This window comes from Carcharodon carcharias, chromosome 19 (assembly GCF_017639515.1).
Source record: "Carcharodon carcharias isolate sCarCar2 chromosome 19, sCarCar2.pri, whole genome shotgun sequence".
Classification (NCBI taxonomy): Eukaryota; Metazoa; Chordata; class Chondrichthyes; order Lamniformes; family Lamnidae; genus Carcharodon; species Carcharodon carcharias.
Genome location: NC_054485.1, coordinates 1 through 236,144, shown reverse-complemented (window position 1 = coordinate 236,144; position 236,144 = coordinate 1). Strand labels below are relative to the sequence as shown.

The following is a 236,144-nucleotide window of genomic DNA, read 5'->3' as shown; positions in this document are numbered from 1 at the left end:
ACCCCTGCCCATCTCCTCTCCCCCTCCCCCTGCCCATCTCCTCTCCCCCTCCCCCTGCCCATCTCCTCTCCCCCTCCCCCTGCCCATCTCCTCTCCCCCTCCCCCTGCCCATCTCCTCTCCCCCTCCCCTGCCCATCTCCTCTCCCCCTCCCCTGCCCATCTCCTCTCCCCCTCCCCCTGCCCATCTCCTCTCCCCCTCCCCCTGCCCATCTCCTCTCCCCCTCCCACTGCCCATCTCCTCTCCCCCTGCCCCTGCCCATCTCCTCTCCCCCTGCCCCTGCCCATCTCCTCTCCCCCTGCCCCTGCCCATCTCCTCTCCCCCTCCCCCTGCCCATCTCCTCTCCCCCTCCCCCTGCCCATCTCCTCTCCCCCTGCCCCTGCCCATCTCCTCTCCCCCTGCCCCTGCCCATTTCCTCTCCCCCTGCCCCTGCCCATCTCCTCTCCCCCTCCCCCTGCCCATCTCCTCTCCCCCTCCCCCTGCCCATCTCCTCTCCGCCTCCCCCTGCCCATCTCCTCTCCGCCTCCCCCTCCCCATCTCCTCACCCCCACCCGATCTCCTCACCCACTCCCCCTCCCCATCTCCTCACCCCCTCCTCCTCCCCCTCTCCTCACCCCTGCCCCCTCCCCATCTCCTCACCCCCGCCCCCTCCCCGTCTCCTCACCCCCGCCCCCTGCCCCTCCCCGTCTCCTCACCCCCGCCCACTCCCCATCACTTCACCCCCGCCCCCTCTCAGCCCCGCCACCTCCCACTCTCTTCATCCCCGCCCCCTCCCCATCTCCTCGCCCCCTCCCCATCTCCTCGCCCCCTCCCCATCTCCTCGCCCCCTCCCCCTCCCCATCTCCTCGCCCCCTGCCCATCTCCTCGCCCCCTCCCCCTCCCCATCTTCTCGCCTCCTCCCCCTCCCCATCTTCTCGCCTCCTCCCCCTCCCCATCTTCTCGCCTCCTCCCCCTCCCCATCTTCTCGCCTCCTCCCCCTCCCCATCTTCTCGCCTCCTCCCCCTCCCCATCTTCTCGCCTCCTCCCCCTCCCCATCTTCTCGCCTCCTCCCCCTCCCCATCTTCTCGCCTCCTCCCCCTCCCCATCTTCTCGCCTCCTCCCCCTCCCCATCTTCTCGCCTCCTCCCCCTCCCCATCTTCTCGCCTCCTCCCCCTCTCCACCTCCATGCCCCCGCCCCCTCCCCACCTCCTCACCCCCTCCCCATCTCCCCCTCCCCATCTCCTCACCCTCTCCCCATCTCCCCATCCCCATCTCCTCACCCCCTCCCCAACTCCTCACCCCCTGCCCATCTCCTCTCCACCTCCCCCTGCCCATCTCCTCTCCCCCTCCCCCTGCCCATCTCCTCTCCCCCTGCCCATCTCCTCTCCCCCTCCCCCTGCCCATCTCCTCTCCCCCTCCCCCTGCCCATCTCCTCTCCCCCTCCCCCTGCCCATCTCCTCGCCCCCTCCCCCTCCCCATCTTCTCGCCCCCTCCCCCTTCCCATCTTCTCGCCCCCTCCCCCTCCCCATCTTCTCGCCCCCTCCCCATCTTCTCGCCTCCTCCCCCTCCCCATCTTCTCGCCTCCTCCCCCTCCCCATCTCCTCGCCCCCTCCCCCTTCCCATCTCCTCGCCCCCTCCCCCTCCCCATCTTCTCGCCCCCTCCCCATCTTCTCGCCTCCTCCCCCTCCCCATCTTCTCGCCTCCTCCCCCTCCCCATCTTCTCGCCTCCTCCCCCTCCCCATCTTCTCGCCTCCTCCCCCTCCCCATCTTCTCGCCTCCTCCCCCTCCCCATCTTCTCGCCTCCTCCCCCTCCCCATCTCTCGCCTCCTCCCCCTCCCCATCTTCTCGCCTCCTCCCCCTCCCCATCTTCTCGCCTCCTCCCCCTCCCCATCTTCTCGCCTCCTCCCCCTCCCCATCTTCTCGCCTCCTCCCCCTCCCCATCTTCTCGCCTCCTCCCCCTCTCCACCTCCATGCCCCCGCCCCCTCCCCACCTCCTCACCCCCTCCCCATCTCCCCCTCCCCATCTCCTCACCCCCTCCCCAACTCCTCACCCCCTGCCCATCTCCTCTCCACCTCCCCCTGCCCATCTCCTCTCCCCCTCCCCCTGCCCATCTCCTCTCCCCCTCCCCCTGCCCATCTCCTCTCCCCCTGCCCATCTCCTCTCCCCCTCCCCCTGCCCATCTCCTCTCCCCCTCCCCCTGCCCATCTCCTCTCCCCCTCCCCCTGCCCATCTCCTCGCCCCCTCCCCCTGCCCATCTCCTCGCCCCCTGCCCATCACCTCGCCCCCTGCCCATCTCCTCTTCCCCCTCCCCCTGCCCATCTCCTCGCCCCTCCCCCTGCCCATCTCCCCCTCTCCACTTCCTCCTCCCCATCTCCTCACGCCCTCCCCCTCCCCTCCTCCCCTCACCCCCTCCCCCTCCCCATCTCCCCACCCTCTCCCCATCTCCTCACCCCCTCCCCATCCCATCTTCTCAAACCCGCCCCTCCCTAGCTTCTCACCCCCTCCCCTTCTCCTCACCCCCTCCCCATCTCCTCACTCCCTCCCGCCTCTCCTCACCCCCGCCCCCTCTCCAACTCCCCGGCCCGCTCCCCTTCTCCCCTGCCCCGCCCTCTCCCCATCTCCTCACCCCCTCCCCATCTCCTCATCTCCTCTCCCCCTGCCCATCTCCTCTCCCCCTGCCCATCTCCTCTCCCCCTCCCCATCTCCTCTCCCCCTCCCCATCTCCACTCCCCCTCCCCATCTCCACTCCCCCTCCCCATCTCCACTCCCCCTCCCCATCTCCACTCCCCCTCCCCATCTCCACTCCCCCTCCCCATCTCCCCCTCTCCACCTCGCCATCTCCTCCTCTACACCTCGCCATCTCCCCCTCTCCACCTCCCCATCGCCCCCTCCCCATCTCCTCATCCCCCCTCCCCATCTCCTCTCCCCCTCCCCATCTCCTCACCCCCTCCCCAGCTCCACACCACCTCCCCAGCTCCACACCACCTCCCCATCTCCCCACCCGCAGCCCCACCCCATCTCCCCTTCTCCTCACCCCCGCCCCATCACCACCCCATCTCCTCAAACCCGCCCCTCCCCAGCTTCTCACCCCCTCCCCGTCACCTCAACCCCGCCCCATCCCCTTCCTCTCACCCCCTCCCCATCTCCTCACCCCCTCCCCCCTCTCCTCACCCGCGCCCCCCTCTCCTCACCCGCGCCCCCTCCCCATCTCCCCCCCGCCCCCTCCCCATCTCCTCACCCCCGTCCCCTGCCCCTCCGCATCTCCTCACCCCCGCCCACTGCCTCTACCCGTCTCCTCACCCCCGCCTCTCCCCGTCTCCTCACCCCCGCCCCCTCCCAGTCTCCTCACCCCCGTCCCCTCACCGTCTCCTCATCCCCGTCCCCTCACCGTCTCCTCATCCCCGTCCCCTCCCCTCCCGATCTCCTCACCCCCTCCCACTCCCCATCTCCTCACCCCCTCCCCATCTCCTCGCCCCCTCCCCATCTCCTCGCCCCCTCCCCCTCCCCATCTCCTCGCCCCCTCCCCCTCCCCATCTCCTCGCCCCCTCCCCCTCCCCATCTCCTCGCCCCCTCCCCCTCCCCATCTCCTCGCCCCCTCCCCCTCCCCATCTCCTCGCCCCTTCCCCCTCCCCATCTCCTCGCCCCCTCCCCCTCCCCATCTCCTCGCCCCCTCCCCCTCCCCATCTTCTCGCCCCCTCCCCCTCCCCATCTTCTCGCCCCCTCCCCCTCCCCATCTTCTCGCCCCCTCCCCATCTTCTCGCCTCCTCCCCCTCCCCATCTTCTCGCCTCCTCCCCCTCCCCATCTCCTCGCCCCCTCCCCCTTCCCATCTTCTCGCCCCCTCCCCCTCCCCATCTTCTCGCCCCCTCCCCATCTTCTCGCCTCCTCCCCCTCCCCATCTTCTCGCCTCCTCCCCCTCCCCATCTCCTCGCCCCCTCCCCCTTCCCATCTTCTCGCCCCCTCCCCCTTCCCATCTTCTCGCCCCCTCCCCCTTCCCATCTCCTCGCCCCCTCCCCCTTCCCATCTCCTCACCCCCTCCCACTCCCCATCTCCTCACTCCCTCCCCATCTCCTCGCCCCCTCCCCATCTCCTCGCCCCCTCCCCATCTCCTCGCCCCCTCCCCATCTCCTCGCCCCCTCCCCCTCCCCATCTCCTCGCCCCCTCCCCCTCCCCATCTCCTCGCCCCCTCCCCACCTCCTCACCCCCCTCCCCATCTCCCCCTCCCCATCTCCTCACCCTCTCCCCATCCCCATCTCCTCACCCTCTCCCCATCCCCATCTCCTCACCCTCTCCCCATCCCCATCTCCTCACCCTCTCCCCATCCCCATCTCCTCACCCCCTCCCCATCCCCATCTCCTCACCCCCTGCCCATCCCCATCTCCTCACCCCCTGCCCATCTCCTCTCCACCTCCCCCTGCCCATCTCCTCTCCCCCTCCCCCTGCCCATCTCCTCTCCCCCTGCCCATCTCCTCTCCCCCTGCCCATCACCTCGCCCCCTGCCCATCTCCTCTTCCCCCTCCCCCTGCCCATCTCCTCGCCCCTCCCCCTGCCCATCTCCCCCTCTCCACCTCCTCCTCCCCATCTCCTCACGCCCTCCCCCTCCCCTCCTCCCCTCACCCCCTCCCCATCTCCCCACCCTCTCCCCATCTCCTCACCCACACCCCCACCCCATCTCCCCTTCTCCTCACCCCCTCCCCATCCCATCTTCTCAAACCCGCCCCTCCCTAGCTTCTCACTCCCTCCCCTTCTCCTCACCCCCTCCCCATCTCCTCACTCCCTCCCGCCTCTCCTCACCCCCGCCCCCTCTCCATCTCCCCGGGCCGCTCCCCTTCTCCCCTGCCCCGCCCTCTCCCCATCTCCTCACCCCCTCCCCATCTCCTCATCTCCTCACCCCCTCCCCATCTCCTCATCTCCTCACCCCCTCCCCATCTCCTCATTCCCGCCCCCTCCACATCTCCCCTTCCCCTCACCCCCTCCCCATCACCACGCCATCTCCTCAAACCCGCCCCTCCCCAGCTTCTCACCCCCTCCCCCCTCTCCTCATCCCCGCCCCCTCCCCATCTCCTCACCCGCGCCCTCTCCCCATCTCCCCCCCGCCCCCTCCCCATCTCCTCACCCCCGTCCCCTGCCCCTCCGCATCTCCTCACCCCCGCCCACTGCCTCTACCCGTCTCCTCACCCACGCCCCTCCCCGTCTCCTCACCCCCGCCCCCTCCGTCTCCTCACCCCCGTACCCTCACCGTCTCCTCATCCCCGCCCCCTCCCCATCTCCTCGCCCCCTCCCCATCTCCTCGCCCCCTCCCCATCTCCTCGCCCCCTCCCCCTCCCCATCTCCTCGCCCCCTCCCCCTCCCCATCTCCTCGCCCCCTCCCCCTCCCCATCTCCTCGCCCCCTCCCCCTCCCCATCTCCTCGCCCCCTCCCCCTCCCCATCTCCTCGCCCCCTCCCCCTCCCCATCTCCTCGCCCCCTCCCCCTCCCCATCTCCTCGCCCCCTCCCCCTCCCCATCTTCTCGCCCCCCTCCCCATCTTCTCGCCTCCTCCCCCTCCCCATCTTCTCGCCTCCTCCCCCTCCCCATCTTCTCGCCTCCTCCCCCTCCCCATCTTCTCACCTCCTCCCCCTCCCCATCTTCTCGCCTCCTCCCCCTCCCCATCTTCTCGCCTCCTCCCCCTCCCCATCTTCTCGCCTCCTCCCCCTCCCCATCTTCTCGCCTCCTCCCCCTCTCCACCTCCATGCCCCCGCCCCCTCCCCACCTCCTCACCCCCTCCCCATCTCCCCCTCCCCATCTCCTCACCCTCTCCCCATCCCCATCTCCTCACCCCCTCCCCAACTCCTCACCCCCTGCCCATCTCCTCTCCCCCTCCCCCTGCCCATCTCCTCTCCCCCTCCCCATCTCCTCTCCCCCTCCCCATCTCCTCTCCCCCTCCCCCTGCCCATCACCTCGCCCCCTCCCCCTGCCCATCACCTCGCCCCCTGCCCATCACCTCGCCCCCTGCCCATCACCTCGCCCCCTGCCCATCTCCTCGCCCCTCCCCCTGCCCATCTCCTCTTCCCCCTCCCCCTGCCCATCTCCTCGCCCCTCCCCCTGCCCATCTCCTCGCCCCTCCCCCTGCCCATCTCCTCGCCCCTCCCCCTGCCCATCTCCTCGCCCCTCCCCCTGCCCATCTCCTCGCCCCTCCCCCTGCCCATCTCCCCCTCTCCACCTCCTCCTCCCCATCTCCTCACGCCCTCCCCCTCCTCTCCTCCCCTCACCCCCTCCCCCTCCCCATCTCCCCACCCTCTCCCCATCTCCTCACCCCCACCCCATCTCCTCACGCCCTCCCCCTCCCCTCCTCCCCTCACCCCCTCCCCCTCCCCATCTCCCCACCCTCTCCCCATCTCCTCACCCACACCCCCACCCCATCTCCCCTTCTCCTCACCCCCTCCCCATCCCATCTTCTCAAACCCGCCCCTCCCTAGCTTCTCACCCCCTCCCCTTCTCCTCACCCCCCTCCCCATCTCCTCACTCCCTCCCGCCTCTCCTCACCCCCGCCCCCTCTCCATCTCCCCGGCCCGCTCCCCTTCTCCCCTGCCCCGCCCTCTCCCCATCTCCTCACCCCCTCCCCATCTCCATCTCCCTGCCATCTCCTCTCCCCCTGCCCATCTCCTCTCCCCCTCCCATCTCCTCTCCCCCTCCCCATCTCCTCTCCCCCTCCCCATCTCCTCTCCCCCTCCCCATCTCCTCTCCCCCTCCCCATCTCCTCACCCCCTCCCCATCTCCTCACTCCCTCCCGCCTCTCCTCACCCCCGCCCCCTCTCCATCTCCCCGGCCCGCTCCCCTTCTCCACTGCCCCGCCCTCTCCCCATCTCCTCACCCCCTCCCCATCTCCACTCCCCCTCCCCATCTCCACTCCCCCTCCCCATCTCCCCCTCTCCACCTCGCCATCTCCTCCTCTACACCTCGCCATCTCCCCCTCTCCACCTCCCCATCGCCCCCTCCCCATCTCCTCATCCCCCCTCCGCATCTCCTCTCCCCCTCCCCATCTCCTCACCCCCTCCCCATCTCCTCAGCCCCTCCCCATCTCCTCACCCCCTCCCCAGCTCCACACCACCTCCCCATCTCCCCACCCGCAGCCCCACCCCATCTCCCCTTCTCCTCACCCCCGCCCCATCACCACCCCATCTCCTCAAACCCGCCCCTCCCCAGCTTCTCACCCCCTCCCCGTCACCTCAACCCCGCCCCATCCCCTTCTTCTCACCCCCTCCCCATCTCCTCACCCCCTCCCCCCTCTCCTCACCCGCGCCCCCCTCTCCTCACCCGCGCCCCCCTCTCCTCACCCGCGCCCCCTCCCCATCTCCCCCCCGCCCCCTCCCCATCTCCTCACCCGCGCCCCCTCCCCATCTCCCCCCCGCCCCCTCCCCATCTCCTCACCGCCGTCCCCTGCCCCTCCGCATCTCCTCACCCCCGCCCACGGCCTCTACCCTTCTCCTCACCCCCTCTCCATCACCACCCCATCTCCTCAAACCCGCCCCTCCCCATCTCCCCCTCCCCATCTCCCCCGCCCCGCCCCCTCCCCATCTCCCCCGCCCCACCACGACCCCATCTCCTCACCCCCGCCCCCTCTCCTCACCCCCGCCCCCTCCCCATCTCCTCACCCCCGCCCCGTCCCCATCTCCTCACCCCCGCCCCCTCCCCATCTCCTCACCCCCGACCCTCCCCCTCTCCTCAGCCCCGCCCCCTCTCCTCAGCCCCGCCCCCTCCCCCTCTCCTCAGCCCCGCCCCCTCTCCTCACCCCTGCCCCCTCCCCATCTCCTCACCCCCGACCCTCCCCATCTCCTCAGCCCCGCCCCCTCCCCCTCTCCTCAGCCCCGCCCCCTCCCCCTCTCCTCAGCCCTGCCCCCTCTCCTCACCCCTGCCCCCGCCCCATCTCCTCACCCCCGACCCTCCCCATCTCCTCACCCCCGCCCCTCCCCATCTCCTCACCCCCGCCCCATCTCCTCACCCCCGCCCCATCTCCTCACCCCCGCCCCTCCCCTTCTCCTCACCCCCCGCCCCTCCCCATCTCCTCACCCCCGCCCCCTCCCCGTCTCCTCACCCCCGCCCCCTGCCCCTCCCCGTTTCCTCAACCCCGCCCCCTGCCCCTCCCCGTCTCCTCAACCCCGCCCCCTGCCCCTCCCCGTCTCCTCATCCCCACCCCCTCCCCTCAGCCCATCTCCCTCCCCATCCCCTCGCTCCCTCTCCTCCCCATCCCCTCGCTCCCTCTCCTCCTCCCTCGCTCCCTCTCCTCCCCCTCGCTCCCTCTCCTCCTCCCTCGCTCCCTCTCCTCCCCATCCCCTCGCTCCCTCTCCTCCCCATCCCCTCGCTCCCTCTCCTCCCCATCCCCTCGCTCCCTCTCCTCCCCATCCCCTCGCTCCCTCTCCTCCCCATCCCCTCGCTCCCTCTCCTCCCCATCCCCTCGCTTCCCTCTCCTCCCCATCCCCTCGCTCCCTCTCCTCCCATCCCCTCGCTCCCTCTCCTCCCCATCCCCTCGCTCCCTCTCCTCCCCATCCCCTCGCTCCCTCTCCTCCCCATCCCCCTCGCTCCCTCTCCTCCCCATCCCCTCGCTCCCTCTCCTCCCCATCCCCTCGCTCCCTCTCCTCCCCATCCCCTCGCTCCCTCTCCTCCCCATCCCCTCGCTCCCTCTCCTCCCCATCCCCTCGCTCCCTCTCCTCCCCATCCCCTCGCTCCCTCTCCTCCCCATCCCCTCGCTCCCTCTCCTCCCCATCCCCTCGCTCCCTCTCCTCCCCATCCCCTCGCTCCCTCTCCTCCCCATCCCCTCGCTCCCTCTCCTCCCCATCCCCTCGCTCCCTCTCCTCCCCATCCCCTCGCTCCCTCTCCTCCCCATCCCCTCGCTCCCTCTCCTCCCCATCCCCTCGCTCCCTCTCCTCCCCATCCCCTCGCTCCCTCTCCTCCCCATCCCCTCGCTCCCTCTCCTCCCCATCCCCTCGCTCCCTCTCCTCCCCATCTCCTCGCTCCCTCTCCTCCCCATCTCCTCGCTCCCTCTCCTCCCCATCTCCTCGCTCCCTCTCCTCCCCATCTCCTCGCTCCCTCTCCTCCCCATCTCCTCGCTCCCTCTCCTCCCCATCTCCTCGCTCCCTCTCCTCCCCATCTCCTCGCTCCCTCTCCTCCCCATCTCCTCGCTCCCTCTCGTCCCCATCTCCTCGCTCCCTCTCCTCCCCATCTCCTCGCTCCCTCTCGTCCCCATCTCCTCGCTCCCTCTCCTCCCCATCTCCTCGCTCCCTCTCCTCCCCATCTCCTCGCTCCCTCTCCTCCCCATCTCCTCGCTCCCTCCCCTCCCCATCTCCTCACTCCCTCTCCTCCCCATCTCCTCACTCCCTCTCCTCTCCACCTCCTCTCCCCCTGCCCATCTCCTCTCCCCCTCCCCCTGCCCATCTCCTCTCCCCCTCCCCCTGCCCATCTCCTCTCCCCCTCTCCATCTCCTCACCCCCTCTCCACCTCCCCATCTCCTCACCCCCTCTCCACCTCCCCATCTCCTCACCCCCTCTCCACCTCCCCATCTCCTCACCCCCTCCCCCTCCCCATCTCCTCACCCCCTCCCCATCTCCCCATTTCCTCCTCCTCCCCCCACCCCCTCCCCCTCTCCTCACCCCCTCCCCATCTCCTCACCCGCACCCCCACCCCATCTCCCCTTCTCCTCAACCCCTCCCCATCACCACCCCATCTCCTCAAACCCGCCCCTCCCCAACTTCTCACCCACTCCCCCTCTCCTCACCCCCACCCCCTCCCCCCTCTCCTCATCCCCGCCCCCTCCCCATCTCCTCACCCCTGCCCACGCCCCAACTCTCCCGCACCCTCCCCAACTCCCCCGCCCCCTCCCCAGCTCCTCACCCCCTTCCCCTCCTCATCTCCTCATCCCCACCCCGTCACCCGCTCCCCATCTCCCCAACCACTCACCCCCTCCCCACCCGCTCACCCCCTCCCCATCACCCCATCCCCTCCCCATCACCCCACCCCCTCCCCATCACCCCATCCGCACCCCCACCGCATCTCCCCTTCTCCTCACCCCCTCTCCATCACCACCCCATCTCCTCAAACCCGCCCCCTCCCCATCTCCCCCTCCCCCTCCCCATCTCCCCCGCCCCGCCCCCTCCCCATCTCCCCCCGCCCCACCACGTCCCCATCTCCTCACCCCCGCCCCCTCTCCTCACCCCCGCCCCCTCTCCTCACCCCCGCCCCCTCCCCTCACCCCCGACCCCTCCCCATCTCCTCACCCCCGCCCCCTCCCCATCTCCTCACCCCCGCCCCCTCCCCATCTCCTCACCCCCCCTCCCCATCTCCTCACCCCCCCTCCCCATCTCCTCACCCCCTCCTCCTCCCCATCTCCTCACCCCCTCCTCCTCCCCATCTCCTCACCCCCGCCCCCTCCCCATCTCCTCACGCCCGCCCCCTCCCCATCTCCTCACGCCCGCCCCCTCCCCATCTCCTCACCCCCGCCCCCTCCCCATCTCCTCACCCCCGCCCCCTCCCCATCTCCTCAGCCCCGCCCCCTCCCCCTCTCCTCAGCCCCGCCCCCTCCCCCTCTCCTCAGCCCCGCCCCCTCCCCGTCTCCTCACCCCCGCCCCCTCCCCGTCTCCTCAAGCCCGCCCCCTGCCCCTCCCCGTCTCCTCAAGCCCGCCCCCTGCCCCTCCCCGTCTCCTCAACCCCGCCCCCTGCCCCTCCCCGTCTCCTCCACCCCGCCCCCTGCCCCTCCCCGTCTCCTCAACCCCGCCCCCTGCCCCTCCCCGTCTCCTCAACCCCGCCCCCTGCCCCTCCCCGTCTCCTCATCCCCACCCCCTCCCCCTCCCCTCAGCCCATCTCCCTCCCCCTCCCCTCACTCCCTCTCCTCCCCATCCCCTCACTCCCTCTCCTCCCCATCCCCTCACTCCCTCTCCTCCCCATCCCCTCACTCCCTCTCCTCCCCATCCCCTCACTCCCTCTCCTCCCCATCCCCTCACTCCCTCTCCTCCCCATCCCCTCACTCCCTCTCCTCCCCATCCCCTCACTCCCTCTCCTCCCCATCCCCTCACTCCCTCTCCTCCCCATCTCCTCACTCCCTCTCCTCCCCATCTCCTCACTCCCTCTCCTCCCCATCTCCTCACTCCCTCTCCTCCCCATCTCCTCACTCCCTCTCCTCCCCATCTCCTCACTCCCTCCCCTCCCCATCTCCTCACTCCCTCTCCTCCCCATCTCCTCACTCCCTCTCCTCCCCACCTCCTCACTCCCTCTCCTCCCCACCCCCTCCCCCTCCTCACCTCCTCCCTATCTCCTCACCCCCTCCACATCTCCCCCTCACCCCCTCACCATCTCCCCCTCACACCCCCCCATCTCCCCCTCCCCCCATCTCCCCTCCCCCTCCCCCCATCTCCTCTCCCCCTCCCCCCCATCTCCATCTCCCCCTCCCCCCCATCTCCATCTCCCCCTCCCCCCCATCTCCTCTCCCCCTCCCCCCCATCTCCATCTCCCCCTCCCCCCCATCTCCATCTCCCCCTCCCCCCCATCTCCATCTCCCCCTCCCCCCCATCTCCTCACCCCCTCCCCCCATCTCCTCACCCCCTCCGCCTCCATCTCCTCTCCCCCTGCCCATCTCCTCTCCCCCTCCACATCTCCTCACCCCCACCACCTCATCTCCTCACCCCCTCCCCCTCCTCATCTCCTCACCCCCTCCCCCTCCTCATCTCCTCACCCCCTCCCCCTCCTCATCTCCTCACCCCCTCCCCATTTCCTCACCCCCTCCCCATCTCCCCCTTCCCCACATCTCCCCCTTCCCCCCTCCCCCATTTCCTCTCCCCCCCCCATTTCCTCCCCCCTCCCCCCCATTTCCTCACCCCCTCCCCCCCATTTCCTCACCCCCTCCCCCTCTCCATCTCCTCTCCCCCTCCATCTCCTCTCCCCCTCCATCTCCTCTCCCCCTCCCCATCTCCTCTCCCCCTCCCCATCTCCTCTTCCCCTCCCCATCTCCTCTTCCCCTCCCCATCTCCTCTTCCCCTCCCCATCTCCCCACCCCCTCCCCCTCTCCCCATCTCCTCACCCCCTCCATCTCCTCTCCCCCTCCCCCACCGCCCCCTCCCCATCTCCCCCGCCCCGCCCCCTCCCCATCTCCTCACCCCCGCCCCATCTCCTCACCCTCTCCCCATCTCCCCCTCCCCATCTCCCCCTCACCCCCTCCCCATCTCCCCCTCCCCCCAATCTCCTCTCCCCCTCCCCCCAATCTCCTCTCCCCCTCCCCCCAATCTCCTCTCCCCCCCATCTCCTCTCCCCCTCCCCCCCATCTCCTCTCCCCCTCCCCCCATCTCCTCACCCCCTCCCCCCATCTCCTCTCCCCCTCCCCATCCCCTCTCCTCACCCCCTCCCCATCTCCTCACCCTCTCCCCCTCCATCTCCCCCGCCCCCTCCCCATCTCCCCCACCCCGCCCCCTCCCCATCTCCTCACCCCCGCCCCATCCCCATCTCCTCACCCCCGCCCCCGCCCCTCCGCGTCTCCTCACCCCCGCACCCTCCCCGTCTCCTCAACCCCGCCCCCTGCCCCTCCCCGTCTCCTCAACCCCGCCCCTGCCCCTCCCCGTCTCCTCAACCCCGCCCCTGCCCCTCCCCGTCTCCTCAACCCCGCCCCCTGCCCCTCCCCGTCTCCTCATCCCCGCCCCCTGCCCCTCCCCGTCTCCTCATCCCCACCCCCTCCCCCTCCCCCTCCCCTCAGCCCATCTCCCTCCCCATCTCCTCACTCCCTCTCCTCCCCATCTCCTCACTCCCTCTCCTCCCCATCTCCTCACTCCCTCTCCTCCCCATCTCCTCACTCCCTCTCCTCCCTCCCTCTCCTCCCCATCTCCTCGCTCCCTCTCCTCCCCCCTCCTCCTCCTCGCCCCCTCCCCCTCCTCACCTCCTCCCCATCTCCTCACCCCCTCCCCCCCATCTCCTCACCCCCTCCCCCCCATCTCCTCACCCCCTCCCCCCCATCTCCCCACCCCCTCCCCCCCATCTCCCCACCCCCTCCCCCCATCTCCTCACCCCCTCCCCTTCCATCTCCTCTTCCCTTCCCTTCTCCTCTCCCCCACCCCCTCCTCATCTCCTCACCCCCACCCCCTCCTCATCTCCTCACCCCCACCCCCTCCTCATCTCCTCACCCCCACCCCCTCCTCATCTCCTCACCCCCCACCCCCTCATCTCCTCACCCCCACCCCCTCATCTCCTCACCCCCTCCCCCTCCCCCTCCCCATCTCTCCCTCACCCCCTCCCCCATCTCCCCACCCCCTCCCCCATCTCCTCTCCCCCCCATCTCCTCACCCCCTCCCCATCTCCTCACCCCCTTCCCTTCCATCTCCTCTTCCCCTTCCCATCTCCTCTCCCCCACCCCCTCCTCACCCCCACCCCCTCATCTCCTCACCCCCTCCCCATCTCCTCTCCCCCTCCCCCTCCCCATCTACCCTCCCCCTCTCCTCTCCACCTCCCCCTCCATCTCCTCTCCCCCTCTCCTCTCCCCCTCCCCTCACCCCCTCCCCCTCTCCTCTCCTCCTCCCCCTCTCCTCTCCTCCTCCCCCTCTCCTCTCCTCTTCCCCTCCCCATCTCCCCCACCCCCCCATCTCCTTCTCCCCCACCCCCCCATCTCCTTCTCCCCCACCCCCCCATCTCCTTCTCCCCCACCCCCCCATCTCCTTCTCCCCCTCCCCATCTCCTCACCCCCACCCGTTCCCCGGACAGTCACTCGGCAGCTCCTCTGGCCTCAGTTCCCGAGTCGGACTCAGTTCCCCGGGGCCGGAGGTGTCTCGCTCACCCATATCGATGATGATGTTGTTGTTGTTGTCGGCGCCGCTCCGCTTTTCCAGAACCAGCTCCGCCGCTAAGATGGTGCCCGGCGGACGGAAGCCGGTTGGTCCTCGCGCTGCCGCAAACCCCGCGCGCGCGTTCCTCAAACCTGCCGCCGCCTCGCGCCTCGCGCCCCGCGCCCCGCGCCTCGCGCCCTCAGCCCAGTGCAGACCAACACCAACACCAACACGTCAGGGGGTCACCAGAACCGCCGCTTCTGTCACAGTTTATCTCTATTTTCAAAGAATGGAGACCAGGGTAAGAGAGGAAAATAATAATATGGGAAATGAGTCGGGAGAGAGAAAAAAATCCTCAGAATGCACAGAAAAACAAGACCAGATGTTACAAAGACAACTAAAGGCTCTGTATCTGACTGCGCGGAGCATTCATAACAAGCAAATTATTAGTGCACATTGAAGTAAATAAATATAATCTAATAGCCATTACAGAGACCTGGATGCAGGAGGGCAAGTATGGGGGCGCTGAATATGGAGGGGTATATAACCTTCAAGAAGAATAGGAAGCTATGTAAAGGTGGAGGGGTAGCTCTGTTAATCAAGGATGGTCTTATCTCAGGAAGGATGTGCTGGCCCTGGAGAGGGTCCAGAGGAGGTTCACCAGAACAATCCCAGGAATGAAAGGCTTAACATATGAGGAACGTTTGAGGACTCTGGGTCTATACTCGATGGAGTTTAGAAGGATGAGGGGGGATCTGACTGAAACTTACAGAATACTGAAAGGCCTGGATAGAGTGGATGTGGGGAAGATGTTTCCATTAGTAGGAGAGACTAGGACCCGAGGGCACAGCCTCAGAGTCAAGGGAAGACCTTTTAGAACAGAGATGAGGAGAAACTTCTTTAGCCAGAGAGTGGTGAATCTATGGAATTCATTGCCACAGAAGGCTGTGGAGGCCAGGTCATTGAGTGTATTTAAGTCCAAGATAGATAGGTTCTTGATTGGTAAGAGGGTCAAAGGTTACAGGGAGAAGGTGGGAGAATGGGGTTGGGAAACTTATCAGCCATGATTGAATGGCGGAGCAGACTCGATGGGCCGAATGGCCGAATTTTTGGTCTTATGATCTATTGTGCAAAAGTTAGTGATCAGCTTGGTCCAGGAGATCAGGACGTAGAATGGGTTTGGGTGGAGATGAGGAATAGTAGGGGGAATTAGACACTAGTGGGAGTGGTCTGCAGGCCCCCTAACAGTAACCACAATGTAAGACAATATATTCAAGAAGAAATATTGGGTATTAGTGGTAAAGGGACGGCAATAATCATGGGTGATTTTAATCTACATATAAACTGGAAAAATCAGATTGGCAGTAGTAGCTTGGATGAGGAGTTCGTAGAATGCTTTCAAGATAGTTTCTTAGAGCAGCATGTTCTGAAGCCAACTGGAGAGCAGGTTATATTAGACTTGGTATTGTGTAATGTGACAGGATTAATTAATGACCTCAGAGTGAAGGCACCCCTAAGTAGCAGCAACCACAATATGATTGAATTTTACATCCAGTTTGAAAGGGAGAAGAGTGGGTCTAAGAATAGTATCATAAACTTAAATAAGGGCAGTTATGTGGGCGTGAAAGCTGAGTTCACTGAAGTGAACTGGGATACTAGGCTAGAGAATAGATCAATGGAGAAGCAGTGGCACACATTTAAGGAGATATTTCAGAATACGCAGAATAAGTTTTTTCCTACTATAAAGAAAAATTCTAAAGGGAGGATCCACCATTCATGGTTAACGAAAGAAGTTAACAAAAGCATCAAACTTAAGGAAAAAGCATGTAACTGTGCAAAGAAGACTGGCAGGTCAGATGATTAGTCAAAATATAAAGAACAGTAGAGAATAACTGAAAGGTTAATCAGGAGAAATCAGGAATATGAGAGGAAGCAAACTAGAAATATAAAAACAGCTGGCAAGAGTTTCTACAGGTATTTAAAAAGGAAAAGAGTAAGTAAAGTGAGTAAAACAAAAACAGAATTACCTGGAAAAACTCAGCAGGTCTGGCAGCATCGGCGGAGAAGAAAAGAGTTGACGTTTCGAGTCCTCATGACCCTTCGACAGAACTTGAGTTCGAGTCCAGGAAAGAGCTGAAATATAAGCTGGTTTAAGGTGTGTGTGTGGGGGGCGGAGAGATAGAGAGACAGAGAGGTGGAGGGGGTTGGTGTGGTTGTAGCGACAAACAAGCAGTGATAGAAGCAGAATATCAAAAGATGTCAACAACAATAGTACAATAGAACACATAGGTGTTAAAGATAAAGTTGGTGATATTATCTAAACGAATGTGCTAATTAAGAATGGATGGTAGGGCACTCAAGGTATAGCTCTAGTGGGTTTTTTTTTTTTTTATTTTATATAATGGAAATAGGTGGGAAAAGGAAAATCTTTATAATTTATTGGGAAAAAAAAGAGAAGGGGGAAACAGAAAGGGGGTGAGGATGGGGGAGGGGACTCACGACCTAAAGTTGTTGAATTCAATATTCAGTCCGGAAGGCTGTAAAGTCCCTAGTCGGAAGATGAGGTGTTGTTCCTCCAGTTTGCGTTGGGCTTCACTGGAACAATGCAGCAAGCCAAGGACAGACATGTGGGCAAGAGAGCAGGGTGGAGTGTTAAAATGGCAAGCGACAGGGAGGTTTGGGTCATTCTTGCGGACAGACCGCAGGTGTTCTGCAAAGCGGTCGCCCAGTTTACGTTTGGTCTCTCCAATGTAGAGGAGACCACATTGGGAGCAACGAATGCAGTAGACTAAGTTGGGGGAAATGCAAGTGAAATGCTGCTTCACTTGAAAGGAGTGTTTGGGTCCTTGGACGGTGAGGAGAGAGGAAGTGAAGGGGCAGGTGTTGCATCTTTTGCGTGGGCAAGGGGTTGTGCCATAGGAGGGGGTTGAGGAGTAGGGGGTGATGGAGGAGTGGACCAGGGTGTCCCGGAGGGAGCGATCCCTACGGAATGCCGATAAGGGGGGTGAAGGGAAGATGTGTTTGGTAGTGGCATCATGCTGGAGTTGGCGGAAATGGCGGAGGATGATCCTTTGAATGCGGAGGCTGGTGGGGTGATAAGTGAGGACAAGGGGGACCCTATCATGTTTCTGGGAGGGAGGAGAAGGAGTGAGGGCGGATGCGCGGGAGATGGGCCGGACACGGTTGAGGGCCCTGTCAACGACCGTGGGTGGAAAACCTCGGTTAAGGAAGAAGGAGGACATGTCAGAGGAACTGTTTTTGAATGTAGCATCATCGGAACAGATGCGACGGAGGCGAAGGAACTGAGAGAATGGGATGGAGTCCTTACAGGAAGTGGGGTGTGAGGAGCTGTAGTCGAGATAGCTGTGGGTGTCGGTGGGTTTGTAATGGATATTGGTGGACAGTCTATCACCAGAGATTGAGACAGAGAGGTCAAGGAAGGGAAGGGAAGTGTCAGAGATGGACCACGTGAAAATGATGGAGGGGTGGAGATTGGAAGCAAAATTAATAAATTTTTCCAAGTCCTGACGAGAGCATGAAGCAGCACCGAAATAATCATCGATGTACCGGAGAAAGAGTTGTGGAAGGGGGCCGGAGTAGGACTGCAACAAGGAATGTTCCACATACCCCATAAAGAGACAGGCATAGCTGGGGCCCATGCGGGTACCCATAGCCACACCTTTTATTTGGAGGAAGTGAGAGGAGTTGAAGGAGAAATTGTTCAGCGTGAGAACAAGTTCAGCCAGACGGAGGAGAGTAGTGGTGGATGGGGATTGTTCGGGCCTCTGTTCGAGGAAGAAGCTAAGGGCCCTCAGACCATCCTGGTGGGGGATGGAGGTGTAGAGGGATTGGACGTCCATGGTGAAGAGGAAGCGGTAGGGGCCAGGGAACTGGAAATTGTTGATGTGACGTAAGGTGTCAGAGGAATCACGGATGTAGGTGGGAAGGGCCTGGACAAGGGGAGAGAGAAGGGAGTCAAGATAACGAGAAATGAGTTCTGTGGGGCAGGAGCAAGCTGAGACGATCGGTCTACCGGGGCAGTTCTGTTTGTGGATTTTGGGTAGGAGATAGAAGCGGGCCGTCCGAGGTTGGGCAACTATCAGGTTGGAAGCTGTGGGAGGGAGATCCCCAGAGGAGATGAGGTCAGTGACAGTCCTGGAAACAATGGCTTGATGTTCAGTGGTGGGGTCATGGTCCAGGGAGAGGTAGGAGGAAGTGTCTGCGAGTTGACGCTCAGCCTCCGCGTGGTAGAGGTCAGTGCGCCAGACAACAACAGCACCACCCTTGTCAGCGGGTTTGATGACAATGTCAGGGTTGGACCTGAGAGAATGGAGTGCAGTAAGTTCAGAGAGAGACAGGTTAGAATGGGTGAGAGGAGCAGAGAAATTGAGACGACTAATGTCGCGCCGACAGTTCTCAATGAAAAGATCGAGAGAAGGTAGGAATCCAGAGGGAGGGGTCCAGGTGGAGGGAGAATATTGAAGATGGGTAAAAGGATCCGTTGAACTGGGAGAGGACTCCTGCCCAAAGAAGTGAGCCCGGAGACGAAGACGGCGGAAGAAGAGTTCAGTATCATGCCGAGCCCGAAATTCATTGAGGTGAGGGCGTAAGGGTATGAAACTAAGTCCTTTGCTGAGCACTGAACGTTCAGCATCGGAGAGGGGAAGGTCAGGGGGTATAGTGAATACACGGCTGGGGTTGGGATTGGAAGATGGGGTGGGGACGGAGGGACAGGCAGGGGTGGAGGGTCCTAGATGGGTGTTGGTGTCGATGAGTTGTTGGAGCTTGCGTTCCTTAGCACTTGAGAGAAAGAGAAAAAGTTTCTTGTTGAGGCGTCGGATGAGCCGAAGGATAAAATGAAACTGGGGGCACGCGCAGCTTTGAAAAAGGGTACGGCGGTGCTGCTGGAGGGAGAGGTCGAGTGTGTTCATATGGCGGCGCATGGCACTGAGAGTGGATTTCAGAATGTGACGGGAACAGCAGTCCGAGAAACGTTTTATGTCCCGGAGATACCTGTAATCCTGGGTGGGTTCGAAACATGAGGGGTGGAATTTCAGTTGAAATCCATGTGGGGTAAGTCGGAGACGGAGACAGTCACTGAGAAAGGAGATATGGCTGTGAAAGCGGGTTTTAGTAAACACCTTGTCAAACACTAGGAGAGAAATGGAAAGCAATGAAGGTGAACAAGGCAACAGAGAAATCCGGAAATCTTGTCGCAGAGAGGAACAGAACTTCTTCAAGGAGGTAGGCATTTCTTGAAGAGCAGTGGCAGTCAATTAAACACAGAGATAAAAACAAAAAAACTGCGGATGCTGGAAATCCAAAACAAAAACAGAATTACCTGGAAAAACTCAGCAGGTCTGGCAGCATCGGCGGAGAAGAAAAGAGTTGACGTTTCGAGTCCTCATGACCCTTCGACAGAACTTGAGTTCGAGTCCAGGAAAGAGCTGAAATATAAGCTGGTTTAAGGTGTGTGTGTGGGGGGCGGAGAGATAGAGAGACAGAGAGGTGGAGGGGGTTGGTGTGGTTGTAGCGACAAACAAGCAGTGATAGAAGCAGAATATCAAAAGATGTCAACAACAATAGTACAATAGAACACATAGGTGTTAAAGATAAAGTTGGTGATATTATCTAAACGAATGTGCTAATTAAGAATGGATGGTAGGGCACTCAAGGTATAGCTCTAGTGGGTTTTTTTTTTTTTTTTATTTTATATAATGGAAATAGGTGGGAAAAGGAAAATCTTTATAATTTATTGGGAAAAAAAAGAGAAGGGGGAAACAGAAAGGGGGTGAGGATGGGGGAGGGGACTCACGACCTAAAGTTGTTGAATTCAATATTCAGTCCGGAAGGCTGTAAAGTCCCTAGTCGGAAGATGAGGTGTTGTTCCTCCAGTTTGCGTTGGGCTTCACTGGAACAATGCAGCAAGCCAAGGACAGACATGTGGGCAAGAGAGCAGGGTGGAGTGTTAAAATGGCAAGCGACAGGGAGGTTTGGGTCATTCTTGCGGACAGACCGCAGGTGTTCTGCAAAGCGGTCGCCCAGTTTACGTTTGGTCTCTCCAATGTAGAGGAGACCACATTGGGAGCAACGAATGCAGTAGACTAAGTTGGGGGAAATGCAAGTGAAATGCTGCTTCACTTGAAAGGAGTGTTTGGGTCCTTGGACGGTGAGGAGAGAGGAAGTGAAGGGGCAGGTGTTGCATCTTTTGCGTGGGCAAGGGGTTGTGCCATAGGAGGGGGTTGAGGAGTAGGGGGTGATGGAGGAGTGGACCAGGGTGTCCCGGAGGGAGCGATCCCTACGGAATGCCGATAAGGGGGGTGAAGGGAAGATGTGTTTGGTAGTGGCATCATGCTGGAGTTGGCGGAAATGGCGGAGGATGATCCTTTGAATGCGGAGGCTGGTGGGGTGATAAGTGAGGACAAGGGGGACCCTATCATGTTTCTGGGAGGGAGGAGAAGGAGTGAGGGCGGATGCGCGGGAGATGGGCCGGACACGGTTGAGGGCCCTGTCAACGACCGTGGGTGGAAAACCTCGGTTAAGGAAGAAGGAGGACATGTCAGAGGAACTGTTTTTGAATGTAGCATCATCGGAACAGATGCGACGGAGGCGAAGGAACTGAGAGAATGGGATGGAGTCCTTACAGGAAGTGGGGTGTGAGGAGCTGTAGTCGAGATAGCTGTGGGTGTCGGTGGGTTTGTAATGGATATTGGTGGACAGTCTATCACCAGAGATTGAGACAGAGAGGTCAAGGAAGGGAAGGGAAGTGTCAGAGATGGACCACGTGAAAATGATGGAGGGGTGGAGATTGGAAGCAAAATTAATAAATTTTTCCAAGTCCTGACGAGAGCATGAAGCAGCACCGAAATAATCATCGATGTACCGGAGAAAGAGTTGTGGAAGGGGGCCGGAGTAGGACTGCAACAAGGAATGTTCCACATACCCCATAAAGAGACAGGCATAGCTGGGGCCCATGCGGGTACCCATAGCCACACCTTTTATTTGGAGGAAGTGAGAGGAGTTGAAGGAGAAATTGTTCAGCGTGAGAACAAGTTCAGCCAGACGGAGGAGAGTAGTGGTGGATGGGGATTGTTCGGGCCTCTGTTCGAGGAAGAAGCTAAGGGCCCTCAGACCATCCTGGTGGGGGATGGAGGTGTAGAGGGATTGGACGTCCATGGTGAAGAGGAAGCGGTAGGGGCCAGGGAACTGGAAATTGTTGATGTGACGTAAGGTGTCAGAGGAATCACGGATGTAGGTGGGAAGGGCCTGGACAAGGGGAGAGAGAAGGGAGTCAAGATAACGAGAAATGAGTTCTGTGGGGCAGGAGCAAGCTGAGACGATCGGTCTACCGGGGCAGTTCTGTTTGTGGATTTTGGGTAGGAGATAGAAGCGGGCCGTCCGAGGTTGGGCAACTATCAGGTTGGAAGCTGTGGGAGGGAGATCCCCAGAGGAGATGAGGTCAGTGACAGTCCTGGAAACAATGGCTTGATGTTCAGTGGTGGGGTCATGGTCCAGGGAGAGGTAGGAGGAAGTGTCTGCGAGTTGACGCTCAGCCTCCGCGTGGTAGAGGTCAGTGCGCCAGACAACAACAGCACCACCCTTGTCAGCGGGTTTGATGACAATGTCAGGGTTGGACCTGAGAGAATGGAGTGCAGTAAGTTCAGAGAGAGACAGGTTAGAATGGGTGAGAGGAGCAGAGAAATTGAGACGACTAATGTCGCGCCGACAGTTCTCAATGAAAAGATCGAGAGAAGGTAGGAATCCAGAGGGAGGGGTCCAGGTGGAGGGAGAATATTGAAGATGGGTAAAAGGATCCGTTGAACTGGGAGAGGACTCCTGCCCAAAGAAGTGAGCCCGGAGACGAAGACGGCGGAAGAAGAGTTCAGTATCATGCCGAGCCCGAAATTCATTGAGGTGAGGGCGTAAGGGTATGAAACTAAGTCCTTTGCTGAGCACTGAACGTTCAGCATCGGAGAGGGGAAGGTCAGGGGGTATAGTGAATACACGGCTGGGGTTGGGATTGGAAGATGGGGTGGGGACGGAGGGACAGGCAGGGGTGGAGGGTCCTAGATGGGTGTTGGTGTCGATGAGTTGTTGGAGCTTGCGTTCCTTAGCACTTGAGAGAAAGAGAAAAAGTTTCTTGTTGAGGCGTCGGATGAGCCGAAGGATAAAATGAAACTGGGGGCACGCGCAGCTTTGAAAAAGGGTACGGCGGTGCTGCTGGAGGGAGAGGTCGAGTGTGTTCATATGGCGGCGCATGGCACTGAGAGTGGATTTCAGAATGTGACGGGAACAGCAGTCCGAGAAACGTTTTATGTCCCGGAGATACCTGTAATCCTGGGTGGGTTCGAAACATGAGGGGTGGAATTTCAGTTGAAATCCATGTGGGGTAAGTCGGAGACGGAGACAGTCACTGAGAAAGGAGATATGGCTGTGAAAGCGGGTTTTAGTAAACACCTTGTCAAACACTAGGAGAGAAATGGAAAGCAATGAAGGTGAACAAGGCAACAGAGAAATCCGGAAATCTTGTCGCAGAGAGGAACAGAACTTCTTCAAGGAGGTAGGCATTTCTTGAAGAGCAGTGGCAGTCAATTAAACACAGAGATAAAAACAAAAAAACTGCGGATGCTGGAAATCCAAAACAAAAACAGAATTACCTGGAAAAACTCAGCAGGTCTGGCAGCATCGGCGGAGAAGAAAAGAGTTGACGTTTCGAGTCCTCATGACCCTTCGACAGAACTTGAGTTCGAGTCCAGGAAAGAGCTGAAATATAAGCTGGTTTAAGGTGTGTGTGTGGGGGGCGGAGAGATAGAGAGACAGAGAGGTGGAGGGGGTTGGTGTGGTTGTAGCGACAAACAAGCAGTGATAGAAGCAGAATATCAAAAGATGTCAACAACAATAGTACAATAGAACACATAGGTGTTAAAGATAAAGTTGGTGATATTATCTAAACGAATGTGCTAATTAAGAATGGATGGTAGGGCACTCAAGGTATAGCTCTAGTGGGTTTTTTTTTTTTATTTTATATAATGGAAATAGGTGGGAAAAGGAAAATCTTTATAATTTATTGGGAAAAAAAAGAGAAGGGGGAAACAGAAAGGGGGTGAGGATGGGGGAGGGGACTCACGACCTAAAGTTGTTGAATTCAATATTCAGTCCGGAAGGCTGTAAAGTCCCTAGTCGGAAGATGAGGTGTTGTTCCTCCAGTTTGCGTTGGGCTTCACTGGAACAATGCAGCAAGCCAAGGACAGACATGTGGGCAAGAGAGCAGGGTGGAGTGTTAAAATGGCAAGCGACAGGGAGGTTTGGGTCATTCTTGCGGACAGACCGCAGGTGTTCTGCAAAGCGGTCGCCCAGTTTACGTTTGGTCTCTCCAATGTAGAGGAGACCACATTGGGAGCAACGAATGCAGTAGACTAAGTTGGGGGAAATGCAAGTGAAATGCTGCTTCACTTGAAAGGAGTGTTTGGGTCCTTGGACGGTGAGGAGAGAGGAAGTGAAGGGGCAGGTGTTGCATCTTTTGCGTGGGCAAGGGGTTGTGCCATAGGAGGGGGTTGAGGAGTAGGGGGTGATGGAGGAGTGGACCAGGGTGTCCCGGAGGGAGCGATCCCTACGGAATGCCGATAAGGGGGGTGAAGGGAAGATGTGTTTGGTAGTGGCATCATGCTGGAGTTGGCGGAAATGGCGGAGGATGATCCTTTGAATGCGGAGGCTGGTGGGGTGATAAGTGAGGACAAGGGGGACCCTATCATGTTTCTGGGAGGGAGGAGAAGGAGTGAGGGCGGATGCGCGGGAGATGGGCCGGACACGGTTGAGGGCCCTGTCAACGACCGTGGGTGGAAAACCTCGGTTAAGGAAGAAGGAGGACATGTCAGAGGAACTGTTTTTGAATGTAGCATCATCGGAACAGATGCGACGGAGGCGAAGGAACTGAGAGAATGGGATGGAGTCCTTACAGGAAGTGGGGTGTGAGGAGCTGTAGTCGAGATAGCTGTGGGTGTCGGTGGGTTTGTAATGGATATTGGTGGACAGTCTATCACCAGAGATTGAGACAGAGAGGTCAAGGAAGGGAAGGGAAGTGTCAGAGATGGACCACGTGAAAATGATGGAGGGGTGGAGATTGGAAGCAAAATTAATAAATTTTTCCAAGTCCTGACGAGAGCATGAAGCAGCACCGAAATAATCATCGATGTACCGGAGAAAGAGTTGTGGAAGGGGGCCGGAGTAGGACTGCAACAAGGAATGTTCCACATACCCCATAAAGAGACAGGCATAGCTGGGGCCCATGCGGGTACCCATAGCCACACCTTTTATTTGGAGGAAGTGAGAGGAGTTGAAGGAGAAATTGTTCAGCGTGAGAACAAGTTCAGCCAGACGGAGGAGAGTAGTGGTGGATGGGGATTGTTCGGGCCTCTGTTCGAGGAAGAAGCTAAGGGCCCTCAGACCATCCTGGTGGGGGATGGAGGTGTAGAGGGATTGGACGTCCATGGTGAAGAGGAAGCGGTAGGGGCCAGGGAACTGGAAATTGTTGATGTGACGTAAGGTGTCAGAGGAATCACGGATGTAGGTGGGAAGGGCCTGGACAAGGGGAGAGAGAAGGGAGTCAAGATAACGAGAAATGAGTTCTGTGGGGCAGGAGCAAGCTGAGACGATCGGTCTACCGGGGCAGTTCTGTTTGTGGATTTTGGGTAGGAGATAGAAGCGGGCCGTCCGAGGTTGGGCAACTATCAGGTTGGAAGCTGTGGGAGGGAGATCCCCAGAGGAGATGAGGTCAGTGACAGTCCTGGAAACAATGGCTTGATGTTCAGTGGTGGGGTCATGGTCCAGGGAGAGGTAGGAGGAAGTGTCTGCGAGTTGACGCTCAGCCTCCGCGTGGTAGAGGTCAGTGCGCCAGACAACAACAGCACCACCCTTGTCAGCGGGTTTGATGACAATGTCAGGGTTGGACCTGAGAGAATGGAGTGCAGTAAGTTCAGAGAGAGACAGGTTAGAATGGGTGAGAGGAGCAGAGAAATTGAGACGACTAATGTCGCGCCGACAGTTCTCAATGAAAAGATCGAGAGAAGGTAGGAATCCAGAGGGAGGGGTCCAGGTGGAGGGAGAATATTGAAGATGGGTAAAAGGATCCGTTGAACTGGGAGAGGACTCCTGCCCAAAGAAGTGAGCCCGGAGACGAAGACGGCGGAAGAAGAGTTCAGTATCATGCCGAGCCCGAAATTCATTGAGGTGAGGGCGTAAGGGTATGAAACTAAGTCCTTTGCTGAGCACTGAACGTTCAGCATCGGAGAGGGGAAGGTCAGGGGGTATAGTGAATACACGGCTGGGGTTGGGATTGGAAGATGGGGTGGGGACGGAGGGACAGGCAGGGGTGGAGGGTCCTAGATGGGTGTTGGTGTCGATGAGTTGTTGGAGCTTGCGTTCCTTAGCACTTGAGAGAAAGAGAAAAAGTTTCTTGTTGAGGCGTCGGATGAGCCGAAGGATAAAATGAAACTGGGGGCACGCGCAGCTTTGAAAAAGGGTACGGCGGTGCTGCTGGAGGGAGAGGTCGAGTGTGTTCATATGGCGGCGCATGGCACTGAGAGTGGATTTCAGAATGTGACGGGAACAGCAGTCCGAGAAACGTTTTATGTCCCGGAGATACCTGTAATCCTGGGTGGGTTCGAAACATGAGGGGTGGAATTTCAGTTGAAATCCATGTGGGGTAAGTCGGAGACGGAGACAGTCACTGAGAAAGGAGATATGGCTGTGAAAGCGGGTTTTAGTAAACACCTTGTCAAACACTAGGAGAGAAATGGAAAGCAATGAAGGTGAACAAGGCAACAGAGAAATCCGGAAATCTTGTCGCAGAGAGGAACAGAACTTCTTCAAGGAGGTAGGCATTTCTTGAAGAGCAGTGGCAGTCAATTAAACACAGAGATAAAAACAAAAAAACTGCGGATGCTGGAAATCCAAAACAAAAACAGAATTACCTGGAAAAACTCAGCAGGTCTGGCAGCATCGGCGGAGAAGAAAAGAGTTGACGTTTCGAGTCCTCATGACCCTTCGACAGAACTTGAGTTCGAGTCCAGGAAAGAGCTGAAATATAAGCTGGTTTAAGGTGTGTGTGTGGGGGGCGGAGAGATAGAGAGACAGAGAGGTGGAGGGGGTTGGTGTGGTTGTAGCGACAAACAAGCAGTGATAGAAGCAGAATATCAAAAGATGTCAACAACAATAGTACAATAGAACACATAGGTGTTAAAGATAAAGTTGGTGATATTATCTAAACGAATGTGCTAATTAAGAATGGATGGTAGGGCACTCAAGGTATAGCTCTAGTGGGTTTTTTTTTTTTATTTTATATAATGGAAATAGGTGGGAAAAGGAAAATCTTTATAATTTATTGGGAAAAAAAAGAGAAGGGGGAAACAGAAAGGGGGTGAGGATGGGGGAGGGGACTCACGACCTAAAGTTGTTGAATTCAATATTCAGTCCGGAAGGCTGTAAAGTCCCTAGTCGGAAGATGAGGTGTTGTTCCTCCAGTTTGCGTTGGGCTTCACTGGAACAATGCAGCAAGCCAAGGACAGACATGTGGGCAAGAGAGCAGGGTGGAGTGTTAAAATGGCAAGCGACAGGGAGGTTTGGGTCATTCTTGCGGACAGACCGCAGGTGTTCTGCAAAGCGGTCGCCCAGTTTACGTTTGGTCTCTCCAATGTAGAGGAGACCACATTGGGAGCAACGAATGCAGTAGACTAAGTTGGGGGAAATGCAAGTGAAATGCTGCTTCACTTGAAAGGAGTGTTTGGGTCCTTGGACGGTGAGGAGAGAGGAAGTGAAGGGGCAGGTGTTGCATCTTTTGCGTGGGCAAGGGGTTGTGCCATAGGAGGGGGTTGAGGAGTAGGGGGTGATGGAGGAGTGGACCAGGGTGTCCCGGAGGGAGCGATCCCTACGGAATGCCGATAAGGGGGGTGAAGGGAAGATGTGTTTGGTAGTGGCATCATGCTGGAGTTGGCGGAAATGGCGGAGGATGATCCTTTGAATGCGGAGGCTGGTGGGGTGATAAGTGAGGACAAGGGGGACCCTATCATGTTTCTGGGAGGGAGGAGAAGGAGTGAGGGCGGATGCGCGGGAGATGGGCCGGACACGGTTGAGGGCCCTGTCAACGACCGTGGGTGGAAAACCTCGGTTAAGGAAGAAGGAGGACATGTCAGAGGAACTGTTTTTGAATGTAGCATCATCGGAACAGATGCGACGGAGGCGAAGGAACTGAGAGAATGGGATGGAGTCCTTACAGGAAGTGGGGTGTGAGGAGCTGTAGTCGAGATAGCTGTGGGTGTCGGTGGGTTTGTAATGGATATTGGTGGACAGTCTATCACCAGAGATTGAGACAGAGAGGTCAAGGAAGGGAAGGGAAGTGTCAGAGATGGACCACGTGAAAATGATGGAGGGGTGGAGATTGGAAGCAAAATTAATAAATTTTTCCAAGTCCTGACGAGAGCATGAAGCAGCACCGAAATAATCATCGATGTACCGGAGAAAGAGTTGTGGAAGGGGGCCGGAGTAGGACTGCAACAAGGAATGTTCCACATACCCCATAAAGAGACAGGCATAGCTGGGGCCCATGCGGGTACCCATAGCCACACCTTTTATTTGGAGGAAGTGAGAGGAGTTGAAGGAGAAATTGTTCAGCGTGAGAACAAGTTCAGCCAGACGGAGGAGAGTAGTGGTGGATGGGGATTGTTCGGGCCTCTGTTCGAGGAAGAAGCTAAGGGCCCTCAGACCATCCTGGTGGGGGATGGAGGTGTAGAGGGATTGGACGTCCATGGTGAAGAGGAAGCGGTAGGGGCCAGGGAACTGGAAATTGTTGATGTGACGTAAGGTGTCAGAGGAATCACGGATGTAGGTGGGAAGGGCCTGGACAAGGGGAGAGAGAAGGGAGTCAAGATAACGAGAAATGAGTTCTGTGGGGCAGGAGCAAGCTGAGACGATCGGTCTACCGGGGCAGTTCTGTTTGTGGATTTTGGGTAGGAGATAGAAGCGGGCCGTCCGAGGTTGGGCAACTATCAGGTTGGAAGCTGTGGGAGGGAGATCCCCAGAGGAGATGAGGTCAGTGACAGTCCTGGAAACAATGGCTTGATGTTCAGTGGTGGGGTCATGGTCCAGGGAGAGACTGTCCACCAATATCCATTACAAACCCACCGACACCCACAGCTATCTCGACTACAGCTCCTCACACCCCACTTCCTGTAAGGACTCCATCCCATTCTCTCAGTTCCTTCGCCTCCGTCGCATCTGTTCCGATGATGCTACATTCAAAAACAGTTCCTCTGACATGTCCTCCTTCTTCCTTAACCGAGGTTTTCCACCCACGGTCGTTGACAGGGCCCTCAACCGTGTCCGGCCCATCTCCCGCGCATCCGCCCTCACTCCTTCTCCTCCCTCCCAGAAACATGATAGGGTCCCCCTTGTCCTCACTTATCACCCCACCAGCCTCCGCATTCAAAGGATCATCCTCCGCCATTTCCGCCAACTCCAGCATGATGCCACTACCAAACACATCTTCCCTTCACCCCCCTTATCGGCATTCCGTAGGGATCGCTCCCTCCGGGACACCCTGGTCCACTCCTCCATCACCCCCTACTCCTCAACCCCCTCCTATGGCACAACCCCTTGCCCACGCAAAAGATGCAACACCTGCCCCTTCACTTCCTCTCTCCTCACCGTCCAAGGACCCAAACACTCCTTTCAAGTGAAGCAGCATTTCACTTGCATTTCCCCCAACTTAGTCTACTGCATTCGTTGCTCCCAATGTGGTCTCCTCTACATTGGAGAGACCAAACGTAAACTGGGCGACCGCTTTGCAGAACACCTGCGGTCTGTCCGCAAGAATGACCCAAACCTCCCTGTCGCTTGCCATTTTAACACTCCACCCTGCTCTCTTGCCCACATGTCTGTCCTTGGCTTGCTGCATTGTTCCAGTGAAGCCCAACGCAAACTGGAGGAACAACACCTCATCTTCCGACTAGGGACTTTACAGCCTTCCGGACTGAATATTGAATTCAACAACTTTAGGTCGTGAGTCCCCTCCCCCATCCTCACCCCCTTTCTGTTTCCCCCTTCTCTTTTTTTTCCCAATAAATTATAAAGATTTTCCTTTTCCCACCTATTTCCATTATATAAAATAAAAAAAAAAAACCCACTAGAGCTATACCTTGAGTGCCCTACCATCCATTCTTAATTAGCACATTCGTTTAGATAATATCACCAACTTTATCTTTAACACCTATGTGTTCTATTGTACTATTGTTGTTGACATCTTTTGATATTCTGCTTCTATCACTGCTTGTTTGTCGCTACAACCACACCAACCCCCTCCACCTCTCTGTCTCTCTATCTCTCCGCCCCCCACACACACACCTTAAACCAGCTTATATTTCAGCTCTTTCCTGGACTCGAACTCAAGTTCTGTCGAAGGGTCATGAGGACTCGAAACGTCAACTCTTTTCTTCTCCGCCGATGCTGCCAGACCTGCTGAGTTTTTCCAGGTAATTCTGTTTTTGTTTTGGATTTCCAGCATCCGCAGTTTTTTTGTTTTTATCTAAGTAAAGTGAGTGTTGGTCCTCTAGAGAGTGAGAATGCAGAGCTAATAATTGATAGTAAGGAAATGGCAAGGTGAAACAAACAAATATTTTGCTTCTGTCTTCACTACAGGTAAAAAAACATTCCAGTAATAGCTGTAAATCAGGAGGTGGAGGGGAGAGAGGAACTTGGCAAAATTACAATCACTAGGGAAGTAGTACTGAGCAAACTGATGTAGCTGTGGGCTGACAAGTCCCCAGGTCCTGATGGACTTCATCCTAGAGTCTTAAGAGAGGTGGTAATGAGGTAGCAGATGCATTGGTGATAATTTTCCAAAATTCCCTCGATCCTGTAAAGATTCCATCAGACTGGAAAGTAGCAAATGCAACCTCTCTATTCAAGAAGGGAGGGAGCAGAGAACAGGAAACTATAGGCCAGTTAGCTTGACGTCTCTTGTGGGGAAGGTGATAGAATTGATCATTAAGGAGGTTATAGCCAGGCAATTAGTAAAGCTCAAGGTTATCAGGAAGAGTCAGCATGGTTTTGTGAAAGGGAAATCATGTTTAACCAAATTTATTGGTGTTCTTTTAAGGAGTAACATGTACTGCGGATAGAGGGGAGCCTGTAGACATAGTGTACTTGGATTTCCAGAAGGCATTTGATCCGATGCCACATCAAAGGTTTTTGCAGAAAATAAAAGCTCTTAGTGTAGCGGGTAACAAAGTAGCCTGGATAGAAGATTGGCTGGGTGGCAGAAAACAGAGACAATGCATAAATGGGTCTTCGTTTGATTGGCAGGATGCGCCAAGTAGAGTCCTACAGGGGTCTGTGCTGGGGCCACAAATTTTTACAATTTATATCAATGAATTAGATGAGGGGACCAAAGGCATGGAAGCTAAATTTGCAGACAGCACAAAGATAGGTAGGAAAGTATGTTGTCAAGAGGACATAAGGAGCTTGCAGACAGATATGGATAAGTGGAGTGAGTGGGCAAAAATCTGGCAGATGGATTATAATGTGGGAAAATATGAACCTGTTCACTTTGGCAGGAAGAATAAAAAAGCAGAGTATTACTTAAACAGAGAATGACTGCAGAATTCTGAGGTGCAGAGAGATCTAGGTATTCTAGTACATAAGTCACAAAATGTTAGTATGCAGTTACAGCAAGAAAGTAAGAAGGCTAATGGAATGCTATCCTTTATTACAGGAACATAAAAATAAGGATGTTATGCTTCTGTTATACAGGGCATTTATGAGTCTGCATCTCAAACATTGTGCGCAATTTTGATCTCCTTATTCAAGGAAAGATATAAATGCATTGGAGGTAGTTCAGAGGAGGTTTACTAGATTGATACCTGGAATGAGCAGGTTGTGCTATGAGGAAAGGTTGGACAGGCTGGGCTTGTCCTGGAGTTTAGAAAAGTGAGGGGTGACTTGATTGAAGTATATAAGATCCTGAACGGCCTTGATAAGGTGGACGTGGAAAGGATGTTTCCTCTTGTGGGTGAGTCCAGAACCAGGGGGCACTGTTTTAAAATTAGGGGTCACCCTTTCAGGACAGAGATGAGGAGAATTTTTTTCTCTCAGAGGGTTGTGCGACTTTAGAACTCTCTGCCTCAGAAGGTGGCGAAGATGGAGTCACTGAATATTTTTAAGGCAGAGATAGATAGATTCTTGTTAGGCAAGGGAATCAAAGGTTATCAGGGGTAGATGGGAATGTGGAAACAGATTCACAGGAGTCTCCTGTTGACTTTTTAACAAAAAAAAAATTTATTAAACAAGAAACATTAACCATATTACACTGGACAACAAAAAGGTTGGAAAGATTTCAACACAGACCCAAAGGAAAGAATTATTCAAACTTATGCTATCCCTTTTATCCCAGCAATACCCTTACAGACCCAACACTCCAGTGAAGGTACCATTATTCCAATACCAAGGGTAGAGCTGGCTCAGTTGCAAAGAGGTTTCTTTTCCAGTAGACTTCTGAACATTCACTAGAAGTCCTTCCACAAATGGCATCACTCTTGAGATATCCAGAAATCCCACTCTAAATTCACTATTACTTTAACTTTAGAGCAATACATATGGGTTACTTAAACTCATTTCCTCAACAGAATGATAAAAGCAAAATACTGCGGATGCTGGACATCTGAAATAAAAACAGAAAATGCTGGTCTGACAGCACCTGTGGAGAGAGAAACAGAGTTGACATTTTGAGTCAGTATGACTTCAGGGCTCTCATCTCCTCAGCAGTCAGGCATCATTTCCAGCTAGAGAGAGTCTTAGACCTTTTCTGTCTTCACTCTGTGATATACACATACCAGCTGAACTAAAATCTGCCTTTCTGTCTCTCCCCGTGTCTCTGTGGGTCTTTCTCTAATCCCCTGTTGCTGGGCAACAATGTTTTTTTCCTGCTTTTTGTGTTTGTTTTAACTTCCCTAAATTACTAACCCCTTGGCAACCCATCTCAAGAGTCGTAAAACCTCATTAAAAATGCATGTATTGTAAAAAGAACATCAATTTTCCTAATATTACTGTGGCACTTGAAACACAAACAGATCAGCCACGATCTTATTGAATGGCAGAGCAGGCATGAGGGTTGGAATGGCCTATTTCATATGTTCGAATGTTCATAACCCTTGACTCCCTTCTTGATCAAAAATCTGTTTAATTCAGCCTTGAACGTATTCAATGACCCGGCCTTCACTGATCTCTGTGGAAGAGAATCCCAAAGATTAACAACTCTCTGAGAAAATTAATCCCTCCTCATTTCTGTCTTAAATGGAAGACCCCTTATTTTTAAACTGTGCCCCCTAGTTCTAGTCCCCCCCATTATGGGAATCATTCTCTCAGCATCTACCCTGTCAAGCCCGCACTAAACTGGATGGAATATTTTTAATTTCCTAACCAGTTAAAGAATGTGAGCAAAAATCACAATTAATCATTTTGTTACGCTTTTTATCAATCCTTTATGCCTTATACTTGATTAATGTGCAGCTAGTCTGTGACCCTTTGCACAAGTTCACACAGGTGAATTCTTTCCCCCCAACAGTCATTGTCGGCTACATAAGATGAGGGACATGCAGCAAATCAAATCTATAGGAGATGCGGTAGCAGCAAGAGCGAGAACAGAGTGAGACCAGTGGGGAGCAGTTGCGTGCGTTCAGCACCCAACGATCGTGTTCAAAAAGAATCTTAGTGTGACATCAGAGAGAAGTAAGTGATTACTTGCGAGTATTTTTCTCTTTCTCTCTTTAAACTAGAGTGTTCATTCAAATTAGGAGCTGGGAATTTTAAAATATTCAGTTGGGTTTAGTGCAATACTAAGTGAATTAATACGTGTAGAAACATACAGCAGATCGAGATTTTCATTTAGATTAATAGTTTAAACAGGGTACCAACAGGGAACAGAGCTTTTTCTTACATCATTGATGGGCCTCAGAAACAAGTTACTTGCACTTCCTGTGGCATGTGGGAACTTCAGGACACTTGGTTTTGTGAAGGTTTTAAGAAGGGGAAATCATGCTTAACCAATTTATTGGAGTTCTTTGAAGAAGTAAAATATGTCGTGAATAAAGTGGAACCGGTGGATGTACTGTATTTAGATTTCCAGAGGACATTTGATAAGGTGCCACATCAAAGGTTATTGTGAAAAATAAAAGCTCATGGTTTTGGCATGGATGGAAGATTAGCTAGCTAACAGGAAACAGAAAGTAGGCAGAAATGGGTCTTTTTCTAGTTGACAAAATGGGACGACGAGTGGTGTGCCACAGGGATCAGTGCTGTACAATTCACATAAATGACTTCGATGAAGGGACCAAATGTATGGTTGTTAAATTTGCTGAAGACACAAAGATAGGTAGGATTGTAAGATGTGACGAGGACACAAGGAGGCTACATAGGGATAAAAATAGATTAAGTGTGTGGGCAAAGACCTGGCAAATGAAGTACATTGTGGGAAAGTGTGAAATTATCCATTTTGGCAGAAAAAGTAAAAGAAGCATATTATCTAAATGGTGAGAGATTGCAGAGCACTGCAACGCAGAGGGATCTAGCGGTTCTATGAATGTTTAAAAAAGGCTAGTATGCAGGTACAGCAAGTAATTAGGAAAGGTAATAGAATGTTATTGTTTATTGCGAGCGGAATTGAATATAAAGGAAGGGAGGATATGCTTCAGTTGTACAGAGCACTAATGAGACCGCATCTAGAGTATTGTGTACAGTATTGGTTTCCTTATTTAAGGAAGGATGCAAATGTGTTGGAAGCAGTTCAGAGAAGGTTTACTAGGCTAATACCTAAAATGGGCGGGTTGTCTTATGAGGAAAGGTTGGACAGGCTGGGCTTGTATCCACTGGAGTTTAGAAGAGTAAGAGGTGACTTGATTGAAACATAAGATCCTGAGGGGTCTTGACAGGGCGGATGTGGAGAGGATGTTTCCTCTTGTGGGAGAATCTAGAGCTAGGGGCCACTGTTTAAAAATAAAGGGTCGCCCACTTAGCACAGTGATAGGAGAAATTTTTTCCCTCAGAGGCTTGTGAGTCTTTGGAAATCTCTTCCTCAAAAGACGGTGGAAGCAGGGTGTTTGCACATTTTTAAGGCAGAGTTAGAGCAAAGAGGTGAAAGGTTGTCAGGGGTAGGTGGGAATGTGGAGTTGAGGTTACAATCAGATCAGCCATGATCTCATTGAATGGCAGAGCCAGCTTGAAGGGCCAAGTGGCCTAGTCCTCCTCCTAATTCATATGTTCATATGTATGTTCTTCATGTGTCTTGGGTGGCCAGTATATAGGAAGTGTCACTAGATGATCCAGCTCAAGCTCAGGATTTCCAAGCATTAGGGGCAGTTGGAGTCACTGCAGAGCATTAGATATGATGAGTGTTTAGTCATGACCATGTCGTTGTGATATTATAGATTTTGTAAAGAAAGTTAATCTTCCTTTTAAACGGACACCAGATGCTTTAAAGATGGCTGCCAAAAGTCAGCTGACCTTTTCCACTGTAATGTGCTCAATCTTCCAGAAAGCTCTAACTGGATTGCAGGTAGACATATCCAGACATGTGGAGAAGTTTGAAATTCAATTCACATTTCCACAAGAATAAACAGAAGCTCATTGTGGCTTCCGTGAAGGTGTTAATAGCTCTTATCTCCTCTAACTTGGGAGAATGGGAACCATTGAGATTAACGGCTAAGACATTTAAAAGATTAGTTACCTTGGCTAAAAAGGCAATGCCCCCAATACCTAATATGAAAGCATGATTCGAAGGTTTGGGATAATAACCATTTTAAATTTTGGAGCTGTATAAAGACAGGCTGTGAACAGCCATTTTGGCATTCAGATCCATCTTGAATATCATGAGAGAGACACATTGAAACAGAAACTGTTTCTCAACGGGGAGAGATTGAGGAAGGTTTCCAGAAACAGCGAAAGGACTGCTACACTAAATCAGGCTACCAAAAGCACCATCAGCAGTAGCATAAAAATGGAAACAGGAGCCTTCACTCACTCCCATGACCTGTTCTGCTTGTTGGGTACACCTGCAAAGGCAAACTCCAACTCTTCAACTACAGAAGCCATCGCAGCTGCTAAACCAAACCTCAGGTTTCAATCCCTTCACTTTGTGGGCCCATAGCGATATTTCACAGACTGACTTGAAATCTCATCCTTAAGTATCTTTTAATCTTTATCTGCATTTAACCTTTGTATCTGTATTTTAGTTAATAACTTTATCACTTTTACTGAATTAGTTTTTGTAATAAACTAGAAAGCTTGTCCGCTGTGTTATTTTTAAATTGAACCATTCATAAATTAAAAGGGGGTTATATACATACACACAAATTCTTAGCTCACAGACCATTCTAAGGAAACATATTTTACGTGATTGTGACAGTTTCCTGGATTGTACATTCCAGGAAGTGGTCATCCCACAGGCAGTGAGAGTTCAGGAGTGTAGGTGGATGGCCATCACAAGTGGCCATCATAACAAGAAAGGTAGGAAGGGGCAAGAAGTGCAGGATTCTTCAAGGTGTGTGCCAATCTCAGATACTCAACATTAGAGATTTGTGGCGACACCCTGATGGAGTTGTTATGATCCCAGCTGATGTTACTACTGGACAAATCAGATCCTAGGGTGGAACCTGGCTTGATAGATCCTAACTTTTATTTTTTGTTGTCCACAACTATACCTATACAGATATATACAGATTTGTAAGGATAACACAAGTTACAAAAGCTTTCTTATGTTCTAATGTTCACAGTAAGTACACAAGCCATGTAAACCAATAGGCGACCTGTGGTTAAGACACCACACTCTGAAACCAACTGACAGATGCCACCCCAAGCAGATGCTATGGATCTCTCATCAGCTCCCTCAGATGCTTGCTGCATGGTGAGTCAACTGGTCTCACTGAACTCCATTTCACATGAGGGTTTCCAATCTCTGCTCTCAAAGAACTCGCTTTGTAACCTTCTCCCAAATGATGCTTTCTCCAGGACACCTTCCACAAGGGTCCACCCCCAAGTTTTTGATCTCTCCTTCTGATGTTCCTCTCCCCTGGATCGCCACATGTATTCAAGCTTCGTCTTCCACACGCTGTCTCTGAGATAGTCAGCCATGCCTGCAGAACACCACTGCTTCACATGCCCATAGTAAAGAGTTATACACCTTCAGTTGTCTCCTTGGAACTTCTGACTTCTCACAAACCTATTTTGCATTAAATCTGCTTCCTGCAGTTTTCTCTCTTTAATTTGGAGCCTTCCCCTCTGCTCCTTACTGTAGCTGCACTGAACAGGACCTTGTTCAGATTCCTTTCTTCTTTGACTTCACTGTCTTCCTGGGACCTTTCTCCTGTTCCACTCCCTGGTTTTGGGAATTTTCATTCTTTGGAACCGACTCCTGCAGTTCCCTCTCCTGTGTCCAATTGAACTAAAACTGCTATTCTGTCTCTGTGGGCCCCCTGTTGCTCGGCAACAGCATAGCTTTTCCTACTTCAAGAGTCATAAAATTTCATTAGAATGCAGGTATACAATCAAACCCCCCAGAGTTGCGGGCATCAGTTTAAAGTGAAACTAAAACTCAGGTTCCCTTAACACATAAATATAAATTAAACTTAAACTTAAAGCTCAAATTTAAATTTAAAGCTTATTCCTGACCCCCACAAATACAAATACAGCTTACTTAAACCATATCTTGTTCCTAACAGAGTGCAGTCCAGACCATGGAACCAATAGGCAAGGGAATGTACTGGAGTGAACAGCAAAGTGCAGAAATGCAGTTGTTATAGGAGCTCCCATTGTCAGGGGGACAGACATGCAATACTGTAACAATTATTGTGAGTTCCTCATAGTGTGTTGGCTCCCTGGTGCTAGAGTAAATGACATCACAGAGAGAGTGCAGAATATTCTTCAGGGGGGAAGGAATGAGCCCGAAGTTGTAGTACACTTTGGCACTATTGACATGGAGACGGCAGGTGCTGATATCATACGGTCAGATTTTCAGGAGCTAGAGAGGAAGTTTAAAAAGTAGGACCTTGAGGGTGGTAATCTTTGGATTACTCCCCGTGCCATGCACTAACCAGAGTGGAGTCAGGGAGAATCAATGCCTAGCTAGTGGCATGGTGCAAGAGGGAGGGCTTCAGATTCTTGGGGCATTGGGACTAGTTCTGAGGCATGAAGCACCTATGTAAAATGGATGGGTTACACTTCAACAAGATTGGGACAATACCTTTGTGGAAAGGTTCACTAGCATGGCTGGGAGGGTTTAAACTAAATTAGCATGGGGATGTAGAAAGTTTTAGTAATCTGATCACAGAGAGGTTAGAGTTTGTGATAAAGGTTCTACAAAAATACTGCCAAAGGCAGAAGGAAAAGTTCAAGTTTATGCAATCAAATGTACAAGTGTATAAAGCATTTACACATTCCTTCAATACTTTAGAATTGAGAAGCAAAAAAGGTAAGATCACGCTACTGGGGTATTCTATAGGCCTCCAAATGGTGAGAGGGAGAAAGAAAGAGGAACAAATCTCCAGGGATATCACAAAGATGTGCAAGAACGATTGAGTGGTAATACTGAGGGAATTTAATTACTCCAATATTGACTGGGATAATGTGAGAGTAAAGGGTAAGGAGGGGAGGAATTTCTGAAATGTGTTCAGGTGAACTTCCTTGATCAGTATGTTCTTGGTCCAACAAGAAAGAAGGCAGCGCTGCACCTGGTGCCAGGAAAAGCAGTGGGCCAAGTGGACCAATGGCAGGGTTTTTAGCTCGTTGGGCAGGCACAGTGGATAGACGCGGGAGTGGTCGCAAAACCGACCTCTGCCCGCAATCCGGCCCCAAAAGTGATTTCACGCTGGCTGGCCAATTAATGGACAGCCAACGTGAATTGCGCACTGCAGTGCTGAGCGCTGCTGGGGTGGGGGCGGGAGGAGGGCGAGCGCCGATGTTTGCGCATGTGTGCAAGGGCGCACAGACACAGAGCTGCCTCAGGGAGCTGAAGACTTTTAAAAACATAAATAAAGAATTTAAAAATGTTAAAAACATGTCCCCTCGTGTGACTCTGTCACTGAGTAGGGACATGTTATAAATAAGATTTCAACATTTTTATTTTATTTTTAATTCCTGTTGGAAACCTCATCCTGCCCATTGATGAGGTTTCATAAAAAAATCTAAAGGCCACCTGGCCGATTCGCCTGACCACCATCCATAAGTTTGGATGGGCAGTGAAAAATTGCATTTAATTAATACTTTAATGGCCTTAATAGGCCTGTTAACTGTCGGCAGGAATGCTGCTGACTCTTGTGCATGCCAGCCCACCGAAATATCGCATGTCATTTGACACTTGAGTATGTTGGGCGCACACCCCACACGACGAGTGAAAAATTCTGGCCCAAGTGTCTGTGAGAGAACAGTTCTGTAAAGGTGATCATTATATCATAAGGTTTAGATTAGTAATGGAGAAGAGCAAGGAACAATCTAATATAGAACTTCTAAATTGGAAGAGGGCTTGTCATAATCTTCCCTGGATATTGGGGGAGGTGCCAGAGGATGGAGAGTGGCAAATGTGGTGCCCTTATTCAAGAAAAGGTGTAAAGGATAGTCCTAGTAACTGAAGGCTGATTAGTTTAACATCAGTGGTGGGTAAGGTTTTGGAATCCATAATCGGAAAAAAATCAACAGGTTCTTGGAGAGGTTTAAGTTAATTAAGGAGAGCCATGCACAGATTTGTAAAAGGCAGATCATGTTTGACTGATCTAAGTGATTTTTTGATGAAGTAGCAGAGGTTGATGAAGGGAATGCGGTGGATATTGTCAATATGGATTTTAAGAAAGCATTTGACAAAGTACGAGATAAAAGTTTGGTTAACAAAATTGAGGCTCATAATAGGAGAGTCAGAGTCCAACTGGATAAAAAAATTGGCATAATAACAGAAAACAGTGAGTCATAGTAAATGGTTATTTTTCAGACTAGACAATGGTAGATAGTGAGTGTTCCCCAAGCGTCAATACTAGGACCACTGTTTTTTTTTGCTATTTATAAATGATTTGGATCTTGGAATATGGAGTAAAATTTCAAAATTTGCCAATGACATCAAATTAGGGGGAATGGGAAACAGTGAGGTTGATATGAAATATTTGTAACAGGACATAGATAGGCTAGCAGAATAGGCAGACAAGTGGTAGATGGAATTTAATACAGTGAAGTATGAGGTGATACATCTTGGCAGAAGGAATAGGGACAGACCATATAGATTTAATGGCACATTACTAAAGAATGTGCAGGATCAGAGGGACCTTGGGGTGCATGTGAATTGATATTCAAAGGTGTCAGGATATATTGAGAGGGGTTAGCAAAGCATATAGGATCCTGGGCCTCAGAAATAGAGGCATTGAGTACAAAAGCAGGGAAGTTATGCTAAACATTAATAAAGTTCTGGTTAGGACCCAACCAAACTATTCTGTCCAATACATTTTAGGAAACATGTAAAGATCCTTGAGGGAGGACAGAGGAGATTTACCAGAATGGTTTCAAGATTGGGGTGTTTTAATTGCAAGAATTAGGTTATAAAGACTGTGGTTGTTCTCCTTGGAGCAAAGGATATTTAGGGAAGATTTGATAGAGGTAGACAGGAAAAAACTCTTCGCATTAGCTGCTGGTAGAAGGACCAGGAGAAACAGATTTAAGATTTTGGGCAAGAGATTCAGGGGAGGCGGTGGCAAAATAGTAACGTCACCGGGCTAGTAATCCAGAGGCCCATGCTAATACTCTGGGGACATGGGTTCAAATCCCACCATGGCAGCTGATGTCTACAGAAGCTGGTGATGGAACCAACAAGAGAGAAAAACTACTTGACCTTGTCCTTACCAACCTACATACATCTGTCCATGACAGTATTGGTATGAGTGAACATCACAAAGTCCTTGTGGAAATGAAGTCCCAAGTTCACATTGAGAATACCCCTCTGTTGTATTGTGTGGCACCACCATGCTAGATGTGATAGATTTTGAACAGATCTAATAACTCAAAAGGGGTTATTGCTGGACTGAGTCACTGTGCTGAGTACATTGGTGATATGGTGGTATTCAGTCAAACATGGGAGGAGCACTTACAGCAATCTGGGAGAACTATTTGATTGTCTATAAGAAGCTAATTTGGTGGTGAACTTGGCCAAGAGTGAATTTGCAAAAGCACAGACCACATATTTAAGCCATACTGTTGGACATGGTGTCATGAAGCTATTAAAGTATTTAATATTATTGGAAAATATTTTTCTTTTAAAATAGAGGTTTAGTCTGTGGGTGCATTTTAATTGGATTAAAGCCAGCTAGTCTGGGTGCTTTGATGTGGACTAGTTTCAAGATGTAAACAGAGAGGTAGAGTGCATTTGCATTTTTTGAATAGAGCATTCAAGAAGTGGGGTGAATTCTGGCACCCAGCGAGCAGAGACCAAACAATATGTTTATATTGCTAATAAAATTGGTACGATGAAAGGGGTTTTATTGTTAGAAGAGGCTGGTGATACAATGAGAATTTACATTCAACGAGCGGTGCTAAGTATAACTTCAGCAGTTTTGTGTGTGTAGAGCAGAGGCAATGTAAGATCAAAAGCAGCTGTAAGCCTCCAACTGTCTCCACAGGAACCAAAGTGAAAAGAACCTCATTTTGAATTTGTTTTGCCCGGTGTCTGGTTAAGTATATGGGTTGCTGTTACCTTAGTGGAGATTAGTTTGGGAATCTGTTAAAAGTTCAGGGATATAGAATCTTCAGGCGAGATAGGGGAGGGGGTAAAAGAGGAGGAGGCATTGCATTATTAGTTATGGAGTCAGTTACTACAGTAAGGAGAAATGATATCTTGGAGGGGGCATTGAAGAAGCTTTGTGGGTAGAGCTTAGGAATAAAAAAGGGGCAGCCACATTGTTAGGTGTTTATTATGGACCCCCAGATAGTCAGCAGGAAATTGAAAAGCAAAAATGTGCACAATTTGCAGAGGTGTGTAAAAACAATAACGATAGGGTACTTATCACAGAATCTCAGAATCATACAGTGCAGAAGAGGCTCTTCGGTCCATCGAGTCTGCACCGACATGTGAGAAACACCTGACCTACCTACCTAATCCCATTTACCAGCACTTGGCCCATAGCCTTGAATGTTATGACGTGCCAAGTGCTCATCCAGGTAATTTTTAAAGGATGTGAGGCAACCCGCCTCTACCACTCTCCCAGGCAGCACATTCAAGACCATTACCACCCTCTGGTTTTTCCTCACATCCCCCCCTAAACCTCCTTCCCCTCACCTTGAACTTATGCCCCTTTGTGACTGATCCTTCAACTAAGGGAAACAGCTGCTCCCTATCCACCCTGTCTATGCCCCTCATAATCTTGTACACCTCGATCAGGTCGCCCCTCAGTCTTCTCTGCTCCAACGAAAACAACCCAAGTCTATTCAACTTCTCTTCATATCTTTCATTAAGTTACTTCATATCGTTTCATCCCAGGTAACATCCTGGTGAATCTCCTCTGCACCCCCTCCAGTGCAATCACATCCTTTCTATAATGTGGCGACTAGAACTGCACACAGTACTCCAGCTGTGGCCTCACCAAGGTTCTATACAACTCCAACATGACCTCCCTACTTTTGTAATCTATGCCTCGATTGATAAAGGCAAGTGTCCCATATGCCTTTTTCACCACCCCACTAACATGCCCCTCCGCCTTCAGAGATCTATGGACACACTCACCAAGGTCCCTTTGTTCCTCAGAACTTCCTAGTGCCATGCCGTTCAGTGAATATTTCCTTGTCAAATTACTCCTTCCAAAGTGCATCAACTCTCACTTTTCAGGGTTAAGTTCCATCTGCAACTTATCTACCCATTTGACCATCCCATCTATATCTTCCTGTAGCCCGAGATACTCAACCTCACAGTTAACCACCTGGCTAATCTTTGTGTCATCTGCAAACTTACTAATCCTACGCCCTATATCATTTATATAAATGACAAATAATAGGAGACCGAGCACAGATCCCTGTGGTACACCACTGGACACTGGCTTCCAGTCACTAAAGCATCCCTCTGTCATCACCCTCTGCCTCCTACAACTAAGCCAATTTTAAATCCACCTTATCAAAGTACCCTGTATCCCATGTGCCTTTGCCTTCTTTATAAGTCTCCCATGTGGGACCTTGTCAAAGGCTTTGCTGAAATCCATATAAACTACATCAACTGCACTACCCTCATCTACACACCTGGTCACCTCCTCAAAAAACTGGATCAAATTTGTTAGGCATGTCCTCCCTACTTTTACCAGCCAGAACTTTCTCATATCCCCTCTTGGCTCTCCTAATTGCTTTCTTAAGTTCCACCCTGCACTGTCTGTACTCCACTAATGCCTTCTGCTGATTTGCTTCCATTGTACCTGCTAAAAGCCTTTCTTTTCCTTCTCATCATATCCTGAATATCTCTGGTCATCCATGGTTCTCTGGGCTTGTTACTCCTTCCTTTCACCTTAGAGGGAACATGTTGAGCCTGTACCCTCCCCATTTCCTCTTTGAACGCCCCCCCCACTGCTCCTCTGTAGCTTTCCCCACAAGTAGCTGTTCCCAGTCTACCCTGGCCAGATCCTGCCTTATTTTACTAAAATCCACCCTGCCCCAATCCAAAACGGTATTTTGCAACTTGTCGATTTCTTTGTCCATAACAAACTTAAACTGTACCATGTTGTGGTTGCCTGTCCGGCTTCATTCCCCAGAATTAGGTCCAGCAATGCGCTGTCCCTTGTTGGATCCTCTACATATTGACCTAAAAAGTTCTACTGTACACATTTCAGGAAATCCACTCCATCCAAGCCCTTAACACTATGTCTATCCCAATTAATGTTGGGAAAGTTGAAATCACCTAATATAATTACCCTATTGTTATTGTTTTTACACACCTCCACAAATTGTGCACATTATTTGCTCCTCAATTTCACGCTGACTATCTGGGTGTCTATAATAAACACCTAATAATGTGGTTGCCCCTTTTTTATTCCTAAGCCCCACCCAGAAAACTTCGTTCAATGCCCCCCCCACCCCAAGATATCATCTCTCCTTACTGCAGTAATGGACTCCTTAGCTAATAATGCAACGCCTCCTCCTCTTTTACCCCCTCACCTTAAGATTCTATATCCTGGAATGTTGAGCTGCTAATCCTGCCCATCCCTCAACTACGTCTCAGTGATGGCTACTGTATGACAATTCCACATGACAATCCTCACCCTTAACTCATCTGTTTTACCTGTAATACTCCTGGCATTAAAGTAGAGGCCATCTAGTCTTGCCTTGCTGCCTTGAAGCTTATTGTAGCTGTACACACTCTGACTTGATTGTTTTACTGTATTATGATGTGTCCCTATTCTGCTAACATTCTGAGTCCCCTCCCCCTGCCGAATTAGTTTAAACTCCTCCCAACAGCACTAGCAAACATGGGGCAGAATTTTTAGCTCGGCAGGCGGGTGCACACCTGATCCGCTCAAACGTAAAATGACGTGCATTGATGTCGGGGGAATGTCCCAGCGTCAATGCACAGTCGCTGCTGTCAATTAAAAGGCCTGTTAAGGCCATCAAAAGATCAATTGAATAGAATTTTTTGCTGCCCATCCAACCTTACGGTTGGCAGGCAGGCGAGAAGGCCAAGTGGCCTTTGCGCTTTTTAGGAAACCTCATCCACAAGCGGGCTGAGGTTTCCTAAAGCAAATAAAAGTAAAACAAAAAATTTAAAATTTAATTAATAACATGCCCCTGCTCATGTGACAGAGTCACACGAGGGGTCATGTTTTATTACATTATTTACCTCTCTTTTTTTTTTAAAATGCTTCATCTCCTTGAAGCAGTTCTGTGCCTCAGGGAGATTCTGAAGCGCATGCTCACCCCACTCGCCCTCCTGCCCCCTCCCGCACAGGCAGTGCTGCCGCTGTGTTTCAGGCTGAGTTGGCCTTAATTGTCCTGCCAGTGTGAAATCATGGTCCAGCCTCGATCGCGGGCGGCTTGCCGACTGCCCCCACCGAGACCAGCCGACAAAGGTGAAATTTTGCCCATGGAAAAATACGTGTTGATAAGGAAGAGCTAGCATGGATTTCTAAAGGGGAAATAGTGTTTAACAAACTTCCAGGTGTTTTTTGAAGAGGTAACAGAAAAGGTCAATGAGGGTTTTTTAAAATTCATTTATGAGATGTGGGCTTCGCTGGCTGGGCTAGCATTTATTGCCCATCCCTAGTTGCCCTTGATAAGTGGTGATGAGCTGCCTTTTTGAACTGCTGCAGTCCATGTGGTGTAGGTACATCCACAGTGCTGTTAGGGAGTTCCAGGATTTTGACCCAGCGATTTGAAGGAATGGTGATATATTTCCAAGTCAGGATGGTGAGTGACTTCGAGGGGAACTTCCAGTTGGTGTGTTACCATGTATCTGCTGCCCTTGTCCTTCTAGATGGTAGTGGTCGTGGGTTTGGAAGGTGCTGTCGAAGAAGCCTTGGTGAATTCCTGCAATGCATCTTGTAGATGGTACACACTACTGCTACTGTGTGTCAGTGGTGGAGGGAGTGAATGTTTGTGGATGGGGTGCCAATCAACTGGGCTGCTTTGTCCTGGACGGTGTCAAGTTTCTTGAGTGTTGTGGAAGCTGCACTCATCCAGGCAAGTGGAGGGTATTCCATCACACTCCTGACTTGTGCCTTATAGATGGTGGACAGGCTTTGGGGAGTCAGAAGGTGAATTAGTTGTCGCAGGATTCCGAGCCTTTGACCTGCTCTTGTAGCCACAATATTTATATGGATAGTCCAGTTCAGTTTCTGGTCAATGCTAACACCCAGGATGTTGATAGTGGGGGATTCAGTGATGGTAATACCATTGAACATCAAGGGGCAATGGCTGGATTCCCTCTGGTTGGAGACAGTCATTGCCTGACACTTGTGTGGCGTGAATGTTACTTGGCATTTGGCAGCCCAAGCCTGGATATTGTCCAGGTCTTGTTGCATTTTGTCATGGACTGCATCAGTATCTGAGGAGTTGTGAATGGTGCCGAACATTGTGCAATCATTAGTGAACATCCCCACTTCTGACCTTTTGATGGAGGAAAGGTCATTGGTGAAGCAGCTGAAGATGGTTGGACTGAGGACATTACCCTGAGGAGCTCCTGCAGCGATGTCCTGGAGTTGAGATGACTGATCTCCGACAACCACAACCATCTTACTTTGCGCAAGGGATGACTCCAACCAGCGGGAGTTTCCTCTGATTCCCATTGACTCCAGTTTTGTTTGGGCTCCTTGATGCCATATTCGGTCAAATGCGGCCTCGGTGATCACCTCAGGAGTTCAGCTCTTTTGTCCATGTTTGAACAAAGACTGTAACGAGGTCAGGAGCTGAGTGGCCCTCGTGGAATCCAAGCTGGGCATCAGTGAGCAGGTTATTGCTAAGCAAATGCCACTTGATAGCACTGTTGCTGACCCCTTCCATTGCTTTACTGATGATCGGGAGTAGACTGGTGGGGTTGTAATTGGCTGGGTTGGATTTGTCCTACTTTTTGTGTACAGGACATAACTGGGTAATTTTCCACAAAGCCAGGTAGATGCCAGTGTTGTAGCTGTACTGGAACAGCTTGGCTAGGGGCGTGGCAAGTTCAGGAGCACAAGTCTTCAGTAGTATGGCTGGAATATTGTAAGGGCCCATAGCCTTTGCAAATCCAGTGCCTTCAGCTATTTCTTGATATCACATGGAGTGAATCGAATTGGCTGAAGACTGGCATCTGTGATGCTGGGGACCTTCAGAGGAGGCCAAGATGGATCATCCACTTGGTACTTCTGGCTGAAGATTGTAGCAAATGCTTCAGCCTTATCTTTTGCACTGATGTGCTGGGCTCCCCCATCATTGAGGATGGGAATATTTGTGGAGCCTCCTCCTCTAGTGAGTTGTTTAATTATCCACCATCATTCATGACTGGATGTAGCAGGACTGCAGAGCTTAGATTTGATCCATTGTTTGTGGGATTGCTTAGCTCTGTCTATCACTTGCTGCTTATACTGTTTGGCATTCAAGTAGTCCTGTTTTGTGGTTTCACTGGTTTGACACCTCATTTTTAGGTATGCCTGGTGCTGCTCCTGGCATGCCCTCCTACACTCTTGAACCAGGGTTGATCCCCTTGCTTGATGGTAATGGTAGAGTGGGGAATATGCCGGACCATGAGGTTACAGATTGTATTTGAGTACAATTCTGCTGCTGCTGATGGCCCACAGCGCCTCATGGTTGCCCAGTCTTGAGTTGGTAAATCTGTTCGAAATCTATCCCATTTAGCACGGTGGTATTGCCACACAACGCAATGGAGAGTATCTTCAATGTGAAGGTGAAACTTCGTCTACTCAATGACTGTGCGGTGGTCACTCCTACCGATACTGTCATGGACAGATGCAACTGTAGCTATGCCATTTAGGACTCGGCCAGCTCAGTCAGTAGTGCTGCTACTGAAACAAAAACAAAAATAGCTGGAAAAGCTTGGCAGGTCTGACAGCATCTGCGGAGAGGAATACACTTAATGTTTCGAGTCCGTATGACTCTTCTTCAAAACTAAGGAGATATAGAAATGAGGTGAAGTATAAGCTGGTAGAGGGGGGTGGGACAGGTAGAGCTGGATAGGGGGCCAGTGATCGGTGGAGGCAAAGAAGAGATTGTCAAAGATGTCATGGACAAAAGGACCCCAACCCCACCCCCACTAGGGCTATCTATCACTTGCTCATCCTGCTTTCTACCCTTAATGTCATCATTAGCACATCCTTTAGCTAATACCGTCAACACCCCTTTGTCCTTTTGTCTATGACATCTTTCACAATCTCTTCTTTGCCTCCACCTATCACTGGCCCCCTATTCAGCTCTACCTGTCCCATCCCCCTCAACCAGCTCATATTTCACCTCATTTCTATATTTCCTAAGCCCTGGTGAAGTCATATGGACTCGAAACATTAACTGTGTTCCTCTCCGCAGATGCTGTCAGACCTGCTGAGTTTTTCCAGCTATTTTTGTTTTTGTTTCAGATTTCCAGCATCTGCAGTATTTTGCTTTTATTTGCGACTGAGCCACTCTTGGTGATGGATATTGAAGACCCCCCAACCAGAGTACATTCTGTACCCTTGTCACCCTTAGTTCTTTCTCCAAGTGGCATTCAAGATGGAGGAGCACTGATTCATCAGCTGAGGGAGAGCAGTACGTGGTAATCAGCAGGAGGTTTCTTTGCCAATGTTTGACTTGCTGCCATGAGACTTCATGGAGTCCAGAGTCAATGTTGAGGACTCCCAGGGCAACTACCTCCTGACAGTATATTATTGTGCCGCCACCTCTGCTGGGTCTGTCCTGCCGGTGGGATAGGACATACCCAGGGATGATGGTGTCTGGGACATTATCTGTAAGATATGATTCTGCGAGGATGACGATGTCAGGCTATTGCTTGACTAGTCTGTGAGACAGTTCTCCCAACTTTGACACGAGCCCCCAGAAGTTAGTGAGGACTTTGCAGGGTCGACAGGGCTGAGATTGCTGTTGTCATTTCCAGTGCCTAGGTCAATGCCAAGTGATCCATCTGATTTCATTCCCTTTCTGTGACTTTGTTGTGGTTTGATACAACTGAGGGCTTGCTACATTGCTGTGGGTCTGGAGTCACATGTAGGCCAGACCAGACCAGGTAAGGACAACAGATTTCCTTCCCTAAAAAGCATTAATGAACAAGATGAGTTTTACAATCCACAATGGTTTCATGATCATCATTAAACTTTTGATTCCAGATTTTTATTCAATTCAAATTCCACCATCTGCCATGTGGGATTTGAACCCAGGTCCCCAGAGCATTACCTTGAGTCTCTGGATTACAAGTCTAGTGACAATACCACTATGCCATCGCCTGTTGCTAGATCTTGGTGTGCAGGGCACAATTTGAGTTTGTGGAAGCTTGGCAGTGCTGTAAACTATGAGGAGGACAGTGTAGAACTTCAAAAGGACACAGGCAAGTTGGTGGAGTGGGCATATGGGTGACAGATGAAGTTCAATGTGGAGGTGATGTATTTTGGTAGGAAGAACATGGACAGACAATATAAGGGGTGAAATTTTGAAGGGGCTCCAGGAGCAGAAAGACCTGTGTGTATATGTGCATAGGTCATTGAAGGTGGCAGGACAGGTGGAGAGAGCAGTTAATAATGCACAATAGGGGCATAGAGTACAAAAGCAAGGAGGTTATGCTGAATTTATGTAAGACACCTGTTAGACCTCAGCTGGAGTACTATTTACAGTTCTGGGCATCACATTTTGGAAGGATATGGATACATTGGAGAGAGTGCAGAAGTGTTTTACAAGAATGGTTCCAGGAATGAGAAACTTCAGTTATGAAGATAAATTGGAGAGGTTGGGACTGTTGTCCTTGGAGAGAAGGCGGCTAAGTGGAGATTTGATAGAAATGTTCCAAATCATGAGGGGACTGGACAAAGTAGACAGGGAGAAGCTGTTCCCGCTAATAAAAGGATCAAGAATGAGAGGGCACAGATTTAAAGTGATTTGCAAAAGAAGCAAATGTGATGTGAGAAAAAACTTTTTCACACAACAAGTGGTTCGGGTCTGGAATTCACTGCTTGGAAGTGTGGTGGAGGTAGGTTCGATCGAGGCATTTGTCATGATGAGATTAATGTCTATAATGTTAATGGAAAATTAAAAAAAAAGTTTAGTGGTATCTGTGTCTATGCGTGTGTGTGTCTTAATTGGATTAAAGCCAGCAGGTCGAGAGGCTTTGATGTATAGAAGGAAGTAGGTTTGAAATAGTAATTAGCTAAACATGGGGAAGTTTAGAAGCATAGGTGTTAAGGGGGCAATTTGCATTTTAAATCAAGCATTCAAAAGAATGGGTGAAATCTTATACCTAGCTAGAAGATGCTAAGCAATGTGTTTATTTTTTCAGCTTACTAATAAAATTGGTGGAATCAAAGGATGTTATTGTTAGAAGTAAAATTAAAAGCCTAGTGATACAATGGAAAAATTACATTCAAAGAGAAAGATATGTATGAAGGAGAAAAAAGGTTGTGTGTCAGGGAGGGGCATTTTAAGATCCATTAAGTGTGAGAAGCCTCCAGCCTGTAAAGCTCAAGTCTGTCTGCAAGGGCCCATGGCTGAAAGAAACTCATTTTGAATGTGACTGTCCAGGGTGTCTCTGCCAGGTGTCTCTAAATCTATGAGTTTTACTGTTGCCTTAACGGGGGTGTAACTGAGAGTCAGGTTAATTAGGGGATTTTTGTAGTTATAATAGTAATTTTGTAGACATATGTATGAGCTTACAATTTTTCTTGTATTAATAAATGTTTAATTTAGTTTTATAAAAAAAAACCTCTCAAGACTTGGTGGTCTTATTACTATTGAATTGAAAGCCTGCATCTCAAAACATACAAATTGCAAAAATGGGTTATGACAGTTGTTTCAAGTTTCCCTTTGGGATTTGAGCAACTCAGCCTTTACCATCGGTTGTGTCATAATACATTCAAGGGGGCATTAGATGATTATTTGAATCGAAACAATGTGCATGGGTATGGCGAAAAGGCAGGGCAATAGCACTAAGTCAAAATGGTCATTTGGAGAGGCATGCAGACATGATGGGCCGAATTGCTTCCTTCTGTGCCATTAAAATTCTGTGATTCTGTGAACTAAAAGTTACAAGTTTCTTAACTACACAGGTATGTACTTTAGCTGTTTATTTTAATTTTTTTTATTTTATAATTTTTAGTTCTCTTTATTTATAGATCTACTTTAACTCCCGTGTCCTAAGCTGACTATTAACACACTGTCCCTAGCACTAAACACTAATAACAGACCTTAACCACTCACCAGATACTCACCAAACAGTTAGCCTTCTTCCCCTGTGGTAGAGCAAGAACAAATTTGACATGTGAAGAAGTTAGGAAAAGCAAAGGAGCACCTCCCTCCTCACCAAACTCCCTCAACTCACTAAACTCCCATGGCACAGAAACAGGCCATTCGGCCCAACCAGTCCATGTTAGTACTTATGCTCCACTCAAGCATCCTCCCATCTTTTCTTATCTAAATCTACCATTGTAACCATCTATTCCCTTCTCCCTCATATGCCTGTACAATTTCTCCTTAAATGTATCTATACTATTCATTTCAAGCACTGTCTTTGAAAGCAAGTTCCACATTCTCATCATTCTTTGGATCAGAAAGTTTCTTCTGAATTCCCTATTGGATTTCTTGGTGACTATCTTATATTGATGGCCTCTGGTTTTGCTCTTCCCCACAAGAGGAAACAGTCACTCTAGGTAGGGTTTTCTTAATCAAGTTCTGCAAGAATTTTGCCCTTCTTGCTTATGCTTTACCGAGTGTTCTCATCATTAGCTGTTAATCTGTACTACTACTGTATTATTGGGTGACATAGGGTGCTATATCAGAAGTTAAGTTCAATTAGCACAATGGGATGTCACTATAATGTTCCTGCTCTTGGCCACCCAGAAGGGTATTAGACCATATTAGACCACATTTCGTCTGGAATTGTGGCTCCATGAAAACAAACAATACAAATCATAAGCTCCCTCTCTTGCTTCCTACCCAGCATCTCCTTCCTCCTAAGGATTCTGGCATTGTAGGTTCAGTCACACCAATTCTATCTGCAAATGCTGCCTCCTGTTTTGTGCTTCTTTTTCTTTCATAAAGAGGAAAGTTCAAAAAGAGAAATCTCAAGAAGCATGGCATCCAAATAGACCCAATGTCTGTGAACGTGCTGGTATCTTATGCTGGCAGTGTGTTTATTGCTTGTCACATGCAACAGATGATAGAGGAAGCAGACTGTCATGTTAGCAATATACAGTATTCTGATAAAGCATTAGCAAGCCTTTGCATTTTGTAAAGTCCAGGACCAGTCAAACTGCTTTGTATCCACCCTCTCAGTTACTGCTCAAAACATAAAGTGCAGTGCTTTGAAGCAACATTAGAAAGTTAAGGAGCGAGCAGAACATTATTGAATAAAGTGAATTCCGAGTGAACAAAGTACAACTGCTCCAACACTATGCACAGGTAAATCTCATTCTACACTAGAGTTGCGATGTCATATGCTTGATATTTATTTAGCAAGTCATCTCTGTACACCCAAAACAAAGGTAAAACCTTTCAGCTCAATTCTTACTGAAATTAATAGAAAACCGTCTTCTTAAGCTTTAGTGGAAGGTGGGTAAAGTCTGGTAAGTCTTCCCAGTGTAAATGTTTTCATAGTCAGAGAATGAAACAAAACAAGTCATCAAAATTGCCTTACTTTTTTCCCCTATAAACGGTTTCAAGTTGTACAGTAAATGATGTGAACTGGGTATTTCTTTTTCAGAAAGTGAGCATACAAAAATAAAACATCAGTGGCAATTAACAATAATGGCTCTGTTCAGGAGATATAAAAATATTTTAATGAAAGTTACATGAAAAAAAGCAATTGTAACAAAAATACAAAGCTCTGTCATTTTAACAGACACTGGGTGGGGCTGGGGGGATGGGGAAGAATAGTTTAATTCATTTTGCTCTCTGAATTTCCACTTGTAGAGTATGAATATGCTTTACCCAAAACTATTCTGTCTCGGAGCAGTTTAAAGAAGGCATAATAATTACTGAACAGAATTAATGCCAAAGATATTGTTTGATGCCACTTTTCTGAACATATTAACGAGTACAATTGATAGAATATGATGACTCCTTCTATAATGATGAGAATGTTCAAGATCCTCAATGGTTTATTGAAGAAAAACTGCAAAGAAATCAAACAAATATCAGAATTTGCCTAAAATTACCACATATTATGTACATTAATGCTTACTTTAATTACTCAACTAAAAATTCTGATTTGAATCATTGCTGCTTTGGAAATACACAGAAGGTCAGCCAGTGGAGGGAAAGAGAATTAACATTCCAAGTCAATGACGCTTCATTAAAACCGAGGAACCATAAATGTAATAGGTTTTGAGTAAAGGAGAGGGGGGTGCGGAAGGGAGGAAAGAAGAACAAAAAGGAAGGTCTGTGATAGGGTGGAGGATTGGAGTGATTAAATGACAAAAGATCTATTTCCTTATTCTTTCACAGAATGTGGGCATCGCTGGCCAGCATTTATTTTTCCCATCCGTAATTGCCCTTGAGAAGGTGGTGGTGAGCTGCCTTCTTGAAACGCTCCAGTCCATGCGGTGTAAGTACATCCACAGTGCTGTTAGGAAGGGAGTTCCAGGATGTTGACCAAGCGACAGTGAACGGCAATATATTTCCAAGTCAGGATAGTGTGTGGCTTAGGGGGTATCTTCCAGGTGGTAGTGCTCCCATGCATCTGCTGTCCTTGTCCTTCTAAGTGGTAGATGTCATGAGTTTGGAAGGTCCTGTTTAAGGAGCCTTGGTGAGTTGCAGCAGTGCATCTTGTAGATGCTACACACTGCTGCCACGGTATGTCGGTAGTGAAGGGAGTCAATTTTGAACATGATGGATGGGGTGCCAATCAAGCGGGTTGCTTTGTCCTGGATGTTGTTGAGCTTCTTGAGTGTTGATGGAGCTGCACACATCCAGGCAAATGGAGGGTATTCCACACACACCTGACTTGTGCCTTGTAGATGATAATCAGGCTTTGGGGAGTCAGGTGAATTACTCAATGCAGATTTTTAAAAATTCATGGGATGGGGCCATCGCTAGCTAGGCCAGCATTTATTGTCCATCCCTAATTGCCCTTGAGAACCGAGTTGCTTGCTTGCTAGGCCACTTCAGAGGGCATTTAGGAGTCAACCACATTGCTGTGGGCTTGGAGTTACATTTAGGCCAGACCAGGTAAGGATGACAGATTTCTTTCCCTAAAGAATGTTAGTGAACCAGTTGTTCACAACCACTCATTGTGTGAAAGCGTTTTTTCTCATGTCACATATGCTTCTTTTGAAAATCACTTAAATCTGTGCCCTCTCGTTCTTGATCCTTTTACAAGCGGGAACAGCTTCTCCCTATCTACTCTGTCCAGTCCCTTCATGATTTTGAGCATCTCTATCAAGTCTCCTCTTAGTCTTCTCTCCAAGGAGAACAGACCCAACCTCTCCAATTTATCTTCGTAACTGAAGTTTCTCATCCCTGGAACCATTCTTGTGAACCTCTGCTGCACCCTCTCCAATGTGTTCACATCCTTCCTATAATGAGGCACCCAGACCTATATATAATACTGCAGCTGAGATCTAACAAGTGTCTTATATAAATTCAGCATAACCTCCTTCATCTTGTACTCTACGCCCCTATTAATGAAGTCCAGGATACTATATGCTTTATTAACTGCTCTCTCCAGCTGTCCTGCCACCTTCAATGATCTATGCACATATACACCTAAGCCTTTCTGCTCCTGCACCCCCTTCAAAATTTCACCCCTTATTTTATATTGTCTGTCCATATTCTTCTTACCAAAATGCATCGCCTCACACTTCTCCGCATTGAACTTATCTGCCCACTCACCAACTTGTCTACGTCCTTTTGAAGTACTACACTGTCCTCACAGCTTACACACTCCCAAGCTTCGTATCATCAGCAAACTTTGAAACTGTCCCCTGGAGACCAAGATCCAGATCATTAATATATATCAAGAAAAGCAAGGATTGCAATACCAACCCCTGGGGAACTCCACTACAAATCTTCCTCCAGCCCGAAAAATATCCATTAACCGTTACTCTCTGCTTCCTGTTTTTGAGTCAATTTTGTATTCATGTTGCTACTGTCCCTTTTATTCCATGAGCAATAACTTCTCACAAGTCGGTTGTGTGGTACTGTGTCAAGTGCCTTTTGAAAGTCCATGTACACCACATCAACAGCATTACTCTCATTGACTTTTTCTGCCACCTCTTCAAAAAACTCCAACAGTTAGTTAAACACAATTTCCCCTTAGAAATCCATGCTGGCTCCTCCTTATCAACCCATATTTTTCCATGTGATTACTAATTTTATCTCGAACAATTGTTTCTAGAATCTTGCCCACCACTGAAGTTAAACTGACTGGTCTGTAATTGCTGGGCTTATCCTTAAACCTTTTTTGAACAAGGGCGTAATGTTTACAATTCTCCAGTCCTTTAGCATCTCTCGTGAGTCTAGGGAAGACTGAAAAATTATGGCCAGTGTCCCTGCAATTTCTACTCTCACTCCCTTCAATATCCTTAAGACAATAAGACACAGGAGCAGAAATTAGGCCATTCAGCCCATCGAGTCTGCTCCGCCATTCAATCATGGCTGATAAGTTTCTCAACGCCATTCTCCCGCCTTCTCCCCGTTACCTTTGATCCCCATTACCAATCAAGAACCTATCTATCTCGGTCTTAAATACACTCAATGACCTGGCCTCCACAGCCTTCTGTGGCAACGAATTCCATAGATTCACCACTCTCTGGCTAAAGAAGTTTCTCCTCATCTCTGTTCTAAAAGATCTTCCCTTTACTCTGAGGCTGTGCCCTTGGGTCTTAGTCTCTCCTACTAATGGAAACATCTTCCCCACGTCCACTCTATCCAGACTTTTCAGTATTCTGTAAGTTTCAGTCAGATCCCCCCCCCATCCTTCTGAACTCCATCGAGTAAAGACCCAGAGTCCTTAAACGTTCCTCATATGTTAAGCCTTTCATTCCTGGGATCGTTCTCGTGAACCTCCTCTGGACCCTCTCCAGGGCCAGCACATCCTTCCTGAATTACGGGGCCCAAAATTGCTCACAATATTCTAAATATGGTCTGACCAGAGCCTTATAAAGCCTCAGCAGCACATCCCTGCTTTTATATTCTAGTCCTCTTGAAATAAATGCCAACATTGCATTTGCCTTCCTAACTACTGACTCAACTTGCAAGTTAACCTTAAGAGAATCCTGGACTAGGACTCCCAAGTCCCTTTGCACTCCAGATTTCTGAAGTCTCTCCCCATTTAGAAAATAGTCTATGCCTCTATTCTTCCTACCAAAGTGCATGACCTCTCACTTCCCCACGTTGTATTCCATCTGCCGCTTCTTTGCCCATTCTCCTAACCTGTCCAAATCCTTCTGCAGCCTCCCCACCTCCTCAATACTACCTGTCCCTCCACCTATCTTTGTATCATCTGCAAACTTAGCCAGGATGCCCTCAGTTCCTTCATCTAGATAATTAATGTATAAAGTGAAAAGTTTTGGTCCCAACATTGACCCTTGCGGAACTCCACTAGTCACCGGCTGCCATCCTGAGAAGGACCCTCTTATCCCCACTCTCTGCCTCCTGCCAGACAGCCAATCTTCTATCCATACTAGTACCTTGCCTCTAACACCATGGGCTCTTATCTTACTGAGCAGCCTCCTGTGCGGCACCTTGTCAAAGGCCTTCTGGAAGTCCAAGTAGATAACATCCATTGGCTCTCCTTTGTCTAACTTACTCATTACCTCTTCAAAGAGTTCTAACAGATTTGTCAGGCAGATCTCCCCTTGATGAAACCATGTTGACTTTGCCCTATTTTATCATGCACTTCCAAGTATTCTGAAATCTCATCCTTAATAATGGACTCTAAAGTCTTACCAATGACCGAGGTCAGGCTAATCAGCCTGTAATTTCCCGTCTTTTGCCTCACTCATTAGTGATTTTCCAGTCCTCTGGGACCCTTCCTGACTCGAGTGATTCCTGAAAGATCACCACTAACGCCTCCACTATCTTTTCAGCTATCTCCTTCAGATCTCTGGGGTGTAATCCATCTGGTCCAGGTGATTTATCCACCTTCAGACCTTTCAGTTTTCCTAGTACCTTCTCCTTGGTAATGGCTACTATACTCACCTCTGCCCCCCGGCTCTCTTGAACTTTGGGGATGTTTCTCGTGTTTTCCACTGTGAAGACTGACGCAAAGTACCTATTCAGTTCCTCCGCCATTTCTTTGTTCCCCACTACTACTTCTCCAGTGTCATTTTCCAGCGGCCCAATGTCCACTTTTGCCTCTCTCTTACCCTTTATATATCTAAAAAAACTCTTGCAATCTTCTTTTATATTACTGGCTAGTTTACCCTCATATTTAATCTTCTCCCTCCTTATTTCTTTTTTAGTTGGTCTTTGTAGGTTTCCCAAACCTCTGGTTTCCCACTGCTCTTTGCCACATTGTATGCTTTCTCTTTAGCTTTTATGCTGTCCTTGACTTCTCTTGTCAGCCTTGGATGCATCTCGTATGGTCCTGGTGCATTGTCAACTCTAAGTACCGACAGTCTATTCAACACTTCCTCCTTGTCAATTTTGAACCCTTCTAGTTTCCTTGTCTGTCACATAGCCCGGGTAGTATCTACCTCCTTGGTAAAGGCAGATGCAAAGTATTTATTTACTACCTCAGCCATGGCCCATGTGTAAATTCATTTTTATGTCCCTAATTGGCCATACTCCTACTTTTACCACCCTTTCACTATTTATATGCCTACAGAAGACTTTGGGATTCCCCTTTACGTTGGCTGCCAGTCTTTTCACATAATCCCTCTTCACTTCTCTAATACGCTTTTTCACCTCTACTCTGAACATTCTGTATTCCCCTTGGTTCCCAATTGTATTTTCTACCAGACACTTGTCATAAGCACACTTTTTCTTCTTTATCTTAATTCCTTTTTCATCCAGGGAGCCCGGATTTGTTTGCCCTACCTTTCCCTTTTGATGGAATATACCATGACTGTACCCGAACCAATTCTTTTTTGGAGGTAGCCTATTGTTCAGCTACAGTTTTTTCCACCAATCTTTAGTTCCAGTCTATCTGGCCCAGCTCCGTTTTTTTCCCCATTGAAATCAGCTCTCGTCCAGTTAATTATTCTTATTCTGGATTGCCTATCGTTCTTTTCTATCATCATCCTAAAATGCAAAATACAATGATCACTGTCTCCTGGATGTTCCCCCACTGACACTTGACCTACTTGGCCCAACTCATTTCCAAGAACCAGGTCCAACAGTGTCATGAAAATATAATAATTTTCATAATATTATCATGATTTATTGTAAAGGTAGGATAATAGTGGCATTTTTTCTCTGTGGATGTGTGTGGGGGAAGTGGATTTAATTGAATTGTAGCTTTTGAGCTATCAAAAGGGAAGTTAGGTTTGAAATACTAAATGCATAAACATGGTTGAAGTTTAAGAGTATGTGGTGTGAGGAACATTTGCATTTTTAGATAAGTTTGGTTAGTTTGAAATTCAAAGAGATGGTAAGATGTTACATTTAGCCATAAGAAGCTAAGCCAAACAGTGTGGTTATTTTTACTGATAAAATGAGTACTATTAAAGATTTATATTATGAGAAAAGTAAAGTTGCAAAGACATATTGGAACAATGGAATTTACATTAGAAAGGGAGAAACATGTATAAAGGAGATGAAGTTATGTGTAAGGGAGAAGGCATTCTAAGATCTAACACAAGTGTGAAAAGCCTTCAGCCCCTTTGCATCAAGTTGCTATCTACAGGAACCAAAGCTAAGAAAATTCTCTTTGAAATCACTGTCCATGGTATTGCATGCTTTGCCTGGGTCTGTTGAGATCTATTTTGCTTTACTGTTGCCTTTGCGGAGGTGTAACTGGGAGCCAGATTAATTTGAGGATTTAGGAGTTATTATAGTAGCAACTTGTAGAACTATGTATGTGCTTAAAATCTTTTCTTTTATTAATAAATGTTGAATTTAGTTTTGTAAAAAAAAACAAATCTTGGTGGACTTATTACTACTGAATTCAAGGCATGCATCTCAAAATAAAGTACAAGTTGCAAAGCAGTTCTGGCAACTGTTTCAAGTTTCCCTCTGGGATTTGAGCAGCTCGGCATTTACCACCCACTGTGCCATAACAACTGTGCGTCTTTTCTTGTTGGATTCAACACATACTGCTGTAGAAAATTTTCCTGAACACAATCTAGGCACTTTTGCCCCTCTCCACCCTTTACACTATCACTGTCCCAGTCTACATTCGGGTAATTAAAGTCACCCGTTATAACTACTCTTTCATGCTTGCATCGCTCTACAATTTCCCTGCAGATTTGTTTTCCTATGTCCTTCTCACTAGTTGGCAGTCTATAAATTACACCGAGCAATGTTATTGCACCCTTTTTGTTCCTTAGCTCTAGCCAAATTGATTCTGTCCTTGAACCCTCTGGGACATCCTCTTTCTCCAGCACTGCAATGCTCTCCTTAACCAACACCTCCACCCCTCCTCCTTTCCTTCCTTCCTATCTTTTCTGAACACTTTGTACCAGGAATATTTAATGCCCAGTTCTGCCCTTCCTTCAGCCAGGTTTCTGTTATCGCTACAATATCATATTTCCACATGGCAATCAGCACCTGTAACTCCCCAATCTTATTTACTATACTTCATGCATTCACTTACATGCATAATAACCCTGATTTAGATTTTGTTACTTTCTACCTCATCCCGACTCCACCTATTAAGTTACTATTCTCGTGTTATCTATCTCTCTCACCATTTTGTGCTCCCTGGTATTCCTCTTTAATATTCTCTCCTGGTTCCCACACGTCTGCCGAGTTAGTTTAAAGCCCTCCCAACAAGGAACTCAGTCCCAGCTCTGTTCAGGTGCAACCCGTCTGGCTTGTACAGGTTCATCAGCGAACACCCCACTTTAGACCTTTTGATGGAGGGCAGGTCATTGATGAAGCAGCTGAGAATGGTTGAGCCTAGGACACTACCCTGCGGAGCTCCTGCAGGTGTCCTGGAACCGAGATGATTGATCTCCAATAACCACAACCATCTTCCTTTGTGCTAGGTATGACTCCAACCAATGGAGAGTTTTCTCCCTGATTCCCATTGACTCTAGTTTTTCTCGGCCCTCATTAATGCCACACTTGGTCAAATGCGGCCTTGATGTCAAGGGCAGTCACACCTCACCTCGAGTTCAGCTCCTTTGTCCATGTTTTAACCAAGGCTGTAATGAGTGGCCCTGTTGGAACTGAAACTAAGCATCAGTGAACAGGTTATTGCTGAGTAAGTGCCGATTGACAGCACTGTCGAACACCCCTTTCATCACTTTGCTGCTGACTGAGAGTAGACTGATGGGGCAGTAATTGGTCTGGTTGGGTTTGTCCTGCTTTTTGTGATCATAGTACAAAAGCTGAAAGGAGTGGTAATCGAACAAAAGATGTGTCCAGAAGTGGTGTGAATGGCTGGATAGCAGCCATCCAAATGCAAAGTGGAGGAATGAAGAAAGCAACTGAACCAGCAAAAAAAGGAAGAGATACAAAATGAAAGCAGATGTTATGGTTTAAAATTGTTGAACTCAATGTTGAGTCCAGAAGGCTGTTGAGTGCTGAGTTGAAAAATGAGATTCTGTTCCTCCAGCTTGCATTGAGCTTCATTGGAAGATTGCAGCAGGCCAAGGACAGAAAGGTCAGAGTGGGAGTAAGGTAAAGAATTTAAATGACAAGTGTCAGGAAGCTCAGGATCATGCTTGTGGACTGAACAGAGGCATTCTGCAAAGTGGTCACTGCATTTGGTCTTCCCGATGTAGATGTAATCATACTGTGGACAGCAAATACAGTTTACTAAATTGAAAGAATTAGATATAAATCGATGTTTCATTTGGAAGAAAAGTTTGGAGCCTTGGATGGTGAGAAGGGTGGGGTGGGGGGGAGAGGAGGAGTGGTAAAACAGCAGGTGTTGCATCTCCTGTGAAAGGAAGGGGGTGTTAGGGGTGACCCAGGAGTGGACTTGGGTGTCACAGAGGAAATGGTTTCTTTGAACTATTGAAAGGGAAGGGCAGGGGAAGATGTGTTTGATGGTAGCATCGCACCAGAGGTGGAGGAAATGGTGAATGATGATCTGTTGAATATGGAGGCTGTGCGGTGGAAGCTGAGAACAAGTAGAACCTTAACATGGTTCTGAAGGGATAGGAAGGCGAGAAAGCAAAAGTGCATGAAGCAGATCGGACACTTTGGAGGGCTCGTCAACCACACTGGGTGGGAACTCTTGGTTGAGGAAAAAGAATGACATATCGGAAGTGATTGTATGGAAGGTTGCATCGTCTGAATAGATGCAGTGGAGACAAAGAAATTGGGAGAATGGAACTGAGTCCTTACAGGGACTGGAATTTGATGGAGTGTGGTTAAGATAGCTCGATGAGTTCGTGGACACATAATGATTATTAGTTGATTGTCCCCATTTCTGGGATAGGCTGAGAAGTCGAGGAAGAGAAGAGTTAGAGATGGACCAGGTGAAGGTGAGAAAAGTGTGGAAATTGGGAACAAAGTCAATTACATTTTTCAGTTCAGGTGGGAGCAGGAAGTGCAATACAGTCAACAATGTACTGGAAAAAGATATGAGGGAGGGGTCCTGAGTAAGACTGGAATAAGGAGTGTTCCGCATATCCCCCAAAAAGGCAGGCATAACTAAAACCCATGCAGGTACCCATAGCAACACCTTTCATTTGGAAGAAGTGGAATTGAAGAAGTTGGTAAATGCGAGAACCAAGTTCAGCCAGGCAGAGGATGAGGCCTCTGTTCAAGGAAGAAGCAGAGAGCTCTCAGACCGCATTGGTGGTGAATGGAAGCGGTGAGGGATTGGATATCCATGGTAAGGAGGAGAAGGTCTGGGCCAGGAAACTGGAAACTGTGTGTGTGTGTGTGTGTGTGTGTGTGTGTGTGTGTGTGTGTGTGTGTGAGAGAGAGAGAGAGAGAGAGAGGGCGTGAGTGAGTGTGTGTGAGAGAGAAAGAGAGAGAGGAGTGAGTGAGATTGTGAGAGGAAGAGACTGAGTTTCTTTGAGAGACTGCGAGAGAGAGATTGATCAAGTGTGCGCACACACACGTGCGCGTGTAGAGAGAGAGAAAGGAAGAGGGTGAGTCCATGTATGTGTGTGCACATGTGTGAGAGAGAGAGCGTGAGAGGGTGTGTGTATGTCTGTGAGAGAGGGAGAGAGTATGTGTGTGTGAGTCAGTGTGAGAGTGGGAGAGAGTATGTGTACGTGTGTGAGACAGAGGTAGAGAGAGCAAGTGTGTGTGACAGAGGGACTGAGTGTACACGTGTGTGAGAGAGGGAGTGAATGAGTGTGTGTGCATGAGAGAGTGTGGGATTGAGTGAATGTGTGTGTGAGAGAGGGGGAGACTATGTGTTTGTGTGTGTGTCAGACGGAGGGAGTGAATGACCAAAAGGAAGAGTGAGTGAGAGAGGGAGCAAGTTAGTGTGTGTGTATCTGTGCGTGAGAGTGTGTGTGGGTGAGAGAGAAAGCGAGAGTGTGTGAGAGAATGAGAGGGGTGGAGAAAGAGAGGGGAGAGGATGAGTGTATGTGCGTGCGTGCGCATGTATGTGAGAGACGGGGAGAGAGTGAGTGTGTGTGAGAGTGTATGCGTGTGTGAGAGAGAGAGAGAGAGAAAGTGTGTGTGTGACAGAGAGAGTGTGTGTGTAAGAGAGAGAGAAAGAGTGAGTGTGTGAGAGAGAGAGAAAGAGTGAGTGTGTGCGTGTGTGTGTGAGAGAGAAAAGGAGTGTGCGCATGTGTGTGAGTGCAAGAGAGAGGGTGAGGAAGTGAGAGTGTGTGTGTTTGTGTGAGAGAGAGAGCAGGAGGGGAGAGAGTGATTGCGTGTGTGAGAGGGAATGAGAAAGAGGCAGGCAGAGAGAGAAAGGGAGAGTGAGCGAGCAAGCGAGTGATGGTGAGAGAGAGAGAGGGAGTGAGTGTATTTGTGCAAGAGAGAGGAAGAGAACATGAGGGAGAGTGAGTGAGTGTATTAATGAGTGAGTGAGTGTGAGAGAGGGAAAGTGAGTGTAAGTGATTGAAAAGAGAGAAGCAGAGAGTGTGTGTGTGTGTATATGTGAGAGAGAGAGAGAGAGAAAGTGAGGGTGTATGTATGTGTGAGAGGGAGAGAGGTAGAGAGAGAGAGACAGGCAGAGAGAGTGAGTGTATGTGTGAGGGAGAGGGGGAGAGAGTGAGTGACTGTGTGTGAGAGGAGAGATGGGTAGAGAGAGAGAGTGTGTGTGTGAGAGATAGAAATAGAGAGGGAGGGCATGAGTGTGTGTGTGTGTGTGAGGGAGTGCCTGACTGAATGAGTGAGGGGGGACTGAATAAGAGAGTGTGTGTGTGTGTGAGTGAGTGTGCGTGTGAGTGAGATAGGGAGAGAGTATGTGTGTACGAGGGGGAGTGCATGAGTGAATGAGTGAAAGGGGGAAAGTGCGTGTGTGTGTGAGTGAGAGAGAGAAAGAAAGGAGAGATTGTGTGTGTGAGGTAAAGAGGGAAAGAGTATGTTTGTCATGGAGAGAGGGAGAGCATGAGTGCTTGTGCATGAGAGGGGAGAGAATATGTGTTTATGTGTGAGAGGGACAGGAGTGTGTAGGGGTGCGTGTGTGTGAGGGGGAGAGAGTGAGAGGGACTTAGTGAGTAAGAGAGAGAAAATGTGTGAGAGAGGGAGTGAGTGAGTGAGAAAGAGAGAGTCTGAGAGAGATAGGGAGAGAGTGTGAGGAAGAGAGAGAGTGTGAGTGCTAGTCAGTGAGTGTGTGTGTGAGAAAGATAGGGAGAGTGTGTGTGAGATAGAGAGGGAGACAGTATGTGTGTGAGAAAGAGAATGAGTGTGAGTGCTAGTCTGTGAGTGTGTGTGTGAGAGAGGTAGGGACAGTGTATGTGAGATAGAGGACAGAGAAAGCAAATGTCTGTGTGTGAGAGAAAGAGTAAGTAAGTGTGTATGTATTGTAAGAGACATAGGGGAGAGTTTTTTTTTATTCATTCACAGGATTTATGCCCATCCCTAGTTGCCCTTGAGAAGATGGTGGTGAGCTGCCTTCTTGAACAGCTGCAGTCCATGTGGTGTAGGTACACCCACACTGCTGTTCGGAAGGGAGTTCCATGATTTTGACCCAGCGACAGTGAAGGAACAACGATGTATTTCCAAGTCAGGATGGTGATTAACTTGGAGGGGAACTTCCAAGTGGTGATGTTCCCATGTGTCTGCTGTCCTTGTCCTTCTAGATGGTAGTGGTCGTGGATTTGGAAGGTGCTGTCGAAGAAGCCTTGGTGAATTCCAGCAATGCATCTTGTAGATGGTACACACTGCTGCAACTGTGCATCGGTGGTGGAGGGAATGTTTGTGGATGTGGTGCCAATCAAGTGGGTTGCTTTGTCCTGAACAGTGTCAAGCTTCTTGAGTGCTGTGGGAGCTGCACTCATCCGGGCATATGGGGAATATTCCATCACACTCCTGACTTGTGCCTTGTAGATGGTGAACAGGCTTTGGGGAGTCAGGAGGTGAGTTACTCATCGCAGGATTCCTAGCCTCTGACCTGCTCTTGTAGCCACAGTATTTATATGGCTAGTCCAGTTCAGTTTCTGGTCAATGGTAACCTCGAGTATGTTGATAGTGGGGCATTCAGTGGGGTAATGCCATTGAATATCACGGGGCGATGGTTGGATTGTGTGTGAGATAAAGAGGGAGGGATTGAGTGTGTGTGTCATGGAGAGGAGGAGAGTGAGTGGGTGTGTGTGTGCATGAGAGAGGGAATGTGTGTGTGCAAGTGTTTGAGAGAGAGGAGGAGGAATGAGTGAATGAGAGTGTGTGCATGTGTGAAAGAGAGAGGGAGTGGGTGAGAAAGAGAGAGTATTTGTGTGTTTGATTCAGTGAATAAGTAAGTGAGTGTGTGAGAGAGAAAGAGAGGGAGAGCGTGAATGAATGTGTTTGTGAAAGAGTGAGTTTGGGTGTGTCAGAGAGAGAGAGGGAGAGAGAAAGTGCGTATGTGTGACAGAGGGAGAGCGAGAGTGAGTATGCATGTGAGAGTGAGTGAATAAATGAGAGAGGGGAGAGAGTGTATGTGAGAGAGTGCCAGGGAGAGAGTATGTCAAAAAGAGAGGGAGAGTTTGTGTATGTGTGTGTGTGTGTATATATGAAAGAGAGAGAGAGTGAGTGCTATATTTCTGCTCAGCAAGTTGTTTCTTTTCTTTATACTCAACTACTCAACAATTTTTGGAACTTCATGTAACTTTTTAAAATCTACTTAATGGCCCCTTTAATGAGAAAAAAATGAAAATGGGCCCCCCCACCCCAAAAAGGTTGGATGAGTCTGGCCGGGACCCAGGTGGAGGGAAAATATTGGAGCAGGGTAAAAGGATATAAGTTTACTTGTGTCTCTTTCAATTTAGTATACTTTATTCATTGCTCACGATGTGGTCCCTTCTACATTAGGGAAACCAAACATAGACTTGGTGGTTGCTTTGCAGAACACCTCCATTCTATCTACAAGCATGATCCTGAGCTTCCTGTCGCTTGTCATTTCAATTTTCTATCTTGTTCGCACTCAATGTTCTGTCTATGGTCTGCTACAAGCTTCCAATGAAGCTCAACGAAAGCTCAAGGAACAGCACTTCATTTTTTGACTCGGCATTTGACAGCCTTCTGGACTCAAGATCCGGGTTCAACAATTTTAGATCATAATCTCAGTCTCCATTTTGTTTCTTTTTTTTTTTGCTGGTTCAGTTTTTTCTCGTTTCTTTCTTTATTCCTCCACTTTGCATTCCGACGCCTGCTATCTAGCTATTCACGTCTCATCTAAACACGTTTTTAGTTTCTTTACCTGTCCCATTGCCACCCCTTTTGGCTTTTGTACCATGAAACCTTTTATTATTTAATCTCTCATACCCTCCACCCTATCACAAATCTGCCCTTTTGTTCTTCCTTTCCATCCCACAACCCCCCTTTCACTTGCTCAAAATTTATTACATTTGCCTTTCCTCAGTTCAAATGAAAGGTCATCGAGTTGAAAAGTTAGCTCTGTCTCCCTCCACAGGTCTGCCTGATTTTGTTGAGTATTTCTAGCATTTTCTGTTTTTATTTCAGATTTCCAGCATCTGCAGCATTTTGTTTTGTAATCCTGCTATTGGTGTGCTTTAATAACTCATAGCCAAATTATTGCATTTCTTACAGCACTGCCATGGGTAACCAGCTTGCATAAACTACAAGGGATACTAAATTATCCACCTCCACCAATGAAGATTAGCAATCATTTTTTAAAAGTTTAAACACACATTCCAAAGCATCAATTTTGACGTTCTTTAATTTTGCCCTTTGATGATTTAAAAACAATATGCCGTACACACTCGTGTAAAAGTTGAGTTTCTGAAACCAAATTTTTAGCCAAAATGTAGGGGGTCGACTTATACACAAGTAATATTTGAGGGATTGAAATTCACCCTCTCCCATCATTTCGCAACCTGTTTACAGTGGTGCACCAACTGATCAGAGTTGCCTGGTCGGAGACTGTTCCCACCAACCCCGCCCCAAAACTATCACAAAAGGAACAAAAAGGTATTTGTATTATTCTGTGCAGACATGAAGAGCTAAAATGACTAGGTTTGCATCAGGGCGAGTTTGACTTCAGCGGCTAGCGAGTGGTAAGTACGGAGAATTTGGACTTTTGGAACTCCCTCTTTAACAGCATTTTGGGTGTACCTACACCACATGGACTGCAGCAGTGCAAGAAGGCAGCTCACCACCACCTTCTCAAGGGAAATTAGGGATGGATAATAAATGCTGGCTGAGCCAGCAACGCCCACATCCCATGAATGAATAAAATAAAAAGTTTCTGGCCAAAAGTTGGAGGTCAATTTATACACAAGATAATTGAAAATGTTAGGAACGAAAATTATATGTGTATTTGTGTGTGTTAGGAATAAGCTGTAGCTTTAAGTTTAATTTTAATTTATATGTTTTATTTGTGGGTTAATAGGGTGAAACCTGAGTCTAGTTTCATTTAGAGTTTTTCTCTATGATTGGAGCCAGCAAGTCTGTGGGTTTGTTTGTGTACCTGCATTTTAATGAGGTTTTAAAGCCCTTGAAGTGGTTTAGGGAAGTTCAAACAAAGTTGCAAAATAGCTGTTGCCTAACAAAAGGGAGCCCACAGAGACAAAGAAACAAAGCAGTTTGAAATCAGTTGGTGATTATGCTTTTAGGTGAAGGGAACAGTTTAAGTCTCTCTAGCTGGACATACTAGCAGACTGTTGAGGAAAATAACTCTAAGAATCATAGATGAATTGTTCTAAATTTAAAGTAACAGTGAATATCAAGTGAGTTCTGGATATCAAGGGAGATAATAAGTTGTCAGCAGTCTACTGGCAGAGGGAACTGGTACTAAAGGAAAAGGAGAAAGGCCCCAAGAAGACCTCTAAGTTAAGTCATTGGACAAGGGCATGAATCTGGAACAAGATCCTGTTCAGTGAAGTTTAAGAGCAGAGGCAAAGGTTCTGAATTAAAGAGAGAAAGCTGTGGGGAGCAGAATCAAGACAAAATGAGCTTGCGAGAAGCCAGAAAACCAGAGGAGACAGCCAAAGGTCGGTGAAACCGTGTTACGGGCCTGTGAAGCAGGGGTGTTCTATTGGCATGGCCGAGTACCTGAGAGAGTGCATGGAAGGTGAAGTTTGAATGCATGTGGCAATCCAGGGGAGCATCAGAGGGAGAGGTTGAAACCTTGGAGGTGGATCCTTGTTGAAGACATCCAAATGAAAGTGTAGCTTGGGAGAAAATTCCAAGGCGCAAACTTTGAGGATTAAGATTGGAAACCCTTGGGAGAAACATAGAGTTCAGCAAGACTGGTTGGCTCATGGTGTAACAAATGTCTGGGGGCAGTTGATGAGAGATCCATAGCATCTGATTGGGGAGGCATCTGTCACTTGATCTTGGAGTGTGGTGTGCCTGACCACAGGTCCCTATTGGTTTATATGGACTGTAATCTTACTGTGTACATCAGAATATAAGATAGTTTTTTGTAACTTGTGTTATTCTTACAAATCTGTATATACCTGCAAAGGTATAGTTGTGGGTGAAGGAGTAGTGTAATATGGTTCATCTTTTTCTTGTTTAATAAATGTTTTATTCTTTTGTTAAAAGTTCATCAACAGACTCTGTGACTCCATTCAGTAGCCACTCTCCATTTTCCTAAACAAAAAAAAAGTTAGGATCTTCCAAGCCAGGTTCCATCCAGGGATCTGACTTGTCCAGTAGTAACATCAGCTGGGATCGTAACAAAAAATTAAGGGTATTTTGGCCAAAAGTCAGGGGTCAACTTAGACATGAGATAGATTATTACTCGAGTATATAGTTATGTGTCTAAATAATAAGAATCAAGGGCATTGGCTAGGAAAAAAAATGGTGAATCAATAAGCATGATCCTTCAAAGATCTTCCTAGTTACCATAAAATCTAATGCGCAAGTCACATTTTGCATGAATGTTTATGACCCACGACATCAAGACAATGGAATTACAAGGGAGAACAATGTCATAAAAATCAACAACCAGATGTAAAACATGTAAGATTAACGATATTTTTCATTCAAGTTTCAGCAATTCTTGAAGCCACTTACTCCAACGATCCACATTTATAAAATGCTAAGACTTCTTTGTAAACATTTGATTTTTAATATGACTTTTATCTTTACATTGATAGTGAAAGTTTAAAATGTTTTTTCATACTTACGTAGAATCTGAAGTGTGAAACATCTGAAGGGATTGCCACATTGTAATTTCCCATTGCTTTGTACACATTCTTATTGTGTTTTACTAACACGCCTTGTGGCCACATATACTCTTCTGACCAGCTAGAAGAAAAATTGTACACTGTTTGTACTTTGTAAATAAAAAACTTTCAAAATCCACAATCATCATCTTTTCCAATCTATAGCAACGAGTCAGAATTCAACTTTCATTATTGATCTATTCCATTGTATTTGTGATGATTTTCTACAAAGTTCTTAACGTTCAGTTTCAATGGCTGCAAAATAGCTTATTAATGAAATATACCCCTTCTAATATTCTTGAAGTATATTTGTTGCAGAACTGCTTTTATTTCATGTACGAGATTACAAAAAGGTATGTATTATTAAAGGTAGTAAGGTAATAACTAGTTTTATTTTCTCCCCACTGGAATGGATTTTGGAAAGGCATGACAAAAAAATTTCCTTTATGTAGCATGTTAAATAAGGTGAAGATTTGCGTACATGGCCATAGTAAATACAAAGGGCTGAATCTTCTGGCTGACGTGCGGGTGGCGGGGCCTGCACATCAGTGCTTAAAATGTCACACGAACGTCCCGATGCCAGCACGTGGCATCGCGATGTTTAGGTCGGCGGGTGCGCTATGCAGCGGGACGCGTGCCCGCCATTAATTATAGGCCTTGTTAAGGCCGTTAAGTGACCAATCGACCAGGATTTTGAGGGGCCCGTGTGAACTTTGGCTCGGCGCACAGGCCCAATGGGCAGCCGGATAAGTGATTTTTTTTACAAACCTCATCCGGTGGCGGGATGAGGTTTGATATCAGAATTAAAAACGTGTAATAAAGTTTTTGTGTATTTCATTAACATATCCCATCTCGTGTGACATTTTCACACAAGGGGGACAAATTAACGATTTTTAAATTTTTCTTTTACTTTTCATGTTTCACTGCCTTTCAGCGATCTCCCTGGGGCAGCACTTTGCCTCAGGGAGATACGCGCCCTTTCGTGTGTATGCATAAAAGAGCGCACTCTAGTAGCTGGGGAATCCCCCCTCCCCCACCTGCCCACACAGGGAGCGCATAGCGCTTCCCAATGGGCAACATGCTAGGCGGGCCTTAATTGGCCCACCCACGTAAAATGGCAGCGGGGCCCATTTCGGTGGCGGTGATTGGCTGCCCGCCCGCCGCCGAGTCGGTCGGGCTCACCCTGCCCATCAAGGGCAAAATTCAGCTCACAATGACAATATAGTCTTTGTTCATTATATTGCAAAGATTTTATAACACTTAATACAAAAAGCAAGGTATGGCTCTGGTCAACATTCTTCAAAGAATACTGAGTGAGATGCAGCACTTCATATTTAATAACAAAAGCAATCAAAATATAATGTGCAGAGATAAAAAAAGCTACTTACGGATGCTGAAGTACATTAGAGCAGAGAGCAGGGTCTACTTTTTGCCAGCTACCCAGATGTGCTGCTGCCTTATGCAGCAAGTCACAATACCGTGGTGGTAAGAGATGCCTTGTTAGTATTACACAAGTGCTGACCCAAATTAAGATAAAAAGTTCGCATGACCACCTTTTATCGTAATATTGTGTACTCTGTCAAAAGCACAAAATATATAAGTTATAGGAGAAACTAAAAAGTACACAAAAGAACATATCTTTCCACCTAAAGCAAAATACTGTGCTAGGTTACATAGGATTATTTTTGAATGAGGAATAAAATGAGTTCGGAAACATTTATCTACAAAAGGCCATTACCCAGAATTGATTTGGGGACAGATTATCCTTATCCAGGGATTTCCAAACTATGGTCTCCCAAACCCAGGCAACTTTGTCCTTTCATGTGTCAGCCATGACTCAGTTGGTAGCACTCTCACCTCTGAGTCAGAAGGTTCTGAGTTCAAGTCCCACTCCAGTGCTTGATCACAGAAATCAAGGCCGAGTCCTGAAGTAGTGCTGCAGTGTCAAAGGTGCCATCTATTGGATAAGATGTTAAACTGATGCTTCATTTGTGTGGTCTGGTGGATGAAAAAGATCCAATGGCACTTGTTACGATCCCCATGGAGACTAATAAACTATAAGAACCAAACTTACCATATGATTACAATGGAAGAGACTGATGGACATGGTTTCACTTTTTAATACTTGTATTTTAACAATCAAACCAAAATCAACATAAATTAAACATGAATTAACAGGCAAATTGTATTCAGCAGAAACCATAAACTACACCATAAATAGCCAATGCAACAAAGATAGATCCCACAGATTTACTGGCAACCCCATAGCACATATGCCACCACAGCTTTTTTTTAAATTCATTCACGGTATGTGGGCTTCGCTGGCTGGGCCAGCATTTATTGCCCATCCCTAGTTGCCCTTGAGAAGGTGGTGGTGAGCTGCCTTTTTGGACCGCTGCAGTCCATGTGGTGTAGGTACGCCCACAGTGCTGTTAGGAAGGGAGTTCCAGGATTTTGACTCAGCGACAGTGAAGGAACAGCAATGTATTTCCAAGTCAGGATGGTGGTGATAGTGGTCATGGGTTTGGAAGCTTCTGTCTAAGGAGCCTTGGTGAGTTATGACTATGTCAGGCTGTTGATTGACTAGTCTGTGAGACAGCTCTCCCAATTTTGGCACTAGCCAGATGTTAAAAATGTTAGAAAGGAGGACTTTGCAGGGTCAACAGGGCTGCAATTTCCCGTGTTGTTTCCGGTTCCTAGGTCAATGCCGGGTGGTTCATCCAGTTTCATTCCTTTTTCGTGACTTTGTAGTGGTTTGATACAACTGAGTAATTTGCTAGGCCATTTCAGAGGGAATTTAAAAGTCAACCACATGGAGTCACATGTAGGCCAGACCAGGTAAGGACGACAGATTTCCTTCCCTAAAGGACATTAGTGAACCAGATGGGTTTTTGCAACAATCAACAATGGTTTCACGGTCATCGTTAGACTTTTAATTCCAGATTTTTATTGAATTCAAATTCCACCATCTGCCATGGCGCGATTCGATCCCAGGTCCCCAGAGCATTACCCTGGGTCTCTGGTTACTAGTCAAGCGACAATACCACTATGCCTTCATTCAAGGTTTGGTCATTGAGTCGCCTCCGGAAGCAGCTTTACTCCATCCAAGCTCCATGGATACGGTTGTCACCAAAAGGGCAAACTTCTGCAGAACCTCCTTATCCCAGTTCACGACAGTCTTGAAGGCATGGATTCCTCAGAGTCACTTTCATCCGAATACTCAGTAACACCCCAGTGCACTGCATGGCCAGCTCTGGTAAAATAACTGAAGCTGTGGTAGTAACTTTATTTCTCTATCCCTGCTGCTAAATACAGCTGGCAGATTTCCTTACAACTCTCCACAGTCTGCTGATCTGGTCTCCTGCCGAAATCCGATCCTTGAGAGCTCTGTGCTTTCCTTTTGGATTTAATCAGCCTCCATTTCCTTAGCAACCTCAGGTCACAGTGTGATTTCCCAGAAATCTGATGTCACAGTCATCAATCCAAAGTTACACACCAACCCCCCCGCGCCCCCCCCACTCAACCTTCTCTCAGAAACCTGAAGTTTTAGTTTCTCTTTCAGCTAGTGATTGCCTCAGAAAAATTACAGGCCTTGAAAACCAGGCGACGCAGACAACAACTCACACACTGCCCCAACAACAAACCGGTCCCACAAACAGTGAATTTCATTATGCACTATTTCGAAGAAGAGCAGGGAGTTATTCCAGGTGTCTTGGCCAATATTTATACATCAATGAACATCATAAAAACAGATTATCTAATCATTATGCTTTTGTGGGAGTTTGCTGAGTGCAAAATTGGCTGGCATGTTCCCTACATTACAACAGTGACTGTGCTTCAAAAATACTTCATTGTTTATGAAGCACTTTGAGATGTGTGAAGCGCTCTATAAATGCAAGTCTTTTTCTTTCTTTCTGCATACATTACTTAAAGGATTGTTCTTTACTGAATTTCATGGGCTTGCGGGTTTATAAGTGGATGGATAAAGCCTTCATCAGAACAACAAGACCTTGTACATCAGCAATTTGGATACAGGCAGATAATGAGAACATGGATTGAAAACTTTATTCATGTACCACAGGGTCCACCTAACAATCCACAGAAACAGAAAAAGGGGCATTGCTGGTGAATACTTTATTAGAAATGAAATATTCAGGGACTTTTCTGATATTTTAAATTCCTTCACAGGATGAGGGCCTCGCTGGTTAGGCCAGAATTTATTGCCAACCCCCAACTGCCCTTGGAAGGTGATGTTGAGTCACCTTCTTGAACCGCAGCAGTACATGTGGTGTAGGTACACCCGCAGCACTGTTAGGAAAGGAGTTCCAGGATTTTGACCCAGCGACAGTGAAGTCAGGATGGTGTATGGCTTGGAGGGGAACTTGTAGATGGTGGTGTTCCCATGCATCTGCTGCCCTTGTCTTTCTAAGCGGTAGTGGTCGTGGGTTTGAAAGGTGCTGTCAAAGGAGCCTTGGTGAGCTGCTGCAGTGCATCTTGTAGTTAGTACACACTGCTGCCACTGTGCATCGGCGGTGGAGAGTGTGAATATTTAGGGTGGTGGATGGGGTGCCAATTGAATGGACTGCTTTGTCCTGGATTGTGTCGAGCTTTTTGCATGACTTGTGCCTTGTAGATGGTGGACAGGCTTAGGGGAGTCAGGAGGTGAGTTACTTGCCACAGAATTCCTAGCCTCTGACCTACTCTTGTAGTCACAATATTTATATCGCTGGCCGAGTTCAGTTTCTGGTTATTGGTAGCTGCCAGGATGTTGATAGTGGGGATTTCAGCGATGGTAATGCCATTGAATGTCAAGGGGCAGTGGTTAGATTCTCTCTTGTTGGAGATGGTTGTTGCCTGGCACTTGTGTGGTGCACATGTGCCATACCACTTTTAAGCCCAATCCTGAATATTGTCCAGGTCTTGCTGGATATGGACATGGACTGCTTCAGTATCTGAGGAGTCACAAATGGTGCTGAACATTGTGCAATCATCAGTGAACATCCCCACTTTTGACCTTATGATAGAAGGAATGTCATTGATGAAACAGCTGAAGATGGTTGGGCCCAGGGCACTACCCTGTGGAACTCCTGCAGTGATGTCCTGGCACTGAAATGATTGATCTCCACCAAGCACAACGAACTTCCTTAGAGCTAGGTATGATTCCAACCAGTGGTGAGGTTTCCCCTGATTCTCATTGACTCTAGTTTTGCTAGGGCTCTTTGATGCCACAATTGGTCAAATGCTGCCTTGATGTCAAGGGCAGTCAGTCTCACCTCACCGCTTGAGTTAAGCTCTTTTGTCCATTTTTTAATCATTCATGGGATTTGAGCAAAGCTGGCTAGGCCAGCACTCATTGCTTAGTCCTAATTTCCCATAAGTTGGTAGTGGTGAGCTGCCTTCTTGAACCACTGCAGTACACTGTAGGTACACCCACAGTGCTGTTAGGGAGGGCGTTCCAAAACTTTGACCAAGAGACAGTGAAGAACTGCGACATATTTCCAAGTCAGGATGGTGAGTGACTTGGAGAGAAACCTCCAGGTGGTGATGTTCCCATGTGTCTGCTGCCCTTGTCCTTGAAGGTGGTAGCAGTCGTGGGTTTGGAAGGTGCTGTCTAAGGAGCCTTGGTGAGTTTTGGTGAGTCCATGTTTTGACCAAGACTGTAATGAGGTCAGGAATTGAGTGGCCCTTGCGAAACCCAAACTGAGCACCAGGAAGTAGGTTATCGCTGAGTAAGTGCCGCTTGGTAGCACTGTCAATGAACACCTTCCAACACTTTGCTGATGATCGAGAGTAAAGTGATGGGGAGAAGGCGGGACAATGGGGTTGAGAAACTTATCAGCTATGATTGAATGGCGGAACAGACTCGATGGGCCGAATGGCCTAATTTCTGCTCCTATGTCTTATGGTCTTATGGCCTTATGAGCTGTAATTGGCTGGGTTGAACTTGTCCTGCTTTTTTGTGGACAGGCCATGCCATGCATGAACAATTTTCCACATTGCCAGGTGGATGCCAGTGTCGTATCTGTATTGGAGCAGCTTGGCTAGGAGTGCGGCTAGTTCTGGAGCACAAGTCTTTGCTAAGTATTGCCAGAATTTTGTCATGCTTGATAGCCTTTACAGTATCCAGTGCCTTCAGCCATTTCTTGATATCATGTGCAGTGAATCTTTGATGCTGGGGACCTCAGGGGGAAGCTGAGATGGATCATCCTCATGGCACTTCTGGCTGAAGGTGGCTGCAAATGCTTTAGCCTTGTCTTTTGCACTGATGTGCTGAGCTCCCCCATCATTGAGGATGGGGATATTCATGGAGCCTCCCCCTCCACTTGGCTGTTTAAATGTCTACCACCATTCATGACTGGATGTGGCAGGACTGCAGAGCTTGGATCTGATCCGTTGGTTGTGGTTGAGTCAATCACATACTGCCTTTGATTGACAGTTGACCTGAGAGAATCACTACCACTAGGTTTCTTCAGGCAATCAGACCGATTTAACTGTTCGAACTACAGGGAGGGAGTCGAATCTCACTGGATTTCTTTGTATCAGTTTTGGCTGCTGCTCTTTTTCCCAACTGCATCCTCCTTGAACCTCACAGGTGGTCCATAGCCACTACTTTCATTCTCCAAAGCATTTTAGTACCCATTCCCCACTTTTGTGCATAAGATCTCTGCTCCGCAACCTCCCCTACCTTCTCCACTGAGTTTAGTGGTGTATTTTGCTGCTTATTCCAATCCATTGGAGTCATTGTATTTTATAAATTGCCAACTTTAAGCAAACGCTGCCAGTGAGTCACATCAATTGTTATCGCTCTGCATGCACGGATCAAACATCATTTAACTGTTCCAAATTCTGTGCCTCAGACCTGTGTCATAAAAGCCTTGAGCATGCCTTTGTAATCTCTGGACTTGACTATTTCAGTGCTCTTCTAGCCAGTTTTTCAATTTACAGCACTGTAATCCAATGTTTTGTTGCACATGTTCTATCTTGCAAGACCTGTTCTGTCCATATCCCAATCCTTGCTAACTTGAGACACTCCGAATCCAGTGCCTCAAAATTTAAACTTCTCAGCCTTGTGTTAATCTCCTCTGATACTTTCCCCTATCTTATCTCTGCAACTTTCATTACTACAATACACCCCTCCACCTCCCATGCAAAGTTTCCATTTCTGATTTTGATCACTTATGTATCATTACCCATCTATCCCCTGTCATGAAGCAATTAATGCATATAATATTGGAAAATATTTTTCTTTTAAAATAGAGGTTTAGTCTGTGGTTGTGTCTTAATTGGATTGAAGTCAGCTAGTCTGGGTGCTTTGATGTTTACTAGTTTTGAGGTGTAAGAGGGGTAGAGTGATTTGCAGTTTTTGAATAGAGTATTCAAGAGGTGGAATGAAATCTGGCACCTAGCGAGCAGAGACCAAGCAATATGTTTATATTACTAAGCAAATTGGTAATATGAAAGGGGTTTTATTGTTAGAGAGGTGGAGTTCAAAGAGGCTGGTGATACAATGAGAATTTACATTCAATGAGCTGTTCTGGGTATATAACTTCAGCAGTTTTCATGTGTGCAAGGCAGAGGCAATGTAAGATCAAAGCAGCTGTAAGCCTCCAACTGACTCCACAGGAACCAAAGTGAGAGGAACCTCATTTTGAATTCCTAAGGTGAAAATTCGCTGCCTGATGTCTGGTAAAGTCTATGGGTTGCTGTTACCTTAATGGAGATTAGTTTAGGAATTTGTTAATAGTTATGATGATAGTAATTTTTAGTCATGAAAATGTATTCAATGTGTTGTAACTTAATAAAATGTTTCATTTAGTTTAATATAAAACCTCTTAAGAACCGGTGGTCTGATTCTTGAATTTAGAGTTGCATCTCAAACATAATCACTTAAAAATATAGGTTATGACAGTTGTTTAAAGTTTCCCTCTGGATTTTTAAAGAACTCAGCTTTATCAGCTGCTGGGTCATAACATCCTCCATCACTTTCTTCTCTTCACCACTGACTGATAGCCATGCCTTCAGTCACTGAGGTCTCAAACTCTTGAACTTCCTCTCAATTCATCTGTCTCCCTCTCCTCTGTTAAAGTCCTTTTCATAAAGAATAGGAGGAGTAGGCCATTCAGCACATTGAGCTTGTTCCACCATTCAGTAAGATCATGGCTGATCAGATTGTGGCCTTAATTCCATTTTCCTGCCCAATAGCCCTCAACTCCCTCGTCGATCAAAAATCTAACTCAACTTTTATTATATTCAATGATTCAGACTCCACTGCTCTCTGTGGCAGAGTATTCCAAAGACTATTGATCCTCTGAGAGAAAATATTTCTCCTCATCTCCATCTTAATTGGAGGCTCTATAATTTTAGACTGCACCACCTACTTCTAAATTCTCCATGATGGGAAGCATCCTTGCAACATCTACCCTATCAAGCTCCCTCAAAATCTTATGTTTCAATAAGATCATCTCTCATTCTTCTGAACTCCAATAGGTGTAGGCCCAACCTATTCAACCTTTCTTCATAAGATAAGCCCATCATCCTAGGAACGAGTCCCATGAACCTTCTCTGAACTGCTTCCAATGCAAGTATATCCCATCTTAAGTAAGGAGACCATAACCGTACACATTGCTCTAGATGTGGTCTCACCAGTGCCTCGTACAGTTATAGCAAGGTTTCCCCTACTTTTATCCTCCATCCCCCTTGCAATAAAAGCCAACATTCTCTTTACCTTCCTAATTGCATGCTGTTCCTGCATGGTAACGTTTTGTGATTCATGTACTACAACACCCAGATTCTTCTGTGCCATAGCACTCTGCAGTCTCTCTCCATTTAAATAGTGCTTTTCTATTCTTACTGCCAAAGTAGACAAGTTCACATTGTTCCCCATTATACTTCATCTGCCAAATCTTAGCCCAGTCACTTAACCAATCTCTATCCCTTTGTTAATTCTTTGCATCCTCCTCACAACTTGCTTTACTACCAATCGTTGTACCATCAGCAAATTTGGCTACAATACAGTCAGTCCTTTTATCCAAGTCAATAATATAGATCATAAAATACAGTCAGTCCTTTCATCCAAGTCAATAATATAGATCATAAATAGTTAAGGCCCCAACACTGATCCCTGTGGCGCTCCACTAATTACAGCTTACCAATTTGAAAATGATCCGTAGATCCCAATCTGTTTCCTGTCCGTTAGCCAATCCTCTATCCACACAAACATATCACCCCCAACATCATGAGCTCTTATCTTGTGCACTAACCTTTTATGTGGCACTGTATCAAATGCCTTTTGGAAATTCAAGTTTAAGAGTCAACCACATTGCTGTGGATCTGGCGTCACATGTAGGCCAGACCAGGCAAGGATGGAGTCATATGTAGGCCAGACCAAGTAAGGATGGCAGATTTCCTTCTCTAATGGGTTTTTACAACAATCAATAGTGGTTTTGTGATCATTAGACTTTTAATTCAAATTCCACCATCTGCCATGGTGAGATTTAAATCCAGGTCCCCAGAGCATTACACTGGGTCTCTGGATTACCAGTCCAGTGACAATACCACCATGCCACCACCTCCCCCAATGATTTATTTTGAGCTAATTTTTCCTCAGTTTCCTGCTTTCTGTCTCCTTCCTTTCTTGAATAGAGGTGTTACATTTGCAGTTTTCCAATCCACTGGGACCTCTCCAGAACCTAAAGAATTTTGGAAGATTACAACCAATTCATCCACTATCTCTGCTGCCATTTCCTTTAAGACCTTCAGTACCCGGGGACTTGTCAGACTTTAGCCCCATTGGTTTTCCCAGTACTTTTTTCTCCAGAGATTATTTCAAGTTCCTCCTTCCTTTTTGCCTCCTGATTTTCTACTGTTCTTGGGACGATCTTTGTTTCTTATACAGCGAAGACAAATATAAAATTCTTGTTCAAAGTCTCTGCCATGTACTTGTTTCCCATAAGCTCCCTAGTCTCACCATCTAAGGACCAATGCTCACTTTAGCTAATCTTTTCCTTTTTATATATATGTGAAAGCTTTTACAGTCTGTCTTTATATTTCTTGCTAGTTTTCTCATATGAGAAATTTCTCCCTCTATATTTTTAAAGTCATCCTTTGCTGGTTTCTAAAGTGCTCCCAATCTTCTGGCCTACCACTGATCTCCGCAGCACTGTATGGTTTTTCCTTCAGTTTGATATCATCCTTAACTTCCTTAGTTAGCCACAGATGCTGCATCCTTCTCATAGAATCTTTCTTTCTCAATGGAATATACCTTTGTTGAGAGTTATGAAATAAGTCCTTAAATGTTTGTCACTGTTTCCCTACCATCTTACCTCACTGCTTCCCTACCATCTTACCTTTTAATCCATCTGCCCAGTCCACTTCAGCTAACAGCCCTTATAGCCTTATAATTGCCTTTAATTAAGTTTAAGACACAAGTTTTAGATCCACATTTCTTACCCTCAAACTGAATGTGAAATTCTATCATGTTATGATCACTCTTGCCTAGAGGATCCTTTACCATGATCGCTGTCATTAATTAATCCTATCTCATTACATATTACCAAGTCTAAAATATCGTGCACCCTGGTTGGTTCCAGAATGTATTGTTCTAAGAAACTGTCCCAAATACACTCTAAGAACTCATCCTCCAGGCTACAGATTTGATTTGTCCAGTCTATATGAAAATTAAGATCACCGACAATTATTGCAATGCCTCTCTTACAAGCCCCATTATTTCTTAATTTATACTCTGTCCTAAAGTGTAGCTACTATTAAGGGGCCTAGAACTACTCCCATCAATGTTTTTTTTCCCTTTGCTATTTCTTATCTCCGCCTAAACTGATTCGATATCTTGATCTTCTGAACCAAGCTCATTTCTCACTACTGTACTGATCTCATCCTTTATTAACAGAACAAGCCCACTTTCTTCTCCTTTCTTTCTGTCCTTCCAAAATGTTAAAAATCCTTTAATATTCAGATCCCAGCCTTTATCACCTTGCAACTAGGTCTTTGTAATGGCTATCATATCGCATTCATTTATTTCTATTTGTGCTATCAATTCATCCATCTTGTTATGAATGCTGTGTGCATACAGATAAAGAGCTTTTAATGCTGTATTTTTACCCTTTTTCTCTACTTTGACCTTATTTGCTGGTGCACTCTTATGTTTCTATACCCTGCTCCTTCCTGTCACACTGATCATAATTACTCATATTGCTACCCTGCATTATTGATTCATCCTTTCTGTTTAACTTTCCAAATCTTCCTTCATGTGAACCCTCTACCACCGCACCCCCACACCCCGCCCCACTATTTAGTTTTAAAGCCCTCCCTACAGCCCTAATTATATGATTCACAAGTTGACTGGTCCTAGCACTGCTCAGGTGAATAATGTCCTAATGGTATATCTCCCTCTTTCTCAAGTACTGGTGCCAGTGCCCCACGAATCGAAACCCAGTTCTCCCACACCATCTCTGAGCCACACGTTCAACTCTCTGATCTCATTTACTCTATGCCGATTTGCTCATGGCTCAGGTAGTAAATCCAGAGGTTGGGACATTTGTGGTTTGACTTTTGAATTTCTCCCCGAGCTGCTCTCACCCCTGCCACAGAACTTCTTTCTTAGTCTTACATATGTCATTGGTGCCCACGTACATCACGACAACTGGATTCTGCCCCTCCCACTTCAAGTTCCTCTCCAGTCTCGAGGAGATGTCCTTAAACCTGGCACTGGGCAGGCAATACAGCCTTTGGGACTCTCACTCTCGGCTGCAGAGAGCAGGATCTACCCCCCTCAACTATATTGTCCTCTGCTACAGCTACATTTCTTTTTACTACCCCCCCACTTGAATGGTTCTCTGCACCACAGTGCTGTGGTCACTTTGCTCACCCTCCCTGCAGCTCCAGCTCTTATCCATGCAGGGTGCAAGAACCTCAAACCTGTTGGACAAGTACAAGGCTGAGGCCCCTTCATTGCTACGTTCTGGATCCCCGTATCAGCTTCACTTGCAGTTACACCTTCCTGTCCCTGACCACAGGCTAAATCAGAAGTACCTAGCCTAAAGGGTGTGATTGCCTCCAGGAATAAATTGTTCTGGTAACTTTCCCCCTCCCTGATGCATTGCAGTGTCCAAACCTCAGATTCCAGCTCATCAACTCTGAGTCGAAATTCCTCACTGCAGATGTGGTTGCTGTAGATCACATAAGTGTCTAACAGCTCCCACATGTTACAGCTGTAAACATTACCTGCCCTGCTATCTTTGTTGTGTTTTATTTAACTAATTTGGTTTCAAGTTTAGAAATATCACAATGAATACTCATAGTTATATTAAGGAGTTTAACTAAGCTATAAATTTAATAAAAAATCTTAAATTTCTCTCCAGTACCAGTCTGAATCAGTGCCCCAGTTTAGAGAGATAAAGCTCACCAACCAACTACCTATAAGACCATAAGACATAGGAGCAGAAATTAGGCCATTCGGCCCATCGAGTCTGCTCCGCCATTCAATAATGGCTGATAAGTTTCTCAACCCCATTCTCCCGCCTTCTCCCCGTAACCTTTGATCCCCTTACCAATCAAGAACCTATCTATCTCGGTCTTAAATACACTCAATGACCTAGGCTCCACAGCCTTCTGTGGCAATGAATTCCATAGATTCACCACTCTCTGGCTAAAGAAGTTTCTCCTCATCTCTGTTCTAAAAGGTCTTCCCTTTACTCTGAGGCTGTGCCCTCGGGTCCTAGTCTCTCCTACTAATGGAAACATCTTCCCCACGCCCACTCTATCCAGGCCTTTCAGTATTCTATAAGTTTCAATCAGATCCCCCCATATCCTTCTAAACTCCATCGAGTAAAGACCCAGAGTCCTCAAATGTTCCTCATATGTTAAGCCTTTCATTCCTGGGATCATTCTTGTGAACCTCCTCTGGACCCTATCCAGGGCCAGAACATCCTTCCTGAGATATGGGGCCCAAAATTGCTCACAATATTCTAAATGTGGTCTGACCAGAGCCTTATAAAGCCTTAGGAGCACATCCCTACTTTTATATTCTAGTCCTCTCGAAATAAATGCCAACATTGCATCTGCTCACCTAATCAATACCTCTGGGCTTCAGCTCTCAGGACTTACTGTCTTTGGCTCCCTCTCTCAGATCACTCCATGTTCTGTAAAATATAAGAACAGGGCTTCCTTCCTCACTTACCATGTTTCCAGAGTTTAAACAATCTGTATCACTGCACTCAGTTGAGCTGGACCTTCATACTACTCCAGGACAAAACCAGCCCACGTGATTGGCACCCCATCTATTACCTTCAACATCCACTCCCTCCATCCAATAGCAGTAGTGTGTACCATTTTAAAAATGAGCTGCAACAACTTGCCAACACTCCTTCGAAGCACCTTACAAACCTGGGACCACTAACATCTAGAAGAACAAGGGCAGCAGGCACGTGGGAATAAACACAACCTGCAAGTTTACCTCAAAGTCACACATACAGAATTACACAGGACACAGAGACCCCAGACCATTCAGCCCAACCAGTCCTTGGTGACGTTTACACTCCACTCGAGCCTTCTTCCATCTTTCTTCATTTAAATCTATCATAACCCTTTATTCCCATCTCCCTCATATCCTTGTCAAGCTTCCCCCTAAATACATCTATATTATTCATTTCAACCACTCCTTAGGGTAGTGAATTCTACATTCTCACCACTCTTTGGGTGAAGAAGTGGCTTCCGAATTCCTTATTTTATATTGATGGTCTCTAGTTATGCTCGTCCCACCAGTGAAAACGCTCTCTGTATCCCCTCTATCAAAACCTTTCATAATTTTACAGACCTTCATTAGGTCACCCCTCAGCTTTCTTCTTTTAACACAAAAGAGATCCACCCTGCCAAATCTTTTCTGATATGTATACCCACGTAATTCTGGTATCAGCCTTGTGAATCTTCTCTGCAGATCTCCAGTTCCTCGATATCTTTTTCATAATATGCAGCTGGGGTCATAGCAACAGATAAATGTGAGGTCGTACATTTTGAACTGCACATAGTAACTCCATGAGTGTGGTCTAACAAAAGTTTGATAGAGGTTTTGCATAACTTTCCTACTTTTCAGTTCTAACCCTCCAGAAATGAAGCCCAGTGCTTAGTTTACTCATTTTATGGCCTTGTTAACCTGTGGCGCAATTTTTAGTGATTGTTACTTTTGCACTCAGATCCCATAGTTCCTCTACCCAAGCTGGACTCAAACCTTCCAAGTAATAAGTGACCTCCCTATTCCTACCAAATTGTACGACCTCACATTTATCTGTTGCTATGACCCCAGCTGATATTATTACTGGACAAGTCACAGTATCACAGATCACAGAATCACAGTGCAGAAGAGGCCCTTCGGCCCATCGAGTCTGCACCGACACGTGAGAAACAACTGACCTACCTACCTAATCCCATTTACCAGCACTTGGCCCATAGCCTTGAATGTTATGACGTGCCAAGTGCTCATCCAGGTACTTTTTAAAGGATGTGAGGCAACCTGCCTCCACCACCCTCCCAGGCAGCGCATTCCAGACCGCCACCACCCTCTGGGTAAAAAAGTTTTTCCTCACATCCCCCCTAAACCTCCTGCCCTTCACCTTGAACTTATGCCCCTTTGTGACTGACCCTTCAACTGAGGGGAACAGCTGCTCCCTATCCACCCTGTCCATGCCCCTCATAATCTTGTGCACCTTGATCAGGTCGCCCCTCAGTCTTCCCTGCTCCAATGAAAACAACCCAAGTCTATCCAACCTCTCTTCATAACTTAAATGTTTAACCCCGGGAAACATCCTGGTGAATCTCCTCTGCACCCTCTCGAGTGCAATCACATCCTTCCTATAATGTGGCAACCAGAACTACACACAGTACTCCAGCTGTGGCCTCACTAAGGTTCTATACGACTCCAACATGACCTCCCTACTTTTGTAATCTATGCTTCGATTGATAAAGGCAAGTGTCCCAAAAGCCTTTTTCACCACCCGACTAATGTGCCCCTCCGCCTTCAGAGATCTGTTGACGCATACAAGTCAGATCCCAAAATAAAACCTGGCTTGATAGACCATAGTTTTTTTTTTAAACATGGATGGTACTTACTGAAACAGATTCATAGGAGTCTCCTGTTGACTTTTTAACAAAAAGATAAAACATTTATTGAACAAGAAACATTAACTATATTGCACTGGACAACAAAAAGGTTGGAAAGATTTCAACACAGACCTAAAGGAAAGAATTATTCAAACTTATGCTATCCCTTTTATCCCAGCAATATCCTTACAGACCCAACACTCCAGTGAAAGTACCATTATTCCCATACCAAGGGTAGAGCTGGTTCAGTTGAAAAGAGGTTTCTTTTCCAGTAGACTTCTGAACATTCACTAGAAGTCCTTCCACAATTGGTATCGCTCTTGAGATATCCAGAAATCCCACTCTAAATTCACTATTACTTTAACTTTAGAGCAATACATATGGGTTACTTAAACTCATTTCCTCAACAGAATGATAAAAGCAAAATACTGCGGATGCTGGACATCTGAAATAAAAACAGAAAATGCTGGTCTGACAGCACCTGTGGAGAGAGAAACAGAGTTGACATTTTGAGTCAGTATGACTTCAGGGCTCTCATTTCCTCAGCAGTCAGGCATCATTTCCAGCTAGAGAGAGTCTTAGACCTTTTCTGTCTTCACTCTGTGATATACACATACCGGCTGAACTAAAATCTGCCTTTCTGTCTCTCCCTGTGTCTCTGTGGGTCTCTCTCTAATCCCCTGTTGCTAGGCAACAATGTTTTTTTCCTAAAAACAAAAAACAAAAAACTGCGGATGCTGGAAATCCAAAACAAAAACAGAATTACCTGGAAAAACTCAGCAGGTCTGGCAGCATCAGCGGAGAAAAAAAGAGTTGACGTTTCGAGTCCTCATGGCCCTTTGACAGAACTAGGTTTTTCCAGGTAATGTTTTTCCAGGTAATGTTTTTCCAGGCAATGTTTTTTTCCTGCTTTTTGTGTTTGTTTGAACTTCCTTAAACTACTAATCCCTTGGCAACCCATCTCAAGAGTCGTAAAACCTCATTAAAAATGCATGTATTGTAACGAGAACATCATTTTTCCTAATATTACTGTGGAATATTGAAGCAGGCTTAGGGGACTATGTGTATGTGTGTGACTAATTTAATTAAGCTGAAAACAGTTAGATGCAGGGCTTAAATCATCAAAGGGGTTAGGTATAAATGCAGGCTTTTTGAAATGGAGATGGACAAGCTAAGATGAGATTCCAGTAGATACAGTATGCATGGGAATTTGCATTAGGAGATAAGTGAGGAGCGTTTGAATTTCAAAAGAGGCATAACAGGAAGTGTTACAACTGGCAAAAATCATAAATGAATAAGCAAAGTTACTAAGGTAATTTATCCCAAAGGTGCTGGCCATGATAACAGCATGGAAGATTTTTATATTCTGGGAAAAATGACTTCCAAAGAAAGTTCAGAACAATGGATTTAAAGGTCAAAAAGGAGAAAATATATTTAAGGATAGATTGAATGAGGTGAGTGGCCATGTGAGATCTTGAAAGGTGGGCTGTGCAAAAACAGATCTGTGAAAAGCAGCCTCCAGCCTCCCAGCGAAGTGCTTGTTTGTTCCAGAAAACAATAGCCTTTGATTTCCATTGTTGAGTGAGAGGAAGAGAGAAATTGTGAAATATCTTTCTAGTAGCAACAGTGGGTGCCATCCATTACTGGATGGTTTATAGATTAAGAATCTATTTGGACTATTGCCTGGAAAAGGGTGTTTATTTGGGAATCTAGCCTGGTAGAAATCTTTTGGGAAGTGTTAGAAGACTAAATTTAACTGTATAACTGTAATCTTGTGTGTTTACATTTTTTTGTTAATAAATATTTTAATTTAATATTTAAAATCTCCAAAAGCGATTGTAGAATCTTTACTTCTGACTTCAGTGTACATGCCTTTTTGTAATAAAAATACAAATTGCAAATCGTTGTGATAGTTTGGCCAAGTTTCCCTTTGGGATTTGGTAAGCGTGGCAATTACCACCTGCCATATCATAACAGTATACAAACATGGCCTGGAGACTTTCCAGCCCCATCTCAAAAAAAACCTCTAAAATCAAAGCAAACCCAGGTTTCACCTTTCTTAATACAAATAAGAAGTATAAATTAAACATAAAGCTATGTCTTGTTCCTAACACCCACAAATATAAATATAATTTACTTAAAACTATATCTAGTTCCTAACACTGTATTTAACTTCATTTGTCAATTATCTTCCTATTCTGCAACCTTATTAATGTCCTCCTTAGTATTAACTATCCCCCTCCAAAAAATTGGTATTATCCATAAATTTATAAATTACGTTTTTGATTCCAAAGTCCAAATCATTCATGTAAATTATGAACTACAGTGGTTCCAACACTGATCCTTGTGGAACACAACTTCCCACCTTCTGGTACTCTGAATAACTACTCTTTACTCCCACTCCCTGCTTTGTCTTCAAGTCAGCTAGCAATCCATTCTGCCACTTGTCTCCCAACTCCATATTCTCTGACCTTAATTATTAATTGATTATGGGGCACTTTATTGAAGGCTTTTTGAAGGTTCAGATTAACAACATCTACTGCATTACCTTTGTCTATTCTCTAACACCCCCTTAAAAAATCATTGTTCAAGCAAGATTTTCCTTTTTGAAATCCATGCTGATTATTCATTATTATATTTTTCTTTTCTAGGTGTTCTTCTATTCTTTCTTTCTATCCCCCTTTTTAAAAACAGGAACTATGGGAAGCTCCAACAACATTCAAGAAGCTTGACACCATCCAGGACAAAGCAGCCCGCTTGATTGGCACCCCATCCACAAACATTAATACTCTCCATCAACGATGGACGGTGGCAGCAGTGTGTACCATCCATAAGATGCAATGCAGGAACTCACCAAGGCTCCTTAGACAGCAAACCCATGACCACTGCCATCTAGAAGGACAAGGGCAGCAGACACATGGGAGCACCACCAACTGGAAGTTCCCCTCCAAGGCACTAACCATCCTGACTTGGAAATATATCGCCGTTCCTTCACTGTCACTGGATCAAAATCCTGGAACTCCTTCCCTATCAGCACTATGGGTGTACCTACACCACATGGACTGCAGCGGTACAAGAAGGCAGTTCGCTATTACTTTCTCAAGGGCAATTACGGATGGCAATTAATGCTGGCCTAGCCAGCGATGCCTACATCCCATGAATGAATTAAAAAAAAATTCAACAGTTCTCTGGCAATTATTACGATCTCCACAGAGACCAATAAGTTTTTAAAAAGAGATGAATTTCCGAAATGACCAATGGTAACTGGTAGACACGATTACATTTCTTAAGACTTTTATTGTAACAAACTAAAATTAACATAGATCAAACAATTAACCTGTCTCTCAACTCCACATGCTCTGAACTTATTTATGAATTGATTATGGGGCATCTTATCGAAAGCAACTAATATATCGAACTAAAGAAAAGAGCTTGTGTGCTAACTATGTAATCGAGCTATGTCTTACAGCCCCTTTTTTGTGCATGGCTTTTCTGGCAGATATGTAACATTACAGAAACAATTACAAAGCAACTCTCAGTTCTCTTGCAAGCTTATTTCTCCTTGCCACACCAGGTCAAAACTTCCCATGTCCTTGAACATCGCTCCACTCAGCCTGAGTCTTCCAGATCTGATTTTCACCAGTAAGGCCCACCTCAGTGACTCCTTGTTCCTTAAATCTCCAAAAGGCCAGTCTGTTCTGTCCCCTTCCTTTCAAGCAGTAAACAAATTCTTACAAGCATCCAGCTTGGTTGTTAACACAAAAGTATTTCTGCTTCTCCACAGCAGTAGCTGTTTTGTTTCTCTTCAATAGTATCTGCCTTATCTTTCCCTGTATCTCAAAAAGCAGCTGTTCTTTTTCTATGAATTACAGTGTCAAGGTGTGAAAACTGTCACTTAATTTTAATAGGTTTCTGTTTGAGTTTCTCCCCCATGCTAGATCACATCGGTTGGGGAGCTTCTAGACTTATCAATTTTACCTTAAGTTAAAGGGGACATTTTAAAACATAACCCCTTTGTTAAGTCCAGCTTCATAACACAATACACCTTTTTCGAACAAATTATTAACTATTTTCAATAAAGCCTGTGCTATCTCTTTCCTAGATTATTTTAAAATGCATGGATGCAATCCACCAGACTAGGGGCCTTACCCTTAGATTTAATTAGTTCATTCAATACATCTCATTTATTATTTTAAATGCACTTTTCCTACACACATCCTGACTTGAAATTATATCGCTGTGCCTTCACTGTCATGGGTCAAAATCCTGGAACTCCCTCACTAACAGCACTGTAGGTGTTCCTATCTCTCAAAGACTACAGTAGATCAAAAACGTGGCTCACTGCCACTTTCTCAAGGATAATTAGGGACAGGGAATAAATGTTGGCCTTGCCAGCGATGTCCATAATCCCACGAATGGTGGGTGGGGGGGGGGGGGGGGGGGGTGGTGGAGTGGAGGAAGGGGTGGTTTAAAAAAAAATCGCTCCACTTAGCTGTGTTAAAGGTTCCCCTCCCCACTCCCATGCCTACACTAAACCGTTCTCCCAGAAATTACGATCTGGATAGCTCCTTATCCATCACAAGGACAGGAAAGATTTTTTTTCAATTATAAGATAGCCAGAGGTGCAGTCCAGCTCAAGTCTCTGATAGAGTAGTCTCCATCTACATAAAATAAGAGCTCATGGTGTAGGAGGGTAATATATTGGCACGGATAAAGAATTGGTTATCTAACAGGAAGCAGAGAGTTGGGATAAATGAGCCATTTTCGGGTTGGCAAGCTGTAACCAGTGGAGTGCCATGGGGGTCAGAGCTGGGGTCTCAACTATTTACAATCTGTGTTAATGACTTGGATGGAAGGGCTGAATGTATGGTAGTGGGTGGGGAGATAACAATATTGATCAAGGATACAATTATAGTTGTGAGGAGTGATGATATCCTGGAAGGATCATCAAATGAGGCTATATGGGTAGAAGTGAAAAACACAAAAGGGACAAACATGCTATTGGGTGTGGACTATAGGCCCCCAAACAGTCAGGGAGAGATAGAGGATCAAATAAGTATTCAAATTTCAGAGAAGTGTAAGATTAATAAGTTAGTAATAGTAGGGGATTTTAACAACCCAAATATTCACTGTGATAGTTTTAGTGCGCAAGTTAGGGAGGGAGCAAAATTAAGTTGCATCCAGGAGAACTTTTTTAGCCAGTACATAGAAAGCCCAACAAGGGAGGGGGAATTCTGGACCTAATATTCGGAAATGAACCCGGGCAGGTGGAAGGCGTTTCAGTAGGGGAGCATTTCGGACAGAGTGACCATAACTCAGTTAGATTTAGGATAGTTATGGAAAAGGATAAAGTTGGGCCGGGAATAAAAGTTCTAAACTGGGGAAAGGCTAACTTTACTGAGATGAGATACGATTTGGCCCAAGTGGACTGGGAGCAGCTCCTTGCAGATAAAACTGTCAGAGCAGTGGGAGGCATTCAAGGAAGAAATAGCGAGAGTACAGGGCAAATATGTTCCCGTAAAGACAAAGCGGGGGACCAAGTCCGGAGAACCCTGGATGTCAAGGGCCATAAAGGTTAGGATTAAGATAAAAAGAGAAGCTTATGGCAGAACCCGAAGGCTCGATATGACAGAGTCCCTAAAGGAGTATAAAAAGTGCAGGAGGAACTTTAAAGGGAAATTAGGAAAGCTAAGAAAGTGCAGGAGAAAGCATTGGTGGGCAGAATAAAGGAAAACCCAAAGGAGTATTTTTAATATATAAAGAGCAAAGGAATAACTAGGGAAAGAGTAGGGCCAATTAGGGACCATAGAGGTAATCTGTGCATGGACCACGAAGATGTGGGTACAGTCCTCAATTAATACTCTGCGTTGGTCTTCACAATGGAAAAGGATGACGCAGGTATAGACATCAGGGTGGAGGACTGTGAAATATTAGAGGAAATTAACATAGTGAGACAGGAGGTACTAGCAGGTTTAGCGTCCTTAAAAGTGGATAAATCCGCAGGCCTGGATGAGATGTATCCCAGGATGTTGAGGGAAGCAAGGGAAGAGATATCAGGGGCCCTGGCAGTAATTTTCAAATCCTCTCTGGCCACAAGTGAGGTGCCAGAGGACTGGAGGACTGCTAACGTTGTCCATTATTAAAACAGGGAGGAAGAGACAGACCAGGAAATTACAGGCCAGTCAGCCTAACCTCGGTGGTGGGGAAGTTACTAGAAAGAATACTAAAGGACAGAATAGATCTGCACTTGGAGAGACATGGATTAATCAGGGATAGTCAGTATGGCTCTGTTAAGGGAAGGTCGTGTTTGACAAATTTGATCGAATTTTTTGAAGAGGTAACCAGGAGTGTTGATGAGGGTAATGCATTTGATGTGGCCTACATGGACTTTAACAAGGCTTTTGATAAGGTGCCTCATGGCAGACCGGCCAAGAGAGTAAGAGCCCATGGAATCCAAGGCAAAATGGCATATTGGATCCAAAGTTGGCTGAGAGGCAGGAAGCAGAGAGTGATGGTAGAGGGATGTTTCTGCGACTGGAAGTCTGTTTCCAGTGGGGTTTCATAGGGCTTGGTGCTGAGGCCCTTACAGTTTGTGGTGTACATAAATAATTTGAGTTTAAATGTAGTGGGTATGATCAAGTAGTTCACAGGTGACGCAGGGTGGTAAATAGTGAGGAGGATAGCCGTAAACTGCAGGAGGATATCAATGGACTGGTCAGGTGGGCAGAGCAGTGGCAAATGGAATTCAACCCGGAGAAGTGTGAGGTAATGCACTTGGGGATGACTAACAAGGCAAGGGATTACACTGTGAATGGTAGGACCCAGGAAAGTATTGAAGATCAGAGGGACATTGGTGTGCATATCAACAGATCCCTGAAGGTAGCAGGGCAGACAGACAAGGTGGTTAAGAAGGCATGTGGGATACCTGCCTTTATTAGCCGAGGCATAGAATACAACAGCAGGGAGGTTATGTTGGAACTGTATAAAATGCTGGTTAGGCCACAACTGGAGTTCTGCACGCCGTTCTAGTCACCACACTATAGGGAGGGTGTGATTGCACTGGAGAGGGTGCAGAGTAGATTCACCAGGATGCTGCCTGGGCTGGGGGGTCAGGACTATGAGGAAAGATTGGATAGGCTGGGGTTGTTTTCCTTGGAGCAGTGAAGGTTGAGAGGGGATCTAATAGAGGTGTATAAGATTATGAGGGACATAGATAGGATGGATAGGAAGGCAATTTTTCCATTAGTAGTGGGGTCAATAACCAGGGGGCAGTGATTTAAGGTGAGACTAGAAAGCTAATAAGGGAATTGAGGAGAAATATTTTCACCCAGAGGGTGGTGGGAGTTGGAATTCACTGCCTGAGAGGGTGGTTGAGTCAGAAACTCTCATAACATTTAAGAATATCACTCTGGATATTCACTTGCGTTGCCATAGCCTCCAGGGCAATGGGCCAAGCGCTGGAAAATGGGAAAATCTGTAGTCAGATCCTTGTTGACCACGATGGGCCAAATGGCCTTCTTCTATGCTGTAAATGTCTATGAGCATTAGAAGCCTACAATCAGGCTTCATATTATTGGATTTAAATACAAAATTATATTTTGAAAGCTGAAAAGATTTCTCGGTACTCACGAGCATTAAACAGGGGAGTTGGAATAACTGGGTTCATTTTCAAGAGTTGACAAAGACTCAATGGGTCGAATGGCCTCATTCTGTGCTGTACTGTTCTATAATTCCGTGATAATGAACCACTATTTAACAGTATTCAAAACCCTCTGTGACTGAGCTCAAATCCATCCAACTACAGAAAGCATTAATCAAAAAAGGTGACAAAGTTACATTGCAAAGATGTTGCTCATAATTCTGTTTTGTCTACTTACACCATATATCAGAAGATAGTTGAGTTCAGAAGACTAATTTCCAGTGATGAAGATTTACTTTTAACAGTGTAATAGAATGACTATATGTATTCACTATTTAGTTTTGGTATGTTCCAATAAGCAACTATTCTTTCTAATTTTAATGGGAGCCACCCAATATCTAAGCTGGTTGAAGAAATAAATTTGTGTGGCATAGTGCAGGAAGGTCTGTAGTTTTTGGGGGAGTTAGGTGATTTCACCCAAGGCAGTCACAAATGCTGCAACTATTTTCAATGCCTCCAAGGAACTGGGTCACAATCCTTGAACTCCCTCTCTAACAGCACTGTGGGTGTGCCTACACCGGATGGACTGCAGTACTTCAAGAAGGCAGCTCACCATCAGCTTCTCAAAGGCATTTAGGGGTGGACAATAAATGCTGGCCTAGCCAGCGGCACTCACATTCTATGAATGAATTTAAAAAAGGAAACAAAGGCAAGAGACACATCAGGGTTCTACCCCTGATTCCCATCCATTGATCCTTGCTGACAATATACATAAATGGAATTTGTCTGGGCTATGATGGTCCTGGCTCTCCCCTCTCACCATATTGTTCACCATCTACTGCCAAGAGTAATTACCCAAACAAACAAAGTAAGTTGGTTGAGGTACATTATGATTCTAGTGAAATATTAGCAAGCAACATGCACTAACGCACTAACAATGCAGCTTAACTTCAGAAAATGAAAACAACATTTACATCCAAGGTCCTAAGATTTTGTACTCCTCATTTTCAATTTTTTTTTGATCCTCAACAAAAGTTGTGGACCATTGTTAACAAATACTGCCAGTGGAGCAAATGCTTCCTGAATAGCTGCCGAGACAGCAACTTCAGAAATGACTTCACTGCATTTTATATTTATTGCTTACTATTGGGGGGAGACAAAGACCTCACACTGTATACTTTTTATAAAATATAGATATCCTCATGGCTATTTCTAAAATTTTAAAAACTGGACAAAGATCTTTTAAAATGGTTGAAGCAATGTGACCCTTGAACAAAAGGAGCTACCATGCCAGTATTGAAGAAATTTGCACGTCGTTATCTCTGAAGAGACACTAACAATCCCCCTGTGGGCTGCAAAGACCAAATTCAAAGAGAGCTATACAAATGTCATCTGCATTTCATAACCCAGGTTGGCCAGCTCGTTTGAATCACAGAATCAGAATCACAGAATTTTAATGGCACAGGAGGCCACTCGGCTCATCGTGTCTGCACTGGCTCTCCATAGAAACCATAGAAAAGTTACAGCACAGAAGGAGGCCATTCGGTCCATCTTGTCCATGCCAGCCCAAGGACACCCAGGTGCTCTTTCTAATCCCACCTTCCTGCATCCTGCCCATAGCCCTGCAGTTTACAATAGTTAGGTGCAGATCCAGGTACTTTTTAAAAGGGTTTAGAGTTTCTGCCTCTACCATCAACTTGGGCAGTGAATTCCAGACAGCCACTATCCTCTGCGTAACAAAGTTCTTCCTTATATCCCCCCTACACCTTCTGCCACTTATCTTGAATCTATGCCCCCTGGTTTTAGAATTCTCCACCAAGGGAAACAATTATATCTCGTCCACTCTATCTATTCCCCTCATAATTTTGTGCACCTCAATCAAGTCACCTTCCAGCCTTCTTTGTTCTAAGGAAAATAACCCCAACCTGTCCAGTCTCTCCTCGTAGCTACACTTTTCTAACCCTGGCAACATTCTAGTAAACCTCCTCTGCACTCTCTCCAGAGCTATCACGTCCTTCCTGTAATGTGGTGACCAGAACTGCACACGATACTCCAGTTGTAGCCTCAATAGTGTTTTATACAATTCCAACATTATATCCTTACTTTTATATTTTATACCTCTGCCAGTGAAGGAGAGCATTCCAAATGCCTTCTTTACAACCTTGTCTACTTGAACTGCTGTCTTCAGGGACCTGTGTACTTGTACGCCAAGATCTCTCACTTCATCTATCCCTCTTAGTATATTCCCATTTATTGTGTAATCCCTGTCACTATTTGACCTCCCTAAATGTATGACCTCACATTTCTCTATGTTAAAATCCATCTGCCACTTTACCGCCCACTCCACCAACCCATCTATATCATTTTGGAGATTATGACTATCCTCTACACTATCCACTACTCGGCCAATCTTTGTGTCATCTGCAAATTTCCTAATCGTGCCCCCCATGTTCATGTCCAAATCGTTAATATATAACACAAACAGCAAGGGTCCCAACACCGAACCCTATGGAACACCACTTGAGCCAACTTTCCATTCACAAAGGCATCCATCGACCATTACCCTTTGTTTTCTGTTACAAAGCCAACCTTTTATCCAGTTTTCCACATTACCCTGAATCCCATGGGCTTTTACTTTCCTGACCAATCTGCCATGTGGGACCTTGTCAAATGCCTTGCTAAAATCTATGTACACAACATCCACTGCACTACCTTCATCAACCCTTCTTGTCATTTCCTCAAAGAATTCAATCAAATTTGTGAGGCAAGACCTTCCTTTAACAAATCCAGGCTGACCATCCCGGACTAGTCCATGCCTTTCCACATGACAGTTAATCCTATCTCTCAGGATTGATTCTACTAATTTGCTCACCACCGATGTAAGACTAACTGGCCTATAATTGTTTGGCATTTCCTTTGATCCCTTTTTAAACAATGGAACTATGTTGCATTTCTCCAGTGCTCCGGTACCTCCCCTGTATCTAGTGAAGATTGGAAAATCATCCTCAGAGCATCTGCTATCTCCTCCCTGACTTCCTCCAGCAGCCTCGGAAACAATCCATCTGGCCCTGGTGTCTTATCAACTTTCAAGGATTTCAACCCTTCGAGTACTTCCTTTCTCTTTATGACCATCCTGTCCAATATCTCGCAGTGTTCCTCCTGGACTACTATTATCTACATTCTCCCTTTCCTTTGTAAACATGGAGACAAAATATTCACTCAAAACCCTTCCCACAGCCTCTGCATCTACACACAAGTTTCCATCTTCATCTCTGATAGGCCCCACTTTTTCCTTAACTAACCTTTTAGCATTAATGTACTGGTAAAACATCTTTGGGTTATCTTTAACTTTACTTGCTAATCTTTTTTCATGCCCTCTCTTTGATTTCCTTATTTCCTTTCTTACTTTGTCCCTGTACTTCCTATATTCGTCTAGGCTATCTGCAGTGCTTAGTTCGTTGCGCCTATTATACACTTTCTTTTTCTGTTTGATCTTCCCCTGTACTCCTCTAGCCAATCAGGGGGGTTTAGATTTGGCAGTACCATTCTTATTTTTGTAGGGCACATGTCTACTTTGTACAATTAGGATCTCGCTTTTTAGTGCTTCCCATTGGTTTTCCACCGTTTTATCCTCCAGCAGTGCTGTCCAGTCCACCTCAGCCCTTCTCATTTAGAACAAAGAAAAGTACAGCACAGGAACAGGCCCTTTGGCCCTCCAAGCCTGCGCCGATCATATTGCCTAAAACATTTTGCACTTCCGGGGTCGGTATGCCTCTATTCCCATCCTATTCATGTATAAAGAACAAAGAAAAGTACAGCACAGGAAAACTTCTGCAAAATTTGTCTTCCCCCAGTTCAAGACTTTTACTCCTGCTTTATCTCTGTCCTTTTCCATGGTAATGCTAAATCTAACAGAATTGTGATCACTGTCCCCGATATGATCACCAACTGTCACTTCACCCACTTGTGCTTCTTTGTTCCCCAAGATTAGGTCTAGAATTGCATCTCCTCTTGTTGGGTTTGTCACTAATTGGTTGAAAAAATTTTCCTGGACACACTGCATGAATTTTTCTCCCTCAGTGCCCCTTATATTGTTTCAATCCCAGTTGATATTAGGATAGTTGAAGTCTCCTACTATTATTGCCCTCTTATTCCTACAAGCAGAAATTTGCCTACATATTTGTTCTTCTACCTCCCTTTCACTATTTGGGGGTCTTTAGTATACTCCCAATAGTGTGACTGCCCCTTTTTTATTTCTAAGCTCAATCCATAAAGCCTCGTTTGTTGACCCATTTAGTATATCATCCTTTCTCACAACTGGAATAGATTCTTTAACCATTAGTGCTACCACCACCCCCCCTCCTTTTTTATCTACTACTCTATCCTGTCTGAAGGCTCTATAACCAGGGATGTTTAGCTGCCAGTTTTGTCCCTCCTTTAGCCAGGTCTCCGTTATAGGAACGATATCCTGCTGCCATGTGTCTACCTGTACCCTTAACTCATCTTCCTTGTTTGTAAAACTCCTTGCATTGAAGTATAAACAGTTTAATCCCGTCAATTTCCCTTGCTGGACATTTTGTAAACTTTACTTGTCCTGTAACTCCATGTCTATCACAACGTCCCTAGCTAATGTTCTACCTCCATTTTTCTGATCTGAATCTGATTATCTGATCCTACTCCTGGGATCCTATCCCCCTGCCACACTAGTTTAAATACTCCCCAACAGAACTAGCAAAAGCCCCCACAAGGACACTGGTCCCAGCTCTGCCTGGGTGCAGCCCATCCAGTTTGTACAGGTCCCACCTTCCCCAGAACCGGTCCCAGTGCCTCAAGAATCTGAATCCCTTCCGGCTACATCGTCTCTCCAACCACGTGTTCATTTGGTCTATCCTCTTATTCCTGCTCTCGCTAGCATGTGGAACTGGGAGTACTCCTGAGATTACTACATTTGAGGTCCTGTATTTTAAAATATCTCCTAACTTCCTGTACTGAGCTTGCAGGTCCTCATCCCTTAGTTTACCTATGTCGTTGGTACCAATGCTGCTTACTCTCCCTCCCCAGAATGTCCTGCAGCCGCTCCGTGACATCCTGGACCCTGGCACCAGGGAGGCAACATGCCATCTTTGATTCACGTTTGCAGCCACAGAAGCGTCTGTCTGTGCCCCTAACTATTGAATCCCCTATCACTATAGCCCTGCCACTTGTTTTCCACCCGCCCCTCTGAGCAGCAGAGCCACCCATGGTGCCATGAACTTGGCTGTTGCTGCTTTCCCCTGAGAGGCCATTCCCCCCAACAGTATCCAAAGCAGTATATCTGTTAGAGAGGGGGATGACCACAGGGGACTCCTGCACTACCTGCCTGAGTCCTCCTCGATCCCCTTCTGAGTTGCGGTGACTATGCTGACTTCTTCCAGAATGCTTCTCAGTCACTTCTCACTACCGCCCCCTGTTGGATAAACATTATGATCTAGTGCCATTGCCCTACCTTTTCCCCATACCCCTGCACATTGTTTCTAATGAGATAATCATTTAATACCCTCTTGAATGTCTCAATTGAACCTGACTCCACCACACTTTCAAGCGGTACATTCCAGACCCGAACCACTCGTTGTGTGAATAAGTTTCTTCTCACATCACATTTGTCAACTGGGACAAAAGGTCCCTGCAACCTTCCTTTCAATTCTTAATGGTTGAGGCATTTAATAATCCCAGAGGCCCAGATGAGGAACACACATCCCTTGTCAAAGACAATGTGGAAAGGTGGGAGTCATGTAACATGGACCTCTAGCTTGTGTAACCAGTAATATTGCCTTGCTGTGCTGCAAATTTTCAGTCTGCCATTTTACCATCTTAACCAACAGCACCACAGAAAAGAAGCTCTGCCCAGATTGAATACCTGGCCCCATCTACAATGTTTCTACTGGAGCTTCTGTACCATCGCTACAAGACTGATTCATCTCTGCCTGCCTATCTCATCGTGTGAAGTCAACACCACCAGAAAAGTGAATTATATTGCATCGATTTTCAGCTCACCAACCTCCATGAAGGAATATCTCATTGGACGTTGATTTTGGGCTCCGGACTCACATGAAGCAATATTTCTTTTCTGTGTGACCTCTGCTTTGTATATCTTTCTTTTCTCTATATCTCTTTTACTGTATGAGTGAAAAGGAGATAATGTTGCTACCCTCCTCCCACATGAGTGTGTGCAAATAAACTAACCCTTTGAGTTCACCCTACCTTGCGTTTGCTGTGGTGTTATTAATAGAAAATTGGATCACACCAAAGATGAGCGGTTTGAAAACATATCACCAGTTATAAAGGAGGAAGCAAATCAAAAACACCTTTCTCTTTATGGACGGGTGTTGAGAGGAGAAGTTGGTGTGATTTAAATGAACCCCACCCCCACCCACCCCTTGTCCGCAACACTTACCTTTATAAACCAAACAGGAACAAAGGCTATGTAATATGCACTCAGCATTGCATTGACCAGAACTTCCTTTATGCGCCAGTTGAAATCCATTTTCAGATGTTCCACTTCGTTTCTAATCAAGTCTGGAGACAAGCAGCATGCATGGGTTGGCATAGTGTTTATGCTGTACATCTGACTAGTATGATGTTTCCAGGTTTCCTTTAAAACTGTTAAATAGTCTTTACTTCTTCCAACAGCTGTTCCTGTCTCATTGGGGCCTATGTTAGCCACAGATGGTGGAAGATTTGACTTCTTTGGATCATAATTCAGTCGAAAGAAAGGTATGTATATTCCAAACCTGCAAACAATAAGCATGATATGTCCTCTATCATTTCATCGCAAAATTTATCATCATTAATTTTTCACCAATTCATACACAAGAAAATCAGTTTATGGCAGAAGCCTGGTCACACCATGCAACTGAAATATGGCCATTATGCAATGAGGGTGCCTTCTGGAGTAGAGCCAATGATATGTGCACTGGTGGGTCAAATTAAGGCAAGAGAAAGCTGTGAGCTAGCCCAGGAGGGAATAAGAGCCTATGTTGTAGAGAGAAAAAGAATAGTTGTGGGGGTTAGAAAATTGACACGAGCAAAGGAAAGGAGGAGGTGGAGGAAGTAAGAGTGAAACAGTGAAGAGATGGGTGGTGAGGCGGAAGTGCTTAGGTCCAGGACAGCAATTGTTATGTACACATAGTGAAGCAGGAAACAAAATAGGTCTCTGTTTTGCTGAAGAATTTGGGGTAATAGAGAAAGATCACATAGTGTTTGGAAATGTACTGTTATCATTAAACTAAAGTAGCCTTCTGAAAACACTGCTTTAAAAACCTGGATACTAAAATAGGGGTGCAGATTAAGAATGGCAAAACTGGATATCTTTTGAGAAAATCTGGAAATTGCTGTAGATGTCACTCTCACCCACCTGAATCAAATTTGCATTGTAGCAATTTGACAAATTACATCAGCCAGAAAGGTACTAATTTTCAGGCATACAAATGACAGCTTTCAATTTGTGGAGCCTCAAATTTGAAACACAGGGGAATGGAATTCTAGCACTTCAAGGGCAAAACCTTTTCAAATCATTTTCTGAATGTGGCGGCTATCATCCAAGTTCCCTGCCTTTCCTTCATTCCAAATTCAACTACAGACATGAACCATCGCTGGAAAGCTCAACACCAATCACTCCTATTTCCATTATATAGCACCTCACTGTCTAATTTATTTCCGATTTCTGTTTTATTTTTTGAATGAAAACACATTGCATTACTTTGAATTACTACATTGTAGTACTTAAAAAAAGTCCTATAAATTTTGACTATTGAATGTAATTCATCCATGTTTGATAACACTCCTGTGGTGCATTTTACATTAAAGGTATTATATAAATACAAGGTGTTGAAAACAAAAGTTCATTTACCATAACATAAAGTCCAATGCTTTTCAACCCATTTTAATCCGATGCATGTAACTTAATTGTAACGATTTTTTTCTGAACATCTTGATCTGTTTCGTATTCTAATTTGTTACTCGCTCTGGGATGTCTTTCCAGCATGGAAAATGCTATATGAATGCCAGTACTTGTTCTAAATTAGGTTACTTTTTTGTGAAATAACAGTAAATCTTCAGAAATCGGCAACTTACGGATAACACAGGAACAATAAGTTCAAAAAAGAATATGTTCGGAAAAGGTAAATGAGTGATCGGCACAGACTCCATCCTGTTCCAGTCAGAACTACAAATCGAGTGGTCACACAAATGACAGACTGTGGTACTGAGATTTTACCACCATGAGAGGCCTGAAAAATAAAACAGAAAGAAGCAGTGAAGCAAGAATTGAAAAGCAGAACATTGGTTGCATTTTGTCCTTATTGATCATGACCATTTTATTGAAATTATAACTTTGGGTAAGTACAGACATGAGCATCATCAATTTAAGGCTCCAAACTGTCACTCAATATTCAATTAGCTAAAATGCTAATCTGCATAAAATCTCAATCTGCACCTTTATTTTTAGCATGTCCATTTCCACATCACCTGCCCTCATGGCCAAATGAAGCTGTTTGAATCATAGCGTTCAAAACCATATTTTTCTTTTAAAATATGGAAAGACATTGCATTACCTGGACACTTGGAATCAGACCTGGAAATTTTTTTGGAAGGGTCATAAATTCGCCTCGGAACTGTCAACAACCATGCCTTTTCTTAGAAATTGCCTGGCCAGCATGGTACTTGAAGGGGAAGAGCTGTTTGTTTGTTTTAAACTACAATCACTTTAATTGATGGGGAAGAAACTGTTAAAGGCAAAGGCTAGTGATTTACTGGGAATCACACGACAGAGGCAAGCTTTACGTTTTGAACCTGCTGTTTTGTACTGTTTTTTGGGGAATAGGCCGAAAATGAAGGCTTCCCGAATTCGCTCTCTCCCTGCCTTGCCTAAAATTCCATGTGGTTATCATGGTTCCCTGCAGCCAGGGAACCCTCATCTGAGTACAACTTGTTTCCATTTGGAAACTTGAAAAGCTGAGGCGAATTGATCCAGCTCTATACTTTCCTCCATGCCAAAGCTCTGTTGCTGAGAACCTCCAGACATCTACTGGAACCAGCCGCCCATCTTCACACGAGGGAGCTCCAGATCAACAGCATCGAAACCCTGCAAACTTTATTCTTTATTTTATAAAGCCTAACCTCCAAAGCCCATCATTGCAGAGGTCCAATCTGTTTGGTCTTTGCTTGTTTGTGAGCGTGTGCGCGTGCGCGTACATGCGTCCGTATAGTGGGTATTTTTAAAAATGGATAGATAGTTATACTTCTAGGGTACAATTGTGAGTGTACCAGTTCTTGGAATTGTTTTAAAAACTTTTGTTTTATAATAAATCAATCATACTGAGTTTATTGAAAGAAACCTGGTTAAAGTCTCTTTTATTCCTGGTAACAGTAGCGAAGGTAAATAATTGGCCATTCTGGTGAATGAATTAAACTTTTAAGCTAATGGTATGACCTTCGGAGTAGTGGGGCTAGATAAACTGCACACTCCTTCCATCCCAGTCGTAACAAAGTCTCCAGTTTAGAGCAGATTGTGCCCAATTACGAACAGCTTTATACTGCGTTCTAGGACAGTGGAGACTGATCCACCTCATTTTATTAGTCTGGAAAGAATGGGAATTTGAAGGAAATTGTTTGCACCCACTGGACCATATGGCCTGATGAAGGTATTTTAAAAACAAATAATCAAGTACAATTTTTATATTGATAATTTTAGAAATCTTTGTTAAATTGTATTTAATATATTCACCAGAACAAAACGAAAAACTTCTACACAAGCCAATGCAAACCCTTCTGGAAAGTGAACATTATTCAAAAGCAAAAGTTGTGCAGAACTTACCTCTTTCACTACTGCAATTATAAGACGACGTGCCAACACAATAATGGTGAGGACTAATAAATTATAGTCAATCAGATGGAAATTCTATAGATGGAGAGAAAAACAATACTTCAACATAATCCAATGTTCTACTGTGGCGTTATAAGAATACATTAGAGCAGGAATAAATCATACAGCCTGACCCTGCTTCACCATTCAGTATGATCCTGATTAATCTTCTGCCTCAACTCCACTTTCCTGCCCGCTCCTCACATCCCTTGATTCCCTGACCAAAGATCTTTTAATAAATACAGTAAGTCTTCACTTAAAGTTGTAGTTGTGCTCCTGTAAATTGCGACTTCACATTTTCCCATTAAAACCAATATAGAAGGTGTAGTTAGGTTCTTTAGGGCCTTCCTCATCAGAAAAAAAAGGCATTAAAACATTATACCATATAAGCTAAAATACTTTACGTTGCTAAATTTCTCTTGTTAAATTAAATAACTTTTAAAATAACAAAGTTAAAAATATAAAAGAAATATGGTAACTTTCTAATATAATAATAAAAGCAAAAAACTGCGGATGCTGGAAATCCAAAACAAAAACAAAAATACTTGGAAAAACTCAGCAGGTCTGACAGCATCTGTGGAGAGGAACACAATTAACGTTTCGAGTCCGTGTGACTCTTCACTAGAACAACTTTCTACTTGCAGTACCTACTGCTTGCTGCTGATTCTGCTTCCCGACCACCCTGCTCGCCACATACCATGCCCTCTGACCTTCCCGATTGCTGTGAACCCTCCCTCTAACCGATCCTACTGCTCGTGGCATCTCCCACTCCCAACACCTCTCTTGCTGCCGACCCTTCAACTTGCAGCCTCTGCAGCTCCCCTACTCACCCTTTTGACAAACCTCCCACTCCCTGACTCTCCCACTTGCTGTTTACTTCTCTTGAACTTGCGTTCCCATTCAAGTTCCAGATCCAGACCCAATCTGAAGCCAGAGCTCCGGGTTGTGGAAGTGCAGATCCCGATGGTGCAGAAGCACCAAGCTGTGGCTGTTATAATCCATGTTTTTTTTAAATGCTCCTGCTTGCTACTTCTCTCTCTTGAAGAGGCTCCACAAATATCCCCATCCTCAACAATGGGGGAGCCCAGCACGTCAGTGCAAAAGATAAGGCTGAAGTATTTGCAACCACCTTCACCCAGAAGTGCCGAGTGGATGATCCATCTCAGCCTCCTCCTGAGGTCCCCAGCATCGCAGATGCCAGTCTTCAGCCAATTTGATTCACCCCACGTGATATCAAGAAACAGCTGAAGATACTGGATACTACAAAGGCTCTGAGCCCTGACAATATTCTAGCAATAGTAATGAAGACTTGTGCTCCAGAACTAGCCGTGCCCCTGACCAAGCCATTCCTGTACAGCTACGACACTGGTATCTACCCGGCTATGTGGAAAATCACCCAGGTATGTCCTGTACACAAAAGGCAGGACAAATCCAACCTGGCCAATTATTGTCCCATCAGTCTACTCTCGCTCATTAGCAAAGAAATGGAAGGAGTTGTCGACAGTGCTATCGAGCAGCACTTACTCAGAAATAAAGCTTAGTTTTGGTTCTGCCAGGGCCACTCAGCTCCTGACCTCATTACAGCCTTAGTCCAAACCTGGACAAAAAAGCTAAACTCAAGGGGTGAGGTGGGAGTGATTGCCCTTGACATCAAGGCACATTTGACCGAGTGTGACATCAAGGAGCCCTAGCAAAACTGGAGTCAATGGGAGTCAGGATGAAAATTCTCCACTGGTTGGAGTCATACCTAGAACAAAGGAAGATGATTGTGGTTGTTGGAGGTCAATCATCTTAGTCCCAGAACATCACTGCAGGAGTTCCTCAGGGTAATGTCCCTAATCCAGCTACTTCATCAATGACCTATCCTAAGGTCAGAAGTGGGGATGTTTGCTGGTGATTGCACAGTGTTCAGCACCATTCAGATCAACTCAGATACTGAAGCAGTCCGTGTCCATTTTCAGCAAGAGCTGGACAACATTCAGGCTTGGGCTGGTAAGTGGCAAGTAGCATTCATGCCACTTAAGTGCCAGGTGTGACAAATGGTGATTATTTTTTAAAATATTTTTGGGGAATACTGTGTTATTCTGTAAAAAAGAAGGTTGTGTGTGTGTGTGTGTATGTATGTGTGTGTGTACATGATTTAATTAAGCTGGGCAGAGGTTAATAGAACACAGGTTGTCCGGAAGGTTTAAAACATGAAAGGATAGAAGCATTAGGTTTGAGATACAAGTGGATAGGTAGGATCCAATATTCGCATTTTAGATAAGTTGTGAGTTTGTTTGACTATCAAAGGGAAGCCAAAGGTGCCAAGAAGCATGTTTGCACCTTGCAAGAGTTCCGTAGGTAAACAGACATGGGTATATCACATTTTATTGACCCGAAAGCAAAGGTGCAATAGAAACATGAAAGATTTTATATTTGGAATGATTTAATTTTCAAAGAGGTGTGAGAACAATGTAACCTGAGATGAAAGGGGAAAAAGGTATTTTAGAGTTACTGTGGAGAGCTTAGGGGTGGAGCTGCTGTGAGATAGAGCTGTTGGCTATAGCAGTTGATGTTAGCTGTTGACTGTGTGAGGAAGATCTCCTGAAAACAGCTCGAAGCTGGGAGAAGATGCAGTTTGAATCAGCCATCCAGTCAAGCCAGAAAGTCTTGGGCTGCAACAAGCAGTCTTGCTCTGAATATTTTGATTTCAATAGCAGAGTAGGAGAGAGAGTTTAAATGATCTTGTAAACTGTAACAGTTTGCCTTGGGTAATATTACTGAATTTTTATAATTAAACATCTGTAAGCAAATGTTAGAACCATAGAATCATAGAAATGTTACAGCACAGAAAGAGGCCATTCAGGTCATTGTGTCTACGCCAGCTGAAAAGGAAGAAAAAAAACGAGCTGCCCATTTTAATCCCACCTTTCTGCACCTGGTCTGTAGCCTTGCAGGTTACAGCACTTTAGGTGAAGATCTAGGTGCTTTTTAAATGAGCTAAGGGTTTCTGCTTCCACCACCAAACCAGGCAGTGAATTCCAAACACACACCACCCTCTGGGTGAAGAAGTTTTTCCTCATGTCCCCTCTAATCCTTCTACCAATTACCTCAAGTCTGTGCCACCTGGTAATTGACCTCCCTGCTAAGGAAACAGGGTATCCCTGTCGACTCTATCTAGGCCCCTCATAATCTTGTACACCTCAATCAGGTACCCCTCAGCTTCCTCAGTTACAAAGAAAACAAACCCAGCCTATCCAATCTTTGCTCATAGCTGCAATTTTCAAGCTCTGGCAACATTCTTGTAAATCTCCTCTGTACTGTCTCCAGAGCAATTATATAATTATGTCCTTCCTATAATGTGGCAACCAGAACTATACACAAAATTCTGGCTGTGGCCTAACCAGCATTTGATACAGTTCCATCATTATATCCCTGCTTTTGTATTCTATACCTCGTCCAATAAAGGAAAGCATTCCAGATGCTTTCTTTACCACCTTATCCACCTGTCCTGCCACCTTCAGGGAGCTGTGGAGATGCACACCAAATAAAAATAAAAAACTGCGGCTGCTGGAAATCCAAAACAAAAACAGAATTACTTGGAAAAACTCAGCAGGTCTGGCAGCATCGGCGGAGAAGAAAAGAGTTGACGTTTCGAGTCCTCATGACCCTTCAACAGAACTAGATGAATCCAAGGAAGGGGTGAAATATAAGCTGGTTTAAGGTGTGTTGGGGGGGGAGGTTGGGGTAGAGAAGTGGAGGGGGGGTGTGGTTGTAGGGACAAACAAGCAGTGATAGAAGCAGATCATCAAAAGATGTCACAGACAACAGAACAAAAGAACACATAGGTGTTGAAGTTGGTGATATTATCTAAGCGAATGTGCTAATTAAGAATGGATGGTAGGGCACTCAAGATATAGCTCTAATGGGGGTGGGGGGAGCATAAAAGATTTAAAAATATTTAAAAATAATGGAAATAGGTGGGAAAAGAAAAATCTATATAATTTATTGGAAAAAACAAAAGGAAGGGGGAAGAAACAGAAAGGGGGTGGGGATGGAGGAGGGAGGTCAAGACCTAAAGTTGTTGAATTCAATATTCAGTCTGGAAGGCTGTAAAGTGCCTAGTCGGAAGATGAGGTTTTGTTCCTCCACTTTGCGTTGGGCTTCACTGGAACAATGCAGCAAGCCAAGGACAGACATGTGGGCAAGAGAGCAGGGTGGAGCGTTAAAATGGCAAGCGACAGGGAGGTTTGGGTCATTCTTGCGGACAGACCTCAGGTGTTCTGCAAAGCGGTCGCCCAGTTTACGTTTGGTCTCTCCAATGTAGAGGAGACCACATTGGGAGCAACGAATGCAGTAGACTAAGTTGGGGGAAATGCAAGTGAAATGCTGCTTCACTTGAAAGGAGTGTTTGGGCCCTTGGACGGTGAGGAGAGAGGAAGTGAAGGGGCAGGTGTTACCTCTTTTGCGTGGGCATGGGGTGGTGCCAAAGGTGGGGGTTGAGGAGTAGGGGGTGATGGAGGAGTGGACCAGGGTGTCCCGGAGGGAACGATCCCTATGGAATGCCGACGGGGGGGTGAAGGGAAGATGTGTTTGGTGGTGGCATCATGCTGGAGTTGGCGGAAATGGCAGAGGATGATCCTTTGAATGCGGAGGCTGGTGGGGTGATAAGTGAGGACAAGGGGGCCCCTATCATGTTTCTGGGAGGGAGGAGAAGGCGTGAGGGCGGATGCGCGGGAGATGGGCTGGACATGGTTGAGGGCCCTGTCAACGAACGTGGGTGGAAAACCTCGGTTAAGGAAGAAGGAAGACATGTCAGAGGAACTGTTTTTGAAGGTAGCATCATCGGAACAGATGTGACGGAGGCGAAGGAACTGAGAGAATGGGATGGAGTCCTTACAGGAAGTGGGGTGTGAGGAGCTGTAGGAGTCGGTAGGCTTGTAATGGATATTGGTGGACAGTCTATCACCAGAGATTGAGACAGAGAGGTCAAGGAAGGGAAGGGAAGTGTCAGAGATGGACCACGTGAAAATGATGGAGGGATGGAGATTGGAAGCAAAATTAATACATTTTTCCAAGTCCCGATGAGAGCATGAAGCAGCACCGAAGTAATCATCGATGTACCGGAGAAAGAGTTGTGGAAGGGGGCCGGAGTAGGACTGGAACAAGGAATGTTCCACATACCCCATAAAGAGACAGGCATAGCTGGGGTCCATGCGGGTACCCATAGCCACACCTTTTATTTGGAGGAAGTGAGAGGAGTTGAAGGAGAAATTATTCAGTGTGAGAACAAGTTCAGCCAGACGGAGGAGAGTAGTGGTGGATGGGGATTGTTCGGGCCTCTGTTCGAGGAAGAAGCTAAGGGCCCTCAGACCATCCTAATGGGGGATGGAGGTGCAGAGGGATTGGACGTCCATGGTGAAGAGGAAGCGGTTGGGGCCAGGGAACTGGAAATTGTTGATGTGATGTAAGGTCTCAGAGGAATCACGGATGTAGGTGGGAAGGGACTGGAAAAGGGGAGAGAGAACGGAGTCAAGATAACGAGAAATGAGTTCTGTGGGGCAGGAGCAAGCTGACACGATCGGTCTACTGGGACAGTTCTGTTTGTGGATTTTGGGTAGGAGGTAGAAGCGGGCCGTCCGAGGTTGGGTGACTATCAGGTTGGAAGCTGTGGGAGGAAGATCCCCAGAGGAGATGAGGTCAGTGACAGTCCTCGAAACAATGGCTTGATGTTCAGTGGTGGGGTCATGGTCCAGGGAGAGGTAGGAGGAAGTGTCTGCATAAATCTTTTATGCTCCCCCCACCCCCACTAGAGCTATACCTTGAGTGCCCTATCATCCATTCTTAATTAGCACATTCGCTTAGATAATATCACCAACTTCAACACCTATGCGTTCTTTTGTTCTGCTGTCTGTGCCATCTTTTGATGATCTGCTTCTATCACTGCTTGTTTGTCCCTACAACCACACCCCCCCTCCACTTCTTTCCCCCAACCTCCCCCCCCAACACACCTTAAACCAGCTTATATTTCACCCCTTCCTTGGATTCATCTAGTTCTGTTGAAGGGTCATGAGGACTCGAAACGTCAACTCTTTTCTTCTCCGCCGATGCTGCCAGTCCTGCTGAGATGCACACCAAGGTGTCTCACTTCCTCTACCCCTCCCAATATCCTCCCATTCATTGTGTATTCCTTAGCTTAGTTTTCCCTCCCCAAATGCATTACCTCACACTTCTCTGGATTGAATCCCATCTGCCACTGTTCTGCCCACTCAATCAAACCTTTGATATAATTATAGAGACAACAGTTATCCTTTTCACTATCTAGTGGACAGCCAATTTTTGAGTCATCTGCATATTTGCTAGTCCAAATCATTGATATATACAACAAACAGCAAGGGACCCTGAGCCCTGTGGAACACCACTGGAAACCACTTTCCATTCGCAAAAAAATCCATTGACCATTACCCTTCGTTTCCTGTCATTGAGCCAATTTTGAATCCAACTCACCACATTCCCATGTATCCCATGGGCTTTTACTTTTCTGACCAGTCTGCCATGTGGGACCCTGTCAAATGCCTTACTAAAATCCAGGTAAACAACATCCACTGCACTACCTTCATCAATCTTACTTGTTGCTTCCTCAAAAAATTTGATTAAATTAGCAAGACACGACTTTTCCCTTACAAAATCTTACTATCTCTGATCAATCCATTCCTTTCTAAGTGACAGCTTACCCTGTCTCTCAGAATTGATCTTAATAATTTTCCCACCATTAAGTCAGACTGATCGGCCTAAAATTATTTGGTCTATCCCTTGCACCCTTTTAAGATAATGGTACAATGTTCACAGACCTCTAATCCTCTGGTACTTCACCTGTATCTAGTGAGGATTGATGCTCAGAGCACCAGCTATTTCCTCCCTGGCTTCCTTTAACAACCTGGGATACAATCCATCTGGCCCTGGCAACTTATCCACCTTCAAGGATGTCAGTCCCTCCAGTACTTCCTCTCTCATTATGCTTATTGTATCTAATATTTCACACTCCTCCTCTTTTAACTAGAATATATGCTTCATCCCTCACCTTAGTGAAGGCAGAGACAATGTACTCATTGAGAACCCTGCCCACATCTTCAACAGAGCACAGGTTACCATATGCATCTCCGATTGGCCCTACTCTTTCCTTAGTTACTCTCTTACTCTTAATGTACCGGTAAAGCACTTCTGGGTTTTTTTAAATTTTACCTGCCAATAATCTTTCATAACCTCTCTCTGCTTTCCTAATTTCCTTTTTTACTTCACCCCTGTACTTTCTATACTCCAGTAGGCTTTCTACAGTATTAAGTTTTTTGTGACTGTCAAACTTTCTTTTTCTGCTTTATCTTACCATATGTGCTTCTAGATAACCAGGGAGCTCTGGATTTGGCAGTACCACACTTTTTTTTTTGTGCGGACATGTATACACTGTGTCCGTAAAATCTCATTTTTGAATGCCTCCCACTGGTCTGTCACTGATTTCTCTTCAAGTAGCTCTAACCAGTCCACTTTTGCCAGATCACCTCTCAGCTTTGTAAAATTTGTCTTTTCCAAATTTAGAACTTTTACTCCTGTTTGATCTTTATCCGTTTCCATAATTATATTAAATCTAAATGTATTATGTTCACTATCTCCAAAACAGTCACCCACTGCTACTTCATCCACTTGCCCAGCTTCATTTCCTAATACTAAATCCAGAATTGCACTCCCTCTCGTTGGGCTTGTAACATGCTGGCAAAAAAAGTTCTCTTGAATGCAGTTCAAGAATTTTGTGACCTCTGCGCCTATAACACTGTTCGTATCCCAGTTGACATTAGAGTACTTGACGTCCACAATTATTATTGCCCTATTGGTTTTGCACTCAGAAATTTGCCTACACATTCACTCTTCTATTTGCCTTTCATTATTACATCCCTAGTAGTGTGGCTGCCCCCGTTTTATTCCTAAGCCCAACCCATTTGGCCTCATTTGATGATTCATTTAGTATATCATCCCTCCTCACAGCTGCAATTGATTATTTAAGCAATAATGCTAGACCCTCACTGTTTTTTGCCTCTTCTCCATCCTGCCTGAAACTCCTATATCCAGGGTTGGTCAGCAGCCATTTTTGCCCCTTTTCAAGCCAAGTTTCCATTACAGCAATGACATCATGCCGCCATGTATCTGTGCCCCCACCTCATTGACTTTGTTTGCTATACTCCTTGCATTTAAATAAAAACCTTTTAACATTGCCAGATCCTGTGCTGTAAACCTTTTAACCTTTGCTTCTTCTGTCTTTCAGAGTCACTCGCTAATTTTCTGTCTCCCGCTCCCTGCACTGAATTTGTCCTATCTGAATCTTCCCTCAGATTCCCACCCCACTGCCAATCTAGTTTAAACCCTCCCCAACAACACTAGCAAACTTCCCTGCAAGGACCTTCACCCCAATCCTATTCAGGTGTGGATCATCTGGCTTGTATAGATTCCACCTTTCCAGAACCTGTCCCAATGCCCCAGAAATCTGAAGCCCTCCCACCTGCACCATCTCTCCAGCCATGCATTCATCTGGTGCATGCTCTTATTTCCATACTCACTAGCACATGGCCTTGGAAGTAACCTGGAGATTGATTATTTTTTGGATATTAGGGACATCAAGGGGTATGGAGAGAAAGCGGGAACATAGCTTTGAGATAAAGGATCAGCCATGATCATAATTGAATGATGGAGCAGGCTTGAAGAGCCAAATGGCCTACACCTGCTCCTAGTTTCTATTACTACCTTTGGGGTCCTGCTTGCTAATCTCTTTCCTAACTCTCTCAACTCAGCCTGCAGGACCTCACCCTTTTTTTTACCGATATCGTTGGTACCAATGTGAACCACAACTTCTGGCTGTGCACCCTCACCCTCTAGAGTGCTCTGAAGCTGCTCGGTGATATCCATGACTCTTACACCAGGGAGGCAACATACCATCCTGGAATCATATCTGTGCCCACAGAAGCACCTGCCTATTCCCCTAACTATACAATCCTCTACCATTATTGCTCTCCTCCCTTTACTCTTCCCTCCCTGCACAGCTGAGCAACCCAAGGTGCTCTGGTCATAACTCTCACTGCTCTCCCCAGAGGATCCCTCTACCCCATTGATACTCAGAACTGAGTACCTGTTAGAAATTGGGATGCCCTCAGGGGTCTGCTGCACTACCTGCCTTGCCTTTCTTGACTGCCTGATGGCTACCCAGTCCCTCTCTGCCTGCTCTTTCAAAAGCTGTGGGATTGCCTGGAAGGTGTTTATTTGTGGGTCTGACCAAGTTGGGAGTCTTTTGGGGGAATGTTTTTTGAAGCTCATTTTTAACTTTGTAATTGTAATCTTGTGTGCTTAAGTTTTCTTTTATTCTTGTTAATAAAACTTTTACTTTTATGTAAAATCCCAAAAGTATTATTAAACTTCTTTTTGCTGAGATCAGTACATTTTCTTCTCCTTTTCAGAATACAGAACAAAAAGGGTGTGGCCCATGAGCCAAGTTACCCTCTGGGATTTGGTTTGGTTTGCGTAGCTGTGGTCATAACAAATTTGGGGGCTTGCCCGGGATTATTAAAACTCCTTGATCGGCTTGGAGTTTGTGAATCTAAGGACCACGAGTATGAAAAGAATAATGAACTCAGGAGTTTTGTGTTGAGGGGTTTTAAAGTGGTTGGACTGCAAAATGGCTTTGGCAATTGCTACGAATTTTCTGGGTGTGGAAAATGTGACAATGGAGTATTTGAAATCTCTGACTAAAACTCAGTTGAGAGAATTAGCAGATGATGTTCAGGTAGAGATAAAAGCAGAATTTCATAAGGCTGATATGGTTACAGTACTTACTCAGCATTTAAAGTTGGAGGAAGGGATGCCTGAAACTAGTGTGTCACAGCTGGAGGTAGTAAGACTTCAGCTGCAAATGAAGCAGCTTGATATAGAAAGAGAGAAAGGCAAAAGCTTGAATTGGAAGAAAGAGAAAAGCAAAGTGAAAAAACTCAAGTTGGAAAGAAAAGGGAAAGAAAAAGAAAAGGACAGATTAAAGGAAATAGAACTAAAAAAGCTTCATTGGGGAAAAGAAGAGCAGAAAAAAGAAAAGATTGCAAGAGATAGAAATATGAAAACTTAAATTTCAACTTCAGACAGAGAAGTTAGCAATTGAGGAAACAGAAAAGGAAAGCGACAGAGACCTTCAGAGACAGAAACAGGCCAGACAATATGAATGTCTTAAGTGAACTTAGGATAAAGGAAGAAAGGACAGATAGTGATTCAGATGGTAAGTTTGATTCCTTTGAGGAATTTGATTTAACTGAAAACCTTTGATTTGTGCTTAAATTTAGTAAGGATGGAGTTGAAAGATATTTCATCTCATTTGGAAAGATAGCTATGAAATTGAATTGGCCAAGAGATGCTTGGACTATCATGTTACAAAGTGTTTTGTCAGGTACAGCAATGGATGTGTGTGCTATCTTATCAGAGGAACAGTTTGCAGATTACGAGATAGTAAAGAAGGCAATATTAAATGCTTATGAGCTTGCCCCTGAAGCTTATCAGTTGAAGTGTAGGACTATGAGGAAGAGACTTCATCAGACATTTGTGGAGTTTGCAAGAGAAAAAGAAATTGTCTGGGATCAATGGTTCAGGGCAAGACTTTCAAAAATGTAAGATAGGGTATGATTATGGAAGGATTTAGAAATAGCACTCCAGTAAACATCAAGACATACTAAGATGAAAGACAAAGCAAAAAAGATCAGGGAAACTGCTGTTTTAGCCAATATGTATGCTATTTCACACAAACAGATGAGTGTAGGAAAAAGGTCACATGGAAGTTGGAGATATAGAAAACCTAGCTGTGGTGGAAATATTCATAATAAGGATCAAGCTAAAGAATGCCAGTTTATTAAAGATGTGTCATGAAAGTATAATAATTTTCATAATATTCTTCTGGTTTATTGTGAAGTAGGTTTATGGGGATAAGTATAGTTGGGTCTTTGTGATTTGATTACATTTTGTAGTCAAGCACACTGCAAGCTTAAGTCATCAAAAGAAGCTAGGTGCTTGACATGCTAATGAGTAAACATGAATGCTGGCTTAGCATGTAAAGTGTGAAAGGAATTTGCATTTTTAGATAGATGAAGGGATATTTGGATTCAAAGGGATCTTAGTCTGTTTATAACTAACCAGATAAGCAAGGCTAAGGAATGTGTTTATTTTTTCCCAAAAGGTTATTGATAATATTAGCAACATTAAAGTTTTTATATTATGAGGAAGATACAGTTTCAAAGACATATGGAACAATAGAATTTCCATCTTAAAAAGAGAGAAACATATATAAAGGAGAATGAAAGGCTATGTGTCAGAGGCCATGAAAGATCTATCAGGATTGCGTGCAATAGCCTTAATGAAGTCTCCAGCATTTGTGCATAAGTCTGCTGTCTAACTAAACTGAAGCTGGGGAAAAGCCATTTGGAATTCCACTGTCCAGGGTATTGTATTAACTTGCTGAGTTTGTTTTAAATCAAAAATCTGTTTTTTTTTACTGTTGCCTTAAAGTGAGTATAACTGGGAGTCAGGTTAATTAGGAATTATACGAGTTATTTTAGTAGTAATTGTCATCTTAGGTATGTGCTTGAAATCTTTTACTTTGTTAATAAATATTTTAATTTATTTTTTTAAATCTATAAAGGTCTTGGTGGACTTATTACTTCTGAATTCGGTGCACACATTTCATAATAAAAACAAATTGCAAAACCAATGTGATAGCACGACCAAGTTTCCCTCGTGGGTTTGGTCCGCCTGGCACATATCATCTACCACGTCATAACAGATGGAAAGGTGGAAAGTAGAGTTGAAGGAAGGAAACTGATATGTTACCATTGTAATAAGGCTGGACATACAATATCAAATATTCGGAGATTAAACAGGAAACTGATTGCAGTAATAGGAACTCAGGAAAGTTCTGTAAGTAAGAGTACTGTGGGCTCTGAGATCCAGGGGCAAAATGAACCACTACCTGTACAGGTAGAATAGGAAGAATCAGTGGTAGCTAGAGAAGTGGGAATATGATCACAACCTACCCAAAAGAGTTCTGTAGGGCAGGTTACAGAGTTGTTTAAAGATTTTATATGTCAAGGAAAAGCGTATCCATGTTCTCAGGGAACAGCAGGAAAGGATGTCGAAATTTTAAGGGACACGGGGGCTAGTCAGTTTTTAAATGTTATCGGATAGTGCCATCTGTTGTCCAGAAATATTATTAAAGGAGAGAGTATTAATTCAGGGAATTCATGGAGAAGTCAACTATTTAATTATATAAGGTAAATTTAAAAAGTGATTTGAAAACAGGAGTGATGATTGTTGGGGTAGTAGAGAAATTGCCCATTGCAGAGGTTCAATTTATTCTAGGGAATGATATAGCTGGATCACAGATAGTGACAATGCCTACTGTAGTGAAGCAACTTGTTGTGACAAAATCAACAGGGGTTTTTCCAAAAGAGCATCCTGGATTGTTTCCAGATTGTGTGGTGACAAAAGTCACAAATGCACAATTTAAGCAAGAAGAAGAAAAGTTTAAAAGACAGGGGGAGGATGCTGAAATTTAGTAGGCTGGATCAATCTTTGCAAAGATTACTCCAGAGGAGAAGATTAGAGAGGATGAAGTTGAAGTGTTGTGTTCATTGAAGTTAGTGGAATTATAGCAGCAGGATCCAGACTTGAAGCAATTAAACCAGACAGTTTATTCTGAAATAGAAGCAGAATACATTAAGAGTGTTATTACATTAAGAACAACGTGTTAATGAGGAAATGGAGACTGCCTCATGTTCCGGCAGATGAAAAATGGGCAATAGTGCACCAAATAGTGATATCATCTGGGTGCCAGAATGACATTTTGAAAGTGGCTCATGAAATTCTAATGGCTAGACATTTGGGAAAAAGATACAAAAACATTTCTATTGGCCTGGACAACATAAAGATGTAGTCAAATTCTGTCAAACATGTCACACAGGTCAGGTGATAGGAAATCCTCAAGCAGCAATTAAGCCCGCACCTTTAATTCCAATTCCAGCATTTGAGAAACAGGATCCTAATTGATTGTGTAGGATCCTTCCCTAAGACTACAAGTGGGAATCATTAATAACTGACATTCATGGATGTATTCACAAGATTTCCAGAAACAATACCTTTAAGGAAAATTACAGCAAAGATGTTTGGAGTTAACTAAATTCTTTACAAGATATGGATGACCAGAAGAAATACAATTGGATCAAGGTTCGAATTTCATGTCACAGTTGTTTAAAGAAGTAATAAACAGCCTAGGAATAAAGCAATTTAGGTCGTCAGCCTAACGCCCTGAATCACAAGGTGGCATCAGACTTTAAAGACTACGATTAGAGCATATAGTCAAGACTATACACATGATCGGGATCCCATTCTTGTTGTTTGCTATTAGGAACGCCCCTAATGAGTTAACAGGGTTCAGTCCTTTTGAGTTAATTTACGGTCATGAAATAAGGGGACCACTCAAACTGATTCAGAAGAAATTAGTGAGTCAAAGTTCTGGAACAACTCTTCTGGGTTATTATTCAGAGAAAGACTAAGTAAGGCATGTGTGATAGTGAGGAAACATTTAAAGATATCTCAGCAAGTGATGAAGGCAAATGCAGATAAAAGGGCAAAGACTTGTAGTTTTGTGACTGGGGAGAAAGTGTTAGTATTGTTGCCAGTGTCAGGTGAACCGTTGAAGGCAAGCTTTAGTGGATCGTACTAGATAGAAAAGAGACTGAGTGGAGTAAACTACGTAATAAATACCCCAAATAGAAAGAAGAGTCAGCAAGTGTGCCATGTAAATATGCTCAAAAAATACTTTAACAGAGAGGATAAACAGGAGGAGATACTAGAAGATGTAAGTAAAGAAATGGAGATAGAAAGTTAGGATTATGAAACTGGTCTTCCTCTGATAAATTGGACAATGAATAAGTATTTAAAGAATCTGGCGGTGTGGGGGGGGCGGGTATAATTCTGGTGGACTGGCCTAATAATGAAGCTGTCATGAAAATATAGTAATTTTCATATTATTGTGATTTATTGTATAGGCGGGTTAATAGTGGGGTTGGATTAATGTCTCTGTGTGAGGTTATGTGTATGCAGGTTTTAACTGATTGCAGACAGCTAGTCTGGAGCTTTTGAGTTAATAAAAGAAAGCTAGGTTTGAAATGCTAAATACGTAAACATGGCTGAAGTTTTAGAATGTGAGATGTGAAGAACATGTGCATTTTTAGATAAACCAGAGTAGTGAATTTCAGAGATGGTAAAGTGTTACACCTAGCTATAAGAGGCTAAGCCAAACAGTGTGTTTATTTTCCCAAAGATTACTGATAATGAGTACCATGAAAGATTTATATTATGCAAAAATGTAAAGCCGCAAAGACCTATTGGAACAATGGGATTTACATTAAAAAGGGAGAAAAATGTATAAAAGAGATGAGGTTATGTGTAAGGGGAAGGCATTCTAAGATTTAACAAGTGTGAAAAACCTCCAGCCTCAAGGTATCAAGTTGCTGTCTATTTGAACCGAAGCTAAGAAAACTCACTGTCCAGGGTATTGTGTGTTTTGCCTGGGCCTGTTGAAATTTATTTGTTTTTACTGTTGCCTTAACAGAGATGTAACTCTTTCAAGTACAAACCCATTTTCCATCTGTTTCAGATGAAGTTACATTGTTTCATCGTTTGCCATTGTGAGATTTGAACTCTTGATAATCTTTTAAATTTGAACTCTTGATTGGACAGCCACTTTTGAGTACAAACCTGTTTCCATCTATTTCAGATGAAGTTGCATTGTTTCATAGTTTGCCATTGTGAGATTTGAACTCTTGATCTTGGGGTTACAAACCCAGTACCATAACCACTTAGCCATTTAGGCCAAGCCCCATAACACATCATTCCAATTGTAACTCTTTCGAGTACAAACCTGTTTCCATCTGTTTCAGATGAAGTCACATTGTTCCATAGTTTGCCATTGTGAGATTTGAACTCTTGATAGTTTGCCATTGTGAGATTTGAACTCTTGCTCTTGGGGTTACAAACCCAGTACCATAACCACTTGGCTATTTAAGCCAAGCCCTTAACAGAGATGTAACTGGGAGCAAGATTAATTAGGAGATTTAGCAGTTATTATGGTAGCAATTTGTAGATCAATGTATGTGCTTAAAAACCTTTTTCTTCTATTAATAAATGTTTAATTTAGTTTTGTAAAAAACCTCCAAGTCTTGATGGGCTCATTACTACTGAACTGAAGGCACGCATCTCAAAATAAAGTACAAATTACAAACAGTTATGGCAGCTGTTTCAAATTTCCCTCTGGGATTTCAGCAGCTCACTATTTACCATCTGCTGTGCCATGACAATGTGCAGATGTATTATAATGAGGTTCCTGATGTCCAATGGTGGAGAATGCAGCCCTTGATCGTGAACTGGTTTCACGCTATCATGAAACCGATCGTGCCATGTTGTCCGCTCACACAACCGTGCACGCCCAATTCCAGAGGGCACAGAAAATCCTGGCCTATGTATTGATTACCAAAAAGCGAACGCAGTAACAAAGGCAGACTCATATCCTATTGCACAATTGGAGGATTATATCGAGAAAGTGGGACAGTCAACATTTATCACAAAAATTGATGTGCAGCAAGGATATTGGCAAGTACTCTTTCATAAAGGGCAAAAGAGTTATCAGCTTTTGTGATGCTGGATGATCTATATCAATAAAAAGTAATGCCCTTTGGTATGAAAAATGCACCAGCAACATTTCAGAGACTAACAAACAGTGATTGAGGGATTGAGCAATTGTGCTGTTTATATTGATGACTTATAGTGTTCAGTCAAACGTGGGGGGTACGTTTACAACATTTAAAGGAGCTGCAGGAAGCTAATTTGGTTATAAAATTGGCCAAAGTGGATTTGCGAGAGCGTAGTACATATTTAGGCCATACTGTTGGACATGGTCAAATGGCCCCACGAGATGCAGAAGTAAAAGCTACTGTGGAATTCCCAGTGCCTACAACAAAACAGGAAGTTTTGAGATTTCTAAGCATGAGTGGATTTTATTGGAAATTCGTGCCAAATTTCAGCAGGGTAGTTGCTCCACTGACTGGATTGTGAAAAAAAGAACTTACACTTCCAATGTACACAGTAGGGTCAGAATGCATTCGACAGCTTAAAACTGTTTTAACTACTACACCTGTTTTTTCAGCACTTGTTTACACAAAGCAGTTTAAGTTGGCTATTGACGGCAGTGATGTGGGTGTTGGTGCTATGTTGCTACAAGGAGATGAACTAGGAATTGAGAAGACGGTAGAATATTTCTCACGGAAGTTGGATGTACATCAGAAGAAATAGTCCACTACAGAGGAAGAGACTTTAAGTTCGGTGTTAGCTTTGCATCATTTTGAAGTACTACAAAACTATCATATTTTTCATAATATTACTTCAGGCTTATGGGTGTGAATGTAAATGGTTCTGTGTGACTGATTTAATTAGGCTAGAGATGCTTAGGCTACAAGATGGAAACTATCAAAAGAGATAGATGTAAAGCAGACGTTTGAAATGGAGATGGATAAGCTAGGATGAGGGTTCCACAGATAGGGTGTGAAGGAAATTTGCATTTTTAGATAAGTGTAGGAGATGTTTGATTTTCAAAGGGATGGTGTAATGTTTATAACTAACAAGATAGGTGAGGCAAAGCAATACATTAATTTTTCCCAAAAGGAAAAGGCCACATTGACAACATGAAAGATTTTTATATTATGGGAAAAGTAAATTTCCAAAGACATGTAGGACAATGGGATTTTATACATTAAAGAGAGAGAAACATATATAAAGGAGGATGGAACTCCATGTGGGGGTGGCCGTGGAAAATTTGGAGAGGTATACCCTGTGAATCAGGCTAGGGAGAAGCCTCTAGCCACTCTGAAGGAGTGCTGCTCCAGTGTTAAAAACCTTTGGAATTCGACTGTTGAGTGGGAGCTGTGGTAACCTTGCTGGGTTGCCTATTTAAATTTAAAATCTATTTTGGACTTTGCATTAAAGGCGGGTGTGTAGTTGGGAGTCAGGTTAATTAAGAATTTTGGAATTTGTTATGTCAAGTAACTGTACTCTTATGTATGTGTTTAAATTATTTTCTTTTGTGAATAAATGTTTTAAATTAATTTTTAAATTCTCTAAATTTTTTAAAAATACATTCACGGCATGTGGGCTTCGCTGGCTGGGTCAGCATTTATTGCCCATCCCTAGATGCCCTTGAGAAGGTGGTGGTGAGCTTCCTTCTTGAACCGCTGCAATCCATGTGGTGTAGGTGCACCCACGGTGCTGTTAGGGAGGGAGTTCCAGGATTTTGTCCCAGAGACAGTGAAGGAACAGTGATATATTTCCAAATCAGGATGGTGAGTGACTTAGAGGGGAACTTCCAGGTGGTGATGTTCCCATCTATACCTTGTCCTTCTAGATGGTCGTGGTCGTGGGTTGGAAGGTGCTGTTGAAGGAGCCTTGGTAAATTCTTGCAGTGCATCTTGTAGATGGTACACACTGCTGCTACTGTGCAGCAGCAGTGGAAGGAGTGAATGTTTCTGGATGTGGTGCCAATCAAGTGGGCTGTTTTGCCCTGGACGGTGTCAAGCTTCTTGAGTATTGTGGGAGCTGCACTCATCCAGGCAAGTGGGGAGTATTCCATCACACTCCTGACTTGTGCCTTGTAGATGGTGGACAGGCTTTGGGGAGTCAGGAGGTGAGTTACTCACTGCATGATTCCTAGCCTCTGATCTGCTCTTGTAGCTACAGTATTTATATGGCTAGTCCAGTTCAGTTTCTGGTCAATGGTAACCCCCAGGATGTTGATAGTGAGGGATTCAGTGATGGTAATGCCATTGAACATCGAGGGGCGATGGTTGGATTCTCTCTTGTTGGAGATGGTCATTACCTGACACTTGTGTGGCACAAATGTTACTTGCCACTTGGCAGCCTAAGCCTGGATATTGTCCATGTCTTGTTGCATTTGAACATGGACAGCATCAGCATCTGAGGGGTCGCTAACGGTGACCACTGTGCAATCATCAGCGAACATCCCCACTTCTGACCTTATGATGGAAGGAAGGTCATTGATGAAGCAGCTGAAGATGGTTGGGCCGAGGACATTACCCTGAGAAACTCCTGCAGTGGTGTCCTGGAGCTGAGATGACTGACCTTCAACAACCATAACCATTTTCCTTTGAGCTAGGTCTGACTCCAACCCTGGTTCCCATTGACTCCAGTTTTGCTAGGGCTTCTTGATGCCACACTCAGTCAAATGAAGCCTTGATGTCAAGAGCAGTCACTCTCATCTCACCTTGGGAGTTCAACTCTTTTGTCCATGTTTGAACCATGGCTGTAATGAGGTCAGGAGCAGAGTGGCCCTGGCAGAACCCAAACTGAGCGCCAGTGAGCTGGTTAATGCTAAACAAGAGCCCTGCTAATGACCCTTCCTGTTACTTTACTGAAGATCGAGAGTAGACTGATGGGGCGGTACTTGGCTGGGTAAGATTTGTCCTGCTTTTTGTGTACAGGACATACTTGGGCAATTTTCCACATTGCCGGGTAGATGCCAGTGTTGTAGCTGTACTGGAACAGCTTGGCTAGGGGCACGGCAGGTTCTGGAGCACAAGTCTTCAGTACTATTGCCAGAATATTATCAGGGCCCATAGCCTTTGCAGTATCCAGTGCCTGCAGCGTTTTTTGATATCACGTGGAGTGAATCAAATTGGCTGGAGACTGGCATCTATGATGCTGGGGATCTCCGGAGGAGGCTGAGATGGATCATCCACTCGGCATTTTGGCTGAAGATTGTAGCAAATACTTCAGTATTGTCTTTTACACTGTGCTGGGTGCCTCTAGCATTGAGGATCGGGATTTTTGTGTAGCCTCCTCCTGTGAGCTGTTTAATTGTCCACCACCATTTACGACTGGATGTAGCAGGACTACAGAGTTTAGATCTGATCCATTGGTTGTGGCATCGCTTGACTCTGTCTATCACTTACTGCTTACGCTGTTTGGCATGCAAGTAGTCTTATGTTATAGCTTCACCAGGTTGAAACCTCATTTTTAGGTATGCCTGGTGCTGCTCCTGCCATGGCCTCCTGCACTTTTCATTGAACCAAGGTTGATCCCCTGGCTTGATGGTAATGGTACAGTGGGGGATATGCTGTGCTACAGGTTGTGTTCAAGAACAATTCTGCTGCTGCTGATGGCCCACAGCGCCTCATGGATGACCAGGCTTGAGTTGCTAGATCTGTTCGAAATCTATCCCATTTAGCATGGTGATAGCCTCCACTGCGTTGTGTGGCACTATCCTCAATGTGAAGGTGGATAAGGATGAGCTCAAGAATGTTTTTCCCTCTTGGTTCCCTCACCACCTGCCACAGACCCAGTCTAGTAGCTATGTCATTTAGGACTCAGCCAGCTTGGTCAGTAGTGGTGCTACCCTGCCACTCTTGGACACTGAAGCCCCCCACCCAGAGTTCTTTCTGCGACCTTGCCACCCTTAATGTTTCCTCCAAATGGTGTTCAACATGGAGGAGCACTGATCCATCAGCTGAGGGAGGCTGGTAAGTGGTAATCAGCAGGAGGTTTCCTTGCCCATGTTTGACCTGATGCCATGAGACTGCATTGGGTCCGGAGTCAATGTTGAGGATCCCTAGGGCAACTCCCTCCCGACTGTTTATCACTGTGCCACCAGTGGGACAAAACATACACAGGGAAGGTGATGGGACATTATCTGTAAGACATGATTTCTCGAGGATGATTATGTCAGGCCTTGACTAGTCTGTGAGACAGCTCTCCCAATTTTGGCACTAGACCCCAGATGTTCGTAAGTAGGACTTTGCAGGGTCGATAGGGCTGTGTTTGCGGTTGTCATTTCCGGTCAATGGCAGGCGGTCTATCTGGTTTCATTCCTTTTTTGTGACTTTGTAGCAGTTTGATACAACTGAGTGGTTTGCTGGGCCATGTTAGAGGGTAAGAGTCAACCACATTGCTATGGGTCTGGAGTCATATGTAGGCCAGGCCAGGTATGGACGGCAGATTTCCTTTCCTAAAGGACATTAGTGAACCAGATGAGTTTTACAACAATTTATTTTTTATTCCAGATTTTTATTGAATTCAAATTTGAACCCGGGTCCACAGAGCATTACCCTGGGTCTCTGGATTACTTGTCCAGTGACAATACCACTATACCATCACCTCCCCTGCTGTCAGTGGACTTATTATTTCTGAATTCAGCGCACAAATCTTCTCGTCATAAATACAAATTGCAAAACCGTTGCGATAGTGTGATTGAGTTTCCCTTGTGGATTTGGTCCACCTGGCACATATCACCTGCCACATCATAACAAAAATGTATGTTGCAAACAATTCTTCAGAGACAGTTATACATGCTGACCACAATCCGTTGAAGCTTCTGGAAAAGTTTTCAACCAAAAATGCCAGACTGTTTAGGTGCAGTTTATTTTTGCAACAGTTTAAATTTACAAATTAAACATGTGGTCTGATGAGAATATTTGAATGCAGATTCGTTGTCAAAATTCAAAAGAACTTGGACATTGGAAAATAGAGAATGGACTGGAATGAACTTTATTTTTATAAAAAATACTTGTATATATTTTCATGGTTGGTACACGGACACTATTGTATAATAGTTTGATAAATCTAGTAGCGAATATGAAGTGGGTTGAAAAATGAAACAATGTTTTTTGGAATTATGATGGTTTTTTTTAAACAAGGAGGGAGGTGAGAAACGGAGATTAATTTTTAAAATATTTTTGGAGAATATTGTGTTATTCTGTAAAGAAGTCTATGCATCTGTGTGTGCACATGTAAAAGACTAAATTAAGCTGGGCAAAGGTTAATAGAAGACAGGTTGGCTGGGGGTTTAACACGTGAAAGGATAGAGGCATTAGTTTTGAGGTACAAGTGAATAGGTTGGCTCTAACATTTGCATTTTTAGATAGCTTGAGTGTTTGTTTGAATACAGACGGGGAGTCAGAGGTACCAAGAAACATGTTTGCATGTTGCAGAAAAACAGAAAACCCGAAAGCAAAGACAAAATAGAAACACGAAAGATTTTATATTTGGAAGGATTTAAATTTCAAAGAGGTGCGAGAACAATGTAACCTGAGATGATAGAGTAAAAAACTATTTTAAGAGTTACTGTGGAGAGCTTAGGGGTTGAGCTGCTGTGAGATGGAGCTATTAGCTATAGTGTTTGGCTGTTAGCTGTGTGAGGAAGGTCTCCTGAAAACAGCTCGAAGCTGGGAGAAGATGCAGTTTGAGTCAGCCATCCAGACAAGCCAGAAAAGTCTTGGGCTGCAATAAGCAGTCTTGCTCTGAAGTTTTGGATTTCCACAGCAGGGTGGGAGAGAGAGTTTGTGGTCATGTGGCATGCCTTTATTAAAAATACAGCAGTTTGGCTTGGGTAATATTACTAGATATTTATAGTTAAACATTTATAAAGGAGATAAAAGCAAAAAAACTGCAGATGCTGGAAATCCAAAACAAAAATAAAAATACCTGGAAAAACTCAGCAGGTCTGACAGCATCTGCGGCGAGGAACACAGTTAACGTTTTGAGTCCGTATGACTCTTCAACAGAACTAAGGAAAAATAGAAAAGAGGTGAAATATAAGCTGGTTTAGGGGGGGTGGGGGTGGGACAAGTAGAGCTGGATATAGGGCCAGTGATAGGTGGAGATAGCCAAAAGATGTCATAGACAAAAGGACAAAGAGGTGTTGAAGGTGGCGATATTGTCTAAGGAATATGCTAATTAAGGGTAGAAAGCAGGACAAGCAAGGTAGAGATAGCCCTAGTGGGGTGGGCTGAAGGGAAGGGATTGAAATAGGCTAAAAGGTAGAGATAAAACAATGGATGGAAATACATTTAAAATAATGGAAATAGGTGGGAAAAGAAAAATCTATATAAATTATTGGAAAAAAAGGGGGGATCGGAAAAGGGGTGGGGATGGAGGATCTCCTTTCCGATCTCCCCCCTTTTTTTTCCAATAATTTATATAGATTTTTCTTTTCCCGCCTATTTCCATTATTTTAAATGTATTTCCATGTGGCCCTCTATCCAGCTCTACCTGTCCCACCACCCTCCTTGCCCCCCCCCCCCTAAACCAGCTTATATTTCAGCTGTTTTCTATTTTTACTTAGTTCTGTTGAAGAGTCATACGGACTCGAAATGTTAACTGTGTTCCTCTCCGCAGATGCTGCCAGACCTGCTGAGTTTTTCCAGGTATTTTTATTTTTGTGTCCGTATGTTTCCTTCTCGTTTCAGAATACAAAAAAAATGCATGGCCCATAAGCAAAGTTTCCCTCTGAGATTTGGTTTGCGCAGCAGTTAATATCGAATGTGACCATCTCCAACAAGAGAGAATCCAACCATCTCCCTTTGACATCTAAAGGCATTACCATCGCATAACCTACATTCTGGGGGTTATCATCGACCAGAAACTGAACTGGACCAGCCATGTAAATACTGTGGCTACAAGAGCAGGTCGGAGGCTGTGAACTCTGCAGTGAGTAAATCACTTTCTGACTCCCCAAAGTCTGTCCATCATCTACAAGGCACAGTTCAAGAGTATGATGGAATACTCTCCACTTGCCTGGATAAGTCCAACTCCAACAACACTCAAGAAGCTCGACACCATGCAGGACAAAGCAGGTCCCTTATCTGGCACCCCATCCACCACCTTAAACATTCGCTCCCTCCATCACTGACACAGTGCGGCAGCAGTGTGTACCATCTGCGTCTTGCGCTGCAGCAACTCACCAGCCTCCTTCACAAAACCTTCCAAACCCGCAACCTCTACCACCTAGGAGGACAGGGACATCAGATATATGGGAACACCATCACCTGCAAGTGCCCCTCAAAGCCACTCACCATCCTAATTTAGAAATACATCGCCGTTCCTTTACTGTCGCTGGGTCAAGATCCTGGAACTCTCTCCGCAATAGCACTGTGGGTGTACCTTCACCACATGGACTGCAGCGGTTCAAGAAGGCAGCTCAACACCACCTTCCTCAAGGCAATTAGGGATGAGCAATAAATGCTGGCCTAGCCAGTGATGCCCACATCCCGTGAAGGAATATTAAAACAAAACCTCGCTGAAAGTGAAGGTTCTGGAGAAGAGTAGTGAGATGCAGCTGTAGCAGCTTAAATATCATTGTTTTGCTGAATCAGACAGGTGAGCACATGAACATGTGTTTCAAGGCTGCCTAAGGATCTTGGACCTCCTGACCCCACCACCAATTTGTGTACTTTTTGTTTCTTTTCATGTGTTGGTTAAGTGAATGAGAAAGAGTAGGGAGTACTTATCAACCGTATATTTTCCTGTGCTCTTGAATGAACTTCAGTACAATATCTACATTCAAGAAGATGCTATCAGGCAGTAGCTGAGACATGACCAGGAACAAATGGCAGCTCAAGCAGCCCAGAGCCTGGTGACTAAAGGCTCCCTGGTGAAAACCAAGGGCAGCAGTACTGGTACTCATGGCTCTGCCACTCATCTCCATAGCCCTCGCTCACAGGGAGCATTCAGGATAGGGAAGCAGTGAGTGGAAGCATTTATAAAGTACATTGATTATAACTGCCCAAGCTCGGAACTTCTGCACCCTCAAGATCCTCACTTTCACAACCCGGAACTCCGGCTTCTGATCAGATCTCGATCTTGAACAGGAGCACAGGTTCAGGAGAGGGAAGCGTTGAGTGGGAGAGTGAGGGAGTGGGAGACTTGGTGAGGAGAAGGATCAGGGATGGGTGAATCAGGGAGGGGCAAAGGCCGCAAGCTAGAGGGTCAGCAGCATGAGATAGGGTCAGACAGCCAGAGAGGCCTGTACAAAATGGCAGTGACTGGGTCACACGGCCCTACCTTAGACCGGCGGGAAACGCTTTAAAATGAATCTTGCGATGCTAAACAAGAATATAGGCCCCATTAACTGACTGAAATTAAAGCAGAATAACATTAAATGGAGCAACGTGAACGTATACAAAAGGATGAAGCATCCACAATCCTCTGGGGTAGACATTGCCAAATATTCAGAATCCTCTTCAGTGAATAAATTTCTCCACATGTCTATCCTAAATGATCGCACCCTTATCCTGAGGCTTTGCTCCTGTATTCTACATTTCCCCTGCAAGGGGGAACAACCTCGCAATTAAGCCCCTTCAGAATCTTATATGTTTCGATGCGATCACCTCTCATTCTTCTAAACCCCAGAGAGTACAGATCGAATTTACTCAGTCTCTCATCCAGGGACCAATCTAGTGAACATTTCCAGTAACTCCAATGTAAGTATATTCCACTTAGGTTTGGAGACCAAAACTGCACATAGTACTCCAGGTATGGTCTCATCAAAGCTCTGAATAATTGTTGTAAGACTTCCTTATTCTTGTCCTCCAATCCCCTTGCAATAAAGGCCAATATGCCTTTTGTCTTCATAATTGCTTGCTGTACCTGCATACTAACTTTTTGTTCCTTGTAAAAGTACACTCAAGTCTCTCTGAACATCAACATTTACAAGTTTCATGCCTTTTAAAAATTATTCTGCTTTCTTATTCTTACTACCAAAATGGATAACGTTACACTTCCCCACAGTATATTACATCTGCCATTTTGTTGTCCACTCACTTAATCTGTGTATATGCATTCTCTTTGTGTCCTCCTCACAGCTTACATTCCCACATAGCTTTGTACTATGAGCATATATGGATACGTTATCCTCAGTCTCTTTGTCCAAGTCATTATTAATATAGATGATAAATAGTTGAGGCTCCAATGCTGATCCTTGCAGTATTCCACTAGTTCCACCTGCCAACTTGAAGATGCTCAGTTTATCCCTACTCTCTGCTTCAGGTTCATTAGCAAATCCCTGTTCCCATGCTAATATATTATCCCCAACTTCATGTGTCCTTACGTTGCATTATTAACCTTTTCAGGCACCTTGTAAAATGTCTTTTGGAAATCCAAGTATAATACATCCACTGTTTGCTGGTAATCTGCCCTACTAGTTACATTCTCAAAAAACTCTAATAAATTTGTTAAACACAATTTATCTTTTGTAAACCCATGCTGACTCTGTCTACTCATACAATGATTTTCTATGTGCAACGTCATACTTCCTTAATAATAGATTCCAGCATTTTCTCAACATCTCGTGTCAGACTAATTGGCCTCTGAACATATGAATTAGGAGCAGGGATAGGCCAGTCAGCCTCTCAAACCCGCTCCACCACTGATAAGATCAGAGCTGATCTGATTGTGGCCTCAGTTCTACTTTTCTGTCTACCCCCATACCCTTTTACTCCCTTGTCAATCAAAAATCTATCTAACTCTGTCTTTAATACATTTAATGATCCAGCCTCCATTGCTCTCTAGGGAAGAGAATTCCTCATCTGAGATAAAAAGCTTCTGCTCATCTCCCTTCAAATGGGAGACCCCTTATTTTTAAACTATCTTCCCTGTTTTCTCCCTAGCTCCTTTCTTGCCTCCTGATATGTTAATTCAGATCATGAAAAGAACTATAAACAGATGTTTCATCCAGCTTGATTTTCGCAGAGTCTCTGACAGTGGACAGGATCAAGATTCAAAGTCCCCCGACCCCTTATTTCCGACAATTTCATTGGTAGGGGAAAGGGAGTGGGATATGAAGCACAAAGGGTTAAATTACAAATCAACTGAGCCACTTAAATTCAATGCATAGGACAAGCCTCAACCAACAGTGTGTGTTTCATGACTTTATGGTGGATGACATAAATGCTTGTGAAGGGCAGATATTTAGAACTGTCAAGTTGTCAAGTTATTCAAATCCCCTACCCTTTAAATTTTGAATTAAAAAACTGCCTGCCCATGTCTGTGATAGTGAATAAAATCTGTTCTAGCAGTTTCAATAGATGTTTGCTGACATAACCCTAAATACTTTCATTATAGCATTATTACTGCTTGACTGCTTCCACCGTCTGTTATTATCACAGTAGGGAGTGTCGTAAGCTCATGGTTTGATTGGCAGCTCTAAGAGGTTATGAAAGGATTAGCTGTCTTTGAGGTGAGGTGCTGAGTATAAATGTTTGTTTTTAAAAAGGAATTAAATTCTTGAGGGAATTTAAATGTATTGAATGGGCCTTAATGAATAAGTTTTTTTTAATAAATGAAGACTAAAATAGATACTTAGAACTTTATTTTATTTCATCTCAGCATGGCTCCCAATGTCTGCCCATGGTAGATACTGGGTGAGTTGGCATTGAGTGTGTAAGGGCCAAGAGTGGTGGGTGGGGGAGCATGGGTTGGCATGAGTTGACATAGGTGCATTAAGAGGCCATAGGGATGAGTGGGTGGGATGAGTGGGTGGCATGGGTTGGCATCAAATTGGCATGGGTTATAAAGGAGCTTGTGGATGAGTGGGCAGCATGGATTGGCATGGAGGGTATGAGGAGCCATCGGGAGTGGGTAGAGGGGCATGGGTTACCATGGATGGGGAGTGGGTGGGGCGAGAGGCATAAGGACTAGAGGGCCTAATATTTAAGAAAACAACTTGGACAAAGTGCCAGAGAACTGGGGTGGGCCTTTTAACCAGCCTACCTTGGCACTCGGCGTGCCCCTGTGGCTGCCTCCAATCTGCTTTTGGGGGCAGTGGGCCTCACTGTATCCCTCACCCATTCTCTCCACCCAGCCTACCCACCCCAGAACAAAAATCATGCTGTTCGGGGCACTTATTCCCTAGGCGGATGTGCCGAGGCAGGAAATTTCCTGACTTAAAGCTACCCAACTCTAAGATAAAAATCCTGCCCGTTAAGTCTAATAATGCACTTCATTGGCCATTAAGTGTACTATTCAGTAGTGTTTTGAGGTAAAATATTGGAGAATGCATTTTTACACACATTTTTGTATCCTCAGGAAGAATTTAACACATACAAGTTTACATTGCATTGGAAAGCTTATCTAGTATTAGAACTTTTAACATTTTCTTAAAACCCTCATATGCATACTTTAAAAGAAATACTCCAGCATAAAGCTTTACATTATTCTTACCCGAGTAGCCATTAACTACCAGCTGTCCCCAAATTTTTTTCAATGAACGTTTAAAATTTTAAAATGTCCTCCTCAAAATTCTTCCCTGAAAGCAGTTTCTCATTCTGGATTCAGTGATGATTTCCCTTCAGTGCCTCATTTAAGTTCCACGCTTAATATATCAGATGAATAAGCAAAGCTTAACTCAAGAGTCCAATATCAAAAGTGTCACGACAGCAGATCACAGTCCTGAATTATTTACAGGCATATTGACCTTTTAAGGAAGACATGGGTTTTTCAAAAAGACATACAAGCAGAAGCTGGCTGAGAACATAAAGTGACCACTTTCTGGAAAATTCCTGTGTGAATTATACTCCAGAGAGAACATGGAATGTTGCACCTAAAGAAGCATCAAGGCCTACTTCAGACAGAGACATTTGAAAGGGAGAAATGCAATGCAAAAGACTGAACTTTAAACTCCTGTGGTTGCAGAGACAATGCAGACTGACTACCACATCTCAGCAGAAAGCATCTCCAGTTGAGTTATATCTCAGGATGTGTACATGACCTGAGTTGAAAGAAAACAGATTCTGGATGAAGGACATGTTTGTTTTTTCCCTTCCAGGAATACACAAGGAAATGGGTTAAAAAGCCAGCTGCTAACCTGATCCGTGTGTTCTAGTTCTGGTGTGCTAGCATCTATTGTGAGGATCACAGCAGAAAAACATCAACCAGGCATCACTGTAGCTCACAGGTAAAAACCTCTCCTCTCTCTCGTTGGTGGAGGCAAGTCAATAGTCAAAAAGGAAAAGCTCTTTCAGCTAACCTGCAGAACCCAGCATCTCCAAACCAACTGCTCAACTGCCAACGGCAGGTCTACTGGAATCACTCAACTTAATGGCCGCAACATTTCTCCATCTACTCCTCACAGACAATCCAAAGACTGACTCATATATCTTTTTTTAACTTTTATTTTTGGACTCAACTTCTCATTTCTGATCTGTGTGCATGTGTGTTGTGTTTTTATTTTTTCTTGAGTTTGCAGTAATGAATAAACCTACTATTTCTTTGACTCAAGAAAGTCTGATTAAATTGGCTCCTTCTAAAACAAATATATTTCGACTGGGAAAAGGTATCCTCGGGGGCAATGGATCCTTTTTAAATTAACCTTGTTGCAACCAACCAAGGGTGTTGATTAAAGGAGGGAAGCCAGCCCATTCCTCCTCATCTGGGAGCATAACAAAATTGGGGTCCCGTTCAGGAAATTAACAATTTGGGGTATCTCACCCGGGATCATAATAAATTTAGGGACCTCACCCGGGGACCATTCGTAACAAAACGCAAACACGTCAAAAAAAATACAAACTAATGCCATGTGGCTATTGAGGGAAGTTCACCTCAGAGAGCAACCAGACATCAAATAAGCACCACAAGGAAGGTTGACAAAAAAAAGGAACTTTATCTGCAAAAATGTATCTAGAACCTCTGCATGACAAAATAGACTGCTGATCTTCACTGGAAAAGTCCAAGACTTAAGTCAACAGAACTTGAATGTTAAGGACATTTGTGGTTAAATATTGTAGTCAGCTGTAGATCAGTTGGTAGCACTTTCATTTGTCACTTCCCACTCCAGAGCCTTGAGCATAAAATTCTAGGCTGACAGTCCAGTGTAGTAATGAGGAGGTGCTGCACTATTGGAGGCGCTGTCTTTTGGATGGGGCTTTAAACCAACATCAGTCTGCCATCTTAGGTGGACAGTTTAGAAGAATAGAGGTGACCTCATTGAAGCACACAAAATTCTCACAGGGTTCAACGGGACAGATGCAGGGATGATGTTCCCCTGGCTGGGGGATGGGGACAGGCCTAGAACCATGGGACACAGTCTCAGAATAAGAGATAGACCATTTGGAACTCAGATAAGGAGGAATTTCTTCACTCAGAGGGTGGTGAATTTTTGGCATTTTCTACCCAGAGGGCTGGGGAGGCTCAGTCATTGAATATGTTCAATATAGAGATCAATAGGTTTTTAGATATTAAAAACATCAAGGGATATGGGGATAGTGCAGGAAAATGGCGTTGAGGTAAAAGATTAGCCATGATCTAGTTGAATGGCAGAGCAGGCTCGAGGGGCCAACAGGCCTACTCCTGCTCTTATTTCCTACGTTCCTATGACAAAAGATCCCACGGAGCAAATTTGAAGAAGAGCAGGGGAGTTATCCCAGGTATCCTGCCCAATATTTATCCCTGAATCACCATCACTGAAACAGTTTATCAGCTGCTATTTCTGTGAACTTGCAGTGCATAAATAGGCTGTAGCATTTCCTGCATTGCAACAGCGACTATACTTCAAAAGTACTTAATTAGCTGTGAAGCACTTTTAGACATTGAGGTTATGAAAGGCTTTATACAAATGCAAGTCTTTTTCATTCTAGAGCTGCCAAATCATAATTGTGTCCTATGTGAATTCTTTAAATTGTAGGACTGTTTTGATACTCAGTGGTAAAATCCTAGCTATACAAAACATGGAGATCCTGGCTGTGATTCCCCAGTCTGAGCCAAGTTAAATATTCTTAAATATTAGTGGTAGTAAGGAAAATTCAATTGACCCTAGAACTCTAAGCATGGAGAGAAGTCCCTTAAATGGATGAGGCCTACTGATGTGAATTATAACATGGTTGAAAGAGGAAATGTACTTGCTATACACCATCTCAAATGACGGATGTGAAAACAGCAAGATTCCCCTCAAAGTGATGAGATGAATTTGAGTTCTGTGCATTAGACTGCCTGCATCATTCTTTCTCATGGGCAATTAAGGATAGACAACAAATGCTGGCCTTGTCAGCAATACTCATATCCTATGAATGAATAAAGAAAAATTGCTACCTTCCTCAATTAATAAAAACCTTGTATCATCAGGATCATCAACTGGCTTGTGCTCCTGAACTGTGTTTGTACTGGTAGCAGCAAATTGCATCAAAACAGTCAGGGGTGCAAAGACTACTAGAAATCCCATTTTTTCTGTAAAGAAAATAATGATGCGTGTAGTCAAATAAAAATGAATAATTCTAGATCAACACCATCAAAAAGGGGACTGAGAAGCATTTAGATTTACATGAGAGTTCAGATAAATGTACAGAGAACTCCCTGGCAACCAGGGAGAAGTTTATGATTGTGTAAATTTTGCATTAATTGTTGTAGACGTGGATTTGATAGTGAAAAGGCTATTCTTGTTTTAAGTTCATGTTCTTATGCCATGACCAGGCTGGAAACACCTCATTTGGTACTTAGGATGCAGTCAGACAGCATGGCTAATAATAAGAGTATACCATCACAATGCTATAAGTTTCAGAGCACAGTAAACATGAACATATGTATATTAGCTCTTATCAACATTAAGTTTCACTAGCATTTTAGACAGTCCAAGAAAAAGTTGGGTTCCACTGAACCATTTGACCAAAAGAACTCACACTTACTGGATCACAAGGAGCAATAAATTCATACTCACCAGTGACGTAAGTGCAGGTGGATGAGTTGGAGGATACCACCATACTGTTTTATAGATGTTGATGTAATGAACAAACAAAGCAATGAGGTGGCAGAAGAGAAGGTGAAGCTCGAACAGAATGCCTTTCTCAAGAGGTAATTCAGGAATCTTACTGTGTTTCAGAGGGATCACAGTCTGGGTTGCGAGAGGAGGGCTTGTCAAGCCAGTTCCTGAGCCACTCCTAAGGACAAAAATCAAAAAACTGCAGTTGTTCACTGGTCAAAACATGATATTTCATCATTTCTTGAAGCCCTCAGATGTTCGTAAGGAGGACTTTGCAGGGTCGGCAGGGCTGCGATTGCCTTTGTGGTTTCTGGTGCCTAGGTCGATGGTCCGGTGGTCCGTCCGGTTTCATTCCTTTTTTGTGACTTTGTAGTGGTTTGTTACAACTGAGAGGTTTGCTAGGCCATTTCAGAGGGAACTTAAGAGTCAACCACATTACTGTGGGTGTGCAGTCACATGTAGGCCAGACCAGTAAGGACAACAGATTTCCTAAAGGACATTAGTGAACCAGATGAGTTTTTACAAAAATCGACAATGGTTTCATGGTCATCATTAGACTTTTTAAATTCCAGATTTTTATTGAATTCAAATTCTACCATCTGCCATGGCGCGATTCAATCCCAGGACGCCAGAGCATTACCCTGGGTCTCTGGATTACTAATCCAGCGACAATCCCACTACGCCACAGCCTTCCCTATTTGGATATCCACAGTCAGCAAATATTCTAACGTTAGGCTAGAGTCAAATTCTCACTATTTTGCCCTAATGTTCTTGAAGCCCTCTCTTGGTAGTACAGAACTTGAGTACTGCTGAGGAAAAGAGAGACATTTTTGTTGAAGCTTTTCATTTTGCACTCATCAGGACAATTCACAAAAAAATACCAATGTCAGAAGAAACAACATATATATATACTGTATGAGAAGAGAGAGTGCTGATTGGTTGGCATGTGGAGTTTAATTGGTAGAAGCGCGACCATGGAGGATGCACCAGTTGATGGTGCCTGACAGTTAACTGCCAAACACTGTTTGAAATTTAAACCTGGCAACTTATGACTCCAAATGGTCAAGACTTTGCCCTGGAGAATGAACCAGCGAATGGCTGTCACCTATTTTGTTCAGCTGAAATAGGTGCATTCTGAGTTATTTCGGTTTGCAAAGAACAGGGCCCTGTCTATTAATATATGTAGTTTCCAGTACACGTTAATGTGCCACATTGCAAGCCCAACTGACAATATTAAGTTGACTGTTAGTATAATTCTTAGCACACTGAGGATTATACAGCAAATGTTGTCCAATTGTGGAATCATGTGTTAGCGTTTTGTGGCGAAGTTAATTGCTTTGCCAAACTGCTTCCACTGAAGTGAGCTTATGGTAGCAGACATGTTTCAAACGGGTAGTGTTTATGGTGTGGTCATCTATTGAAACAATATAGTGGCATAAACAGATCAAATCGAAAAATGAAACAAATTTGCGCACCTCAGACCTAGTGTAGGGTACAGCGTAAATTAAGTTCAGCTTTAATGACACCATGTACGCCCAAATACACGGGCCTCTAGACCCAGCTCTCGCAAACATCTATTTTGGGTTCCATGAGAAACGTGTCTTTGATGGAATGACACCTAACCTCCTACCCCTTGCATATTTCCAATATGTAGATGATACATTTACTATATTTAAATCAGCAGCTGCATGTAATAATTTCCTTGCATGTCTTAATGGGGTCCATCCTGTACTCAAATTCATGTTTGAAACAGAGCAGTCATATGAACTCCCTTTCCTTGAGGTACTGGTTCAGAAATCTGCTGGGGGTTCTCTACCGCGGTGTACAATACACACATGTGGATTCTTACAGTTCCACGGGCTATAAGATTGGCTTTATTGACCACCTCGTAAAGGTGGAGGGGTAGAGGTATTGTCACTGGACTGGTAATCCAGAGACCCAGGGTAATGTAAACATGGTAAAGGCAGAGGCAGTGGTGTAGTGGTATTGTCACTGGACTGGTAATCCAGAGACCCATGGTAATGCTATGGGGAACCAGGTTCGAATCCCACCACGGCAGGTGGTGAAATTTGAATTCAATAAACAGCTGGAATTTAAAAAGTCTAATGATAACCATTAAACCATTGCCGATTGTCGTAAAAACCTATCTGGTTCATTAATGTCCCTTTAGGGAAGGAAATCTGCTGTCCTTCCCTGGTCTGGCCTACATGTGACTCTAGATCCACAGCAATGTGGTTGACTCTTAAAATGCCCTCTGAACAAGGGCAATTATAGATGGGCAACAGCCAAATAAAAAAAAGGGCCCGAGCCATTTGCTCACCATGAAAGCTTGATGCTGAAATAGAGGGCATCAAAGACATCCTGTGAGATAATGGCTACCCAGTTCAGATCATTTCATGCCACTTCAACAGAACTAAGTAAAAATAGAAGAGAGGTGAAATATAAGCTGGTTTAGGGGGGGTGGGGGTGGGACAAGTAGAGCTGGATAGAGGGCCAGTGATAGGTGGAGATAGCCTACAGGTGTCGTAGACAAAAGAACAAAGAGGTGTTGAAGGTGGTGATATTATCTAAGAAATGTGCTAATTAGGGGTAGAAAGCAGGACAAGCAAGATACAGATAGCCTTAGTGGGAGTGGGGTGAAGGAATCGAAATAGGCCAAAAGTTAGAGATAAAACAATGGATGGAAATACATTTAAAAATAATGGAAATAGGTGGGAAAAGAAAAATCTATATAAATTATTGGAGAACAAAAGGGGGGGATCGGAAAGGGGGTGGGGATGGAGGAGAGAGTTCATGATCTAAAATTGTTGAACTCAGTATTCAGTCCGGAAGGCTGTAAAGTGCCTAGTTGGAAGATGAGGTGCTGTTCCTCCAGTTTGCGTTGAGCTTCACTGGAACAATGCAGCAAGCCAAGGACAGACATGTGGGCAAGAGAGCAGGGTGGAGTGTTAAAATGGCAAGCGACATTGGGAGCAACGAATGCAGTAGACTAAATTGAGGGAATCCGCCCTCACACCTTCCTCTCCCTCCCAGAAACATGATAGGGTCCCCCTTATCCTCACTTATCACCCCACCAGCCTCCACATTCAAAGGATCATCCTCCGCCATTTCCGCCAACTCCAGCATGATGTGACCACCAAACACATCTTCCCTTCACCCCCCACCTGCAGCATTCCACAGGAATCGTTCCCTCACACTCCACCCTGCTCTCTTGCCCACATGTCTGTCCTTGGCCTGCTGCGTTGCTCCAGTGAAGCTCAACAAAAACTGGAGGAACAGCACCTCATCTTCCGACTAGGCACTTTACAGTTTTCCAGACTGAATATAGAGTTCAACAATTTTAGATCATGAACTCTCTCCTCCATCCCTACCCTCTTTCTGATCCCCCTTTTTCCCCAATAATTTATATAGATTTTTCTTTTCCCACCTATTTCCATTATTTTTAAATGTATTTCCATCCATTATTTTATCTCTACCTTTTAGCCTATTTCGATTGCTTCACCCCACCCCCACTAAGGCTATCTGTACCTTGCTTGTCCTGCTTTCTACCCTTAATTAGCACATTCCTTAGATAATATCACCACCTTCAACACCTCTTTGTCCTTTTGTCTATGACATCTTTTGGTTATCTCCACCTATCACTGGCCCTCTATCCAGCTCTACTTGTCCCACCCCTGGCCTTAAACCAGCTTATAGTTCAACTCTCTTCTATTTTTACTTAGTTCTGTTGAAGAGTCATTCGGACTCGAAATGTTAACTGTGTTCCTCTCCGCAGATGCTGCCAGACCTGCTGAGTTTTTCCAGGTATTTTTATTTTTATTTTCGATTTCCAGCATCCGCAGTTTTTTGCTTTTATGATTATTTCATGCTGTGTATCACACAAACTCATGAACAATCCCAAGGCGGTCACTTTCGCCCCTTATAAAGTGCACACTCTACCTCAGATTACCCAGGAAGGGCAAGGTATCTCAACATTTTGAGTAACATGCAGTCACAACACGAGTGGTATTCACCACTAACAGGATGCTGCGTCAAGCCAAAAAGACGTTCTGCCTATCGCACAAATGAGTAATGTGGTGTATGAATTTCAGTGCCAGTGTGATGCTAGTTACGTAAGCCGTACGTCCCAAAGACTGGTGGATCGTATCAAACAGCCTGTCCCAGCACTGTTCGCAACGGGCAAGGTACAGACTGTACCCAGCCAGCTCGTGCTTGCAAAACTCAAAACACAGTGTCCAACATTAGATATGATTCTGCAATTGGACAACATTTGCCAAATAATCCTCAACGTGCTAAGGACTATGCTGACAACCAATTTAAGATTGTCAGTCGGGCTCGCAATGGGGCATTTACATGTACTGGAAGCTACATATATTATACACAGGGCCCTGATCTTTGCAGACAGTAAGAACATGGACACACAATGCGCCTGTTTCAGCTAAAGAAAATAAGTGACAATCATTCACTGGTTCATTCCCCGAGGTAATGTCTTGACCAATCTGTGCCAAGTTGACTGGTTTAAATTTTAAACAATGCTTGGCAGTTAACTGTCAGTCACTATCAGCTGATGCATTCTCCATAGCAATGCCTCTACCAATCACAGTCCACTTGCCAACCAATCAGCATTCTCTTCTCATACAGGCTAAATATGTTGTTTCCCTTTACAATGGTATTTTCTGGCGAATTGTCCTGAGTGCAAGATGAAAAGCTTTAACAAAAATGTCTCTTTTTTCAGTAAACCTTTTTCCCCATCATACCACTCAAGGGCACAAATGGGAATTTTTCTATTTCCCACATCAACTATGTCTTCTCTCTCAATTGATAGCAAATTGTAGGCCTGTGGAACTTAACATAGGCTGTTCAAATTAATTTAATGTAGTGCCTTTACAATACAGATGAAACTTACATGCCAGTAGATTCAAGCCCAGCTTTCAGAAGTAAAAGAGTTAAACCAATATGCAACCAAAATGAAAATTGTCTAATATTAATAAACACTGCATTATACTTATCTTGACTACATCCAAATACATGCCAGTTTGAATGGTACTATTTTATGGAAATAACCAAAAATATAAAGCTCTGTGTGTACCAGGCTTGTGTTCTTAGCACCCTCCTTAACAGTAGCAAGTGTTATGATCCCAGTTAATGTTACTACTGGACAAGTCAGATCCCAAGGTGGAATCCGGCTTGATGGATACTACCTTTTTTTAGTTTAGGAACGTAGAGAGTGGCTATTGAACAGAGTAACAGGAGTCGGCTGATGAACTTATCACAAAAGAATAAATAATTTAGTAAACAAGAAAAAATGAACTACAGTACAATACTTCTTCACCCACAACTACACCTTTACAGATTTGGAAGGTTCCAAAAGTTACAAAAGCTATCTTATACTCTAATGTTCACAGTAAGCACACAAGCCATGTAAACCAATAGGTGACCTGTGGTAAGACATCACACTCTGAAAACAAGTGGCAGATGCCACCCCAAACAGATGCTATGGATCTCTCATCAACTTCCCCCACCATACCCTTGTCACACTGTGAGCGCAACAGTCTAATTGAAATTTGTCTTTCACAAGAGGGTTTCCAATCTCCACTCTCGAAGAACTCACTTTGGAATCTTCTCCCAAATGATGCTTTCTCTTGGGCACCTTCCACAAGGGTCCACTCCAGGGTTTCGAACTCCTCTTCCCATCTTCCTCTGCCCTGGATCATCTTGCGCATTCAATCTTCCTTCCAAGCACTCTCTCCCAGACTTGGCCATGCCAACAGAACACTACTGCTTCACATGCCCATAGTAAAGATTTACAGGCCTACGGCTGTCTCCTCAGATCTTCTGGCTTCTCGCAAGCATATTTTGCTGTAAGTCTGCTTCCTGCAGCTTTCTCCCTTTAAGCTGGCAACCTTCCTCTCTGCTCCTCACTTATAGCTTCACTTAACAGGATCTTTTCCAGGTTCCTGTCCTTAACCTTTGACTTAACTGTCCTCTTTGGACCTTTCCTGTTCCACTCCCTGGTTTTGTGGACTTTCTTCTTTAGTGCTTTGGAACCTGCTCCTGCAGTTCTCTCTCCTGTGTCCAGCTTCTCCTGGCACCTGGCTTCAACTGAACTCAAACTGGTTTCGGCTTCTCTATCTCTCTGCGTGGGCCTCTGTTGCTAGGCAACAGCAGTTTTTTTCTACCTTGTTTGTTTTAACTCCCCATCAGGAGTCATAAAACTTAATTAAAATGCAGGCATCTTTTAAAGTGAAACTATAACTCAAATTCCGCCCTGTTTTAATACAAAAATACAAATCAAACTTAAATGTCAATACTCATTCCTAACGTCCACAAATACAAATCTAACTTACTTAAACTATCCCTAGTTCCTAACACAAGGCACGGACTACTATTGCAAACCAAGAAAAGTGGCTAAACAGCTTCCACCTCCATTGCCTCAGGTGAATATTGGGCAAGACAGAGTGTCGAGTATGGAAGTTCACCAGCGTGCAGGGATCCCAGCGTGTTTGCCCTCGAGTCAGCGGCGACTCCACTGGCTGGGCCATGTGAGCCAAATAGATGATGGTTGCATCAGCTAGCTTGCAGTCAGCACGATTCCAACAGGTCACCAACGTCTGTGATACAAGGGTGTCTGCAAGCGAGGCCTCAAGTTGACGGGATTGGAGTCAATGCATGGGAAGTCCTCACTGCTGACCAGAATGCCTGGAGACAAGCAGTTAGGAAGGGCGTGGAAAAAGCAGAGGACAAAAGAAATGACCAGATGGCGGAAAAGAGAGCCCGTCAGAAGGAAAAAACATTAGCTGACCTCAGGCCAATGCTATTTATCTGTGCCAGCTGCGGAAGGGATTGCCACTCACGAATTAGCCTCTACAGTCACACCAGACAATATCCAATCCAGAAATGACGTAAACCCTGGGTGCACTCCATCGTTTCTCAAGGTGGACATATGGCATCATCATTTTACAGAACCGCTTCTCTAACTTTAGTCTCCCTGCTGCAAGAAAAGTATCATTAATCATTGGGCGATGCACAAGCAATACTCTGGGTAAATTTCCTTCATTTGCTATGGGAGACATCTGGTTTTTGTTCATTGTTTATATGCTGACGGGTATCATGGAGGAAATGGTCCCTTCAGAATGCTGAAAGGGAAGGAGAGAGGAAGATGTGTTTCGTGGTGGTATAATGCTGGAGATGACAGAAATGGTGGAGAATGATCCATTGAAACATTCCCTTAACGATACACTGGTCCACTCCTCAGTCACCTCTTGCCCCCTTCCCACGGCACTTTCCATGCAAATGTAGTTGTAACACCAGTGTCTTTACCGCCTCTCTCCTCACTGTCTAAGGCCCCAAACAATTTTCCAGGTGAAGCAGTGATTTCACACAATCACAGAGTGCAGAAGATGCTCTTCGGCCCATCGAGTCTGCATCGACATTTCAGAAACACCTGACCTACCTACTTAATCCCATTTACCAGCACTTGGCCCATAGCCTTGAATGTTATGACATGCCAAGTGCTCATCCAGGTACTTTTTAAAGGATGTGAGGCAACCCACCTCCAACACCCTCCCAGGTAGCACATTCCAGACCCTCACCACCCTCTGGGTAAGAACAGTTTTTCCTCACATCCCCTCTAAACCTCCTACCCCTCACCTTGAACTTATGTCCCCTCGTGACTGACCCTTCAACTAAGAAGAACAGCTGCTCTCTATCCACCCTATCCATGCCCCCATAATCTTGTACACCTCGATCAGGTCACCCCTCAGTCTTCTCTGCTCCAAAGAAAACAACTCAAGTCTATCCAACCTCTCTTCATAACTTAAATGTTTCATCCCAGGCAACATCCTGGTGAATCTCCTCTGCACCCCCTCCAGTGCAATCACATCCTTCCTATAATGTGGCGACCAGAACTACACACAGTACTCTAGCTGTGGCCTCACCAAGGTTCTATACAACCCCAACATGACCTCCCTACATTTGTAATCTATGCCTCGATTGATAAAGGCAAGTGTCCCATATGCCTTTTTCACCACCCCACTAACATGCCCCTCCGCCTTCAGAGATCTATGGACACACACGCCAAGGTCCCTCTGTTCCTCAGAACCTCCCAGTGTCATGCCATTCATTGAATACTTCCTTGTCAAATTACTCCTTCCAAAGTGTATCACCTCACACTTTTCAGGGTTAAATTCCATCTGCCATTTATCTGCCCATTTGACCATCCCGTCCATATCTTCCTGAAGCCCAAGACACTCAACCTCACTGTTAATCACCCAGCCAATCTTTGCGTTATCCGAAAACTTACTAATCCTACCCCCCACATAGTCATCTATGTCGTTTATATAAATGACAAATAATAGGGGACCCAGTACAGATCCCTGTGGTACTGGACACTGGCTTCCAGTCACTAAAGCATCCTTCTGTCATCACCCCCTGTCTCCTTCATATAAGCCAATTTTGAATCCAACTTATCAAATTACCCTGCCTCTCATGTGCATTTGTCTTCTTTATAAGTCTCTCATGTGGGACTTTGTCAAAGGCTTTGCTGAAATCCATATAAACTACATCAACTACACTCCCCTCATCTACACACCTGGTCACCTCCTCAAAACATTCAATCACATTTGTTAGGCATGACCTCCCTCTGACAAAGCCATGCTGACTATCCCTGATCAAACCTTGCCTCTCCAAGTGGAGATAGATTCTCTCCTTCAGAAATTTCTCCAGTAGTTTCCCTACCACTGACATGAGACTCACTGGCCTGTAGTTCCCTGGCTTATCTCTACAACCCTTCTTAAATAGCGGAACCACATTAGTTGTTCTCCAGTCCTCTGGCACCTACCCCACGGCCAGAGAGGAATTAAAAATTTGGGTCAGAGCCCCTGCGATCTCCTCCCTTGCCTCCCTCAGCTGTCTGGAACGCAAATCATCCGGACCTGGAGATTTGTCCACTTTTAAGCCTGCCAACACCTCCAATACCTTGTCACTCCCTATATCAATTTGCTCAAGAACCTCGCAGTCTGTCTCCCCAAGTTCGATACCTTCATCCTCATTCTCTTGGGTGAAGATGGATGTGAAATATTCGTTCAACACTCTACCGATGTCCTCTGGCTCCACCCATAGATTGTCCCCTTGGTCCCTTATGGGCCCTACTCTTTCCCTGGTTATCCTCTTCCCATTGATATACTTATAGAATTTCTTGGGATTTTCCCTACTTTTACCAGCCAGAGCTTTCTCATATCCCCTCTTTGCTCTCCTAATTGCTTTCTTAAACTCAACACTGCACTGTCTGTACTCCACTAATGCCTCCGCTGATTTGCTTCCATTGTACCTGCTAAAAGCCTCTCTTTTCCTTCTCATTGTATCCTGAATATCTCTGATCATCCATGGTTCTCTGGGCTTGTTACTCCTTCCTTTCACCCCAGTGGGAACATGTTGAGCCTGTAGCCTCCCCATTTCCTCTTTGAACACCCCCCACTGTTCCTCTGTAGATTTCCCCACAAGTAACTGTTCCCAGTCTACCTTGGCCAGATCCTGCCATATTTTACTAAAATCCACTCTCCCCAATCCAAAACATTTTTTTGCAAATTGTCTATTTCTTTGTCCATAACAAGCTTAACCTGCACCATGTTGTGGTTGCTATCACTAAAATGCTCTCCCACCACCACCTCAGCCACCTGTCCAGCTTCAATCCCCAGAATTAGGTCCAGTAATGCGCCGTACCTTGACTGACCCTCTACATATTGACATAAAAAGTTCTCCTGTACACATTTCAAGAAATCCACTCCATCCAAGCCCTTAACACTATGTCTATCCCAATTAATGTTGGGAAAGTTGAAATCACCTAATATAATTACCCCATTGTTATTGTTTTTACCAACCTCCGCAAATTGTGCACATATTTGCTCCTCAATTTGCCACTGACTATCTGGGGGTTTTTAATAAACACCTAACAATGTGACTTCCCCTTTTTTATTCCTAAGCTCTATCCACACAGCTTCATTCAATGCACCCTCCAAGATATCATCTCTCCTTACGGCAATAACTGACTCCTTAACTAATAATGCAACGCCTCCTCCTCTTTTACCCCCTCCCGTCTCACCTGAAGATTCTATATCCCGGAATGTTGATCTGCCAATCCTGCCCCTCCCTCAACCATGTCTCAGTGATGACTACTATTTCACAATTCCACATGTCAATCCTCACCCTTAACTCATCCATTTTACCTGTAATACTCCTGGCATTAAAGTAGAGGCCATCCAGCCTTGCCTTACAGCCTTGAAACTTAATGCAGCTGTACTCCCTCTGACTTGATTGTTTGACTGTATTATAATGTGTCCCTATTCTGCTAACATTCTGTGTTCCCTTCCCCTGCCGAATTGTTCAAGCTCCTCCCAACAGCACGAGCAAACCTGCCCGCAAGGATGTTAGTCCCACTCTGATTTACTTGTACTTTTTTCAATCTAGTCTACTGCATTCGCTGCTCACAACATGTGGTCCTCCTCTGCACTGGGGAGACCAAATGTAGATTGGGTGACTGGTGTGTGGCACACTTCAATTTTATCCACAAGCATGATCCAGAGCTTCCGGCGGCCTATTATTCTAATTCTCCACCTTACTCTCATGCTGTCATGAAAATATAATAATTCTCACAATATTGTGATTTATTATAAAAGGTAGGCTAATAGTGGGGTTTGGATAGAGTGTGTGTGTGTGTGTGTGTGTGTGTGTGTGTGAGAGAGAGAGAGAGAGACTTAATTGAATTGGAGACAGCTGGTCTGGAGGCTTTGAGTTATCACAAAGCTAGATTTGAAAAGATAAAAACATAAGCATGGCAAAAGTTTTAGAATGTGAGGTGTAACGAAAATTTGCATTTTTAGGTAAACCAGAGTAGTTTGAATTTCAAAGAGATGGTAAGATGTTACACCTAGCCAGAAGAAGCCAAGCCAAACAGTGTGTTTATTTTTCCAAAAGGTTACTGATAAAATTAGTTGTATGAAAGATTTATATCATGAGAAAAGTAAAGTTCCAAAGACATATTGGAACAATGGAATTTACATTAAAAAGGGAGAAACATGTATAAAGGAGATGAGGCTGTGTGTCAGAGGAGAAGGCATTCTAAGATCTAACACAAATGTGAAAAGTCTCCAGCCTCTATGCATCAAGTTGTTGCCTACAAGAACCAAAGCTGAGAAAATTCACTTTGAATTCTCCCATGCAGGGTATTGTGTTGCTTTACCTGGGTCTGTTTAAATCTTTTTGTTTTTAATGTTGCCTTAACAAAAGTATAACTGGAAGCCAGATTAATCAGGGGTTTGAGGAGTTATTGTTGTAGTAATTTGGAGATCTATGTATGTGCTTGAAATCTTTTCTTTTGTTAATAAATGTTTAATTTAGTTTTCTAAGAATCTCTGAAGTTGTGGTAGTCTTATGACTTCTGAATTCAGGGCACACATCTCGAAACAAAATACAAATTGAATAACAGTTGTGATCGCATGATCAAGTTTCCCTCATGGATCTGATCTGCCTGGCACACATCATCTGCCAGGTCATAACTATGTTGACATCTCTGTCCTTGGCCGCTGTACTGTTCGAGTGAGGCTCAACATCAGCTTCAGAAACAGTATCTTATCATTCAGTTAGGCACATTACAGCCTTCCGGACTCTACAGTGAGTTCAACAATTTCAGATTGTAAACTCTGTCCTCCATTTTGTTTCCTTTACTTTCCTTGCTTCAGTTTCTTTTTAGCCAGTAGCACACCTGCTCTGGGTACATCTTTTGTTTCTTTTCCTGTCCCATCAACATTACTTTTGGCTCTGGAAGACTAACTCTTCTGTCATTCAATTTTTCCTTTCTTCCACTCTATCACAGACCTTATTTTGTTCTTGTCCCACCCACCCCTTGCTCTATTACATCTCTAACTTTTCCCAGTTCTCATGAAAGGTCCCAGAGCTGAAGTTAACTTGGTTTCTCTCTCTAAAGATAGTGCCTAACTTGCTGAGATTTTCCCCAGAATTTTCTGGTTTTATTTCAGGTTTCTAGTATCTGTAGTATTCTGCTTTTTGACACACGTTTAAGATAGTTAGCTCAAGCCAGGAGGAGATGAGAAAAAATTTAATCAGTACATTATGAAGATCTGAAATGCATATTCCAAAAGGATAATAACAACAAATTCAATTCTCACTTTCAAAAAGGAGATGGGTATATCCTGAAATTAAAAAAAAGGAACATTCTCAGGACCATGAGGAAAGAGCAGGTAGTGGGACTACAATGGCCTCTTATGCTGAATGATTCTATAGCAGACCTGCTGCAAGGTCCTACAAGTCCATCAATTTGAAGAGGCGCAGTTATGGATTCCCTTTTTCAGGAGTTCCCACAACACAGCTTCACAGGAACACAGCACAAGAAGAGAGGCCTGCACTCCTCACGAAAATGTTTACCAGCCTTCAGAAGGGCAGAAATGAATCTCCAAAGGAAGGTGGGCCAGAATAGGGAAGCAATTTTTCAACATCTAAATCCAAGATTCATTTTAATAATAAGTTAGTGAAGAATTGTTATGTATATTTGTTCTATTTTATATGTTAAACAGCAGATTTCAGTAAAGGCAGATAGATATTTTAAAATCATTTGAACATAATTAATAATGAATGTGTTATCAGACTTCTGCATTGCTCACTTTAAACTCTACTTCTAAGTCAAATACAAGATTTTGAAAGTGCTTCACTACCAAACACACGAGATCGAAATTGCTAAAGAAGAAATTAAATGAATCAGTTGCTATTTGCTAGATATATTTTCAGGAATAATACACTATTTATTCCTCCCTCAGGGAGCTCGTTACCTGGTCCTCGATCGCACTCCTGTAATGGGTGAGCTGGTGGGATAGCTGGAGCCCCCTATTGTTCCAGATTCATTGAGTGGTGTTCTGCAGTAGGATGTCCGACTTGGCCCTCTTCTGCCCCCTGCCATGCCAATGAAAGGCACTTTTTTCAGCTTTGGAGCTTACCTTTGGTACGGGGGCTTACTATAATTGAATAAAACAATGTGAGTGCTACACCATCATTTGAGTAATGTTTTATAAAAAGATAGAAAATCCACTACTACATATGAAACAATTATAATTGTATAAAAAGATTACTTCCATATCGAAGAGGAGCTGCAGGAAGACTTTACAATAAGTTACAGAATTTTAAAAACTGAATCCAATCTTCCCTCCCCCAGTTCATTCACTTCCTCCTGTGAAGTCACCAACTAGGATTTGGCTCCACAGGTGCCAACTGTGTCCAATACCTACCACAAGTAGGCCCTTCACATCTACACATTTAGACCAACAGAGCTATTAGCTTTGGGGAGACGGTAGCATAGTGGTATTGTCACTAGGCTGGTACTCTAGAGACCCGGGGTAATGCTCTGGGGACACGGGTGAAATTTGAATTCAATAAAAATCTGGAAAAAAGTTTGATGATGACCATGAAACCATTGTCGATTATTGTAAAAACCCATCTGGTTCACTGATGTCCTTAGGGAAGGAAATCTGTCGTCCTTACCTGGTCTGGTCTACATGTGACTCCAGACCCGCTGCAATGTGGACTCAATCCCCAATGCCCACATCCTATGAACAAACAAAGATAGGTGGAGGGACAGGTAGTATTGAGGAGGTGGGGAGGCTGAAGAAAGATTTGGACAGGTTAAGAGAATGGACAAAGAAGTGGCAGATGGAATACAACGTGGGGAAGTGTGAGGTCATGCACTTTGGTAGGAAGAATAGAGGCATAGACTATTTTCTAAATGGGGAGAGAATTCAAATCTGGAGTGCAAAGGTACTTGGGAGTCCTGGTCCAGGATTCTCTTAAGGTTAACTTGCAGGTTGAGCCGGTAGTTAGGAAGGCAAATGCAATGTTGGCATTTATTTCGAGAGGACTGGAATATAAAAGCAGGGATGTGCTGCTGAGGCTTTATAAGGCTCTGGCCAGACCACATTTAGAATATTGTGAGCAATTTTGGGCCCCGTATCTCAGGAAGGATATTCTGGCCCTGGAGAGGGTCCAGTGGAGGTTCATGAGAATGATCCCAGGAATGAAAGGCTTAACATATGAGGAACGTTTGAGGACTCTGGGTCTATACTCGATGGAGTTTAGAAGGATGAGGGGGGATCTGACTGAAACTTACAGAATACTGAAAGGCCTGGATAGAGTGGATGTGGGGAAGATGTTTCCATTAGTAGGAGAGACTAGGACCCGAGGGCACAGCCTCAGAGTAAAGGGAAGACCTTTTAGAACAGAGATGAGGAGAAACTTCTTTAGCCAGAGAGTGGTGAATCTATGGAATTCATTGCCACAGAAGGATGTGGAGGCCAGGTCATTGAGTGTATTTAAGACCGAGATAGATAGGTTCTTGATTGGTAAGGGGATCAAAGGTTACGGGAAGAAGGCGGGAGAATGGGGTTGAGAAACTTATCAGCCATGATTGATGGGCTGAATGGCCTAATTTCTGCTCCTATGTCTTATGGTCTTAACTGCCCTCTGAACAAGGGCATTTAGGGATGGGCAATAAATGCTGGCCTAGCAACACCCACATCCTATGAACAAATAAATGTTTTAAAATTAAGTTATATAATGAGCAGCACTGTGAAGCTTAGTCCAGTCCTCATTGAAAGTTCACATGTACACATTTTCCACTACTGATTACTGAATAGTAATCAGAATCAGGAACTCAAGCTGATTTTACTTCTCCCTAGTCCAGATCGCCAATATCACTAATGCAGTGCTCTTATCAACTCCCAAGGAGATTATCTAAATTAGTACAACCGATGATCGAATTGGAGATCTCCCTGATCCCTTCCACATGAGGCAATGCACATATCTAGTCAGCCATATATGCATACACTACATTTTAACACTATATGCTTTGCTTAGACACAGTGCTCTGCTACCAGCACACTATTGGGGAAATGGTGAAAAGGTAAGTTCAATTCAATGATAAACTTCAATGCAAAAATACACAATTCAAAGCATAATTGCAAGCCTGCTGTAGCTCCAGGATCAGTCCTTACTGTTCAATGCACTTTGAACTACTCTACTAATTATCTCAATTACTCTTGCCGAATCACATGTTATGCTTAGTAAATTTTTAGCTAGGCTCTTTCAAAAAAAATCACGTTATACTTTGAGCTTTTAAATTGCATCTTCATTGAAATTCTAAAGCTACAAGTTTTCCTCACATGCTGCAAACTACAATTGAGTCTGAGCAAGTTTTTTGGCTTTACAATATTCAGCATTCTAATCAATCTTCAGATGAAATAAATCATAGAATGGTTACAACACAAAAGGTATACCTGGGAGTGTGGATAGGGCTTTATATTAACAGCAGGACAGGGTGGTGGGTGGGTAGGGATAAGATGAAGGGAGATTTAGAAATCTAAGAGAAAAGTTGAGGCAACAAAACAGTGTAGAGTTTTGGGTAAAGACAAAGTGAGACTGGAACCATACAAAGTAGTTAATGAAATAAAAGCTCTTTATCTGTAGCACTTAGAATAAGATATGATACTAGCAGTCACTCCCCTTAGGTTGGGTAAAACCTTAGAGTTGGTCAGTGGTCAGGGACGGGAGGGTGTAAATGTGAGACAGGCAGGTAAGGGGAACCAGCATGTAATGATGGAGGAGCCTGAGCCCCTGACTTTGTCCAACAGATACAAGGTGTTTGTTACCTGTGTGGATGAGGAGAAGGGATTGTAAAGTGGATGAGCGGATTGACTGTGGTGCCATGGTAAAGAATGCCATTCAAGTAGGGAGGGTGAAGAGGAATGTGATAAAGATAGGAGACAGTATAGTCAGATGGGTAGATATTGTTCTCTGCAGTCGAAGGCGTGAGCCCAGGCGGCTGTGTTGCCTGCCCGGTACCAGGGTTATGGACATTTGCTCTGGGCTGAAGAGGAACTTGTAGTGGGGGGGGGAGGATCTAGTAGTTGCGGTCCATGTAGGTACCAACGACAAAGACAGAGAGTATGAGTAGGTAGGGCTAAATTATAAAGCAGAACTTCAAGGGTAATAATCTCTGGATTATTACCTGAGCCACGAGCAAACTGGCGTAGGTTAAGTAAGGTTAGAGAGATGAATGCGTGGCTCAAAGATTGGTGTAGGAGAAATGGGTTTCAATTTATGGGGCACTGGCAACAGTACTGGGGAAAGTGGGCGCTGTACCAATGGGATGGTCTACATCTGAGCTGTGCTTTGACCAGTGTTCTAGTGAATCTTATGATTACAACAGTAGAGAGAACTTTAAACTAAATAGTGGGGGAAGGGATCATTTGAGAGGAGATGTAGTAAAGGAAACAACAAAGTAATGGAGCAGGGCAGCAATTCAGGTAATGAGTTCCAGCGTGTGACAGGAAGGGACAAAGCATTGAATCATAAGAGTGCACCAGCAGATGAAGCCAAAAATGATTTTAAAAAGTTTAAGGCCCTGTATCTGAATGCACATAGCATTTGTAACAAAAGGGATGAATTGTTAGCACAGATAGAGATAAATATGTATGACCTAATAGGCATGACAGAGATACGGTTGAAAGGTGACCAGGGCTGGCACTTGAATGTTGAAGGGTATTTGACATATTGGAAAGACAGGAGGCTACAAAAAGGTGACGGGGTGGGTCTGTTAATTAAGGATGGCATTAGTTCAGTATTGAGAGAAGGCCTTAGCTTGAAAGAGCAAGATGTAGCATCAGTTGGGTAGAGTAAGAAATAGTAAAAGTAAGAGGTCACTTGTGGGAGTAGGTTGTAGGCCCCCTAGCAGTAGTTACACTGCAGGACACAACATACAGCAAGAGGCAGCAAAACATCAGGACAGAGAGGTTAAAACAGCAAGACTTTGGGAGAGAGAGACTAAAACAGTGAGAGACTTCGGGAGAGAGATGTTAAAATAGCGAGACTCAAGTAGGAGTAAGGGTAAAATAAAAGCAAGGGTCCATATTCTCTTTAGTTAAGATATGTCTGGGGAGCTCAGTCACATGATTTGCACATCCTGTGCTATGTGGGAAATCCTCGACACTCCTGCCAGTCTGGATGACCTTGTGTGCAGGAGGTGCCTCTGACTGGAGCAACTCAAGCTCTGGGCTTTGGAGCTTGAGCGGTAGCTGGGGGCACCACGGTGCATTCACGAGGCTGCGAGGTTCGTGGATAGCACGTTTCAGGACATGGTCACCCCGCAGCTTAAGGAAGTGCAAGCAGAAAAGAAATGGGTGACCGCCATACAAAAGAAGGAGACCAGGGAGGTAGTGAGGGAATCCTCCTGAGTGCATCTTGCTCACAAACCATTTTTCGGCCTTGGAAAGCAATGAGAGTGACGGTTCCTTTGTAGAGACCAACCAGAGCCAAGGCCATGGCACTGTGGGTGGTCCAGCTGCTCAGTGGGGGAGGAAGAAGTGTGAAAAGGCAATAGTGGTAGGGGATTCATTAGCGAGGGGAGTAGACAGGCGCTTCTGCGGCCACAGACACGACTCCAGGATGGTGTGTTGCTTCCCGGGTGCCAGGGTCAAGGATGTCACGGAACAGCTGCATGGCATTCTGAAGTGGGAGGGTGAACAGCCAGAGGTCATGGTCCAAGTTGGGACCAATGACATAGGACGAAAGAGAAATGAGGTCCTGCAAGCAGGCTTTAGTGAGTTAGGTAGGAAATTGAAAGGAAGGACTTCAAAGGTAGGAATCTCCAGATTACTCCTGGTGCCACACAATCATGAGTATAGGAACAGAAGGATAGAGCAGATTAATGCGTGGCTGGAAAGGTGGTGCAGGAGGAAGGGCTTTAGATTCCTGGGACATTGGGACCGTTTCTGAGGGCGATGGGATCTGTACAAGTTGGACGGGTTACATCTGAACAGAAAAGGGACCAACATCCTCGCGGGGAGGTTTGTAAATGCTGTTGGGGTGGATTTAAACTAAATTGGCAGGGAGATGGGATCCTGAAAAGTGGTTCAGACGGGAGAGAAGCTGAGATGGAATTAAAAGTTGAAATACTAGCGAGTTTGGAAGGCAGAGGAAACATAGGCCAGATAAGAAAGAATGAGCTTAGCAAGGCTAAATGGAATATATTTTAATGCAATGAGCCTGAGGAATAAGACAGACGAGCTGAGGGCACAGATAGACGCATGGGTGTATGATATCATAGCTATGACCGAGACTTGGCTAAAAGGGCAGGATCAGCAGCTCAATATTCCTGGTTATAGGGTATTCAGACAAGAAAATGAGAGGGGAAATAGAAGGGGGGGTAGGTCACAATATTGATTAAGAATCAATTATAGCAGTGAGGAGGGATGATATCTTGGAAGGATCATCAAATGAAGCCATATGGGTAGGAGTAAAAAACACAAAAAGGGCAAACACACTGTTGGGTGTGGACTATAGGCCTCCAAACAGTCAGGGAGAGATAGAGGATCAAATATGTAATCAAATTTCAGAGAAGTGAAGGCTAATTTAACTAAGATGAGATACGATTTGGCCCAAGTGGACTGGGAGCAGCTAAAATAAAAACTGTGTCAGAGCAGTGGGAGGCATTCAAGGAGATAATAGCAAGAGCGCAGGACAAATAAGTTTCCACGAAAACAAAGGGGGCTGGGGGAACAAGTCTGGAGAACTCTGGATGTCAAGGGACGTAAAAGTTAGGATTAAAAAAAAGAGAAGCTAACGGCAGATATGGCAGAGGAATGTACAAAGTGCAGGGGGGAACTTGCAAAGGAAATTAGGAAAGTTGGGGGGGGTGCTTGAGAAAGCATTGGTGGGTAAAATAAAGGAAAACCCAAAGGGGTTTTTAAAATATATAAAGAGCAAGAAAATAACTAGGGAAAGAGTAGGGTCAATTAGGGACCTTTGAGGTAATATGTGTGTGGACCAGGAAGACGTGGGTACAGTCCTCAATGAATACTTTGCGTGGGTCTTCACAATGGAAAAGGACGACGCAGGTATAGACATCAAGGTGGAGGACTGTGAAATATTAGAGGGAATTAACATAAAGAGAGAGAAGGTACTAGCGTTTAGCGGCCTTAAAAGTGGATAAATCCACAGGCCTGGTTGAGATGTATCCCAGGCTGTTGACGGAGGCAAGGGAAGAGATATCAGGGGCCCTGGCAGTAATTTTCAAATCCTCTCTGGCCACAAGTGAGGTGCCAGAGGGCTGCTAACATTGTCTCATTATTAAAAAAGGAAGAAGGGATAGATCAGGAAATTACAGGCCAGTCAGTCTAACCTCAGTGGTGGGGAAGTTACTAGAAAGAATTCTGAGGGACTGAATATATCTGCACTTGGAGAGACATGGATTAATCAGGGATAGTCAGCATGGATTTGCTAAGGGAAAGTCATGTTTGACAAATTCGCCAAATTTTTTGAGGAGGTAATCAGGAGTGTTGATGAGGGTAATGCATTTGATGTGGTCTACATAGACTTTAGCAAGGCTTTTGATAAGGTCTCTCATGGCAGACTGCTCAAGAAAGTAAGATGGGATCCATGAGATCCGAGGCAAAGTGGCATGTTGGATCCAAAATTGGCTGAGAGGCAGGAAGCAGAGGGTGATGGTAGAGGGATGTTTCTGCGACTAGAAGTCTGTTTCCAGTGGGGTTCTGCAGAGCTCAGTGCTTGGGCCATTGCTGTTTGTAGTGTACATACATGATTTGGGCTAAAATGTAGGGGGTATGATCAAGAAGTTCGCGGATGACACGAAAATTAGTATGGTGGTAAATAGTGAAGAGGATAGCCATAAACAGCAGGAGGATATCAATGGACTGGTCAGTTGGGCAGAGCAATGGCAAATGGAATTCAACCCAGAAAAGTGTGAGGTATTGCACTTGGGGAGGACTAACAAGGCAAGGAATTATAACTATGAATAGTAGGACTCTGGAAAATACTGAAGATTAGAGGGACCTTGGTGTGCATATCCACAGATCCCTGAGAGTAGCAGGGCAGGTAGATAAGATGGTTAAGAAAGCATATGGGATACTTGCCTTTATCAGCCGAGGCACAGAATACAAGAGCAGAGAGGCTATGCTGGAACTGTATAAAACGCTGGTTAGGCCACAACTGGAGTACTGCGTGCAGTTCTGGTCACCACATTATAGGAAGGATGTACTTGCACTGGAGAGGGTGCAGAGAAGGTTTACCAGAATGCTGCCTGGGCTGGAGGATCTGAGCTATGAGGAAAGATTGGATCGGCTGAGGTTGTTTTCCTTGGAGCAGGGAAGGTTGAGAGGAGACCTGATAGAGGTGAGAGAGATTATGAGGAGCATAGATAGGATGGATAGGAAGGCACTTTTTCCATTAGTAGAGGGATCAATATCCAGGGGGCATAGATTTAAGGTAAGAGGTAGAAGGCTAAGGGGGGAGTTGAGGAGAAATTTTTTTCACCCAGAGGGTGTGGGAGTCTGGAACTCACTGCCTGAAAGGGTGGTTGAGTCAGAAACTCTCATAACATTTAAGAAGTATTTAGATATTCACTTGCGTTGCCATAGCCTCCAGATCTATGGGCCAAGCGCTGGAAAATGGGATTAGTGTGGTCAGATTTTGTTGACCGTCGCGGACACGATGGGCTGGATGGCCTCTCTCTGTGGTGTAAATGTCAATGAGTCTAAATAAATGGGGTGTATAAGAAAAGTACTGAGATAATCATGGATGACGTTAATTTACATGTAGATTGGGCGAACCAGATTGGCCAAGAGCCTGGAAAATGAGTTCACAGAGTGTTTTCGGGACATTTTTTTAGAGCAGCCAACCAGTGAGCAGACTATTCAAGACCTGAAAGTGTGCAATGAGACAGGAGTAATCAATAACCTCATGGTACAGGAGCCTCTAAGTGACAGCGATCACAACATGATAGAATTTCATGTTCATTTTGAAATGGAGAAGTGTGGGTCTATGACTAAAGGTAACTATGAGAGTATGAAGGCAGAGTTGGCTCAGATGAACTGGGAAGCTAGGTTAAAAGGTAGCACAGTAGAGTTGCAGTGGCAAAGTTTTTTTTTACTCATTCATGGGATGTGGGCATTGCTGGCTAGGCCAACATTTATTGCCCATCCATAATTGCCCTGTTCAGAGGGCATTTAAGAGTCACCCACATTGCCATTGGTCTGAAATCACATATAGGTCAGACCAATGTCCCTATAGGACATTCATGAACCAGGTCGGTTTTTACGACAATTGGCAATGGTTTCATGGTCATCATCAGACTTATAATTCCAGATTTTTATTGAATTCAAATTTCATCATCGGTCATGGTGAGGGTCAAACCTGGGTCCCAGAGAATTACCCAGGGTCTTCTGGAATACTAGTCCAGTGACAATACCACTTTGCCACCACCTGCCCCGGGGAGATATTTAAAAACGCTCAGAAAAAATTTATCCCAGTGAGAAAGAAAGGACCTTTGAGAAGGATGCATCATCCGTGGCTAAATAAAGAAGTTAAAGATAGTATTAAATTGAAGGAAACATGCAAAGATTAGTGATAGGTCAGAGGATTGGACAGATTTTAAGAACCAGCAAAGAGGCAGCAAGCAGAGTATGAGAGAAAGCTAGCTAGTAATATAAAAGCAGAAAGTAAAAGTTTCTACAAGTATTTGAATAGGAAAAATGTAACTTAAGCTAGTGTTGGTCCTCGAGAGAGTGAGTTTGGGGAATTGATATGGAAAGCAAAGAAATGGCGTAAGTGTTGAACAGATATTTTGTCTGTCTTCACGGTAAAGGACTTAGAAAACGTCCCAAAGGTTCTTTAAAATCAAGAGATGATAGGGAGGGATGAACTTAATACAATCACCATCAGCAAGGAAAGGTTGCCAGGAAAACTATTAGACTTAAAGGCTGACAAGTCTCCAGCAGATGGCCTGCATCCTAGGTTCTTAAGGGGCGGCATAGATAGCAGATACATTGGTTATAATCTTCCAAAATGCCTTAGATTCTGAAAGTTTCCAGTGGATTGAAAAATAGCTAATGTAACACCTTTATTCAAGAAAGGAGGGAGGCAGAAAGCAGGAAACTATAGGCCAGTTAGCCGAACATCTATCATAGGGAAAGTGCTTGAATCAATTATTAAGGAGGTTATAGCGGGATGCTTAATCACAATTTGATCAGGCAGAGCCAACATGGCTTTGTGAAAGAGAAATCATGTTTAACCAATCTGTTAGAGTTTTTTGACAAAGTAACATTCAAGGTGGATAAAGGAGAACCCATAGATGTGGTGTACTTGGATTTCCGAAAAATATCTGATAAGATACCATATCAAAGGTATACACAAGATAAAAGCACATGGTGCAGGGGGTAACATTATAGCAAAGGTAAAGTCCGACCTCCACAGTGAGGATACCCTCCTTCGTATTGTGTGGCACTACCACCATGCTAAATGAGATAGATTTCGAATAGATTTAGCAACTCAAGACTGGGCATCCATGAGGCGCTGTGGGCCATCAGCAGCAGCAGAATTGTACTCGAACACAATCTGTAACCTCAATGTCTGGCATATCCCCCACTCTACCATTACCAACCTAGGGGATCAACTCTGGTTCAATGAAGAGTACAGGAGGGCATGCCAGGAGTAGCACCAGGCATACCTAAAAATGAGGTGTCCACCTGGCAAAGCTACAATACAGGACTGCTTCCTTACCAAACAGCATAAGCAGCAAGTGATAGACAGAGCTAAGCAATTCCACAACCAACAGATCAGATCTAAGCTCTGCAGTCCTGCCACATCCAGTTGTGAAAGGTGGTGGACAATTAAACAATTCACTGGAGGAGGAGGCTCCACAAATATCTTCATCCTCAATGATGGGGCAGTCCGGCACATCAGTGCAAAAGATAAGGCTTAAGCATGTGCAACAATCTTCAGCCAGAAGTGCCGAGTGGGAGATCCATCTTAGCCTCCTCTGGAGGTCCCCAGCATCTCAGACGTCAGTCTTCAGTCAATTCGATTCACTCCATGTGAAAGCAAGAAACAGCCGGATACTGCAAAGGCTATGGGCCCTGACAATATTCTGGCAATAATACTGAAGACTTTTGCTCCAGTACCTGCCATGTCCCTAGCCAAGCTGTTGCAGTATACATTGGCATTTACCCAGCAATTTGGAAAATTGCCCAAGTATGTCCTATACACAAAAAGCAGGGCAAATCCAATCCAGTCAATTACAGCCCCATCAGTCTACTCTCGATCACCAGTAAAGTGATGGAAGGGATCATCAACAGTGCCATCAAGCAGCACTTGCTTAGCAATAACCTGTCACTGACACCCAGTTTGGGTTCCGCCAGGGCCACTCAGCTCCTGACCTCATTATTGCTCGGTTCAAACATGGATAAAAGAGCTGAACCAAGTGTGGTATCAAGGAGCCCTCGCAAAACTGAAACCAATGGGAATCACAGGGAACATTCTCCCCTGGTTGGAGCCATACCTGGCACAAAGGAAGATGGGTATGGTTGTAACTATTGGAGTGCCACAGGGATCAGTGATGGGTCCTCAACTATTTACAATCTATATCAATGACTTTGATGAAGAGAACGAATGGTAGCGAACTGCCGATGACACCAAGATAGGTAGGAAAGTAAGTTGTCAAAAGGAGGTAGAGAGTTTGCAAAGGGATATAGACAAGTTAAGTGAGTGGCAAAAATTTGGCAGATGGAATATAACTTGGGTAAATGTGAACTTGTTCGCTTTGGCAGGAAGAATAGAAAAGCAGCATACTATTTAAATGGCGAAAGATTGAAGGACTCAGTGGTACAGAGGGATTTAGGTGTCCTGGTCCATGATCACAAAGTTGGTATGCAGGTACAGCAAGTGATTAGGAGGGCAAATGGAATGTTGGCATTTATTGCAAGAGGAATAGAATATAAAAGTAGGGAAGTTTTTCTACAGCTGTACAGGACCTGGTGAGACCATATCTGGAGTTTTAAATGAGACCAAAACTGCACTTATTTGAAAAAAGATAGAATTGCTTTAGAAGACGCTTCAGAGAAGGTTCACTGGACTGATTCCTGGGAAGAAGGGGTTGTCTTGTGAAGAAAAGTTGAACAGGTTAGTCCTATACCCATTGGAGTTTAGTAGAATAAGCGGTGTTCTTATTGAAATATAAGATCCTGAGGGGACTTGACAGGGTGGATACCTATAGGATGTTTCCTTTTGTTGGGGAGACTAAAACTAGGGGACATAGTTTAAAAATAAGGCAGAGATTTAAGGCACAGGAGAGGAGAAACTTTTTCTTCCAAAGGATCGCTGGTGTGTGGAATTCTCTTCCCCAGAAAACAGTGGAGGCTTAGTCTTTGAATTTATTTATGGCAGAGTTAGACAGATTTCTATTTGGCAAGGGAGTCATGGGTTATGGGGGCAGGCAGGAAAGTGGAGCTGAGACCACAAGCAGATCAGCCATGATCTTATATGATCATATGAACATACGAAATAGGAGCAGAAGTAGGTCAATTGGCTCCTCCACCCTGCTCTGCCATTTAATAAGATCATGGCTGATCTGTTTGTGTTTCGAGTTTCACATTCCCATCTATTCCCGATAACCCCTGATTCCCTTGCCTAACAAGAATCTATCTACCTCTGCCTTAAAAATATTCAATGACCACGCTTCCAACACCTTCTGAGACAGAGTTCCAGTCACACAACCCTCTGAGAGAAAACATTTCTACTCATCCCTGTCCTAAAAGGGCGACCCCTCATTTTAAAACAGTGCCCCCTAGTTCTGTACTCACCCACAAGAGAAAACATCCTTTCCACATCCACCTTGTCAAGGTCATTCAGGATCTTACATACTTCAACCAAATCATCCCTCACTCTTCTAAATTCCAGTAGAAACAAGCCCAGCCTGTCCAACCTATCCTCATAAGACAACCCGCTCATTCCAGGCATCAATCTAGTAAACATCCTCTGAACTGCCTCCAAAGCATTTACATCCTTCCTTAAATAAGGAGACCAAAACTAGACACTATATTCGAGATGCGGTCTCACCAACGCCCTGTATAACTGAAGCATAACATCCTTATTTTTATAAAAGCAAAATACTGCGAATGCTGGAAATCTGAAACAAAAACAGAAAATGCTGGAAAAACTCAGCAGGCCTGACAGCATCTGTGGAGAGAGAAAAAAAGCAAAGTTAAAGTTTCGAGTCCTTATGACCCTTCTTCAGAGCTGAAAAGAAATGGAAATGTGATGAAATTTATACTGTTTAATGGGGATGGGGCAGATGGAGCTGGATAGAAGGCCAGCAATAGGTGGAGGTAAAGGAGGGATTGACAAAAATATCATGAACAAGAGGACAAAGGGATTGTTAATGGTAGTGATTAGTGCTAAAAAAAGTGATAATGGTGGCAGAAAGGTAAGAAAGCAAAATGTGATATAGCAGAACAAGGATAGCATTGTGCAAAAGAACAACATGGAACAAGTGACAAAACAAAAACAGAATTACCTGGAAAAACTCAGCAGGTCTGACAGCATCAGCAGAGAAGAAAAGAGTTGACGTTTTGAGTCCTCATGACCCTTCAACAGAACTGAGTAATATTAGGAGGGGGGTGAAATATAAGCTGGTCTAAAGTGGGGGGGGAGAGAGAGAGAGAGAAGTGCCCCACCGACCCACCTCCCCACCCACCCCCACCAACTTCTCTTCCCCTACATTAGACCAGCTTAAATTTCACCCCTCTCCTAACATTACTCAGTTCTGTTGAAGGGTCATGAGGACTCGAAACGTCAACTCTTCTTCTCTGCCAATGCTGCCAGCTAGACCTGCTGAGTTTTTCCAGGTAATTCTGTTTTTGTTTTAGATTTTCAGCATCCGCAGTTTTTTGTTTTTATCTCTGGAACAAGTGACAGATGGCCCTGTAGGGGATGGGGCAGGGGTGGGGAGAAAAAGGATAGAAAATGGGGAAAAAAGAGGATAAAACCACTGATAAATGAATGAAAATAAAACATGTGGGTAAAATATGAATGTAGAAGAAAGGGGGTAATGATGGGAGAGAGAGTTCACGGTCTGAAGTTGCTGAACTCAGTGTTAAATCCAGAAGGCTGTAAGGTGCCTAACCTCATCCGATTAGGCACTTTGTTAATCCCTCCTTTGCCTCCACCTATCACCGGCCTTCTATCCAGCTCCAACTGCCGCATCCCCCTTAAACAGTATAAATTTCATCACATTTCCACTTCCACTTCTCTTCAGCTCTGAAGAAAGATCATAAGGACTCAAAACTTTTCTTTTCTCTCTCTCCACAGATGCTGTCAGACATCCTTTTATGTTCAATTCTTCTAGTAATAAAGGATAGCATTCCATTAGCTTTCTTGATTACATGCTGTACCTGCATGCTAACTTTTTGCGACTCATGCACGAGAACACCGAGATCCCTCTGCACCTCGGAATTCTGCAGTCGTTCTCCGTTTCAGTAATACACTGCTTTTTTATTCTTCCTGCCAAAGTGAACAACTTCACATTTTCCCACATTATACTCCACCTGCCAGACTTTTGCCGCTCACTCAACCTATCTTACATCTTCTTCACAACATACTTTCCTATCTTTGTGTCGTCTGCAAATTTAGCCACCATGCCTTCGTTCCCCTCATCTAAGTTATTGATGTAAATTGTAAAATGTTGAGGCCCCAGCACAGACCCTTGCAGGACTCCACTCATCACATCCTGCCAATCAGATGAAGATCCATTTATGCAGACTCTGTTTTCTGCCAACCAACCAATCTTCTATCCACGCTAATATGTTACCCCCTACATCATGAGCTTTTATTTTCCGCAATAATCTTTAATGGGCGCCTTATCAAATGCTTTCTGGAAATGCAAGTACAGTACGTCCACAGGCTCCCCTTTATCCACTGCACATATTACTCCTTCAAAGAGCTCTAATAAATTAAACGTGATTTCCCTTTCACAAAACCATGCTGACTCTTCCCAATTACCTTGAGATTTTGTAATTACCCAGCTATAAACACTTTAATGATCAATTCTAATAGCTTCCCCACAACAGACCTCAAGCTAACTGGCCTATAGTTTCATGCTTTCAGCCTCCCTCCATTCTTGAATCGAGGGGTTATATTTGCTACTTTCCAGTCTGATAGAACCTTTCCAGAATCTAGGGAGTATTGGAAAATTAACACCAATGCATCTACTACTTTATTACATTAGCCACCTCTTTTAAGACCTTAGGATGAAGTCCATCAGGACCTGGAGACTTGTCAGCCCACAGCTCCATTAATTTGCTCAGTACTACTTCCCTAGTGATTGTAATTTCACCAAGTTCCTCTCTCCCCTCCACCTCCTGATTTACAGCTATTGCTGGAATGTTTTTTGTATGCCCTATAGTGAAGACAGAAGCAAAATATTTGTTCATTTCATCTGCCATTTCCTTATCTACTACTAACTTCCCACTGTCACTCTCTAGAGGACCTACACCTATTGCGCCTATTTTCCTGTTTAAATACCTGTAGAAACTCTTGCCAGCCAGTTTTACATTTCTAACTAGCTTCCTCTCATACTCTAATTTCTTTCTGCTGATTAACCTTTTAGTCACTCTGTATATTCTGACCTGTCACTCTTCTTTGTGCAGTTAGATGCTTTTTCCTTAAGTTTGATACTAAGTTTGATACTAACTTCTTTATTTAACCACAGATGGTGGGTTCTCACTTTAGAGTTTTTCTTTATAGCAGAAATATACTCATTCTGAAATATCCCCTTAAATGAGTGTCACTGCTTCTCTATTGATCTAACCCCTGGCCTAGTATCCCAGTTCACTTCAGCTAGCCAAGTTTTCATGCCCACATAATTGCCCTTATTTAAGTTTAAAATACTAGTCTTCAGACCCATTCATCTCCCTTTCATTCTGGATGTAAAATTCAATCATATTGTGGTCACTGCTACCTAGGGCTGCCTTTACTCTGAGATCATTAATTAATCCTGTCACATTACACAATATCAAGTCTAATATAACCTGCTCTTTGAATGGTTCCAGAACATGCTAAAAAAAAAACTGCGGATGCTGGAAATCCAAAACAAAAACAGAATTACCTGGAAAAACTCAGCAGGTCTGGCAGCATCGGCGGAGAAGAAAAAAGAAACTATCTCAAAAGCATTCTATGAACTCCTCGTCCATGCTACTACCGCCAATCTGGTTTTTCCAATTTAAATGTAGATTAAAGTCACCCATGATTATTGCCATCCCTTTATCACAAACACCCAATATTTTTTCTTGTACACTTTGTCCAACATTGTGGTTACTGTTAGGGGATTGAAGACCACTCCCATGAGTGTCTTCTTCCTCCTACTATTCCTCATCTCCACCCAAACCAATTCTACATCCTGTTCTCCTGAACCAAGCTCATTGGGTATATTTGCATTGGAGGTGGTGCAGCAAAAGTTTCACCAGATTGGTTCCTGGGATGAGGGGTTGAGTCAATTGAGCCAATACTCTCTAGAATTTAGAAGAATGAGACGTAATCTCATTGAAAAGCACAAAAAAGCACAATATTCTGAAAGGGTTTAACAGGATAGACACTGCAAGGTTGTATCTCCTAGCTGGGGAATCTAGAACATGGGGCACAGTCTCAGGGTTAGGAGTTGATCATTTACAACTCAGATGAGGGGAAGTTTCTTCACTGAGAAGGTGGTGACTGTTTGGAATCCTTTATCCGAGAGGCTTGTAGATGCTCCATTGTTGAATATATTTAGGGCTGAGATTTTTGATCTCCAAGAAATCAATAGATATTGGGAGCAATTAGTAAAGGGGATTTGAGGCAGATGATTAGCTGTGATTGTACTGAATGGCAGAGCAGACTCAAGCAGATCTATGGTCTACTCCTATTTGCTTGTTATGTTCTGTGTCGTCCTGGCTTTCTGCAACAGCAACCCAGGTCCTCATCCATTCGCCTTAGCCCTGCAAATTTTCTCTGTTCAGCTACTTGTTCAATTCCCTTTTAAATGCCACGATTGAATCAGCTCTCTCTCCACCACTCTCTCAGTCAGTACATTCCAGATCAAAAACCACTTGCATAAAAAAAGTTATTTCATATGGCCTTTGCTTCTTTTGCCAATCACCTTAAATTGGTTCCTCTGGTTCTTGACTCTTCAGCCAATGGGGAAACTGCACACAGTATTCCAGGTGTGGTGTCACCAATACCCTGTACAATTAGAACCTTAGAATCATAGAAGAATTACTGCACAGAAAGAGGCCATTTGGCCCATCGTGTCTGCTCCAGCCAAAAATAAAAAACGAACCGCCCATTCTAATCCCACCTTCCAGCACCTGATCAGTAGTCTTGCAGGTTACAGCACTTCTGGTGCAGGACCAGGTATCTTTTAAATGAGTTGAGGGTTTCTGTCTCCACCAATTGTCGCAAGACTTCTTTATTCCCGTACTCCAATCCCTTTGCAATAAAGGCCAACATGCCATTTGCTTGCTGTACCTACATGCTAACTTCATGCATTCCTTGTATGATCACACCTAAGTCTCTTTGAACATCAACATGTACAAATTTCACACCTTTAAAAAATATTTTCTATTCTTACAACCAAACTGAATAACTTCACATTTCTCTGCATTATACTCCGTCTGCCCACTCACATAACCTGTCTATACTTCTTCTCAGGCTCTCTGTGTCCTCCTCACAGTTTACCTATCCACCTAGCTTTGTATCATCAGCGAACTGAGACACAATACTCCCCGTCTCTTCATCCAAGTCATTAATACAGGTTGTAAGTAGCTGAGGCTCCAGCACTGATCATTGCAGCACTCCACGACTGTCTGCCAACTTGAAAATGCGCCTTTTATCCCTACTCTTTGCTTCCTGTCTATTAACCAATCCTCTATGCATGCTAATACATCACCCCTAATTCCACAAGCCCTTATCTTGCTTCTTTACCTTCTGTGTGGCGCCCTAGCAAATGTCTTTTGGAAATCCAGGTACACTACAACGGAGACATGAGGGGAAGCTTTTTCACGCAATGGGTGGTTAAGATCTGGAAATGCTGGCCGATAGTGTGGTGGAGGCAGGTTCAATCAAGACCTTAAAGAGGGAATTAGATAATTATCCGAAAAAGAGAAATGTGCAGGGTTATGGCAAAAGGATGGAGAATGGCACTAGGTGTATTGCTCATTCAGAGAGCTGGAACAGACATGATGCAACTCCAACACTTTCCCACACATTGAAATGTAATATTAGAGCTTAATCAGAACCAGAATTACTGAGGTTGGCTATAGGCTGAAGGAGGTCTATTATTGTTGGACTTTCATTCCAAATTATAGCACAGTACATTACAACAGTGATTCCATTACAAATGCCAGGTTTTAAATACAGATGGCCTTTCTAATTCTTCTTTATCAATTTTAGCCCATCTAGTATCTCAACTAAAAGGTAGATCATTCTTAGCTAATCTAATTGAATATTTTGGTGAAGTAACAGAGAAGGTTGTTAAAGGGAATGCAATGGATGTTGTCTGTATTGTTTGTCTACATTATGATGATGTTGGTAGAGACCAGTAACACTTATTTTTATGAACTCGGAAAACCAGGTTTTTACTAAAAGAATGAAGCCAAAAGGTTTGAAATCAAAAGAATTTTACTAAACAAAAATGAAAAACATGAATATTCATAACTATACTATCTTAAATGGTCAGGTACATTAAATATATTAAAAGTATAATGAACACAGTTACTTCTTTTCTAAACTGAACTTTTAAAAAATGTATTTGTTCATGGGATGTGGGTGGAGCTAGCTAGACGAGCATTTTATTGCCCATCCCTAATTGCCCATGGCATTTAAGAGCCAACCACAGGGGTCTGGAGTCACATGTAGGCCTGACCAGGTAAGGACGGCAGAATTTCTTCCCTAAAGGACATTAGGTTTTTACGACAATCGGCAATGCTTTCATAACCCTAACCCTAATGCTTTCATGATCATCATCGGACTTTTAATTCCAGATTTTTATTGAATTCAAATTTCACCATAAGCCATGGCGGGGTTCGAACCCGGTCCCTGGAGCATTACCACGGATCTCTGGAATACTAATCTAGTGCCAACACCACTATACCACCGCCTTCCCCAAATTCTTAACTCAAATCTCCTTCTACCCTACTAGACTTACACTCCCAAAACTCAAGTCAGATACTTATCCAAAATTAGAGGATTAACCACTTGATCTGACTACTGCTTTGGAGATTTGTGTAAGGATTGATATTTCTTGGGCAAAAACAAAAATAGCTGGAAAAACTCAGCAGGTCTGACAGCATCTGCAGAGAGGAATATAGTTGACGTTTCAAGTCCGTATGACTCTTCATCAGAACTAAGGAAATAGAGAAATGAGGTGAAATATAAGCTGGTAGAGGGGGCTGGGACAGGTAGAGCTGGATATGGGGCCAGTGATAGGTGGAGGCAAAGAAGAGATTGTCAAAGACGTCACAGACAAAAGGACAAAGGGGAGTTGATGGTGGTGATATTATCTAAGGAATGTGCTAATGGGGATATTAAGGGTAGCAAGCAGGACAAGCCAGTGGCAGATGGCCGTGGTTGGGGGTGGGATGGGGGAAAGGATCGAAATGGGCTAAAAGGTGGAGATAAAACAATAGATCGAAATAAATTTAAAAATTAGGTGGGAGAAGTTCAGATCTGGAATTGTTGAACTCAATGTTAAGTCCAGAAGGCTGTAAAGTGCCTGGTCGCAAGATGAGGTGCTGTTCCTCCAGTTTGCGTTGGGCTTCACTGGAACAATGCAGCAGGCCAAGGACGGACATGTGGGCATGAGAGCAGGGTGGAGTGTTAAAATGGCCAGCGACAGGGAGGTCTGGTTCATTCTTGTGGACAGACCGAAGGTGTTCTACAAAGCAGTCACCCAGTCTGCGTTTGGTGTCTCCAATGTAGAGGAAACCGCATTGGGAGCAACGAATGCAGTAGACGAAATTGAGGGAAGTGCAAGTGAAATGCTGCTCCATTTGAAAGGAGTGTTTGGGCCCTTGGACGGTGAGGAGGGATGAAGTAAAGGGGCAGGTGTTGTACATTCTGTGGCTGCATGGGAAGGTACCATGGGAGGGGGTTGAGGAGAAGGGGGTGATGGAGGAGTGGACCAGGGTGACCCAGAAGGAACGATCCCTGCAGAATGCTGCCGGGGGTGGGGGTGAAGGGAAGATGTGTCTTGTGTTTTGGAAGGGGAGAGAAAAGGGGGCGTAGAGGTGGGGGGCGGAGAGGGGAGGGGAGGAGGGGGGAGGGGAGGAGGGGGGCGGGGGCGGAGGGGAGGGGAGGGGGGGAGGGTGAGGGGGAGGGTGAGGGGGGAGGGTGAGGGGGGAGGGGGAGGGCAAGAGGGGGGAGGGTGAGGGGGAGGGCAAGAGGGGGGAGGGTGAGGGGGAGGGCAAGAGGGGGAGGGCGGGAGGGCAAGAGGGTGAGGGCGGGAGGGCAAGAGGGCGAGGGCGGGAGGGTGAGGGCGAGGGCGGGAGGGTGAGGGCGAGGGCGGGGGGGCGAGGGCGAGGGCGGGGGGGCGAGGGCGAGGGCGGGAGGGCGAGGGCGGGAGGGCGAGGGCGGGAGGGCACGAGAGGGGGAGGGCACGAGAGGGGGAGGGCACGAGAGGGGGAGGGCACGAGAGGGGGAGGGCACGAGAGGGGGAGGGCACGAGAGGGGGAGGGCGGAGGGCGAGGGGCGAGAGGGCGAGGGCGCGAGGGGGGAGGGGGGAGGGCGGAAGGGGCGGGAGGGGGGGGCGAGAGGGGGGGGCGAGAGGGGGGGCGAGAGGGGGGGAGGAGGAGGGGGAGGGGCGGGGCGAGAGGGGAGGAGAGTAGGGTTAGGGGGGGCGAGAGGGGGGAGGGGGCGGGGGGCGAGAGGAGGAGGGCGAGAGGGGGGAGGGTGACGGGGGGAGGGTGGACTGGGGGGGGAGGGCGTGGGGGGGGAGGGCGTGGGGGGGGAGGGCGAGGGGGGGGAGGGCGAGGGGGGGGAGGGCAGGAGGGGTGAGAGGGGGGGAGAGTGGGTGGCGAGAGGGGGGGTGCGAGGGGGGGGAGAGGCGGGGCGAGGAGGAGGAGGAGGGGGAGGGGGGCGAGGAGGAGGAGGAGGAGGGGGAGGGGGGCGAGGAGGAGGAGGAGGGGGGCGAGGAGGAGGAGGGGGGGGAGGGGGGGCGAGGAGGAGGAGGAGGGGGAGGGGGGCGAGGAGGAGGAGGAGGGGGAGGGGGGCGAGGAGGAGGAGGAGGGGGAGGGGGGCGAGGAGGAGGAGGGGGAGGGGGGCAAGGAGGAGGAGGAGGGGGGCGAGGAGGAGGAGGAGGGGGAGGGGGCGAGGAGGAGGAGGAGGGGAGGGGGGGCGAGGAGGAGGAGGAGGGGGAGGGGGGCGAGGAGGAGGAGGGGGAGGGGGGCAAGGAGGAGGAGGAGGGGGGGCGAGGAGGAGGAGGAGGGGGAGGGGGGGGCGAGGAGGAGCAGGAGGGGGAGGGGGCGAGGAGGAGGGGAGGGGAGGGGCGAGGAGGAGGGGAGGGGGAGGGGGCGAGGAGGAGGGGGAGGGGGCGAGGAGGAGGGGGAGGGGGGCGAGGAGGAGGAGGGGGAGGGGGGGCAAGGAGGAGGAGGAGGGGGGCGAGGAGGAGGAGGAGGGGGAGGGGGGGCGAGGAGGAGGAGGAGGGGGAGGGGGGGCGAGGAGGAGGAGGAGGGGGAGGGGGGGCGAGGAGGAGGAGGAGGGGGAGGGGGGCGAGGAGGAGGAGGGGGAGGGGGGCAAGGAGGAGGAGGAGGGGGGCGAGGAGGAGGAGGAGGGGGAGGGGGAGGGGTCGAGGAGGAGGGGGAGGGGGAGGGGGGGCGAGGAGGAGGAGGGGGAGGGGGAGGGGGGCGAGGAGGAGGAGGAGGGGGAGGGGGCGAGGAGGAGGAGGAGGGGGAGGGGGCGAGGAGGAGGAGGAGGGGGAGGGGTGAGGAGGAGGAGGAGGAGGGGGAGGGGGCGAGGAGGAGGAGGAGGGGGAGGGGGGGCGAGGAGGAGCAGGAGGGGGAGGGGGCGAGGAGGAGCAGGAGGGGGAGGGGGCGAGGAGGAGCAGGAGTGGGAGGGGGGGCGAGGAGGAGGAGGGGGAGGGGGAGGGGGGGCGAGGAGGAGGAGGGGGAGGGGGAGGGGGGGCGAGGAGGAGGAGGAGGAGGAGGGGGAGGGGGCGAGGAGGAGGAGGAGGGGGAGGGGGCGAGGAGGAGGAGGAGGAGGGGGAGGGGGCGAGGAGGAGGAGGAGGGGGAGGGGGCGAGGAGGAGGAGGAGGGGGCGAGGAGGAGGAGGGGGAGGGGGGGCGAGGAGGAGGGGGAGGGGGCGAGGAGGAGGAGGAGGGGGAGGGGGCGAGGAGGAGGAGGAGGGGGAGGGGGCGAGGAGGAGGAGGAGGGGGAGGGGGCGAGGAGGAGGAGGAGGGGGAGGGGGCGAGGAGGAGGAGGAGGGGGAGGGGGCGAGGAGGAGGAGGGGGAGGGGGCGAGGAGGAGGAGGAGGAGGAGGGGGCGAGGAGGAGGAGGGGGCGAGGAGGAGGAGGAGGGGGAGGGGGCGAGGAGGAGGAGGAGGAGGGGAGGAGGAGGGGGCGAGGAGGAGGGAGGGGGCGAGGAGGAGGAGGAGGGGGAGGGGGCGAGGAGGAGGAGGAGGGGGAGGGGGCGAGGAGGAGGAGGAGGGGGAGGGGGCGAGGAGGAGGAGGAGGGGGAGGGGGCGAGGAGGAGGAGGAGGGGGAGGGGGCGAGGAGGAGGAGGAGGGGGCGAGGAGGAGGAGGAGGGGGCGAGGAGGAGGAGGGGGAGGGGGCGAGGAGGAGGAGGAGGGGGAGGGGGCGAGGAGGAGGAGGAGGGGGCGAGGAGGAGGAGGGGGAGGGGGAGGGGGCGAGGAGGAGGAGGGGGAGGGGGAGGGGGCGAGGAGGAGGAGGGGGAGGGGGAGGGGGCGAGGAGGAGGAGGGGGAGGGGGAGGGAAGAGGAGGAGGAGGGGGGGGGTGGGGGGGGAGAATTTACAACAAACACCGGATCCTTCGGAGCCCAACTCAGGCCCCCGGCCCGCGAATCCCTGAGGCCCCATCCCGGGGGCAGCAAAACTCACCGTCCCTGCGTCAGGCCTCGTCCCTGTGTCGCCAACTGGAGAACAGAGCTGAACGGGAGCGCGCGCGCACAGCCAGTCCCCGTATCGCGGGAGCTCGCCCACATAGACAGTCCAGTGTCGCGGGAGCGCGCACACACACCCAGTCCCGTGTCGCGGCGCGCGCACACACACCCAGTCCCGTGTCGCGGGAGCTCGCCCACATAGATAGTCCAGTGTCGCGGGAGCGCGCACACACACCCAGTCCCGTGTCGCGGGGCGCGCACACACACCCAGTCCCGTGTCGCGGGAGCTCGCCCACATAGACAGTCCAGTGTCGCGGGAGCGCGCACACACACCCAGTCCCGTGTCGCGGGAGCTCGCCCACATAGACAGTCCAGTGTCGCGGGAGCGCGCGCACACACCCAGTCCCGTGTCGCGGGGCGCGCGCACACACCCAGTCCCGTGTCGCGGGAGCTCGCCCACATAGACAGTCCCCGTATCGCGGGAGCTCGCCCACATAGACAGTCCAGTGTCGCGGGAGCGCGCCCACCCCCCGCCAGGGTCGGGTCGCGGGAGCGCGCCCACCCCCCGCCGGGGCCGGGTCGCGGGAGCGCGCCCACCCCGCCAGGGCCGGGTCGCGGGAGCGCGCCCACCCCCCCGCCAGGGTCGGGTGTCCGCGGGGGTAACTTACCTGGCGGAGTCTGATCCTGGCCCAGTTGCTCCGGGGCGACTGGTCCTGGTCCCGGGTCCCGGGTCCCGGGTCCCAATCAACCCGAACCCGCGGCCTCGGCAGCTCCAGAACTTTCAAGCTTTCACCCTCAGCTCCCTTCAATTGGCCTATTTCCCAAAGGAAGGAAACAGCTGGATTGATGTAGCACCTCTCTCAGGGCCACAAGGTACTTTACAATTCAAAAACATTTCCAAAGAAGATAAAGATTTATAACCCTTTACTCACTCATGATGACAGGTTTTAAATCAATCAGAAATTAAGGTAATAAGGGCAAGGGGCAAAAAGCACTAAACTGTAGCACAAACCAAAAGCTGAAAGGAAACAACTAATCACATTAAAGTCACATTTCTGGTGGTGGGGATGCCTCCAGTGCTCACCAATCACAGAAGGTCTCAAATGTACCAGTGACACTATGTACTTGCTCTTGGAGGACACCGAGGCAGGGCTGTAATCACGGAACACACTCAGACAATATATCTCCCTCAACCACCCACTGCCTGGACCACCTTGGTCAGTCCCACAAGTCTCATAATTGAGGCCATGGAGCTGGCAGAAGGAATTTGTGGCTTTCACTCACACACCATCTGGGACGATCCTTGACACATAGGTATTTGCAGGGTCTGAAGGCAGAAAATCACCACCTGGGTGTGAAGGTAAGACGGATCAGTACTCAGCACCACAGCAGATACGCAGTGCACCTATTCCTCAGGAAGAAGTTAATAAGGTACTTCTGTATCTTGGTGACAAACCCAAGGTATCAAAGTGACCAACCGGTATAATAGCATGGTGGCCTCCAGTTGGATTATGACCTGCACTTGACTCCTGTGCAACAGCACTCGGAGCTGTCCTGTCCGGCAACCTAAGCGAGTGGTGACCTTTGCCTTCACTTCTTGCTAGTTTGTCAACCAGACATTCTTGGAAAGGCAATGGTAGACTTCCAGGTGGCAGAAGTGGGTGGTACTGCAGGCAAAAGGCCTGAACTCCTGTGTCAGGGAATCCAACCACCACTGACTCACCAGGAGTCCAGAACATTTCTCCCAGTATGGTGTGGGCTTCCTGTAGGAAGAATACTGCATACCTCCCTTCCTTAAGGAGTAAATATTTGAGAAATCTGGAGTGTACCTCCCTGTTAGAATTGCTGTTATTTTCATGGCAAGAGTGCAACCACAAAGACTCTGTGGTACTATCTGGGGTTTTAGACTAATACAAAAACAGTTGAAAGGCTAGCATAGATATTGAACTCTGAACTTTATTGGGAGATGAATGCTTGCTTCTGTTTCCACATGCTATTGACATGCTACTTACATGCTATTTCCACGTTTTACTGATTGTGCAAGATTGATTAGAACATGTGATGGTATATCACTTCCTGTGATAACGTATATATTTACATTAACATAAATTCAAATGATTATACTTATTTTATCCAACATATTAAGAAAGGCACTATCTAAAAGCACACTAGTCTACTTGCACACGAACGGGGAGGGAGTTCATCCTGAGTGAGACACAGCCAGAGTGGGCTTCTTGAGGCAGGCAGAAGAATAGGAATAATCCAGCAGTCAGGAGCACCCACCCAGAGCATACAACACTCCCAACTCTCTGGCTGCAACTGCAACAATGAGCAATCACACGCTGCATCTGAGAGCAATCTAGGAGATGTAGCTCTTTTAAAGCCAACCAAATAAACTAAATTAACAAAATGAGGGATAAAACAAAACGCAGCCCCTAAGTTAGGGTCACTGCAAAACCAAAGACAAAATTTAAAGGAAACTTACAACATCAAACCAAAATGTGATTAAGAGGGTCGATAAAGCACCCCAACCCCAATGGTGCCCACCGGGTATGGAAGGCCTCGACGCTGCCGGCAGACACTGTGTGCTCCCTCTCCAGGGACACCCGGCTGCGATCGTAGCCGTGGAAGAGAGGTAAACAGTCGGGTGGGACAACCCCCTCGATTGCCCACTGCCTGGATCTGTTAATAGCTAACTTGGCCAAGCCCAGGAGCAGGTTCACAAGGAGGTCCTCCTCCTTCCCAGCCCCCCTCCGCACTGGGTGCCCGTAGATCAAGAGCGTGGGACTGAAGTGCAAACAAAACAGTAATAAAAGGTTTTTTAAATAACTAAAAAGGGAATGCAGCCTACAACACCCTATATAAACGTGGTCCACAGACTCCACAAGACTGCAAAAAGGGCAGGTACCTTGGGAGTTTGTGAACCGACACATTCGAAGATTATAGGGGTCTGCTGCATGCAACACCCTCCACCCCAGATACCTGATGGAAAGCGGGAGGACGCCTCTGTAGATGGCCCCCCAACGGGGACCTCCGCCACCGGATGGCAACAAGGCAGCCAGGACATGTCCGGGCAGTGGGCGAGGGTAAGGAAGTGAAGGGTGTGCAGCAGCAACCTGTACAGGAAACCCCTCCGTGCCATGCTAAATGACACAGAGGGCATTTCCCTGGGATGGCTCATATTGCGGGGCACCGGCTACCGAGGGAGGGTTCGGGGCTTGGGGCCAATGTGGAATTCCGTGCGAACAGAGAAACCTTTGGACGGAAGACCACCGCACAGCTGCGCCACCTTGAGACCCAGTATAACGTCGGGGCCGAGCACAACTGACAGCCAGAGTGGGTATTGGCAATTTGGTGCGCAGTGGGAATTGAACTGGTAGGTCTTTCTCTTTAATTTTTGTAAGTTCAGTAGTCTAGTTAAAAGGGTGGTAAGGTAGCTGACTGTGTGACACTTAACTGTCAATCACTTGAAACCTGATTAGGGCCTGAATAGGTGTTAATTACTAACTAGAGTGAGTCACCTCAGCTTGATTTAAGAAAGGGACTATCTAGAAGCTCACGACCAGGGGAGAGAGCTCATCGTGAGTGAGACACAGCCAGAGTGGTAATTGGCAATTTGGTGCACAGTGGGAATTTGGTGCATAGGGCAAGAAGTGTACTTTGCATTTTTTCCTTGCGATCCAACTTCTTAAATCTTCAGAAGTCTTGCCCTGCTGCAGCAGTAGAGGCTGCAAGGGAGAGGAGTGACTGGTAAGTAGGGGTAAGGTCGGGTAAGCATTTACTACTTTAATCGCTTATAGTTTAAGGTCTTTTTGTGGTTTACAGTTTGTATATTCTACAGTAACGAGGATCAGTAACAAAGGGCCCCAGAGTAATTGACTTAAAAGGTTTAATTTAAAGGGATAAGTCATGGCAGGAGAGCTCAAAGCCGTGGTGTGCTCCTCGTGCTCCATGTGGGAAGCTGGGGACATTTCCAGTGCCCGGGACCAGCATGTGTGCAGGAAGTGTGCCCAGCTGCAGCTCCTGGAACCTCGGGTTTCAGAGATAGAACGGGAGCTGGGGACATTCTGGGGCATCCGCAAGTCTGAGAGCATCGTGGATAGCACGTTTAGAGAGGTGGTCACATCGCAGATGAAGGGACCTGAGGAAGGAAGGGAAAGGGTGACCACCAGGCAGTCCAAGAGAAACAGGCAGGTAGTTCAGGAGTCCCCTGGGGTCCTGCTCGCAAATCGGTATTCCATTTTGGAGGCTGATGAGGGCGCTGGTTCCTCCAGGGAGTGCGGACAGAGCTAAGCTTCTGCCACCATAATCAGCCTGTCTGTACAGGAGAGGAGGAAGGGAGGCAGAGCAATAGTAATAGGGGATTCTATAGTCAGGGCAACAGATAGGCGCTACTGTGGCCGTCAGCGTGACTCCAGAATGGTATGTTGCCTCCCTGGTGCCAGGGCCCAGGATGTCACTGAACGGCTGCAGGGCATCCTGAAGGGACAGGGTGATAAGGCCGAGGTCATGGTACATGTTGGTACCAATGACATAGGTAGAAAGAGGGATGAGGTTTTGCTTCAAGAATTCAGGGAGTTAGGCAATAGACTAAAGAGCAAGACCTCTCGGGTTGTAATCTCTGGATTACTCCCAGTGCCAGGTGCTAGCAAGCTCAGAAATAGGAGAATAGCACAGATGAATACGTGGCTTAAGAGTTGGTGCAGGAGGGAGGGTTTTAGATTCCTGGATCACTGGGACCGTTTCTGGAGAAGGTGGGATCTGTTCAAGCGAGATGGTCTACATCTGATCCAGAGCGGGACTAACATCCTTGTGGGCGGGTTTGCTAATGCTGTTGGGAGGTATTTAAACTAATTTGGCAGGGGGAGGGGACACAGAATGTTAGCAGAATAGGGACACATTATAATACAGTAAAACAATCAAGTCAGAGGGAGCACAGCTGCATTAAGTTTCAAGGGAGTAAGGCAAGGCTGGATGGCCTCTACTTTAATGCCAGGAGTATTACAGGTAAAATGGATGAGTTAAGGGTGAGGATTGACACGTGGAATTGTGATATAGTAGCCGTTTACTGAGTAATGGTTGAGGGAGGGGCAGGATTGGCAGATCAACATTCCAGGATATAGAATCTTCAGGCGAGACAGGGGAGGGGGTAAAAGAGGAGGAGGTGTTGCATTATTAGTTAAGGAGTCAGTTACTGCAGTAAGAAGAGATGATATCTTGGAGGGGGCATCGAATGAAGCTTTGTGGGTAGAGCTTAGGAATAAAAAAGGTGCAGCCGCATTGTTAGGTGTTTATTATAGACCCCCAGATAGTCAGTGGGAAATTGAGGAGCAAATATGTGCACAATTTGTAGAGGTGTGTAAAAGCAATAACAATAGGGTAATGAAATAAGGTGATTTCAACTTTCCCAACATTAATTGGGATAGACATAGTGTTAAGGGCTTGGATGGAGTGGATTTCTTGAAATGTGTGCAGGAGAACTTTTTAGGTCAATATGTAGAGGGTCCAACAAGGGACAGTGCATTGCTGGACCTAATTCTGGGGAATGAAGCTGGACAGGTGGCTGAGGTGGTGGTGGGGGAGCATTTTAGTGATAGCGATCACAACATGGTGCAGTTTAAGTTTGTTATGGACAAAGAAATAGACAAGTTGCAAAAAAAATGTTTTGGATTGGGGAAGGGTGGATTTTAGTAAAATAAGACAGGATCTGGCCAAGGTAGACTGGGAACAGTTACTTGTGGGGAAATCTACAGAGGAACAGTGGAGGGGTGGGGGGTGTTCAAAAAGGAAATGGGGAGGGTACAGGCTCAACATGTTCACTCTAGGGTGAAAGGAAGGAGTAACAAGCCCAGAGAACCATGGATGACCAGAGATATTCAGGATGCGATGAGAAGGAAAAGAGAGGCTTTTAGCAGGTACAAAGGAAGCAAATCAGCGGAGGCATTAGTGGAGTACAGACAGTGCAGGGTGGAGCTTAAGAAAGCAATTAGGAGAGCAAAGAGGGGATATGAGAAAGCTCTGGCTGGTAAAAGTAGGGAAAATCCCAAGATATTCCATAAGTATATCAATGGGAAGAGGATAACCAGGGAACGAGTAGGGACTAAGGGGGCAATCTATGGATGGAGCCAGAGGACATTGCTAGAGTGTTGAATGAATACTTCACATCCATCTTCACCCAAGAGAATGAGGAAGAAAGTATCAAACTTGGGGAGAGAGACTGCGAGGTTCTTAAGCAAATTGATATAGGGCGTGAAAAGGTATTGGAGGTATTGGCAGGCTTAAAAATGGACAAATCTCCAGGTCCGGATGATTTGTGTCCCAGACTGCTGAGGGAGGCAAGGGAGGAGATCGCAGGGGCTCTGACCCGAATTTTTAATTCCTCTCTGGCCACGGGGGAGGTGCCAGAGGACTGGAGAACAGCTAATGTGTTTCCGCTATTTAAGAAGGGTTGTAGAGATAAGCCAGGGAACTACAGACCAGCGAATCTCACGTCAGTGGTAGGGAAACTATAGGAGAAAATTCTGAAGGAGAGAATCAATCTCCACTTGGAGAGGCAAGGTTTGATCAGGGATAGTCAGCATGGCTTTGTCAGAGGGAGGTCATGCCTAACAAATTTGATTGAATGTTTTGAGGAGGTGTCCAGGTGTGTAGATGAGGGTAGTGCAGTTGATGTAGTTTATATGATTTCAGCAAAGCCTTTGACAAGGTCCTACATGGGAGACTTATAAAGAAGGCAAAGGCACATGGGATACAGGGTAATTTGATAAGGTGGATTCAAAATTGGCTTATTTGTAGGAGACAGAGGGTGATGACAGAAGGATGCTTTAGTGACTGGAAGCCAGTGTCCAGTGGCGTACCACAGGGATCTGTGCTGGGTCCCCTATTATTTGTCATTTATATAAACGACAGAGATGACTATGTGGGGTGTAGGATTAGTAAGTTTGCGGATAACACAAAGATTGGCTGGGTGGTTAACAGTGAGGTTGAGTGTCTTGGGCTACAGGAAGATATAGACGGGATGGTCAAATGGGCAGATAAGTGGCAGATGGAATTTAACCCTGAAAAGTGTGAGGTGATACACTTTGGAAGGAATAATTTGATAAGGAAGTATTCAATGAATGGCATGACACTAGGAAGTTCTGAGGAACAAAAGGACCTTGGCGTGTGTGTCCATAGATCTCTGAAGGCGGAGGGGCATGTTAGTGGGGTGGTGAAAAAGGCATATGGGACACTTGCCTTTATCAATCGAGGCATAGATTAGAAAAATAGAGAGGTCATGCTGGAGTTGTATAGAACCTTGGTGAGGCCACAGCTGGAGTACTGTATGCAGTTCTGGTAGCCACATTATAGGAAGGATGTGATTGCACTGGATGGGGTGCAGAGGAGATTCACCAGGATGTTGCCTGGGATGAAACATTTAAGTTATGAAGAGAGGTTGGATAGACTTGGGTTGTTTTCGTTGGAGCAGGGAAGACTGAGGGGTGACCTGATTGAGGTGTACAAGATTATGAGGGGCATGGACAGGGTGGATAGGGAGCAGCTATTCCCTTTAGTTGAAGGGTCAGTCACAAGGGGACATAAGTTCAAGGTGAGGGGCAGGAGATTTAGGGGGGATGTGAGGAAAAACCTTTTTACCCAGAGAGTGGTAACAGTCTGGAATGCACTGCCTGGGAGGGTGGTGGAGGCGGGTTGCCTCACATCCTTTAAAAAGTACTTGGATGAGCACTTGGCACATCATAACATTCAAGGTTATGGGCCAAGTACTGGTAAATGGGGTTCGGTAGATAGGTCAGCGGTTTCTCACGTGTCGGTGCAGACTCGATGGGCCAAATGGCCTCTTCTGCACTGTGTGATTCTGTGATTCTGTAATTGACATGCTAATCAATATGCTATCACATCATGCCCAAGATCTTAGCAGAGTTGACAGACCTGTCGAGTAGTGGCAGCTCTGACCATTGGCCTAGGGCCTTGTCGCACCAACCTGAGATTTTGACCAGGAAAGGAATGAGGGAGACTCAGCAGTGTTAATGAGGGCATCACTGCCACTCTGGCAAAAAGAAAGATTTGCTTTTCTATAGCGCTTTTCATGAGCACTGTACACCCCAAAGCGCTTTATAGCTAATTCAGTGCTATTTGAAGCATAGTCACTGTTGTAGGAAACTGGCAGCCAATTTGAGCACAGTCAGTTCCCACAAACAGCAATGTGATAATGACCTGATAATCTGTTTCAATGATGTTGATTGAGAAATAAATCTTGGCTAGGACACCAGGGATAACTCCCTCTTTTTCTTTGAAATAGTGCCATGGGATCTTTTACATCCACTTGAGAGGGCAGACTGGGCCTTGGTTTAATGTCTGATCTGAAAGACAGCACCTCCAACAGTGCAGCACTGCCTCATTACTGCAATGGACTGAGAAGCCCCATCTGCCCTCTCAGGTGGATGTAAAAGATCCCATGGCACTATTTCAAAGAGGAGTTATCCCTGGTACATTGGACTGTCGGATATGATTTTTATGTTTAAATCTGTGTTGTGGGACTTTAACGCACAACATTCAGTTACTCAGAGGCCAGAGTGCTACCCACTGAGGTATGGCTGACATTTCATTGGATGTAGCCATGATTATTTCTAGAACAGTAGAAAAAAAACCAAAATTTTGTGTAGACCTTTGGTTAAACCACATTTAGAGTACTGTGCACAATTCTGATCTCCATATTATATATAGTATACAGTCATGACGAGGTAACATGTGCATGTTAATCTTTAATTTAGTTGGCTGGTCAAACTTTAAACGGACTTTTAAAACAAGCGAAACACTGACTTAAGATGGCTGCCACAGGTCGTCATCTGATATGTCTGGTATTATAAATTGGTCAGCTCCTGGAAGTCTCCAATGTGGATTACAATTAGGACATTTCAAGGCAAACCTCCTATGGAATTTCACACCTGCTGATGTCAATAATTATCTCAAAAGTGAACTGGTTCTCAGCATTTGCATTCCTATAGAGCTTCATATACGACCATACGAATTAGGGGCAGGAGTAGGCCACTCGGCTCCTCAAGCCTGCTCCACCATTCAGTAAGATTATGGCTGATTATAGCCTCAACCCCACATTCCTGCCTACTTCAGATAACCTTTCACCCCCTTGTTAATCAAGAATCTACCTGGTCCTGCCTTAAAAATATTCTAAGACTCTGCTTCCACCACCTTTTCAGAAAGAGAGTTCCAAAGACTCACGACCCTCGAGAGAAAACATTTCTCCTCATCTCTGCCTTAAATGAGCGACTCCTTATTTTTAAACAGTGACCCCTAGTTCTAGATTCTCCCACAAGAGGAAACATCCTCTCCACATTCACCCTGTCAAGACCCTTCAGGATCTTATAGGTTTCAATCAAGTCACCTCTTACTCTTCTAAACTCCAGTGGATTCAAGCCAAACCTGTCCAAGCTTTCCTCATAAAAGAACCCATGCATTCCTGGTATTAGTCTAGTAAACCTTCTCTGAACTAATTTGAACATATTTACATCTTTTCTTAAGTAAGGAGACTAGTACTATAAACAGTACTCCAGAGGTGGTCTGACCAGTGCCCTGTACAATTGAAGCATAACCTCTCTACTTTTGTAATCAATTCCCTCACAATAACATTCTATTAGCTTTTCTAATGACATGCTGTACCTGCATACTAACCTTTTGTGATTCATGCACTGGGACACCAAGATCCTTCTGAATCTCAGAGCTCTGCAATCTCTCACCATTTAGATAATATGCTTCCCTTTTATCCTTCCTGCCAAAATGAACAATTTCACATTTGCCCACATTATACTCCATTTGCCAGATCTTTGCCCACTCACTTAGTCTATGTTCCTTTGTAGCCTCCTTATGTCCTCTTCACAATTTACTTTCCTGCCTATCTTTGTGTCATTGTTAAATTTAGCAACTATTCCTTTGGTCCCTTCATCCAAGTCATTTATATAAATTGTAAAAAGTTGAGGCCCCAGCACTGATCCCTGTGGCACACCACTAGTCACTTCCAGCCAACCAGAAAGTGACCCATTTATGCCAACTCTGCTTCCTTTTAGCTAGCCAATCTCCTATCCATTTCAATATGTTAACCCCTACACCATGAGCTTTTATTTTCCGCAATAACCTTTGATGTGGCACTTTATCAAATGCCTTCTGGAAATCTAAGTGCAATGCATCCACTGATTCCGCTTTATCCACAGCATATGCAATTCCTTCAAAGAACTCCAATAAATTGGTTAAGCATGATTTCCCTTTCACAAAACCACATTGACTCTGACCGATTACCTGAATTTTTCTTTGTGCCCAGCTATAACATCTTTAATAGTAACTTCTAATATTTTCCCGTGGCAGATGTTAAGCTAACTGGCTTGCAGTTTCCTGCTTTCTGTCTCACTTGCTTTTTGAATAAAGGAGTTACATTTGCTATTTTCCTATTTAATGGAACCTTCCCCGAATCTAGGGAATTTTGGAAAATTAGAACAAATGCATCAACTATCTCACTAGCCACTTCTTTCAAGACCTTAGGGTGAAGTCCATCTAGTTCTGGGGATTTGTCAGCCCTGCAGCCCCAACAATTTGCTCAGTACCACTTCCCTGGTGATTGGAATTTTCCTGAGTTCCTCTCCCCCTTCTATTTCCCAATTTACAGCTACTTCTGGGATGTTACTTGTGTCCTGTATAGTGAGGACCGAAGCAAAATACCTGTTTAATTCATCCACCATCTCCCTACTTTCCATTATCAATACCTGAGATGCACTTTCTATCGGACCAACGCGCACTTTGTTAACTCTTTTCTTATTTAGAAACCTATTGAAACTCTTGATATCTGTCTTTATATTAATAGCTAGCTTTCCCTCGTACTCTAATTTTCCCCTCCTTATTAATCCTTTTGTTATTCTTTGCTATTGCTAATATTCTTTCCAATTCTCTGACCTGCTTTTTCTTTAAGTTTGATATTGACATAACTTTTTTAGTCAACGACGGATGGTGGGCCCTCCCTTTGGAATTATTCTTTCTCATTGGAATGTTATTTAATCTGTATATTCGGAAATATTCCTTTAACTGTCTGCTACTGAACCTCTATTGACCTATCCCTTAACCTCATTTGTCAGTTCACTTTTGCTAGCTCTGCTTTCATGCCCTCATAATTGCCCTTATTTAATTTTAAAATATTAGTCTTGGACACACTCCTTCCTCCCTCAAAATGAATGTAAAATTCAATTATATTATAATTGTTGCTACCTCGGGGTGCCTCCACTATGAGGTAATCAATTAATCCTATCTCAGTGATCAATACCAGGCTTAATATAGCCTGCTGTCTGGTTGGCTGTTCTAAGAAACTATCCCGAAAACATTCTATGAACTCCTCATCTACACCATCTTTACCCGTCTGATTTTTCCAGACTATATGTAGATTACAATGATTATTGCTATACCTTTCTGACAAGCTCCCATTATCTCTTTTTTTTATACTGTGTGCTACCGTGTAGTTACAATTAGAGGTCCTGTACACCACTTCCACAAGTGACTTGTCTTTATCATTTCTCATCTCAACCCAAACCACTTCTACATCCTGGTTTCCTGAACTTAGGTCATCCCTCTGTAATGCGCTATACCATCATTAATTAACAGAGTCACCCCTCCACCTTTCCCTAACTTCCTGTCCTTCCTAAATGTCACGTAGCCTTCAATATTCACGTCCCAATCTATGTCATCCTATAACTATGGCTCTGTAATCACGATAAGTTCATATTTATTTCTATTTGCGCTATCAGTTCATCTGTTTTGTTTCAAATGCCACATGCTTTTAGATACAGAGCATTTTGTTTTGTCCTTTTATTATTTTTGTAGCATCTAGCCTAATCTGTTGATTTACTCTTAAATAAACCTTCTTCCTGTCATGGTCTCTTTATCATTTCCCATATTAATACCTTTCTCTGTTGCCTTTTCTTTACTCTTTGGTTTACTACATTCTTCCTAAATTTGATCCCTTGCCCCCAATATTCAATTTGAAACCCTCTTTACTTCCTCGCGAGGACACCAGCCCCAGCACGGTTCAGATGTCGACTGTCTCAATAATACAGATCCCACTTTCCCCAATACTGATGCCAGTGCCCCACAACCAGAACTCACCTCTCCCACACCCATTCTTTGAGCCATGCATTAATTTCTCTAATCTTATTTCTCCTATGCTAATCTGCACATGGCTCAGGTAATAATCCAGAGATTATTAGCTTTGAGATTCTGCTTTTTAATTGGGTGACCAGCTCCTCATACTGAGTATGCAGAGCTTCCTTCCTCATCCAGTCTATGTTGTTGGTGCCTACATAGACCACGACCACTGGATCCTCCTCCTCCCACTGCAAGTTCTGCACCAGCCCTGAGCAAATGTTCTGAACCCTGGCACCAGGCAGGCAACACATCCACCTGGACTCTCGCTCCTTGCTCCAGAGAACAGTGTCAATCCCCCTCACTATCCTGTGACCTAGTACCACTACATCCCTTTGTGCCCCCCCTACTTGATTGGCTTCCTGTACCATGGTGCCATGGTCAGTTAGCTCATCCACCCTACAGCCCCCACTCTTATCCAAACAAGCTGAAAGAACCTCAAACCTGTTGGACAATTGCAGCAGCTGACACTCCTGCACTACTGCCCTCAGGGTGCCCTTACTTGCCTCAGCTTCAGTCACACCCTCCTGTCCCTGACCACCTTCCAAATCAGAAGATCCTATCCTAACGGGTGTGACCGTCTCCTGCTACAAAGTGTTCAGGTAACACCCCCCACCCAATGTGTTGCAGTATCTGCAGCTCATGACTCTGAGCCGAAGCTCCTCAAGCCGCAAACACTTAGTGCACTTTGCCCTGGATAACACTGGTATCCAGGAGCTCCCATGTGCTGCAACCATGACTCATCGCCTGGCTTGCCATACTTATGTGCTTTAATTAATTACTTAATTACTTTATTCAATTATTTATTTTCTCTTATATATTTATTAATCTTATCACAAATCCCTGTACTATTTTAAACCTTATAAATAGAATAGACATTGACTACTTCCCAGATATTCACCAAATGGCTAGCTTCTTCCCCTGAAGGAGAGCAAGAACCCATTCCTACAGGGTGAAAGAGTTAGAAAAAGCAAAGGAGTAAAATACTCACCAACCAATCAATTACCTGGTTCCCTGCAACATCACACTTGATTTTCTCCAAATCTGCTCGGTCCATAGACTGAGAGCCACCAGCACCACCTAGTTCTTTTAACTCTTCGGCTCTACAGTCAGTCTCACCTTTCCTCGCGCTTTTTCAACTCCCCGGCTCTGCTCCGAGCCTCTCCCCTTCTTGTGCTCTTTTAACTCTCTGGCTCCACGCTCAGTCTTGCCTCTTCTCAACCTCCTTTAACTCTCTGGCTCCACTCTCAGTCTCGTGCCTTCTCATGCTCTTTTAACTCTCTAGCTCCGCTCTCAGCTTTGCACTTTCTCATGCTCTTTTAACTCTCCGGGTACCCTTTCCTTTCAGGCAGAGACAGAAAATCTACCAGGACAATGACTATATAGAAGGTATTGATATGTTCTTCCTAATTCATCACAGGGAAGGATGGTCCATTCAGAAGAAGGCTGGGACAACATTAAAGAAACCAATCACCTAGGCCATAGCACAATAGCCAAGGTCTGTCCAGACATGAGCTAATCAATTACCTTCTGTGGAATACTCATCTTTATGGAGAGAGAGGTCATGTGACCAGAATCACCATTTTGGAATGTCTTATTATAACACCCTGGTTGCTTTTAGGCTGTCAGAAAAAGTCTGCAAATGGAGCAGTAACACCATCTCTCTATCTCCCTGCTGTTCTCAAGTCTAGAGCCCTATCTCTATTACATTTTAGAATACATCACAGAGATAGAGAATTTCAATCAAAAGGAACTCTGCCTGCTTATATCATATTTGGGTCTACAGGCATGGAAGTTCTGGAGGAATGTGTCCAAAAGTTAACCTCCTCCACTATATGACTTGTAATTTTGCACGCTTGTGTGTGTTACAAAGGTCAGGATTAAAAAAAAATATCTTTATATCCTTATCTGGGGTTGGTTTTTTAACACAATAAAAACTAATCCAAAACAAAAACAAAAATACCTGAAAAAACTCAGCAGATCTGGCAGCATCTACGGAGAGGAACACAGTTAACGTTTCGAGTCCGTATGACTCTTCAACAGAACTAAGTAAAAATAGAAGAGAGGTGAAATATAAGCTGGTTTAACGGGGGTGGGGGGGCGGGGAGGGTGGGACAGATAGAGCTGGGATAGAGGGCCAGTGATAGGTGGAGATAACCAAAAGATGTCACAGACAAAAGGATAAAGAGGTGTTGAAGCTGGTGATATTACCTAAGGAATGTGATAATAAAGGTACAGATAGCCCTAGTGGGGGTGGGGTGGGGGGAAGGGATTGAAATAAGCTAAAAGGCAAAGATAAAACAATGGATGGAAATACATTTAAAAATAATGGAAATAGGTGGGAAAATAAAAATCTATACAAATTATTGGAAAAAAGGGGGATCGGAAAGGGATGGGGATGGAGGAGAGAGTTCATGATCTAAAATTGTTGAATTCAATATTCAGTCCGGAAGGCTGTAAAGTGCCTAGTCGGAAGATGAGGTGCTGTTCCTCCAGTTTGCGTTGAGCTTCACTGGAACATTGCAGCAGGCCAAGGACGGACATGTGGGCGTGAGAGCAGGGTGGAGTGTTGAAATGGCAAGCGACATGGACGTCATGCTTGCGGACAGACCGAAGGTGTTCTGCAAAGCAGTCACCCAGTATGTGTTTGGTCTCTCCTATGTAGAGGAAACTACATTGGGAGCAGCGAATGCAGTAGACTAAATTGAGGGAAGTGCAAGTGAAATGCTGCTTTACTTGAAATAAGTGTTTGGGCCCTTGGCCGGTAAGGAGAAGGGAAGTAAATGGGTAGGTTTGCACCTTCTGCGATCGCATGGGAAGGTGCCATGGGAGGGGGTTGAGGTGTAGGGGGTGATGGAGGAGTGAACCAGGGTGTCCTGGAGGGAATGAACCCTGCGGAATGCCGCCGGAGGGTGAAGGGAAGATGTGTTTGGTGATGGCATCATGCTGGAGTTGGCGGAAATGGCGGAGGATGATCCTTTGAATGTGGAGGCTGCTGGGGTGATAAGTGAGGACAAGGGGGACCCTATCATGTTTCTGGGAGGGAGGAGAAGGTGTGAGGACGGATGCACGGGAGATGGGCCGGACACAGTTGAGGGCCCTGTCAACCACCGTGGGTGGAAAACCTCGGTTAAGGAAGAAGGGAGACATGTCAGAGGAACTGTTTTTGAAAGTGGCATCATCAGAACAGAAGCAACAGAGGTGAAGAAACTGAGAGAATGGGATGGACTCCTTACAGGAAGTGGGGTGTGAGGAGCTGTAGTCGAGGTAGCTGTGGAAGTCTGTTGGCTTGTAATGAATATTGTTGGAGAGTCTATCATCAGAAATTGAGACAGAGAGGTCAAGGAAGGGAAGAGAAGTGTCAGAGATGGACCATGTGAAAATGATGGAGGGGTGGAAACTGGAAGCAAAATTAATAAATTTTTCCAGGTCCAGACGAGAGCATGAAGCAGCACCGAAGCAATCATCGATGTACCAGAGAAAGAGTTGTGGGAGGGGGCCGGAGTAGGACTGGAACAAGGAATGTTCTACACATCCCATAAAGAGACAGGCAGAGCTGGGGCCCATGCGGGTACCCATAGCCACACCTTTTATTTGGAGGAAATGAGAGGAGTTTAAGGAGAAATTGATCAGTGTGAGAATAAGTTCAGCCAGACGGAGGAGAGTAGTGGTGGATGGGGATTGTTTTGGCCTCTGTTCGAGGAAGAAACAGAGAGCCATCAGACCATCCCATGAGGGATTTGACGTCCATGGTGAAGAGGAGGCGGTTGGGGCCAGGGGACTGGAAATTGTTGATATGATGTAGGGTGTCAAAGGAATCACTGATGTAGGTGGGAAGGGACTAGATAAGGGGAGTGAGAATGGAGTCAAGATAGCCAGAAATGAGTTCCGTGGGGCAGGAACAGGCTGACATGATCGGTCTGCCTGGACAGTCCTGTTCGTGGATTTTGGGTAGGAGGTAGAAGCGGGCCGTCCGAGGTTGGGAGACTATGAGGTTGGAAGCTGTGGAAGGAAGATCTCCAGAGGAGATGAGGTCAGTGACAGTCCTGGAAACAATGACTTGATGTTCAGTGGTGGGGTCATGGTCCAGGGAGAGGCAGGAGGAAGTGTCTGCGAGTTGACGCTCAGCCTCTGCGAGGTAGTGGTCAGTGCGCCAGACAACAACAGCACCAGCCTTGTCAGCAGGTTTGATGACAATGTCAGGGTTGGACCTGAGAGAACAGAGTGCAGCAAGTTCAGAGAGAGACAGGTTAGAGTGGGTGAGAGGAGCAGAGAAATTGAGATGACTGATGTCACGCTGACAGTTCTCAATGAAAAGATCAAGGGAAGGTAAGAATCCAGAGGGAGGGGTCCAGGTGGAGGGAGAATATTGGAGGTGGGTAAAAGGATCCATTGAACGGGGAGAGGACTCCTGCCCAAAGAAGTGAGCACGGAGACGAAGGCGGTCGAAGAAAAATTCAGCATCGTGCTGAGCCCGAAATTCATTGAGACGAGGGCGCAAGGATATGAAACTAAGTCCTTTGCTGAGCACTGAACGTTCAGCATCGGAGAGAGGAAGGTCAGGGGGTATGGTGAATACATGGCCGGGGTTGGGATTGGAAGATGGGGTGGGGACAGAGGGACAGGCAGGGGTGGAGGGTCCTGGATGGGCGTTAGTGTCGATGAGTTGTTGGAGCTTACGTTCCTTTGCACCTGAAAGAAACAAAGTTTCTTGTTGAGGCGTCGGATGAGACGAAGAATAAAATGAAACTGGGGGCACGGGCAGCATAGAAATAGGGTGCGGCGATGCTGCTGGAGGGAGAGGTCGAGTGTGTTCATATGGTGGCGCATGGCACTGAGTGTAGATCTCAGAATGCGACGGGAACAGCAGTCCGAGAAACGTTTTATGTCCCGGAGATACCTGTAATCCTGGGTGGGTTCGAAACACGAGGGATGGAACTTCAGTTGAAATCCATGTGGGGTAAGTCGGAGACGGAGACAGTCACTGAGAAAGGAGATATGGCTGTGAAAACAAGTTTTAGTAAACACCTTGTCAAACACTAGGAGAGAAATGGAAAGCAATGAAGGTGAACAAGGCAAAAGAGAGATACGGAAGTCCTGTCGGAGAGAAGAGCAGTACTTCTTCAAGGTAGGCATTCCTTGAAGAGAAATGGCTGTCAATTAAACACTAAGATAAAACCAAAAAACTGCAGATGCTGGAAATCCAAAACAAAAACAAAAATACCTGGAAAAACTCAGCAGGTCTGGCAGCATCTGCGGAGAGGAACACAGTTAATGTTTCGAGTCCGTATGACTCTTCAACAGAACTAAGGAAAAATAGAAAAGAGGTGAAATATAAGCTGGTTTAAGGGGGGGTGGGACAAGTAGAGCTGGATAGAGGGCCAGTGATAGGTGGAGATAACCAAAAGATGTCATAGACAAAAGGACAAAGAGGTGTTGAAGCTGGTGATATTATCTTAGGAATGTGCTAATGGTGACATTAAGGGTAGAAAGCAGAACCAGCAAGGTACAGATAGCCCTAGTGGGGGTGGGGTGGGGGGAAGTGATCGAAATAGGCTAAAAGGTAGAGATAAAACAATGGATGGAAATACATTTAAAAATAATGGAAATAGGTGGGAAAAGAAAAATTTATATAAATTATTGGAAAAAAGGGGGATCGGAAAGGGGGTGGGGATGGAGGAATGAGGTCGTGACCTAAAATTGTTGAACTCAATATTCAGTCCGGAAGGCTGTAAAGTGTCTGGTCAGATGATGAGGTGCTGTTTCTGGAAAATATCCTTGGATGTATCTCATATAGCCCTGGTACCTTATGGTGCCTTTAAGTGCAAACAGCTATCCAATACCACCTCCTTATCAATTTGAAACCCTTCAACCGTCTGAATTACCTCCTCTTTCACCATGATCTGTGCACTATCTCCTTGGTAAAGACAGATGAAAGTATTCATTTAACAGCATAGCCATGCCCTCTGTCTCCATACATAAATCCCCTTTTTGGTCCCTAATCAGCCACTCCTCCTTTTGCCACCCTTTTATTGTTTATCTGCCTATAGAAGATTTTTGGATTTCCTTTTTTGTTGGTTACTTTCTCTCTCTCTCTCTCTCTCTATCTATCTCTCTGTGTGCCTCCCTCTCTCTTTGTGTCCTTATTCTCTTTCTCTGGCCCCTCTCTCTTTTTCTCTCTGGCCCCTGTCCCCCCCACCCCCTCTGGCGCTCTCTCCTTTATCTCTCTCTCTCCCTCCCTCTCTGTCCCCCTATCTCTCTTTCTCTCCCTCTCGCTGTCCTTTTTAAAAAAATATTCTTTCATGGGATGTGGTCATTGCTGACTAGGCCAACATTTAAGACCCTCTCAAAACAGTGTGAGACACAGAGGGGCAAAATTAGCAGTCACTAGGACAAATGTGGACTACTTAGGCAAAGCCAGCTTGAATTTATTAAGAGCAAGGTGGGAAGAGAGAGAGAGGACAGAGGGGGAGACATAAGAGAAGGAAGACAGAGAGGGAGAGACAGAAACACAGGGAAGAGTGATTCAGGACATTATCATCGCTGAATCTTCCTCTATCTACATCCCGGGTGTTACCATTGACCAGAAACTGAACTGGACCAGTCATACAAACACGATTGCTACAAGAGCAGGACAGAGGCTGGGAATTCTAAGGTGAGTAACTCCTCCTGACTCTAAAGCCTGTCTACCATCTACAAGGCGCAAATCAAGAATGTGATGGAACACTCTCCACTTGCCTGGATGAGAGCAGCTCCAAAAACACTCAAGAAGCTTGACACCGTCCAGGACAAAGCAGTCCACTTGATTGGCACCCTTTCCACAGCATTCACTCCCTCCACCACTGGCAAACTGGCAGCAGTGTTAACCATCTATAAGATGCACTGCAGGAACTCACTAAGGCTCCTTAGGCAGCACCTTCCAAACCCTCACTGATATCATCTAGTAGAACAAGGGCAGCAGAGACATGGGAATACCATCACCTGGAAGTTCCTCTCCAAGCCACTTACCATCCTGACTTGGAACGATATCGTCGTTCCTACACTGTCACTGGGCCAAAATCCTGGAACTTCCTCCCTAACAGCACTGTAGATGTACCTACACCACAGCGCTTGCAACAGTTCAAGAAGGCAGCTCACCACCACCTTCTCAATGTCAATTAGGGATGGGCAATAAATGCTGGACAGCGATGCCCACATCCTGTAAATTAATAAAAAAAACCTCCTTACTCCCCAAAGCTTTTCCACCATCTACAAGGCACAAGTCAGGAATGTATTGGAATACTCTCCACTTGCTTGAATGAGTGCAGTCCAACAACACTCAACACCATGCAGAACAAAGCAGCCAGCCTGATTGGTACTCTATCCACTACCTTAAATATTCACTCCCACTACCACCGATGCACAATGGCAGCAGTATGTACCATGTGCAAGATGTGCTGCAACAACTCACCAAGGCTTCTTCACCAGTGCCTTCCAAACCCATGACCTTCATCACCTAAGAGGACAAGGGCAACTGATGCATGGGAACATCACAACCTTCAAGTTCCCCTCCAAGCCACACGCTATCCTGACTTGGAGCGATATCACCATTCCTTCACAGTTGCTGGGTCAAAATTCTGGAACTCCTTCCCTAACAGCCTTGTTGATGTACCTGTTCCACATGTACTGCAGCAGTTCAAGAAGCCAGCAATAGAGTTGGGCAACATGGGTTTGATGGAGGCAGTTATTATGATGATGAGGATACCTCTCGATCTTAACTTAAGTCTTAATCAACCTGAAATTGCAGATAGTAGAAACTGCCAAAACTAGGACCATAACTGCAAGATAGTCACTAATAAATCCAATATAGGGAATTCAAGCAAAACCTCTTTACTCAGAGAGATTAAACTGGGGACCTGCTTGGAGTGGTTGAGTCATTCAATTGGAAGCTAGATAAAAATGTGAGGGAGGAAGGAACCGAAGAATATGCTGATAGGGTTAGATTAAGAGAGGTGAGAGGAGACTTCTATGGAACATTAACACTGGCATGGACTATATTGCCAGGCGCAACATTACATGAAATCTACAGCACAGAAATAGGCCACTCAGCCTATCACCCATAGACATGGAGTCAGCTTCCACATGTGCGATGATGACACCCAGCTCCAGCTTTGAACTGACTCTGTGCTGTCAGACTGTCCAAAATCCAGTCTGAGATGAACCACAACTTTTTCCATCTAAAGTGGGAAAGCTGAAGCCATTGTCTTCAGCTCCCATGATAAACTCCATACCCTCAACACTAAATCTCTTCCTCTACCTGTAAATGAATTCCAGTGAGAGTTTAATTGCTTTTTTGATGTGTGTTGCTACTTCTATTGATTTATCTGTATATAAATCGACGTAGATGAAAGGTTTTGATTCTATTATTATTCCATCTAATTTTCCTTCCCTGTGCATGGGCCATTTGTTGAACTGCATGGTCCCTTTAAGATCACATGCATGCATCTTTGAGGGACAACTACTTGTGCATGGCCTGTTTGTCATCTGTGTGGCACATACCTAATGTTGGACTCCTGGATGGATTCTTGAGGAATTCCTGAGATGATGATGTAAGGTAGTGATACAGAAACAGAAAATGCTGGATAAACTCAGCAGGTCTGGCAGCATCTGTGGAGAGAGAAACAGTTAACGTTTTGAGTCCGTATGACCCTTCTCAGCCCTGAAGAAGGGTCATATGGACTCGAAATATTAACTGTTTCTCTCCCCACAGATGCTGCCAGACCTGCTGAATTTTTCCAGCATTTTCTGTTTTTGTTTCAGATTTCAAGCATCTGCCATATTTTGCTTTTACCTTATGTACGTAGTGATATTCAGGCTGTGATAAGTTGGGAAAGAGCACAATCAAGCACAGGAGAGGAATTGGCGGAGGATGGTGTGGCCAATTGTGTTGGGAGATTGCAGAGAGGATAAGGAGGAGTAATATGTCACCATATATTGTTGTGACTTGTAGGACAAATGCTACTCGGAGTCCAGAGTTGCCCAGAGAAAGGTATTCTTTATTACAAGCATGCAAGGGAAGGAGTTAAGCTCCAGAATCTCTATACACATATAGAAAAGTAATACTAGATGTATTGGCCATGGGCTGCGGTGGAAAAATACAGCAAGAGTTGCAGCTTTCATGAATATAACTCACTTTATAACTCATATTAATTTTATTAATTCCCCACATCAATCCCTCTTATTGGCCCCTGGTCAGATTACATCTGGCCCAAGTGGACATAACTAATCTGACAGAACTCTCAACCAATAGGGTTGTCCAGGGATTGGAGTGGACCCCAGTGGGCATCAAGTCCTCAGTACTATTGACATCCCTAGTCAATTTGCTGTTCTCTTACAGCTTTACTGGCCATCCTAGTGATGACCATCTAGGCTTGGAACATGAGTAGTCAGATTAACGCTATAAATATCATCTCGACATCCCCTCTCTAGAGGTGATGCTGAGGCAGCAACTGAGACATACCCCCTGTTTGACATCATTACCATTTGCACAGTGTGTGAGTTCATCACCTTTTGGTAACATCAAATGCAGATGTGCATGATCAGGACAAGCATTAAAGTGACAATGGCAGCTATTTTGCCTAATTCCTATCATTTATATTGCATGCGCTGGTCACAGCTAGCACTAGCAGAGCCCCTCAATACCCTACCCTCCCTTTGGCTAAATCCACTTGCACTTTCTTGTTCGCTGTAGCCTGCTGACTCTGATCGATACAGCTTCAAGCTATTAATAGGGTCTTTTCAACTGCTTCTCGAGCTGTTCATCCTAGTGTGTTCTCCCCATTTAACTTGTTACCCCACCAAAGGCTGAAAACCAGAGTTTTCCCTGCCAAGTGGAAAGCTCCCAGGGTGAATGAGTCAGAAACCTGAAGACAGAATGTATTGTTGTTTCTACAGCCCAGTCCTCCAGAGAGATAATTATTCTCAGCAGTCAGGGAGCAGCACTGGGTTGGAGATGCCTGGACCGCCCAAAAGGCCTTCTCCAAGGTCTCTACTGTGACTGTCACCAAGGAATTGCCATTCATTGATCTTAAGGTGTTATGTGCACACTGTATAATGTTGTGATGCGGTACAGCACTCGTCTGTGGTCATGCACAACATGTTATCAGCAACATGTTATATTTACCATATATCCATATTATCCCATTCTATACACTAACCCATCTGCGACCACCCCTAGAGATTCAACTTTATCCCCCTCCCTGGGTACATTCTTAGTACCTTGTGACATTACGAGTAGAAATCTAACTACTCTTCTTCTGCTGCTGGCCAGCTATGTTATCAGTAGCTCACTTCTTCATTGCTCCAGATTATTTAAACTCAAACTACTGATCTCCCCGTGTGTGTGCTGGAGTACAGCCCCAAGTCCAGTTTCTTAGCTATTTAATTCCACATTATCAGTTAGATCTTGGGCCAATATATCACAGCCCCATCCTTTGGACTAGGAATCAGTTGACTTTATTTTGGCCTCTCCCAGTTCAGACACTCCCTTTAGTAACCCTTTGCCCTTGTAGCTCTATAGCTGTAAGCGCACCTTACCATTCTTTGGGCAGCAAATTGCAGGCCTCTAGTGCATTCTTGTGCCACTCATTAGGCATAATCATTAATACTCAAAGAGTTGCCATGAATTCAAGACCAAATTAACACCACCAGATAGTCCTGCTACATCCCTAGATATGCTTTGTTTCCATCTACCCTAAGACTCCTTACTCCAGGAGCTATACAAATTTTATAATCACTGATCAACTGTTGCAACTTATGCTCTGCCCAAACAACTGACTCAGGATGACCCCTGCAATTATCCTTTAGTATTGGGATTATTCTACTCAAGTTATATATTACTTCTAATGTGATCATGGTAACATGGTGCAGCAATATTTCCTGGTTCCCTGTCTAAATCATGCCATCCTCGAGAGGTAGCACAGTGGTGGGTCACTGCGTTGGCTCCCAATAACTGCATGGGGAGGCAATGGCTTAGTAGTGTTGTTGCTGGACGAGTAATCCAGTGTAATGTTCTGGGGACTCAGGTTCGAATCCCACCACAGCAGATGGTGGAATTTGAATTCAACGAAAATCTGGAATTATACGTCTAATGATGATCATGAAACCATTGTTGTTTGTTGTAAAAACTCATCTGGTTCACTAATACCCTCTGAAATGGCCCAACAAGCCACTCAGTTGTATCAATCTGCTACAAGGTCACAAAAAAATGAATGGAACTGGATGGACTAACCGACATCGACCTAGGCACTGGAAATAACAACAGCAAACCCAGCCCTGTTGACCTTGCAAAGCCCTCCTTACTAACATCTGGGGGCCAGTGCCAAAATTGGAAGAGCTGTCTCACAGACTAGTTAAGCAACAGCCTGACATAGTCAACCTCACGGAATCATACTTTACAAATAATGTCCCAGACACCACCATCACCATCCCTGGTTATGTCCCGTCCCACTGGCAGGACAAGCCCAGCAGAGGTGGCAGCACAGTGGTATGTTGTCGGGAGTGAATAGCCCTGGGAGTCTGTAACGTTGACTTGGGACCCATGAAGTCTCATGGCATCAGGTCTGAAAGGGAGTTCAAGCATCCTCTGGTCCCGCAGCGACCACACAAGATTCAAGCTTCTTTTCACTGGCTTTATTCAAGCATATTCAACAAAATGGCGCACAGCTCCCCGATTGATTACATTCCACTAATTTTGTACTATTTTCTTATGACAGTACATTTGAATACATCAAATCAGTAATTGACACACTTCTTACTCTAATATCTCTATCCAATTGAACTCATGTACACATGATTAGGTTATCCAATTACATTCAAGGCACATGTTCATGATGCTACCATCCAATCAAGATCAAGGCACATACACATGAACCCTGACCTTGTCTCAGCGTCTCAGAGCTGCTTGTGGATTACCAAAGCTACCCCTTTGTCCCTTGTTCCAGCCTTTAGCCCTTTCACTTCCCCCTTTAGTCCCCCATTTTGGCCCTTGGCAAAAGCCCAAGCTGGCCATACTTCATTGAGAACTCCTCTTCATGTCCTTCGGACGGCCAGTCGTCCAGACTGTCAGAGGAATCCTAAACTACCCCTCTGTACAATTTGACTTTCTTCTCCTCCCTTTGCTGGTACATGGGCAGGGGGATTGACGCACACCCTTGTATTGTTACTGCCGGCGCCCAGAGAGATTTGTTCCACATCCCTTGTTGGTAACAGCAAAGTCCAACAGTCCACAAGAGCAATATTCCTATAGTCATCATTATTCCCATCCTGGTTGTCCCTCACCAATTCGTTAACCTTCCCCCTGTAGCGTAGAATGTAGCTGATTGAGTTAGTCTTCTAGCTGATTGAATATCTAAGTTCACTTGGACATGACCCCGATTGGTTTGTTCCCTGGAGCCCTTTACATTTTGCTGTGCTATCCGCGTGGCCTCTTGCATGGCTAAACGTGCTCCTCTACCAGGAGTCTTAACTGTGAATATCATGTCATCCCACCATGGGTTAAATTGGTCTCCTGGTTCTGCCTGGTAGGATGCCTCCCACGGTAAAAGAATCAGTCATCTGCAGACAGAAGCTTGTGTTGGTGGTACACATTAGGCCCCCATAAAGGAGCTCAGTTTCGCTTGTCATCAAGCAACATTGAGTCGAGGATACCTGAATGGCCTCAAAGGCATCTTGTATTGGCAGCATGGTGAATGTGATCTTACTATAATTTGTGAAGGGTTCCAAAGTTTGGCAAGAGCACACAATATAGTTTGAGAGTAGGGACCATAAGGGACCAAGGGGACAATCTATGGGTGGAGCCAGAGGACATCACTAGAGCGTTGAATGAATACTTCACGTCTGTCTTCACCCAAGAGAATGAGCATGAAGGTATCGAACTCAGGGAGAGAGACTGCGAGGTTCTTAAGCAAATTGATATTGGGAGTAACAAGGTATTGGAAGTGAAGGCTGGCTTAAAAGTGGACAAATCTCCAGGTTCCGATGATTTGTGTCCCAGACTGCCGAGGGAGGCAAGGGAGGAGATCGCGGGGACTCTGACCCAAATTTTTAATTCCTCTCTGGCCTTGGGGGAGATGCCAGAGGACTGGAAACAGCCAATGTGGTTCTGCTCTTTAAGAAGGGTTGTAGAGATAAGCCAGGGAACTACAGGCCAGTGAGTCTCACGTCAGTGTTAGGGAAACTATTGGAGAAATTTCCGAAGGAGCGTATCTGTTTCCATTTGGAGAGGCAAGGTTTGATCAGGGATAGTCAGCATGGCTTTGTCAGAGGGAGGTCATGCCTAACAAATGTGATTGAATGTTTTGAGGAGGTGACCAGGTGTGTAGATGAGGGTAGTATAGTTGATGTAGTTTATATGGATTTCAGCAAAGCCTTTGACAAGGGCCCACATTGGAGACTTATAAAGAAGGCAAATGCACATGGGATACAGGGTATTTTGATAAGTTGGATTCAAAATTGGCTTAGTTGTAGGAGGCAGAGGGTGATGACAGAAGGATGCTTTAGTGACTGGAAGCCAGTGTCCAGTGGCGTACCACAGGGATCTGTGCTGGGTCCCCTATTATTTGTCATTTATATAAATGACATAGATGACTATGTAAGGGGTAGGATTAGCAAGTTTGCAGATGACACAAAGATTGGCTGGGTGGTTAACAGTGAGGTCGAGTGTCTTGGGCTACAGGAAGATATAGATGGGATGGTCAAATGGGCAGCTAAGTGGCAGATGGAATTTAACCCTGAAAAGTGTGAGGTGATATACTTTGGAAGGAATAATTTAACAAGGAAGTATTCAATGAATGGCATGACACTAGGAAGTTCTGAGGAACAAAGGGACCTTGGCCTATGCATCCATAGATCTCTGTTAGTGGGGTGATGAAAAAGGCATATGGGACACTTGCCTTTATCAATCGAGGCATAGATTACAAAAGTGGGGAGGTCATGTTGGAGTTGTATAGAACCTTGGTGAGGCCACAGCTGGAGTGCTGTGTGTAGTTCTGGTCACCACATTATAGGAAGGATGTGATTGCCCAGGACGGGGTGCAGAGTAGATTCACCAGGATGTTGCCTGGGATGAAACATTTAAGTTATGAAGAGAGGCTGGATAGACTTGGGTTGTTTTCGTTGGAGCAGAGAAGACTGAGGGGTGACCTGATTGAGGTGTACAAGATTATGAGGGGCATGGACAGGGTGGATAGGGAGCAGCTGTTCCCCTTAGTTGAAGGGTCAGTCACAAGGGGGCATAAGTTCAAGGTGAGGGGCAGGAGGTTTAGAGGGGATGTGAGGAAAAACTTTTTTACCCAGAGGGTGGTGACGGTCTGGAATGCACTGCCTGGGAGGGTGGTGGAGGCGGGTTGTCTCACATCCTTTAAAAAGTTCCTGGATGAGCACTTGGCATGTCATTACATTCCAGGCTATGGGCCAAGTGCTGGTAAATGGGATTTGATAGGTAGGTCAAGTATTTCCCACATGTCAGTGCAGTCTCGAAGGGCCTCTTCTGCACTGTGATTCTGTGATTGTGTGAACATGTGTTGTGAGATCGTTCCAAATCTGATGTCTTCAATGTCTGATTTTACACCATCACTTAGATCTCGCGCTAACATATCAAATGCCTTCCGGTTTCTTGTGATTCAGCTATGTTTATGATTCCATCGGCGGTCTTGTTGAGAGTACGCAACAGGCCTTCACCTTGTATATCTATCCCTGTTAAAGTGTACCTTGCTTCCTTGGCACCAAATCGCATTCCCCAAGACATTTCCATGGCTTCCAGGAGGCATTTGTGCTCAGGTCATACATTTGCCATGAATTTAAGACTTGAGTTGGTGCTTCCAAACACCCCGCCCATATCCCCCATCAAACTCCTTTTTGCCTATACTCCATTTGTGGACCTATTTTTATCCCTGGAGCTACTCTATATTTATAATCTCTGCTTTAGGAGTTGGTGTTGGGTCCACCGTATCACATTCTGATGGTCGTGACAGGATCCCTTAAATAGAGTGAGTAGTCCCGAAATATTATATGTTACTTTGAGTGTGACCATAGTCACATTGTGTAATAGTGGCTTTGACTTCCCTATTCTAACCATCCCATCTGGAGGGGGACTTACTGTTTCAAGATATTGGGTTGGTCTTTGATATCCACAAGTACTCAAATTATAACATCGAGCATGTCTTTCAATAAGATTTTTACCTAACTCCTGACAGTACCAGTTGTCCAGGCCTGGCTCCCATACGGGGAGTCTGTCCAAGTCTGTCCAAGTCTGTCCAAGTCTGTCCAAGTCTGTCCAGCCGGCGGTCAAGTTGACACATGGTCTCAGTAGATTGGTGTGTGTGGACACACCAGAACTATCTGAGGCATTGATGTTACATAGATAGTACCAGATACCCAATCCAGTAGCTCTATCATATATACCTATGGTGTCTAAATTACCCTCTCAGTCTCCTAGAGTCGGGAGGTTTAATCCTTCCACTGTCTGCCAATTTTGTTCAGGTTGTAAATTACTATACTACCTCCAACTAATTCCTTTGACCTTTCGGGTTGTTCCATTGACATAGAAGGCCTTCGTCCAACTACATCCGGAGTTCATAAACCTGACTGGGGTCCCTGGTCTATTGAGTGTCACATTCATGGTGGTATTTATGCCATGTGCAGTTACAGTCTGTATTTGGTGATTAGTGGAGGTTACCCAATCCGATATCCAGATGTTTGGTTTCTTAATTCATTCTCTTGTACCCCCCCCACCACCACCTTTCGGCAGCTGTATGTATTGTCAGGGTTGGAGGCAGATGTCATTGTCGACGTTAACTGTCGGTGCCTCCCATGCCAGTACTGACACACCCATGATCAGGATCATAGACCTGTGGAGATATTAACATCGGCTCCCGTTGTCCAGGTTACCGCTTGGTGATTCGTCGTATCTTTAACTATGTGTAATGCCTCCATTTACTTCCCGTTTTCATATCTACAAGTGCGCATGTATCACTTGTCATAATTACCATGTATGGTCCATGCCACCTGGGGGCAAACCCTGTTCGCTCAGGGCTCACCTTGACCATCACCTTATTCCCCACTTGGGGAGTCCGTTGTAGTTCTTTGGATTTGCCTGTTTCCATGTCCTTAGTCATCTGTCGGTCTCTGACTTCCTTTCTTAACTCATGCATCTGTTTACTCACTTCCCTCACACAGTCTCGCACCCTTCCCTTTAGTGGTCCTATGTCTCCTCCTACTATGATCCCCTCTGGTAGCTGAAAGGCCCTACTAGTCGTTAACTCGAACGGGGTGAACCTGGTGGTCCTACTTGGGATAGTCCTGAGGCACATCAGAATATTGGGCAGCACTGTTGCCGAGCTGTTCCCCATTTCTGGATTGCCTTTGCTATTGACGTTTTTAAAGTTTGTTTCATTCTCTCCACCATCCCCGAGGTCTACAGGTGGTCAGGAATGTGGAATTTCTGTTAATCCCCATAAGTTTACACATTTCTTTAATGACTCTTCTTGTGAAATGAGTTCCCTGATTTGAATCCATCTGGGTAGGCACCCCCCACTCCTAGTTCGCTATCACCTGCTGCTGTCCCACGTTGGATCTCAATTCCTTAAGCTGTCTACAACGACTCTACAATGCACCTTCTTATCCTATCTTTCAATGGCTCATTATCTTCACTTCCAGTGGCAGTTCTCTCTGGGAGCTGCTTAACTTTGCCTGTCATCAGTGTGTTAATCCTTTGGTCTTACTTTTGTAGCTCGCAGGCACACTAATATAGTCAGTAATACATCTATTTAACCTTTTTCCTTTACCTATATCCATCTTGTGGTAAATTGTTGTTAAGTATTATTTCGCCTTACCCTTCAATTGTCTCAACTACAGATTCCACATAGTTTTACCTCTAAGTCTTTTTTTCCTCTGATTATGATCATCCTAAGATTCTCTTGAGGTCAGTTTCTCTATTGTCTTGATTGTTTAAAATGTTTCCTTATTCTTTAGGCCATATTAACCATTCCATGTCAACAGGGATCTCTGTCTCTAGATCTTTGCTTATCTCCCCGTGTTTGGCTCCAATGCCTCAGGTGACGGCCAGATTATCAAATTCAGTTCCCTTATAACAGTTTGTATATTGTATCCTCTTTCCCCAACTCTTTCTCCTACCCTTAATCCTTTCCTCATCCATTTTACACAGGCAATAGCTACCACCTTGTTCAGGTTGTCTGGAGAGACTTTACATTCTAATAAAGTATTCTCATAACATTTTTAAAACAGAAATCAGGCATTGACATGTTTTGCTTCCTTATCTTCTTCTGAAACAACATGTTATTGTCTCAAAAGTAACCAACTATATTGTGTCTGACCCTTTTTTTTAGAATGACCCCAGGTTCATTAACTCAGCCAAAAATTGGATTTCTGCCGAGGTCTTGAGCTTAACTTTATATTTTGGGAACAGACTTACAAATACAAAAACTTGCAGCATTTGAATTAGTGTCAATTGTCGTCAAACCTTTTAAAATAAAAAATTCCCTTTTGAGAAATTTATTGGGAACCAAACTGCAATTTTTGAAAAAACTTTGTAAGAATTATAATTTACACTATCAAAATTAAAACAACCTCTTTCTCATATGTATTGACATATTCCCATATGTTTATTGATACATACTTTTTCTTAGATAGCATCCTAGTTATTCAAAAGTAACCTCCTAAATTACATTTCGCTTTACATCTCAAGATTGTTCCAAATTCAAATAACAGTGCTGTTGGGGTGCAGATTTCCTTTCCTATTTAATTTTCTTCAAAAGAAATCCCTTTTTATCTATTGGAACCACCTAGGCCATGTGTTTATGTCTTTTGGTTTTCCTAGAATCGTTTTGAATTTCAGGTACTTTTTTTTCCCTTGGAATTTTAGAATACCAACTTGTATGAGCTAATGTAACTTGTATATATAAATCAGCTTAGAAGCTGATGATAAGAGTTACTCCCTACTAGTCTGCAAGGAGGCGGTACAAAGGTTGGTTCATCTCAAACAAGGCAAACCCTGTTTTATCTTTAAAATAACTTAAAATTGTGATTTTTGCCAGAAATCTCAACTCGAAATTTATATTCAAAACTTTGAAATTTTTGAGTATACTTTTCCTTTAATCTAATATGTGACTTTCGACTCTAAAGTGCTGAACTTCACACACAAAGGACAATTTATGGAAGAAAACACATTAAAGCTCACATACAAACACTTCATTGCACACAAACACACACATATATAAAGATATGTATTTATATTCCTATAACATTGAACTTAACTACTTAAAACTCTCATACTCTACATGAAACTTCAAGTCGCAGTGGGGGCAATAAAGGGATCTTAGAGGCTCCATCTACAAAGGGACAATCAAACTGATTGAAGCTCACATTTCTTCTGCTCCTACCTGTCACTGCTCATTACCCCCCCCAGGATACCCCCCTTTCTCTCTCTCTCTTCAGCACAAACAGATCTTGTAACTTAGATCAATTGATTTTTTAAAAAGTTATTTACAAAAAAATTCAGCAGGGGACCTTTCGGGTCCCAATCATCCTTCCACATATTCCCATTCTCTGTTGTTGGCCTCTGTAAGAAATCGATCTGCCGTTGTGACCGGCGTGCCTGAAATGTTTCTGCATTAATTTAGTTTGTTGTAAATACAGACTCAGAATAAGTACTGTAGCCTTGTTGGTTCTATCACTTGTCTGAGCTTTCCACCACTCCTTAGAGCGGTGCGGTGAATCGCTTGGCTGCCAACCTTGTTTTTTTTTTCATTTTGCTCATCAGCTTCTTATGCTTCTGGGTGAGGTGAAGGGTCATGGTTCCCTCACCTCCCCACTCTGCAATGAACTTGAGTTTGGTTTTCTCGGCCATAATCGCGCGCCTAACAGGGATCCAGTCATCCCCCAGGACTCAATCGTCCCACTTTATTCGTGCACCTGGGACCCAATTGTCCCCACTTGAGTCTCTGGTCTGAAGTTCGGATCCGCCCTATTAGACTCTGTTCCAGTCTGACGCGAACAACCAGAGAGTATTTTCAAATGAAATATATTCACAAGATTATTGTTCTGCCTTCACAGAGGTCCGGGTGAATCCTGCCGACTATGCCACTGAAAGGGATTTCAAGCACCCTCTGATCCCGCAGCAACCACACGAGACTCAGGCTTCTTTCCTCTGGTTTTATTCTACCATATACAGGGGAGTCTCATCCATTCAACAAAATGGCGCACAGCTCCCCGATTGATTACATTCCACTACTTTTGTACTATTTTCTTATCACAGTACATTTGATTACACCAAATTAGTAATGGACACACTTCTTACCCGAATATCTGTATCCAGTTGAACTCAGGTACACATGATTAGGCTATCCAATTACATTCAAGGCACAGATTCATGATGCTACCATCCAATCAGGATCAAGGCACATACACATGAGCCCTGACCTTGTCTCAGTGTTTCAGAGCTACTTGTGGATTACCAAAGCTACCCTTTTGTCCCTTGTTCCAGCCTTTAACCCTTTCACTTCCCCCTTCAAGGTCAAACATGGGCAAGGAAACCTCCTGCTGATTACCACATATTGCCCTCCCACAGCTGATGTATCAGTGCTCCTCTATTTTAAACACCTCTTGGAGGAAACATTAAGGGTGGCAAGGGTGCAGAAAGAACTCTGGGTGGGGGACTTCAGTGTCCAAGAGTGGCAGGGTAGCACCACTACTGACCAAGCTGGCCGAGTCCTAAATGACATAGCTGCTAGACTGGGTCTGTGACAGGTGGTGAGGAAACCAAGAGGGAAAAACATTCTTGAGCTCATCCTTATCCACCTTCACATTGAGTATAGTGCCACACAATGCAGTGGAGGCTATCACCGTGCTAAATGGGATAGATTTCAAACAGATCTAGCAACTCAAGCCTGGTTATCCATGAGGCGCTGTGGGCCATCAGCAGCAGCAGAACTGTTCTCGAACACAATCTGTAACCTCATGGCCCAGCATATCCCCCACTCTACCATTACCATCAAGCCAGGGGATCAACTCTGGTTCAATGAAGAGTGCAGGAGGGCATGTCAGGAGCAGCACCAGGCATACCTAAAAATGAGGTATCAACCTGGTGAAGCTAAAGCACAGGACTACTTGTGTGCCAAACAGCATAAGCAGTAAGTGATAGAGCTAAGTGATCCCACAACCAGCGGATCAGATCTAAGCTCTGCCTTCCTGCCACATCCAATCATGAATAGTGGTGAACAATTAACCAACTCACAGGAGGAGGACGCTCCACAAATATCCCCATCATCAATGATGGAGGAGCCTAGCACCAAAGTGCAAAAGATAAGGCTGAAGCATTTGCTACAATCTTCAGCCAGAGGTGCCGAGTGGATGATCCATCTCGGTCTCCTCCAGAGGCCTCCAGCATCACAAATGCCAGTCATGAGCCAATTGGATCCACTCAATGTGATATCAAGAAATGTCTGAAGGCACTTGATACTTAAAAGGCTATGGGCCCTGACAATATCTTGGCAATAGTACTGAAGACTTGTGCTCCAGAACTTGCTGCTCCTTAGCCAAGCTGCTCCAGTACAGCTACAACACTGGCATCTAATGGCTGGGTGGAAAATCACCCAGGTATATCCTGCACACAAAAGCAGGATAAATCCAACCTGGCCAGTTACTGCCCCCTCAATCTACTCTCGATCATCAGTAAAGTAATGGAAGTGGTCATCAACAGTGGTATCAAGCGGCACTTGCTTTGCAATAACCTGCTCACTAACTCCCAGTTTGGTTTCTGCCGGGGCTGTTCAGCTCCTGACCTCATTATAGCCTTGGGTCAAACATGAACAAAAGAGCTGAACTCCTGAGGTGAGGTGAGAGTGACTGCCCTTGACATCAAGGCAGCATTTGACCGTGTGTGGCATCAAGGAGCCCTAGCAAAACTGGAGTCAATGGGGATTAGGGGGAAAACTCCCCACTAATTGGAGTCATACCTAACACAAAGGAAAATGGCTGTGGTTGTTGGAGGTCAGTTATTTCCAGGACATCGCTGCAGGAGTTCCTCAGGGTAAAGTCCTTGGCCCAACCATCTTCAGCTGCTTCATCAATGACCTTCCTTCCATCATAAGGTCAGAAATGGGGATGTTCGCTGGTGATTGCACAATGTTCAGCACCATTCGTGACTCCTCACATACTGAAGCAGTCCATGCCCAAATTCGGCAATGTTTGGCTTTGTTTGGCTCTGCCGGGATCTGCTTGGCTCTGTTTGGCTCTGCTTGGATTTTCCAGGCCTCGTTAGCCTCTGTTTAGATCTGCCAGGCTCTGCCAGCCTCTGTTTGGCTATATCTGGCCCTGTTTGGCTCTGCCAGGCTCAGTTTGGCTCTGCCAGCATCTGTTTGGCTCTGTTGGGCTGTGTTTGGCTTTGCCAGGCTCTGTTTGGATCTGCTAGGCTCTGTCTGGCTCTGTTTGGTTCTGCCAGGCTCTGTTTGGATCTGTTTGGCTCTGCCAACATATGTTTGGCTCTGTTTGGCTCTGTTTTGCTCTGCCAGGCTCTGTTTGGCTCTGTTTAGATCTGTTTGGCTCTGCCAGGCTCTGTTTGGTTCTGCCAGGCTCTGATCAGCTCTGTTAGGCTCCCTTTGGCTCCGTTAGACTCTGTTTGGCTCTCTTTAGCTCTGTTTAGTGCCGCTAGCCTCTGTTTGGCTCTCTTTAGCTCTGTTTAGTGCCGCCAGGCTCTGTTTGGTTCTGCTTGGCTCTCTTCGGCTCTGTTCAGCTCTGCCAATCTCAGTTTGGCACAGTTTGGCTCTGCCAGCATCTGTTTGGCTCTGTTTGGCTATATTAGGCTCTGTTTGGCTCTACCAGGCTCTGGTTGGCTCTGTTTGGCTTCCTTTAGCTCTGTTAGGCTCTATTGGCTCTCTTTGGCTCTGTTTGGTGCTGCCAGGCTCTGTTTGGCTCTGCCAGGCTCTGTTTGGCACCGCCAGGCTCTGTTTGGCTCTGCCAGGCTCAGTTTGGCTATGTTTGGCTCTGCCAGGCTCTGTTTGGCTCTGTTTGGCTCTGTTTGGCTCTGCTTGGCTCTGCTATGCTCTGTTTGTCCCTGTTTGGCTCTGCCAGGCTCTTTTTGGCACTGTCTGGTTCTGCCAGGCTCTGTTTGGCCCTGATTGGCTCTGTTTGGCCCTGATTGGCTCTGTTTGGCCCGGTTAGGATCTGTTTGACTCGGTTTGGCTCTGTTTAGCTGTTTGGCCCTGCCATGCTCGGTTTGGCTCTGTTTGCCACCTATTGGCTCTGTTTGGTCTTGCCAGGCTCTGTTTGGTCTGTTTGACTCTGTTTGGCATTGATTGGCTCTGCTTGGCTCTGCCAGGCTCTGTTTCACTCAGCCAAGCCCTGTGTGGCTCTGTTTGGCTCTGCCGGGCTCTTTTTGGCACTCTTTGGCTCTGTTTGTCCCTGCCAGGGTATGTTTGGCTCCATGTGGCTCTGTTTTGCTCTATTTGACACTGTTTGGCCCTGTATGGCTCTGGGAGGCGCTGTTTGGCTCTGTTTAGCTCTGCCAAGCACCTTTTGCCCCTGCCAGTCTCTGTTTGGCTTTATTGGTCTCTGTTTATCTCTGTTTTGCTCTGGCAGGCTTTGTTTGGCCTGGTTTGACTATGTTTAGCTCTGCCAGGTGCTATTTGGCTCTGTTTGGCTCTGCTGGGCTCTGGTTGACTCTCTTTAGCTCTGTCTTTCCCTGCCAGGCATTGTTTGGGTATGTTTGGATCCATTTGGCTCTGCCAGGTGCTATTTGGCTCTGTTTGGCACTGCTGGGCTCTGGTTGGCTCTGTTTGGCTTTGACAGGCTCTGGTTGGCTCTGTGTGGATCTACCAGTCCCTGTCTGGCTCTGTTTGGATATGTTTGGCTCTGTTTGGCTCTACCAGGCTCTGTTTGACTCTACCGGGGTCTGTTTGGCTGTTGGCTTCATTTGTCTCTGTTTGGCTCTGTTAGGCTGTGTTTGGGTCTTTTTGGCTATGTTTGGCTCCATTTGGCTCTGCCAGGCGTTATTTGATTTTGTTTGGCACTGTTTGGCTTGGTTTGGCTGTGCTGGGCTCTGCTTGGCTCTGTTTGGCACTGCTTGGATTTGCCAGACTCTGTTTACCTCTGCTTGGGTCTGCCAGGCTCTGTTTGCCTCTGTTTGCCTCTGTTTGGCTATATTTGGCTCTGTTTGTCTCTGCCAGGCTCTGTTTGGCTCTGTATGGCTCTGCCAGCCTCTGTTTTGTTCTGTTTGGCTCCCTTTGGTACTGTGTAGCTCCGTTTGGATCTGTTTGATTCTGTTTGGCTCTGTTTGGCTCTGCCATTGTCTGTTAGGCTCTGTTTGGCTCTGTTTGGCACTGTTAGGGTCTGTTTGGATCTGTGTGGCTCTCTTTGTCTCTGTTTGGCTGTGCCAGGCTCTATTTGGCTCTGGTTGGCTATGTCTGGCTCTGTTTACCTCTGCCAGGCTCTGTTTGGCTCTGTTTTGCTCTGTTTGACTCTGTTTGGCTCTCTTTGGCTCTTTCTGGCACTTTCAGGCTCTGTTTGGCTCCCTTTGGCTCTGTTTGGTCCCGTTTGACTCCGTTTGGCTCTGCCATTGTCTGTTTGGCTCTGTTTGGCACTGCAAGGGTCTGTTTGGCTATGTTTGGCTCTGTCTGGCTCTGCCAGGCTCTGTTTGGATCTGTTTAGATCTGTTCGGCTATGTGTGACTCTGTTTGGCTCTTTCTGGCGCTGCCAGGCTCTGTTTGACTCTGCCAGGCTCTGCGTTGATCTATTTGGCTCTGCCAGCATCTGGTTTACTCCGTTTGGCTCCCTTTTGCTATGTTTGGCTCTGTTTTGCTCTGCCAGGCTCTGGTTAGCTCTGTTTGGCTCTGTATGGCTCTGCCAGGCTCTGTTTGGCACTGTTTGGCTCTGCCAGGCTCTGATTGTCTCTGTTTGGCTCCCTTTGGCTCTCTTGGGCTCTGTTTGGTGCCGCCTGGCTCTGCTTGACTCTGTCGGGCTCTCCTTGGCTCTGCCAGGCTCTGTTTAGTTTTGTTTGGCTCTGCTTGGCTCTCCTTTGCTCTGTTCTGCACTGTTTGGCGCTGTATGGCTCTGCCAGGCTCCATTTGGCACTGTTCAGCTCTGTTTGGCTCTGCCAGGCTCTGTTTGGCCCCGATTGGTTCTGTTTGGTCGTGCTTGGCTCTGTCTGACTCTGCCAGGCTCCGACTGGCTCTGTTTGGCTCCCTTTGGCTCTCTTAGGCTCTGTTTGGCTCTCTTGGGCTCTATTTGGTGCCGCCTGGCTCTGCCTGGCTCTGTCGGGCTCTCTTTGGCTCTGCCAGGCTCTGTTTAGTTTTGTTTGGCTCTGCTTGGCTCTCCTTTGCTCTGTTTTGCACTGTTTGGCGCTGTATGGCTCTGCCAGGCTCCATTTGGCACTGTTCAGCTCTGTTTGGCTCTGCCAGGCTCTGTTTGGCCCTGATTGGTTCTGTTTGGCCACAGTTGGCTTTGTTTCGTCCTGCCAGACTCTGTGTGGCTCTGTTTGGATTGTTTGGCACTGTTTGGCTCTATCTGGCTCTGCCAGGCTCCGCTTGACCCTGATTGGCTCTGTTTGGCTGTGTTTGGCTCTGATTGGCTCTGTTTGGCTGTTTGACCCAGCCAGGCTCTGTTTGGCCACAATTGGCTCTGTTTGGGCCTGCCAGGCTCTGTTTCGCTCAGCCAGGGCCTGTTTGACTCTGTTTCCCTTCTTTTGGCTGTGTCTGGCTCTGGTGGCTCTGTTTGGCTCTGTTTGACTCAGTTTGGCTCCCTTTGGCTCTGTTTGGCACTGCCAGGCTCCGTTTGGCTATGTTTGGCTATATTTGGCTCTGCCAGGTTCTGTCTGGCTCTGTTTAGCTCTGTTTGGCTCTGTTTGGCTCTTTCTGGTGCTGCCAGGCTCTGTTTGACTCTGCCAGACTCTGTGTTGACCTATTTGGCTCTGCCAGCATCTGATTTACTCAGTTTGGCTCCCTTTTGCTATGTTTGGCTCTGTTTTGCTCTGCCAGGCTCTGGTTAGCTCTGTTTGGCTCTGTTTGGCTCTGCCAGGCTCTGTTTGGCCCTGATTGGTTCTGTTTGGCCACAGTTGGCTTTGTTTCGGCCTGCCAGCCTCTGTGTGGCTCTGTTTGGATTGTTTGGCACTGTTTGGCTCTATCTGGCTCTGCCAGGCTCCGCTTGACCCTGATTGGCTCTGTTTGGCTGTGTTTGGCTCTGATTGGCTCTGTTTGGCTGTTTGACCCAGCCAGGCTCTGTTTGGCCACAATTGGCTCTGTTTGGGCCTGCCATGCTCTGTTTCGCTCAGCCAGGGCCTGTTTGACTCTGTTTCCCTTCTTTTGGCTGTGTCTGGCTCTGGTGGCTCTGTTTGGCTCTGTTTGACTCAGTTTGGCTCCCTTTGGCTCTGTTTGGCACTGCCAGGCTCCGTTCGGCTATGTTTGGCTATATTTGGCTCTGCCAGGTTCTGTCTGGCTCTGTTTAGCTCTGTTTGGCTCTGTTTGGCTCTTTCTGGTGCTGCCAGGCTCTGTTTGACTCTGCCAGACTCTGTGTTGACCTATTTGGCTCTGCCAGCATCTGATTTACTCAGTTTGGCTCCCTTTTGCTATGTTTGGCTCTGTTTTGCTCTGCCAGGCTCTGGTTAGCTCTGTTTGGCTCTGTATGGCTCTGCCAGGCTCTGTTTGGCACTGTTTGGCTCTGCCAGGATCTGATTGTCTCTGTTTGGCTCCCTTTGGTTCTCTTAGGCTCTGTTTGGGTCTGTATGGCTCTGCCAGGCTCTGACTGGCTCTGTTTGGCTCCCTTTGGCTCTCTTAGGCACTGTTTGGCTCTGCCAGGCTCTGATTGGCTCTGTTTGGCTCCCTTTAGCTCTTTAGGCTCTGTTTGGCGCTCTTGGACTCTGTTTGGTGCCGCCTGGCTCTGCTTGGCTCTGTGGGCTCTCTATGGCTCTGCCAGGCTCTGTTTGGTTTTGTTTGGCTCTGCTTGGCTCTACTTTGCTCTGTTTGGCACTGTTTGGCTCTGCCATGTTCTGTATAGCCCTGATTGGCTCTGTTTGACCCTGCTAGGTTCTGTGTGGCTCTGTTTGGCACTGATTGACTGTATTTGGCGCTGTATGGCTCTGCCAGGCTCTGTTTGGCTCTGACAGTCTCTGTTTGGGCCTGCCAGGCTCTGTTTGGCTCTGTTAGGCTTTGTCAGAGTTTGTTTGGCTATGTTTGGCTCTGCCAGTCTCTGTTTGGCTATGTTTGGGTCTGTTTGGCTTGACCAGTCTCTGTTTGGCTCTCTTTGGCTCTCCTTGGCTCTCTTTGGCTCTGTTTGGCACTGTGTTGCTCTGCTGGGCTCTGGTTGGCTCTGTTTGGCTCTGTATGGCTCTGCCAGGCTCTGCTTGGCTCTGATTGACTCTGTTTGACCGCCTTTGGCTTTGTTAGACCCTGTTTGGCTCTCTTTGGCTCTGTTTGGCTCCGCCAGGCTCTGTTCGGCTCCCTTTGGCTCTGTTTGGCTCAGCCAGGGCCTGTTTGGCTCTGTTTGGCTCTGCTAGTATCAGTGAGGCTCAGTTAGGCTCTGCCAGGGTCTGTCTGTCTCTGTTTGGCTATGTTTGGGTCTTTTTGGCTCGACGAGTCTCTATTTGGCACTGTTTAGCTTTTCCAGGCTCTGATTGGCTCTGTTTGGCTCCCTTTGGCTCTCTTAGGCTCTGTTTGGCTCCCTTGGGCTCTGTTTGCATCTGTTTGAATCTGGTTAACTCTGTTTGCCTCTGTTTAACCCAGTTTTCCTCTGTTTGCCTCTGTTTGCCTCTGTCCGCCTCTGTTTGCCTCCGTTTGCCTCTGTTCCACTCTGTTTGCTTCTGTTTAACTCTGTTTGCCTCTGCTTAACTCTGTTTGTGTCTATTTGTCTCTATGTGCCTCTGTTTGCATCTTTTTGCCTCTGTCTGCTTCAGTGTGCCTCCGTTTGCCTCTGTTTCACCCTGTTTTCCTCTGTCTGACTCCCTTTGGATCTGTTTAACTCTGTTTCAGTCTGTTTGCATCTGTTTGCATCTGTTTAACACTGTTTGCCTCTGTTTGCCTGTGTTTAACTCTGTTTAACTCGGTTTGCCTCTGTTTCACTTTGTTTGCCTCTGTTTGACTCCTTTGGATGTGTTTATCTCTGTTTAAGTCTGTGTGCCTCTGTTTGCCTCGGTTTAACTCTGTGTATCTGTTTGCCTCTGTTGAACTCTGTTTAACTCGGTTTGCCACTCTTTATCTCTGTTTGCATCTGTCTGCCTGTGTTTAACTCTGTTTGCTTCTGTTTGCCTGTGTTTAACCCAGTTTGCCTCTGTTTGCCTCTGTTTGACTCTGTTTGCCTCTGTCTGGCTCTGCTTGCCTCTGTTTGACTCTGTTTGCCTCTGTCTAACCCAGTTTGCCTCTGTTTAAATCTGTGTATCTCTCTTTGCCTCTGTTTAACTCGGTTTGCCTCTGTTTCACTTTGTTTGCCTCTGTTTGACTCCTTTGGATGTGTTTATCTCTGTTTAAGTCTGTGTGCCTCTGTTTGCATCTGTTTGAATCTGGTTAACTCTGTTTGCCTCTGTTTGCCTCGGTTTAACTCTGTGTATCTGTTTGCCTCTGTTTAACTCTGTTTAACTCGGTTTGCCACTCTTTATCTCTGTTTGCATCTGTCTGCCTGTGTTTAACTCTGTTTGCCTCTATTTGCCTCTGTTTAACCCAGTTTGCCTCTGTTTGCCTCTGTTTGACTCTGTTTGCCCCTGTCTGGCTCTGTTTGACTCTGCTTGCCTCTGTTTGACTCTGTTTGCCTCTGTCTAACCCAGTTTGCCTCTGTTTGCCTCTGTTTAACTCTGTGTATCTCTCTTTGCCTCTGTTTAACTCTGTTTAACTCGGTTTGCCTCTGTTTCACTTTGTTTGCCTCTGTTTGACTCCTTTGTATCTGTTTATCTCTGTTTAAGTCTGTGTGCCTCTGTTTGCATCTGTTTGAATCTGGTTAACTCTGTTTGCCTCTGTTTGCCTCGGTTTAACTCTGTGTATCTGTTTGCCTCTGTTTAACTCTGTTCAACTCGGTTTGCCACTCTTTATCTCTGTCTGCATCTGTCTGCCTGTGTTTAACTCTGTTTGCCTCTGTTTAACCCAGTTTGCCTCTGTTTGCCTCTGTTTGACTCGGTTTGCCTCTGTCTGGCTTTGTTTGACTCTGCTTGCCTCTGTTTGACTCTGTTTGCCTCTGTCTATCCCAGTTTGCCTCTGTTTGCCTCTGTTTAACTCTGTGTCCCTCTGTGTGCCTCTGTTTGCCTCTCTTTGCCTCTGTTTAACTCTGTTTAACTCGGTTTGCCTCTGTTTCACTTTGTTTGCCTCTGTTTGACTCCTTTGGATGTTTTTATCTCTGTTTAAGTCTGTGTACCTCTGTTTGCATCTGTTTGAATCTGGTTAACTCTGTTTGCCTCTGTTTGCCTCGGTTTAACTATGTGTATCTGTTTGCCTCTGTTTAACTCTGTTTAACTCGGTTTGCCACTCTTTATGTCTGTTTGCATCTGTCTGCCTGTGTTTAACTCTGTTTGCCTCTTTTTGCCTCTGTTTAACCCAGTCTGCCTCTGTTTACCTCTGTTTGACTCTGTTTGCCTCTGTCTGGCTCTGCTTGACTCTGCTTGCCTCTGTTTGACTCTGTTTGCCTCTGTCTAACCCAGTTTGCCTCTGTTTGCCTCTGTTTAACTCTGTGTGCCTCTGTGTGCCTCTGTGTGCCTCTCTTTGCCTCTGTTTAACTCTGTGTATCTCTCTTTGCCTCTGTTTAACTCTGTCTAACTCGGTTTGCCTCTGTTTCACTTTGTTTGCCTCTGTTTGACTCCTTTGGATGTGTTTATCTCTGTTTAAGTCTGTGTGCCTCTGTTTGCATCTGTTTGCATCTGGTTAACTCTGTTTGCCTCTGTTAGCCTCGGTTTAACTCTGTGTATCTGTTTGCCTCTGTTTAACTCTGTTTAACTCGGTTTGCCACTCTTTATCTCTGTTTGCATCTGTCTGCCAGTGTTTAACTCTGTTTCCCTCTGTTTGCCTCTGTTTAACCCAGTTTGCCTCTGTTTGCCTTTGTTTGACTCTGTTTGCCTCTGTCTGGCTCTGTTTGACTCTGCTTGCCTCTGTTTGACTCTGTTTGCCTCTGTCTAACCCAGTTTGCCTCTGTTTGTCTCTGTTTAACTCTGGGTATCTCTCTTTGCCTCTGTTCAACTCTGTTTAACTCGGTTTGCCTCTGTTTCACTTTGTTTACCTCTGTTTGACTCCTTTGGATCTGTTTATCTCTGTTTAAGTCTGTGTGCCTCTGTTTGCATCTGTTTGAATCTGGTTAACTCTGTTTGCCTCTGTTTGCCTCGGTTTAACACTGTGTATCTGTTTGCCTCTGTTTAACTCTGTTTAACTCGGTTTGCCACTCTTTATCTCTGTTTGCATCTGTCAGCCTGTGTTTTACTCTGTTTGCCTCTGCTTGCCTCTGTTTGACTCTGTTTAACTGTGTGTATCTCTCTTTGCCTCTGTTTAACTCTGTTTAACTCGGTTTGCCTCTGTTTCAATTTGTTTGCCTCTGTTTGACTCCCTTGGATGTGTTTATCTCTGTTTAAGTCTGTGTGCCTCTGTTTGCATCTGTTTGCATCTGGTTAACTCTGTTTGCCTCTGTTTGCCTCGGTTTAACTCTGTGTATCTGTTTGCCTCTGTTTAACTCTGTTTAACTCGGTTTGCCACTCTTTATCTCTGTTTGCATCTGTCTGCCAGTGTTTAACTCTGTTTGCCTCTGTTTGCCTCTGTTTAACCCAGTTTGTCTCTGTTTGCCTCTGTTTGCCTCTGTCCGCCTCTGTTTGCCTCCGTTTGCCTCCGTTTGCCTCTGTTCCACTCTGTTTGCTTCTGTTTAACTCTGTTTGCCTCTGCTTAACTCTGTTTGTGTCTATTTGTCTCTATGTGCCTCTGTTTGCATCTTTTTGCCTCTGTCTGCTTCTGTGTGCCTCCGTTTCCCTCTGTTTCAACCTGTTTTCCTCTGTCTGACTCCCTTTGGACCTGTTTAACTCTGTTTCTGTCTGTTTGCCTCTGTTTGCATCTGTTTGCATCTGTTTAACACTGTTTGCCCTTGTTTGCCTCTGTTTAACTCTGTTTAACTCGGTTTGCCTCTGTTTCACTTTGTTTGCCTCTGTTTGACTCCTTTGGATGTGTTTATCTCTGTTTAAGTCTGTGTGCCTCTGTTTGCATCTGTTTGAATCTGGTTAACTCTGTTTGCCTCTGTTTGCCTCGGTTTAACTCTGTTTGCCTCTGTCTAACCCAGTTTGCCTCTGTTTGCCTCTGTTTAACTCTGTGTGCCTCTGTGTGCCTCTGTTTGCATCTCTTTGCCTCTGTTTAACTCGGTGTATCTCTCTTTGCCTCTGTTTAACTCTGTTTAACTCGGTTTGCCTCTGTTTCACTTTGTTTGCCTCTGTTTGACTCCTTTGGATGTGTTTATCTCTGTTTAACTCTGTGTGCCTCTGTTTGCATCTGTCTGTCTGTGTTTAACTCTGTTTGCCTCTGTTTAACCCAGTTTGCCTCTGTTTGCCTCTGTTTGACTCTGTTTGCCTCTGTCTGGCTGTGTTTGACTCTGCTTGCCTCTGTTTGACTATGTTTGCCTCGATCTAACCCAGTTTGCCTCTGTTTTCCTCTGTTTAACTCTGTGTGCCTCTGTGTGCCTCTGTTTGCCTCTCTTTGCCTCTGTTTAACTCTGTGTATCTCACTTGGCCTCTGTTTAACTCTGTTTAACTCGGTTTGCCTCTGTTTCACTTTGTTTGCCTCTGTTTGACTCCTTTGGATGTGTTTATCTCTGTTTAAGTCTGTGTGCCTCTGTTTGCATCTGTTTGCATCTGGTTAACTCTGTTTGCCTCTGTTTGCCTCGGTTTAACTCTGTGTATCTGTTTGCCTCTGTTTAACTCTGTTTAACTCGGTTTGCCACTCTTTATCTCTGTTTGCATCCGTCTGCCTCTGTTTAACTCTGTTTGCCTCTGTTTGCCTCTGTTTAACCCAGTTTTCCTCTGTTTGCCTCTGTTTGCCTCTGTCCGCCTCTGTTTGCCTCCGTTTGCCTCTGTTCCACTCTGTTTGCTTCTGTTTAACTCTGTTTGCCTCTGCTTAACTCTGTTTGTGTCTATTTGTCTCTATGTGCCTCTGTTTGCATCTTTTTGCCTCTGTCTGCTTCTGTGTGCCTCCGTTTGCCTCTGTTTCACCCTGTTTTCCTCTGTCTGACTCCCTTTGGATCTGTTTAACTCTGTTTCAGTCTGTTTGCCTCTGTTTGCATCTGTTTGCATCTGTTTAACACTGTTTGCCTCTGTTTGCCTCTGTTTAACTCTGTTTAACTCGGTTTGCCTCTGTTTCACTTTGTTTGCCTCTGTTTGACTCCTTTGGATGTGTTTATCTCTGTTTAAGTCTGTGTGCCTCTGTTTGCCTCGGTTTAACTCTGTGTATCTGTTTGCCTCTGTTGAACTCTGTTTAACTCGGTTTGCCACTCTTTATCTCTGTTTGCATCTGTCTGCCTGTGTTTAACTCTGTTTGCTTCCGTTTGCCTGTGTTTAACCCAGTTTGCCTCTGTTTGCCTCTGTTTGACTCTGTTTGCCTCTGTCTGGCTCTGCTTGCCTCTGTTTGACTCTGTTTGCCTCTGTCTAACCCCGTTTGCCTCTGTTTAACTCTGTGTATCTCTCTTTGCCTCTGTTTAACTCGGTTTGCCTCTGTTTCACTTTGTTTGCCTCTGTTTGACTCCTTTGGATCTGTTTATCTCTGTTTAAGTCTGTGTGCCTCTGTTTGCATCTGTTTGAATCTGGTTAATTCTGTTTGCCTATGTTTGCCTCGGTTTAACTCTGTGTATCTGTTTGCCTCTGTTTAACTCTGTTTAACTCGGTTTGCCACTCTTTAACTCTGTTTGCATCTGTCTGCCTGTGTTTAACTCTGTTTTCCTCTGTTTGCCTCTGTTTCAACCAGTTTGCCTGTGTTTGCCTCCGTTTGACTCTGTTTGCCTCTGTCTGGCTCTGTTTGAATCTGCTTGCCTCTGTTTGACTCTGTTTGCCTCTGTTTAACTCTGTGTATCTCTCTTTGCCTTTGTTTAACTCTGTTTAACACGGTTTGCCTCTGTTTCACTTTGTTTGCCTCTGTTTGACTCCTTTGGATCTGTTTATCTCTGTTTAAGTCTGTGTGCCTCTGTTTGCATCTGTTTGAATCTGGTTAATTCTGTTTGCCTATGTTTGCCTCGGTTTAACTCTGTGTATCTGTTTGCCTCTGTTTAACTCTGTTTAACTCGGTTTGCCACTCTTTAACTCTGTTTGCATCTGTCTGCCTGTGTTTAACTCTGTTTTCCTCTGTTTGCCTCTGTTTCAACCAGTTTGCCTGTGTTTGCCTCCGTTTGACTCTGTTTGCCTCTGTCTGGCTCTGTTTGAATCTGCTTGCCTCTGTTTGACTCTGTTTGCCTCTGTTTAACTCTGTGTATCTCTCTTTGCCTTTGTTTAACTCTGTTTAACACGGTTTGCCTCTGTTTCACTTTGTTTGCCTCTGTTTGACTCCTTTGGATGTGTTTATCTCTGTTTAAGTCTGTGTGCCTCTGTTTGCATCTGTTTGAATCTGGTTAACTCTGTTTGCCTCTGTTTGCCTCGGTTTAACTCTGTGTATCTGTTTGCCTCTGTTTAACTCTGTTCAACTCGGTTCGCCACTCTTTATCTCTGTTTGCATCTGTCTGCCTGTGTTTAACTCTGTTTGCCTCTGTTTGCCTCTGTTTAACCCAGTTTGCCTCTGTTTGCCTCTGTTTGACTCTGTTTGCCTCTGTCTGGCTGTGTTTGACTCTGCTTGCCTCTGTTTGACTCTGTTTGCCTCTGTCTATCCCCGTTTGCCTCTGTTTGCCTCTATTTAACTCTGTGTCCCTCTGTGTGCCTCTGTTTGCCTCTCTTTGCCTCTGTTTAACTCTGTGTATCTCTCTTTGCCTCTGTTTAACTCTGTTTAACTCGGTTTGCCTCTGTTTCACTTTGTTTGCCTCTGTTTGACTCCTTTGGATGTTTTTATCTCTGTTTAAGTCTGTTTGCCTCTGTTTGCATCTGTTTGAATCTGGTTAACTCTGTTTGCCTCTGTTTGCCTCGGTTTAACTATGTGTATCTGTTTGCCTCTGTTTAACTCTGTTTAACTCGGTTTGCCACTCTTTATCTCTGTTTGCATCTGTCTGCCTGTGTTTAACTCTGTTTGCCTCTTTTTGCCTCTGTTTAAACCAGTCTGCCTCTGTTTGCCTCTGTTTGACTCTGTTTGCCTCTGTCTGGCTCGGTTTGACTCTGCTTGCCTCTGTTTGACTCTGTTTGCCTCTGTCTAACCCAGTTTGCCTCTGTTTGCCTCTGTTTAACTCTGTGTGCCTCTGTGTGCCTCTGTGTGTCTCTCTTTGCCTCTGTTTAACTCTGTGTATCTCTCTTTGCCTCTGTTTAACTCTGTCTAACTCGGTTTGCCTCTGTTTCACTTTGTTTGCCTCTGTTTGACTCCTTTGGATGTGTTTATCTCTGTTTAAGTCTGTGTGCCTCTGTTTGCATCTGTTTGCATCTGGTTAACTCTGTTTGCCTCTGTTAGCCTCGGTTTAACTCTGTGTATCTGTTTGCCTCTGTTTAACTCTGTTTAACTCGGTTTGCCACTCTTTATCTCTGTTTGCATCTGTCTGCCTGTGTTTAACTCTGTTTGCCTCTGCTTGCCTCTGTTTAACCCAGTTTGCCTCTGTTTGCCTTTGTTTGACTCTGTTTGCCTCTGTCTGGCTCTGTTTGACTCTGCTTGCCTCTGTTTGACTCTGTTTGCCTCTGTCTAACCCAGTTTGCCTCTGTTTGTCTCTGTTTAACTCAGGGTATCTCTCTTTGCCTCTGTTTAACTCTGTTTAACTCGGTTTGCCTCTGTTAGCCTCGGTTTAACTCTGTGTATCTGTTTGCCTCTGTTTAACTCTGTTTAACTCGGTTTGCCACTCTTTATCTCTGTTTGCATCTGTCTGCCTGTGTTTAACTCTGTTTGCCTCTGCTTGCCTCTGTTTAACCCAGTTTGCCTCTGTTTGCCTTTGTTTGACTCTGTTTGCCTCTGTCTGGCTCTGTTTGACTCTGCTTGCCTCTGTTTGACTCTGTTTGCCTCTGTCTAACCCAGTTTGCCTCTGTTTGTCTCTGTTTAACTCAGGGTATCTCTCTTTGCCTCTGTTTAACTCTGTTTAACTCGGTTTGCCTCTGTTTCACTTTGTTTGCCTCTGTTTGACTCCTTTGGATCTGTTTATCTCTGTTTAAGTCTGTGTGCCTCTGTTTGCATCTGTTTGAATCTGGTTAACTCCGTTTGCCTCTGTTTGCCTCGGTTTAACACTGTGTATCTGTTTGCCTCTGTTTAACTCTGTTTAACTCGGTTTGCCACTCTTTATCTCTGTTTGCATCTGTCTGCCTCTGTTTGACTCTGTTTAAATCTGTGTATCTCTCTTTTCCTCTGCTGAACTCTGTTTAACTCGGTTTGCCTCTGTTTCAATTTGTTTGCCTCTGTTTGACTCCTTTGGATGTGTTTATCTCTGTTTAAGTCTGTGTGCCTCTGTTTGCATCTGTTTGCATCTGGTTAACTCTGTTTGCCTCTGTTTGCCTCGGTTTAACTCTGTGTATCTGTTTGCCTCTGTTTAACTCTGTTTAACTCGGTTTGCCACTCTTTATCTCTGTTTACATCTGTCTGCCTGTGTTTAACTCTGTTTGCCTCTGTTTGCCTCTGTTTAACCCAGTTTTCCTCTGTTTGCCTCTGTTTGCCTCTGTCCGCCTCTGTTTGCCTCCGTTTGCCTCTGTTCCACTCTGTTTGCTTCTGTTTAACTCTGTTTGCCTCTGCTTAACTCTGTTTGTGTCTTTTTGTCTCTATGTGCCTGTGTTTGCATCTTTTTGCCTCTGTCTGCTTCTGTGTGCCTCCGTTTGCCTCTGTTTCACCCTGTTTTCCTCTGTCTGACTCCCTTTGGATCTGTTTAACTCTGTTTCAGTCTGTTTGCCTCTGTTTGCATCTGTTTGCATCTGTTTAACACTGTTTGCCTCTGTTTGCCTCTGTTTAACTCTGTTTAACTCGGTTTGCCTCTGTTTCACTTTGTTTGCCTCTGTTTGACTCTTTTGGAAGTGTTTATCTCTGTTTAAGTCTGTGTGCCTCTGTTTGCATCTGTTTGAATCTGGTTAACTCTGTTTGCCTCTGTTTGCCTCGGTTTAACTCTGTGTATCTGTTTGCCTCTGTTGAACTCTGTTTAACTCGGTTTGCCACTCTTTATCTCTGTTTGCATCTGTCTGCCTGTGGTTAACACTGTTTGCTTCTGTTTGCCTGTGTTTAACCCAGTTTGCCTCTGCTTGCCTCTGTTTGACTCTGTTTGCCTCTGTCTAACCCAGTTTGCCTCTGTTTAACTCTGTGTATCTCTCTTTGCCTCTGTTTAACTCGGTTTGCCTCTGTTTCACTTTGTTTGCCTCTGTTTGACTCCTTTGGATCTGTTTATCTCTGTTTAAGTCTGTGTGCCTCTGTTTGCATCTGTTTGAATCTGGTTAACTCTGTTTGCCTCTGTTTGCCTCGGTTTAACTCTGTGTATCTGTTTGCCTCTGTTTATCTCTGTTTAACTCGGTTTGCCACTCTTTAACTCTGTTTGCATCTGTCTGCCTGTGTTTAACTCTGTTTTCCTCTGTTTGCCTCTGTTTCAACCAGTTTGCCTGTGTTTGCCTCCGTTTGACTCTGTTTGCCTCTGTCTGGCTGTGTTTGACTCTGCTTGCATCTGTTTGACTCTGTTTGCCTCTGTCTATCCCCGTTTGCCTCTGTTTGCCTCTGTTTAACTCTGTGTCCCTCTGTGTGCCTCTGTTTGCCTCTCTTTGCCTCTGTTTAACTCTGTGTATCTCTCTTTGCCTCTGTTTAACTCTGTTTAACTCGGATTGCCTCAGTTTCACTTTGTTTGCCTCTGTTTGACTCCTTTGGATGTTTTTATCTCTGGTTAAGTCTGTTTGCCTCTGTTTGCATCTGTTTGAATCTGGTTAACTCTGTTTGCCTCTGTTTACCTCGGTTTAACTCTGTGTATCTGTTTGCCTCTGTTTAACTCTGTTTAACTCGGTTTGCCACTCTTTATCTCTGTTTGCATCTGTCTGCCTGTGTTTAACTCTGTTTGCCTCTGTTTGCCTCTGTTTAACCCAGTCTGCCTCTGTTTGCCTCTGTTTGACTCTGTTTGCCTCTGTCTGGCTCGGTTTGACTCTGCTTGCCTCTGTTTGACTCTGTTTGCCTCTGTCTAACCCAGTTTGCCTCTGTTTGCCTCTGTTTAACTCTGTGTGCCTTTGTGTGCCTCTGTGTGTCTCTCTTTGCCTCTGTTTAACTCTGTGTATCTCTCTTTGCCTCTGTTTAACTCTGTCTAACTCGGTTTGCCTCTGTTTCACTTTGTTTGCCTCTGTTTGACACCTTTGGATGTATTTATCTCTGTTTAAGTCTGTGTGCCTCTGTTTGCATCTGTTTGCATCTGGTTAACTCTGTTTGCCTCTGTTAGCCTCGGTTTAACTCTGTGTATCTGTTTGCCTCTGTTTAACTCTGTTTAACTCGGTTTGCCACTCTTTATCTCTGTTTGCATCTGTCTGCCTGTGTTTAACTCTGTTTGCCTCTGCTTGCCTCTGTTTAACCCAGTTTGCCTCTGTTTGCCTTTGTTTGACTCTGTTTGCCTCTGTCTGGCTCTGTTTGACTCTGCTTGCCTCTGTTGGACTCTGTTTGCCTCTGTCTAACCCAGTTTGCCTCTGTTTGTCTCTGTTTAACTCAGGGTATCTCTCTTTGCCTCTGTTTAACTCTGTTTAACTCGGTTTGCCTCTGTTTCACTTTGTTTGCCTCTGTTTGACTCCTTTGGATCTGTTTATCTCTGTTTAAGTCTGTGTGCCTCTGTTTGCATCTGTTTGAATCTGGTTAACTCCGTTTGCCTCTGTTTGCCTCGGTTTAACACTGTGTATCTGTTTGCCTCTGTTTAACTCTGTTTAACTCGGTTTGCCACTCTTTATCTCTGTTTGCATCTGTCTGCCTCTGTTTTCCTCTGTTTAAATCTGTGTATCTCTCTTTGCCTCTGTTTAACTCTGTTTAACTCGGTTTGCCTCTGTTTCAATTTGTTTGCCTCTGTTTGACTCCTTTGGATGTGTTTATCTCTGTTTAAGTCTGTGTGCCTCTGTTTGCATCTGTTTGCATCTGGTTAACTCTGTTTGCCTCTGTTTGCCTCGGTTTAACTCTGTGTATCTGTTTGCCTCTGTTTAACTCTGTTTAACTCGGTTTGCCACTCTTTATCTCTGTTTACATCTGTCTGCTTGTGTTTAACTCTGTTTTCCTCTGTTTGCCTCTGTTTAACCCAGTTTTCCTCTGTTTGCCTCTGTTTGCCTCTGTCCGCCTTTGTTTGCCTCCGTTTGCCTCTGTTCCACTCTGTTTGCTTCTGTTTAATCTGTTTGCCTCTGCTTAACTCTGTTTGTGTCTATTTGTCTCTATGTGCCTGTGTTTGCATCTTTTTGCCTCTGTCTGCTTCTGTATGCCTCCATTTGCCTCTGTTTCACCCTGTTTTCCTCTGTCTGACTCCCTTTGGATCTGTTTAACTCTGTTTCAGTCTGTTTGCCTCTGTTTGCATCTGTTTGCATCTGTTTAACACTGTTTTCCTCTGTTTGCCTCTGTTTAACTCTGTTGAACTCGGTTTGCCACTCTTTATCTCTGTTTGCATCTGTCTGCCTGTGTTTAACTCTGTTTGCCTCTTTTTGCCTCTGTTTAACCCAGTCTGCCTCTGTTTGCCTCTGTTTGACTCTGTTTGCCTCTGTTTGACTCTGTTTGCCTCTGTCTAACCCAGTTTGCCTCTGTTTGCCTCTGTTTAACTCTGTGTGCCACTGTGTGCCTCTGTGTGCCTCTGTTTGCCTCGGTTTAACACTGTGTATCTGTTTGCCTCTGTTTAACTCTGTTTAACACGGTTTGCCACTCTTTATCTCTGTTTGCATCTGTCAGCCTGTGTTTTACTCTGTTTGCCTCTGCTTGCCTCTGTTTGACTCTGTTTAACTCTGTGTATCTCTCTTTGCCTCTGTTTAACTCTGTTTAACTCGGTTTGCCTCTGTTTCACTTTGTTTGCCTCTGTTTGACTTCTTTGGATGTGCTTATCTCTGTTTAAGTCTGTGTGCCTCTGTTTGCATCTGTTTGCATCTGGTTAACTCTGTTTGCCTCTGTTTGCCTCGGTTTAACTCTGTGTATCTGTTTGCCTCTGTTTAACTCTGTTTAACTCGGTTTGCCACTCTTTATCTCTGTTTGCATCTGTCTGCCAGTGTTTAACTCTGTTTGCCTCTGTTTGCCTCTGTTTAACCCAGTTTGTCTCTGTTTGCCTCTGTTTGCCTCTGTCTGGCTCTGTTTGCCTCCGTTTGCCTCCGTTTGCCTCTGTTCCACTCTGTTTGCTTCTGTTCCACTCTGTTTGCTTCTGTTTAACTCTGTTTGCCTCTGCTTAACTCTGTTTGTGTCTATTTGTCTCTATGTGCCTCTGTTTGCATCTTTTTGCCTCTGTCTGCTTCTGTGTGCCTCCGTTTCCCTCTGTTTCAACCTGTTTTCCTCTGTCTTACTCCGTTTGGACCTGTTTAACTCTGTTTCTGTCTGTTTGCCTCTGTTTGCATCGGTTTGCATCTGTTTAACACTGTTTGCCCTTGTTTGCCTCTGTTTAACTCTGTTTAACTCGGTTTGCCTCTGTTTCACTTTGTTTGCCTCTGTTTGACTCCTTTGGATGTGTTTATCTCTGTTTAAGTCTGTGTGCCTCTGTTTGCATCTGTTTGAATCTGGTTAACTCTGTTTGCCTCTGTTTGCCTCGGTTTAACTCTGTGTATCTGTTTGCCTCTGTTTAACTCTGTTTAACTCGGTTTGCCACTCTTTTTCTCTGGTTGCATCTGTCCGCCTGTGTTTAACTCTGTTTGCCTCTTTTTGCCTCTGTTTGCCTCTGTTTAACTCTGTGTGCCTCTGTTTGACTCTGTTTCCCTCTGTCTGGCTCTGTTTGACTCTGCTTGTCTCTGTTTGACTCTGTTTGCCTCTGTCTAACCCAGTTTGCCTCTGTTTGCCTCTGTTAACTCTGTGTGCCTCTGTGTGCCTCTGTTTGCCTCTCTTTGCCTCTGTTTAACTCTGTGTATCTTTCTTTGCCTCTGTTTAACTCTGTTTAACTCGGTATGCCTCTGTTTCACTTTGTTTGCCTCTGTTTGACTCCTTTGGATGTGTTTATCTCTGTTTAAGTCTGTGTGCCTCTGTTTGCATCTGTTTGCATCTGGTTAACTCTGTTTGCCTCTGTTTGCCTCGGTTTAACTCTGTGTATCTGTTTGCCTCTGTTTAACTCTGTTTAACTCAGTTTGCCACTCTTTATCTCTGTTTGCATCTGTCTGCCTGTGTTTAACTCTGTTTGCCTCTGTTTAACCCAGTTTGCCTCTGTTTGCCTCTGTTTGCCTCTGTTTGCCTCTATCCGCCTCTGTTTGCCTCCTTTTGCCTCTATTCCACTCTGTTTGCTTCTGTTTAACTCTGTTTGCCTTTGCTTAACTCTGTATGTGTCTATTTGTCTCTATGTGCCTCTGTTTGCATCTTTTTGCCTCTGTCTGCTTCTGTGTGCCTCCGTTTGCCTCTGTTTCACCCTGTTTTCCTCTGTCTGTCTCCCTTTGGATCTGTTTAACTCTGTTTCAGTCTGTTTGCCTCTGTTTGCATCTGTTTGCATCTGTTTAACATTGTTTGCCTCTGTTTGCCTCTGTTTAACTCTGTTTAACTCGGTTTGCCTCTGTTTCACTTTGTTTGCCTCTGTTTGACTCCTTTGGATCTGTTTATCTCTGTTTAAGTCTGTGTGCCTCTGTTTGCATCAGTTTGCATCTGGTTAACTCTGTTTGCCTCTGTTTGCCTCGGTTTAACTCTGTGTACCTGTTTGCCTCTGTTTAACTCTGTTTAACTCAGTTTGCCACTCTTTATCTCTGTTTGCATCTGTCTGCCTGTGTTTAACTCTGTTTGCCTCTGTTTAACCCAGTTTGCCTCTGTTTGCCTCTGTTTGACTCTGTTTGCCTCTGTCTGGCTCTGTTTGACTCTGCTTGCCTCTGTTTGACTCTGTTTGCCTCTGTCTAACCCAGTTTGCCTCTGTTTGCCTCTGTTTAACTCTGTGTGCCTCTGTGTGCCTCTGTGTGCCTCTCTTTGCCTCTGTTTAACTCTGTGTATCTCTCTTTGCCTCTGTTTAACTCTGTCTAACTCGGTTTGCCTCTGTTTCACTTTGTTTGCCTCTGTTTGACTCCTTTGGATGTGTTTATTTCTGTTTAAGTCTGTGTGCCTCTGTTTGCATCTGTTTGCATCTGGTTAACTCTGTTTGCCTCTGTTAGCCTCGGTTTAACTCTGTGTATCTGTTTGCCTCTGTTTAACTCTGTTTAACTCGGTTTGCCACTCTTTATCTCTGTTTGCATCTGTCTGCCTGTGTTTAACTCTGTTTGCTTCTGTTTGCCTCTGTTTAACCCAGTTTGCCTCTTTTTGCCTTTGTTTGACTCTGTTTTCCTCTGTCTGGCTCTGTTTGACTCTGCTTACCTCTGTTTGACTCTGTTTGCCTCTGTCTAACGCAGTTTGCCTCTGTTTGTCTCTGTTTAACTCAGGGTATCTCTCTTTGCCTCTGTTTAACTCTGTTTAACTCGGTTTGCCTCTGTTTCACTTTGTTTGCCTCTGTTTGTCCCCTTTGGATCTGTTTATCTGTGTTTAAGTCTGTGTGCCTCTGTTTGCATCTGTTTGAATCTGGTTAACTCCGTTTGCCTCTGTTTGCCTCGGTTTAACACTGTGTATCTGTTTGCCTCTGTTTAACTCTGTTTAACTCGTTTAGCCACTCTTTATCTCTGTTTGCATCTGTCAGCCTGTGTTTTACTCTGTTTGCCTCTGCTTGCCTCTGTTTGACTCTGTTTAACTCTGTGTATCTCTCTTTGCCTCTGTTTAACTCTGTTTAACTCGTTTTGCCTCTGTTTCACTTTGTTTGCCTCTGTTTGACTCCTTTGGATGTGTTTATCTCTGTTTAAGTCTGTGTGCCTCTGTTTGCATCTGTTTGAATCTGGTTAACTCTGTTTGCCTCTGTTTGCCTCGGTTTAACTCTGTGTATCTGTTTGCCTCTGTTTAACTCTGTTTAACTCGGTTTGCCACTCTTTTTCTCTGGTTGCATCTGTCCGCCTGTGTTTAACTCTGTTTGCCTCTTTTTGCCTCTGTTTGCCTCTGTTTAACTCTGTGTGCCTCTGTTTCCCTCTGTCTGGCTCTGTTTGACTCTGCTTGCCTCTGTTTGACTCTGTTTGCCTCTGTCTAACCCAGTTTGCCTCTGTTTGCCTCTGTTTAACTCTGTGTGCCTCTGTGTGCCTCTGTTTGCCTCTCTTTGCCTCTGTTTAACTCTGTGTATCTTTCTTTGCCTCTGTTTAACTCTGTTTAACTCGGTATGCCTCTGTTTCACTTTGTTTGCCTCTGTTTGACTCCTTTGGATGTGTTTATCTCTGTTTAAGTCTGTGTGCCTCTGTTTGCATCTGTTTGCATCTGGTTAACTCTGTTTGCCTCTGTTTGCCTCGGTTTAACTCTGTGTATCTGTTTGCCTCTGTTTAACTCTGTTTAACTCGGTTTGCCACTCTTTATCTCTGTTGGCATCTGTCTGCCAGTGTTTAACTCTGTTTGCCTCTGTTTGCCTCTGTTTAACCCAGTTTGCCTCTGTTTGCCTCTGTTTGCCTCTATCCGCCTCTGTTTGCCTCCTTTTGCCTCTATTCCACTCTGTTTGCTTCTGTTTAACTCTGTTTGCCTTTGCTTAACTCTGTTTGTGTCTATTTGTCTCTATGTGCCTCTGTTTGCATCTTTTTGCCTCTGTCTGCTTCCGTGTGCCTCCGTTTGCCTCTGTTTCACCCTGTTTTCCTCTTTCTGTCTCCCTTTGGATCTGTTTAACTCTGTTTCTGTCTGTTTGCATCTGTTTGCATCTGTTTAACATTGTTTGCCTCTGTTTGCCTCTGTTTAACTCTGTTTAACTCGGTTTGCCTCTGTTTCACTTTGTTTGCCTCTGTTTGACTCCTTTGGATCTGTTTATCTCTGTTGAAGTCTGTGTGCCTCTGTTTGCATCAGTTTGCATCTGGTTAACTCTGTTTGCCTCTGTTTGCCTCGGTTTAACTCTGTGTACCTTTTTGCCTCTGTTTAACTCTGTTTAACTCAGTTTGCCACTCTTTATCTCTGTTTGCATCTGTCTGCCTGTGTTTAACTCTGTTTGCCTCTGTTTAACCCAGTTTGCCTCTGTTTGCCTCTGTTTGACTCTGTTTGCCTCTGTCTGGCTCTGTTTGACTCTGCTTGTCTCTGTTTGACTCTGTTTGCCTCTGTCTAACCCAGTTTGCCTCTGTTTGCCTCTGTTTAACTCTGTGTGCCTCTGTGTGCCTCTGTTTAACTCTGTGTATCTCTCTTTGCCTCTGTTTAACTCTGTTTAACTCGGTTTGCCTCTGTTTCACTTTGTTTGCCTCTGTCTGCCTCTGTACGTCTCTTTTTGCCTCTGTTAAACTCTGTTTGCCTCTGTTTAAATTTGTTTGCCTCTGTTTGACTCTGTCTGCCTCTGTCTGACTCCTTTTGGATCTGTTTAACTCTGTTTAAGTCTGTTTGCCTCTGTTTGCATCTGTTTGCATCTGTTTGAATCTGGTTAACTCTGTTTGCCTCTGTTTAACTCGGTTTGCCACTCTTTATCTCTGTTTGCATCTGTCTGCCTGTGTTTAACTCTGTTTGCCTCTGTTTGCCTCTGTTTAACCCAGTTTGCCTCTGTTTGCCTCTGTTTAACCCAGTTTGCCTCTGTTTGCCTCTGTTTGACTCTGTTTGCCTCTGTCTGGCTCTGTTTGACTCTGCTTGCCTCTGTTTGACTCTGCCTCTGTCTAACCCAGTTTGCCTCTGTTTAACTCTGTATGCCTCTGTGTGCCTCTGTTTGCCTCTCTTGCCTCTGTTTGCCTCTGTTTAACTCTGTTTAACTTGGTTTGCCTCTGTTTCACTTTGTTTGCCTCTGTTTGACTCCTTTGGATCTGTTTATCTCTGTTTAAGTCTGTGTGCCTCTGTTTGCATCTGTTTGAATCTGGTTAACTCTGTTTGCCTCTGTTTGCCTCGGTTTAACTCTGTGTATCTGTTTGCCTCTGTTTAACTCTGTTTAACTCGGTTTGCCACTCTTTATCTCTGTTTGCATCTGTCTGCCTGTGTTTAACTCTGTTTGCCTTGCTTTGCCTCTGTTTAACTCTGTTTGACTCTGTGTATCTCTCTTTGGCTCTGTTTAACTCTGTTTAACTCGGTTTGCCTCTGTTTCAAGTTGTTTGCCTCTGTTTGACTCCTTTGGATCTGTTTATCTCTGTTTAAGTCTGTCTGCCTCTGTTTGCATCTGTTTGCATCTGGTTAACTCTGTTTGCCTCTGTTTGCCTCGGTTTAACTCTGTGTATCTGTTTGCCGCTGTTTAACTCTGTTTAACTCGGTTTGCCACTCTTTATCTCTGTTTACATCTGTCTGCCTGTGTTTAACTCTGTTTGCCTCTGTTTTCCTCTGTTTAACCCAGTTTTCCTCTGTTTGCCTCTGTTTGCCTCTGTCCGCCTTTGTTTGCCTCCGTTTGCCTCTGTTCCACTCTGTTTGCTTCTGTTTAATCTGTTTGCCTCTGCTTAACTCTGTTTGTGTCTATTTGTCTCTATGTGCCTCTGTTTGCATCTTTTTGCCTCTTTCTGCTTCTGTGTGCCTCCGTTTGCCTCTGTTTCACCCTGTTTTCCTCTGTCTGACTCCCTTTGGATCTGTTTAACTCTGTTTCAGTCTGTTTGCTTCTGTTTGCATCTGTTTGCATCTGTTTAACACTGTTTTCCTCTGTTTGCCTCTGTTTAACTCTGTTTAACTCGGTTTGCCTCTGTTTCACTTTGTTTGCCTCTGTTTGACTCCTTTGGATGTGTTTATCTCTGTTTAAGTCTGTGTGCCTCTGTTTGCATCTGTTTGAATCTGGTTAACTCTGTTTGCCTCTGTTTGCCTCGGTTTAACTCTGTGTATCTGTTTGCCTCTGTTTAACTCTGTTTAACTCGGTTTGCCACTCTTTATCTCTGTTTGCATCTGTCTGCCTGTGTTTAACTCTGTTTGCCTCTGTTTGCCTCTCTTTGCCTCTGTTTAACTCTGTGTATCTCTCTTTGCCTCTGTTTAACTCTGTTTAACTCGGTTTGCCTCTGTTTCACTTTGTTTGCCTCAGTTTGACTCCTTTGGATGTTTTTATCTCTGTTTAAGTCTGTTTGCCTCTTTTTGCATCTGTTTGAATCTGGTTAACTCTGTTTGCCTCTGTTTGCCTCTGTTTGACTCTGTGTATCTGTTTGCCACTGTTTAACTCTGTTTAACTCGGTTTGCCACTCTTTATCTCTGTTTGCATCTGTCTGCCTGTGTTTAACTCTGTTTGCCTCTTTTTGCCTCTGTTTAACCCAGTCTGCCTCTGTTTGCCTCTGTTTGACTCTGTTTGCCTCTGTCTGGCTCTGTTTGACTCTGCTTGCCTCTGTTTGACTCTGTTTGCCTCTGTCTATCCCAGTTTGCTTCTGTTTGCCTCTATTTAACTCTGTGTCCCTCTGTGTGCCACTGTTTGCCTCTCTTTGCCTCTGTTTAACTCTGTGTATCTCTCTTTGCCTCTGTTTAACTCTGTTTAACTCGGTTTGCCTCTGTTTCACTTTGTTTGCCTCTGTTTGACTCCTTTGGATGTTTTTATCTCTGTTTAAGTCTGTGTGCCTCTGTTTGCATCTGTTTGAATCTGGTTAACTCTGTTTGCCTCTGTTTGCCTCGGTTTAACTCTGTGTATCTGTTTGCCTCTGTTTAACTCTGTTTAACTCGGTTTGCCACTCTTTATCTCTGTTTGCATCTGTCTGCCTGTGATTAACTCTGTTTGCCTCTGTTTGCCTCTGTTTAACCCAGTTTGCCTCTGTTTGCCTCTGTTTGACTCTGTTTGCCTCTGTCTGGCTCTGTTTGACTCTGCTTGCCTCTGTTTGACTCTGTTTGCCTCTGTCTAACCCAGTTTGCCTCTGTTTGCCTCTGTTTAACTAAGTGTATCTCTCTTTGCCTCTGTTTAACTCTGTTCAACTCGGTTTGCCTCTGTTTCACTTTGTTTGCCTCTGTTTGACTCCTTTGGATCTGTTTATCTCTGTTTAAGTCTGTGTGCCTCTGTTTGCATCTGTTTGAATCTGGTTAACTCTGTTTGCCTCTCTTTGCCTCTGTTTAACTCTGTGTATCTCTCTTTGCCTCTGTTTAACTCTGTTTAACTCAGTTTGCCTCTGTTTCACTTTGTTTGCCTCTGTTTGACTCCTTTGGATGTGTTTATCTCTGTTTAAGTCTGTGTGCCTCTGTTTGCATCTGTTTGAATCTGGTTAACTCTGTTTGCCTCTGTTTACCTCGGTTTAACTCTGTGTATCTGTTTGCCTCTGTTTAACTCTGTTTAACTCGGTTTGCCACTCTTTATCTCTGTTTGCATCTGTCTGCCTGTGTTTAACTCTGTTTGCCTCTGTTTAACCCAGTTTGCCTCTGTTTGCCTCTGTTTGACTCTGTTTGCCTCTGTCTGGCTCTGTTTGACTCTGCTTGCCTCTGTTTGACTCTGTTTGCCTCTGTCTAACCCAGTTTGCCTCTGTTTGCCTCTGTTTAACTCTGTGTGCCTCTGTGTGCCTCTGTTTGCCTCTCTTTGGCTCTGTTTAACTCTGTGTATCTCTGTTTGCCTCTGTTTAACTCTGTTTAACTCGTTTTGCCTCTGTTTAGTTCTGTGTGCCTCTGTTTGACTCTGTGTGACTCTGTTTTACTCTATTTGCCTCTGTTTAACTCTGTGTATCTCTGTTAGCCTCTGTTTAACTCTGTTTAACTGGTTTTGTCTCTGTTTAGTTCTGTTTGCCTCTGTTTGACTCTGTATGACTCTGTTTAACTCAATTTGCCTCTGTTTAACTCTGTGTATCTCTGTTTGCCTCTGTTTAACTCTGTTTACCTCGGTTTGCCTCTTTTTAGTTCTGTTTTTCTCTGTCTGCCTTCGATTAACTCTGTTTGCCTCTGTTTGCCTCTGTTTAACTCTGTTTGCCTCTTTTTCCCTCTGTTTAACTCTGTTTGCCTCTGTTTGCCTCTGTTGAATCTGGTTTGCCTCTGTTTGCCTCTGTTTAACATTGTGTGCATCTGTTTAACTCTGTTTGCCTCTGTTTGCCTCTGTCTGCCTCTGTCTGGCTCTGTTTGCCTCTGTCTAACTCTGTTTGCCTCTGTTTAAATTTGTTTGCCTCTGTTTGACTCTGTCTGCCTCTGTCTGACTCCTTTTGGATCTGCTTAACTCTGTTTAAGTCTGTTTGCCTCTGTTTGCATCTGTTTGCATCTGTTTGAATCTGGTTAACTCTGTTTGCCTCTGTTTGCCTCGGTTTAACTCGGTTTGCCACTCTTTATCTCTGTTTGCATCTGTCTGCCTGTGTTTAACTCTGTTTGCCTCTGTTTGCCTCTGTTGAAACAGGTTTGCCTTTGTTTGCCTCTGTCTGCCTCTGTACGTCTCTTTTTGCCTCTGTTAAACTCTGTTTGCCTCTGTTTAAATTTGTTTGCCTCTGTTTGACTCTGTCTGCCTCTGTCTGACTCCTTTTGGATCTGTTTAACTCTGTTTAAGTCTGTTTGCCTCTGTTTGCATCTGTTTGCATCTGTTTGAATCTGGTTAACTCTGTTTGCCTCTGTTTAACTCGGTTTGCCACTCTTTATCTCTGTTTGCATCTGTCTGCCTGTGTTTAACTCTGTTTGCCTCTGTTTGCCTCTGTTTAACCCAGTTTGCCTCTGTTTGCCTCTGTTTAACCCAGTTTGCCTCTGTTTGCCTCTGTTTGACTCTGTTTGCCTCTGTCTGGCTCTGTTTGACTCTGCTTGCCTCTGTTTGACTCTGCCTCTGTCTAACCCAGTTTGCCTCTGTTTAACTCTGTGTGCCTCTGTGTGCCTCTGTTTGCCTCTCTTGCCTCTGTTTGCCTCTGTTTAACTCTGTTTAACTTGGTTTGCCTCTGTTTCACTTTGTTTGCCTCTGTTTGACTCCTTTGGATCTGTTTATCTCTGTTTAAGTCTGTGTGCCTCTGTTTGCATCTGTTTGAATCTGGTTAACTCCGTTTGCCTCGGTTTAACACTGTGTATCTGTTTGCCTCTGTTTAACTCTGTTTAACTCGGTTTGCCACTCTTTATCTCTGTTTGCATCTGTCTGCCTGTGTTTAACTCTGTTTGCCCTTGCTTGCCTCTGTTTGACTCTGTTTAACTCTGTGTATCTCTCTTTGGCTCTGTTTAACTCTGTTTAACTCGGTTTGCCTCTGTTTCAAGTTGTTTGCCTCTGTTTGACTCCTTTGGATCTGTTTATCTCTGTTTAAGTCTGTCTGCCTCTGTTTGCATCTGTTTGCATCTGGTTAACTCTGTTTGCCTCTGTTTGCCTCGGTTTAACTCTGTGTATCTGTTTGCCTCTGTTTAACTCTGTTTAACTCGGTTTGCCACTCTTTATCTCTGTTTACATCTGTCTGCCTGTGTTTAACTCTGTTTGCCTCTGTTTAACCCAGTTTTCCTCTGTTTGCCTGTTTGCCTCTGTCCGCCTCTGTTTGCCTCCGTTTGCCTCTGTTCCACTCTGTTTGCTTCTGTTTAACTCTGTTTGCCTCTGCTTAACTCTGTTTGTGTCTATTTGTCTCTATGTGCCTCTGTTTGCATCTTTTTGCCTCTGTCTGCTTCTGTGTGCCTCCGTTTGCCTCTTTTTCACCCTGTTTTCCTCTGTCTGACTCCCTTTGGATCTGTTTAACTCTGTTTCAGTCTGTTTGCCTCTGTTTGCATCTGTTTGCATCTGTTTAACACTGTTTGCCTCTGTTTGCCTCTGTTTAACTCAGTTTAACTCGGTTTGCCTCTGTTTCACTTTGTTTGCCTCTGTTTGACTCCTTTGGATGTGTTTATCTCTGTTTAAGTCTGTGTGCCTCTGTTTGCATCTGTTTGAATCTGGTTAACTCTGTTTGCCTCTGTTTGCCTCGGTTTAACTCTGTGTATCTGTTTGCCTCTGTTTAACTCTGTTTAACTCGGTTTGCCACTCTTTATCTCTGTTTGCATCTGTCTGCCTGTGTTTAACTCTGTTTGCCTCTGTTTGCCTCTGTTTAACCCAGTTTGCCTCTGTTTGCCTCTGTTTGACTCTGTTTGCCTCTGTCTATCCCAGTTTGCCTCTGTTTAACTCTGTGTCCCTCTGTGTGCCTCTGTTTGCCTCTCTTTGCCTCTGTTTAACTCTGTGTATCTCTCTTTGCCTCAGTTTAACTCTGTTTAACTCGGTTTGCCTCTGTTTCACTTTGTTTGCCTCTGTTTGACTCCTTTGGATGTTTTTATCTCTGTTTAAGTCTGTTTGCCTCTGTTTGCATCTGTTTGAATCTGGTTAACTCTGTTTGCCTCTGTTTGCCTCGGTTTAACTCTGTGTATCTGTTTGCCTCTGTTTAACTCTGTTTAACTCGGTTTGCCACTCTTTATCTCTGTTTGCATCTGTCTGCCTGTGATTAACTCTGTTTGCCTCTGTTTGCCTCTGTTTAACCCAGTTTGCCTCTGTTTGCCTCTGTTTGACTCTGTTTGCCTCTGTCTGGCTCTGTTTGACTCTGCTTGCCTCTGTTTGACTCTGTTTGCCTCTGTCTAACCCAGTTTGCCTCTGTTTGCCTCTGTTTAACTAAGTGTATCTCTCTTTGCCTCTGTTTAACTCTGTTCAACTCGGTTTGCCTCTGTTTCACTTTGTTTGCCTCTGTTTGACTCCTTTGGATCTGTTTATCTCTGTTTAAGTCTGTGTGCCTCTGTTTGCATCTGTTTGAATCTGGTTAACTCTGTTTGCCTCTCTTTGCCTCTGTTTAACTCTGTGTATCTCTCTTTGCCTCTGTTTAACTCTGTTTAACTCAGTTTGCCTCTGTTTCACTTTGTTTGCCTCTGTTTGACTCCTTTGGATGTGTTTATCTCTGTTTAAGTCTGTGTGCCTCTGTTTGCATCTGTTTGAATCTGGTTAACTCTGTTTGCCTCTGTTTACCTCGGTTTAACTCTGTGTATCTGTTTGCCTCTGTTTAACTCTGTTTAACTCGGTTTGCCACTCTTTATCTCTGTTTGCATCTGTCTGCCTGTGTTTAACTCTGTTTGCCTCTGTTTAACCCAGTTTGCCTCTGTTTGCCTCTGTTTGACTCTGTTTGCCTCTGTCTGGCTCTGTTTGACTCTGCTTGCCTCTGTTTGACTCTGTTTGCCTCTGTCTAACCCAGTTTGCCTCTGTTTGCCTCTGTTTGCCTCTGTTTAACTCTGTGTGCCTCTGTGTGCCTCTGTTTGCCTCTCTTTGGCTCTGTTTAACTCTGTGTATCTCTGTTTGCCTCTGTTTAACTCTGTTTAACTCGTTTTGCCTCTGTTTAGTTCTGTGTGCCTCTATTTGACTCTGTGTGACTCTGTTTTACTCTATTTGCCTCTGTTTAACTCTGTGTATCTCTGTTAGCCTCTGTTTAACTCTGTTTAACTGGTTTTGTCTCTGTTTAGTTCTGTTTGCCTCTGTTTGACTCTGTGTGACTCTGTTTAACTCAATTTGCCTCTGTTTAACTCTGTGTATCTCTGTTTGCCTCTGTTTAACTCTGTTTACCTCGGTTTGCCTCTTTTTAGTTCTGTTTTTCTCTGTCTGCCTTCGATTAACTCTGTTTGCCTCTGTTTGCCTCTGTTTAACTCTGTTTGCTTCTGTTTCCGTCTCTTTAACTCTGTTTGCCTCTGTTTGCCTCTGTTGAATCTGGTTTGCCTCTGTTTGCCTCTGTTTAACATTGTGTGCATCTGTTTAACTCTGTTTGCCTTTGTTTGCCTCTGTCTGCCTCTGTACGCCTCTGTTTGCCTCTGTCTAACTCTGTTTGCCTCTGTTTAAATTTGTTTGCCTCTGTTTGACTCTGTCTGCCTCTGTCTGACTCCTTTTGGATCTGCTTAACTCTGTTTAAGTCTGTTTGCCTCTGTTTGCATCTGTTTGCATCTGTTTGAATCTGGTTAACTCTGTTTGCCTCTGTTTGCCTCGGTTTAACTCGGTTTGCCACTCTTTATCTCTGTTTGCATCTGTCTGCCTGTGTTTAACTCTGTTTGCCTCTGTTTGCCTCTGTTGAAACAGGTTTGCCTCTGTTTGCCTCTGTTTAACATTGTGTGCATCTGTTTAACTCTGTTTGCCTTTGTTTGCCTCTGTCTGCCTCTGTACGTCTCTTTTTGCCTCTGTTAAACTCTGTTTGCCTCTGTTTAAATTTGTTATCCTCTGTTTGACTCTGTCTGCCTCTGTCTGACTCCTTTTGGATCTGTTTAACTCTGTTTAAGTCTGTTTGCCTCTGTTTGCATCTGTTTGCATCTGTTTGAATCTGGTTAACTCTGTTTGCCTCTGTTTAACTCGGTTTGCCACTCTTTATCTCTGTTTGCATCTGTCTGCCTGTGTTTAACTCTGTTTGCCTCTGTTTGCCTCTGTTTAACCCAGTTTGCCTCTGTTTGCCTCTGTTTAACCCAGTTTGCCTCTGTTTGCCTCTGTTTGACTCTGTTTGCCTCTGTCTGGCTCTGTTTGACTCTGCTTGCCTCTGTTTGACTCTGCCTCTGTCTAACCCAGTTTGCCTCTGTTTAACTCTGTGTGCCTCTGTGTGCCTCTGTTTGCCTCTCTTGCCTCTGTTTGCCTCTGTTTAACTCTGTTTAACTTGGTTTGCCTCTGTTTCACTTTGTTTGCCTCTGTTTGACTCCTTTGGATCTGTTTATCTCTGTTTAAGTCTGTGTGCCTCTGTTTGCATCTGTTTGAATCTGGTTAACTCCGTTTGCCTCGGTTTAACACTGTGTATCTGTTTGCCTCTGTTTAACTCTGTTTAACTCGGTTTGCCACTCTTTATCTCTGTTTGCATCTGTCTGCCTGTGTTTAACTCTGTTTGCCCTTGCTTGCCTCTGTTTGACTCTGTTTAACTCTGTGTATCTCTCTTTGGCTCTGTTTAACTCTGTTTAACTCGGTTTGCCTCTGTTTCAAGTTGTTTGCCTCTGTTTGACTCCTTTGGATCTGTTTATCTCTGTTTAAGTCTGTCTGCCTCTGTTTGCATCTGTTTGCATCTGGTTAACTCTGTTTGCCTCTGTTTGCCTCGGTTTAACTCTGTGTATCTGTTTGCCTCTGTTTAACTCTGTTTAACTCGGTTTGCCACTCTTTATCTCTGTTTACATCTGTCTGCCTGTGTTTAACTCTGTTTGCCTCTGTTTAACCCAGTTTTCCTCTGTTTGCCTGTTTGCCTCTGTCCGCCTCTGTTTGCCTCCGTTTGCCTCTGTTCCACTCTGTTTGCTTCTGTTTAACTCTGTTTGCCTCTGCTTAACTCTGTTTGTGTCTATTTGTCTCTATGTGCCTCTGTTTGCATCTTTTTGCCTCTGTCTGCTTCTGTGTGCCTCCGTTTGCCTCTTTTTCACCCTGTTTTCCTCTGTCTGACTCCCTTTGGATCTGTTTAACTCTGTTTCAGTCTGTTTGCCTCTGTTTGCATCTGTTTGCATCTGTTTAACACTGTTTGCCTCTGTTTGCCTCTGTTTAACTCAGTTTAACTCGGTTTGCCTCTGTTTCACTTTGTTTGCCTCTGTTTGACTCCTTTGGATGTGTTTATCTCTGTTTAAGTCTGTGTGCCTCTGTTTGCATCTGTTTGAATCTGGTTAACTCTGTTTGCCTCTGTTTGCCTCGGTTTAACTCTGTGTATCTGTTTGCCTCTGTTTAACTCTGTTTAACTCGGTTTGCCACTCTTTATCTCTGTTTGCATCTGTCTGCCTGTGTTTAACTCTGTTTGCCTCTGTTTGCCTCTGTTTAACCCAGTTTGCCTCTGTTTGCCTCTGTTTGACTCTGTTTGCCTCTGTCTATCCCAGTTTGCCTCTGTTTAACTCTGTGTCCCTCTGTGTGCCTCTGTTTGCCTCTCTTTGCCTCTGTTTAACTCTGTGTATCTCTCTTTGCCTCAGTTTAACTCTGTTTAACTCGGTTTGCCTCTGTTTCACTTTGTTTGCCTCTGTTTGACTCCTTTGGATGTTTTTATCTCTGTTTAAGTCTGTTTGCCTCTGTTTGCATCTGTTTGAATCTGGTTAACTCTGTTTGCCTCTGTTTGCCTCGGTTTAACTCTGTGTATCTGTTTGCCTCTGTTTAACTCTGTTTAACTCGGTTTGCCACTCTTTATCTCTGTTTGCATCTGTCTGCCTGTGATTAACTCTGTTTGCCTCTGTTTGCCTCTGTTTAACCCAGTTTGCCTCTGTTTGCCTCTGTTTGACTCTGTTTGCCTCTGTCTGGCTCTGTTTGACTCTGCTTGCCTCTGTTTGACTCTGTTTGCCTCTGTCTAACCCAGTTTGCCTCTGTTTGCCTCTGTTTAACTAAGTGTATCTCTCTTTGCCTCTGTTTAACTCTGTTCAACTCGGTTTGCCTCTGTTTCACTTTGTTTGCCTCTGTTTGACTCCTTTGGATCTGTTTATCTCTGTTTAAGTCTGTGTGCCTCTGTTTGCATCTGTTTGAATCTGGTTAACTCTGTTTGCCTCTCTTTGCCTCTGTTTAACTCTGTGTATCTCTCTTTGCCTCTGTTTAACTCTGTTTAACTCAGTTTGCCTCTGTTTCACTTTGTTTGCCTCTGTTTGACTCCTTTGGATGTGTTTATCTCTGTTTAAGTCTGTGTGCCTCTGTTTGCATCTGTTTGAATCTGGTTAACTCTGTTTGCCTCTGTTTACCTCGGTTTAACTCTGTGTATCTGTTTGCCTCTGTTTAACTCTGTTTAACTCGGTTTGCCACTCTTTATCTCTGTTTGCATCTGTCTGCCTGTGTTTAACTCTGTTTGCCTCTGTTTAACCCAGTTTGCCTCTGTTTGCCTCTGTTTGACTCTGTTTGCCTCTGTCTGGCTCTGTTTGACTCTGCTTGCCTCTGTTTGACTCTGTTTGCCTCTGTCTAACCCAGTTTGCCTCTGTTTGCCTCTGTTTGCCTCTGTTTAACTCTGTGTGCCTCTGTGTGCCTCTGTTTGCCTCTCTTTGGCTCTGTTTAACTCTGTGTATCTCTGTTTGCCTCTGTTTAACTCTGTTTAACTCGTTTTGCCTCTGTTTAGTTCTGTGTGCCTCTATTTGACTCTGTGTGACTCTGTTTTACTCTATTTGCCTCTGTTTAACTCTGTGTATCTCTGTTAGCCTCTGTTTAACTCTGTTTAACTGGTTTTGTCTCTGTTTAGTTCTGTTTGCCTCTGTTTGACTCTGTGTGACTCTGTTTAACTCAATTTGCCTCTGTTTAACTCTGTGTATCTCTGTTTGCCTCTGTTTAACTCTGTTTACCTCGGTTTGCCTCTTTTTAGTTCTGTTTTTCTCTGTCTGCCTTCGATTAACTCTGTTTGCCTCTGTTTGCCTCTGTTTAACTCTGTTTGCTTCTGTTTCCGTCTCTTTAACTCTGTTTGCCTCTGTTTGCCTCTGTTGAATCTGGTTTGCCTCTGTTTGCCTCTGTTTAACATTGTGTGCATCTGTTTAACTCTGTTTGCCTTTGTTTGCCTCTGTCTGCCTCTGTACGCCTCTGTTTGCCTCTGTCTAACTCTGTTTGCCTCTGTTTAAATTTGTTTGCCTCTGTTTGACTCTGTCTGCCTCTGTTTGACTCCTTTTGGATCTGCTTAACTCTGTTTAAGTCTGTTTGCCTCTGTTTGCATCTGTTTGCATCTGTTTGAATCTGGTTAACTCTGTTTGCCTCTGTTTGCCTCGGTTTAACTCGGTTTGCCACTCTTTATCTCTGTTTGCATCTGTCTGCCTGTGTTTAACTCTGTTTGCCTCTGTTTGCCTCTGTTGAAACAGGTTTGCCTCTGTTTGCCTCTGTTTAACATTGTGTGCATCTGTTTAACTCTGTTTGCCTTGTTTGCCTCTGTCTGCCTCTGTACGTCTCTTTTTGCCTCTGTTAAACTCTGTTTGCCTCTGTTTAAATTTGTTATCCTCTGTTTGACTCTGTCTGCCTCTGTCTGACTCCTTTTGGATCTGTTTAACTCTGTTTAAGTCTGTTTGCCTCTGTTTGCATCTGTTTGCATCTGTTTGAATCTGGTTAACTCTGTTTGCCTCTGTTTAACTCGGTTTGCCACTCTTTATCTCTGTTTGCATCTGTCTGCCTGTGTTTAACTCTGTTTGCCTCTGTTTGCCTCTGTTTAACCCAGTTTGCCTCTGTTTGCCTCTGTTTAACCCAGTTTGCCTCTGTTTGCCTCTGTTTGACTCTGTTTGCCTCTGTCTGGCTCTGTTTGACTCTGCTTGCCTCTGTTTGACTCTGCCTCTGTCTAACCCAGTTTGCCTCTGTTTAACTCTGTGTGCCTCTGTGTGCCTCTGTTTGCCTCTCTTGCCTCTGTTTGCCTCTGTTTAACTCTGTTTAACTTGGTTTGCCTCTGTTTCACTTTGTTTGCCTCTGTTTGACTCCTTTGGATCTGTTTATCTCTGTTTAAGTCTGTGTGCCTCTGTTTGCATCTGTTTGAATCTGGTTAACTCCGTTTGCCTCGGTTTAACACTGTGTATCTGTTTGCCTCTGTTTAACTCTGTTTAACTCGGTTTGCCACTCTTTATCTCTGTTTGCATCTGTCTGCCTGTGTTTAACTCTGTTTGCCCTTGCTTGCCTCTGTTTGACTCTGTTTAACTCTGTGTATCTCTCTTTGGCTCTGTTTAACTCTGTTTAACTCGGTTTGCCTCTGTTTCAAGTTGTTTGCCTCTGTTTGACTCCTTTGGATCTGTTTATCTCTGTTTAAGTCTGTCTGCCTCTGTTTGCATCTGTTTGCATCTGGTTAACTCTGTTTGCCTCTGTTTGCCTCGGTTTAACTCTGTGTATCTGTTTGCCTCTGTTTAACTCTGTTTAACTCGGTTTGCCACTCTTTATCTCTGTTTACATCTGTCTGCCTGTGTTTAACTCTGTTTGCCTCTGTTTAACCCAGTTTTCCTCTGTTTGCCTGTTTGCCTCTGTCCGCCTCTGTTTGCCTCCGTTTGCCTCTGTTCCACTCTGTTTGCTTCTGTTTAACTCTGTTTGCCTCTGCTTAACTCTGTTTGTGTCTATTTGTCTCTATGTGCCTCTGTTTGCATCTTTTTGCCTCTGTCTGCTTCTGTGTGCCTCCGTTTGCCTCTTTTTCACCCTGTTTTCCTCTGTCTGACTCCCTTTGGATCTGTTTAACTCTGTTTCAGTCTGTTTGCCTCTGTTTGCATCTGTTTGCATCTGTTTAACACTGTTTGCCTCTGTTTGCCTCTGTTTAACTCAGTTTAACTCGGTTTGCCTCTGTTTCACTTTGTTTGCCTCTGTTTGACTCCTTTGGATGTGTTTATCTCTGTTTAAGTCTGTGTGCCTCTGTTTGCATCTGTTTGAATCTGGTTAACTCTGTTTGCCTCTGTTTGCCTCGGTTTAACTCTGTGTATCTGTTTGCCTCTGTTTAACTCTGTTTAACTCGGTTTGCCACTCTTTATCTCTGTTTGCATCTGTCTGCCTGTGTTTAACTCTGTTTGCCTCTGTTTGCCTCTGTTTAACCCAGTTTGCCTCTGTTTGCCTCTGTTTGACTCTGTTTGCCTCTGTCTATCCCAGTTTGCCTCTGTTTAACTCTGTGTCCCTCTGTGTGCCCCTGTTTGCCTCTCTTTGCCTCTGTTTAACTCTGTGTATCTCTCTTTGCCTCAGTTTAACTCTGTTTAACTCGGTTTGCCTCTGTTTCACTTTGTTTGCCTCTGTTTGACTCCTTTGGATGTTTTTATCTCTGTTTAAGTCTGTTTGCCTCTGTTTGCATCTCTTTGAATCTGGTTAACTCTGTTTGCCTCTGTTTGCCTCTGTTTAACTATGTGTATCTGTTTGCCTCTGTTTAACTCTGTTTAACTCGGTTTGCCACTCTTTATCTCTGTTTGCATCTGTCTGCCTGTGTTTAACTCTGTTTGCCTCTTTTTGCCTCTGTTTAACCCAGTCTGCCTCTGTTTGCCACTGTTTGACTCTGTTTGCCTCTGTCTGGCTCTGTTTGACTTTGCTTGCCTCTGTTTGACTCTGTTTGCCTCTGTCTAACCCAGTTTGCCTCTGTTTGCCTCTGTTTAACTCTGTGTGCCTCTGTGTGCCTCTGTGTGTCTCTCTTTGCCTCTGTTTAACTCTGTGTATCTCTCTTTGCCTCTGTTTAACTCTGTTTAACTCGGTTTGCCTCTGTTTCACTTTTTTTGCCTCTGTTTGACTCCTTTGGATCTGTTTATTTCTGTTTAAGTCTGTGTGCCTCTGTTTGCATCTGTTTGAATCTGGTTAACTCTGTTTGCCTCTGTTTGCCTCGGTTTAACTCTGTGTATCTGTTTGCCTCTGTTTAACTCTGTTCAACTCGGTTTGCCACTCTTTATCTCTGTTTGCATCTGTCTGCTTGTGTTTAACTCTGTTTGCCTCTGTTTAACCCAGTTTGCCTCTGTTTGCCTCTGTTTGACTCTGTTTGCCTCTGTCTGGCTTTGTTTGACTCTGCTTGCCTCTGTTTGACTCTGTTTGCCTCTGTCTATCCCAGTTTGCTTCTGTTTGCCTCTGTTTAACTCTGTGTCCCTCTGTGTGCCACTGTTTGCCTCTCTTTGCCTCTGTTTAACTCTGTGTATCTCTCTTTGCCTCTGTTTAACTCTGTTTAACTCGGTTTGCCTCTGTTTCACTTTGTTTGCCTCTGTTTGACTCCTTTGGATGTTTTTATCTCTGTTTAAGTCTGTGTGCCTCTATTTGCATCTGTTTGAATCTGGTTAACTCTGTTTGCCTCTGTTTGCCTCGGTTTAACTCTGTGTATCTGTTTGCCTCTGTTTAACTCTGTTTAACTCGGTTTGCCACTCTTTATCTCTGTTTGCATCTGTCTGCCTGTGTTTAACTCTGTTTGCCTCTTTTTGCCTCTGTTTAACCCAGTCTGCCTCTGTTTGCCTCTGTTTGCCTCTGTCCGCCTTTGTTTGCCTCTGTTTGCCTCTGTTCCACTCTGTTTGCTTCTGTTTAATCTGTTTGCCTCTGCTTAACTCTGTTTGTGTCAATTTGTCTCTATGTGCCTCTGTTTGCATCTTTTTGCCTCTGTCTGCTTCTGTGTGCCTCCGCTTGCCTCTGTTTCACCCTGTTTTCCTCTGTCTGACTCCCTTTGGATCTGTTTAACTCTTTTTCAGTCTGTTTGCCTCTGTTTGCATCTGTTTGCATCTGTTTAACACTGTTTTCCTCTGTTTGCCTCTGTTTAACTCTGTTTAACTCGGTTTGCCTCTGTTTCACTTTGTTTGCCTCTGTTTGACTCCTTTGGATGTGTTTATCTCTGTTTAAGTCTGTGTGCCTCTGTTTGCATCTGTTTGAATCTGGTTAACTCTGTTTGCCTCTGTTTGCCTCGGTTTAACTCTGTGTATCTGTTTGCCTCTGTTTAACTCTGTTTAACTCAGTTTGCCACTCTTTATCTCTGTTTGCATCTGTCTGCCTGTGTTTAACTGTGTTTGCCTCTGTTTGCCTCTCTTTGCCTCTGTTTAACTCTGTGTATCTCTCTTTGCCTCTGTTTAACTCTGTTTAACTCGGTTTGCCTCTGTTTCACTTTGTTTGCCTCTGTTTGACTCCTTTGGATGTTTTTATCTCTGTTTAAGTCTGTTTGCCTCTTTTTGCATCTGTTTGAATCTGGTTAACTCTGTTTGCCTCTGTTTGCCTCGGTTTAACTATGTGTATCTGTTTGCCTCTGTTTAACTCTGTTGAACTCGGTTTGCCACTCTTTATCTCTGTTTGCATCTGTCTGCCTGTGTTTAACTCTGTTTGCCTCTTTTTGCCTCTGTTTAACCCAGTCTGCCTCTGTTTGCCTCTGTTTGACTCTGTTTGCCTCTGTCTGCTCTGTTTGACTCTGCTTGCCTCTGTTTGACTCTGTTTGCCTCTGTCTAACCCAGTTTGCCTCTGTTTGCCTCTGTTTAACTCTGTGTCCCTCTGTGTGCCTCTGTTTGCCTCTCTTTGCCTCTGTTTAACTCTGTGTATCTCTCTTTGCCTCTGTTTAACTCTGTTTAACTCGGTTTGCCTCTGTTTCACTTTGTTTGCCTCTGTTTGACTCCTTTGGATGTGTTTATCTCTGTTTAAGTCTGTGTGCCTCTGTTTGCATCTGTTTGAATCTGGTTAACTCTGTTTGCCTCTGTTTGCCTCGGTTTAACTCTGTGTATCTGTTTGCCTCTGTTTAACTCTGTTTAACTCGGTTTGCCACTCTTTATCTCTGTTTGCATCTGTCTGCCTGTGTTTAACTCTGTTTGCCTCTGTTTGCCTCTGTTTAACCCAGTTTGCCTCTGTTTGCCTCTGTTTGACTCTGTTTGCCTCTGTCTGGCTCTGTTTGACTCTGCTTGCCTCTGTTTGACTCTGTTTGCCTCTGTCTAACCCAGTTTGCCTCTGTTTGCCTCTGTTTAACTCTGTGTATCTCTCTTTGCCTCTGTTTAACTCTGTTTAACTCGGTTTGCCTCTGTTTCACTTTGTTTGCCTCTGTTTGACTCCTTTGGATCTGTTTATCTCTGTTTAAGTCTGTGTGCCTCTGTTTGCA

The 236,144-nt window shown here is 45.7% G+C and overlaps 2 protein-coding genes across 4 annotated transcripts in view; both read right to left on the bottom strand.

Annotated features, from left to right (window-relative positions):
- Nucleotides 1-13,857, bottom strand: part of LOC121291470 (importin subunit alpha-7) — a 154,844-nt gene extending 140,987 nt beyond the window's left edge. For both annotated transcript variants that reach the window (XM_041212696.1, XM_041212697.1), the window contains exon 1: nt 13,758-13,857. In XM_041212696.1, coding sequence (XP_041068630.1) covers nt 13,758-13,761 — 4 coding nt within the window. In that variant the 5' untranslated portion in view covers nt 13,762-13,857. The remainder of the gene's footprint in view (nt 1-13,757) is intronic.
- Nucleotides 13,858-50,584: 36,727 nt separating this feature from the next.
- Nucleotides 50,585-166,338, bottom strand: tmem39b (transmembrane protein 39B). Of its 2 annotated transcripts, none has more exons than XM_041212089.1 (9): nt 166,210-166,338; nt 143,396-143,578; nt 130,515-130,734; nt 99,872-99,955; nt 98,131-98,285; nt 96,452-96,788; nt 68,660-68,847; nt 67,233-67,353; nt 50,585-51,583 (listed from the first exon to the last, which is right to left on the bottom strand). In XM_041212089.1, the coding sequence occupies exons 2-9, from the start codon at nt 143,521-143,523 to the stop codon at nt 51,347-51,349; spliced, it is 1,470 nt and encodes a 489-aa protein (XP_041068023.1). In that variant the 5' UTR covers nt 143,524-143,578; nt 166,210-166,338; the 3' UTR covers nt 50,585-51,346. The 2 variants fall into 2 exon arrangements, with proteins under 2 accessions (XP_041068023.1, XP_041068022.1); XM_041212088.1 differs by lacking the exon at nt 166,210-166,338 and adding an exon at nt 165,540-165,628.
- Nucleotides 166,339-236,144: the final 69,806 nt, after the last annotated feature.

What these genes read in the sequence shown, in the direction of transcription:
- tmem39b (XM_041212089.1), bottom strand. Translation starts at nt 143,523, where the DNA reads ATGGCAGGGGGCAGAAGAGGGCCAAGTCGGACATCCTACTGCAGAACA. An exon ending in GGAGTGCGATCGAGGACCAG is followed by an intron (nt 130,735 to 143,395) that starts GTAACGAGCTCC and finishes TTTTGTCCTTAG; the next exon opens with GAGTGGCTCAGGAACTGGCT. An exon ending in TTATTGTTCCTGTGTTATCC is followed by an intron (nt 96,789 to 98,130) that starts GTAAGTTGCCGA and finishes TATTGTTTGCAG; the next exon opens with GTTTGGAATATACATACCTT.